Consider the following 271542-nt stretch of genomic DNA (forward strand, 5'->3'; position numbering starts at 1 on the left):
TGTGTCTCTGTAACACACACAAGCCCCAGTACCATCGGGATTCTTTACGTGTAAGGGATGAGATAGATGACTTGAAGAATATGCAAGATGATGCAATAAATGTGACAGCATCCTTCCATTTACAGGCAGGCATTCATCGTCACCCTCAATGAAAGGAGACAGAAACATTCTATTTTATTACAAAAATGTTTGTGTTTTTCCGAAAAGATCTCAGGAGAAAACAGTTTTCTTTATTTACTTATAAAATTGATTTCTGGTTAAAAAACATTTTCATTGCAAAAAAGAAAATTGTCAAAACTTGTGAAATCTCAGCTGGGATCAGAGATGCACTGAGAAGACTCTGTGCAGGACATGTTTCAAGCAAAAAGAAGTCACCAGTGGCAACACCCTCCTGATACAACTACAGGAGCACGAGCCAGTAAACCTTATTTTGCAAAGTCCTCGATTAATGAATCTTTCAAATTATTTTTGTAAAGGAGGTTGCAGGATCTCTTACAATAAAACCAAGGAGAGGTTCAGACACATGGAGAACTGTTTGATCAGGAAACTACGTAATATTCTACATTGAATTTTAGAACTTCAATACCCTCTTGAAGGTGCAACCAACAAGACTTATAAATGTGTTTTGAAATCACAGTATTTTTTAGAAACACTGTGAAAAATCTTGGGATACTGAGACCTGTTTTGAAAACTATGCTCCATAGCAAAGCACTTCCCAGCTTCCTCCATGCAATAAAAATAACCTGAGTTATCAACAAGAAATCTATATGCTAAAAGTTAATGAGGAACATCTGCTGGTCTAGTGGGAGAGACAGTGGAAAAATGGGTGGGAATTTCCAGCTTTAACTATGCCGCCACTCCCACAATATTCAAGTCAACAGAAAAACCATTCAGCAGAAGGTCAAAGTAATTAGGAGATTTATTTTTTCACCTACAGAGAGATAGATGAGATATCCATAATTTCAGAGGCATTATTCAGGATTTTTCCCAAGTTCTCACGTTAAGCTAATTTATCACATAGACCCTATCTTTTTGAGCTATGTTTTAAAGGCTTGTGGGACTACCATGTACCCAGGACAATAAGTGTGCAAGGGCTCAGATTCACAAAATAATTCAGTTTTAAAAGCCTCCCTTTTGACCAGCCAAGTCAAAATAATTGCCAGTGTCGCATAGGTTCATGATCCCAAGCCTGTTGCGAGGCACATTATCTTAGGTAACAGTTTTTCGGAGTGTAAAAGTACTAGCTAAGACCATACACATGAGCCATTATTACTGCTTAACTGATGCACAGTGGTCTGTTAGATTACCATAATTTAATTGTGACTCTGAGTCCCAAGAATTCGTCATCTAAGGCAATTAAATTTCTCGATGAATGGTAATGCAAAGTGCTTCCAGAATAGAGAGGTAGTCAACACGTGGGTTAATGTGAAGTTCTGCAAATACCTTCAGAAACTCTGACCTGAAAGACACTGTAGGGGAAGTGTTTTAATGACTGAAGATGAGAAATGCTAGTTTGTTGTGTTTCATGATCTAAATAATTCTGAGCAATTTAAAAGCTTGTTTTTTTCCCCACAGTTTATGCAAAATTTCGGTCTTCCAACATGTAGACCAGGTTTTTACCTCAATTTTAAGGAGCATTGGCTATAGAATGATTAACACTAAAAACAGAAAAAGCTATTTCAGCTGTACAGTTTTCTTTCTTGACAAACTAAAACCAGCATCAGCAGATACTATTTACAGGCCTGACCATAGATTTTCCTAGCTCTGGGATGACTGTTGAAGTTTACATCTGTAAAGATAAGTCAAAGTTTAAAAGCCCTCCTGAAAATGTTTATGGGATTTAAAAAAATATCTGTGGGGTTTTTTTTAAGCAGACATACCATCCGATTCATGAACACTGTTGCATAAATATCATCTGTCATCATTTGCTGATATCCCTACCTAGCAGGTACCACAGATATTCCACAGTTCCCATCATTCTGTATTTCTGTGGATTTAGATCATAACTGGATAAATGAGAAGCTGAATTAGGCACAAGACGTATGATTTTCATCGGCATTGCTGGTAGCACCAACAATTATTGAGTTAACTTGATTCTTCCCATTTCAGGCTCCCCGTGTTACAGAACTCAGATGACAAGGCTGAACTCTGGCATGTCAGACACCTGTCTGAACTTGAAAAATCTTCTTTGGAAACAGTTGGAAAGCCAAAACAGCTATTTCCAAGAGCAAGGCCATAGGAAAATGCCTGCTTTGTCCATCTTAAAGTCCTGTTGTGCACCCCTGTTTTTCAGAACTTTATTGTTTATATACTTCGGAAAAGATACTTGAATTTGAGCATTGAGATGTTGCTTTTCCATGAAACACAACCCTTATAACTGTTGTACAAATCTACACCAAGGAACCACTGCAACTGCAGGTCACACATGAATAGTGGACACTTCTAAGACCACAGTTTTTCACATCACGAATATTTTAGGTTGGAGCTAAACAGATCTGACACTGTGTTGTTGCTCTAAGTGCTGCTTGAGATAACTACAGGATATTTCCAAACATCTGGGGCTACTCAAGATGCAAGAAAACAGTTATCCATGCTTTCAAGTTCCTTGGAGAATATTATGAAAATAGGTCACTGGGTTGGATGTGGGGGAGTAACTGGGTGAAGATAGGGTCCACTGAAGGAACAGACAGGAAACCTAAGGGTACTCTGACATTTGTTTGGGGAAACAGAGAACATGAGGAGCTTAGAACTTAATGCCAATTATATGGGAGGAAGCACAGTGTGGAGAGCCAATGAGAAAGGGGATCTTGAATTCTGGTTGGGGAAGACTACTGAAACTAACAAGATCTGGGAGAGGCCTAAAGACGACAAAGTAAGAAGCCTGGGTCTTCCCCAGCAACTGAGAAATCTGAAGGAAATGGATGTGGCTGGGTGAAGAGGTTAGGAGTAGTTAAGTGTTCCTGTCCCAGTCTCATTTGTGTAGGCATGGTAAAAGTGGATCCATCTAGAAAAGCAGGACAACTTCACACTCCTCTCATGAATGTGGAGTAGCAAACACAGGTTTGGGGCTTTGCCCATCTTCTGCTGCCCTGAAGTACCTGCAAGATCCACTAACAACTTGTCCAGCCTGCCTCATAGGAAACAAGCCTTTTCGTGTTTTCAGCAGGACACTAGTAACTAGTGATTATTAATGTTGCTTCTCTACTAACTGATGTAACACAGCTTTGAGTGGCCAACACTCCAGCCTTGCTGGCTCTCCTGGGAGCCACTGTGATCCTGCATAATGAAATGCTGATTTTGGTAGCCTACTTTTTTTTTTAATATGGGAAATTACACACCTCAAACTGTGCTAAAAGAATCTTGCAGTCGCAATCAGATGTGAGGAAATGCCAGAATCAAATTGCCTCTCTAGCCTTGATTCAGCCCCTTTTTGCATAGGCATTATCTTTAATAGCATGATCATATACTTCTCCCTCCTGCAGGGCACAAAATGGACAGCACCAATGATAGATCGGAGGATATAACAAAGGGAGACTGCTGCCTGTGGGATATATACTTCAAAAGCTAGATATCTTAGAATAGAGCAAAAAAAAGTACAAAAAGAGAATTCAGATGCAGTAATAGGAGAGGCACTGCTGCATGGCTGTTCCCCAGGTATGACCTGGACTGTAGGTATCACATCAGGAAACGTAACAGAAGGCGGTTACAGCTCACAGCTTCTCTTGCTAAATCTGCTCCTAAGGCTTACCAGAAGAGGGAGGATGGTTTCACCATTGTCCTTGAGGGTTGATTGTATTTCTGCTGTTCAGCTCCTATGCAAAGCTAGGCAAGCAATTTAAATCAGCTCTTTCTCTCACAGTTATAAATTATACAGCTTCATTTTCTGGGTCCCTGGCTGGATACAGTGGGGTCTCTGAGCTGCAGAAGTGCTGAGCACTCACAGTCAACTATCACATAAAATATGGCTCCATGCTGTGCAAAGTCAAACTCTAACTAGCAGAAACTGGGCACTCAAATTTAGGAAACATTTCTGGACTGCCACCATGCCCCACCTGCAGAATCAGGTTAATATCATATCTCATCTGTTGGGCTGCTGTGAAAATAAATCGATTCTTTTTTGTGAAAGTCACAGACAGCAGAGAGCTGAAAGCTGTAGCAAAGCTTAGGTAAAAAGTAATAATGCAGAATTCAGAACAGAAACTGGCAGGAGGGAGCAAGAGAAGACTTGACTTCACACAATGAATAGCGAAAAGAAAATGAAATATGACTTACTCATTAAAGGAACATGGGTCAGTCTATATACTGAAAGAGGAAAGGAAGCAGCAGGGTGACAACATGTAGATGTATAATTAAGAATTACAACCCACTCATTACACCCAAAGTAACCAAATTAAGATTGCAAAGGTAACCTTAATTCTGTTATTCCTTGACTTTCATGGTTTGACTTCACAGATTAGCTAATACAGTTTTGATGAAGGCTTGTGTTCGGGTTTTCATTTGCCTGTGTGTACACACAACCAGACTTTAAAGAATTTAACATTCTAAAGTCACTGCAATTTATCATAGGAATAGTAAGAATGAATTGTGATACAATTGAGCCCTCAACTAGCAATTGTAGCTAAAACTTTTCATTTATTACTCTTCCTGATAATGGAGCTTGCATTGTCACATGTGACACTGGAGGAATGGGACTTAAGTTAAATGGAAACCAGTTTTTGATAAGCTAGCATCATCTGTACTTAGGAAGAATGTGTAAAGCTCTAAAAAGAAGGTTTTAATTTGATTAAGAATATCAATAGCTGCAGTAATTAGACAGAATTATAACTCCACATCCAAATCTAGGTTTAAAAAGTTGAGTAGATTAATAGATGTATTGCTTTTCTCTTCTCTATTTTTGCAGCAAATATCTGTATTATTACACTCCTTGCAGCTACTTTTGGCATCTAGCTTGTTAGTACATGAATTCAACTGTAGCTCCCATTGAAAGCAGCACTTTTTCAGAATATTTTGTCACATCATTAATATCTTTATCCATAGATCATACTTCTTCAGTTCAAATAAAGCATTCAACCATACAATAAATATCTTGTTGACGTCACTTACAAATAGCCATTGACTGATAGTAAAAGATTGAATGATTGCATAGCACTTGGCCTAACCTTCAAGAATATTTAGTTATATTTCATGTGTTATCAATTTCAACTCCTTTTCTATATGCGGAGCATTAGTGCCTAAGCCTAGCAGTAGCAGTTTTTGCAGACCTGTTAGATGTCACCACCCTTCAGCACTCAGATTTGGTTTGGCTTTTAAGCATTTCTCTAATTCTTTTTACAAGGAAACAAAATGTGATCCTTCATAAAACTTCAGCTTTCAGGATGAAACTGTATCTGCAATAGGAGGAAATTAATAGCAAATGTTTATCCAGGCCGCTGGTGAGTGAGTAGCAGTTTCCCTGCCTGCAGCCAGTCCATAAACGATTTCAGTTTTTATGGCCTGGGGCTGCTACATCTCGGCTCTTCAGAAAATATACACATCTTAAATACATATATTCCCTTAGCCCATTTCAGTTATTAGGTTATAAGATGTACCTTAATCCTCTTTGACTGTGGCCAGACCTTTACTGAAGAAATAGTAGTGACAGCCTAAATTGTTAAGAGCTCTTAAACTGCTTTTTCCTACTTTGCTCTCCATTACCACCTCTCAAACAACTCCTGAAATATAGATTGGATGACTAGTTTGAAATCAGTGTGGGGAGGCTCCAACTTCAGACACCAGGAGTATTTTAGGTTCCTCCAAAACTCTTCAGAGCATGAGTTAGGGTTGATGAAGCCACTCCTGAAGTCTCATTCCAGTGTTGGAGGAATCTCACTCCTGGGTCATTTGAAATAAATCTATCACAAAAAAAAGCAAGGCACACAAAACCACCTGTTACTTTTTAAACAGTAGATGTGGGTTTGTCAACCTTAATAAGGGTTTAAGCTTTCCTTATTGAAACCAGCACTCATTTGCAGTTAAAATGAAAACAGTGTACTAAAAAGATAACTGTTTGAAGGTAGGATTATTTCATCCTGTGTTAATGTTAAAAGCACAAAGCTTATTTTAGGACCTTCTTTTGGACACAGTTAACAGCAATGAAAGTTGGTGAACTCAACAGAGAAATGAAATTTTAATCATTTTTGTGTATGATATAAACACTGTTGCCTTCATGTCTTCTTCTCAATAGATTGCTACTTTTTTAAGTAGAGATACTTGAATCACTAGCTAAAACTCCCTTCTGCCACAATTTTTCACATCCATGGAAATGTCTAGCAATAAAACACCTTGAAAGGATTGGCAGTGGAGCATTGATACTTCCAGCAGGGTATCTGTACCCTTTGAATAAAGCAATCGAACTTCCACCCTCCTTTATCCTCTCTTACCTCTGCTCAGTTGGCATGGTTGAAATATTGGAGCCAATCTCATCAAAACAATCTGAATGGAAAGTCAGGATCCTTTCAAAGCCCAGAAATATTACTGGAAGTACAGAAAGCTCATCTTTATAAAAATTATTAGATCTCAAGTTTGCTTCCTGCAAAAAGGTTAAAGGGCCTATATCCAATTAATAGTATGCATCTACTTCAGTCCAAGACATAATTTAGTTGTGACTATACTTTATTGTACCCCAGTCACTTCTAGACTATAACTACTGTGGCTGTGTTTTTATCTTATCCTAAGTATGCCTTTGGTGTGATTATCTTCAGATTTATTTGGAGCTGCTTAAACAAACTCTACAAAAGCAGTGCTTGAATTGCCACATATAGGAATGTTTGTAGGTTTTATTGTTATGTGCAACGTGTATTTAGAAACAGGAACAAACTTTCAAATATAAAAATACTGATTTAAGAAGAAATTTGGAAGGACAGCTGCCTTTGCTAGCCAGCTTATCTCACATTTTTTTAATTATTTTTCTCTTTTACAGCAAACAATATCGTGGTTATAATTAAAGCTTCCATCAACCCTTAGCTGCTTCTAAATGCAGGACAGGTTTCTCTTAGTTGGAGTTTTACCATTAGCTTCATTAGGACTAAGGACAGACCTGTAAAATGAGCTGGGCATAAAACCTCACTCTGAAAGAAAAAGAGGAGCAGATGCAGAGAAATTACAAGGCAGCTTGTTCTTTAGCTCTGCCAATCAACCTTCAGGACTGCAAAACACCCTCTGAGCCAGTATTTCCCATTTCCGTGCTGCTGCATGCCTGGAGGGCTAAGCAGTACCATGGCCCACACTGCAGCAGAGGTTTATGCCCCTGAGTTTCAGCTCCCACACTAAACAAGTCCCAGGCCCTTGTCCTGAAACCTTAGCTTTCCAGAGGAACATTTGTAGGCTGCAAACCCCAAGACTGGCTCCTGGAGCATCCTTCAGTGGACCATCAAATCCAGCAACAAACATAGTGACATTCAACAAATCCTCAGAAAACACTAGTGAAAGTCCAAATTCCTATCTCTTCCCACTGGCAGCTGTAATTCCAGACATGCTATTGCTTATTCTCTGTCATCCCTGTATAGAGGGGAGGCCAGATACAACCTTGTTCTCACCTGCAGCCTTCAGAGCCAGCTTTGCAAGGTGCCAGACTGTAAAGAGAGAGGCCAAGTCATGACATTTAGATGAATGTGGAAAGCTGAGATATTTTCCCTTCCTATAGCATAGGGATTGTTTTTTATCTAAATTCCCATGCCCTTCACCCAGATCTTCATCCTGCCAGAGTAGGAGAGAGAAAAAACAACTATGCCAGGAGAAAGCCCTTGTCAACAGAGATGCATTTCACTCTTCCCATATATCTTCACAGGCCACTGTGAAATTCAGTGCAGTGACAAAGACCCATGGCTTGTGCATACCAATATTCTGGATCTTTTTATACATTCTCTGTGATGTTTCAAATAAGATAACAGGGTTTGCAAAAAATCCTACATGGATTGAAAAAAACCACACTATATACACTTCATTCCTTAGACAGCTCCTCAACTCCAGCGATAAAAGGAGAGACATAAAAAGCAGGTGTCCATGAACTGCGGCATTGAAAATACTGTGTGGAAAGGGTACGTGTTAATCTCTAAATAAGGTGCTATAGGGAGGAATATTTTTATAACCCCAAAAAATGATAAAGTAAGTTTAAATTTTACCACGAAGTCCGCCTTGCCTATTTACTGTGCAAGGCGACATATCACTTCTATGTGAGCAATAAAGATAAATCATGTTTTAAGGCAGGACTATGAAAATTACAATGTGGATACAACAGACTCTTCCCCTTGAAGCATTCCATTTCTTCTTCTCATTTCACATACAAACTATAAATGGGAATATTGGAAACAATGCATCCTTGTAAGCGATTGAGGCTAAAGAAAGTGGAGTTCTTTTCTCTCCCATGTTACAACTGTACTGCTTGTATTTGAGCAAACTGTTGAACAGCTTCCATTCTTCCCTGGAGACAATATGTAAATAAATGTCCTATTAATATCTCTGTGAAAGTGCACTTTGATTACCCCAAATGAACTATGTGAGTCCTGGGGTTTATTATTAGACTCATGTATTATGTATATCACGTAGTTATGGTCAAGAAAAAAGCAAGTCAAATTGGAATTTATCACATGGTACTTCTCAGACTCCATGGTCAGAAATGGTGGCTAATGGTGTCTTTGTGGCTTTTAGAGACTTTCTTTCATTTGACGCAAGCGAGGTGTGCTAAGTCTTTCTTAAAAACAATAACAATAATAATAATAATAGAAAATTCTGTAATGTATAATATAACACAGTATTATATTTTTCCACTTTTCGTGTGTGTGTGTGTGATTCTTGTGGAAATAGAAAAGAATGGTTGTCAGTTGTTCCTATTACACAAATTAAAAGGTAGCTGCCATCTGTGCCATAATTGAACCTGCAACGCAGTGCCATCTGGTGCACACGCAGAGAATAGGCTGCCACAAGGAAGGACATTGAAGTTCCTTTTGCAAATAGCTATATGGGGGCAAACAGGTAATCTGCATTACCAAAATGACAGAGGAAATCAGTATGGAAGTCAGTATCACATTCAGGATCTTTGATCTATAGAGAAGGATTCCTCCCAGAAAGAGAGAGTGCAGCAGAAGCACAGGTCTCATGGCTGGGTGTTAATGAGTGAGCTGGGAAAATTTGTTCTTGCTGCCAGAAATCCTGAGGAATAAGGAGTGTTCAGTGAAATCAAGACATGGAAAATTTGTCACTGCCCATGGCAGGGGGCTTGGAACTAGATGATCTTGAGGTCCTTTCCAACCCTAACTGTTCTATGATTCTGTGATTCTATGGAAATGCAAAACTGGTAAGAGGGAAAGATTTTTCACCTATTCTGCCTGTGGAACTCACTGCCAAAGGACATACCCAAGGCAGAGAACTTAATAAGATTAGTTGAATTTTCATACAGTTTATGGGTCAGAATTTTTCAGAGCAGCCATTTTTACTGACAAATTAAGAAAGGCCTAATAAACGCGTGCTTTCAAGTTTAAAATATTCTCTGATTTGTAGAAAGTAGGATGAGATGATATGGTGGATAAAGCGGATTATCCTATATCTGTGGAGAACCATCACTGTCCCTTAAACTACCTAATACTGGCTGGAACAGTAGAAGAAAGATCCTGAGATTTTTGGGATATGGCAATATTCTTGCTCTTGCAAGAGGGGGGGCAAGCTTTCTATTCTGCCACAGATTTCCATGTGATCTTGCACAAGACATGCAGGATGCAAGCAGATGTTTTTGGTGGTGTAACACGTTGCCACCAAAGGAGACCTCTTCCTCCTTTTTATTCCAATGGCATGATGTCAGAAGCTTGGCTCACCTTTTAGTGAGCCATTTCATCTCATCAAACCAGCAGAAATCTGCCAGGAGTCCAGAGGGGAGAAGGAATCAGAAGTGACCTCTCCAGAAGAAATAAACTTGTATATTCAAGCTACAATTCAATGACACAGAATGAGACATTCTTATCAGCTCATTGCCACCAAAACAGAGAAGCTCCTCCTCTTTTTCAGTCAATTCCTCATCCTTCCTCACTGCTGTTCTTCATTTGACTCCACTTCTAGTGTCACTGACCCCTTTGAGCCTGTCTAACTCACCCAGCAGAAAATAAACTTCACAAGAAAACCAAAAAGACTTCTTCTGGGTTAACGAGTTTTAACTGGTTTATAGCAGAATCAACTATAATAACCCTGGTGTCAGAGGAGTGTGACTTTGCAGCTGGGAAAGGGAAGAAGGGAGGAAAAAGAGGGAGTAAGTGAGGAAGGTGGTGGGATATTGCCTCCCCTTTTGATCAGTCATCAGCTCAGATGCTCATGAAACCAAGCCCAAGCTGTCATCTCACACTTAACGTCTTCAGATGACCATGTACAAGAAAACATGAGTATAAAAATCACTATAGGTTTCCTCATTCTTTACTTTTGCCTTGTCTTATTTGCTTTCTAACTGTACCATAGATTTAAACATATCAGAAAAGTGATCTGGAAAATACAGTATCTTCTTTTCAATGAGGTTCTTCTGAGGATTAATAAACCAAACGTAAATAAATTCACTTATACATGAAGGACTAAGCCTTGTTACTGAAATGACACATAACCAAATTTAGGTCTATTCTAATAATCTGTTGATGGAGCCTACATCTCCATCTTGATCAGGCAGACAGCTGAAATGAAGCTATGAAGTATATTGTAATAAACTGTTAAAAAGCAACACAAATGAATAAATGTTTCCTCACCATTCACATTAGTAGAATGGAATAGCTAGTCTGTAAGTGAAAGAGACACAGACAAGTGCATCAGAAGGTGTAAGGTAAAAAGTCTGTCTGTAGCAACTCTCCTATATTATGCAAGCTACCTAATATATATTCATCAGTGCCTCTTAACCCCAAACATAATTTATATCTCTATTTATACTGTGACTGTGTTTGTCCTACAGTTTCATCAGGATTATTGCCTGCTCTGACAAGGGTGTGGGGTAAACTGAGGAGATGCTAGAGGCAAAACTCCTTCTGACTTCAGTTAAACTATCATGTCATCCTAGACATTCAGACATCCTGTAGTTCTTCTGGGGGTAAGGGAGACACAGGGTTCTACTAACTACATAACTGACCACGAACAGGGGAGAAAATAATCTGGTTTTACACAGATAGCACAAATTCCCAGGTCTCAAAACTGAGCTTTCCCTAGGGTGGCCAAATTATTAATATCTCTTTTAAAGGATCTCAGTATTTTTCAGGAAGGAATTACCTATCTATAATTAAAAATCCCTACAGCTTCAAAAAAAAAGACATGTAGTATTATGAGTTACCTGAGGCTATAACCATGTCCTACACATGGGCTCCCCACAACAATGTAAAGTACAGCCATAGTTGAAGTCGGGCATCATCACACATTGTGATAGCTCATGCTAGACAAAAAAGGACTGACTGGAGCAGACTGGAAGGTTGTGGGCTGCTAACCTATGCTTCTCTGCAGGTTATGTGGACTTTGGGGTCTGTGAAATAACATTAGAAATCTCAAATAAGTCTTCCTTGGTGGTTTTTTTCTACTTCCTCTTCCAGTTCACACCAGCATCAGCAGCTGAAGACCAAACCTAAGAGTTTTGGGGAAAAATGTTAGATTGGGTTTTATTATGAGTAATAATATTTACAGTACAATAAAGCCTGGAGGCCAACAAGATTGGGATCCATTGTAGTAAATGAAAACCACTTGTCTCCAAGTAATTAAATAATTAAATTACTAAATAATTTTTAGATCTTCTTAAAATGTCTTTATTTTTGTCTACACATCAAACCAAAACTCCTCCAGTATTGGGGTAAAAGAGAGGAAACACCTTCTACAGACAACTCAATGGCTGCCTTCAGGACCTCTGCCACTGCCACATGGCTCCCTCGTGATAACTGGTTCATCCTCCCTGTCCCTTAGAAAGACAAGTCCCTGGCCAAGACAGGGATACTGATATAAATGATACAAAAATGGGGTGCAGACCAGACCAGAGATAAGGAACTTCACTAAACAGGTGTGGCTCATTATTAGACACTTCATGCTTTCTATTTTTACCTTAATCTCTTTGCTCTTCCCTCAGGGCTTGTATAGTCTAGAAAAGATTTATTTTAAAACATATTAGCTCAATCATTTGAGCTAACGTATGTAAAATCCTTGGTTTCTGATCCCCATTTGAACCATGGCTCCTTAAATCCCTGCAAGCAGGGTTCAGGAACCCTTTTTTCACCATTATATCCTTTAGAGGACATGGGTGTCCTAACATTCCCTCAACTCCACCTGTAAAGCCACTTTCCATCAAACGATAGAATGGAAAATACCTTTTGCTGCTGATTCTGGGGCTCTAACAGGTGTTAATTAAAACATTTCAGCTAGCACATTTTAAAAATACACCTTTTATCCTAGGGCTCAAATATGGGAGCAAGTTCCTGCAAGGCAGCTGAGCCCCTGTAGCTGCACAGGCACTGTCAGCCTGCTGCCTTCAACCTCTGCTTGCCACTCTGGCCCTAATCTCTGCAATCTCTACACACATACAGTCCACAAACCAACAGCCAGACTATATTTTGTAAAGAAACCAATTATTTAAATGTTCCCCAATAAATTCTCAATCCTATTTCAATTAACATACATAAAACTGGCTATAATGTTGCCCTGTATCACTTTAAAACTGCATACCCACAGTTTGAAGGATTAGTTATTTGCCATTAAGAGAATAACGGCACATCTGCCACCTTGATCATTGCGTTTGTATTATTATCAACTTCTGTCTGAGTGCCAAGTAATTTAATCAAACTTGAGAGAAGAAATAATGTTTCAGTTGAACAATGGCGTGGCCCTTTGAAAAGGCAGAGATTTGCTCTAGGGTACACTAAAAGGAGAGGAGGTCTATAAACAAAGAATAACACTGAAAAATTTATCTGTCACATCTAGCTACTTTTTTTTTCCCTATTTGCAAATAATTCTCCAGCAGATTGCAACTACTATAGATGTACCACCCTTCCACAGATATGCTATGGAACACATTACTTATTTAGAGATTGTTGGCAGTTTGTTCAGCTGACCATTTATAGCTTCCTTTTTACGCTTGTGATAGGTTCACGGCACATTACTTTGTTTCTCTGCTCCAGCTGGACAGTCCAAAAGAAAATGCAGAGCTGTCTTGAATACAAAAATAGAAAGAAATTTAGAAAAGAAAAAAACAGAGGGAAAGAAAAGCAAGTGAGCAAGCTGAGGATATGTTAAAATGTGTGAAATCTTTCCTTGTCTTTTACAGCATCGGGAAGATCATTGTATCTGGTTTTGCTCCCAGACTGTTTAAACTATTGATGGAGGAAGAGAAGGCATAAGTCATATTTACTGACTGCCTGGAAAACTGTTCCGCCAATGTAAATTCTTTGCATGTGAGTGCATGTCCATGTGCCGTGTTGTTTGCAAAGGGTGCAGTCCCTTATCCTTGGCCCTTTTGTTTGAGTAAGTGCTTAAGTGCCAAGCCTTTGGCCACAGACATCTGGAAACTGCTGCCTATCCTCCTTACAGCACATACAGCACACACTTCTGCAGCTAAAGTCAGTCATCTTTCTTTTGTCTGATGCTATCAGTGGAGAAGCACAGCTAAACCACAGTGGCTTCCTTTTATGCCTCTTAGGCCTTCTCTGGTTCTGTAATTCTCCATTGCCAGCCATATAATATGGAACTTGAACTCCCAGAAAATATTACCCCAGGTTGTAGACTTGCATGAGAAGTGTATGACAGTGTATTGGTAACAATAGAGAGAATACAGGCTGCTAATTACCAAAGGGCAGGCACTAACTGATAAATATCCAGGCTAGAGTCTATCTGTGGACCAGAGTTTCCTCTGAAAGAGAATGGAAACCCTAATAGATCTGAACAATGGATCTATAAAGGTAATGACTGCAAAAAAAATCTGCCTTTGCAGGATGGTGTAGTTGCTCTGAAAAAGTGACCCAGCAGTAATCAACTTTTGCGCCCCTAGTTTCTCCCTCTGCTCCCTTGATGGCATGGGTTATTAGGGTGGGATATGCTTTATGGGGGTAAGAAAGCCAAATCTCAATGTGAAAATGCTTTCAAATGATCTGAAGAGAGCAATATGAAGGTTAGAGTTTATATGACTGTTTACAAGAATGTTGTTATTACCATGCTATAAAACAGAAAGGAATGTGACCAGACTAGTACAGAACATCAAAAGAATTGTAGAGTCATTTTAATGAGTTACTAGAAACTAAGTCAGGTTCTGCTGTTTTGAGGCTATTTGGTTCTATTCTGTGCAATGGATTTAAGTCACTTAGCAGCCTTTGTACAAGTCATAGCATGTCTGGGCATGCTCCCAGCTGGTGTTTAATGCTCCCAGCATCCCCAGGTGGACAGCCCGTCCTATCCATGTTTTACAGTATAGGAAAAGACAATTAGAGCCGAGAAGTCTGCTTCTTTTCCACCTCTGACCTTGTCTGGACAGTGACATCTCAGTGAGAAAAGTGAAAAGCAGAGTTTATTGGTGCCTCGCTGTGTACATGGGGAAAGAGCAGCACAATCAAGTTAGGAAAATCAAGCCGATGTGGATTTCATACACATCACATAGCTACAAGGAAGGGGAAGCTTAACCAGACATAGGGGGAAGTTACCAGAACACCATTGTCACCATATATACCCCAAATTATTAGGAAATCCAAAGAAACTTTCAAAGTTCATAGAAGTTCATCATCAGAAGATTATTTTTGCCTTAGAAAAGTCCCTGTCATGTTTGTAGAGTTATTTGCAAGCATTTTCAGATTCGTTTTGTTTCCTAGGAGTAATTCTTTTTTGTGATATCAAAATATCACCTGCACATTAAGGAGACAATGCACCTCAGAAGCTCCAGAGATCTGTCATTTAATCTAAAATATCCACAATTACATTTCAATCAAAACTCCCAATTCAGAACTACTCTGAGTACTCAAGCTGATCCTATAACCGTGTTTTCGGAGCAGTCTTAGACCAGACCCTGAGACAGGTTGTAGGGTCTTTTAGGTATAAATCTTGATGTATATATTAATGAACCAAAGGATACTGAAATGTGATGTCAGCGAGATAATGGCATGTGACATAAAATAGAATATTTTATTTCACTGAAGATAACGCTGTGTTACATTAATGAATTTTGTGTGAGCCTTAAGATTGCAAAATGACTTCTTGGAAATTTAGAGCTGGTCTATTTTTAATAGCTATTATTTAGACTTTAATCTCCAGGCAGCATCCAGATTTGTATGATTCATGTGCTGTCAAATTTTCAGGAGAGATTTTAGTGCTTCTGTGGATACTGTAGTTGATGAACTTCAGAAGGAGATTACTACCCTCCCTGGAATACAGAGCTTCACCAACCTGTGAGGGATCTTTTCCTGAAGCAGGAGAAGGATTCATGTGATTTGTCAACTATTTGCATGAGCTATCACAAAGTTACCTGCTGAGTCTTTCAAAGGGGGCATGGAAAGGAAATGCAAAGGAACCTGAGAGCTTACAAACACAACCCACCAACTCCTTCCACTAACTGTCAAGCCCTGAAGAAAGTCTGTGGCGATGCAACTTGTCCAAGTTGATCCACTGTAAGTAAAAATATGTCAAAGAGAGAATCTGCTGGTGAAAGAGGAGGTGGCTGCATTACCAGTGCTGCTTTTGTCACCTACTTCTACCAACACTATAATTCCCCAGTAAAATACCAAAAGAGTCACATTCCCCCCTTTGTCCTTTTTAACAGGAAACAATGAGTGCTAGTCATTCAAAATGGGCCATATTTGTGAATGTGTTTTTCCTCCACCCCATACTTCTTGCTGAAAGAGGCACTTACCCTCCCTTGCCTTTGAAGGCAGAGGCTGTGTTACTGCTCAGATAAGCACACATCTGTGCTTATAGCCATAAAGTCCTTAAGGTGTCTCTAGAACAAAATATGGGGAAAATGCCATCCCCAGTGCTACCTTAAACCTCTTTCCATTTAAAAGCATCTGAAACAACTCAGAAGTCTTCAGTCAAGTGTCAGGGATAGATGGTCCATGAACATCTCAAAGATTCATAATAAATAGAGTGCATCAGCTGTTTGAGCAATTTATCAAATGGATTCAAGCTTCTGTGTGCTGTGCTATGGAATACATACGCCACATTATTATCCACCTAGGTTATATGATTTACAGCAAATTAAATCTGACATTGTCACAGACAAATATTTATGCTATTAAGTCATGTTTAGGACCATGGCATTATCACAAATACCACACAGACATTTCAGATTTCCAGTCTTCTACTTTTAAATAAGTATGTATTTGATCAGTGCCTGCTTTGGGTGTTCTTTCTATTCACGCAAGCAAATATAACTGAAAGGAATATTTTTCCTGCAGTCCTTTGCTTATATGCCTCTGTCTTCACCTCAAAAATCACCTCAAACTAATACCCAGGCTCCTTTTATTATGTTTTTCCAAAAGTACACATGAAATAAATGGTTCTGACTGTGAAAATCTGTCCTGGGAAGCTGCTCAAAATGCAATTCTCCCTGACATTTGCAGCTGCTACCACTGGGAAAAGTTCCCGCACTGTTTTGACCTTCTGAAGTCCAGAAGCAGAAATCTCACCTCTCTGTCAGCTTGACGTTGCACCATCCAAGTGTAACTGCAATTTACTGCTGCAGAGTTCTACCCCTGCCTTGTTATATGAGAAATATCAGCCGCCTGGTTCAAAAATATCATTTAAATAAATAAAATCTGTATACATCAAGTATACAGTTTTTAAAAAAATATAGTAAGATTAGTATGTGCATCTATAAAAGCAAGGAATTAAGTATTTTTAGCAAATGTTGCATTCCTTACTGCTTATATGAGTCTATACAGGAGGGCCTTGACACAGACTGTCACCTTACTCAGTTTCCAAGACCCAGCATCAAGGAAAGTGCTCTTAAACTTGTCAAATCTCAGGCACTGAGCATTCAACTCACCAAGAGTGCTCCTGCCATGTTCTCCAACACAGCTAGGCATGAATTTCATACTGTCCTATTCTATAGTCTTTCCTCCTGCTCTTTGACTTTGCATGCCAGATGTCCTGATTTGTGGTCCAGTACCCAAAGATATGGGGAGCAAATTGGTGGTGATGGCATGCTCTCATGGAAAGCAAGGCAGAGGAGGCTGGAGAGCTCTGTGCTAGATCAACTGGTGGGTCTGTTGCCCCATCCCACAATCTGATATAAGCATGGCATATGATTTGAGGAGAACCTCCCAGTCACACCTGGGCATGAAACTTACACACTAGGACATAAGAAATGTTGCCAGATGCTGGTTGCAATGCCAGTGGACCCACTGCTGAGGAAGAGGCTGTGCTCTTACAGAAATTAATGAGCTGCCCCTGGACCAAGCAGGATTTTCAGAGCTGCTCTCTCTTCACTACATTTGGTCAAGGAAGGCAGGCTAGCTGTGCATGGGCCTCTGGCTCAAGGCAGAGATTCACATTAAGATTGCCAAAGACATGTTTCTTAGAGCAAAACTACAGGATCCATGATTTCAGTTGTCCAGAAATTCTTACTGTCAAGTGTACAGATGGCACAGCAGCACGAATTCTGGGTGGGATGGGGGTTGTCATAGCAGAAGGTGTTAGTTCGAAGCTCCAAAGACAATTGTAAGTCCATTAAGCGTGAATTTCAAACTCTGCAAGTTCTTTGACATGAACATCCAAATGCCTCTGTTCTGGAGCTTACCATTAATAAAAAGAGATATTTATTGCAGTAAATTTGACTTAAATTCCTAGTGTCTTCAGATGACAACATGAAATCCTAATTATTGTCTAATTTGAAGTTATTATATCTTGTCTTTTCCCCAGCTAGCTATAAGCAATACTCAATGGAATATCTAGACAGGATTTCTTTTCTACAGCTGACAAATGTCCAGGATCCACCACTATGCCTGAAGAAGAGCTCAGCATGCTTATTATGCAAAAAGCCACTCAATTGACACTTCTGGAGATTATACCAGATCATGTAGACTTATGCTGCATCTCACGTTTGAACACAAGTCCCAAAGAGCTAGTCTTGACCTGTTCCATGCATGAGTCTTGGGAGGGGTGGAACAAAATGATGCCTGGAGCCCAAAAGGAGAGAGGAAGAGTGGGACCCCTGGGCGATGCAGGAGGCACCTGGAATTCCAGGACGTGCTGGCCTACAATGCACAACAAAAACACAAACCTGCTCCAGGTCGCTGGGAGCTGCAAAGATTGGCAAAAGGCCTCTCCATCCCTGAAATTAGTTGGTTTCCTGGGGTTGGCAACAGAAGCTCCAGAGGTATAAAGAAATCTCAGGGAAAGAGGTTTCCCCTTCTTTTCTTATTTACTACAGACATTTTGCACAGCTCAGTGTGAAACCACCTGCCCCACAGAACCACAAATACTGGAGCAGTAGAGCAATTTTTCTACCACCCACATAAGATAAGGAATCAGGAGACACAAAGCCCTATTATATACAAACAAAAAACTTAGAAGCAAAAACATAAGTGCTAAAAGGCAGCTGAAAAAGTAGCTGAAGAAATCAGAGATTGTGCAATCAAATTGAATTCCAGGGTGTATTTTTGTTATTTAACACATCTGCTAAGTGAAATCCATGTTCAAGTTGCACTTTGAAACTCATAAAATCACCATCACCATTGTAACCTAAAGCTAAATTCTGCAAGTTACTTTTAAAACAGCTTCTCAGCCTTCAGTGTATTAGTCAGCATAAACAGAGCATATCAGCAGATGTGAAGGAAGACTGGACCTGAGATAGGTGACAGCTTTTTTAAGCCAGCTAAGCACATGCCTCACCTCAAGAGCAAGCGTGAAGACAAGTCAGCTTCACAACAGCATCAGCTTTCTCATCAGAGGCTTCCTCTTAGTCCTGAGGTAACAGAATGAGACTTACAAGATGAAAGGTGGAAGTGAGAGTGCACATGGCTCTACCCACTTTTCAAGTATAACTCAATCTTATCTTGAAAGTAGGACCCAGGGATGGATGTCCCAGTGTGGAAGTGGAGACAGTGGAGTTTGACACAACCTGAGGACTGCAGGCCATTCTGCATTCTTGGAGGTTTCACAACATTATTCTTAAGGCAGACAATAGATTAAGTACTGCACCAACAAAGGGACAGTGTCTACTGCTCATACCTTGGTTGACAACTAAAACCTTCAGACTGGCATTCGCATCAAGGTCAGATGCTATGGGACCACTTCCCACAGCTCAGGGAAGCAGGTTTCTTGGAATTACAAACTTGACGTCAGGGGAAGGGTTGAGTGTGACAGTCTTTTGACAGTTCCCACTTTTCCTGTAACCATCAAAACCTCAAAGACTGCTTTGAAATACTTTTTGATTTGGAGAAGTCAGAAGGTTGGGCAATTATTTCCTTTACCTGCAAACTTTTCCCAAGTTATCCCAATGCCCAGAGCCTCTTTCTTTTCGAGAATAAACGTGTATCTGGATGCCTATTCATTGCTCAGACACACAGAGAGGTAGAGGTGATGTTTGAATATAGAATCAAGGAATCAGCTCAAGTATGCTGATAATCAAGTCTCTTGCTCATCAAGAATGAAACCTGATCCACCATTCAAATCCATCCCTTTTTTTCTCAAATCAACAAAAACACTTGTAATTTTAATTTACTTTTCTGAAGATTCATAGAAAATAAGCCTATCCACGACTTATAAAACCATTTAATGCACACACCTCACCTGCCGTTCCAGTCAAAAATAGAATCAAATACACCTAGTTCAATCCTGAGAGCAGCAGCAGCTATTGAAGACAGCAGCATGCTCTGAAAAACATGACACAGAGAAACACAGATTCTTACTCTTGCCCTTTCTCATTTGTAGTTCACTTTTGTTGTTAAGTGATGACCTTAAAACCCTGGTTCATGCAAAACATCATCTGAAGGCACCATTTATTTTGAGCACGATTTCCATAACAGTTTGACAAGGAAGCACTACAGTACCATCCCAGGATTAATATTGTGAGATGCTGAAATACAGAGGGGGAATTCAGCTCATCACCTCTGCCTCCAAATAATCCTCCCCAGAGACTCCCAAAAGTCAACAGAGAGCTCTGCATCACACAGTGGGCTTGGGCTCACGATGAAAGGTGCTCTAAAAGAGTCAACTGCAAGGTCAATGTGCTTTACACCCTCATGTTGAAAAATAAGTAAACATCAGTGTCCAATTTAGTTGTCATCACAGAGTGGGACTCCAAGGCAAAGGAATGCTATAAGCTTGTAAGGACCACGCTTCTCTCCTTCCCTTTGATGTGAGCCAAGGTAATGGAGATTCTGCCAAGGTGTGACTAATTCCTTGTTACTATATTGCATAATTTTCATATACTTTTGAAAAAAAGAAGGTCTTTAAGAATCAGAGAGAAAGAGAAACTCACCCCTGACACATTCCACGGAACATAACCAGCAGTACAAAGCACGTTTTATTAACAGATGGTGAAAGCTCAATTTAAAAAGTACTGTGGGCATTAAAGGAGATTGTTTTATGTCTTTGACATGAATACTCCGGCTAGATGAACTATCAGGAGTTTGGTTTAAGTGAGATTAATGCTTAGTACTTGGAATCCATCCAAACTGATTAAATCTGATTGAGTAAGAGAGCACAACTTTCTATATCACTTTCAAAGTGTGATATGATTAGACTGTATATGTAGTATCTGAAAATGTAAATATAAACAGAAGGGAAGGGAAAAATACCCTTCCAAAATTTTAAATTAAAAAAAAAAGAACCAACTGTATAAAACACTTAAAATTTAGATGACTATTAAAAGAGTGAGATAAGAGAAAGGGTATTGATGACATACACAATGTGTTACAGGAATAACAAGCCTATATTCTGCCCTGCTGAGCGACTCATTCATCTCCTTTGAAGTCAGTTGAAGGGTATAAGTTTGGGTGAAGCGAACTTGACTCCAGACAATTTCATGAAGGAAAGTCAGGAAAATATGTAACTTTTCAGGTTGTTTGTAGGAATGACACAGATTTGCACCCAGTAGTCTGAACTTGGAGGAGTTTGTCGTTATTTAAAACTACACCTGTTTTTTTTTCACTTGGCAATGCCAAAGTGAAGAGATTAATCGGGGTCTATAAACTTGTTTCAGAAGACGATAGCATAATATGAATACATGCCAATGAAAAAACAAAGTAATTCCAAGTTTAGCCTTACTGTCTTAATGGGTCTTAAGTTTATGTAATTAGTAAGAAACATTTCTCAAGTTATCACAGAGAGGAACTCTACCCTAGTGACAGTGTGTAGAAGCAACATGTGTTACCAAGTAGAAACCTAGTGGCCAAAGTCTCTGGGGCGGCTTAGAGAAGGGTGACTTCTGCCTTCCTTCTGAAATGTTGCATCTGTCCCCACACTGATGGCTGCACACTTCCTCTAAGACACAACTGACAAATGGCAAAGCCAGACTGCGCCTCTAACATTGCCACCAGCAGAGCTAACATGTTGTCCTTTCTTGCTTTTAGATCTTCACTGATTTCCATTTTATTGTTTGTTGAAAAAAATGTTCTCCCTTTTAAGTGTCCATGTGGACACCACTTACTTACAGTCCTACTGGAATGAACAGGAAGTTGCAATTGGATTACTGAAGTTTCACAAGTCAACACCAATCAGCTGAGACATGATAACTGTATATGTTATATATATATATATTATATACTTATATACACACTTATATGTATGTGTATGGTTTTAATCATAAAAATGTTGTATTAGAAGTATTAAATAACACATATTCTTCTAAACTGCCACCATGAAACCAAACACACATGGTAACTTATTCTCCCAGTTTACTTCACATTTGCTGTGGTTAAAGAACAGGAACACATTAAGATGCAATAACTTTCCTGTCCAACCATGCCTCACAAAAGCTTTCCTGGATCTTGATGTGAAGGAATTGCATGTGAAGATATGGGAGGAAGTTTGGGATGGGCATGTCACCCACATAATACCTGTGCAAGGCATCCAAAACCTTTGGGAATTGCCAGAGGAAACTTTATCTCAAACGTCATGTAAGCAAATAGGTAAATTCCCCCATGCACAATATACAAACGGGTAAGGAAGAAGATTAAAAAAAAAAAAGTTAGAAAACAGCATTTTTACCTGGTTTTTCATTTCAGTTATGACTTCGCAAATTGTGCTGAAATCATTTTCACTAAAGCCACTACTTGTTCCCTCTCCCAGAAGACTTGTCAGGGTGAGGGGAAGCAATTCACAGTGGATACAGGCAAAAACACAGGCACATCATTTTTCTAGAAACAACAGCTTTCATTTTTAGGACCAATGGGCAGCACTCCTTAATGTTCTTCACCAACAGTCAAGGTCAGGACATTGCCTTCCACTGGGCCTTTGGTCAATTTATTCCCTACTTTAAAAAGACAAGAAATACAAAAAAGGTTAAGTGGAAACTGTCTGGCTTTTCATATGGATTTTTCATGGAACAGCTCTGAGTCCCTAAATGCTCTTAGCTATAACTGAGAAGACAGAGTAGGAATCTAAGTGCAGGCTCTGTAGTCAGAAGCTGATGTATCTTGCAGCTCTACAGTGTACCAAACACTTACTATCCAGTAGGCACAGCACAAATGAAACTGATAGATAGAGAAACAGATATCCTGATCTGGTATGGAGGCATACCTGGACATCTTAGCTGAGTTAGGTAGATGCTGAGTTTTAAAGGCAATATAATGAATCACAAGTTTTATACAAGTCAAAGAGGTCTCCATTTGACAGTGTTGTTTAATCGGCAAGAAGCAGTTGAGGAATGCAGTATAGTCCCATGGTTTCTTAACGAAAAAAAGAATAACAAATGCTGTAAAACTCTGCCAAACAACAAAGCTTACATTTTATACACGCTCATCAATTTAACCCTAAAACCTTAAAAGCCTCAGGGTGATCCCAACGCCTTTAATACCAAAGGCCCTAACTATGCCACAGATCAAGCACCAAGCCCAAGCCTGCTTTGTCTAGAAAGATGAAAGCACACTCAAACAGGTGAAGGCTTCTTTGGAATCATCACCTGCAATTAAGCAAAGGAAAACTAAGAGGAGAAGAGGTAAGCTGAACTTGCTTTAAAAAGACACCACGGGAGCAGGTGGATGCTTGCTAAGGATAGCTGTGGTGTCTGCTGTCATTCTTTCACCAAATGATGTGCATTCATCGGGATTTCCTGCACATTAACAACAGATCACTTGGTGGGAAAGTTGGGTGGGTGCTGCAAATGCAAAAAGAAATCCTTTTTTTTTCTTTTCCCTCGTATATCGTTCCGGGAAGACTGTTGCTGCCAAGCTGCTTTGGACAGAAATACCAGGTTTCTGTCTGAGTACAACACTGCCACAGGAGATTTCATTTAGGGATATGGGTTATAATTTATCATTCTTCATTGCCTTAAACCAAACAATTTGTAAATAACTAAACATTTTGTTTAAAACAGGGTGTGTAAACACTTAATGTTTTCCTTCAAAGGCCAGCTCCTAGAGTCGTACTATTTCAACTATTTTTTTTTTGGAAAAGACATTGCTGCCAAGTAGAAAATCTTGAAAATGTAAATAAAGGAATAAACACCAGGATGTAAATTTAAAGAAGACTCTGGTGTTCTTTACTACTGTTGTATAAATATTCCAGTTCACAATAAGAATTACATATAAGAAGGGAGAAAGGTAAGAGAGTGACTTACACCATCTCCATGTTCTGTATTTGGAAGGCACTTTACACAGTCCCTGAGGAGAGATACTGGGTAAGCTGATAATACTATTAGTACAATTAATATTAATTAGGTTAATAATGATCATAGTAAAATCCATGATAAAATTTTCAGTGTTCTTAATCATTTTAAAGCTTTGTGGAATGACTCTATTAATGTGACTTAATGAATTCCACATATACATTTAGAGTCTACCTAAAATTCTAGGTACATTCTTGTAAAAGTGCCAAGCACTTCTATTCACATCAACGTCAACTTGTTGTCACACATCTTCCCCAAAGTCCATAAAATTAACATGTAAGACTAAATGGTGAGAAAATATTTCTTCAACTCAGCATTTGCAAAACCTTTGTTATTCACCACCAATAAAATCCTCTCTCTTAACACACTTCACCTACTAATCTGTGGCCAAGGGGAACTTGGGAAAAGAGCGTATCTGAGCAGCATCCTATGAAGTTCACCATCTCCTCCATTCTGTACCAGAAAACACTATAGCTAAGGTCTCCCCACCGAACACCAGCCAGCCCACCTGGGATAATTAACAGGATTGTTCTGATTATTCACAGCCTAGAACCTCTGCTCCCAGCCAGGCACTGATAGAGCAGCGTGATCAGAAAAATATCCCATACCCAGGGCTCAGCATGAACAGAAAATGCTCCAGTAAGTGGTAATCAGCAGAAAGGAGCAAGTCATAGTATCAACTGGCCTAAAGCTTTTGTGCACAGCTTTTTCTTCGCCACGTGGGTTTGAGGTAGGTGGAAAGAGAGAGGAGGAAGAGATGTGTTTAAATTACTGGCCATAAGGAATGGGAGTGTGACAGCACAAAACAGACAATCTGAATAAAACTTTCAGATGGAGATTACATAAAAAGAAAATCAATATGCTCAAAATACATAAATAGAGAATTAATGGAGAGGGCTTTTATGGAGTGCTCAGCTGCAAACTCACAGAACTAGGCAAAATATGAGAGTGCTTTATAATCTCTTTTTCTCCTTTGTATTTCTCAGGTCACCCTGGCTTACAAAAATCAAGTTGTATTTCTTCTGCTTTGCTTCCTGTAAAATCAATAATAACAATCAATTAAAACTTGTTTTGTGCCAGCAGGCTATTGTTTGTGGTAATAATGCAGGGAGCTGAAAGAAGATTGCTTTATTTCCTTGACCTCCTCAAGGAAAGCACCCAAATAAATATGGTGTCTGTTCCATCTACAACTTGAAACCACAACCTTGTCCCTGGGTTGTTTTTTTTAAATTATATGAAAGCAGATTAGAGGCTCTCACACCCTGCAAACAGTTTGAAGTATCTGCTTTCAGTATCACCATAACTGGCTGGGAGATAACATCTAATTTATGCCTAATTCAGCAAAAATTCCCAGTATCAGGCTCAGTCCAGGTTTTATTTTGATTTGAATCTTCTCTGATCCCCCTGACTTTGGTCAGTTTTCAACAAATGGAAAATGTGAAGAGTCAAGGAAATTACCTGGCAATGAGAAATCTTTCACAATTCATACCAACAGCAAGCTGCGTTCATCTCACAGCATCCAGGACTTCTGCTATGCTTCCATGGTACCATATAGTGGCTGTTCAGATGTGGACACGCACAAACACAAAGAGATGTATATAGAAATATACAGATATAGATATACACATATATAGATGTATGGAGAGAGACAAAGAGATAGAGAGAGATCCAGCACTGAAAATCTACATATCAGGTCACTGCAAAACATGGTCCTGAATTTTTTTCATTCACTTGTTTTCCCAGAAGCTCTGAGCATCAGTCTGGCCACCCAAAGTGCCAGGCACTGTACACATACTGGAGCAGTGCTTTCCTCAACAGCTGGTATTTTAAGCATATATGAAAAGCAGACAACAAACTGCAGGAATAGCAGAGAAAAGAGGATGAGGTTAACAGCAAGATCAACTATGGGCCAGATATGCACACAGCTTGTCCAGGGGTGGGGTTGCATTAGATCTGAAAACAAAGTTATAAGGGTTTGTCAACTAGAGATGGGCAAGTTATGCAACTATTTGAACATGAGCATGCCTGCCTGCTCAGAAAAGAGATTAGGGACTTGAATGCACTTTTATACCTGCTACATAATTAGTATCAAATAACCAAGTCCACTCTGCACTTTTCCTCTAAGTAGCAAAATATGAATGATTTTTTGTTAATTTAGACATGAAGGATGAGATTTTTAAAGGGCCCTGGCAGTGTTAGACACGCAGCACCCAACAACTGACCCTGAGATTTGGCCACGTTTCCAAAGTGAATCTTTATAGGCTTACACTACTTTTACATGCTCACCAAAGAGGTGTTACACCTATTTTGCCTGGGAAGACTCCTCTTCTCTCTCCCCAGTGCTGGTCCTTTCAGTCTGGTGAAAAGCATATGGCCCAGCCCTTGCCAGCCCCACAGCTCTAGGTGTTGATGGACCCTGGCTGCAGGCCATCAACATTAATGCTGTTCCCAGCATAATGTCTTGTTGTTTGTCCTTTCTTCTTTTTTTTTCCCCAAATAAATTCACACAATATTTACCTGGTAATATTAGGGTAAATAATAACCCCTCTGTTCTATCAAGGTCTGATGTCCGAAGGGTTAAATTTAGAACTGTTAAAAACAGAAGCAGAGTTGAAAAGACGTACACCATCAAAATGTCTTGTCCATATCCTTTTGGCGCTTCTAACTCTATCAACAGCTGTTATTTCTGGTTTTGCTGGTATGGCATCCCTATGCTATTTACTAGTGGGGCAGATGCTAGTATATATCCAAATACAGCTGTGATCCAAAATAATCCCACTGCTCTTTACCTGCACCTCTCCCTCACTCCTCCAACCACTTACATGTGGTTATATTCAGCATAAATGAACTTTCAGGTGCTAGTTTCCATCTCTCATTTTTCTTACAAATTTATCAGCTCTGCTTTGTTTAATGTCCTGAGCACAGCAAAACTCTTCTGATCACAGAGTCACCCTCTTTCCTCTCCCACTTCATGCTGCCTGTACTGGGAGGTCACCTGAAGCTGATGCAGGAGAAAGACTGGTTTTTCTGGCATGAGACTATTTCTGTACTTATTGATTGCACATTGCACATTGCCATTAGTTTATTAAACTTCTTGAATGTCCCAAGGAAAAAAGAATGAATAATCAACACCTCCATAACACCACTGTATCCAGCTGGCCTCCAGCAGTGGTTGGGACCTCACTGTGATCCACAGATGTAACGAACTGCAGAGCAGAGAACGGACTGTTTATCACCATTTCCAGACACACTCTTAAACAGCCTGATTTTATTATACTTCCAGTGTTCATATGGTGAATCAAAGTGCTTTCAAAGAAACAAGAGTTACCCAATTAAGCAGAATGAGACAGCAAGAAAAAACACAGTAGATAGGAAAACAGGCTTGCTCCCCACTCCAGATCTATTAAAAAAGCCTGGGTGAAGACTTGCATTTTGCCCTGCTGCTTTTAACCTCCAAACTGAGGAAACTAAGGCTGGTATATATTCTTGGTGCTAAACCCATCCTTCTTTGCTAATTCCTTGATTCTATATTCAAGCATCACCTCTGCCTCTCTGTGCATCTATTATTTATAGCTGCTGAAACTTCCAGAGCCTCCCTGGGTGAGCTTCCCATGAGCAGAACAGAGGCAGAGATAACCTGGAAGGAAAGCTTATAAAGTTTGGAAGCAGTAGACGTCAGCAGAATGTGGTGGGCAACAACTTGGGTGTCTCCTGGCTGGTGCTCCCTAGAGCTGCAATTTACCCAGCTAAGACCAGGAGTGCACAGGCCAGGCTGAATCCCACACCTTTAGAGAGTGCCTTTTTAGAGTGAAAAAAAACAAACCAAAACAAAGCAAAACAAAAAGAAATACCTGAATGTTTTCAGGTATCACAGATCTTGAAGAACTGGAAAAAAAATTACTCAACATGACCTCTCTTAAAATCCTCTTGACTAGTTCATTTATGCTATCTCCTTAGTATCTCCTTTTCTTTCAATTTTGCTTTCAGTTTGTGAAGCTCTGATGGAAATACTTTCTGCACAGATGAATAGCAAATATCCTCGTCCCCACTCCACTCATATGTTCACCTGGCAGAAGTCCCAGACCCAAGAATATTAAGCCATCAAGCAGGTAACAATACTTGGCTTAGGACTCAGGGTCCTTGCAAGAACTTGCGCTGGTTGTATTTGAAACATTAACAGAAAAATCAGTGGAACAGAACTTCCCGTAACTGAAACCCCATATCGCTCTCAAAAATCCATCAGAGCCAGGGACAAGTCAGTGAGATTGAATGACAAGGGATTTTTTTCCAATGTTTGTCTTTTCTTCGTCTCTGTGTCTTGTACTGAAATATGCTAAAACCTTGCAAAACTCTTTCTTTGCTCACATTTGCTAATCTGTTAAATAGCCTGGGCACCTTCTTAAGCTTTGATTGTGCGTTAGGTTCATTGTCATTGTATAGCTCTGTTTCCCTGAGTTTTATTAATGATTGATAACCATATTTCTAAACCATGACTATTATATTTTTATGTGGAAAGCTGTTCTGCTCAGGTCCTTTACTGGCACTTTTTCCCTTACCAGTTTTCAGTGTATTTCAGCTATGCTATAAATATTTTGAAAGACTTTCACTCACTACATTTACATTTCTGAGAACCAAACTGTGTTTGTTAATTCCATAAAAGCTTGGAAACAAATGTCTCAACCCTGGAGTAAATAAAACAGACCTACTATGTCCTCTTGCTTCTGCAATCATGGCTCACCATATGATCACAAAATAGGTATGGGGTGCTCTCAGTATAACAGTGTGTTTGATAAACCACCTTTTCACCATGAAAAATATTATGTATACTGCCCAGCAAAGTTACCCAAACAGTGTGTGATTTGGGGTGCTTTTTATTTGAGTGTACAAGCTCAGACTCCTGAAAACAGTGTCATGCAGGCTCCAACATGTATACCATTCATTTCTTATTTTAGGACATTCATTGTTACTATTTCTCAGCACTTTTGCAGGAACGTTTATTTCCCCTACAGAATATGAAATTTTAAGCCCAGCCTGTGAAGTATCTTTCCCTTTTCTGACACTTTTTGAAAGTTTTTTCCCTCACATCTCTTTCAACTCATCAAAATTTGAGTTGCTGTGGTTCGGGTTTTTCTTCATCTTTCCTGTACTTTGGTGTATGTGGTGGTTTAAGTCCAGCTGGTAACCCAGAAACACACAGCCACTCTCACTCCCCCCTCCCCAACCCTTTTCTCCCCCCTGCTCCCAGAGGGATCAGGAAGAGAATCGAAAGAATGTAACTCACATGGGTTGAGGTAAGAACAGTCCAGTAACTAAGGTATAACACAAACCACTGCTGCTACCACCAATAATAATAATGATAAGGGAAATAACAAGGGAAGAGAATACAACCGCTCGCCACCCACCGACCGATACTCAGCTCGACCGAGCAGTGATCTAGCCCTTCCAGGTAACTGCCCCCAGTTTGTATGCTGGGCATGACATGCTGTGATATGGAATACCACTTTGGTTATTTTGGGTCAGGTGCCCTGTCTCTGCTTCCTCCTGGCTTCCCCTCCTCCTTGGCAGAGCATGAGACTCAGAAAGTCCTTGGTCAGCACTGTTCCCAGGCTGAAAGTCAAAACCACAGCACTGCACCAGTTACTAAGAAGGAGAAAAATGACTGCTACTGTTGAACTCAGGAGAGTGTATTAAGGAAACAGTTTATCTAGTTCCTCATTACTACTTAAGCTGCTGAAAATTTTTATTTTTATTCATACCTGAAGAAGGAGTAGTAGAGTCCATAAATGCCTTCATGAAATGAGCAATCAAACTGAGGACAGGTACTTGAATGAATCTTTTATTTCTCTGCAAGAAAAGGTACAGCACAATTACGTTAGTGGAAAAGCCAAAAGAAGGTAGATACTTCAAATACTGCACTGAAGAAAAAGCTCCAGTTTTGTTTGTACAAGCTGAGAGATGGGATTGTTTTTCATTGTACAAGATAAAAAAATTAAAGTAAATTAAACCTTATAAATTCTGATGTTGGTGGAACTACTTCTTTCTTATCACTGGCTCCACATTAGCCCAGTTAGATGTGATCGGCACAGACTTTTCTGGAATATTGTCCACTTGCATTCCCCAAACATACCCAGACAACGAGAACTAAAATGCCTCTCTCTTGGCCTACCCTAGAGGTTTTACACATGTATTGCCTTGTTGCTGTAGAGCAGGATTTATAACCTTACTGATGAGAGAAGCAGTATTTCCAGCAAGTCTAAGTAATAGGCATGATGCGTGTAAAGTTCAAAAGTAATAAATATGTGTCTCTGAGTTGAGATTTCTCTCTTTTTCTGTTTTTTGTTGGCCTATCATACAGCTATATTGTATAGAACTGGCACATTCTATATACTCAAAACCCCAGTCTTGAAGAAATACCCAGTGCACAGCTGGCATGCTTACAGACCACAGTGGCATTAAACCTGCTCACAGTTCAAAGCCTAAAATCTGAATTTAAGAAAATCTTTGAGAAGTCTTGACTTTCCCACTGTGAGTTCCCTTTCAGTAAAGAGCTCATTTGTTATTTTCTTGTGTCACAAGATGCTCCAAGTGTAAGTATATGAAAAGCTGCATTAGCTCCATCAATTTAGCATATGTGACTGTCCATATCTGTACAGTACATTTCCTTATGAGTTGTATGCACAGTAAACAAGTGGCACATTTCAGTGGTGTCCAGGAACACTGGACATTGATCCTGGGTCCAAATTACCAATCCTCTGCTGTAGGAGAAAGGTTTGCATCCTCTGAAGGAAAACTGTTACAGAAAGGATGAAGCACCATAGGACTGGCGGCTGGGCTCCTCACTCACTTTCTGCTTCAGGACTACTATGTCATACTTCCAACAGAAGTATGGTGTCCCAAAACATCCTGTGTTTAGGTTTTGTAAGACAAAATGGAATCACACCTCTAAGCTTAATATTCCTTCTTAATGTATATTTCCTTATTATAACATTTCTATTTTTGTGGGTTTTTTTCTTTTCTTAACTTCCATTATTTTGACTTATTACCTTTGGAATTAATTTTATTCGTTACCTTGTTAATCCTGTTTCATCATTTCTTTCTTACATCTCACCATTCTCCTCCTTGGAAAAGGTTTGCAATTTCCAAACACACACACACATACACAAACATGCACACACTTTTGTGGAGTGCAAAGCAATGGCAGACTTCTCCTTGATTACTTCCCTGAATGGTGTCAGCAAAGAAAAAACAGATGTCGGAGGCACAGCTCTTAAAGGCCAAACAGGCCAAATTAAAGGAAAATGAAAAGATGTTCGGTAAATTCACTCATTCTTCAAACAAACTCATATTCCCTATCTAGGTTTAAAAAAAAAATGCCATTCCTCCAACAGAAATATTCAGGAGTGTTTATGGTCTGCTAGATGATTGGAGTGCAATAAATGTAATTTTGCAAGCTTGTAAAATATCTTGACATAGCCTTAAAGAAACCACAATAAACTATCTGGTTAGATTGCTTTATTTCTATTTCTATACCTTATTAAACCGGTATGCAGACAATACAGCTCCAAAACAAGGGAAGTTTACCTATTGCAACACCAGAAATAACTGAAAAAAGCTTAAAAATAAATTCTGTTGTAGGTGACAGTCCATTAAAACCCAGCGTATAGCACTTTAAGCTTTGCTACGAGCCAGATCTTTATCTCAGATGCAGGCAGAGTGCCCATTTACTTCAATGGGAGCCGCACATGCATATTCTGAAGCAGCATTTGGTCTGGTGTGTTCATTAAGGGCTTCTGAACTTAAGATGTTACTTTGACGTTCCAGAAAAGACCTGTAGTACAGATAAGCTTCTGTTGATTCTCAGTGAAGCTACCTCTGTTGCTGTTTCTGGGCAAGTCTCAACACTGAGCCTGCTAGTGTTCCCCTCAAGCATGACATGCGCCTACAGAATAATGAAGACATTGAACTTTTTGATTGACAGAGCCTTATAGAAATGATGCACAGAAAAGAACAATTATTGCAACATCGTGGCAAACCCCATCTCAGATTGAAATTCCCTTTTCATCTCCAGGCTGAGGAGCATGTCAGGATTATAAATGATTTATAAATGGCTATTGCAGGTACACAAACACGCACAATGTTCTAGGAAGTTAAGTGCTACAATTTCAGAGTCAAGAGCCCCAGCAGCACGCGCTCCTGGCAGCTCCCCAGATGTTCAGATTCAGTGGCTGGAACTGTAGCAACAGCTGCCTGCGACCCTCAACCATCTCCACCCTCCCAAGGATGGGCTCTGTCATCGGGCAGATTATAGACCTGACTGCCAGGTCCTCTCCAACCAATCTACAGCCTTGTTGCAGCTCACAGAAGAATTTGGCCTCAGGATCCCCATCAGTCACCTCTCCTTTCCTCCTCCCAAGCCTGCCTTGGATGACCCTCCATGATGAGAAGGGTTTCATCCCTAAGAGAGCATTTCCATAGAAACTGAAATACCATCAAGGTTCAGAAACAAATAAAAGGATCGAGTAATTTTCCATGTTTGTCAACTTTGGCACAATTTCTACTATTCCAATCAGTGCTGCTCTTGTTCTCTAAAAAGAGGTAGCTTTTTTCTAAGCAGAGATACGAAATTTGTTCTCATGCCCTGATTTACACAGGCTTCCCATTGTCTGTCTTCTGGCTTTATCTGGGTTATCGCATCACTTCTTCCTTTCACCCTCCACCCCCTTATCCTGGACAAGGGAGATTGTTTGTGTACTTGGTATTCCTCCACAGATTCTGAATCTCAGACACAGGCACTTACACAGTCCAAGCTGCCCACAGGGTTCCTCTGCCACTGACAGACCATAATGGCTATAGACAAGTGGATGCCACTGTTTACACCCTGGCACATCCCTTTCAGCTGGAGTCAGTGGTACACAACACCTGACCCCTAGAAGCAGCTGCTGAGAAGCTGGTACACAGGAATCTTTACCAGCCTTCATCCAAGGAGGGCGATCTTCACAAGAGGAAAAAGGCGGGCAGCAGGAACTGGTGACTTTCTAGTTTTGGAGAATTTCTAGGAGCTTCCTGATGTCAATCATGTGTCTTTAGGGGGAGAGCTAAAGGCCTGGATTTTTCCTTCCTTAGTCCTTCAGGAAGGAGCAGAGCCCGTGGATGGAGGGTGCTAACTTGTCCTTGTAGCCCTAGCCAGAAAAGAGTCAGTACCTCCATCAAACACATTGCCTCCAGATGCACACCAGATCGAAACCCACATATTTAAAAGGGAGAGCAGACACAATATCCTTAGTACTCAGTAGCAGAACAAGCAGATTACATATCCCTATCCATGCTCCTCTGCTCATGTCTTTGAAGTTGCTGCAATGTAAATGACCCAGCTCATGCAGCGGGAGAGCCCACTTCAGTTCCTGGCTGTGTGGGTGAACCAGCACAGCCCTCAAGGTCAAAACAACAAACACACACTCTAGCTACGGTGAGCGCTATCTCGGTGAGATTATGCATCTATCTAGGAATTTGTTTCATCCCTGTGCCAGAGATTCAACCTCTGCAGAGACCAAAACTGCAGCAGCAGAGTTTTTCCAATGCTAGGTGCTGAATGACACAATAAAATAAAAATTATCTCATTCATTTCCCATAGCACCTTCTCTTAGACAGCCTGATGCAAGAAGAACATGTCTCATCGTACCTCTGTGTTTTGCAATCCCGGAGATCAGCCTTTACACAACTGCGGAAAAGGAGCTATACAGAGCTCAAAAGATTTCACCAAGACTAAACAAAAAGTTTGTGATGGAGATAGGAGGGAGACACAGTACTGCAGACTCCTCTGCTTTTTTTAATCCCAATATTGCTTTTATTATACAGTTCTGCTCTTCATAGATCCTGCTGCTCCTTCGCTGGAAAGGGGAAATAGATATTTACATTTTCACACCATATCCGGGGCTGAGGCAATGAAAAAGGATGTCAGACTAATGTCTGAGCTGCAGTTTGCCAGTGGATTCATTAAAACAAAGCAGCCGTGCAGATTTGGATTATAAACAAAGCAATTAACAACGACCAAAATTTGCAACCTATTAAAACTATTTTGGGAACCAAGCCCTCAGCAGTATCTCAGAAGGTCATCTCAGAAGGGCATACCAGCTGCTATCAGCCCAGCCTGTGGCTGCTTGGCTCTGGTCAGTGTCAAATCCATCCCCCAGCGCACACTCCAGAGCAGCCCTTGAGTCAATCTATGTATTTTCAGATCCCAGTTAATTAATTCGGCAGCTGGCTGACACCACACCCTCCTTCCCACTCTGGCCACACTCATTATACCGGGCCCAGGGGGAGATCCGGGGTGCAGATGTTGTTGCACTCTCTTATTTCTGGCATACGCCTGGAGTGCCGCACCGGCTGATGATGGGATTGCTCCCATCCCGGGGCCAAGGCCGTTTCGGACAGCCCTAGGAAAGGTCAGGAGAAGAAGCCCTGACACATACAAACCTGGAAATCATCTCTATCCCAGCCTCCAGAAGCAAGATACAGGGGAATTCACAGATTTTCCACAATCCTGTTGCCTCTCTGCACCTTGCTCTTGGGCTCTCCAGGCTGCCACTGTTCCCCATGCACCCATCAGAGAGAGGCAGCAAAAGCAGAAAATGGATGAAGGTGCATCCAACCTGGAAGATTCTCAGCAGGCAGTGATATGATCCTAGCCAGGCCTGTGCTTTTGCCCAAGGTTGGTTTTAGTACCTTAAAACCAAGACTTGAAACAGCAGTACCCGGGCTTAGGCTCTGCCCAATCCTTACCCATCACCTTTTTAAAGAAACACCAGCTCTGTTGCTGAGAGTCACAGGAATGTGGCTTATTGTACATGTTGTTCTTTCAGCATCCAGCAACAATGCAGCTTATTGTACGACTCCTCTTATTTTTCCACCTTTTCTTTTTTCTATCAACTCCTTAAAATCTCACCCCTCTGTAAGAGTTTTGGATACTCTGACATAGCTACAGTTATCACTTCAAGTGTGAACTTAGAGTTTACGGTAGTTACAAAACTCTGATACATGCTTCTGAGTACTTAAAATATATTAAAAAAAATATAATTTGTTATATTTTTTGCCCCGTCTCTATAAACTATTAAGGATTCTCTTAAAAACTTTAAGAGATTCTCTTAAAGAAACTTCCACAAAGGTGGGGGGGCAAGTAACTCAGCTCATAATAAATTGTGTAGTGTAATAGTTAGATAATAGAGATACTCCACTACATGCTTTTGTTCTAAGAAGTTTTGAATTTCTAGATAGCTATGTAATGTCCAAAAGTTACTTATGTTTTAATCACAATAACAGAGCAGCCTGTCTATTTACCTGAATTATTCATGTTGAGGTTTTCAAGGTTCTTTGTCTTTGTGTTCCCATCCTATGAACTCATCAAGCATCAAAGTTTGGAGGGGTTTTTTTTAGTTTGGGTTCTGAATACATTACAGTTGGCATCACACCATGAAACACTTTGGCAGCCAAACAAATAGCTTTACGTGAAACCCAGCATAATTGTGGGTTATTGAAATATGCTTCCTGTACATACCTGGAATTCCCCTAATTAGCAGAGTATTTTCTAATCTGTCCAAAATGTATCATGCCAAAACCACAATGCATTTTTCTTCTTGTCCACCCTGGGCAGTCAACTGTTTCACTCCATCAGTTTTGGAGAGCCACCATGAAGGGAACTGAATCCCCAAAATCTCTGAATGCATGACTTTTTCTCCCATTGATTTCATATAGAGGTTACTTGCCCTGAAGTCTTTCACAGGATAACCCAAAGCAATTACAGTTGATAAAACACTATATACACTTGCATTTTTACGGAGTTGCTTTGCCAGCAAATACTACAACTCCCAAGCATTCCACTTTGCAGCCCACAGCAGCAGAAGTTTTCTATTTTTTTTTTTAGGTGAAATGTATTTTGGGAAATGTAGTTCTGACCAGCTACATATTTCCTATCTACGTTCCAAGCAAAAGGTGGTGTGAGCCAATTTAAACCCTAAATGCGGGACAGCTTTACCAATGTAGCCCTCCACTGGCAAATACAGAAGAAATTCTTTTGTGAAAACAATTTCTTTTTTTTTAAATACACCTTTCCTTCCAGGTATTGATAATGTAGAAGCTTTCAACTATACAATGATTATTCTGTACTTCATTAGCCACTGTGGATCTAAATTCCTAGGCAGAAATAGCTCTAGCTTAAAAGCTTTCTGTGGTTTTCAGCACAGAACTGAGTAGAAGAGGGGAGACATACCACATGCCCTCGATGACCAATCATGCAAAATAAAGAGCAGATACTGATAAACTCTGATTTCAAGGTAACTGCAACCCATAGGTTGGAATGTATTCAAATCAATCTTTACATATAATGAACAAATGTTGAAGGTCAAAAACTATATGCAGACAACTCACAAATCGCAAAAGAGACTGAACCATGCAATAAGGTGTTCATTAAAAATAAACCACCTCTTTTATTGATCAGATACAGATCTTTTAATAAAAACATCATAAAACTTCAAGAGAAGAGAAAGTCTGTGAAAATGAAGAGGAGAAAAATAATTTTTTCTATCATATTGAACACTACCAAAGTTTGAGAATATAATACATTGTGCAAAGCCAGATTCACCCTCCTACATTAATTTCCAGATTTTGAAACTGTCGACTAGTTTTTGAACGTTGATGATGCATAATCAAATTGATTTTAGCACTGATATATGGCCTCAATTATGGAGTTCCACATCAATCTAGAAATTAATATTTCAGTCTAAACACCATTTCACGTTCTCCACAATATAACTTGTCACAGTTAATCTCCAGCCTTGATGTTAAACATCTCCTTGCTATCAAACTCTAAGTACAACATGGACTATATTTTCTGTGCTGCTGGAAAGAATGATGGCAAACTGAATTGATCGGAAGCCTTGATCTACCTTGTCTACAATTTTCAGCAGTGTGCAGTGATTTATATACCAGAGAAGGTTCTTTGATTAGCTTGCCATAGTCTAGAAAAGCTAAACACTACGGGCATTAAAATTTCAACACAAATGTTATCTCTGCAGTAAGCACAATAGTGACATCTTATGCCTATCAATACGTGTATTAACTGAAGTTCTGACACTTCTCAGTAGAGATTTACCTCCATAGCTTTGAGGTTTGAGCAATCAATATATAACCTACTTTGATGCAATCTACACACCAAACTACATTAAAATAACATTAAGGCTTCCTTTAAGCTGACAAAGCCAGGAAATGCAGAGTTAAAGACAAAAACTCTATCTTTAACAAATCCTTACGTAATTTCAGATTCTGTAAGCAGTGTTTGATTTTGTGCCACAGTAACCAGCTACAGCATGATTTCAGTGCTCCAGTTCTCTAGGCTTTAGCTACATTACAAACCCTGTCCAACTGTTTTAAACCAACTTTAACAGACTTGTCTAAAATGCATAAAGAAAAGATATCTATAATGATTTCCTGAGTAACAGATATCTGCCACAAGAAGGACTCCATCCCTGTGTTTACTTCTTTCCCTGACACAAGGCTCTGTGGAGCAGCAGCTGAGAACCCTCACCTTCCCCCTGCTGCAGGTTCCTGAAGAGCCCAGCCCAAGAAGGATGGATACATCCTTGCAACCACCAAAGAAAGATTGACATTCAGTCATTCAAGTGTCCTAACAAATACAACTGCATCTTGTGAAAGAATCACAGTGCAATAAAGCGTTGCTCTTAAAGAACATTTGATCAGACATTCACAGAATATGCCAGTTTTAGCAAACATCTGTTAACGCCATCTATCTGAAACCTAAAGTGGTTTTCTCTGTGCAAAAGTTTCCTAGTGTAAATTCCACCAATCCCACAGAATTGGGTGAAAATCTCCATTTTCCCCTGAGAGACAGACAGTTGCCTGTACAGGCTATTCATACACACTGTGTCCACCCCACCCAGAGATCACTCAGAGTTTACCATTTAACTCCTCCGTATCAGGTGAAACTATATTTTCCACCCATTATCCACGAATAAAAAGCTTATTCTGTCATTACTTTAGGATTATTCATACCCTCCTAGTTTCAGATACACAATCTGCTTAAAAATTAATGACAAAACACGCTGTGAGGTGAGAAACACACCAACAGAATATTACTGATAGAGGCAGCACCTTCTCTCTTCCAAGCAAGACTCCCTGCCCAGCCTGAAAGGACCTTCTAAGCAAAACTGAGAAGCTGTTGAGCAGAACAGTCGTATTTATTGCACCTTAGCACAGAAAAGAAAGACAAATGTAGAAAAAAAGACCATGGGAGGTGTGATATGGTTGGGCTCTGGGATCTTAAAGGTCTCTTTCACCCTAATGATGCTATGATTCTAAATAACGAAGTTGAATTCAGCCAGAATAGCTGGGTTTGTCTGTTGTGAAGATATTTGTTGTGTCACTTGCATTTTCAACAGGTTATAACTGTCAGCTGGAATCTGATAGCAGGCATCCAGTGCCACACTGAGACTATGGAACGGCACTGGCTAGAAGCAAGATTAACTCAGAAGGAAAAAGGCAAAGGTAACCACATCTCCAGGCCACTCAGAAACAAGAGAATCTTATTTCTGCCAGCCCTGTAGAAGCAATGAAGAAAGCCCGTTTGCAAGGCCGGTAGACCCCATAAATGCCCCCTACTTGCCCCACCTTCCCCACACACACACAGAAAAAGAGAAGAAACCATAAACCCCCCAAAACATCCACATTCGAGAAATAAAGTGTTATTTTCCAAAACCTCAGCTTTTATGCTTCTTCTACTCAGATATTGAGGAGGCCAGATGAGTTTTATGTAATTTGGCGAGACTGCAGCCCATACTCTTGGAGCTGCAAACTAGTCCTTACAGTGCATGGTCACATGGCCAGAATTTTCACTACTGCCTGCAGTAAGTGTATGCATTCTCACCTAATAAAACCTTGTTTTTTGAAAAGCTTCATCTCCAAAGTTTCTACAACAGAAGGAAATAACTTAGGTAATGTATAGGATCAGTAGGTAACGTTTATATAAACTGAAAAAAAGATTCAGAAACTTTTTGAAGGCTACAAAGTCAGATTTTCTTAATGTGAACTTTCTGCTTTCGTACTTCACCTTCACTAACATTTGAGGAAGATAAATAAGATGGGTGGTTTTGGCCCAGGATTCATTTCCTTGTATAACTCAGACCTAATTGCAGGTCTGCACTACAGCCCTTAAACTCCTTTGTACAAAGCATGCATAATCAGCAGACTTGGATGATTCTGTTAATACCACAGTTAAATGCCTTGAGCAAACACACGATTATAATTTTGCACCAATTTGAAAATATCCATTTAAATGTTAAATGAAGAGGAACTAATCAATAAAAACATGCATAGACTCTCCGGGGAAGTACACTGGAAAAGACAACAATAATCTGCCATTAACATGCAAATAAAGACACAGCAGGAAACAATAAGAGTATTGACTTCACTGCAATACTTTAGGAAGAATGTTTTACTAAAATTTGGGCCAAATTCCACTTTGATTTAAATCACTGTAAACACAGACCAGCTCACTTTGAGTAATGGGGAAAGGAACAGAACCTCCAAACGCTGGAGGCATGCAGGCATCTGCTGATTGTCCAGGCTGACCATAGCCCCCACACTGTACTTGGGGTAAGGTGCTGCATATATATTTTAATTAGATTGCCTAAAGAGCTCTGCGTCTGAGACTGCATGCAAACCGAGCATGGAGTGAAAGGAAGAAGCAGCATAATGTACCATCAGAGGCTTTAACTGGCCACGATCCTTTTTTATTCCCCAGTCTACCTAATTATTTCTTATGCTAACATGAACACAGCTAAGCATCTATAGCCTTCTACTTCAGGTTTGTGAGCTAGTTCCCTGAAAGGTGAACATCAGAAATAGATAATAAATAAGGAATAGAGAGATACAGACCAGAATTCTCTGCATCAGAGAAGAGTTTTAAAAAATACGGACATGTGGGGAAATGAACTTGGTTAGCATCAAAGGAAAATAGAGAAATCATAAGCAAGAGCACACAGAATGGTACTGACAGAGGTATGAAAAAGGTTGAAGGCAAAGCCTGGATATTTGAAGAGGGAAATAATGAGTGCTTTGAAGAATAAAAAAGCTGGGAAGATAGGCAAGGAAAGTTTTTTGTAGAGGCTTCAACAAAGAAATGAGATGCAGAGGAAGAAAGTAAAAAAGCACATAATAATCAAGCTAGAGGAAGAAAGGGGATTTCTTTTGAGAACTAGATTGCTAGGTGATTTGACATCTCATCCTCTAATCCACAATTCATTGTGCCACAGGATAACATTCAGGTTCCCTCTTGCACAACTCAGCTGCAGCTAAGCTGCTGCCATGCTATTGCTATCAAAGTAAAAACAAAAAGCTCTTCCAGAAATCAGAATCAACACCTGGAAACTCACTGGTAATACCAGTTTGCCCTGTGAATATGCAGACTCAGTAGCCTGAGCCAGTCGGATATTTCTGGAAAGCAAAGAGTTTTGTATTCTCTAAGGTGGAACTGTCTTTTAGTTCAGAACGATGAGCGTTTTTATCGTGCTTTGTAGAGCCTCATCTTAGCTATTGCTGGCAACAATACAAACCCCCCAGTGCACATCATGCTGACACTGAAAAAGTGAAAAAAGTGCAGTGTACTTCTCTGTGTTATCCCAGACACCGTCAATTGCAGATTGTCGGCTGTAGGCTGTAAAGAGCCTTGCTCCTCTTGCTGCCTTGAGGGCCTTTGCTCTGCAAAGGCGGCAGCTGCAGTTCAGTCTTTAACCACTGATCTTCCTTTCCTGGCACAGAGGAATGTAAAACTTCAGTGAATGTCTGAAACAGAAAGAATGTTCTAGCACTGCTGCCATGATGGAACAGTCCGGTCACCCCTGGAAAAGGATGAATGCTCATTCAGCCAACATGACCCACCTGGAGTAAAAAGATGGACTCCAATACCATGAAAAACCTTTTGCAAAACAGGTATGAATTTAATCACTTCCCTGGGTTCTTGTCCACTTTTGCAAGGGGACACGAAGATGCAAGTTAAACCAGCAGTGTTTCTTCGCTGAAACTTCTTTGCCTTCCTTTAGTGACTTTTCTTCAAGCACCAGCAGTTATCCTTGGGATTATGCTCCCCAGTACTTTGGAAATAGTGAGTAGTATTAACAACAAAACCCAGAGCATCCTAATTAATCCATTCAGGGTAATATCTTGCCTGACTTTGGAACTATTTGTCTTTTCTCTTTGTAGCCATGTAGCTCTGGTAGCAGATCCGGTCAGTGGTTAGAGAGCTGCCTTCTTTAGTTCACAAAAAAAAAAGAAGAAAAGGAAAAAAATGGTCCACCCCTATGAGAGAATGTAAAGCAGTAAAACACTGCTTATTTCTTTTCACATTTCTTTATAAAAGCTGGCACAAATTCCTTTATTATGCCCTGAAACAAAGACTCTCTAAGCAGCATTTTACCGACTGCCACCCAGTTTATCTGCTTGACAAATCTTACTTCAGTTGCTCAGCCCATCTTATACACCTCATCTCAGTGAAACCTTTACATTTGGCCTGAGGATCACTTATTGAACATTGTTCCTATTCCTACACTTTTGTGACCACAGTAAGAACAAAAAAAATATCACCTGATGAATCAGGGGAAAGGAGCAATGGCATTGGCCCTGCTCTGATCTCACTCGAGCCTGATAAATTAGTTGTGATTTCATGGTCTGCGAGGAGGCATACATAAGTGACAAGAAGAATAGCACTAGACACTGTCAGGCTGTCTCTGTCTAAATCTGAGGAATTAACAAAAAATAAGGTTCCTATGAAGAAAGAAGGAAAACCTTCATGTGTCGAGGCTGCTGGACCTTGGGAGATTTGTTAGGATTTTTTTCCAATAAAGATCTATAAAACTATTGCTTTCCCCAAAGTACAGAAGATCTTTATGAAAGTGCTTTAAACCATTAGTAGTTACTGGAAAAACAAAGGGTATTTTTTAACCTGAAGAAGTCATTGTATCTGACAGCTTTTTAGATTGCTTCGTGTTTTGCTTACAAACTGGCAAAAGGAATATCCAGTTTCTTGCAGAAAGATGCTTCTCATAGCTATTAAAAATGAAAAACAAGGTATCAGGGGAGAAGGGTATTTCAAGGTCAGAGCTGGTCAGAGGAAACTCATTTCTGTCTTTGTTGATGAATTTCTTAATAATTTTCAAATATGGGATCCAGTACATATTGCTAAAGTTTTCACCTAGCCCTGCTGGCCCTTGGAGTTTCCAAGAGACTATGAAGTGAAGAGATAAGAGTTTTCTGGTTAAATTACTGGGCTGGGATTCACAACTGCATTTATCCCTGGGTCTTCCACTGATTTTCTGAATTATTTCAGGGAAATGTTTTCCACCACATCTCAAAGTTCCAGCTGCAAAACTGGAAAATAATAAAGAGGTGTTCATTAAAACATACACAATACTTGACCACAGATACTTGATCAGGATCATGAGATAGTCTCAAGGTCCTCATTAGTGCCCTTGTATTAAACTTTCTCAATAATGGTGCAGTGCTCATGAACTCCTGGTCAGTCCTCTCCCTGTTTGATTGTAAGTGGCAAGAAAAGAAACACAAAAAATATGCAAAGAGCATGTCTTTGGCATGCAAATATCCCTAGGTGCGACTGATTGCTGCTGTCTCTGTTTCAGCCACTTGGGAAATGAAGATATTGAACATGGGATGATAGCTGGACTGAATACACCAAATATCTGAAAAAGAGTATTTGAAGAGTATTTATAGGCTACATTTGGGGAAGCAGCACCCTGGGTCATTACTCCTTTGTGGCAGATGGACATCCATCCATCCAGCCAGCCATTCATTCATCCAGCCATCCAACCACCCACCCACCTACTTCTCTATCTATTTAAACTAGAACTAAAGAATAGACACGTTGGTAGGGTGTGGTAGGTAATGTTTATTCCTGGTATATGTTCCTGGGAAGCAGTCAGGGGGGCATGGATAACGACTGGGCTTGTACAAAAAGATTCCTTTCCAAAAATATACTCATCTGACAACCTATGACTTACAGGCTTCCTCCAAATGTCCTGCAGCCTTTTCCAACAGTGGTTTTGGTGATCTCCCACCAGACAGGGACCAGGTTCTGCTATGACAGAAGAATTTGAGGCAGAGAAGATCCCCTTGTGCAGCAGGGAAGAATGATAGAGTTCTTACCTCCTAGGATTTTCCCACAGCCTATAAAAAGGCAGTCACCTCCAGTAATTTATGGACCCAATGTGAGTAAGAAAGGACCTCTTGGACCTTTCTTGAAACCCTCAGCAGAAAAAGATATGTTTGTGAATTAATGTTGTGAGGCCATCCTTAAAATCTTGCAAACTGTACCTAGTTATACCAGTGAAGAAGACACAGCCTTCCATGGAAGTATGTGGAAACAAAAAAATTGTAGCATGAGGAGACTTCATTTTACTTCATATTAGAAAAATGATGTCGTTAAAGTCCATATGCAAATTCATATAAACATAATAAAGCTACAGATGTGCCTAGCAGATAGGTAATATCTTTCCTTAAAACTAACCAGCTTCCAGGGATTGATTTTTGCCATAGAGATTCCAGTTTATAGCACCATTTTTCTAAGTGATTCTCTGCACTAGAGTATAATTTAGATGATGGATCCCTCTCAATTACTGTCCATTAGAAGACAGGAAAACATTAAGTTCAAGTGAGTATTATGAGAATTATGGGTTACCCTTTAAGTGAAGAGATTGTAAGTGAAAATTAATTTTTAACAATTTCATTTCTGATGTTGTGTAACATGATTCTGAGCAAAAAAAAACTTTCCTACAAAGATTAATTTTTTGAGTAAAAGCATCTTTCATTAAAGAAAACAAAAGCACGGTGCAGCATAATGAAACCATCTAACTGCAAACATCCTCAAACTGCAAAAATTGCAAAGTATTTCACACGAGGTCCCTAGCTGATTTTAAAGAGACCCTGCACCATAAAGTGTAGGATGACTGATATATGCATGCAGATGTTAAAGGGTTGTGAGAGAGCACAAGTGCTGTCAGCACAGAGGTAGCACCTTTAAGAAACACAGGAACACACTGGTGTTGCATGTGCACATCTTTGTGTAAGTCGAAGTAGAATCTGAAGGCTCTTAACCCACAAACATTGTAGAGATAAAAGAGTAATATTTTAAACTAACTCACTAAATTTTAAACTAACTTTTCCCTGTGCAAATTCCACATTCACTCATTCAAGCATGCCTTGTGTTTGCAGCTCTTCATTTTAGCGACCTATTTATCACATTTGATTAGGAAGTTCAGAAAGCCAACTTGAAAAATGCAACCCCTCTCATATAATCTTGATACTGAGGTTAATTTAGAGAGATACCTTGGCCATCTTGCATTTGAAAGACATTTCTCTGATTTACTTTTTCATAATAAAGTTAAACAAATTCAAGGATTCTGTGAGACAGATTTCTTCTTTTTTTTTTTAATTGACAGCATAGCTTAATAAGAAACATCATGTGTTTACCCTTTGAAAACGACTGGAATAACTTCCCCAGTACTATTAGAGAATAAAATCTTTCTTCCTCTGTACAGACCCATGTGGAAACAAGAGAAGATGAACATTTTGCATGACACAAAGAACAATTGCTCTGCAGCTGCTGCCATGACCCTGAGGCTACACTAGAGTCATGGCCCACTTCTTTTCCCCTATAGGGATCTTTTGGTTAATGTATCCATTTAGTTTACAGCCCAAGTATAAATCCTACTTTATGCCAACTTACTGAGAATTTCATAGCAGGTTGTTATCTGTGAGGCCTGCACATTCCCATCAATAAAATATCTGCATTTAAGCCCTTTCTGACACTACATGAAATCCAAAGGATTTGTGTGGTGAAATCTTTGTCCTCCTGATTGATAAAACACCTAGGGCCAGGTAGTCACTATAAGTCCATTTCTTTGTTCAGCGTATCTGGAAGGAGTGACTTGGCCTATCTAGATAATAACTTAGTTAACATTCAACAACTTTCAGAACTAACATGTAATAAAAAGTATTCCTAGGAATACAATGCAGGCATGAGAGATTCCTTTACAGACATCCATACATACTCAGCCAATCATCAATGTTGTCCATCATTTGCATTCTCATGGCATCTTCCATGTGAAGCCCTTTATCAGAATTAGTTAGGATCTTCACAGCACATCTATGAAAATGGCAGAGCTCTCAACAGCTAGGAATGAATAAAAGCATGTTACAGAAAAGGCAAAAGTCCTGATGTAAGGTGAAATATTGGCCAATTCACCTTTATTGGCCAAGGTGAAAAGATGTTTTTGTTTCAACTTAAGTAGAAATTGGAATTGAGTTAATTTGCTTTCTATCATCTATTTATTTATTTATTTATTTTAACCTATGAAACCAAGGGTCCATTCTACTCCTCCTCTCCTTTTGGTTGTACTCCAGCTCCTACACATGCAACAGGGATCAATGACAATAAAATATGCTGGTATTGAAAATCTGCTTGTTATTAATAAGGTAGATGACTCTTTACTCCTTCAATATGATGTTAACATCAGAATAAAGCTAGCCTTTTATTGCTATGGGGTTTTTATTTACTTCAGAGCTCTGTTGCTCTTGCCAGTGGTTTAGGTCTGTAAGAAAGTGAGATCATCACAAGTGCTGTTGCAGCAACACCAGTTTGACCCCCTGTCCATTCCAGGCAGTGACAGTTTTTCCATTCTTCTGAATTGGAGCAGGATCAATCCCACTGTACATCACTGGAAACTTCCACATCCTCCTGTTTTGGTTTCACAACATTGGATTAGGACTCCTCCATAACTGTACAATCCACTAGGGTTTCAATACGCACACAGTACATTTCTTTAATTTCTTTGCACAAAAGGTAGGTAGCAAATGCAAAGTCCATAATGCTGCCAAGCAGCAATCCAGGTTGGACACTGAGGGGTTACAAAGCCTTCTCTTCCTTCCATTCCTGAATCCCAGTGCTCATTAAATGCATATTTAGAGTGACTTCAAAATGACAGTAGAGGGAGAGCAGAGACTGAGACCAAGAACACACTGGGATGGTGGTAGCACACCACACAGCATCCAAGTATTCATCAGTAGTTGACAGGAGACAATGACATTCTATCAAATTAAAACTGGAATTTCAATTTCTCAGATGTTGTGGCTTGAAGAAGTTTCTCAAACTTGTGGTCAGGATACTTTTGTTAGGGTGACCTTTATTTACCAAGTCCTTATACCTACAAGTGAATTCTGAGTATGTCACGCTTTTTGACTTTAGGACTGTCCAAAACCAAACACATCAAATTTTGACACATGGAATTTATTTCTACTCTTCACCAGGAAAAGCATGCAAACATACCAAGATTTCCACTTACAAGATTGGAAGAAAGGGATTCTAAAATAGCCCACAGCTGAGCAGAACAGGTACTCTTCTGGGACATGGGAAACCTACCCTCAAAGACACACTCAGCATTTATCTGGCAGGTCTTGTGTCTTTGCCTACCTTACCAAAGATAAACCAGGTGATCAAGCTGCAGTCTTCCTCTTCTTTGTGATAAAGATGATAATGCTTGTTATAAAGTTAAAACTTGAGAGGAAACTTCCCAGGCTGCATCTAAAATGAAGCAGCTGAGTATCTGGCAAAACCCATACATCATAAACTGCACCTCTAAAATTGACACTCACTTCTCCTCCTAATGCCAGAAGCCTAAGAATTCCTTCCTTTCACCAAATTGCAGGAAACATCTCATCTCATTAATGCCACTCTTCTTTAGAATCTTTTAAATATATATTTTTCATTAAAATTTTAATTCTTGATAAACTGAAAGCAAGGTCTGGTGACAAAGAGGTTATAATTAATCTAGCAAGAGCAGTCAGAGAAATCCATGTAATCGAAGGTGAATGTATGAATGAGGAGACTAATGCTACAGAACTTCCAAAGTCTTTTCTGCGGAATTAATACTACAGAGACCCATAAAAGATTAATCAAGATAAGCAATCGATAACTTCTCAAGTGCTAATAAGCACTGCCATGTTCCATGATATGTTGAGCAGTTTATCATGTTTAACCATATGAAGATTTATAGAAAATCCATTGTTAAAACCAAAGGATGAGGTAATGCACCACTTAGTAAATGAAGTGCAATTAAAATTTATGCCTGATATTACGCATTAAAAAGATCTGTAAAAATCATTTTGATTTCCTCTTTTCAAAGAAATGAAATTAAGGTACTAGTTACACTGTTCAGTCAGTAGTCCTGGGAGAACAGTGAAGACAGCAATGGTATTCTTCAAGTTAATATCTGCTTTCAAGCGAAAGGTGATGAAATAGCCTTAAAAAAATCATGAAGCTCTCTCTTCACTTCATTTTACTCAGTGATCAAACTTTGCTTGAAATTTTTGAAACTTAAATAGAATACCTATTAGGAACATGAAGGTCTCTGCTATCCGTCAATCTGATAGATTTGCAGGTCAGATGAGCAAATGACTTAATAGCTAATTAATAGTCCATAAACCACAGGTCTTGACCTTAGGGTCACTGTGACAGAGTTCCACACTAGAGCATATTATTAATTAAAACCATCAAATTATGTATTTAGTAAATCAATTATTTAACTATATTCAGATCTCTCAAATGTATTGACATGATTTGTTATTTATGTATGTCATTGGGCAGCAAATACGTTCTGACAACCACGTCATAAACATCCTTAGGAAACTTTTAAAAGTTACAGTAACAGAATTTATACCAATGCTTTCCCTTTGTATTGTTTGTCTGCTTTTAGTTTTATTTGAGGGAATACTTTGTGAGAATCCCCTCCAAAGCTTAGCAAGGTTTTAATTTAAAAATCTTTATGATCATAGACATTTCATACAAAAGAAGGTTAAGATCCTGCCTGCTTCCTTGATAGATTGCCAACTCCTAAAAGGCTTGTTGTAAAATCAGTAACACTATGTACATTACTTTGCATTTGCAATGTCCTATACCATGTATTTAAGCATATACCTAGCTGCATACACACGGGCATATATATATATATATATACACACCAAATCATTTCTATGCTTCAGTTACAATAATTCTTAAAGCAAAAATTATTTATGTTTTCCTATGGCATGCAGATAATGATATGGGAGAGAAAACAAGCAAATGATATGTTATCCCAAAAAGAGTAGAAAATCACAATCAAATTTCAGCAAGCAAGAATCAGATTTTCAAGATATAGATGACTGTCACCTTGTAGGACAGGACAGTCACATGGCTAATAGAAGCTGGATGCAGAAAGAGAGAGGATGAGCTTAGGTGCCTCCATGGACATATAAAAAGACTAGGATGAGGAAGAACTGAATCCAAGGCTCTGGCAAGTTATGAGAATGCCTAGTAATTAGTACCCATACTGTTTCATAAGATAAGCTCTTTAATTTCATTACTATTGCTCACAAGGAGGAGTGTATACATCTTTACAGATGTACATGCTTTAAATTGCCTTCTGAAGGTACCTGCCTCTTTCACCTAAGATGGCAAACAAAAGTTCCTAACTTCTGGTGTCCTAAATCACAACTAAATTAGATGCCTTAAATAAATAGTGCAATTTACCTCCCTGCATGGACAATAAAGCATCCAGACAAATGTATCACTATAAATTTAATCAGTATGATAGATACATACAATTGAGGGTGTGTAACACCTAATTAATTAAGTGGCATATTCATCTGCAATTAGCAAATAAGCTCTCAAATCTTGGCATGGGTACTGTGAAATATATAATGCATGACTGTGTAATTACAATGAAACATTATTCTTTCTCGTGATAGATTCCTCAGGAAAACTTATTCACTTTAACCTAAATTCACAGATTGCTCTGACTCACTTAAAAAGCATTTTTCAAAACAAATATACTATTCAGAAGGTAATAGAAGTGTTATTAAGGTTATATTAGAGACATATTTTGATGGGACAACACATCAGTAACAAAGTGTTTCATAAACATTTACAGCCAAGACAAGTTTGTTTGCAAAGTGGGGCCATCTCTCTCTCTGACATGAGTAGCATGAGTATACCATACCCTATAATGCATCACTGCCTGGCACAGAAGTCCATGTTTGATAGTGGTAACTTACCAGTAGATGCTGACAGAGCTGGCCTAGGGTCTCCTAACAGCTGTGATCACACTGACTGGGGGTGGGGAGGGAAAGGAAACAAAAATTTCCTGTGAAACACTGTACATCTCTTCCATTGATTTGCACCAAGTTGGTTAAACTGCCTCTGAAGCAGTCTGCTTAAGTCAGACATGATGTTTTTTGCAATATCAACTTCCTAGCAGAACTCCCCTACACAGCTACTATAGTCTAAAAAAGGAACCACCAGAAGCACCAAAACATGATGCCAACTCTTTCACTCTGAGCTTCAATGACTGTTTAGATCTTTATCTGCGAGTCACGCATGGGTATGGAAGCTCATGACATACCACCTTGCTGAACCAAAGCAAAAATCACGCTTGAATACCATGCAATCAGCGATACTAAAAAAAATCCAGTGTCATTAATACGTCATTCTGGATGTATGACCTGTAGTAGAAACACTGGGTCCAGAGCAACAAGCATTACCTATGAAAAACACGTTCCTTCCTGGCATCTCTAGGGCATAAGGTTCACTGCATTTATAGTGATCATCTTAATGTATTATTACATTAAACGTTTCAGGCACTTTCACTTACCTTTCAGAATTAAAGATTAACCAATTCCATGATTGTGAACATCTAAACAAAATGTATTGATCCCATTCATTTTTAAAAGCAAGACACTGTGTTGTATTTCAGTATGTCATATTTTAAGGCTGGCTTATTGATCACGTTTTGAGAAATCTTGATATTCCATTGGAATTTAAGATACAAAGTGTAAGATTTTTGTTATGATGATATGTCCAAGGAAGCCACAATCTTGTGTACTGACAAGCTTTTCGTTGCACTGAGATCTGCCCATTACTCTTATTATAAGGACAGGCTCAACCTGAGAACCGTAACTCATTTTAGTGTTTCTGCCCTTTTCCCTGGCACTGCACATACATATTGGAAGAACTCTTACACTGCAAAACTACAGAAACCAGCTAGGTTTCTGGGAGTGGTTTTACTAAAGTCAGTTGCAGACTTTCACATTTATAGTAGTTAACTTCTTTAAACCAAGACCAGAACATTTGTTTTGCTTCTTTAGTATTTAATATTGGTGTAGTTGGATAATAGAAGATAAATTTCATTGAACATCAACAGCTTATGGAACCTAGACATTACACTGTGGTGCTTATAACTCAGAAAGATTAAGACAGAAGGTGCATCATAAATATACAATCAAATCAGAAGTCTGGAGACATTAAGCAATGAGTTGACACTCATTGGTATTATTTTCAAGATTTATAGCTCCACAGTACTCAGCCCTAGCATGTTTATAAAGCATCAAATGAAACTTTTAGAAAGTGAGTCTGTTCACCAGTACCAAACATGGATATGTGTTTCTGAATGGATGGACAGCAGCTGAGCCATATAGTCATACTGTTATCAGTAGAAATCCAAATGCTAAGTATGCACAACGACAGCATGCTGAAAACATGCTGCTTATATAGTAGTTCACTGAAATGGGAAAAGTCTGAGTTAGAAGAAAGGAATTAATCATTTCTGGATGCTGCTTGGAACTACCAGCTTCACAAGATGATCTCCAAGAAGATGGCACATTCCTTAAAACCACTCTTCTGTGCATGCATTCCATGTTGTTGCTTTTCAGCATTACTACTGAAGTGTCTTTCATAAGTAATAAATATGTTATGTAAATAAAAACACACATAAATTCTAGACCTCCAGGCAAAAAGGAGCTTGTATTATAATACCATAAATTATGAAGTCTGTAATTGCTACAGCAAATAACATTTTAAAACAGAACTCTGCTGATAAATACATGTGATAAGACTGAGTAAGTTTCAGAGTGGAGTAAATCAATTGATGTAACTCAATGTAATTATGGAAGCAAGGTAATATGGTGAAGTCTTCAAAGTCATCAGCTTTTTCCCAGACAAGACTGTTTTTAACACCAAGAAAGAGCAATATAAATGAAACCTGTGCAAGAAGGCTAAAAAAATTTATTGAGAACCCAAAAGATAATGAACAGCCACAATTATTTTAAATACCTTTACTGTCTAGCTACTAAGAAATCAATACATTGTTTTCACAAGAAATCACAGTCAGTGATTTCCCATTTATAACATGCAGAGAACAGAAACTATGGACTTTATGCTAAATCATTTCCTGAAATGTTGTGATTTGAATTAAATATGACATCTGTTTGAACATACCTACCACAAACAAACATACTTTGTAAAAGAAACAAAAATGCAGACCTGTCTGCCTAGATATAAGGTTTCTCAAAACTCACACTGACTCATTCAAATAAAAGTGAGGCAAAAATCAAAATTCTTTTCTTCCATCCTAGAGCACTGATAAAATGAGATTACAATTTAACTTGTTTCTGCTTTAATAGAAGATGTAAATTGATTTAAGCAATTTTTAAAACAAAATTCAAAGTGCTGATTATCACCCATTTTTCTCAAGAGGCAACTATATGTGTTCGAAACACCAGTCTTTCTGCTCCTCTATCTGGAGTCCACTAGCATAGTAGCAATTGCTTGGTGCAATAAACGTCTCTTATAATTCTTTAGGAGAGGTAGAACTGACAAAAAACTGACACTTCTCAGTTTATATTCTGAAGCTTTTCATTGGATTTTCTCTCAGACAATTTCCTCCAGCTAATTACCTATCTCGGCCTCTTAGGCAATCTCCTCTGCCATAATCTAAAGGTTTGCTTCTTCACCTTCTACAGATCCTGTTATACCTATAATTTCTATATTTTTATTATGTCCTTAATCCTCAAGATCATTTAGTAGTGCATCTCAGTAAGTAAACTCTCTTTGTTAAAGCCCATTTAACTCAACAGAATGTGACCCAATTTGAATAATGTTGCATTTACTTTCCTTACTACTTGTTTCATGACACAAGCCTTTTCATTACTGAAATCCCCATCATTTTTCCCTTGTGGAGTCCCTATAGCCAGACCCTGAGCTTCTCCACTTTCTACATCTCCAGTTCTGTACTGTATTGTCATCCTCATTGTTAAGACTCATCTTAATTTCCTAATTTCCATAACACATTCTCACTCTCAACCCTTCCAGCTCAGATGCATTTGAAACTCAGATCCCTACAGCTCCTCTCTTTCAGTGTGTCTCCTCAAATCTCCCCCATCCATGTTTCTCCTTCTTTCTTTCAAAGCTTTCTTTCAAAGCCACATCTCTACTTTCATCTCCTCCTACACTCCTTAGCCCTGGCAAATCCATCCTCTTCACTACCTTTCATGTATATTCCTTACTTCGTGCCACCCAATTTGTTTGGAACAAACTCAATCATTTATCAAATTCTCTCCCTCTCCTTCTTCATCTATGGAATAAAAACTTTACCATTACTAGAAATACAAGCCATTCAGATTAGCAGGAGTGCCTAAAACCATAGGTATCTCTTGCCTTACTCATAACATGCTATTGATATTTGGGAAAGTATCCGTGGCTGATGTGGTCTTAGAGTAAATCACAAAGTCCTGTTTCAAGGAATCTTGATCTTTGGAATAAAACCATATCTAAGACATAATCAATCCTAAATATAAGCATATCTATAGAGTTTCTCTTATTCCCTGCAACATTTAAAGACAAATACAGTTAAATTTTACTTCCATATATAGTCCTTTACCAGAACTGAGAATTTTCCACCCATATTTGCTAAAAGTAACACCTAATTCTCCCCTGAAATTTACTCTTGGGGAACCAAAAGAATGTTTTAGGTATGCAAAATTCACTGAACACGTGATACTTGCTAGATTTCTTTAGCTTTCTGAGAGCATCATGTTAATACTGAGAAGTTGTCCTAAGGGCTTGACATTAGTTCAAATCACAGAGCTTTGATTGCCATCCAGACTAGGAGCATTTTATAAGCATGCCAAATTAATAAAAATGACTCCTTGTTACAATTCACCTGGCCTTGTATTACCTGTCTATATCCATTTACACCAGAAGAACAACATATCAATTCTGAGATTCTAGAGACTGTTCATAAGATATTTCACTCCACTTGGGAATACTTGTTTATCTCTGTTACATACAAATCATAAGATTAGGCTGAGAAACAACTTTGCTGTAGCCTAAACCTGCATATGCAGGTAACAGTCTGTCTTCTACTGAGCCTAAATGTAATCACATCATAGGTTCAATCTATCTGCAAAATATGGATCCAAATTGCCTTTTCCTATCACTGTACACAGTTTAGCCTAAAGTGAACTGTGGACTTTGCACATGAGAATCTGTATTTATTTTACACAAGAGATTTTTTATTTATTAACATGTTTAAATGAAGAATGTATTTTAGAAAGTAAGCATTTGAATTACATCCTTTGTCTCTTAAGACATATTCGAATTATTATTATGAAAAAGGAGAAACATTGCACATGGAAAAGTAAAAGCATCAAAACACTTTAGGGCCATCTAACTATAGAAGGAAACAAAGGAGGCTGTCAGTTAAGGAAAAGTAGGGTAACGCTGGTCAGTCTAAAAGTGTATCTGCAGAGGAACTCAGTCTAAAGTCAGTCATGTGGTTTGTTGGTTTATTTTAAAGCAGGAAGAAGAGGGAAATTAAATAGATTTCAAAGACAGAGAAAATCCACATCATAAAGTGAGTCAAAATTAGAATGTTGACTGAAACTAGATGTGCCATGGAAAATCTAAAATATCTTTGCTTCATTAGTGCTTCAAATCTCTAAATCACTTGTGTAGAATTGAATTAGCAGAGCCATAAACCCCATAATTCTGCAATGGCCTCATCCCTGAAACTCCAAAGACAGAATTAATAGAAGCAAGAGTAAAGCATTGTCAGAATGAAACTAAATCACTTCCAAAACCAAAAGATCTGATATTAGAGGGTAAATCACCCATATCTCATACATATTCTTGAGCTATCAGAAGACATTGCTTCTCCACTCATTCAAATGCTTTCTCTTTTTCCAGGTGTTACAACTGGGATACCCAAGTTGCAGCTCCATAATTTTCACAGAAAACCTTATCTAGTATCAAGCAACTTCCTCCTATTCAAAAAATTCCCCTATAAAATACAGCCAAAGATAATGCTATCAACTCTGTGTACTGGTAGTCTGGTATAAATCTTACCCCATATAATGGAGAAACAGTAGTACGCTGTCAGGACACTGCATGCTATTGTAGAGATACAAATCTAGTCCAACCTCCATCTTATCCCCAAAGCTCATTAACATATGAAATTGCAAATGCTATGTAGGTCTTTATGCACAGTGGATAATCTTCTAATAATATTATTAATGTGTTGATATTAATAATATTGGCATGTGGTCAGAAACACCTGGTTGCAAAAATCACACGCTTTTCTTCTGAAGGCAAAAGATAAAAGTCTGCTTTTGAAGGGGAGCATGACAACTTGAATGGAATGCTGATCTGCTTTCATAGAGTGCCAGTTTCATCTAATATCAACTCTAAAGTTTGATTAAATAGCATCCAGTCCCACTTCTAAGGGCACCTCTACCTCTTCGAGAATTTTTTCCATGTATGTTGCAGTCAATAAAAACTAATTGATCCTATTTCCATATGCATAGCTTGTTCTAAATCTCACTAAATCAATATAACATTAAACTAATTTTATTCATTTCAATAAGCATTGAAGTCATCCTATATTTTATTAATTTAAGAGAAACATTCATTGGTACCAAAACCAAAGATCTAAAATGGGCTTATACTGAAATGCTATTACAAAATGGCATCTGAGGAAGCTGACGTCTTTAAGTAAGATTGGAAACATCACTGTTTACCCACCAGTTTAACATGTGAGAGAGCATCAGTTACTGAATAAAGAGTTGCAGAAGGCAAGAAGACAGTATAGACTCCTGAGAGTGATAAAAAGATGTGTGTGGTATAGAATTTTCTGTTGGCTACTCCTGTATTTTCCTCCACAGCATAGTTTAATATTCAGCAGCAATATATATTTACATTACCCAGAAAACTATGCTCCATGCTCCAGATAGTTTTAATACCTTCATTTTTAATGAGTTCACACACAAAAAAAGAAAAACATGACTTAAACACATATCAAAGCTGATTCAACAGTGTACTATATCAGCATGATTTGATATTTCACTAACACTACAAACCAGAGATAAGCAAGCTGGAGTTTAACTTTGCTAACTTCTCTGCAATTGCCTTTCAGAGCTTGATTCAGACATAAGCATCTAATGCCATTTGAAATATCACAGAGACTCTGAAGCATCCACCTGACACCCATCAGATGTGACGCAGGATTTGAGAGACCTACACCCTTCAGGAGTGGTAGCTGAAGGCCAGCTGTGATATCCTGAAGTATCCCAAAAGACACTAGGTATCTATGGCTAGGCAACTGAATTCCACCTCTTGTGATTTTAACAGGATGTTTACTAGAAGAATGCTCTTGGGACACAGCGTGAGCTGTCATATGCTACTGCATTTCTCTTTTATAAACTCAACACACTCTATCATTAAGCTATTTAAATTTTTATCTCCTCACTGTTTGCAATGGGAGGTGTCTCCAGAACTTGAACTGCTCTTTCTGATACTTACAAATGTTGTTCATATTGCCAGCCTTACTCATGGATGATTAAACCCATTTTTTAATGCCAACATTATCTTCTAGCTTCAATAGGCACTAGTGTTTTTCCTGCCTTGATAGTTTTACAGAGAGAAGCCGTAATACACTTACAGCACAGTGTTTGCTAGACTAAACAATGCTAGGCTTTAACAATGCTTTTTGTGATGACAATACTCTTTATCACTACTGGAAACACCACGTCTGAGACTTTCTGTTTGCCTTTTCTGCAGTCAGTTTGGTGAATCACAGTCATCCTGTTGTTAACTCCAGCCTTTCTACCCTCTGCTCTTTTGAGTGGGTGAGCTGCCAGATTACAGCAGATCTGAACTTTATTAACTCTGCCTTATAGTATGGTGTTTTATTTAATTTCTTTCTTTTCCTTCTTATATATCCATCTAGGTTATCTTTTTACCACCATTCAATATATTTTTTCTTTGATAAATTATGAGTTCTCACTTTCATTCTTAATCAGTTTCTAGGTCTCCCTTCTTTGGCATAACTGAGGAAGGTCTTCAGAAGTTCAGAATTTACATCCTGGGCCAAGAAGAAAACAGTGTTGCTTTCTTTTGAGAGTATATGAGGAGGAAAGGAGCAGACAAAACAGCTGATCATCTGCAGACAAATATTCTAGCTTCTTACATTTGAGTATTTTAATCTGGTATCTAGAAAGAGGTATTGTGAACAGCATCTAGACTGGAGAGGGAACAGCGCTAAAAGCATTGACAAGACTCATAACAACGGCACTACCATGGCCTTGCATGAATTCCAGTACATAAAGATGTACATACAATAAACTGACATTCCACTGTAAAAAAACTTCCTTTTGTGTTATTGTTTCCAAGGAGTTAATGCATAAAAATGACTTTTCCCTCAGGCTGAGACTCTTTCCAAATCAGCCATCTTCATCAAGATTAGTAGGTTAAAAATATTGTTGACAAGCAAGTTCCTTTTTCCAGTAAATGGTATTAGTTGTTTAGTTCCTGGACAACCTCAAGCCCAAGGAAGACAAAGATCTTGGCAGAAGAATCTCAGAACCTGAGGTTTTGACCTCTCTTACTGACTTTGTAGCTTTTACACACCCTCCTTTGCACTTTAATCTTCACTCCCAATTATTTTATTTCATTTTATTTTATTTCTTTTTCTGAATCTAGTTATACTAACCTGTGGAGATCTATTTTTAAGTCAAAATCTGATTATTCAAAAAATTGTTTTCTTTTATTTGCATCATTTGAAGCCTCAACTCAATTCCACGGAATGTGAGGGAGCAAATAATCCTGGACATCATTTCCAAACATCTGAAGCCAAGAAAGTGACTTGGATTAGTCAGTGAGCATTTATGAAGAAGAAATGTCTGACTAACCAGTTAGCCTTCTTCCATGAGATGACTGTCTTGGTGGGTGAAAAAACAACAGAGGAGTAAAGCAGTAAATGATGTCCATCCCAGTTCCAGTATGAGTTTCAGTGGTGTGTCCCACAACATCCCCATAGAGAAACTGATGAAGTACAGGCTGGATAAGTAAACTGTGAGATGAAGTAAGCTGCGAGATGGACTGAAAACAGTGAACTGCTGGGCTCAAGTGGCTATGAAGGCTGACATGAAGTCCAACTGGAGGCAAACCACCATTGGTGTACCCCAGGGATAGATGCTGGGGCCAATATTGTATATCATCTTCATTAACTAACTGGAAGATGAGACACAGTGCACCCTCAGCAAGTTTACAGGTAAAAGAAAACTGGGAAGAGTGTTTAATAGACCAGATGGTTGTGCTGCCATTCAGAGGGACCTCCACGTGCTGAAGAAATGGGCAGAGAGTCTCATGAAGTTCAACAAAAGGAAACACAAAGTCCCGTCCCTTGCGAGGAATAATGTCATTATAACCTGGTTGACCAGCTGGAAAGCAGCAAAAAAAGACCTTTGGGGTTTTGGTGGACACCAAGTTTAACATGATCCAGCAATGCACCCTGACAGCAGAAGCCAACAGCATCCTGAGCTGCACAAGGAAGAGCACTGCTGGTCAAGGAAGGTGAGACTTGCTCTCTGCTTAGCAGTTGTGAGGACAGATCTGGTGTGCCAGCTGTAGTACTGGACTCTCCACTATAGACACTAGCATGAGTCCAACAAAGGGCCACAAAGATGATTAAGATATTGGAACGTCTGTCATACAAAGAGAACTGGGACAGTTCAACCAGGAGAAGAGAAGCCTCACTACTGCTCTAATCAACGTGTATAAATACCTGATGAGATGGTATACACAAAACATAGCCAGAGAAAAGATAAGAGGCAATGGGCACAACCGGACATACAAGGGATTCTATTAAAACATAAGAAAAAGCTTTTAGTCTGAACACTGGAAGAGGTTGCCCAAAGATGCTGTGGAGTCTCCAACCCTTGATAAATTCAAAACCTAACTGGACATGGCCCTGAGCAACTTGCTGTACCTGACCCTTCTATGAGCAGGGGTGGCTGGACTAGACAACCTCCAGAAGTGCCTGCCAACCTCAATCACTCTGTGATTCTGTAACTCTGGAAAGTAAATTGAAAGCTCAACAAGACCCAACTATTCACCAGGTTTTGCTAAACAATAAAAACCATATGGCTAGAGTTCCTTTAACTGAAGAAATCCCTATTTCTCAAAAGTCTACATCTTTCAGTTCCCCCATACTGACAAGCCTCTTTGGAGGATCAAGCCCCTCTGATTTCTTCTGAGCCCTTTCATTCATATCTCACAGGCTCTTTTAAATGCAGATCTTTAAGACTTTTATATGTAACTGAAGCATTTGACATGCTTCACTGCTGAGCTGTGACAAGCTCTCACTATCAGCTTAGAGGTGACACAATCTCAGTGAATCCCTGTTGGCTACCAGAGCTGTTCAATCCTTCCCTATTTAACCCGTCCAGTATTGCCAATGTACATAGTGTTTGATCAAGGTCACTTTTCTTTGACAGGAAGCATTTCTTTTCCTTCTCTTCCACCAATAAGGCTAGAGAACCCAGTCCAAAACCCTTCAGAGTCCAGACGAATTAGAAGGACCCTTAGGTCTCTCACCAGTTCAATCTAGGAAAAAAGGTAATTAACACACACAAGAAATAACAAATTTGCAATTCAACTCTTCTAATTTCAGATGAGGCATCTAGTCTAAGCTAGGTCTCCAGGCTCCATCTGTAGTAAATAGGATAGAGCAGCACTTTCACAAGAGGATGTAATTCATACCAAGGCAGGAGGCACAAGTTGCTATCTGAAGAAGACACCCCTTCCCCTTTTACTCTGTTACTCCTAAACAAGAATTTCAGGCAGAAAGTCAGGTGAGTTGAACATCATGCCATTTCCTACACGTTACCTTTGTCCATTTCTACATTGATATTATTGCTCTTCTCAGCCAAATGCTAGTCCATTTGAATTTGCTTCCACTATGTCTCCTGACTTAGTAAATCAAATCCATTGTAAGGCACAAAAGCAAAGGCTTTCTTCAAATCCAAATAAATTATGTTCAATGTCTCAGGATTGCCTCCCAGTTTGCTAGTGTATATAATGCATTTAAATGAAACGTATGCATATGAATGGTGATTGCTCCTTATTGAAACGCACATCTCTAAACACCCTGTAATCTTGCTCCTTACCAGTGTCTCCCAGAAATTGTTCCAGCATAAAAGGCTTTCTTCTTCATTCTCAAGCCAGTTTTAAAGCCATACAACACAAACTGTTCCTGGAGCTCTTACAGTGTCATTGTATTTATTATTTATTCCATTGCTCACACAGTTTTAAGTGTTTCCCAAATGTACAAGGGAAATTCTTGAGACTGAAATTTGGTCACAGATTAGGAGAACAAGCAATAAGTGAAACATATAAAAGGTCACCTAATATACTTGTCAAAAATGAGCAATTATTTGGAGACCTCATCTGATGGCTATTGCCAAGAGTAGGAGACTTTCCCTTTTTGCAATAATTTTTTTGCAGCCTGAATTCTTTTCCTATCAGGCAGTCCTCTACAACCATCTGATCTCCTAAATGGGCAAAGCAAATGAGTTGCCCTTTCTCTGCCTATGCCTTATGCATGCTGATTTTGTATCCACCGAATAAAACCTGGACTGACTCAAAGAAGCATTAAACCATTACATGTTCTCTCTGAAAAATACATAAAGGCTTTCAGTCATACCTAGGGATATACTTTTACTGAGTCTCAACTACTGTCAAATCACAGTTCTTCCAATTTGCCTACTAATACTGTGACCAGAAGTAAATTTCACAATCCTACCAAAATTACCTCCAAACCTAAACTTCATTTCCTAGTTGACTTGGGCACCTCAGATTCAAATCACATTGAAAACCTCCTACCTGCCTAAATCCCTTCTGAAAATTTAGTTCATAGCCTTTTCCCAAAGGAACCTACTCTCACTGTTAAGTTATAGATCTATCCATTTCCTCTCGAGTAACAAGGTGAAATATTTGTCAGAAAACAGAGATCTCATCACCAGGAACAAAAAAAAAAAAAGGAAAATCAGTAGAACGATGACATGAAAAATACACTGGTTGCAGCACGATCCTTGCATGAACAGGTGATGAAAGAAATGCATTTCTTCCTGCCAAAACTAACAGCTGTATTATTAAAAATATTGATAGGATTGTGCAAAAATCCAGTCAGATTACTATTGTGAAAAAATACCTCATCTGCTGCTTCTTTTTAATACAGTAGCAAATATACTGCCTGGTTTGGCTTCATGCCAAGATTAATTTTAGATTGGACCTCATGAAATATTTATGAGGTCCAATTTAATGGGATTGCTTTCCCTGGCATTAAGCCTGTGTGGATAGCATCTTAAACACTGATGTTTTTAACAGAACCTCAAGACACACACACAAAAAAATCCTTGGGTATTAATAGGCTTATTAATAAATTGTTTAACACTATGACAGTATATTTTAGAAGTATTTTGACAGGCCCTTTGTAGTAAATCTTTACCTGCTTTTCTCTAAGCCTGCAGTTTCCACTCTGTCAAACAAATGCTGCTTAGCATTTAGCAAAATGGTAAATCACCATTAGTTAGAAACAAGCTCAAGTAAGCTGAGTAAAGAGCTAATCGCGTCAAGAGCTAATCACCCTTAGATAGGCTTCATGGGGAACTGACAGTGTTCAGAAAGCTACAGGCACCACTGAGCTCCTCTGTGGCTTTCTTGACTCACTGAGACACCATTTACTTTTGGTTTCTAATTACAGTTACTAGTTCAATAAAAACACTATATTGAGACACGTATACTTACAAAAAGACCCTCAGCATTTTGTACAAAGAAAACATCTTGAATAATTGATAAATTATTTTCCTTCCTTTATTCAATTAAGAGCATAGACCTAATCTCTATGGCCGATTATTCCAACTGCATTTGAATCCTCTTCTAAATAGCTGCTTCACTGCTTCTCCTCCATCAGTGTTCACAGTGGACCTTCAGAAACCAAAAATCACAAATGGCGTGTAAGAGTATAGTCAGTGCACACCACAGCCAAATTTGATCTTGGTCTGTTGCTACCAGACAACAACACTGATGTGTGACTCCTGTTAAATGTAAAAACAATACTGCAGATACTGAGTGCCACTTAATTTTATGGATCAGTTCTGCAAGCTGCAACATGACTGCTTGAGTTGAGAACCAAGTACAGAACCCACCTTTCTCATACAGAGAGCCTTGGGAGGCCCAGACAGAGGTTTGTCTGGAGTGGAGGGCAATCGCAATCTACACCACCTAATAGAAAATATATTTCTAAGTACTTCCAAGCATGATCCTTTTATAATAGCCACAGATAGTTCACATGCCTTTGGAAAAAGCAACTGTCATGAGACAAACAGCAAAGAGAATGCCAATCTGACCTGCTTGGTCCAACAAAGCTTTGTAAAAAGAGGATGCTTGCCAGAAGGGTAGAAGATATTGGGCAAGCAGGAGTAAGTAGCATGCACCTAAAAAATCAAAGAGTGACTGGAAAAATCATGTCAAATTGTGTGTTTAGGTAACTGGAAGGAAACAGCCAAAAGGTATACTTTTCCATATGTGTGCCATTTGATTCTAGTACAGCAAATGACTGACACAATGTGACATGACATTGTAAAACATGCCTCAGTTGCTTTTTGCTGGAGCTAGATGTAGTCTTACTTAAATCCCATATCTTTACCATTCATCTTACATTCAAAAAGGCAAAAAGTTGACTTCACAGTTTGCCTTCTGATGAACCAAAAAGCTCAAAAGTGAAACTCTAACAAAAAAAAAAGAGACATGCTACTAAGAGTTTGAAACAAAATATAACGAGCTAATGATCTAAATAATGAAACTACAAGGGAGTTTTAGGAAGACAGATTGTAATTAGACAACTGGAATTTAGCCAGGACACCACAGCTAACACCTCTGTGACCTTCAATCAACACTCCTTTAATATGCATGAAGTTGGGTTTCTTTATCATTAATAAACTAAATGAAAATCCAATTGGAGCAAATACTCTGTTGGTTGGTTTTCACCATAACAGAGCTGCTAGAATGATGAAATTCATAGGGGAAAAATTTGTGAATACTCAGTCTTTAATGCTTAGCTAGCTATCAGTCTGTCCCCCTTCTAAGACTGTCGTGCTGACAGCTGTTGGATGTGTACAGAAAATGTTTTCACACTCATAGCTGGGATGTATAAACAATGTGTTCACTTCGAATCTCTGCCTGTCAGTAAATGAAACCACCCAAATTCCTGCTGTGGCCAGTAGAATCAAAGAGGAATCTGCAGAACAACACCTTGAATTCAGTTCCACGCTCCTGCAAGGCCACCTTAGCTCTTGGTATCTTTTCTAAATTGCATTCTGCACCCACCCACTTTATTAAGGCATAAAAGTGCCAAGTCAGAGGAGCACAAAGCCTGCTCCTTCTGTTGTTCCCACACAGATCAACACCCCCGGCATTAAAGAAAAGCTAATCACAGGAAGGCCATGATTCACAGGCAGCCATTTCAAATGGAGGAATCCCACCACACACAAAGCAGCTCCATGGAATAAAACTTTGAACTATCTACCCCTGTTTAGGAGTGTTGATAGCAAGATTAATTATCCTTCTGTTGAGAGGCAGAAGCTGCCACTATGATGTGTCACCAGCACTTACCGAGCAAGGATGTATTCATCACAAGTGACAAGACTGCAGAGAAGTGAAATTCTTGTTTAATATTTGTCTGTATGCTAATGCAGTGTGAAAACAAAGTTCTCTAAAGCTGGATGAGAAGAAAAAAGAAAAGAAAAAAGGAAAGGAAGAAGAAAAATGCTTTAGCCAAAGTAAACCATGGAAAGAAGTAAAGCAATTTAATTTTTTTTACTCATTTTACAGACCTTTTGAGATTTAATCTCCACAGCCATTAGGGATTTAAAGAGGACTGATGTTTAACTTGTTTGCCCATTTGACTTAAGACAAATCCATCTGACAACAACAAAGCACTTTCTTTGTCTTCACCACCACTTAATTTAAAGGGGACATGTTTACTAACAGCTTAATCTGTTTAATACAAATAGTCTTTTACATTCTTTAATCCTGTCCAAAAAAAAACCAAAAAACACAAACCAACAAAAAACCTCCAGAAACCATGTGCTTTCCCAAGCCCAAAGCCGGACTTTGAGGCAACCTATCAATAAAATATCTTAGCTGTACAAACACGCTGCACTGAACGATTCAAGTCTTCTTTATAAAAGCAGAAAAAACGTTATTGCTAAAGTGTCTGTTGAACACTATACACTTTTCTGTAGCAAAAGCTGTGGATCTGGAAGAATTCTATGGCATATGCACATATTTATGTCATATATTTCATATTTCATATTTCATTTCTGCTGCATGCAGAAAACTTCAGTTAGTATTAGTGAGGATTAATGTCAAAGAGCATAATAACCACATCGTCTCTCAGTGTCACACGATCACTAAAAACCTTTCTCAGGAGAGTTCAACGGTCTTTCTTCAATGCACATATAGGCTGGAATTGCAGATGGAATGCCTTTAACTGTTTGGGATTTTCTTTGGATGGTATACTCTCCTTTCGTGACCATCCGTGTCTCTTGGTTGTTTAATGCTTGTAAACCTGGCAATTGTCACGTTCTTTAAAAGTGTTAACCACCTGCTTGTCAGGTTTATTCTTTTCTAATGATTGCACTTTCTCATCTCTGCTGCTGATGTTATACATGATCTACGAAAAGAGCAGCATAGTAAGAATCACTACTCTCACACCAATAGACTTAATATTGGAACTGTCTGCTGTATGACCTTAAACAAGCCATTCAGCCCCAGAGCAGCATAACATGTGAGCATAGGTTTACTTTTAATTTAACGAGCAATCGTTCATAATAATAAAGAAGTGGTTTAGTGTCTCATTGCTTTGGAGCTTTACCTTTTCTGTGCATTTCAATTTCACCATCTGCAAAATGCACTACTAAGAGCTATTCCAGTGAAAAGGCATTTTAAGCATTTTTCTTGTCACTTTCCTGGGAACTTTGTTCAGGTAGCGCCAAAGTATCTTGTAGGATGGCTGAGGTTATATTTTATGTTTTGCGGTTTAAAGAGAGTAGTCCACAGGCTTCAGAGCTTTGCAGGGCATTGTTTGCAGACACACCGTGTTACCATCAGCGCTTCTTGTATTTTAAAAATTCTAGTAGCATACATCTTTCCCCTTCTTTAAACAGGAAGGAGAAAAAATATGTCTGTAAAATACACTCAGGGCTTGGTATTTGTAATAGAAAACATTAAATAAATTGTGTATTGTTTTACTTAATATGTCAGTGTTGCTTTAGGAATTAGTTATTAAAATAAAGCCTTTTATCTTCAGATTCAAAAAGAAATGGAACTTCAAGACACCTCTGACAACATACTCATAGTGAATACATTCACGAGTAAACTCAGCCATACAAAAGCTAAGTGATTATTAGTCCCTAGTTAAACAAGGAGCTAGTGGAAGAAACGGGAACAAGCCAATACTAAGCATTTACACGGGCCTTTTCACACAAGAATTTAAAACATTTTACAATGAAAACAACAAAAAAAATAAAAAAGCTGCACTTGATTCCTGAAACTCAACCTTCTGCTGTATCTACTACACATCAATCTCCCCCAGAAAATGCTGCTTCTAACATTTACTTTGTAACACATATTTTCACCCCACCTCTGTACCAGGTATACTGGGTAAACTACAAACTTATACCAACGCATGTGCTTTTGAATTCAGATAACTATTTGAACTTCACTATAGAGGCTTCTATCAACCTAATTAGACCCAATCCTCTAAAACCAAGCCAATCTTTAACTTTAATAATAAAAAGCATATTACAATAACCATAGTTTCAAGTTAATGGCACAGTAAAGGCCTGCTAAAAGGCAGTCTTCGTCAGCTTAATAACTATTCTATTTTTGAAACAGCCCATGGCCATAAAATAGGTTATATTTCCAGAGGTTTATCTGAAAATTTGCCCCTTCAGAGAATATTTAAGATTTTAAATTCTTTTGGAGGGAGGCTTTTCCATTTATTTCACGTTTGTACAGGACCTGGAGGAAAGGAGACCTCATCCTACATGTCAACATCACAGAACTAATAAAACTAGCAAAATTTTCATTAGCAATTGATTGATGAAATTATCTAGCTTTGTCTCAGAATTCTTACAGTTTCAATCATAGACAACACCTTTCTCCAAAAACAACCCATGCTGCTACGTGACATTTGAATGACCAAGACTGGGGGACACACAGTTTTACAGGTCTCTTTTGAAAGCCTCACTGGGCTAATTTTGAAAGCATGGAGGTAGTAACTGAGAGGTTGTCCTTTCTGTCAACTGCTAAGGTATGCAAGGGAGGTAATTAAATTGCAATTAACTTTTAACCACCTTGTCTCTCAACAAAGTGATTCTCTCCTGTGGGAAAGGAGAAAGTAAATGGGATTTGGAGGTTTGGTATACTTCCCTCCCTGCTTTCGCAGAGCTAAGGAATGCCTGCTCCAGCTGGAAAAATATAAACAACTCCAATGAATCACGGAAGTTTGGATATCTTGCTTGGTTACCTGATGCCAGACGTCTGACAGTGCCGGCAGTCAGTAATCCCCCATGTACCTGACATCTTTGGAGTAAGACAGAGTATAAATAGTTTGTTAGTGAAGACAGGGACTTTAATTAACCTTACTTTGTAGGGACTTACAATTTTAGACTAAGCAAGTGGTGTGGCATTTCAATATTCTGCTTAATCTCTCTTCACATTTTCATGTATATAGACCGTAAGAAAAGCCCTTGGTGTCCTCCTTTCCCAGGCAAAGGCAAAAACAATTCCTCAGAGTCAACCTCAGTGAAGGAAAATAGGCATGGTAAAACAAAGGAAAAAAACAGATTAAACTTCAAGAATTCTATGGTATGTAACCATTCCAAAGGCAGGGGAGCAGACAGGCATTTTCCAAACATGACCTCTCCCAGTGTCAGGGAAATGCTGGATGTCATTCTGAGAAATGGGACAGCCTCAATAGGAGTCGTATGTTTTATTGGTTTTTCACTAATAACTACTTCAGGTGTGCAGGCAAAAGGATATGCCATAGAAGTAAATGCAGGTGAAAGAAAATAGCATTTTACTACAAATTTTCTAGTGCAAGAATCGTCAGTGTCTATTATGTCACTTGAACATCTCACCATTACTTAAAGACAATTGGAACTGGGCAAGCCCCTGTCTTTCCATAAAAGAAAGGGATAAAGCCTCTTTTCCATTTTTTTACAACCAAGTTGCCCCAAATCTGAGATGCTTTTTGCTGTGTGTTACTTCAGCTCCATCTGAAATGGTAAATGACCATTCAGGTCAATCTGTGGTGTGAATGAAAAATGATACTTTTCTGGAAAGATACCCACTTCTTCAATTGTTATAGTGCTTGAGAGTTTTATTGATGTACTTTGGTTACACTTGGGCTTTATATTATTTCTCTATTTAGCATTAAGAGTGAATATGGACATTTTATGGATCAAAGACTCAAAGCTGATCTCTAATGTGCCACTGAAAAAACAAAAATTAAGACCTTCAAACCTTGTCACATGTAATAGAGAATTAGACATTCGGTGGGGTAGTACAGTCACAATTTCAAAGTTCCCACTTTCTGTATGCACCGTCTTATGTCAAAATCCATATCATATTTAAAATACCCTCATAAAATATGTCTCACTAATTATTCATAATTTTAAGAAGCTTTCCATTGCTCACAAGGACCTTGACAGAGAAGACACAAACTAGGCCAGAAACAAGAAAACACTGATACAAATTAGGGGAACTATTATTCATTTATCCATACCTGTTGTATCGAGAACCAGGTATCCCTAACGAGGTTAATGCTGTATGCTTAATTTACAACAGCTGACCTTAGCATCTTACTACAACCAAGCAATGTAAAACACATTAGAATGAAGTTTCCTCACTGGAAAACAACAGAAAGTCAACAACGTAGTTTGTTATTACAGCAAATAAAACCCAAATTACTTGAGGCTTTTCCTCATACACTTCTTTTAGCTAAAAGAGTTTGTCAAGACACAGGAGGGCTATTTGCAAGTGCAGTGAAAAAAGACCATAAAAATGGACACTAAAGATAATAAACTTTGAAGATATCAGGGTTCTCAATCAGACATTCACTGTGAAACTGAGTGTACAATCCCAGAACAATAACCACCAAGGTGCCGAGGCTTTCAGCTCCTGAGGGTTTTGCCTCTAAAGGAATACTTTGTTGAGGGTGTTGCCTATAGGAACATATTTTACCTATTTGTGCTCACTGTAACCATTTATTGATACCAGAAGAGAACTTTACTTACTGGAGAACATTCTGTAAAGGCATCCAGAATAAAGTATGGAACTCTTTTACAATTTTGTTAGCAATTAATCATTGACTCATGATAAGTCTTGTTCAAATGCAGGAAAATCTGAGAAGGTATTGCAGAAAATATAAATTATTCATATGTGTTCCTGGGCTTAACGTAAAAAAGCAGAAGAGGTCCTGTAGAGTCTAGCTATGCAGAATTTTATTTGAATATCTCATTAGCTCATATTCAGGTGAGGAATTAATCCGATTTTGATGCAACTGTGTAAATGTGGCACAGTGAAAAAAATTTAGTTATGGTTTTGGTTGCCATCTCTACCCTTTCTATTATATTTCACAGCTCAACTTCACCGCCAAGCCTTCACCTCTCGTGATGCACTGACATGGTTCAATCTTACCTCACACTTAACAACTCATGGTTTGGGGAAGATAAAGAACTGAAGAGTTTGTCTCATTGAGGAAACCAGGAGGAAGAAGAGCAAAAATGGCAGCCACTAAAAACTGCATAACCATTTATTTACTTTTAAAAATCACATTTCCCTGTAGCAGAGAAGAGAAATTTTAATAGGTTTAATAGTGAAAAAATATGAATAGTTTATAAAATGCAAAAGAAAAATATAAAATGCCTAACACAAAAGGCATTTTTTGCTCAAATGTGTATGGGATGACAGCTGTCAGCAACTAACATTAGAAGCCAGCTAAACCCAGCCATCTGATTAAGATAGGTTATGTCACTCAAAGTTTAGAGTCAAATAATACTGTATCAGAGATGATGAAGAAACAAACGCATTAGAAGACACAAATGGTAAGATGTCAGGTACAAGAAGTGGAAGGTGCATGAATTTATAACATGAGACAGAGACCAAATGAATCCTGAAAAGAGGCACAAATATTAAGAATATAAAAATGCACCACTGGCCTGATTCTCATTTGTGCTAAAGAGCCTTTATTCCTTTCTGCTAGTTTAAAGTGGCTTTGAGTGAAAAAGGAAAAAAAAAAAGGAAAAAAAGGAAAAAGAAAAAAGAAAAACAGATTTCAAGAGGTTTTAAACAAAGCAGTGAAACCACATCTCCACTGGAGTTACTGGCATGACCTCCTCTGGTTCTGTGCTAGCAAGAATTTAAATCTTGTTCTTCAATACAATTAAATTCTTTAGCAATAGAGCTGATTAAATAAAATAATACTCATATTTTCATATTCCAAAACTATTCAGACTTACAAGGTTACCAATCTCTTTATTCGTCATTCATGCACATTCACTTTATTTCCATTTCCATGAATGAAGAATGTTTCAAGTGTCATATTCAATGTAAACTCCTTGCAATCAACAGCTCTATGAAGTCTATTCAGATAGCAAACCCATTATCATGTGTTGGTTATTTGTGATAACCAACCCCAAAGCACACAGTGGAAACCAAAGATACATCAAGTAAATAGCCATGCATGATTTTGTGAATACTCATGTAAAATAAATACATCCACGGAAACTGGAATCAATCTGCCAAATGATTTATAAAGGGAAAAAAGAAATTGTTATTGCTACCAATATAATCGACTTCTTGTTGGGAAAGTTTAATTTGGGTTTCAGTTTTAGCTGCTTGAAACTGAAGTGCTTTAAAATTGCACACAGAAAAGTGCATTGTTTTTTTTGACAGGAATACATATTTCAAAGCGGCTTTTGAAAACTAACCCAAGTGAAAGTATAACCATATCATTTAATGGAAAATACTAGATGCAAACAAATGGTACAAAAAGAACTGAAGGCCTTCCTTCTCTACTCATATCTTGCATTAGCAAATCTGATACCAGATGTGTTAATACACAAGTCAGTAAGTGGAAATTTGCTACACTCATACTACCCTGACCAAACTTCTCTTATGAAGGAGGGAAATGTAAAACTGTTTTCAACCTAACTTCCTCATATGAATCTCACTGTCAACTGAGTATCAACTGCTAGTGAAAGGCTCCTTCAGATTGCCCTTTACTTTACTCTGAATCAAAGTATCCTGACTGCTTTCGCCTGCTCCTGCCAGGATAATCATTTGAAAGTTGATCAAACATATCTGAACCAGTACAAGAGCAATAACTGATGGGGACAGATGCTGTCAGCTAGAAAGACGTCTTCATGCACTATTTGTTCAGCACTTGTCACCTTTGGATCATAGTACCTCTGTGTGCACCTTTCTTTTTTATTATGACAACACTGCAGTCCAGTAGCTTTCATTCCTGAAAGCTTGATGAAAATATGTGATGATTTTTTGAAATATGAGAAGAAGCTGCTTATCTTTGGAAAGATGTTGTCTTTGATGCTGGTGTAAAAATGCATGGAATGCATCTAAACTCAATTAAGGAACATTTGTAGTTTCACTTAACCTCTTACAAATGCTTCCTGGCCAATTTTAAAAAGAGCTGACATTTTCTTTGAACAGAAGGAAAAAGGGACTGAAAGATCCATACTAAAACATACTTCTTGTGTTAATATAGTCCGGGAAATTTCTTCCCAAAAGAGTAGTTTTAGGGCTGCCAACAAAGTATAAAATTATGTAACATCATGACATTGCTTAAGGATTGGACATGGGATACCACTCATTCCCAAAGCCAAATCTATCTGAAGGTGCTGGACAGATTGCAAAGACATGAAATATATTTCTATATTTTATTTAAGAATGTTACTACCTAGAAACACTGTTCTTTATCTCACTTGTATGGCGCAAATATTCCCACTGCCCAATGAAAATGTAATAAAGTGTTTTCCTATTCTTGGAGTCTTAGAGCTCGATACTCAAGAAAATTTGCTGTGTGATTCTACAGAGGTGGTTTCCGGTGAATTTGATTCATTTAAGAGTTTCATTATGGCAGATAAACAGGAACATAGTGGCAAAGACCTGAGAAAGAATAGACTGTGCTAGTAAGGTACACCTCTGAGATCTTCAAGTCTGAAGGAATACAAACCTTGTCACTTCTAAGCTGGCTATTCCAACCTAAAGTAAGTCACAAGACACTGCAAGATGCTGTTACTATCCTAGTATTTGAGTACTTTGCATCTCTAAATTCATTAACAAAAAACAGTTCATTTCCTTTGTGATTATTCACATCAATATCTCTAGGAAAAACTCTGGTGGTCATACTTAAGCTCCTAATGTCTCACAGTCCAGATTCTTGCAGCCCAATTTCCATCTGAATCCTAACTGTTGCTTTTTGTTGCCTTTAGGCTTTCAAGGATTCTCAAACAACAGAAAGCATCAAAAAAAAAAACCCGGAGATCAGGCTGTGTGAATCATGTTCTCAATGTCCAGATCCATAACATGTCTCTCCAGGGTTGCTGGCTTTAATACACAGTCCTGGAGGAAGAGGATGGGATAGTACAGCTTAAAACACGGCCTTTTTTTCCCTTTCCTGTGCCAGTATTACTCATTCAGCTTAGACTGAACAACAGTTCTGCACCATCTTAGACTGAACAATCCGTCTCTGGAAAAGTAATTCTCAGGATTTCTCCAAGCACTACATAAAAAATGTAACAGAAGCTGAATTGCTTTGGTTTTGGTTTGGTTTTTTTTTTTAATGCAGTAGAACAAGGAACAGTGATTATCAAAACACTCCGTTTCTGAACTTCATGTTGTTGTTATGTTCTTTCATTTACGCGGATGATGCAAACGTGACATCAAAAGACTCTTTAAAGACAGGCAGTGGAGAACTACAGACAGAAAAACTGAAATATAAAAAAATACTTTGACTGTTCTAAAAATGCTTGAAAAGGAAGGGTGTGTATTTATTCAGCCAACACTAGGATAAGGTCAAAAGTGACAGATGAGGAATTAAGCGGCAACCTGATAACATCAGCATTATGAAATACTATTCACAATGACAAAGTGTCAGCTGTCCTTGATTAAAATTCAAGAACAGCAATGGAATTGCTAGTATATTGTGGACAATTTTCTCAACCATGCTTTTCCATGTTAGCAAAATGTGGTCACTGATCAAATGAGTGGAGTTTATGCTGGCAAGCATTTACTCAAATTATACATGCATTGGCACAGTATCTACATCACTGTCACTGCCATGTACAAAGCCATACACAAGCTGCCCTCAACAAAGTTAGCTCAAATACTCATGCTAAATAACCAAGTATTTGCCAGATTCCTGGGAGGAATTTACAACCTGTACTCCCAGGACAATATCATTAGTACTGGCCATTATCTACTTTTTTGTACAAAGGGTACAAGCTGTTGACCAAAGGCTATTGTATCATGAGATAAATGACTTCCTGGAATTCCCAGGATAAAGGCACTGGGAGATAATGCCATACATAATGACCTCAGGTGGCCTTAGACTAAGTCTAAGCTTCCAGAAATAGGAGAAACAGGTATTTCCTACACAGTTTATTGAATGGGGGCATATTTTGGTAGCTCCCAATCAGTCTGCCTTTAGCATCAAGGAAACACGAGATTGGCTGGATTTGGAATTCCAAGTCCCAGTCCCTTATAAGGCTTTATTGCAAAATACAGAAAAATCACACTAGCATATATCTAACATAGATGTTCAAGGAGTCCTCTTTTGCCTGGTTCCTCCTTGTGGAAGCTGGCAAGATAACATTAAACACACTAAAGTGTATGAAGGAAAACTATACACATTTTTTCCCACTTGTTTTTCCAAGTTGTTTTTCCAGGGTGTTTTGTTGTATTCATAAAGATTTACCAGAAGGCTAGCACCCACTTTTGTCAATTCACGCTGTAAAGTGCTCTGCCTCTGAACATCCAGGCATTTTGATTTCACTGTGTTACCTAAATGACTCAGACTGGAAAGATCTGCCCCTCTGCAGGTTTTGGATAATCGTGAACAAAATATTTTAGGTCACTTCAGTGTCCAAGCCAAAATCCAAATGCACTGATACCTAATAAAAACTTTACAGGTATACTTCAGCAATTGTACACTGCCCTAACAAAAGGTTGTTACATTGCATTTATAATGTAGCAAAGGAAAAATTAAATTCCTTTCACATGGACTTCTGACTTCTAATAATAAATTATATCTGAGTGGGAGATCAATAACTAGACTTCTCTTTCACTTTTATTTCATTTTTCCAGTTCCTTCATCTACCTGTTTTTCCTTCTGTAGTGCCTCCTTTTCTTATCCCCAGAAAGAATGTTCAAATGCTTTCAACACAACAATATACCATTAAAAGGATTAAAATCCTTGAAAGTAGGGGATCTTCTTTAGCAGTGGGCTGAAAAATAAAAACCCAACAAAATCAGTGGGATGCAATCAGAAATAATTGAAACACGGAATGGGAAAAAAAGATTACTATAACCAATGTTAATCTGATAAACATTAAACAATCTCAGTCTTCTGAGATTCCAGCCTTCTCAATGAGTATGAGAAAAATAGTCTTCATATACAAAAACAAATTGTAAGATAACATTGCCTTCACTGGTGCAGGAACCTGTCCTTTATTTGTAAAAAAAAAAAATTCCTCAGCCGTATTAATAAAAAGTTATCACATATCCAAAAATATGTAGATATAAAAACAATTCCTCTTAAAATTACTAATTAAAAATGGTTTGAGAAGCTGAGGTTTTATTCAGGCACTTTGGAAACAGAAAAACATACACTATATTTGAATAATAAAATTGTTTGGAATGCTTGCAACCTTCAGCTGGGTCTTCTCTAAAGATGTTATTGTGGACTGACCCTGGCTGGACACCAGATACCTACCAAAGCAGCTCTATCACTCCCCTCTTCATATGGACAGGGAACAGAAAATATAATGAAAGGCTCTTGGGTCAAGATAAGGACGGGGAAAGATCACTCAGCAATTACCATCACAGGCAAAACAGACTCAACTTTTAGAAATTCATTTGTTACTGATCAAATCAGAGTAGGGTAATAAGAAACAAACCAAACCTTAAAACACCTTCCCTCCCCCCCCCCCCCCCCCCCCCCCCCCAGGCCCTCCTTTCTTGCTGGGCTCAACTTCACTCCCAAATTCTCAACATTCTTCCCCCAGCAGTGCAAGGGGACATGGAATGGGCGTTGTGATCAGTTCATCACATGTTGTCTCTGCTGCTCCTTCCTCCTCAGGAGGTACTCCTCACACTCTTCCTCTGCTCCAGTATGGAGCATCTCCCATGAGAGACAGTTCTGCATGATCTTCTCCAGCATGAGTCCTTCCCATGGGCTACGGTTCATGAACTGCTCCAGCATCATACCTTCCATGGGGTGCAGCCCTTCCGGAGCAGACTACTCCAGTGTGAGTCCCTGGAAGTGAATCCAACCTACACTCAGATATTTAAGTATATATTAAAAGAACAGGCTAACTCACAGGCTGGAAGCTGAGCTCATGCTCAGGCATTTTATTAGATAAGCTCCCAAGTGATGATGGATTCATTATACAGGACAAGTCAGTTTTAAGCAACTAAAAGCACAGGTCAGACCCTAAGAAGAGTTTTAGCACAACTAAACCTGACAACTCTCTCTTCTCACAACTGAAGTATGGATACAGGCATGATTTTAACTGCCTTATTTTCTACTTAGATGATGATGGACTTTGTCACTGCCTGCTTGTTACTATTCAGGACAAATGATCTAACGCAGTAAAAGCAAGAGATTTGGTAGGACATCTAAGATGCAATTCTTTCATTTACTGTTTCTGTATCTGTTCTGTTCTCGTACAGATCACCTCTCAAAATCCTCTTCCAATTCACTGACTATAAGCAAATAAAAAACAAGCCAAAAATTTTCTTCTAGCAGTAGGTTTAAGAAGAGTATGATATCACTTTTCCTAAATACCTACCTAAATACAGACATTCTTTATTTCTGTATTTAAAAGCCATGTCAACATAGTAGTATCTTAAGAGTTAATACCCTTATTCCTCAATAGCTGGAAAGGAAAAATACCTTCTAGACACCAGTAAGCAAGAATGACATTAACTTGACCTACAAGAAAATTCTATTGTTGGAAGCATTGAGAATACAACTGTGGAAGTAAGCAATAGGCAAAATTTCCAGTTGCACACATTTGGAAGTGAAGCATACTGATTAGTGTCAAACAAAAAAGACGGATAGTCCTCAATTTAGAAAGCCAACATTTTTTTATATTATTACAAGCATTTTTTGGTAGCTCATCATCTCACACCTGTTCTAAGCAGTAGCCTCAATACAGAAGCCACCTTTGGATCTCAAGCTGACATTTAAAAATCCTCAAACATAAAAAGGCTTTTGATGATGCCAGAGGAAACCAAATTTGCATGTGAAGCAGAACTAACAAGGACTGGAGTCAAACAGCATATGCATATTTCTAAGGTGTTAAGGAGGCACTTCCAAAGTAATGAACAAAAGGTTCTCATTGCAAGATCATGGTTTACAGACAAGAATGCACTGCCTGAAGAGGACAGCGCTCTTAAACAAGGCTGTCTCAGACTTCCCATTAAAAGACCATCTTTCCAGGAGTTCATAGCTTCCTCAAACTGTAACAGTTTGGGCTGAAAGTGTAGAAAATAGCTCTAAGGATGAACTTCAGAAGTGTTGGCATAAACCAATTTTGCTCTTTCTCAGGGATGAGAGGATGAACACTTGTCTCTCTCCCGTCTCCCTCCTCCCCTCCTTAATAAAAACATCTTTTACAGCTGTTTGGTGGAGATGCTACAGCTTCCTCCATGACTCAGATCAGGCTTTGGAAACACGGCACAGCAGTTGCCATAGCATCAATATTCTGTTTTGGTTGTGAAAATGTCCACAGATTCAGCCAAGTTATGAGCTTCTACAGATCTGCCCACACAGACTGACTGGAAATCCTGACTCCGTAGCAGACAATAAGAAGCAAACTCCACCCATTAAACCCATTGGGCCAGCTGAAGCGTGCATGCCACACTCTTCTGAATTGCAGGTCCATTCCCTGGTATAGCTTCGCTAGCCTTTCAGGCTGTGCACAGCCACCAGGCCCACTGCCTAGGAATGAAAGCAGTAACTTTTATCCCTCCTGTGTTTTTTATTGCCTCCGTTTGTTATCCTTCCTCTCCTCAGTCATGATTAGAAAGGAATATTGCAAATTACCGCAGTGGAATAAAGATCAGGCAGAAAAGTTTGGGGAGGATTGGATAAAGCAGCTCAGCTACAAAGTGCACAGCAGAAGCTGGGCCACATAACAAAGAACAACAAACGGCTGCAGACTGTCCCGTGCATCCAAGGGTCTTGGTCTTGCCCGTGACTCAGGCAATCAGTGTGTTTCTAGGCGCAGCTTTCCAACAGTTTTGAAGCTTTATTTCCCTCCATGGGATGACATTGTAAATACTGAAGCCGAAGAAAAACCCACCAAAACTGACCCAACACTCTGGAATTTCTCCTTACTTAGCAGTTGGGTAGTTTTTAACTATTAGATGTTCATCCACTGAAGTAATTTCATCAGTTGCACCATGAAGCCAATACCCTAGGAAACCATAGTAGGAAATGAGACTGCCATCCCTAAGATCCTCTCTCATTTACAGCAGGAGTTGAAAGACTACTTGAGTGCATGAGAAAATTAAAAAAATGTGGTAAGAAGGTTAAAAATTGTCATCTTTGAGTATTGGAGTCTGCTCAGCTTTGACCACGGCCTCTGGTGGTGGCTGAAAACATCACCCTGAACTTCTCACTGCTGAAGTCCGACTGTCTGGCCCTTATTTTTTGAATATACAGATTTTTTAAGGTCACAGAATATGATTTATGGAAGAGATGAGAATTCAGAGCTGCAGGAGTCATCAACTACACGTCTGCTTTCTCTACAAGAAGTACAAAGTATTCTGAAATGTCCCAGGTTTAAGGCTTCTCAGACTGGATTTATAAATTCAGTGATCACTTTTGCCCAGCATTTCACCTTATTTTTTCATCTCTGTGTTAAATAGCAAAAGTACATTAAACAGTGATTAATCAAAGGATAATAAACTACCTCTTATGGTAGCACTATAGAGAGGTACTTGAGGAAGTCGATAATCATGCATTCAATGCTGGACAGAATGGTGTGCAGCAAATAACTCAGTGGCATACACTGAGCAATTCAGATAAAAAGAAACATTTCATAAAGCTCCTATTCAGTGGTGTCTATTGTACATATTAAAGGCACAGACGTCTCATAGAAAAAAGTAGTTGTGCAGTCATGTAATTTAATATCCCTGTCAGGATGTGGATGAACAATCGGAAAAATTACCAGAATTAAGATTGCCTATGTATTTTCTGTTTTCTCTACACTTGACTTTACAACCTTTACACTCTTGTAACAAAGTATTTGATACACTGGCTTACCAGAAACCATTTTTCCACTTTTGAGTATTTCCATGTCAGGGATTTGTAAACACCTTTTTTGTATTAAAGTCCTACTGATATTTAAAAAAATCGAGAACTTTAAAAAGTCACTGAGCTCCATATTCAAAATGTTAGGTCACTATACATCTCTAGTAACTCGGAATACTGAAACTGCCTTTCAAAAATACGTGAAAATGCTATAATTTCTCACATAAGGGTATAAGACCACATTCAGTGACCCATTTGGGAGGGTATGAGGGTAGAGGCCAGGAATCTGAAACTATCCACTTTAAAATGTCTCCCTTCTTTAACTTGAATCAATTAAGGAAATGGTTTGCCATTAAACTATGTCTCTCCCACACACCATTTAAATACACACTTGACTCCCATTGAAATGGTCAGTTCAACTTAAATTAGATTGAACTGTGCATAAACAAAAGGCTACTGGAGAGCACAAAACTCCCATAGCACCCTCTACTGATAAAGAGGGAATGGGATTAACATTCATACAGAGCGATTGCACAGAGCAGGCAAAGTAACAGAGAAAAGTGAAAATGGGTTTTCATTGCAGTTCAGAATTTAAGCCGCTGATTTATAAAGGGACCCTTTCAAGACATTTACACTCAAAGGCCCAATCCTGTAGTCCTTACTCTGGCAAAATTCCAGCTGAAGTCAATGGGAATATTGCCTGTGTAAGGACTATTCAAAATTAGTCAAACTGTCTGAATATCATTCAATCAGCTCTAATCACTGCATTGAGAATAAAGGCCGTAATTTTGGCATTTTTTGTCACTTTAAATTCTTCAACAAATACTTGCATTATTCTCTGTAAATCATCTTGCCAAGCAGTATTTGTCAAATAATTGGACAATTTTTTTCCATCAACCATTGAATAAATTATGAATAACAAGCACTGATTTAACCATGTGACTCCCATCAGTCAATTCTTAAGTTTCTTATGAAGGGCTTAACTGGGGGTTTTATTGGTGGCTTAAACATTAGAGAACTACTCAGCTACCTTTCCACCAGTATTGACAGTATAAAGGCCAATCCTAAATTGTGATTTACTTTTTTAATTGTATGGACTACCATAAATGTTAGCATTTTTTTCTTCCCCCAGAACGTCTGATTTTATACATTCTTCCAAATTTGAAGTATAACCTTTAGAAAAACAAACAAAAAAAAAATTGCAAAGCTCTTCTTAGGAGAGATGATGTATGTAATGAGACTTCATAATGTTTGTTAGATTAATAGATATATTTGAAATAAATACTCATTTTCTTTCAGATGCATAAGCTTCACATAGGCACAATAACTACCACATTATTAGCAACGGTATTTGTCTCCTGTATAACAGATCTTTTACAGGTTCTTCCACCTTTCAGATAAACTCTAATTAGAAATACCAGGGTCATTAGGAAATTTTAAAGGGATGGTAAAGATGCATCTTAAATCTCCTTTAATAAGAAATTAAATAGAAATTAAAAAAGATATTCAAAATAGAAATTTTAAAATTGTATTAAAAATAAACAGGAGGGAAAAATAATTTAAAATTGGAAATACTACGGCATCAGAGTGTATCAATAGCTCAGTGACAGGTCTCAGGATTATTAAGTGAATTACTTTAAGAAGAAGAAACAATCCCTTTAAAATCTATTATTGTGGAATACAGTACTAGGAGAAAAATCTTGGGTTTATTTGAACTTGCATAGCAGTCGTAATTACTATTACTAGAAACAAAATATTTTGGTTACTAATGTTCTCACCTGCAATAGTTCTTCAGTAACACCTATCCCCCCAAAATGGCTTGTACCTTGTCAAGCTGGATAGGCACACAAAGTGATGACAGCCATAAACAATGCCAAGCAAATGCATAGCTGGGGTCTAAGGTATCCCCCTCTTCCTCTCCTCTCTGAGATGAGCGCATTGACTCCTTGAACAACTTTGCACTGAGGCGAAACCACAAAATTAATGATGGCAATGATGTGAGGAGGCAAAGGCAAATGGGAAGACGAGCAAGAAAGAGTGTGACAAGATCTTGTAAAGCAGTGGTGACTGGTAAACAAATTGAAATCTTACAGGAAATAATGAATTATAAGAGGAGTTACTATTCTATGCAGTAGCTTGCCCTACAAAAGCAATGTGGATTCCCTCTCTCCCCTGTGTGAATATATCTATATGCACATTTTCTTTTATCTTATTAACTCTCATTAACTTTAGATTTTCTTCTCATTAATTCACTTTTCATTTCAGGTAGTATCAGGAAGAGCAATTAGCTGCATCAAGCACATCTTCACTATGCAAATTATTTAGCTGGTACTGTGTTTAAGTGGTTTAACACCACTTTATTACATCTTTTCAGTTGCTTACATCCTTGCCAAACTCCAATTGTTCTCCATGCCAGTTTTCTGACTCAGGGAGAAAATTTTATTGAAAGCTTCTGTAAAAGCCTTCTGTGTGAGTGGAAAACCTGTTTTGTCTACATTCAAAACCTTGTGCCTTTCACGCGTGTTTTGGTGGAGCAGTTGCAGAAAAGGGGTAAAATTTGGGCAAGTCCTACTTACACTCTAGAGAGTCTTGTCAGAGTTGGCAGATGTAAAGCCTCTGTCTACTGCTGATATGTTCCATCCTTCCAGAGCTCTGAAAAGAAAGCCACATTGACCATACGTTAACCCTAGCAGGTGACCATTCTCTGCTTTTGTCCTAAAAGCTTATGTAAGACTTTTTCTGCAACCAAGGGATCCAGTGCAAGAAGCAAAGGGATTGAGATTAGAAATGCTACAGCTTTTACTCTTACATGGCAGCCTAAGATCTGTGGATAGGCACTTAGGCAACACAACCCAGGCAGTTTAACAGCACAGCTAAGGTCCACCTTAAGCTCAATGTGGGCTGTGCTAACTCAGCTTTCCAGAAAGGTTTTACAGCTCCCAGTAAATTGTTTGCTACAGAGATTTAGAGGCAGAAGGAGAGTTCCCTACCTTAATTTGGGCATGATGGCAGATGAGCAGGCACATCTTGACAGCAGTACGGGCATTGGAGCTGCCTTCTATGCACACGCTGCTCCCCTTTTTCACTGTGTGGTGCACCAGGCAGAATAGTCAAAAACAACCTCCCTCATGCAACTGGAATATTGAATAAGAACTAGGAGAAGGTAGGAGAAGGGACTATTCTGGAGCACCCTGTGATAAGTCAGGAGAAATCTGCATTCTACAGGGACAAAAATAAGTCAACCAAGAAGCAACTTTGCATCGACTATAAGAACTGATCCTAACCAACACTCAGAAAAGAATGCATCTCTAAAGACTCACATAGTATGGATACAGGCACTTCCTAACCTTTGCAGCCTTGCTTTTGTAATTATGTTGGTCTTTTATTGCAGGTCTCTGCTATAATCGCCCTGGTTTTTCATATTAAAAAGACATTGGGATAGACTCTCTGCTGGTGTAAATTGGCACAACGCCATTGATCCTAGTGGAACTGTGCCAATTTTCATCAGCTGCAAATCTGGACCATTCTTGTTAATTTACTTGTAAAGAAGCTCCCCACATGCCTCTAATCATTTCCATTTTCCCCCTTGACCTGTGTTTGAGGTTGGGTTTTTATCCTAGAAATGTAGTGATAAAAAGCTTTATTTTGTTCCATCAGCAAATTGGGATGTTGCTAGTCACCACTTCCAGGCCTTCCTCCAAACGCAGATTCACAATGGGGTGCAGCACGAAAAGCTCTGCAACAGTGCTGTCCCAGGCTGCTATGCCCCCACGTCTGGCACAGTGAAGGAAGGGAAGCCTGCAGCGCAGCTTCACAGTGTCTCAGGTAGTAAGACCAGCTTGCTGCGCTGCCTCGCAACAAGAGGTGGCGTGTGTTTTGTCTCAATGGCAGTTTAAATGCATCTAGAAGGATCCTTGAACATTCCCCTGACTGATTTTTCCGACAAAATCTTTTGCTGTCTGTTATGAACCTGTATTTTCCCCACACTGGCTATATTTGTGTCATCTCAATTACCAAGTTTAAGATTGGTACTACCTACTGCCTAAAAACCTCATGTACTTGTAATTCCAACCTTCTCAAATAAATTACTGACCTTTATAATATATAGTATAAGGCTGGAGCAGCAAGACATATTGTTGCACCGGTCACAGTTATTTTCCCTTAGAATTATATTCCATCCAGGTTTCTTACAGTTTTTTATCTTTAGCGCTTTACCAATTAAGTTTTCTGACAGCAAAGAGAGGTTTGACATTCTAATTCCTGGAATCATTCTCAAAACCATTTCCCAAAAAAAAGTTTGGTATGAAGCTGTCTAGCTTCAGTTTTCCTCTATTGTATCACACTTTGCTGATTAATTACCTAAGTTTTAATAGGAATTCACTTAGCAATTCTTTAGCTCCTTCAGATTTCTTGGATGAATGCCACGTGTTCTGACTTTCACTGTCCTTTAATCCCATGGGTTGCTGCAAACTCTGTATATACATCACTGCTTTTGGCAACGCTTGCTGTTTGTAAATAGGAAAGGCTGAGGCAGGTAATTTCTTTCAATCTGCTCACAATCTATCTGCTCTGTTTAAGTTCTAAACAACCAAAATGCTTCGTTTCTGCACAAGCTTTTTGTCTTTTCAGTTTGTTCCCTTTGTACACTGAGGAGACCTCATGCATTTCCAGCACATTATCGCTATAACTACAAACATTCTTCAGGTTTCTTCTAACTATCGTGTTGTATATCACATTTTGACATGACATTGAATCATGTCCTATACCTCTACTCACACTCTCATTAAAATCCCACTAGGGAAGAAAACAGTCTTTGCTTTGTGCTCTTTGCTATCATGCTTAGCCTATTCAAAGCAGTATTTAGCCCAAATACTCTCTGATGATCCCCTACATTCTCCACTTTTCTTGCCTAAAAAAAACCCTATGGGATTTATAGAACAGACTCCCACTTCCCCATCCCGAACTCTCTTTCCTCTGTGGTACACAGAAATGAATTATTGTACTTCATTGATTATTTTCATGAGCACCATATTTCACAAGTGATAAATTATACCTATATTATCTCGATGCCAGACATTAAGCTCTACCAAGAGTTTTCTTTAGGGTCCTTACATGAGTATTTACGTGTTTTATTTTATTGAAATGTTACTCTTTTAGAGGTGTCTTTTCACCTTTGCTGCACCACAGTTGCAGTGTTTTACTGAATCTCATATTCTTAGATATATTTTGCAAAGATGAGTGGTCTGAACAGAACATTTTCATCTGAAGATACCAAGCAAAATTTCTTGTAAAGAATGTTTTTTGCTGCATACACTTTTGTTCTATTGGGCAGCATACAGTACCAAGCATGAATAATAAATAGTTTGCTTTGTATAAGTTGCTGATGAAACAAAGAACAGAATACTACACTGTTCAGGTATCTTAATTTTTTGAAGTTGAAAATCTGTGTAATGCACAGGGTGGAAAACAGACAAGAAAATATTCCAGGCCAAGCCAAATGTCTCAAGTGTGTCTGACAAACCCAATTTATTCAGATTAGCAACAAAAATTGAGGGATGACTTGATGACATTGTTAATGTATCTTTTCAAGGAGAAAATACCAGTTAATAAAGAGCTCTTCAGCCTAGCCGAGAAAGGCATAAAAAGAGCAAATGGCTAGAAGCTGATGCCAGACAAATTCAAATGAGATATAATAAAGAGTAGCAGCTATGATGATTAACCACTTGAGCAAACAACCTCCCCCAAGTTACGAAATTTTTAGATGAAAACTGAATGGCTTTCTGAAAGATACGATTTAAACAAATGGTTTCAGTTCTAAACTTTGCTAACTGCATAAAATCCCTCGCGCAGCCTTAGAAGGCCAGACTGAACTATCGCATTGTGCCCCAAACCTGGGAGTTTTAACATGTGGTGAGATACATCTTTCAGAATCACACAACCATTTAGAACAACTGCTTGTTTGTTGTAATTGTCTTTTGTGTGTTCTCTTAAAGGGGTAATTTCGTGAAACAGATTTCTGACCCTCTGTCTGGTTACACAAAAGGTTAATTTCCCTACGGACCGATCAAGTGAAAAGCAGGTGAAAATTGCATTTAAAAAAAACACTCCTGTTTCAAATAGCATTTCACATAAAGAGAGAGAGAGAGAGAAAGAGACACAAACCCAGCGCTGGAAGTATTAAAAGCATGCTCTGAAAACCTCTGTGATGACAGTTGGAAGAAAGCAGCTTTTATGTGCTACTGAGCCTACATCTACAATGTCTTTTAAATGCAACTGTTTACCTAGAAAATATAAGCAAGGGCCAGAATCTGCACTAGAAGAGGCACCTTTTGATTGCAGACACTGAACTGAATCCTTCACTAATAAATTGTTCCACACCTTTGTCTGAAACCAGAAAAGCAAAGGTCTGCATTTTCTCACAAGAATGCACAAGCCCCCTCAAAAGCAATATGGTTTTCTACATCTAAGTCTCTGTATTTGTTGACTTAAAGAGTTTGTATGAATGACAATGCACATCACTGGTTTGTTACTTCTGTCATCTGTGCTACTGAGTGTACCTTGACTCAGATCAAAGTTGAAAGCTTCTTAAAAGATACATAAACCACAATGTGACAAATAGCATGCTTTGTTTGACACAGCAAACAAGAAATTACTTTCATCAACCCACGAAAAGAATCCTGTGTTTTCAGTGCTAATTCTGAAGACTGCAGTGATGGAACCAGAGCTTTACTTCATCCTCAAGGAATGAGGACCTCTCCAAAGACAAACAGAGGGGAAGAAACAATATCAATGCATTAAATGCTGACAATGGTATGAATTTGAGGCTTGTGCTCTACACTACACATTTGTAGAACTGCATGTGAATCCTCTACATAATTAAACGTATTTCCCACACAGTGGAAAATGTCTCTATTAAGCAAATATTCATCTAACAGGAAATTACAAATCAGAACATACGTAGCTCTTCACCGATACATCCAAAACTAAACATTCATACACCTACAGCATTACACAACCTAGGATCATATGCACTTAATGCACAGGCATCATAAATATTGCAAGCCAGGTGTTTTGGGTTTGTTCTTTTTACTTCAGAAATTAATTAAGTAATTTCCAATGCATTCTTGCAAATAAAAAGCAAATCAGGTCTATAAATCCATACTAATGTGTGTAGTATTGAGGTAAAAAAAATTCACTATGACATATGCTTGATAAAAATTAATGGTTATGAATAAACTTTGGCTTGGAATCTAACTTGTTCCAAAAATGTACATATACAAATTTCCCCTTAAATTAAGCTTTTCCTCCCTGAGAAGGACATGGTATTTTCTTAACAGAAGAGATTTTGAATTCAACTATAAACCACTGACAGCCTTTTCATGGACTTGAACCTAAGAACATCTCTGCTACCCTTACAAACTAAAACTCTGCAGCTTTCCTACTGAGTTGGAAGCACATGCCTGAAAGTTAGCAGAAACTTGCAGAAAATACAAACAGTAAACAAATAGCACAACACTGAAAAACACAGAGCATATGTGTGTACACACACGTATAAACAAATATACATATTTACTATTTATGTGAACAAGTAGTAAACAAGGTAATAGGTTTTCAAACCTCTGACAAGAAAAAGCAGACACTATGTTTTTATAATTAAGCATGTCTGACTCAGTTCTCTTTAAAAAACCTTTAAGTGGGCAACTACAAAGCTCTGTGACACAGTGCTCCTTGCTGAGTCAAAGGCATGGCTCACACGTGCAGATTTGCCAAAACCTGCCTTCTTCAGCCAGCAGAAGTATTTCAAGCTGGAATTCCTTGTTAACACATTCAGACTCACCTCTCATCATCTGTGACAGCAGCACGTTAGATTCTTAGAAGAATTACTGGCTTGTATGCTTCCAGCAGTATAAATGTCCTCGTTTCCAGCAGGGGTTGAGGGTGGAAATCTGCATCTTTACGTAAGCAAAGGTCACTGTCCATACCCTGGAGCTTGGTTTGATGACAGCATCACAGCCCAGCATCCCTGTAAGAACACCACACAACAATCCTTCTGGAGATAAGTGTATAAAATGTTTAGCACTAACTGTTCTAGCAGTTTACAAGACAAGCTTTACTTACTGTATCAAGGAACATTTTTATCACATTCTTTTAAATTAAACATTCAAATGTTGATCAATTCAAAGGAACCTCCACAAATTACTATATTCCTTTCAAACACTTTACTGTCTTTATTACACTCCTTTAACATGGCAAAGTGTTAAAAACATAACACATTATCATGGATAACGATAAACGCAATACTCAACATTATCAGACCATATCACAGTATAAGGACCCTGTCAAAGCGAAGTTCATTACAGCAGCTATACATACTACAAAGTTTATTTCAAACCTTTGCCCTAGCATTGCTGTTGCTGTACCAAATTGATTCAACTTGCTCAATTTATGAGCTCTTCCTGAAAAGTTACTCTTCCGCCATTGATGGCAGCAGGCCACCTGCCTCTGCTAATTAGCAGTACCATGCTCAGTTGCAGCTCTATGAGAATAAAATGGGTTGGCTTTTTCACTAGTGCCTTTTGTCTTAGAACACCAGAAGCTCTTAAATCTGTGTCTTAACTCCTTCAAAAAGACTTGAAAACCTATTACATCATGCAATACCTCAGGTGAGTGCTATCAACCTGCGGCTAAAATTCTCATTTTTCCTAAATCTTCTTAAACAGAATTCTGTAAAACTCAACCATTCTTTCTGGCAGATCCATAATTTTAGCACTATTTAAACACACAGTTAACACTTTAAATTTACACACATGGATAAAACCAGATATCATTAGTCACTTATTAGTCACCTTCAAAACAGGCAGCGTGTTCCTTCTCTTAATGTCCTTGGAGTGTTTAAAGCAACCTTTTGCATTTCAAGTGGAGGCTCTTGGTAAAAGGTGGCACTTAATAAGAAATGGCAATTACTGAGACATGCTACTCCCCAGAAGACAGCAGGGTGAATTTTAATTCCTTCCTTGACCATGTATCAGCTAAGGCAAATACAGACATTTCAGTTTAGAAGCAGTAGGAAATACAGTAAAGGTGAAAACCAAAATAAAAGACAACACTAACCTTCCCTGAGTTTCAATTAAGACCCAGCACTGCTGGATTAAAGGCTTATTTTAATGAAAAGCCTTAATTAAACATGTATGTGTATAGGATCACATTAATGAGGTATGACAGAAATAGAAGAGACAGCAAACTTCATTGTGAAAGAAGCTTATTAGTAACTTCAAGAAACTCAGTTGAAGATTCCTTTGAAAAAGACCAAAACACAGCAATGCAATACCAAAAAGACACAAGAATGCTGGACCAAGTTCCAGCATAAAACAATGAAGCTAAAATAGGTATGAGAGGGGTATTTTTCAGTATATTTGTATTCAAATTCATACATACTAATGATTTTTCTACATCTGAATGTGTTTTTGGAGATGTTACAGAATTGACACTTTCATTTAAATTTTAGACAGCAGAAAATCAAGTTTTCTACTTTATTTAATGACGAAAAATCATGACAAAAAATCCTCAGGAGTTTATACTGTAAAATATCGCTTTGTGGCACAGTTGTCATGTTCGGTGTCGGGCTAACTTGCAAGTTTATTTTAAAACTCATTTTATCTTTTATTCCTGTCCTTCAAAAGAATTGGTCATGTAATGTCGTTTTAAAGATAGCCACTTCAGTTGCTTTTTACATCTTTTCCTACAGTACACAGAGGTATCCTCATTTGCAGATTTGACTTTAAAGTAATTACTTATAATTACAGAGAAGAAATGCATCCAGTGGATTAATCACTCCATTTATATGCTGCTTGAAGAATTACTCTCAGGACAGCCTCACTGCTTTTGCTTGGAAAATGTCAGTTCCACAAGAAAACAAACCTCTCAAGTCAGCAGCAGCTGAGAAGGACTCTGACAACTATTTACACCCAAAAGATTAAAGAAATGGTACACCTGGACCTGAGGCAGCATCTGTACCTGTCCTCCTCTCAGGAACTAAAGGGCTGCCAAGTGAGAATAACCAGGAAAATAGCCAAAGGAAGCTATACTCCTACTAGGGGCTAAATGTACCTTTGCACAGTTCCGGATCTTAAGGGAACACATCAGTGGTTATTAAAAACAAGGGCAGTGCTTCTGACTCAGGAAGTCTTGCTCTGAAGCCTGGGAATTCCATAAAGGAGCTGTCGCTGTATACTAACCCTGGTCTTACAGTGTTCCTGAACCATCTTGCTGTTGCCATGGACAGAGATGGGATGCTATGTGACAGAGACCTTTGGTTTGATCCATATAGATACCGCTCATTGGTTCTCTTCCTATAGAATTATTTTTCTTTTTATACAGAGTTGCCAAAAAACAGAGGTCACCCAAAATAACAGTAATGTAGCTTTGTTTAAAATTTAAAGCCACCAGGAGGTGTGACACAGTGGTAAGAGCAGAGCTGTAGGCAGTGGCTCTTGATTGCCACAGCCAGCATTGAAGGGTGTCTGCCACCACAGCCCCCTCTCTATTACCAATCCACACCACAGGGTTTCCAGCTGTACTAATGAGGATGTGGAGATAACAGCAGAGCAGCTTCAGCCCCAAAGCAGTTGCTTACATCCTCCTTGCTCGATGTATCACAGGCTTCCTTGTCTACAATAAACTGATCTGGCAGAACAGTTCAATGAGGTTTATTGCTACTGCCATATTTTTGCCTCGGCTCAGTTTGAAATACATGATTACTGCCATTCATTTTGAAGCCATTCTGTGTACGTTATGAGCAGTGCACCAGAGGTGAGATGAGGCTGACAAGAGCAGGGCACAGTTGGTGCTTTATGGATCCAGAGTTAATTGCTGTGCCTGGAGTACATGCTAAGCTGTCTCCCATGGTAGGCCAAGGAGAAAATGAGTGAAATTGTAGGTTTCTCTTCTGCTATTGATGAGGGTTGCTTCTGTTGAGAAATGTTATTCAAGTTCTTTCACATGTCTGTTTGTAGAACCATGCTACTCATGTAAAATCAGCTGAAGATTACCAACAGAACATCATGATATTATAAGGTACGATTTCACATCTTTTAAAATAAGGCAGAAGGGTGGGGGGAAATGGAGGAATAGGTAGATAAGCCTATTCCCTGTATAAAAGTAATATATTCTTGTTTATATTCAGTGTTCTGGAAGGCAAGGTTAGCCTTTGGGATTGTTGTTAGTTTTATTGAAGTAAAAATGTGTTCAGGCATGCCAAACTTTTATAGTCCATAATAGGTTTATTGCATATAATAATTATAAGCTCAGTAATTAAAAAATGCTGCTATTTTATTTGATATATATGAGAAATCAAAGATTTCATTTGACTTTTTATAAGTTAAAACTAGGATGTGTCAAACATCAATCTTAAAATTCATATTATGGTAATTGTATATTAGGCTTCAAGTATGGGTGATGCATGTGTATAAAAGCTTTTCACAAGGCAAAAATATTGGCGAAGAGCAGAGTTTCTTTTAATTTAGTATATTATATATGGTTTTTAATAATTTATAACAATAATTAGTCACATTTGTGGGGTTTTCCTTTTAGGCCGCTCCTCCAAACAAAAGACAACAGCAGTGTCTGCTGTTGCTCTACAGGATCGCATAATACGCAGTCATCAGTTCCAGGACCTTTCATTAACAGATCCTTTTAAGTCAAGGACAAGGAATATCAACAACATTTACAAACCTGTGAACAAAGAAATGGTCAGAGAAGTAGTAGATGCAGGACTAAGAAAAAAGACCACTGGCCACAAAACCAAGGAAGATGCAGATAAAGGAGTATATGTTCTTGATCCCAGTCCTCCACAGCTAACGCTAGGTAAACAATTATATTCTGATTTGTGAATTTTTCTCTTTATTTAAAATAAACTAAAATGAGAAAGCTATGTTTTCTGTTCAGGAAGATAATTTAATGCTAAACAGCATAGAATATTATTTCAAGGTTTGTCTAAATTCAGCAGTTTAGGCCAGGTAAACAACGAAATTGCCCTTCAGTGGCTTGAACATGTCTTTTCATATCTGAAATGTATTAAAGAATATTACTCTTGTGACAATGAAGGTAAAACTGAAGAAGCTAGTGCATCATGATGAAAAAGAATTCTTTAAGAGGTGAAAGCTTTTTACACTTGTTTTAATATGTTTAAGTGTCATAACTTTCTTTACCTCATATTCTCATGCAAACATTAGTGATTTTGAGATTGTGTTTATTTGGTGGAATGTTTTAGTATTGAAGGGGTTTTTACATCTATTTGAAATCGTTTGGTTTATTCCTTATTCAGTAAAAAGACATTTACTAGTGTTGCATTAAATATATTCTTTGTTAATATATACCCACCTTTACTCAAAGTTAAAAAGGTTTGTTTTTACAATGGTCCTGGGGCTAAACCCAGGAAGAATTAACACCTGTAGTTAAATACCTTTTTCAAATTTAGAAGCAAACATGCAACAAGATAAAAGTCACAGATGTGAGGGCTTGGAATGGTGCCTGGTGAGAAAACTCACTTTTAAATAGCATTATAATAATACAGTTGTACAGCAGCAACACACAATATTGCTTAAAAAAAACAAAACCAGGGAGCATCTTTACAGACCAGCAGTCCAAATGTACTCCCCATCAATCAGTTTTAGCCCCGTATTACCCTTTTCTAAAGGTTTCTATAGTATCTTTGCCATGAACATTTTGCTTCCATCTTATCATTTGTCTTGTTTAGGCATTTCTTCACAGTTTGCAGTTTCAAGCATAATAAAACAATTATTAATTATGATGAAAGTTTATTTATTCTTTATCATAAAACTGCCCTTATAGGCCTCTCTGAATCATGTTGCCTTTGCTATAGTAACCGTCACAGTGGTGGCAGCTCTGAAGAGAACCATGTGAATCAATGAGGCTCCATACAAGCACAAGCATCTGCCATTTGTAATGAGCTGAAGGTTAAGAGGGTAACTGAAGATAATACACAACAAGTGAGTGCAACAAGTGATAGGACAAAGGTGATTATTACTATGTTTACACGGTTATAGTTCTAAAGATGGGAGGCTTACTTCTTTGGTTTGTTTGGAAGAGGAATTTGAAAGAAAAGTGGATAGTGGGGGGGAAACAGCAGGTACTGAGGTTAACACAAATATAAATAATGAGCGATTATGGAAGCTAAAGACTGTGGTGAAACAACGTAACCCAAGTGTAAGCATGCTCTCTGCAGTTGTAAGAAGTGTTTTCTCTTTCAGTCATGGCATTGACTCATTGACTGAACTGTCCCCTATGAGTCCTTGTGCAAGTGATTTGAAAGAATGTGCTGAAAGATTTTGTAAAATTGCAATTGTTTCTGGGTTTTGCTTATTGGTATTTTCACCTATGGTCGCACACTCTTTTAAAAGGCTTGTGTCAAGCTTTCTCTTCTTAGGCAGAATTGTGTGGTTTAAACTTTACAGCTGTGAAACAGCTTTGAAAATGTATTTTAATGTGACTTTTTCTCCCTGAGTTTGCAAGTAATCAAAATCTCACAGGCCACTACCATTAAATTTTTCTCAATTTAGGACTTGAGTCCTAAAATCAAATAATAGCAGTTTAATGATTAATGTGTGTGATCACTTCGCTAATGCTCATTTTAGGATAGATAACTGGGTTGTAAATGGGTGTGTCAGTAAAAGGGTTGCGCTTGTAAACTTGATGCATAAGGATGAAAACTCTTGGATGTCTTGAGCTATGATAAATGTAGGCTTTCATTGCTTGTACTTATTCAAAGTGCTGCTTTGAGAATATCTTTGTAGAGCCTTTTGCTTCAACCACATATCCCTTCTTGTGTGTCCTGCTGCCAGTTTTCCTTCATCAACTATGTTGTGTAAAAGCTTTCCTTCTAAACACCTGTATAACCTGTCCCTCACAAATATCCCATCTGGTTTATATTATTTAGAAGTTAAGTTTTGCCGCCAATCTCTTCCTATTTGGCAGCTTTAATCATCCATTTGTGAAAGTTTTAAATAAGCATTTTTTCTTACCCTGGGGGCATACAAAAGGCTTTCCACAAAGCCACCTCATTGTCTTCCTTAAAACAGTCTTTGACCACAGTGCTTGGAAGAAAATCAAGGCTAGGCACTTTTTCTGTTGTGATACTGTCTTTCATGCTGTGACTGGTTTGTTATCTTGTTCCCTGCGTATCCAGATTTTCATGAAGACCATTGCTTGGTCTTTGTGCATGTTGGACTATCAATTCGGGATCTTATTTCCTTAGTCATTCACCGATACCCCCAGGTATTACTGTCAGACTATACTATTTTACTGAAAGTTGTATCATGTATTTTATAATTTGATTCTACTTTTGTAGCAGAAACACTGATCTGTGCAATATATGCTCTTCAAGAGTTAAATGGTTAAGAGGGAAAGGACTCCTGGTTAGGAAAACTTCCTTGTTACTCAGCTACCAGTTTCTGCAATGCATGCATAAGCTTTTAGGCAAAAAACACATTCTGAAGTAGTTTTCAAACTGTAAAGATTTTGCAGGATCCTTTATATATTTCTTAAACTCATACTATATTTTATCATGAAAAGTACCAGATAAAAGCATTTTACCACACCAAAACTGATAGACAATGCTATTTTATGTTAATACAGTATATATTTTATGTTCTGAAATTACAGTGCTGTAAATACATATATATGCACTTTGCTGCCTGACATGGAATGGTTTGAATTCTAGCCCATAGCCTGCAGGCAGAGTTATGAGTCCCCGCACGTGTGGAGGTGCTGCATTTATGACTGGTATTGAGTTTTCCAGGAACCGTAAGTGTGTGACCCTGAGAAAATTCATATATGACCATAGATGTAATCTACAGCATTCATTGACTCAAATGTTCTGTTGATATTTAGGCTTACATGCATTGCTTACCTTTGACTTGATACCTTTACAAGGATAACAACAGCAACAAGGTGGGATCCATGTGAACCGAATCATATGTATAAAAAGCACTTTCCACATTGTTCCAAAAGCAGAAACTGACCCAGCTTGAAATCTCAAAGCTGTCCTGTTGTTGTAAGGTGTGGAATGAAATAGATTTATTCTGGAAGGATGTCATGACCTCACAAGGTAGTAGGTAAAGGCAGATAGTTCACTTAAGGGAAGAAAGTATTCTTTATAACTCCTATAGTACGTCACAGAAGTTCTTTAAAAAGATCAAAAACAGTTTTGTGCAAATTTTACATGATTAATGATACACATCTGTAGATGGATGAGCTCAGGAGCAGAATTTTTGTCTTGAAAATTAACATGTCCTGTCCTAGAATAATGAGACACTTCAGCAAAGAGATCATCAAAACCCCAGTCTTTGGTTTGCTGGGATTCCTTTTCTCTTGATGACTAACTGGTGTAATAGGTTTGGATACACAAGTGGTCTGATGAGGATTTGAAACCTTACACAGAACAAATACGTGCTACTTATTAATGTCTGGTTTATGCAAAGATTTTTGTATGAATGAATGAGTTGATTCTTCCCATTTAGAACTAAAACTCTCAGCTAGGTGTCATCAGCTTGTGTTCTAATTATTACATGTCCCTCTTCCTTTCTTGTTTCAGCAGATACTACAGAGGCTTCATCATGGACTCATGTTACTGGGTTTTTACACATACCTTGGTCACTCCTCTATTGGCTTTGGTCAGTCCACACAAGCTGCTTCCTCTGATCTTCAAAGATGACAAAGATCTATTCTTTGCTGTACCTCCTAGAAATTCTTTTACTACTGAGATACTGACACTGGATTTATCTGTCATTTGTGTATTGTGTTTTCACTGGTTCCTTTGTTAAGAAGGCAGAGGTTTCCTAGAATCATAGAATAGTTTGGGTTGAAAAGGACCTTAAGACATCCTCCTTGACATCCTTGTAGGCCCCCTTCTGATACTGGAAGGCTGCTATGAGGTCTCCAGGACATGCAGCAAGGCACCTCACAGTTATCCAAGATCAACAAGTTCAGCTATCACAGTGACGCTGTCACTGGTGTCTTGTGACCATGTCTTCATTTCTTTATGATCTTTATTTCTCTTGTACCCATCACATTCTCATTAGACTTCAGGATTTTGCACCAACAACAGTTTTTATTCTATCAATTTACTAATTTTTATTTCCATTTTAAGAACACAAAAATGCAGGGTTGAAGAAGCCTTCACAAATTAAATCTAACAGATTTTGTATACACCAGTGATTTGAAATTATTTATTTGTGCATTGTTACATTATAATACATAATCCCCCATCTTAATGGCTGTAAAAAGGGATTAAAATAAATTCAAATTACTTGGCAAATGAAAGTTTACATTTAAAAAAAACATTCCTGCATAAATCCTGTATGTAAAAGGGTTCTGGCACTTACTGACTGGCTAATTAATAAGTATGTCATCTGCCAGTGGTTTGTCTGATAATAGATTTATAGGAAGTATCTGTATAAAGTATTTTTAAGTAAGTGCATCATCAATGAATTTCAAACAAAGAAAATCCATTGCCTGCATTTGGGTTTTATTCAGCAATTTATTGCTGTTATTGTCTACAGCTCAGAAATTAGGCCTGGCTGAGCCTCCTTCCTTGCCACTAATTGCTGAAAATGGGTAAAAATAAAGCTGTGATCCATACAGCACAGATATTCCATACAGCCTTGTGCAATATGAATAGAAGAATTAGCACTTCAACGTCAGGTACACGTATGGCTGTATAATTGTGTGGACTGTACAACTGTGTTTTAAAACTCTTGTTTCCAGTGTTACTGCTAAAGCTGGAGGAAGAAAGGAAAGAAAGATTGCACTGTAAGACACCAGCTGTCATTTTATAGCGTGCACCCAGCTATCAATGGCCAACTCTGAAAGTATTTTGGACACAGCATGGTAGAGAAAGGTTGGTAGTGTTCACCTCTGAAATTATGACAGTACAGGAGAAGGTAATCAGCCTTTTTATCTCTTCTTGCTTAGCAGGTATAGGCTATTTTCTGCTTCATTTAAACTCTTGTTAGATATGATCCCAGCCTTCATTCATCAGACTGGTAAATACCCACTACCTATACATTTTAAGATACATTTTGTTATCTCACAAGTTCTGTTAATTGCAGTTTAGTTCAATAGCTATTTCTTTTTGGCAAATGGAAGTAGGTGTACTCTTAATACCAGTCAGTCACTTTCTCAGGTTATCTGAAGAAACGCCTGTATTTTACCTTGTTGGCTTCTTTTGGCGCATGTGTGTATCATAAGCATAAAGACATCACACTTCATTAGATTCTCTCATCTGTCATCTTGAAAATATTAAGCCAAAGGGACAAGTGACTGACTGGAGTTCTGCTTCAGAGAGGTGATGATGGTAATTAAGAGTTATCACAACCGCTTGCAAGTTTCTTTCCACAGTGCATTTAGGCTGGTTTTCTTCTGCCTGTTGTCTCTTTTATTTTTCCTGAAGACTTTTTACAGCCAAGTTTGTGATGTGAATCAAGGTCTTTTAATAACCTTAAATACAGAGCTTTTGTTTCCTTTTACACCAACATTAACTGAAGGTGTACAATTGTCCACAGACAGGTGGGATAGATCTGGCAATAGACCATTCTGCCAGTTTCTGGCTACCCTGAAAGCCTAAAGCTTGACAAGAGAGAGCAAAAGACAGCAGCGCTCATTAAAAAGGTTACTTCAGATTTGGCACAAAAAGGGAAATGCCTCTGGAATTCTTTTTGTCCACAGTGTTTCGTTAGCTTTCCTCCCTCAAGGGAAAAAAAAGCCACTGTATCTGAAAGCTTTCCCTTCAGCTGGCTGCTAGCCATTAATCCTTTTGTGTTTGCCAGCTCAATAGTGCACACTACTTGTTCTGGTTTTCACTCCTTTCCCAGTTTTTCCTTCCTCTAAGAGCCAACTGCCTTTTTTGTCCAACTCTATATCTTTTGTCAGGATGGAGATCATCAGCATTTGGTGGGAATTTGGGTCAGATAAAGGTGAAGTTTTCTTGTAGCCTGTGAACATACTTTCTCTTTTGTTTTTTGTGTTTTGGTTTGCGTTTTTTTCTACGTGTGAAATGCTGTATTTGATGTATATCACTTCTTGAAATTTAACGTCTCTGTGGGGAAAAAATTAATCAGCTTTCATCTGAAGTACTTGTTTTATAATCTTCTCCAGTCAGTGGCAGTTGGCATTTCTTGTTTTCTGCACTCCGTGTGCTGTTAACACAAAATTCACATACTGGTTTAAGATGTAATTTACTAAGTAAATTCTATAGAAGACTACTTTTACCTTCACTGGAAAGACTGCAGTAGTAACAGATAGAAACTGATGACCTTTCAGGCAGTCAGTAATCTTCTTGTCAGCATTTCTTACTTTTTAGCTGTTAGAATGGTTTAAAGTCAGGTTTGGTTGGGTTTTTTCCTTTCAAAAACAGGTGCTGCTTCCATGTTCCCACGTATTCCACAGAGTACACTTCTATATAACCATTCGAGCACATAATACATGACTGTTTAAATGAAACTACTTAAGTCAATATCTTAAATGCAATCATCTTAAAAAGCAATTTTGATTCCATATTTTCATGGTAAGAAATATAACATAAGGGTGCTTTATGATGAAGCATGAAGCACTGTATTTCATGTTATCACCTGTTTTAAAACCATATGGGAAAACACTGTTTGTGACTGAGCGATACCTTTGTAACCTAAGCGGGAATAGTTTAATTCATGAAGTTTCATGCAAATATATGGAGATTTGAGATATTCTCATAACGCTTTAATTATAAAAATACCCCTCTTGCAGAGTGTTCATGGATTGATGGATGAACTCTTTTCACATTCTGCAATCTATCCTGCTTGTATATATTGTAAGTGGCTGCACTTATTTTAACAGGCATGCCTGAAAGCCTTTGAAAAATTTACAGGTAAAAAGTCTTGTTGTCCTCTTGTGTAGGAAAGAGCAGTATCAGACCAGAGTAATACATGATGGGGCATGCTGTTAGGTAAGCCTTACTTCTTCTACAGGTGTTGTCACTGGACAATATTTATTTCTATATAATGTTCCAAAGGTTTTAAAGCTTTAATCGGAAACTAAAGAGAACAAATGGAGTGCAAAAGTTTATAAACCAATAAAGTTTAAAGAAACAGTGCCTCCTAAAGATAGGAAATTAAGAAAGCAATTCTTTGAGAAAAAGGTATGTTGCATTTCCTTCTTTGCTCTGATTCAGGCAGCCTTAAATCAAAACTCCTGAATATCAGCTCTCTACCCTTTAATTTATTCCTTCATCTTCTTTACAATGTAGAAAGAAAATAATTAATACTTAATTTTAAGGTCTGACTCTTGCCAAGGTTTTTTGTGAGGCTCTGTATTTCTCTTCTTTTTCTGATAAATCACAGTAATCCCTTTCCCTATAGAATTATATGAAGGGGGTGTAATAAGGGGAGAAGCAAATACATAAACAATCACAGCTTCTCTTCACTGTCCTCTCACCAGACACTGAACTGGATATTCTATTCCATAACTTTGCCCCTCTCTAATTTCTCCTTAGGTACAAGACCAACTGTAATAAATTAAGGTCCTGACCCCATACAAATAAAACCAAACCAGGTGCAAGCATTTTGCAGTGACCCTGCTTGCCTTTCAGCACACAGCTGCTGCAGAATCCCTGTGCAACTCCAAAGTCCTTCTTTGCAACTTCCAGTCTTCCCCCAGTTTAGTAACAGCCAGCCCAGCTCAACTCTTCAGTAACACGAACTGCTCTGACACATCCTCAGCAATCACCAAAGGGTCCCTCAGGGAGTGTGGGAAGTTGTCTTCCAGTCCAGATTAGCAGATAGCCTGGTTAGCAGAGATTAACAAAGCCACACAAGACCGTCACTGCAGTGGAGCTAGTGCATGCAACTAGGAAAATACTCTTACCCAAGGTGCAAGCTAAGTCAGCAGTAGCTTTAGAAGGATACCTAAATCAGTTGTTTAGTTGTGGGTTTTTTTTAAATCACAGCTTTAGTTAAACAGAAGAGTGCTTGCACAAAAAGCCTAGCTACTGTCTATCATTACTTCTCATACTTACTTGGTTATATTCTGTTGGAGGAGAGCTTTGGAGACAAAGACCCTCTCCTGTTACGCAGTTACATATGATAGTGAGATTGGTACCCTAGCGGTATTTCAACAAAACCAGTACCGATGTTCCACTTGTGTGGCGATGGTGGCAGGGGTAAGAAAGGAAATACTGTTCTCAGTCGTAACACTGAGACAGAATGCTGGTTGCTCTGCTACCTTTGTAATCAATGCAAAGTCCTTCCCTGTAACAGAGAAAATGAATATGGAGGTAACTGAAGAAAGCTAATGTTACACTTGAAAGTGCTCAAACACTTCAGTTTGGAAGAAGTGAATCCTTGCGTGGATTGTGACTGTCCTCAAGTAGCATCATGAGAACCAGTGATAGAAACACTTTGATTTTTCTGCATGGAAGACTGGAGGAGCAGCTGCACATTTCTTTTCCAGGGAGGTGATTAGTTTTCTGTGGGCTCAAGACACTGTGCTTAGCTATAAACAGGTCTCAGTAAGGAGAAGTTGAAGAAGGCTTCTAAATATACAGAAAGCTGTTAAAATTTCTCTCATCAGACTTACTGAACTACAGCAGCAGTCTGCCAAGCTACCTCAATGGGGTATCTTTTAGGGCCCCCAGGTTAGATGCCTGTCTTAGGGAGAAACAGCCTGATAACTGCCCACATTTCATCATGTGATTATAGGTAGATCTTCTTTTAACATAGTTTCCATATACAGTCCATAGCAGTATGGAATCGTTCTCATAGGTAACGCTTTGTGATTTTTCCAGGGAACAAAATGGGCACTACTTTTTCACTTTTTATTAAAAATAAATGCATAAAGTCTCATATGGATTAGCCAGGTTTAAATGAATTCAGTATCAATTAGGATTGAAGGCTATATACTATTTTTCTTAGCGGCTTTGAAGTGGGAATTGCAGATGAGATTTCCTGCTTTTGCTCTTACACTTTTAAGTGTCGGTTAATGAAAACACGAAGGAAATTTTCCACAGGGAGCTATCCATTTCCAGATGCTAAAAAGCTTTTCTAAACTAAATTTTGCCTCCCAAACTTGTTCTGTGCTTTTAAAATGTCACTCCCTAAACATCAGCATAACCAAATGGCATCACCATTGAGAAAAAACCCCCAAATCTAATATTTAATAACCCTGCTTCCTCTGGAAGGATCCCAAAGGTTAAATGTCAAGTTTCGCACACTTAAATATCACAAAATAAAAAATAAAGCCTGAAGCATTAGTGCTATTAGGACAGGTTTTCGACTTGTTTCGGGGTGCTACAGTAGCCCTTATTACAGCTATCATTAAATTTTTTAATAATCTAGATCAAAGGAGATAAGAAAGGTCACTGAAACCAAAGTAGGCTACTTTTTAGCACTGCTATACACAGAAAGCAGGGTGTTGCTTCAGCATGTTAGGTAGTGAATTTCTTTGATCTTACCTATAAATGTCACTTCTGCATGTCATTTAATTGCGGTATAGTCTTTTATTGGTGCAATTAAATCTTTTCAAATGCATTACATTATCTGCAGCTTTGCTACAAATCTTGCTATTGTTTAGGCAGTGAGGGGACTCACTGTGCAATGATGCAGTTGACTTTAGTTTCTTCCTCCCCCTCCACATGATTTCTCCCAACGATTTTAATTTAAATCTCACCAAACAGTATAATGGTCCTGGAATTTGTTTAGTCGTTTGACTTCCTTTATCACAGGGAGATGGTAAACATTCTGTTGCTAACTTGAAGTGGCTCCAAGCAGCAAAACTAGGAGGATATTAAACCAGTAAAAGCTTATCAACTGATTCATTGATATGCTGTAAATTCCAGCCTTTTCATTTTACTTTTGAGGGCTGCCATAAGTCAACACATTAGTAAGCAATTTGCTGACACTGGATCACTTAAAAAGGCTTCCCTGTGGACAAAGTTCACCTCGGTGTTTTGTTTCATCGTTTTATTTTATCATAGTCTTGTGCTGCTGTACAGATGACTGATGCAGTTTTGCAAACCAGTAGAGCATTTCAAATATTCAGTTTATGCCATCCTGCTCGAGTTTTAAGAAGAGACAGACATAAAATACAGAGGGAGGCTGTATCAGGAAATAAATTCAATTAATCAGTTTCAGTTGTTCTAGGGGGAAAAAAGGTTTCTCAGTGTTATTCATTAAAACCCGGCAGGATTTTAATCCTACAACACATTAACAAGTTGTACAAAACACTTATTTCCTTTCTGTTCCTGTTGATAGCTCACATTTATTTGTCAGTTAACAAAAATTTGGGGTTAAATTTCAGTTACACTTTTTTTTCTTCCCAACCTTAAATGTTGTTTGCTGATTGATGGATACAGGTTGGGCCAGGTCACACGGCAGAAATACAGGAGTAGCTCAAAGCAGATAGTATCTTAGCAGCAGGGGAACTTAACAGATTGCAGTCTCAGGCAGGAGGAGAGTTTTCCTCTCTTTATTTTTACAGTTTCTGCTCGAGGAGGCTCCTGAGAGGACTTTGAGGCTTACTTAGTGAAATGGGGAAGTACAAGTGCAAGCTCAGTGAGGAAACTGAGGGCTTCTCCCTGCTGAGGGAAAAAGGAGCAAGCAGCAGAAGCAGAAAGGAGGCACTGGTTGCTTAACACAATCCTAGCCCCTCTGCCCCCAGCTGTCATATGTCCCCGTGGTTAACTGTCCTCAGCAGCCTGCTTAGTCATGGTATAGCTCACAAGACAGGACTGTTCCTGAACTGACCACATACTGCTTGCCTTGCTCTCATATTCACAGAAACAGAGATAAATGTGGTTGATTTTCCTCAGATTTTGAGTCCTGGGAGGCTATGGAAAGCATTGTTACGGCTGCTCTAGCTCTCTATTGTATCTCCCTAGCTTTCTGATGAAAACACAACAGGCCTGTCAAAGTATGAGACCAATATAAATGAAGACCAAGCATAAATCAGGAATGAAAGTGGTTTTTCATGTCTTATTCGTGTCATCATTTGGGATTGTTTGGAGACAACAAAGTATAAATATTGAGGGAGGCCTGCAGTGGGATGCTTGTTTGTTTTTTATTTTACACATACCACTGAAGGTCAGTGTGCATGTTTGCATGGGATAGAATCAGGTTTTTTTCCCCCTTGTCAGTGAACAGTCATGAGGGGAGCACAAGATTACCCCTCTGCTCCTTGCTGGACAAGGAATTCTCTCCCAGAACACAGAAGGGGCTATTGCTTTTCCTGTCATGTTGTGATTTAAATGCACTGTACAGGGGAGCTGAGGGGAATTCTTCCATTCTTCCTTTTTTTTTAAGTTATGTTGTACATCAGCATAAACTAACGAGGTAACTAAATCTGATTTGTACTAACAATTGGATACAGCCTTTCAATATACTCTTGTGTTAGGGATCAGTTGGAAATAACAGCAAGTCATAACAGGTCTCAGCAGTGAATCGGACCATAGAATTAAGAGAACACAGTGGACCAAATCTAGCATCAAGAAGCACACAACTTGCCTTATGTGATGATTTTCACTATTACCTGGATGCTTCAAATGTTTGTCTCTAAAATACTGAGAAAGAGTATGGGTTTCAATGGAAGGCACTTTCGTAGTTGCACATTATACTAATATAACTAAAAAAAACGAACCAAACAAAAAAAACCCTGCTGAGCATTATATAGTTTTAAAAGTAAATTTAGGAAATTCAAAGTTTAAATGCAATCTCATAACATTAATGACCTTTTCTGAGAGTTTTTGTGGGGGTTTTCCTGATTCCATTAGGTCAACAAAAGTTCCCTTTGAATATTATCATAGAATCATAGAATAGTTAGGATTGGAAAGGACGTCAAGATCATCTAGTTCCAACCCCCCTGCCATGGGCAGGGACACCTCACACTAAACCATATCACCCAAGGCTTCATCCAGCCTGGTCTTGAACACTGCCAGGGATGGGGCATTCACTACCTCCCTGGAAAACCCATTCCAGTGCCTCACCACCCTCACAGTAAAGAATTTCTTTCTTAGATCGAGTCTAAACCTCTGCTGTTTAAGTTTCAACCTGTTACCCCTTGTCCTATCACTACAGTCCCTAATGAGTAGTCCCTCCCCAGCATCCTTATAGGCCCCCTTCAGATACTGGAAGGCTGCTATGAGGTCTCCACGCAGCCTTCTCTTCCCCAGGCTGAACAGCCCCAACTCTCTCAGCCTGTCTTCATACGGAAGGTGCTCCAGTCCCCTGATCATCCTCGTGGCCCTCCTCTGGACTTGTTCCAACAGTTCCATGTCCTTTTTATGTTGAGGACACCAGAACTATGCTATGAAGCACATGTCCTGGTAGACTACAAAAAAAAAAAACCACCTGAAATGGAACAGGAAAGCCTTCAGGTACCATCAGGCTGCTTGACCTTGCCAACAACCCTTCTGCCACCTCACCTCCCACTTCCCACAGCTCCCTGTTTTCCTGACAGGTTTTCACTCACGAAATGCATGGAGAAAAAGGCTCACATTGCATGGTCATGCTACAGGTGTTGAAATGCTCCTTAAAACTTACAGCTCTTAGAAACAGAGTCAAAGGTAAGTCTAAGACTTGTGTGATATCCTACAAAAGTTTCTGATACTGTGGTAGCAATGAGATAAAACAATCCCAGTGAGTTGGGATTGCACTCAAGGAGATGAGTAAGTTTAGAAAAGCATGTATTGCTTCCAGGTATTTATTCTGCTGAGTACTGATAGGAACACCTTCAGATAGAGTGACCAGATTGCTCAGGCCTATGTGCAATGTGCAGAAACACATTTAGGGCTGTGGGTCATTAAGTCTACACCAAGGACAACATCCAAAATGCCTCTTCTCTCACTGGTTACTGTGTCTTTAACAAAGCCCACAGCAGACACCCTGGTTTTCCACTTTGGGATTTCGCTGAAGGATAATGGCCCAACAGTGGAGAGCTGATGCTTTTAACCTCTAAATTAGCCCTGGATACCAGCTGTAAATTGGAACATCTGCATAGGTACATCTGGTCCTGTGCAGCTGAGCAGACTGGGCATTCTCCAGTTCCCTTCTTCAACTTTAAGAACATCTCTCGTGGAATGGAAGTCTGAAGCTGTTAATTTTCAAATAGTTTAGGAACCACAGTGGTCAGATTTTAGTATCTAAAAATTGCCTTTCAGTCAAACTACTGAGCTACTGCAAATAACACACGACTTAATCAGCATCCTCTTGTATAAACAAACTGGGGGAAAGAATAAGAGAAAGTAAAGAACTTATTCACACCAACTATAGAGAGGACAATTGAGAATGCCGGAGGGATTATGCTTTTTTCATTGCTTAAAATGAAGAGAAGTGGAACTCCACTATGAATCACACTTTATTGAAAACAGTAAAAAAAACATAATAATCTTCCTACCAAACATTCAGTGTAACACTTCAAACAAAGGAAAAAAAAATACAACATATTACCACTGCTTTTCACAAAACATTCAACCTGGTGAACGCGGTGAGTATTTTTGTTTGGTTTGTAACACAGCAAAGTATCCACAACTGAGAACGTGATGAGACATATGTCGGGACGACCCAAAATGAAGTGGGAAGGGTTTGTGGGGAAAAGGTATGTCCACAGAAAATTGTTCTGATTAAAGTAACACCAAAAGTGTAATTTTTCAGCTGTATTTTCCCTTGGTCAAAGATACATCCACCTGAAAGAAACATGAGCTGCTCAAGACCAAAAGCCTTCAGTGCAAATCGGACCAAGAGGGAAGCGCTGACTCCGCTCAGCCTCACACGCATTGAGACTGTGCGTAACTGTGTTACTTTTTCTTGTAAACTGAAATCTTAACCAGTCACTCTGATGTGAAAAACCTGGAAGTGCAGGACAGGAGATCCCTGCTGCTGTTACTACAGCAGCAGCAACACGCACAGACACACCAGTCCAGAGCTTTATCATCATGGTCACACCACCCAAATCTGTGTGGAGCTGATCCCATGTGACGAGATGGCCAGCGGCACCCATTCAGTCTCCTCAGTGGGAATTTTGAGACACAAAGCTTCCTGAAGACAGCAGCAAGATGCATTTTCTGCTTAGGTAATGCAGCACTGGGTTCCTAACCCCACCAAGAAGTAACGGAAATCTAGCCATGGTTTTTTGTGCACAAGCATGCATTTCATAAACTTGAAGATTTCAAATAATGACCCAAATATACCTTCATTTTCTATCCATTCATTTTTAACACAATAGAAGTCGGGCCAAATAAGACAAAAAATACTTTGAAACCTATTTTTTAAAAATTAGAAGTGGATCAACTTTGTTACATAAAGCCAGGAAGGAGAAAAAGTTACACAGATTTTGTGATTCTGAGTGTTTCAGCTCAGACTGGGAAACTTCTGGTTAACGGGAAAACGGAAGTCACGCATCGTGAAACACATGCACAGAATTCACCATGAAGGTATCGCCATCGCACCTCTTTTCTGAACAATCATTTTACGTGGAAAGAGATGCCCAAATCACACTCGAGCACAGGTGAAATACAAAAGGTACAGAAAACATGTGAAGAGTGTCACATCTTACCTCGGCACTGTGCAAAGTCTGACCTTGATTAAAACATGAGAGTTATGTGCTGCTGACACACCGGAACAGTGTGTCTCCATCTCCAGCCAAGCAAGGCAGCAAGGCATGTCAAGAGTTGTAGTCCTGCTCTACAAAGTACAAGGAAGGTAACTGAGGAGCAGGTCCACAAAACTGCTCCAGAGTAACGGTCATCATACAGGCTCACATAGGCGCTACTAGCATATTACACTCTCACTGAGAACTGGGCTGGTTGCCTTGCACTACTGAAGATTACAAGCACACATATATGTGCAATGATTAAACCGTTTTCATCTCCCTCCTAATTCAAACTTAGATGAGCTCTTGGTAACTTGTTACAAAACCCACTCTAATGGCAGGATTGTTTTAGTGAAATCTAGTGGTAAAAAAAGATCAAGTACAAACAAATTAATAAATACTAACATTTTCATCATGGAAGAACATTGCTAACTAAGGAATGTCTCTGTATGGACTCCGTGGGAAAAGAAATACATTAAAATCCAAGCAAATGCCCCTATACTTCAGTAGCTGGTATCTACGGAAGACACTAGGAATGCAAAACAAAGCCATGTCCATTAAAGGAGCTTCATCCAGTGATACCGACTATAAAACTTAATGGAATGGGGGTGGAAGCAACACCAACACTTGAGGTTAATATACAACAAACATTTAGAAGCAATGCAGAAGCAGGATTCCAAAGTGCTCATTAGGTACAAAGGAACAGACAGGTATCTCACCAGTACCTCATCAAACCTTAAAGAACTGGAATTTCCTAATTTCTATGCTGATGTAAGACCTTCATATAGATACAGCTTTTAAATAGCTTAGAATTAGGCAGGTCAGGATTGTCAACATTTATAGGATATTCCTGATGCTATCCTTTTGCTTTTTGAAGTCACCTGTATTTCTTAGAACATTTAATGTTATGTATATTTAAACAAAACAAACAATAAGCAATAAATGCAACTTAAAAAGTTACTTAGAAAAAAATGGTAACTAACACAGAACAAGCAAGCATCCTCAGGTTCTCTGCTGCCAAGACAGAGCTATTCTCAAAAGTTCACAGGCTTCTGTAAAGTCAAAGATGCTGCTGCACTCTGAATCAAAGAATGGATTTTAAGAATCTATTAAGTTCTTTTCAGTGTTAGTGAATTACTGGCATTTTAAGAGAACACAGAATTAATTTTCCTATCTTAATGATACATGCCTTCTGTCTCTTGGAAAGAAGAGGTTTGGGTGCTTCAATTGTGAAACATTTCAAAGAAGTTTCCCACTTGAAGTGGTCTTCTCACACATCCTACATCACATGTATGTAAATTCTTCTTGGTCTGGTATTTCATGTTTTGTCTAGATCAAGACCTGCTCTTAACATCAAAGCCACCAAATAACACACTGAATGACTTGAACACGTAAAGGAGGAAAGCAAGCAAAGATGTTAGACGTCCTCAAGAATTAGGGCCAGGTTGAGAAAAAGTTTCATCAGCTACTGAATTTCATGAACTTCAGGATTTTAAGTGTATTTTTCATGGAATTGTAAAGCTTGACTATAAAAAGAATGGAAAAAAAAACTGTCTATACAAATGAGCTCCATCTCATTTGCCCCTTCACATCTCTCCCCAAAATGGCCTGCACAGAAATGTACACCCAGAAAGTCTGCAATGACTTTTCAGTCCCAGCAAAAATTAGCTGAAAACAAAAAGTTCAAATACATGCACGTCTACCACCTGGAAATCCTGGGAGCCTGTAATCCCCGAAGTAACACAATTCAGCAGCTAGACCTGCATGTGACAGAAGGACAAGCCATGGGATGGATGTCCTCACACCCTGAACAGAGAAGAAGCATCACAGCTTCTTACGACAATGTCAGAGACCAGTTGCCAGAAGAGTGCTGGGCAAGGCAGAAAAAGGAGCCAGAAGTTATCACCACCTGGGTGAGGGCCAGTGAATTAGACTGCTCTCCCTGAATGAGATGAATTACAAAGCAGCATTTTTGTAAAGTTCAAAAGCTCTTAATGTGACTGAAATAACTTGCCAGTTACCAATAGTAAATCCAATATTCAAGAGCTCAAGACTTCAGTTCCTGAAACATATGGGCTGGGGAGGGAAATTAGTGTATGGAATATTGTCTGAAGTCAGCACTAAAAGACAATAAAAAAAAGGCACAAAAACACACCAGAGGGCAGGGGATTTTACTTCCTTAAAGTCTTTAAGGATCACATCAATGCTTTTTTTTTTTAACAAAACTAAGCCCATTTCCTTTTAAAGAGGTTATTAACATGGCCTTAGTGTATTGTTTCTGCTCCAGTGACTTCACTGAGATTTTAAAAATTGCTATTTTAAAAATTAGACTGTATGTGAAAGCAAAAGGATTTAACTGTCTTCCTGGATTTGGTGTTTCAAAATGAGAGATGCTAGTCCACTGAGCATAAGGCTCGGTTGCTGTATATATGTACACCACCTGAGCTCATCCCACTTCTGGAAGGGGAGGATAAAAGAAAGGAAAATAACATACAACATTCTTAGAAAATTCAAGGAAAGTCACATGCATGAAGATGCCAACTGTTCTTTGTTGCTACCTTACTGCTTTCTAATTTAGATTGCAGATTCTTTTAAGAGAGGGGCCATCTTGCCTTTACTACACAGCAGTGGGCACACGTGAAGCTGCTGCAGAGCTGTACGAGCAAGCAGCAGAGATCCGGTGGGACATGAGGGCTGCAGCCCCTTTGCTCTTGTCACTCCTGGTGACAGACTGGAGAAGGGGCACTCCTCAGCATCCTCTAATGTGCTCACCCATCAAGCACAGGGCTGCACAAGCTCCATCTGCACGGCCTGGACCAGACCACAGCACATAGCCATGCCTCTGCAGTACTTGAGGTGCTACTTTGGAACCAGAGAAGGAAAGCAACTTGTCAAATCCTTTAATTTCTATCACACTAGAAGAGTCAACAGCATAAAAGGTATCAGAGGAACATAGCCAAAGAGAAATACCACATTACAGACAGTAAACAAAGCTTCCTATGCCTGCAAAAACTGTTACTTGTACAGTAACCAATACTATTATTTTCAGCTTAAAGTGATAAGCATGTGTGCTTTATGCTTAGAAATCCCACACTATTAAAAGTTCTGCTACTGCATTTACTATTGTGCTACCAACACAGAATAAAGCCAAGAAACGGCTAACTTAAAACACTTACTTTACATCTATTTTTTGGTCTTGTGTGGTATCTAGTTGAAGATGGAAGCATTCATGTGCTTTTTTGCCTCGTAAGAAGTGAGGCAGATGTTAATGTTACTAAGATCAGCTGTATATACCTTGAAGGTACAGACCACCTGACTCTACATGAGTCAAAATACTAGGAATGTATCGTCAATATCCATTAATGAATTACCAGTTGCTTGTATTTAAGTGACCATATGCTTCTGTGAAAAGTATACCGTGATCTGTATCTTACACGTAGTATATTTGTAGCATTTTATCTGTAAAGAAGCTGTGCATAAGCATGCCATTTTTCCAGGCAGAAGGCATATTTTAATGTGGACAGCGTCACAATATGAACAGCTGGTTTTAAAACAAAACACCATCAGTAGCTGCACAGGGTATTTCTGAATTACTTGAACCCAAACAGCATCTAAACCACCTTCAGGTTTCAGTGTAATCTTTACTAACATAGCCTTAACCCACACATCTCTCCTATTGCAAAAACCAGCAGAAAGAGTGGAAAGGCAAGGCTGTAATGTTTGTTTTGAAAGAGAGTTTTGAATTCTTGCCTGAAACTTGTGTGTTTCTCAGCAGGAACTGTCTCTGCTCTAGGTAACTGCCGAACTCACTTTCAGAAACCACACATATCTCAATCTCATCTTTTCCTGTGTTCTTGGGTCACTGATGCCAGGACAAACATCTCTCCAAAAGCACAAAGAGCAAGACTTATGCTGGTTCACACTCCCTAAATTTATTCCTTAAATTCATTTCTTCCATTTCACAGACTGTATTTATATAACTGTCTTAAAAGTTGTCATAGAAATGTTTTAATAATGCTAACTAGCCTCACACACCACCATTCACCAGCCCTGGTAAGACACAAGGACAATTTTGGTCACACAATCTCTTGCATGGACAAGTGGATACATTTCAGTTATTTTTAATTATAATGCTAATTTGTAAGGCTACAAGCTCTGAGGATACCTGAACGATGCCCCTAAAAAATAGATCTCCCAATATTTTAAATGTAAACATGTTTTAAAACAACTTTTCATTACAGCTCCCTGTTCTTGGTTGCAGAACTTCGACTCAGATAAAGATTCCTCACTAAAATGTCAGCACTAAACCCAAGCAACAGAAAAGATGTAAATCAATGAAATCAAGAAGTTTTACTTTGTCTTCCAAGACTCAGTACAACACATCAATAGTCAGTTTGATAAGCCTTGAATTTATACTAATCATACACACAAAAAATAACTCTCTAGCATCATATTTACTACAGAAATATTTACATTGTGCTCCAGTATGAGTCAGAAAAGGCAGCTGCAAAAATGAGAAATCCTCGTGTATACTGGAGCTTGATTTTTGAAGCACTCTAGGGAATAAAAAGAAGAAAAGCTCACATTCACACACTCAGCAGTAAGTTCTACAGCCCAGAGCAGTTACCTCAGGCAAACAGCCAAAGGGTTTCTGACACAAGGTTGATCTTATTTCAGAACCACACTGGAGAGCTAGTCATCACCGCCTCATCACATGTAAGATCTCAGGCTACAGCCATACTTGTTTTACAGAAATGGGAAATCAACAGGAATGGTATCTGACTTGCTACACTGAAGTTGTCCCCATTCCAACCTGTTTGAAGATAACCTGTGGCAGAGCAGGACAGAAGTGTAACCAGATTTTTAATACTTATTTGCGTTTTGGTTTGTGAGCTTTTTTCTTTACTATAAACTGCTTGAGGAATTCCTAAGGCTGCAGTAATGCTAAGAAAAGGGATGTAACCACCCACCAATGCCATCTTGAATCTAAGGCCTCTGAGCAGTTAAACTGTAACACTGCAGAAATTCAACTACCAAGATTAAACACACAAGTTTTACTTACCAAGCCACCTATGCCATCTCTATAGAAGCTTATAACTTAATTTACGATATCTACACATATAGGCCTATATACATGTTCATGTGTACATTAAAAAAAACAGGCTACTGAAAGATACTGGATTACACCACTGAACAGAAATCCTGGTAACTATAGTATAAATTCAGAGAAATTATTTACTTCAAATGAAAGAAGACTGTAAAAAACTGCAACTGCAGCCTCCTAGGCCTGTGCTACTTGCATTGATTACAAGTACTGCTTATACACAGTAGTTCATAAAGAATTTTACAGGGATGTACTTGGTAGGGAAGTGACCTCCCTGGCACGATAGCTTACAGAACTGTAAGAGCTGTGACAAGGGGTCTACACAGCTTTTTACAAAGCATACTTGGCTCAGATTTAACACTGAAGTTAATTTTAATCTTGTACTTTAATAAGACATTGTCTGACTACCAGTAAAGCAACCTGGTGTTTCTAGCTAAGAACAGAAAGCTGAAAATGCTGGCCTTCCAAGAAAGCTCCATGACATTCGGCTGTGAACAGCCTGCTGTATCCATCATGAAAGGACTGTGATCTCTACACATTACTGCTAATTTTAACAGGTTCTTAGCAGAACTATTTATCTACTGCCAAGGATACCTACTCCAGGTAGCTTACATTTCCAGTAAGGGTCATAATGGGCTCGAGGTGTACCCCTTTTTGCTGCTTTTTTCTTTTAACCAAGTCCCAGAGTTATTCGCTATAGCTGTGTCTGTATAACACAGGAGGTACTATGCATCCAAACAGTAGCAGGTTTGTTCTAAAGATGTGAGACTTTCAACAAATGAAAATGAACGAATTATTCTCTTCAGCTTCCAGTCTTCAAGGCACCTCCTGCATTAACTTACCAGGAAATAAACAAGCAGACCAAAAGTTCACTGGAAAGAGAAGAATCTGATATACCTAACTTTCTCAGAAGCACACAGCAACAAAAAATGAGACTTAGGTTGGACCCAAATTATCAACAAATAAAAATCAATATAAAAATGCTGATGAGATGACAGGAATGCCATGAGGTTGATGCTTTCAGCTTTGTTGATTGCAGGCGATTGTTAATCACAGTGTTTTCTGATGCCCATTTGCAGATGGCTTTGTCTCCGAGTCTCTTGGATTATTTGATAGATGAAGTTTATCTAATCCTGCAAAACAATTCACAAGGAGAAAAAAATGATTCTCCCATGTTTCATGCAGACAGGTATTCAGAAGAATGCATACAAACCAAATTCTACTTTGAGATAACCACTTTTGCTAAAGACCAGAACAGGTTATAGCTCTGGTAAGAATTACTTCTGGGATATGCCCTCAGTTGCATTTTAAGTGAAAAAAGGCCATCACAATGGACAAGCATGGAAGGGAGAGAAGCCTGACTGCACATTGCTTAAATCTGATGTTCAGAACTGAGAAAGGCTTGCAATATTTTACTCTGTCAATTTACAAAGAACAACATAATTATCTAAGAATATTTCCTTTAAAGTATGGCTGCTTTCTGAAAAGCATCCACTGATCTTCAGATCACTGGTGATGACCTCATCATTTCCCCAAACTGTTTATATGTCAAATAATATTTTTAGGCCTACATTATTACCAATTTGTTTTATCTCTATTTCCAGCCATGGGTTCTTATTGCATCGTTCTCTACTACAAGCGCTAATTAAGGTCTCCCATCCTGCCCCAGGAAAGTAGTTAGACTGCTCTTTTTCGGAGGAAGGTGGGCAAAGATGGTACATTCAGCCATATTTTATTCACAAGAGGCATAATGTCAGTCCTTCCTTGCTTGCTACAGTTTCTCTCTGAAGTCTCCTATGAAGTCTCTAAGGATCAAAAATGGGAAGAGCTTCTTATTCATTTAGCATAGACTATACAGAACGTCTTGCTGAAGTACCATAATGTACCAAGCTAAATTTCTTGCATCACTGGAATTCCAAAATTGACTACACTACTCAAAACAAACAAACAAAACTCCTCAGTATTGTATTAATTGTAAGTCCCAATATTACATGAACTCTTCTGGTCACAGGCCTGCAGTGGGATGTTAACTTCCAATAATTAGCTATGACATTCCACCAACCTCTAATCCTCCACATCATAGTTCCCAATATGGGAGAAATAAGCACACACATTTTGGTTCTCATTCTTTAAGTTCCATGTGATATTTTTTAATAGACACTGTTCATTATGCACAGCACTGAAAACAAACCCAATCTGTGTCAGGAAACCTGCACACTTCAGGATTTAAAACTTCCTGATTATGTCAAATGTAAACCTTTTACCAATTACTTGTCTATTTTAATCACAATATTTACACAAAACCAAATAATATGTGACAGCAAGTGGCCAAAAACATCCCTAAAAAAAATCCCTTATAGTGGTGCTATCCAGTGACCATTATCCTACTGTCTGCATACTGAAGTTTGTTAATTTGCCTCGATTTTTCAACTGAACACTGCATATTTAATACAGTGACGTGCCACGAATTATCAAGATAAATCTTTTCAATCATTTGCTTTAAGAAAGAAACTTTAAAGTTTTACCAGACTTGTTGCTATAAGCCCATGCTGACTGATGTTAATTTATTTCCTTCAGAGCTCTGCAACAGCCATTACATTATACAAAGTAATCCCTTTACAGTCAAAACAGTTGCCCCCAAAAAATAGGATTATGCAAGTTAACTGAAAGAGATGAATCAAGGTCTTCTCATAAAATAACCTTAACTAAAAGCTGGGGGATAATGTCAGATACATCCTACTTGCATCATATATCTGTCTCAATCAACAATGGAACTTCTCTGAAAACATTTTCAGCATAAAAATCAATGGAGAGATTTACACAGCCCTGGTCCACTAATCTGTTCCCCTGGAGCTTCAAAACTCAACATCAAAAATCACAGAATAGCTTGCTTTAATCCTACACTATCAGTCATTTTGTATTTCCCTATTTAGTAGGTCTGATTTTAACTTAACTGCCACCAGTAGAGGTGTGCTCTAGGAAAATGCTTGGATTTTGTTTACCAGGGTTGCAACTGTGGAAAGCAATAATTGATGAAAACAAACTAACCTTTTAGGCACTACAAACTGAATCCACAGTTATAAATAATACTGAAGTTTCACCCTCAGTCATTTCAATTTCAGCAAATACTATTCCAGGGCTCTATAGAGGTGGGAGCTTCATTAATCACCGAAGGTAAGATGTAGTAAAACCACAACTGCTAAATATGTACATTTTATCCTCTTAATATGAAATATGTTTCAAGTTTTCTTCTGTGGCAAAAAAAAAGCACAATTTGATCTAAATTTTCATGGTATCAAGCACAGGTTTTACTCGACCAGTTACTAAGATTCTGTATATTCTGTAGAAAGATTTTCTGAACAGGTAGTGCTCAAAAAAGGCGTCAAAAACAAGGCAGCTCGTACTGCTACTAAAGTATTTTTAGGGAATAAATTGCTTTAAACACAAAAGAAAGCAGCGAACACACACATAAGTGGAAGTTGCATTTACAAATAATTCCTGGGTAGCAACTGGAATGTTTCTGTGCTCTCTAAAGTCTGATAATCTAACTGCAGACCAGAAAGTACATGGGCACGTCATTGATATCAATACTGTACGTTAGCTCTCAACTCTCTAAAAAATACCACAAAGCTATACATTGTCACACCTTAACTTACAGAAACTTCCACCAAAAGAAACTTCTGTCAGTTGTAACAGAAACTTACCAGTAGCACATCAACGTATCAAACACTGGAGAAAGGAAAAGTTCAAGTATAAAAACCATTTTCAATGCTATATTACCTAATGCCTTCAGGAGCTCTTCTCGCACAGCAGAAGTGAACTTTCTGACCAGACATAAGGTTGTCATGATAGCAAAGAGCAAGTTGTAAGATAATACAATATAGAAGTTTCCCAGCCAGTTAAACCTTCCGAAGTCTCCAAGCAGATCAAATCTGGTGATTCCTGTTAAAATTGCATTTAAGATTTATATCAAAGTCTTGATCACATTTTTTAAGAAACAGGAAAACATTGTAGCATTTTTTACATATGGAAGCAAAATTCAGACAACACACTACTTATAGCAGACACATGGTTAAACTCAAAAGGCAATGTTCTCAAGGTCATTTCACTGAGCAATATAAAACTGTAAGACACACTTATCAAAGTGTTTAAGTATCCTAGTGAAATGCTTGAACAATATGATTTTAAGTAAATTGTCTATTTAGATAAGAATTCTGCTTCTTTAACTTCAGTAAGTATAATTAAGAAAGAAAAATATCAGTATTAGTATGAAAAATGCTTGAAATCTCAGTTCCTATGAAATCCATATCTATTCCAGAAAAGGATGAAATGTATCGCAGGCTTTCTTTATTAAAAATACAGGCAGCAAAAAGCCTTTCATTAGAGCCACAACATCTTACAGCAAACGCTAAGTCTCTGTGTTTTTTTGGAGCCACTGCTTTTGAAACCAAAGTTCAAAGACATCTTTCCAACTGCAGTTTTTCTCCTAGATATACCCACCACTACAGCCACCAAGCATTTGCACAGAAGGAAAAGAGTTTGACTGAAAGACAGTGCTGACAGGTGTTCACAGTGGACCTCATAACACTGATGCCTGCGCTTTGTGTTGATCAAAGGCTAGTCAATCACTACAGCTAAGTGAGCAAAATTCTTCCAAAATGTGGAAGTGTTTATGAGCTGCAGAGTCCATCCCAAAAGGCAGAAGAGGAAGAGCCAGCAGTTGTTCCTCTGTTAAGCCTACATCAGGACTGCACTGAATAAAGGGCAGAATATTGAGATGATACCCAAACAACAGTTGTCTAGGATTGATGAGCCACTATATTCCCCAAATAGATTTGCACAATGTTGATGCATGCTCTCACAGTTGAGACCAACACTGAAAAGGAAGGAAGCTTTCCTCACCCCAGAGTTGAAACGGCAGGAGAAAACTAGGCAAGCAGAAAATAACCTGGCTCAGAAATTCCTGGAAGTGAGTTGCCTATTATCCTATTTTGAAAAGGTTTGGGGGCTTTGAAGAACCATGACTTAAACGGTGATAATAAATGAAGAGAGGCAGAATTAAGGGTCAGTTATCTTCCTCTCAAGGATATACCTGGCACTTCTGAATCTCATTGTATCTTGATACCCAAGACTTACAGCCAGCTATCACAACAGTAAGAGATACAAATGCTCCTTGTACTCAGCATCAGTCATTTATATTAAAAACATGGGAATCAAATTTGACATCTAAGAAAACATGTTAAAAATTAAGAAAATGAAAAGCAGGATAAAGAAAAAGAAAAATGTCACTTGAAACTGATCAAACTAGCAAGAGAAGCAGGGAGAAATATAAAAAAAAGCACAGAAGGTCTTAATACAAAAAGAAGACACCAGCTGACTTAATTAACTGGTAAACAGATGAACAACAATAAACACAAAGCTGCTTTCACACTTGAAGGCAAACAGTGTCCTTAACATTCTCAGAAGCAGCCGTGTTCTAGTCAGACTGTAGAGCTACAGGAAAATTGAGAAAGTCAGGTTTGAATGTAGAGCCTTCCAGACCCTTAAAGGAAAAGAAACAAAAACAGGTAGAGCACTGGGTGAAGAGTTCTCTGGAAAAGAAATAATACTTCTTGCCGCAATGAGGTTCAAAAAAATATCTAGCAATAGAGCAGGCATTGTAAAGGACAAACAAAAATTAAGCCTGACATTTCTATTAGAACAGGTGGGGAAAATATTGCTCATTAATTACATTTTTCTCTTAAAGTCACTCCTCATTAGGAAAGATCTGACAGTATCATTTTGTAAATCTGTGGGAGAAAAGGATTAAAAAGCTTTCGGTGACTTCCTGATAGAAGAAGTATCTACGCAGCCCACTAAAAAAGAATTTCCAAGACTGCAATTCGAAAAATTATTCAGTAGCTGAACAGAAAGCAAGAGCTCTAATGGACACAAACAGATACCCAAGAAAGCTGGCACCAATTTAACAAAAAAACCTATTAAAGAATTATTTGGGTTAAAAAAACCCAAGCAGACAACAACTATGTTTTTAGATTGTACATGCAAGTAAGTTCAAAAATCACTGTTTACTTAAACCATAATACTTGAGTGGAATTCTGGGAAAACTTTGTATATTAGAAATTTCAATTTTGTTTGGACAACTCTTTGTTTCTGTTTTCTGTAAAGTGCCCTGCTTCCAGTTTGTTTCTCAGTGGTTAGCAATACGGCGCTGGTATGAAACGTTTTTGAAGGAGGACTATTAAAAGGCTAAGAAATGTGTTAACTTGTTTTTGTAAACACTTTCCTGGAGTTCTAAAAGAATGATTAGAGACCTGCACCACCTACATATCCTAGATGAGTGTTATGTAAAACTTGCAGACTTGTACAAAATTCTATTTCCATTTTTAAAACTTGAAAAACATCAGTACATGTGTTAGATAACATCTGCTTTTTTACCTTTCCCATAATGAAGAAGTCTAATCTTTTCCATATAGTCTAGAAACTTGCCTTTTTAATAAAGTGAAAAGGCTATGAATCTGCTTAACATATTTATTTCTTTTCATCTATTCAATGCCACAGGGTGGTAGCATGTAGTGCAACACACTGATATTTTTGCAAAGCGCCACATGACTCACTGTACTCTAAGACACTCTATTAATCCTGTTTGGACAGCTGTGACTATGCATTTGTTAGCTGTGTGTTAATTGTTCCATCTTTTTTCTTCTTTTATTTATCTCTATGGCAAACTATTCAGGAATTTCATTTGTTAGTCTTTTTTTCAAGTGAGTTTTACCATTAATCTGTTTCCTATGAGACAACAATGCACCCAGCATGTATACTTACTTCCACAGAATCCATTTATTATCAACTGTTAATCTCGCAGATCATTAACAATTATTTCCCTTTAAACAAGTGATGAATGCAGTAGCTTAGTGGACATGTTAAAATGGATTAATGTTAAAAATCTGTTCTAAATCACTAATTTTTCAACATAGCATCTTGCTCTTAAGCGCTAGAATTATTTTATTTGTAAGAACTTTATCGTACTGGCTATAGTTTAAAAATGCACTAGTTTAAATAGTTGTTCTTTTGCATTTGTAAAGTTTTCCTACAGATTTTTAAAACATGAGCTCTATGATGTGTATTTTCAGATTCAACCCTCCAAAGTGTGTTAGAGATGGGGTTTTTGTTTGTTATAGAAATGATCTAATAAACCTAACAAAACTCTTCTATAGATATATACAGCATGAAGAGGTACAGTATAATTTACCAGAAAATATTAACTACTCTTGATTCGACAGTATTCTAGTTGAAAATAAGATGAGCGACAGAACCATGTGGTACACACTACTGATCTGTGGGCCTGAGCTTAAACTCCTAAGCTTGTACTAAAAATTCATACAGCCTGTTGTGTAGATTTTTATTTCATTTACTGTTCCAAATGAAATTCCCGTTACCTGAAAGCATTCTACACTACTTAAACATGTGATAGGTTTGCAACCTAACTTCAAGAACTCAAGTTGAAGATTACCCAATTAAACAAATGAAGATACAAAGCACCTTGTCTTTCCAAACAGTTAAAATAGTTTTTTCACTCCAAATGCTATTGCCAGTTCTTAACTATAAAATCAGAACTTCTTCAGTTCTACTATGCTGGAAAATTGAAGTAACAAAGAATGCAAGGAGGAAAAATGAAAGTAGGCTGGTATCATTGCTGATAAATAACTTCAGTGAAATTACAGTATTAACTGTCCTTAAGACAACATATGCACTCAATATTATCTTAAATTTTAAACCTGAAATCCCCAAATGTTTGGTTGGTTTGTTTTGTTTGGGGTTATTTTCCCCTCGAAAACTGAGCACTGTAATGTCCTGGTGAACATGAAACTATTTTATACTGCCCTGATCAAGCAGTCTACATATCTATTCTTCCCACCAGAAGTTTAAAAACCTAACCTACCTTTTTAAAAGCATATATTCTGTAGAAAACGCTTAGCGTCTTTTTTTAGAATGTATATATAGCAGTTTATGTATGTAAAATGCATGTTCAACAGCTCGTGTTGGCATAGAAAAGGCCACACATACATGCCCTTTCTATGGAGTTTTCTTTGGTTTTGTTAACTCTGTTAAGCATCCTCTATTACAAGGTGTTGTACTTCCACTTCACTTACCCAATGTTCTCGACATCACTGGCAAAGCAGAGCTCAGCACCAAGATTGAGACACAGTTTCCAATGATCTGTTTAAAAACGATAAACATTTAAATTAACTATGGAATTGCTGAAGAAACACAGTGGTCAAGATGAGAAAGAAGAATTCCTGAAAGTTACATCCTTTAAATTGGACCTAAAGCAATTTACAGGAAGATATTGTTAGTCCTGCTCACTTCTGCCACACATCTCCATATGGTGTTATGCAAGATGAAGATGACCCAAGGGATGAGGCAAAAAAATCAAATATAGAATCATTTGCTTTCAATCATACTTAGATTTAAAATAATTCAAGACTACCATACTGCAAAGCATCAACTGTTTACTTAATTCCCGAAACCTTTTGATAAAAGACCCATTCCACAGGCTTAGAATAGATGACTGATACATCAGCTTAAGCTTTGTAGGTAACTGCTTGCAGGATTAGCATTATTTAAAAAATTACAACAAAGAGCTTCCTTTCAATTGAATGCCTGTTGACTACTTTAAATAGAAGGAAGAAATTCACAGCTGTTAGATTTTACTCCAGTTTTTGTGTAGCCTTTATAAAGAGTAATTGAAACTTTCTCTCACAAGAGATCATTTTCTTCAGTTCTAATTCTATCAGAATCTAAAATAAAACCCAAAACTTTCTTGAAAGTAGGCAGACATTCCTGCGTTCACTGTTTGTTTCCACACTATTCCTGGTGTACTGTAAACAACTAGTACAAAACATTAGGAACATTCCAACTCCCTATTATCTACTGTAACCATTCTGTGTTTATCTACTTTCTCACTTTCAGCAGTTTATGGTAAAAATGTCTATACACTACTTTAAAAACACACAAACAAACAACAAACAATGAAACACAAATTAAAAATCATTAAATTCATCATCTGTTCCTTGGTTACTGAACACGTCTCCTTGTCAGTTGTGGGAATATTCTACCAAAAACCTAACCATGTTCCTCTGTATGAGGTAACAGCACTTGTTATTCTGAAGCCAGTGTGAAATTGTAGAAAGTCAAATTAGCCTCAAACTGCAAAATGTTGCTGAATATACCTCCTCAGTCTTAGTTTAATTATTCAAATTTGAATTACTTTGTCTGTATTACTTCTAGCAACCAAGTTCTTCAGATTTCAAACAAACTCCCTGAAGTACAGTTAGCACAATCAAAGTTACTCATTAGCAATACCCTTCCTTTGAACAAAGTTCTTTCACTAGCTTTTCTATAGCTAGTTAACAAGCTCTGCTATTCCCAGCTTTTTACAAGTGAATGGATGCCATCCAAACTAAACAGAGCACATCCTTTTTCCCACTCATTCAGCATTTTGAAAATCTTCCAGTTTGTGTTTACCCAGCTTACAAACAAATACTGATCACGGCAAATGAGCCATTCAGGGTAATTACTAACTAAAAGAGTCAGTTTGTCTTGGGTGGCAAGAAAGAGGGGAAGGGGCCATCACCATCACAGACTTTACCTTACCTTTGTCATAGTTGTGTCATCCTTCCTGGGAGTAAAATTCTCAAAAAACCGAAGACTGTAGAAGCCGACGACAGAGGACACCATAAGATAGCTGTGAGAATCAAGGAAAAAGGGACCGCCAAGGAATGCGAGTTTCACTCAAGTTCTCAGCAGACTCCTAAAAGTCTTAAGAAGCAAAGGGAAAAAAAGAAAACCCTACACACACACACAAAAAAAAAGCCACCAACAAAAGCCAAAACCATGCTTTGAGTGCTTGAGAAGGACTGGCCTGTATCTCTTCTTCCCAGGCAAGTGTCTTAGTAGATTACCAATGTCCCAGAAAACTGGACAGAGTACTTGTTAACAGACAGAAATCTTCAAGAAAGGATACAAAATCAAAATGATTTCAAGTGCTGCTCCCACAAAACCGAAGGTGGACAGGGAGGCATTTCCTATTCCAGGCCCCTGTAAGCAGAAAAATATTTTGCACAATTTAGTAAGATACACACAACTGTGACATAAAGTTAACTTTTACCAGGACCAAAAAATCTAATGTCTTACATGAAATAGTCTTTTCTCAATTCAGTGTTTAAGGGGCATCTTAATGTTCTAACCTTCAAGTCTCCCATCCTATGCAATGGCATCAGCCAGCTTTCAAACACGAGTGAAATGTATTACTAAGACAGAAGGTACAGTGATTCATATTTTACACACATGGCATCCCACCATGCTACATTCCATAACTACTCCATTACTTTGGAAACTAAAATAAATGGTTTCAAAAGGTAGCATTTCTAGTTGTTCACAATACACAGAGTGGCCATCACCGCTAGAAACCTTGTATAGCTCTGCAAACTTACATACAGTGATACACAAGGGAAAGCATTACTAAGTTAATACAAAAATCATCATGATTAAAGACACAACACCTCAGTGTGCTGTTGTTTATTTTCCTCAAGGACTTATAATAAAAGATGAGCACATGTCGTATTTTAAGTGGAACACAAACCAAGATGAGCTTTTTGTATTGGTTTTTAATATAGTTTCTTAAATTGAACATTTCTTGTCCATAAAAATGTAGGAAACATGAAGAAAATACAACTCCAGATTACTGATTTACTTTAGTGAATCACCGTATCTTCACAAAGATACTGGACTAGTTTTATCAAAAACACACTATAACATGACATGTAATAAATGTTTATGTGAGCAGAGGGACAAAACCTAGAAGCAAAGCTAAGGCAAAGGCTCATTTGTTTCCATGTTATTAATGCAGAAGTTCTCACTTGCACTATTCTAAGGGCTCCAAAGGTTTACTAAAGTTATGAAAATCACACATAAAGTTTACTTTACCCCTGATCCCTTTGGCATTGCAGTCTCATCAACCAACAGGTAGAGAATGTTGAGAGCAACTAAGAGGACTGAGATGGACTGTAAGGAAGCAGAAACAGTCCTGTTATTTAAGAGTATTCCACCTTTTTTAATGCATACATTAATCCCCACCAAATTTTGTAATGTTAAGGATTTCTTTTAAAAGAAACGTTTCAAGAGAAGAAAGTCAAGTTTGTTGTTTAAACACACATCATTCAATTTCAAAACTACCCTCCCAGATGACAAAGAATTCTTTATACTTTTCACTGGGGAAAAAAGGGAAAAAAAGGTAAAAATTCTTACTGTCTCAATCAGTAGCAGTATCATAACAGCTGGATAGACTAAATTCCTTTCCCAAGCAGAAGCTTTTTTCCTCCATTCTGTTCAGAGGAGAAAACACAGAAGCTTAATACTGTACATCACCTTGGCAAAATACACATAAAAATCATTCAGCTGTCTATAAGCATTTCTTGTAACTACGGTTAAGAAAAGTAATCTTATCTTGAACTGACACCAACCAGTTCATAAAAATATCCACCCTGAACAGCTGTACAAAGCAATGGCAAAAACATGAAGCCTCTTTAGAGAAAGACTGGGCAGACAGAGAGAAGGAGATTTTTTTTCTTGTTTACACTCATGTTTTACCACAGCACTCCTCCCCCTTCTCCCCCCCCCACATACAGCGAGTTCTGCAAAGGTTAAACTACAGCTAATGTTAAATTATGCTGTTTACATGTCTATTCTAGTACAACCTAAAGGGACAGAAGAGAATTTTGAATATTTAAACAATATTTTCCTCTTACAACATAAGGCAAGCCAGATAAGACTCACTCACTGCACATCACTAGTACATCTAAAAAGAAAACCTCACTTTTTCTTCCCAGTCTTAAGTTATCCCACCAATTAATGCAAAAAACCTGCAAACCTTTGAATAAATAAGGAGACTTCTGTCAAGCAGCTGCCATTACCAGAAGTATCACTTTTCAGTTTTAAAAGACAGAAACCTGCTAAGAATTATTTTACTGTTCTTAAAAACAACCTTTTATAGAAGTAATTCAGAAACAGAGGAAAGTAATGTCTTTATTTCAAATAATCATAAGTGTATCATTACATGTATGAAAAAACATGCTATTGAGCTCCATGCAAGGAAGTGAAGATGTTACAATTTTTCTAAAGTTACATTAAAAGTAAGATTCAATTCAGACTCCCTACTTTAATTTGTTTGTTAGAGGGGTGTAATGATTCCATGTAATGTAACTGTAGAAACTATGATTATTTGAAAGGACTGCAAATGCACAAATTTGTTTAATAACAAAGTGGAATCAAGCAAGTGGCTGCTACAAGCTAAACACAACATCTTAAGGTCACTTATTAAACCGTAATCCACATGAAACAGTAGGGGGAAAAACTGTATTACCTAAATTTGTTTTCCTGCTTTTCACCTTTTCAAGCTCCCGTTCCAACTCTGCTGCCTGGTATTCCACTGTGGAAGATATACCTATTAACACAGAAGACAGAATTTTCTTTTGGATGAGATTAACTATAGTACTGTAAGACAGACTGTGACAATTCAGATTTAGGAAGCATCACATGAACACACATGGCTTTAATCTTCAGGTGTTTGAGACTCTTCAACTACTTTTCAAAAATCAGACACTTAGCCAAGAAACCTCTAACTCTGTCTGACCAGAAGAGTTCAACACATCAGGGGCTTTGAGTGTGAATTTCTTTGATCCCTGCCTATTCTGTTGGCTGGCTGCTGCAAGAACTAAGAACAGCTACTGCTGAACTGTCGCACAGGTCCAAAACCCAGTTATGGTGTGGCAGCCTGAAACTGGATGTCTCAAATGCCTCATTCTTCTATCTCCTGATGATTCATATATTAAGATGTAAAGAATCTCTCGATGTTCTTCAAGTGCATTATTATTATTTAGCAACTTAAAGGCAAAGCGCACCATTGCTCCAAACTAAGTAAGGTGGTGGCTAGGCCTTCAATTACAAGTTTATGCCACTCCATCCCTTTCCCCAGTCCTTTTTCCTCAGCAAATTCAGTTTCCATATTGCTGACCTGCTTGTTGACTTACATTCTGCTCATATCTGTTCACCCAATTTGGTCAGTCTGTCTGTGCCAGAGTTCCCTCTGACATCCACAATCAGATATTCCTCACAACCACATGCGAGATCACATTCTTTCACTCTCCTTTTTAAAGTACACAGCATAGGCACGTCACTATTGTACAGTTATTGAAACTCTCCTCTATACCCGCTGAAAATTGACAACTGTAATATAAATTCCTCTCTCCCTTGCTGATTTTCTGCCTAAAAGCTGCTCAGCAACTCTTTCTCCTATCTATATATGGGCTCTAGGAAATCCAGCCCATTTTCCCTCTCCATCCTTTTCCTTTTCTATCTCCCATTCTCTTCCAATCTTTTCCAGTGCAAGCACACTGTGGTTTCTCCCCTGGATTCCAGTTCCTATACAAACACTGCAGTGTTGAAGCAATGATACAGCTCTGGAATGCTGACTAGAGATCTGCTATTTCAGTTCTGATCTCATCATACTTTAACCTTTGCAGTCACACACTGGAAATATTCTTCCCAGCATAAGTTAGAAACACTATCCTTTTGCCCTACTTTCATCCCTTTTTTCTGTATAATCTCACCTGACAGTATGTTACAAGGGCTCATATTTTCCCTGTCTGTTCCAAGACAGTCTCTCTCTGTGGCAGCGACAGTTCAAGGTCTTAATAAACCTTAAGTCCTGTTATCTTCTTTCTCTATTTACACTGATGCCCTTCACCTCATAACCATTCCCTACCTTCGACCTCACCTTTGAATGTGGGCTAACCTGTAATAGCACCATGCTCCCGGTACCTTTTTTAAATACACCCTAATAAATTTCTGAGACTATTAGTCTTGTCCAGGTTTTTGTCTCCTATCTTCATCATTCACCTACAAGAACTAAACAGCACTCAGGCTGCTGGCAGAGTAACACTACTTTATATTCCAGTCTCATTATTTCCTCATTTTCTGTTGTCTGCTCATCCATCCAGCAATCTCAGTACAAGATAAGAAGGTAAATTCCTCATCCCATCCAGCTCCCACATTCTCCATATTACAGCACAGTGAAGTCCTACCTGAACACCCAAAATAAACAAGAGTATTCCTTGAACTTTAAAAAAAAATAAAATTAAAAAAAGCTTTTATTCTTTTTATTTCAGAGTATTCACACTGATTTTCTCAATGCAGACAAGCTATCAATGAGGCATCCAGCTGTTTCAAAAATTGATTAAATGTTTAATTGCATGCTTCTTTCACACAGAGTAATACACATAACACAACTGCTGTGCTATGCTTAAACATTCATTTTTTATATCAGTAACATCATGTCTATGATGCAGTAGTTAGAGCTTCACGTATATATATATCTCAAATCCAACAACCAAGCAGTAAGACCTACAAATGCCACTTTCTAACCATTTCTATTCACTTGAAGTACTTGCAATACGAATGTCAGTTTAACTTCTGTGTATTTAAAATAAGTTATCATATATGCAGGTTTTCAGAAAACAGATAGCTTTAAAGTATCTAATTATCATTATAAAAATAAGCTTTTGTACTGATGCATTCCCTCTGATAAAAGTCTAAACCATCTATTTTATAGAACTATTAATTACTGTAAGTTGAGAAAAAGGATAGCTATAAAGCTCAGCGGAAAAAGTCTCAAAACCTTTAATAGAAGCAGTTGAAAAAGACAAAAAAAATACGTTAGCATCTTACATTTTCTTCTTCTACATAATTGTTTTAAGGGTCTCTGAGGAAAAGCTTTATTCAAGATATATGTTGTTTTGAAGCCTCAGTATAAAAATCTAGAGCTTAAACCACAGATATTCAACAAAGCCAGCACGATTACATTAGGTCCCTAAGAGATACTTCAATAGAAATTCTGAATCATATTTAAGTGCTGCTGTAGTTCCTCCTTAAAAATAGTAGCAAACAACAGATTGCTATACAAAAGGATATTTTACGACAGGGGAAGGCAAAGTTTCAGAGCAGTCAAAAGAGTATTTAAAAGGATGCAGCTAAATTCTTAAAAGCTCTATAACATTAGCTTTATTTCAAACATGCACAAAGTTCAATGTCAGCGCTGTCTAGCCAATAAATCAAATTGGTAGACGAGACTTGTTTGGACTAGCAATGAAAAGTTAGAAGGGATTCTCCAAGAAAGCCACAAAGCAGCTCATTTAAGGTCAATTTAACGGTATTATTCTGTTTTTCTTCCAGCCCCGACATAAGATTTCAGTACCTCAAAGGAAATTGTAAGAGTATCTATTTGCATTCCCCCTAGGTGATTGGCAGTTCAACACCAATTAGTTCAAAATTACACTGTTACTAGCGTGCAATAAAAACAACACCTTTCATCTTTCTTACATAGGTAAGGATACCTTCAGAGCCAATAACTTTGATCAAGTAAGTATTTTTGATCCTACCCCACCCGTCTCTTTGGATTCAGGAAAACTAATAGCTGAAGGCAACTTTTTTCTTTTAATATAAAAAAGTCCCAGCTTTATTCTTCGACTGTAGGAGTGATGTGGGTGCTGAAATATAATACACTGGAAACAAACATTTTCCCAAAGCCCAGTATATCTTCAACAGATAAAAATACTAGGGTAGATAACACAATCAAACTTTCCCCTCCCTCCTCCTCCAATTTTCAGTTATACACTGTAGACACCTGAGAAGGAAGAAAACTGGTTTCCGCAAAGAAGATATGCAGTTTCACAGTTAAATGTATTTTAAAATATGAAGAGCTTTACAGAATACTCTTATCAACTGTATCACAGTCACAACAGTTACACCTATACGAATCAAGAATGGCACCAGCTCACACAGCTAAACGTTTTTCCTCCTCTGAAAACAGGCTTTACCCAGCCCGTTCAGTGGGAACAGCAATTCACGTTAGCCCTTTCCCATGTCAGACACTGTCTGCGGAAGCATTAGCTATGACTGGGTAAAGCAGTGCTAGGAGTGTGATAGCAATTATTCTGCCAAGGGGAAAAAAAATAAAAATCAGCATTGACAATCACCAAGTATCACTTACGTCCTCTTCAGTTTTAATAAAAAAATCAACTTCTGGGTTATACATACAAATGCAGTATATATTTTCAAACACTTTACTGCATAACTGCCTAGCAGGGTCACTTAAGCACGTGTATTTCCACTACCACAACTATGGAAGAATTGCAACAGCCATGGCACAGGAAGCATGTAGCCTAATGTACCTGCTGTGATACAGCAACAAAAATACTTGCACATTCGTACATTAAGTCATAGATTATGGCCTCTAATATCACAGCACTACATTTATTGGTGCAATTAGCCTCTAGTCGTACACATTTTTCAAAGACTTACGAAACATGATAAACATGAGTTTTCATCATTCTGGAAAAAACTGTGTCTATTTTTCTGGGTATAATTTGTACATATTAGAAAGACTTCTGGCAGAGAAGATGAAATTTCCCACTTAATTGAGAGCTGTACTTAAAATTACTTAAATAATCACTCACAAAGACTTTGCAGAGTATATTCTTGTGCACGTAATATACTGCCCCTCACCTACAAGCTATATCCAAGTTTATATTATTATTTACTTTTCAGCTAGAGTCTGTTAATCTTCTCCACACATCAAGCTATGGTTTTTCAAGCACTCCTTCAGACAGTGGTGTCAATACATTCCCTCAGCATGTGAAACAGAATTCAGTTCCCTTTCCCATCAAAGAACATTTAAGCTCTGTGTCTTTCACCTCTCATGAGTAGGCTGGTGAGAGCTCTGTGAAACATGGGTATGCTGCAGTTCCACTTTATGTTGAATACATATCAATTCACTGAGAAAACCTAGTCTTTTGGCTAGTGGTGGGGGGAGCCACCTGCACACATCCTAAATCCAGACCCCATTAGTAGATGCCTACAAACAGACTAGGTCTACCTCACAAGTAATATTACTAAACTGCAATATAAACAACTGTCACAGACTTCTACACAGAACAGCAGCAGGCACTTATCACATAAATAATCACATTCTCCACCTGAACAGCAGAAGCAGCTACACACTACATTTAATAGACACAGGAAAGTGACCCAATAGTTATTCAGGCATTGCTTTTCTTGTACATAAGCACAACCACCATGACAACATAAAATATTCAGTAACAAATATTTTACAGTTGCTAGATAACATCAAACACACAGAACAATAATTATTCCATCACAACTTCAAAGACATTCACTGTACACACCTTTTGTGTATCTGTATGTGAATGCATATATATACATATATATGTATCTCCATGTCAGTATGAAAACCTAAGCTTCTAAAACAGCAAAGGTGATCACTTCTACACACAGAAGTCATTAGTCCTCCACAAATTTTAAACACTGGAATAAAGACGACCACCACGATCTGCTGTTATAAAAGGTACTTTCCCTGACCAAGCAACTTCGAAAAGAAAGTGAGACTTGAAAGAAGAAAAGATTGAGATATATGGCAGAAGACTTAAGAGAGAAAGGCAGGAAATTAAGAAAACTAAGGCTAAAATAAGTCATAAGACAACAATGGATGTAGTCACATCCAACAAAAGATGTGTCATGACATGAAAATTCTTTGGTTTTCCAACCTGAAGCAACTGTAATAAACTGTGAATAGATGGCTAATCCATGCAGCTAAAAAGAAATCAGAAGAGTTTGTACAACATAATTTCGAGGTTTGTAGAATCAATATATTTTTTGTAATTGGTGTCTGCCATGCTGCAATACTCTCTTAGAAACCAAAACTTCATACTATTTTTGAAGTACATCAAAACAGATACACCTTAAGAAGTGCAGAATTGTTATACTACATACAAGAATTCTAAAACATTTGAATAATTATTCATTTTAATTATTCATTAATAGAATTATTGAAATTATTAAATTCAAATATTCCTAGAATATAAATAACTGCTCTAATGTTTAATGAATTACTACCTAAGATTCTAAATAATAATGAACTGAAACAGAAAATATCCTCCAAATGAAAACCAAAACTCATAATGCAGGAAGCTGAACCTCTTGCTAACATAAATTCATTCTTCTTCAGCCAAGGCTAAAATACAGTAATTCACCAACCCAAACCATTTTGCAATACAGGTGGTGGGTCTAGTCAACTACTCAACTGCCTTCTCAGTCTCAGAATACTCCCATATTAGAGCTGATGAACATGTTAAAGAAAACACAGCCAACGCAAACCACACAAGCCAAATTTGACTATCACAACCTAGTAATGCTTGTTACACACTAAGATGCTGAAGTTTTCTATTTTGAGAGAAGAGGCTATGCAACAGTGAGATCAATGCTCCTGACCAGAAACACTCTAGTCTAAATACTGTATCTGAAGCAGTATCAGAACAAGCATACCATTAAGCCTCCTCTGAATTGCTTCTTCCTCCAAAGTGATGATGTACATCTGCTCATCTAGGTCTTCAAGGATCTGTATTAGTAAACAGAACATGAACTATCAGAGTCACTTGTTTAGGAAAAAACTGCAGTCAACTAGTCAGGTGCATTTTGTTCTAGTAACCTGCATTTTAAATATAGAGTCTGTAACTCTGCAATACTCATACAAATAAGAACCCCACAAAAGTTTATTCCATTCTATTACAGATCTATTTCTTTATGGTAAGCAAACTTTTTGTTAAGTTTTCATTTCAGGTTAAAGCTTTTTTATGTTCACTCTGAATCTAAGGACACTTAAGGAACAGCGGAACAGACAGTACATCTGACCCTCCCCTGATATATTCAAATCATATCAACCTTCACACTCAATTTGATTTAAACAGAAACACCTACAGATTTTGAAAAAGTGTATTTTAAAAGGTGACTTCTCACATAAGCCTGTATTTCAAACAAGTATGAATTTCTACTGGAAGCTACAGCAAAATAAAGTCTGTCTACCTTACTATCAGGTACTTTGAGTTTAAAGGTTACAGATAGCTAAACAATATATATTTTCTTTGTATTTTCAGGTTTAAACTGACTAATGAAAAGGAATGTAAGACCTAAGTGCATCCAAAATTTAGCAAATAGAAAATAAGAAATGTGACAGCGAAGTCACTAGAGCACTTGGACATGATACAAACTTCTCCCCTCCCTCACAACATTCAGTACAAGAACTCAGTCTATGCATAAGATACTGAAGATGCTAACTACCTCCATTTTTCACTCCCACATACTCTTTTTGTTATCCAGCCTTAGCTTTGTATCCTTTGCTTAGTTTTGTATCATTTGCTTCTGAACTCAGAACAAGCCCACATTTTTCAGGCATTTAAAAAACAGACACAGGAGGCAATACTGGCAATAAATATTAATACTAATAGCAGTTATACAAATTGGAAAATCAGAGGAAGTCTATACTATTAAAACTTTCTGTAGAAAAGAATAGGCTTTTGTGCTCTATGAAAATCTTTAAACAAGTAGAGAAATATTGACTATAGAAACTCTGCTGAACTGAATTACAAAGAAGTATAAGCATTCAAAAAGGAAATACCCTAATGCCATTCGACTTTCTAACAGAGAGCAAATGAGGACAGGTTTATGTAACACTTACTGTTGGCTTCACCAGCAACTGACCCATTACTGTAAACATCCGTGAAAGTCCCACTGGGGTGCATACTGCAGAGGAAAAAAGATCATTGTAAACAGTGATTTGTAAGTCAAGGACCAATTTTTATTTGGATGTTGAAAGTGCTATTCCACATATAACCAAGCACCGTTTTGAAGAGAACGGCAGGAGCTTCAAGCTCCAATATGAACTTTAAACCACACTGTTATCATCCAAATTTTGAACAAGACAAGCATCTCTCCCCTTCAAGAGCATAAGTGTGATTTTTTTTTTCTTATTGTAAACAAGGAACATCATCTAATCAGGTATCTTGAACTTGCTCAAGTAATTTATTTATTCAAAGCATGTGGCACCAGAGGCTATGTCTACACTAGTAAATTCAGCAGTGCCAGGATACATTCCTGGGCATTAAGACTCGCTCGCCTATAAATTGCTAGAACTATCCATGGCATGATAAGCCCTGGGCCAGTTAGTACTTTCCCAAACAGTACTCCGGTGCAGGTCTAGAGCTCCTGCAGTCCAGGAACCATCAGGAAACAGTACCCACAGAGCCACCTACTGCATACAATATCATGGACAGAAAAGCACTAGTTAGCTAAAGCACTGGAGATCATTGAAGACCCATTTAATCTATTAGCACAGGTGTAGCTGTGAGGTCAAGAGATCATGATGCTGCTTTGCTATCTAAGTTGTACTGCAACTTCAGTTGATAGCAGGTTCAGCCACCAGATTTTAAGCTATTTTTCTTTAAAATAACTGTGGGCCTTTTTTGATCATAGCCTGTGATTGTTTCCAGGTATGGTGCATGCGTGCTTGTTGGGAGAAAGGCTCAAACCATGATAACAGAAAATTATTAGTAAAAATCAACTGTTTTGGGAGAACAGCGTTCAAACACTGAAGTGTGTGAGAGATAGAATGGATTTGTAATAGTATGGATGAGAATATATATTTACAGTTACCATTATAACAAAACAGAGTTGCCAAATACAGAGAAGTACAAAGATTTCATAGGGAGGATTAAATTTATTTTTAAATGGTGTTTTGCTATGGCTACTATGTACTACAGGAAAAATACAAAAGACTAAGTCTTCATTCACAACAAAGGAAGCCTGCAGGAAAACGAAAAAAGAGAATGGAAGTATGCTCTGAATCACCACTGCAATACTCATACACCACTTCAGCAATTAAGCCAGCTGAAGATATAATGAAGCCTTACCCCAGCCATCTACCACCTTCCCACTGTTGTATGATGCTTTTTCAGCTAAGCAGACAACGCAGCTTGAAGCATCTTTACTTCAGTGATTTGCTTGTACAAGTTACAAATAATTCTCCCAAAAATTGGTATTTAAACCCAATTGTTTTGGTGAACTGGTTTACAACAGCCCCAGAACACACCCTGTGTTTTCAGCTGTGCTGAAACAAACCACAAGACAGAGATAGAAAGTCTGTAAGCAAACTGCCCCATTAAAACCATTCAGCAACTGCTGTGACTCACTCTTGAACAGCCTACGTGAGGCACTTTTTTCTGCCCTTGACCCACTCTCCCTCCACCTAAACAGTTAAACTCGATTTAAGAATCTCCACATAGAGAGAACCTAAGGAGACTCACCAAGGTCCCTATGAGCAACACCTTTCACAAACAGATCTGCTTAGTCTTAAGGATGTTTTGAACTATCATTCCCCACAATGACAATCCTGTGTTCGCTGTAAACCTATCAACCCTAGAGAACAAATGAAATCAGGATTATCTGGACAGAGATATGTTCTGTCCTCCTCACAGCAATTTTCTAGAAATTACCTGGAGAGGGCAGATGGGGACTGAAATAACAAGTGGGATTTGGAGGCTTCCATCATTTACCTAATTCCCCTAAACAGAACCACAGAATCAACTAGATTGGAAAAGACCTTCAAGATCATCAAGTCCAATCACCACCACAGGATCACCAAGTCCACCACTAAATAATGTCACTAAGGCCCTCATCGACATGTTTTTTGAACATGGATGACTGAACCTTTGCTACGAGTTGGTATAAGGTTGGGTTTTTTACTGCATTTCCTTTATATGCAAATATATAACTGACCTCCAGATAGCTTTCATAATCACAAAATAGGTAACTGCACTGTTCCAACTTCTGTCTATATAAGAACATTTTCAATTAAATAAGGAAGAAGGGTAGCTTACTTAATATAGGACAAATTAAATGTTCCAAAATAACTTTCTCTCTGTACTACTGACCTCCTGCAGATATATTTAAAAACTGTGCTTTTCTTTGCAAAATAGAGGCCCCATTTTTCAAATACCTTTAAAAAGTTAAAAGTTGAAATTATTTTGGGTGAGGTGTGAAGTTCCTCAAAACCTGAATATGTAAGGTAGCATCTATTCAAACTTCAGAACCCAAAACTAACAAATTTACATCTCAATTTACACTTAAAAATGGAGGGGGGGATGGGGGAGAATCACACTCAGTTTTCACAATACTGATTTTCATAATGAAAAAGTTTCCTTTAATCTTTATTTTTTTTTAAAAAAAAAAACCAACCATAAAATCATTCATCTTTTGGAATAATCTGGAAAATACTTACACAGAAGTAACAAGCATCCCATCAGTGATATACAGGAATATAAATATGGGAGGTAGAATTCCCAGAGATCTGTAAAGAAAATATTCAGCACAGCCTTAGTTTATTACAAACATGCTACTTCTGTCACAAACACTACTGAATTAACCTTTTTTCTTAAGCATTCAGTATTGAACAACTGTACTTTCAAGAATAAATTGAGAATTACTGAGTTAATAATCCTGCAGACAACTAAATCCCCAAGTACTTTAGCTTGAAAAATCACTTACATGGAAAAATATACCACTTAAGTCTCTTATTTTTAATACATATCATGTCCACATGTAACTCCTCAGCATGCTAAAAATTCATTTAACAAAACAAATCGTATTGACTGAATTAATACAGCTTCATTGCAACGTGTGTGACACTCACATAGCATTTACTAGAAATACATTTAATTGAAAACATCCATTTCCATAATTAAAATGAAATTAGTGTGGTGTTTTTTTGAATTCCATACCATACAAAGACTCCATACTGGCAGCATCATTGTCTATGAGTGCTGAAGCCACCCATACGATTCCAAGGATAAGCAGTGCAAGAAGAATAAGCATTACAAGGGTTTCCAAAATGCGTGCTCTGATGCCCTATGGGCAGAAAAGGGAAGAAGGAGAAAAGAACACAGGCAATAAATTTACATCACATATTTTCAAACACAAGAAAAATAAAAATAAATTTTCTCAGGTAGACAAAAGCATAACATGTAACACACATTTAAAAGGCATTGCATTAAAAAAAAAAGGAAGTACTTATGGCTTTAAAGAGCCCAGATTGCGTTTTTCCCCTTAAAACCATAGAAAAATGTTTTAAATTGCATATGCCTTACAGTTCTCATTAATCTTGTTATTCAATAACATATTCTTTATACCGTATGATTTTGCTCAAGCATTTTTAAAAGATGGATTACTTTTCTAATACTTTCAGCAAAGAAAGTGGATTAGCAAATTTTTATCTATGATTCCAATCAAGGGAATGGAAAGCCAATTATGGCAAATAGCCAAATGGCCCAGCAAGCATTAAACCCTGCACAGGTACAAAGCACCAATTTAGTTAAAATACATTCTTCAACCGCAATTGCTTCTGCACCATTCCTCTCAGTCTTCAGAGCCCTCAAGTGTACGATCGGAGAAGTGCTCGCATGCTGCTGCTGCTGCAGCCACCATCCTTTACCTCCTATCTCTGCGTGCTCCACACTGAATGAAACATGTACTTCTTGCTTACACCACATGCACATCACAGGTCTACAAGGTTATGTAGAAGAGCATTTGCTCTGGAGGCTAAAAATGTAACAACTTTCTAGTAGTTGAGAGTTAGATTTGCAAATGTAAATATATCAAGTAATATATAAAATCTTTTTTTTTTTTTAAACTGGTGTTCTAACACTGATTTTACTAATTGCAAACAACAGAGCTACTGGGACACTTTCTTCTGACATCCTTGCCAGTAAGGGACCAGCACAACAATTTTACTTTTATTTTTCTTCATTTGCCAATATACTTCTCCACAAGCAAACATACTCTCGTTTCCCACACAGGCTCATCCCAACTTGGGCATATTCCACTGAAAAGTCTACTTTGTAGGTAGAAGCAGAAAGCATGGTTTACCTACTTTTATTATGTCTTCCCTCACTGCTTAAACCAAGCGGGTAATCTTTACATGGTATACCCCCTGAAAATTATTCTCCCCTACATAACTACTGCATGCAACTGTGACTGAAGCCCTCAGACATCCTAACCATGCGCACTGATGTCTTCTAGCATACCAGGTCCTTCCTATCACCAGTCCTCTGCAGAACAGCTAAGGTAGTACAAGCAAAACAAAGAGAGAACTTCACAAAATTCCTCTTAAGGCTTATATGTTCAGATTAAGTCCAACTCCACAGAGAATCTCAAACACCAGAATTCAAATTAAAGGTAGTATGGATAGGATATGACTTTATTCCTAAAATGTACTTTGTGTATAGTAACAGTAGCTTTGAAGCAAGTTATTAAAATTTTTGTCATGCTGAGAAACTGGCTTTCAGTCTTCCATGAGTTATTTTGAAGATGAGCATCTAAGCTAAATATAGATATTTAAAGATTAAATAGCCATATATTTAATATAGAAGTTTTGAACCTGAGCAGGAAACAAAACAGATTCCAGTCCAAGCAGTGAGCACCGATAAAGTCTCACTTTCACCACAGAAGAGATTAAAAGAAAATCCAGAACATTCACGGGTGCATGCACAGAGATCTGCTTCAAGCTTTCCAAACACCTTGAAGACCCCTTTCCTCTCCTAGGCAGTGGAAAATATAAAACTATCTTCTGAGCTTCTAAAAGCCTCAGACACAGAAAGTGGATTCCTTATTTCTCTACTGTGAGACATAAGCACAAATCTCAGTCTCTCTGACTTAAGTTCCACAGCAACAGATTCTTCTAGACAAACCTGGAAAATATTTTACATGACAACCCAACCACCAAATCCTCTTCTCTTGGATGGAGTATTACAATTGTCAAAACAGATAGAGAAATACACTGTGATGGAAATAATCACTGTAAATATATTTTTTTCATACTTACTGCAAGTGTTCTCTGTAGACAGGCAAGATTAAGACAACACAAATAACACTCAATCTCACAAAAAAGAAAAATGACCAAAGCAACTACTTGGAGGTAACCATTGCTTCTGGCCTGCCCTGGGTTCAGCAGTAGCAGTCATTTTTCTCCTTTTTAGTAGCTGGTGCAGTGCTGTGGTTTTGACTTTCAGCCTAGGAACTGCACTGATAACACTGGTGGTTTTAGTTACTGCTCAAATGTTTAGCCTTACCAAGTACTTTCTGAGTCTCATGCTCTGCCAGGGAGGAGGGGAAGCTGGGAGGAAGCAGAGACAGGGTACCTGACCCAAACTGACCAAAGAGGTATTCCATACCACAGCATGTCATGCCCAGGATGTAAACAGTTACCCAGAAGGGCTGGTTCACTGCTCGGTCAGGCTGGGTATCGATGGATGGTATTGTATTTTCTTCCCTTGTTATTTCCCTTATCATTATTATTATTGGTGGTAGCAGCAGTGATTTGTGTTATACCTTAGTTACTGGACTGTTCTTATCTCAACCCATGGGAGCTACATTCTTTCGATTCTCCTCCCTGTCCCTCCAGGAGCAGGGCGGGGAGGGGAAGAAAGAAGGGGGAGTGAGCAAGAGGGCTGAGTGGCTGAATTACAGCCTGAGCTTAAACCACAACATGGCCAAAAGTACCATTGGCACAAACTCCAGCAAAAGCCAATTACCTGCCTAATGAGCCTTCCTTGTTTTTTGGTTTCTATGCTTGTTTGAATCTTTCATTCTCAAAAAATGGGATCAATCTTCTGTTCTCACTAACTACACCTACTTCTGCACTTATGTTATACGCCAACAATACTGCTATCTCATGTATGTACTGACAATTTATTTCAAGGGCAGAACAATTTTTATATTACATAGCACACACATAGGATTCATACCATGATGATAATTAAAAAATAGCAAAATGTAAATATTTTGAAGAATTTCAGTAAAGTGACTACATATATTCTGTCATAGGCACTAATGAACACCTGATAATGGTCCAGGATAGAAAAAAAAAAAAATGCTTGAAACATACAGGTAAATACTTAACCTCAGGCACCCATAAACTGTGCTTATTAAAACATTAATGATTCAGGCACATTAGTTCATGCTTACATACATTAGTGTCTCTGTCAAATAACTGCTTTTTGTAAGGAATGAAAGATGGAGAATTTTCACACATACAGAGGTAACTTTTAGAGAATCACAGAATGGTTGTAGTTGGCATGGACATCTGGAGGTTATCTGGTCCAACCACCCTGCTCAAGCAGGGCCACCCAGGACTGGTTGCCCAGACAGCTTTTGAGGATCTCCAAGAATAGAGATTCAACAAGCACCCTGGGCAACCTGTGCAAACACTCAGGCACCCTCACAATGAAAAAGGAAGCAGGTGAGCCTTAGACACCTTCACTACTAGTTTTTTTTTTTTTTTTGCTGAAAGTAGTTTTTGTTTGTTTAGGTAAAAAATTTAAAGCTTGAACATTACCATTAAGAACATCACTAATGTAAGAGCCAGGCAAAAATCTACACTCCTGACTTTGAAAACAGAGTGGAAAAAGAACAGGTAAATACAAGCAAGATTTCATTTTATTTCGATAAAAGCAAAATTATGAAAATAAAGCTTGAAATTCAATGCTTATTTTTTTCTGAGCAAAAACCTGTTCACTGACATTTTGCTTTTGGCTTAGCATTTCTTTTTTGAGTCATTTCACTTTTCTCCCACAGCCCCATTATATTACTCAGATTTCCTAGATGAACAAAATGTCATGGCATATATTCACAGCACAGAAGATATTGCCACTTCTATTTCACATAATACTTGCTGCTTTTTTTGAATCCATTTACTCCTCATTTTTTTTCTGTGGGAAAAGGTGCATTAGAGTCTGACACCTTCAAAAACAGCAACAATTCCACCTAAAACTGGAGATTCCAGATCACCTTGTAAGAGTATATTTATTGTTCATGTTCAGTCTACACCATCTTATCTGTCTCGAGTACAGAATGAAAAAAATGAATACAATACAAGAAAACATGTAGTCCAGGTAAATAGGACTACTTCAAATCAGCATTCTAACCAAGCAAGGAAAACCAGTCGTACAGCACTAAATCTTACTGTCAAATGAGTGACTGCATTTGAATAACTTGGAAGAGTTCTTTGATTTCTAATCATCTGTGCACAACTGAAAACAAAGGAAACCTTTACCACACGAATGAAGGAGGTGGCTACTCAGCAAGTTAAGTGTGTGTGCACGTGCCTATGTATGTACAAATACAGGGGCAGGTAAGGGGAAAAGGGGGCGACGGTCACCTTTTTAGTTTTCCAGGTTGATTGTTTCATCGGGAGAAATTGCCTCATGAGCTCTTATGATCACTGTTTAACATTCCTATGGAAACTGAACAGATTATAAGAAAGAGGAGTGGGAAAACACTTTGTATTTTTAGCTTTCCATATTGTTTTTAAAAATATTTAGTTGTCCAAGTATTCATCTGGTCTTCTTTTCCTAATGGTTCTGACAGGTAAGAACAAGGAAAGTAAAAACTATAAACCAGCAGCTCGCATCACAGTTTTCCTAAAGTTAACCTAGAGCTCAACTTTCCAAACTGCATTTGGTAACAAATACTACTTCATTCTGAAGGTGTCTTTAATTATGAACAGACTGTATATACCCCGATTAATTCACTATCTTATGAATTATTTTAATGCAATTCCACTTACAGTGTAATGTGGTTTAAGGGAGGAGGGATTTATTTATCTCCAAACTAAGCATAGATTGCACAGTAAAGCACCAGGAGACCTCCAGGATATTGAAACAGTGAGGAAAAGACTGGTTTGCATCTATCATATGTTGTAGTATTTAAAGAAGAATTCAAACATAAGATACAGACTGAAACAAATAATGTCTATACAGCTTTTTAAGGGGGAGCATAAGGAGAACCACCTTGAGACCACTACCAATTCAAATATCAAACTCGGATTTCAGTACAGCATCAACCATACAGTCTTAAATAAGGCTCCCATGCTATAGACTTCAGAGATGAACACAACCATAGCCCCTGGAAAGAATTAAAAATGTTTCCCTTCACACTGGACTAAACTGTGTTGCTTTTAAATAGAGTGAGAAGACAACTCTAAATGAGAGGAGTGAGCTCAGGCAATACACTTGCTTTATTTTCAGTAAGACAAGCTGAACCCTGCAGTTCTTCTAGTAGTATGTCAGTTTTAAACTCAAATCCCTTACTTTCTCTTAGGCCAGTTACTGCAGGGATGCTGGTTAAGTTGAAGAGGTAACCTAGAAAAAAAAAACCACCCACACCAACATTTTAAAATCTTTTTCACAATGCTAGATACCAGATATCAAAAAGCAAATCACAAACTACACAAAGTGTAACTGAAGTTATGAAATTCAATAGAGAATAAAAATACACGTTAAAGTGGTGGGTTTTCATACTTTCACTGCTACACAGTAAGAATAATTGCTGTGACTTCTGCTTATATTTGCGTGCATGAGGAGAGAAGAGTGTGAAAGAAATAAGAGCAGTATAAGAACCTGGAAAAAATGTTCTTTTTCAAAAAACTTGTCTATAAATAAAGCCTGGGATTTGGAAGATTATTTGCCAGGAATATGATTTGCTAAATCAGGAAGATTTGAAAATCTCAATCTGTAACCAGGACATACAGTCCTCAAAGGAAATAGTTGAAGCAATGTAGAGCACGGCTACTTCTTCAGACACTCCCTGAAGATCTGTTCACGTCAAGCTTGGGTTTTGAGGTATTTTTTATTTATTTATTTATTATACAGCAGGGGCTCAGAAAGTATCCTCATTTTTGCAGTTGTTGCTCCTGCTCCCTGGGGATATGCAGAGAAGAGGAAAAGCTGTAAGACACTAAGGAGAAAGAGATTAACTGGAAGTGAAACTTGAGCAAAAGGGAGCAGGGCACTGACAATTCAAGCTAAAAAAAAAAAAAAAGGTAGAAGTATTGAGAAGAAGCTTATTTTTGGTCTTCAATTCAAACAAATTTCTCTGTATGTCCAAAAACGAGAGGAATGCTGTTCTGACTCAGGGCCATCCCCTGGTAAGCTTGAACCACAGTTTTAAGGAACATGGCACTTCTCCCTCTGGAAAGCGAGTTTAGTTTTAGTAGCCTAAGTCATTTTCCATGAAGGCACCTAAAACAAAACATTAACAACCATTGCTTCCAGCACTACAAGCATATATGACTATCTTCAGTAACTGCTACATAAGAAAACAGAACTCATCCAACAGCTTGCCATTTCCTCAAGTTTCAGAGAGCAAATTACTTGTGTGGTTCCCTATTGTCAGGGAAGCAGAATCTTGGCCAACCTGACATATGAAAAGAGTCACTCAGAAGATGCAAAAAAGGTATAGCAAACAAAAACTTTTATAAGCTAATTACTACGATCTGATAGAAATTACAATTAAACTATTTGTCAAGAAAATGAGGAAAAAAGGACTGTCTGATTATACCCTCTAACCTCTCCTTTCCTACCCCCTTTTTTGATTTTTTAACTTCAAAGTTTCACTGTTCAAACTCAACAGTTTGCCTATATTTTTTACACACACCATGTTTTCAAAATCCACCTAGTTCTGTAACGTAAGTGCTTAACAAATTAAGTTTGGGTTTGTTTTTTACAGAAATCATGTCTAACACATCAGCTCCAGCAGCCTGGAACTTGCCAGAAACCTAGTAATATCAATCATCTTCTCTGTATACTACTTAGGGTGTGTGGTGGAATGAACATAGAATGCATTTGACTCTCTCAAGGCAACCTACAAATAAAGCCTGTCCTACAAATGCATTCTAAGGATATTGTGGTTTGTACAACCTTCGAGATACCTGACTCTCAGACTTTGACTTCTTTAAAATTCAGCTGCTGAGACATTTAGATTTTTACACTGTTTAATCCTGAGCTACTTACACTGCCTGGAGCAGCAGGCCTAAGGGTTCATGTTTCCAGAAAAGCCTAATTATAGCTAGAGAGATTTTAATTATTCTAGAAGTGTTCTGACAAATTTTTAATTGCTACTCTGGAAGGCATCAAACTCTTTACCATGTTTCTTTCCCGTTTGGATTAACACATATAAATCATCCAGGAGGATAAATATCCAAAACATATTTAACAAACAGTACATGGCCAACAAACAAAAAAGGTAATTCTTCAGCTGAAAAGCACAGTGAAATACAAATGGCAACAACAGTGCAGAAGGGATGACGGATTCATAAGAAAATCAAAAAGTATAATTACTAAGAAAACCATTTCTCCTCCCTAGTACATTTGTGTTAAGCAGCATGACTATTATGCCCCTTACCATACACTAGGACTTTTCCCACCATGTGCTCACACATCACACCCACAAGTTGGTTTTTACTTTACAAAAGAACACACATTTGGTGACACTTGAGCTTTTCAATAAGGGAGATTTCTTGATAACGGAGACAGAAGTGTTGGTGTACTTCCCCTTGTGAAATTCTGTAAGTATTTTGAATGATATAAAGGTAACAATATAGAATGCTTTACCGTTCAGCTAGCACAGGTAGCAAGTGAAGATCTTGCTCCACACACTGGTTGTCCACAAGGTTTTGGGTGTAACAAGCAGTTAACACAGGGATTTTTGCTGACTACATGACTCACAAGGGTAATGCACAGGCAAAAAACCTGCTGACTGCTCCTCTCTCCATTGAGAGTCATGTGCAAAACCTGCAAAAGCTTAAAGGAAAATCTTTTCTTTCAAAGCTAAGGTAAAACATGTACCACACATCCAGGAAACACACTATGGAAGACTCTCTGACTTTCCAAGCAGTCACACAACCCTGTGCAAGAAACACAATTTGCCAAATTTATTTATTTTTTTTTCCTCAAAAGTAACAATTGAACCATTTTTTGCCAATTTTTGCTCTGCCAGTTGTGATTAGCAACACAATTATTGTCCAGTGATTTAAGCATAATTTTTAATGCTTTCTAATGGTATATGGATTTTATCATCTATGTACAAGTAGTATTTACCAGGGGTTCTTGTGTTTTAATGCTGATGCAGTAAAATTTGCAAGATGTTATTTTCTCTAAGAGGCAAAATTCCTGATAAAACTGAAGAGCTACAGCTCCACCCCTACCTCTAGAAAAAGTTTTCTTTGATGGAACATTACCCGGCTGTAACGATTTTGATGAACCCATTATTAGCTTCTGTAAGATGGAATGACATCATCAATATAGGACATGCTATGGCTTTTTTCAATTCTAGTTAATTCTACATTTTAATTTGGTTGTAAATTGTGATAAAAGAATAATGAAAAAACACTATTATCAATTAAGTAAAAATTACAACACTACACGTACAACCAGAACCCTAACAAAGTTTCTATGGTGCTGAATACTTGAACGTGGTTCTGCTTAGACATGTTGACCTCCTGCAAGGTAGGCAAACAGCAGTTTTTACACCATGCCCTGACCCACTGGGAAAGCCTGGGAAACATTTCTGCAATCATGGCACATTTAAAGTACACACGAAGCCCATTGTTTTCATGTGGCAAAAAGGAGTCTTAGTAACCTTAAGATTTGTTCAGTGAGAGGCTGACTGCAACAAACATGCATGCTAATATCTGCAAAAAACAAATGGAGGGACTGAAAAAACACAAGAATTACAGCATTAAAATGCTCTGTATTAACATTATTGCATTTATAGACATGATCCCCCCTTTCTCAATTTGTGAGCATTAGTGAAGAGATCATTTCCAGCATTCTAACTATTTCTATGGTTAGAAACCATACTTGGAGCCATTTGTTCTGACCTACTCAGTGCAGAAACTTTTTTTTTAAATCAGTAGAGGAGACCCATTTTCCATCAGGTAACACAGAAATGCATACTTCATTTAGCACACTGATATTTTAGTTAAGAGGTCATTACCTTATGAGACTGCCACAAGTTACCAAGTCAGAAACAGACATTGTAGTTCTAGGAAAACCCAATTCAGTTTGAAAACATAGAAGCCAATGGCTCAGAACCCTCACAGAACAGGCTAAAAGATTTTAATCAAGAAAAAATAAATTCAGGCATCAAATTCAAGCAATATTCTCTGGTTCTGTAATAGGGAAAAATTTTTTCCTTGCCCATGCAAGAACCAAAGACCTCAGACTCTAACCAGTGCTGACTGTGTCTTCTCTCACACCACCTCTTCCCTCACAGAATCTTTTCAGCCTGTGGAAACACTTTTCATTGTAAGACAAATTTATTTTAAAGTTTTTATTTTCCACATAACACAAATATTTAAAATTCACAGTCACAAAACTATCCCAGTAATTTTGAGCTGATTTTTTGTGTTAGTATCTTTTCCCAAATCATTTCATGGTGGCTACTGTTCTGTCAATAGAGCAAAATGCGGCTACTGAAACAGCTTAACTGTATGGAATTTAGCAGTTACATAGTATAAATAACAAAAACCAGAAATTTCAAAGAGAAACTAAAAACTGGAGAAAAATAAAATGAAAGTTAAAGGATGCAAAAAAAAAAAAAAAAAACAGGATAAATTCTTTGAGAACTGACTAAAGAAATGTACCAAACAAAGAACTCTTTATTTAGTAGACTGATGAAATGGACATCTATCCAGGATACAGTACACCCACTAGACTGATGACTCCACCAAAGAAAACTTAGGCCTTCTTCTCCAGTGTCCCAGAAGAGTATACAAATCCAAGCCACAGTGTATAGTATATTTTATGGTCCATATCTGTCAAACTTTCCTGCTGATATTGTGTGCAAATAACTCACTGAAATAACCAAAGAACCAACATGGCCTCCTTGCAGACCCCCATCCTTCTGATTAGATTAATTAAATAAATTTCTTCCTTTTTTTCCTAGAATCAATTTAATTATCCAATATAAGGAAGACTCCAGTGATCATGACAATGTGATATTCATTTATTGCCTAACAGTTAAGGCATCATTTCAAATACATGGATTTGTGTTACATACGGAAAGAACAGACAACTGGCTCTTCCCCATCTAGGTCATCATTCTTGCATATCTACCATAGGAACTGTATATTGGAAAAACATTCCCTCCAAATTTTGTAACAGAAGATACACCCATTTCTTAAAATGAGGAAAAGCTAGACAGAGTATCAGAGAAGATGCAAAACACTTACTAGCTGGAATAAAATGACTGCACCCAACAGCTGTCAGATGTACACCACTACCCCGCTGCAGACTCCCTTCCCTCCTCTGCAGTAAGAAAATATTGAGGGAAAAAAAAACAAAACCAAAATAAACCCACACACATTTAAAAAAAAAAAAAAAACAATCAACCAACCAACCACACAACACAAAACCCACAAGGATTATGTCTATGATGTTGTCCTTTACATAAGGACATGCAGCTTCTGTTTGTCTCTCTAAAATCAATTTAATTAATTCTGATAACCAGTAATGTGATATGTAGATCTTTAGTCTATGTTACTTATTCAGTATTAGTAGAAATATTCCACATTAAGGATTACTCTATATTAAGAATTACTTATTTTAAATTGACAATGCAAGGAAGGAGCTAATGCATCTGTAATGAGGTGTTGTAAGGCAGCCAATAACTTTATTTACAAAAAAAGCGAGGAAGAAGGATCAATGAGTTTGTCTCCCATTTGTGGCCTTTTACGGATTTCTCAACTTATTAAAAGAAATTTTGGCCAATTCCTAGAAATGTGGTTTCTCCTTGATCTTACTCACCCTTGCAGGGATTTAGTAATAGGCATTGACACAAAACGAAAAATCAGGTTTCTCTTTCTTTTAGAACCTTATTAGTGACCTGCGTGCTTCTATGTGTCATTTGCCTTTGGGAACTGTCTTTGTGGTTTCTTTCTGCCAGAAACACAATCACAAATTCCGAGTCTGTCTTTATACTTTTGCATTACTTATCTTAATTCTCTGCCAAGCTACGAAGACATTGGAAAATTTCTATTTATCTTCCTATCACTCCAGTCTAGCAGGAAAGATTCTTTCTCATCCAAAAGTCAATGATTAGAGGGAGGCTCACAGTGTCAGAAATCCCACAGCTCCCATGTTATTGCAGGTGTCTTTGGAAAGTCTGGGAAACTTGGTAGGTGGAGGGAATGGAGCATCTAAGAGCTAATTAGTGAGTACTGGGCTAGCCACTGGAACAACAGAGGAAACTTGTGAGGGAAAGGGGTAGCACTGGGACAGTCACCATTTTACTGTGTGTATCTTTTTATTTCTTTCTTTCCTTCTCCTCAAAACATTTAGGTTGCACACTTTTACTGAGTCAATAAGTCTGCCTCTGTCCTTACTAGTAAGAACTTAGACATAGTATCACAGAATAGTTAGGGTTGGAAAGGACCTTAAGATCATCAAGTTCCAACCCCCTTGCCATGGACAGGGACACCTCACACCAAACCATGTCACTCAAGGCTCTGTCCAACCTGGCATTGAACACCACCAGGGATGGAGCATTCACAATGTCCTTGAGCAACCCATTCCAGTGCCTCACCACCCTCACAGTAAAAAACTTCTTCCTTATATCTAATATAAACTTCCCCTGTTTTAAGTTTTAATCCGTTGCCCCTTGCCCTACCACTACAGTCACTAATGAAGACTTTCTTCCCAGCATCCTTAGAGGCCCCCTTCAGATACTGGAAGGCTGCTATGAGGTCTCCACGCAGCCTTCTCTTCTCCAGCCTGAACAGCCCCAACTTTCTCAGCCTGTCTTCATATGGGAGGAGCTCCAGTCCCCTGATCATCCTCATGGCCCTCCTCTGGACTTGTTCCAACAGTTCCATGTCCTTTTTATGTTGAGGACACCAGAACTGCACACAATACTCCAGGTGAGGTCTCACGAGAGCAGAGTAGAGGGGCAGTATCATCTTCGACCTGCTGGTCTCACTTCTTTTGATACAGCCCAGAATACAGTTGGCTTTCTGGGCTGTGAGTGCACACTGAAGCCGGCTCATGTTCATTTTCTCATGGACCAACACCCCCAAGTCCTTCTCCTTAGGGCTGCTCTGAATCTCTTCTCTGCCTATCTGTAGCTGTGCCTAGGATTGCTCTGACCCAATGTAGGACCTTGCACCTAGTTTACCTAGTAATGCCTCATTTAATAAAATTAAAGCTATCAGAAAATGGTTTCATGCCTTTCTATGATTGATACTTATATTAAAAATTGCCACTATGAATATAAAATCATATAGCAATTTTACTCTCTATGAATTAAAATTACATTTCTATTAAATCTGTAAGTCTTTAAATTTCTATATAGAGTAACAAATGTGAATAGAGATTTAAAACAAGTACAATGTTTTTGCTTGTCCTGGAAGGTCACTATTTGATGTCAATGGAGACACAAATAAAGACACAGACTAATGTGAAAATATTCAGATATTTAAATCTCAATAAAATATTCCTCACACACTTCTAACAGCCAATTTTGTAAAACAAATCACTGTGCTCAAATCAAGACAGCAGTAGCTGGTTTATACCATTTAATAAAATACACAAAAAATTAGATGGAAAGGTGTTCCCACTGCCTTCTTACAGCCTCTAACTCAGATGTGCCAAATTCTTAGAGGCATCTGCCTTTTTCCACTGACTGAGAAGGTTTCTAAGATGCTCTGAATCAGAGACATTTCAGGGAAGCTGCATGGGTGAACACCTCCTTTTTTCCCAGAGGATGGCAAGATTTTCTAGTCTACATGAAATAAATAGTTATATGAATTTTATTATAAAGAGACAATAAAAAAAAAAAAAGAAATAGATCTCAGATTTAAGATATACAGCTAGCATTTGCCACAACAGAAAGGTTCCATACAGGCCACTAAGAACGCTACATCTAAACAAATTTTGATAACTACTCACTTCTGACTGAAAAAGTGTCTTAAAAAAAAGAAAAAAAAAGAAAAAGAAAAAAAGTATTTTAAAATCCAGTGCTCCAGTTTACATCAATGATAAATGAAGAGATTCAAGCTTCGTATTTGTAGCTGTACCATCTGTACACTTTACAATCAGCAGAGGTATTTAGCATGTCTATTTTTACTCATGCAGAACTCCATAAGTTATCCTAAAAACAAATAAAAACTATAACACAAAAAAATCCACTCAATTTCTTCACTAAGAGAGCATATCATGCTTTAAGCCCAGTCAGTAACCAAGTACTACATCTTATTCCATATGCAGGTTTCCAGCTACATGGTAATGCTTTTAGCAAATAACTATGGAAATTCCACAAGACATAAGCATGCTCAATACAGCAAAAAAGTACAAGTTCAGAACAACGTAGGAGTGGGGAAAGCACAAAAGTTCAGCAATGCATTTCATTCCTGGCTCTGATGAGGTGGAATAACTAATGCTCGAGTGCGAGCTTCTAAAAGTAATTAGTTTTACAGATGACTACCTACTCATAACGTGTCATTTACTTAGTTTCTCACAGTGAGCTACACAAGTAATGGTCAGAGAACCACATTTTGAAATAACACTAAGCATGCCTGGGATTTTCTTTGTACAGTATTTTTACCCCAGTATTACTAACAATCCTTATTTCATCTTATTACTCCACTAATTTCTTTAGCTCAAGTATATGATAGTGTTGCAAGATCACAGACTAACCTGACACATTTTGCTTTTCTATCGATATTAAAGAGGTGGTCAAAAAAAGTAATTATAAACTCAAACCCTTAAACTATTGTAGACTGGTTGAATCATTGCTCAGCTAATGAAGTCGCAGTGACGCAGGTAGCGCAGAAAAGATATGCCAAACAAGATACCCTATTAGCTTATCTCCTGTTAGCCTATTTTTTGGTAACTTACACTGAGATCTCTTTAAAAGAAGCACATTCTAATTTATGGAAGCAACCAACTGACATTTAACTACTTCAATGAAACGGAGCACAGATCACATCTCATGACATCTTGATCCAATGTGTGCAACAACATTCACTTATTTCCCCCTCAGCTGTCCCCAGATACAGAACTGTTACATATATTCAACAAACCACAGATCTCCTTGTGGTAAAATAAAAAGGGACAGATTTTGCTTAAAATATCCACAATTGACTGAAGCAAGACATCGTATAAAAGATTTTATATATCTACAAAAACAAATTAACATTAAGCCATTATTCCTCAACAGTCACAGGTTTCTCTCTCTAGAATTTCATTTTACCTTGCTTTCACTGAAAAGCAAGCTGAAGTACACAAGCAAGCTGGGCTAAGCTGAAGTATTTACCTGTCCTGTATAGCTGTTATTTCTAATGTCTAAACATAGGCATCAAAAAAAAAAAAAACTAAAAAGCATGCTGAAGTCTAAGCTTTGTAATACAAAAATCAACAGAACCAACATTACCAACTTCTTCTTGACCTAACTGCAGCAATTTTCACGTTCTTACTGTCTTGGTCTCACAGTCATTGTGAAAGGATAGAAAAACAGATATTCCTGCAAAATGTTTACAGACAAAGGTATTTTCATATCATACTAATCTACAGTGTAATTACATATTCCAATCACAGGTACTCAAAAGCAACCCATAACACTCTCATAACTCTTTTCAGACTAATTTGCTGAAATATACCTGTACAGTAAGATTAATTTTTTCCTCTGCAGAACTGCAAATAAATGACCTGGCACTGTAAAGCTATAATTTTAACATGTTTTCAGAGTTTAATGTAGACACTTGTCAATGTGACCTGCTAACAAGTAAGCTAAATGTTCTCAGCTTCCATTTCCTACCATTCTCAAATACAGTATTAGATGTGCCTGTCCTCTATACTACAAATTATAAACACACTACATTTAGCAGCATATATGCCATTTCTGAGACTTCAATGGAAGAAGAAAGCATATGAAAAGTTAAGATGTGCACCACTCAGTGCAAGACTTAGCATTTAAAATATAGCCCTTAACTGTGTACCTTACATCTTACAGATCATGTTATGGGTTTGTATAACTGTCAGTTAAGTATGCTTTTATTTTAATAGGGAGACAGAAAAATCCTGATCAAGCTACTTGAGATATCTGAATGCCAGAATAATCAAGATATGCTTCTAAACAACACAAGAAAAGTCTAATAAATGTTAAGTAGTGTCATTTTCAATTACTCCTGTTTAAAGAACTTCATATCTGAACTTAAGATGTCAGCTTATGTCAAAAATACAAAACCAAACAGCTGCCTTTGATGTGACTGATTAAACAACTTTTGTCTCTGGTATTACTAACGGAATGAGTAAATGGGTTGTAATATAGTGTATAATAATTCAGTTACATACTAGTAAACATTTCATGGAGATCAGAGCACTAAAGTCTCAGTTCATGCTGCATGATTTTATAGACAAATAAATATGAGCTTAAATGACAAATAAACATACACTGTTAACAGGGTACCTCAAAACTATTTGGTGAGCTATTACAGACAGTGGCCCGTGGGTATTGCAGTTGGAGGTACATGCAAGCATTAAACACAGTTGTTTCCTAACACAATTCACAAGTCTTGCACTATCCAAACCACTTTTCCAGAAAAATTAAGCCAAATTTAGAAAATTAATTGCTTTTAATCAGAGATAATCTCATACTGGAAAGGATTTCCAAGCCACTTTCCCTAGTATTTTGTATTAAAGGAACAATTGCTTTTCATGGAATACTGCTTGAAATCAGCAAAAAAGTTTCTAAATGCAACTAAATTTCAGTACAAGGACTTTAGTTCAGAACAAACTTTGAACATTCTACCTGCATTGGCTTCATCACATACTGAAAATCTATTTTGACTTGCTCTACATCTATAGTTGTTCCAGAGTTCTACTGGTACACAGAGTAGAACAGGGGAGTGCCACTTTTCTATGTACAAAAATAGAGAAAAAAAGATTTTCCATACCACCAAAAAAGGAAAAAGCAACCGGTTCACTTTTCACTTATGTTTATTACTTAGGTACCTAGAGTTTGCAAATACAATCCACTGCAACACAACACATTAGAAACTTAATCTTAGTTCAGACTTGGTCTACAGTAACATGACTAGGAAAAGCCACTGCTATTGATAAATAGAGTGGATCAACTTAACTGAAATATTGAGTAGTAGTTTCAAAAACATGCTAGTGACTATTTTTGCACTGCTTCAGCATTTTAACTCCATCGCCTAATAAGTAGTTTTAATTACAAAACACATTCTTAAAAGCCATGCTTAAATAAGAGAGGGGAAAGGAAAAAATCTGCCTTTTAACAGCAGAAATCACTATTTCATTATTTGGAAGGGAACCTACCTACCATGTTTGACTTGTATGGACTAAGCTGCAACTGCTAACACAGGCAGGACTTCGTTGTCATGACAGCCAAATTTTTATACAGTAGCAAGCACTACACAATAAAGTGTTCTGAACACTGGCCCACCTCACCTGCTTTAAGTGCATGAATAAACTGCTATATTTTTAAGTGGTGCTTTTATTAAAATTAACTCAATGAGATTTTGAGAAACTATATCAAGGAAAGGCAAGCAGATGGAGAGACTAGCTGACACATAACAATAGCTGGTGAAATATTACTCTTATTTTCTGTAATAAACACCAAGATCAAAACATTATGCAAGTTAAATTTCCTTGAAAGGTTCCCAGCAGGAGTTTTCCTTTTTGTTTGTGCAGTACACGATTTCCTCTCACCCACAAAAAACATACCAAGAACGTGCATGTGCTACTAACACTAAGCAGCACTTCCTTAATCACTCATTTCCAACAATTTATGGATGATCAGTGGCAAAACCAAGCAAAAATAATGAAAGCATGCAATGAAAGCTCATTGAGACAAACTGGCTTGGACTTCCTAATCATTTCTGAGTCTCTAAGATGGGGGTCTGATACAAATTAGCCACTGGGAAAAAAAAGTCATCTGGTCATAAAATACAGTACAGGGTCACTTTTATGTAAGTTTGCCAAAAGGGACATAAACCAGGACAATTTCAAACTGTGACACAGGATAGAAGTATATTAAAAAAATCTTTGTTCCTCCTCCATTGTGCTGTCATGTTGCTCAGCTTTATAGACATTCTGAGCACCAGCTCTGGCCTCTTCGCTTCCACCTGGTTTACCTAATTAATTAAGCAAGGAAGTTACCTCAAATTTTTGTACTATTTGTTTTTATTATCATGCACTTCTTTTGATGTTCCAGGAGTTAACCTCTTAATCCAGACTCTGTGTGTTGTGTTCTGAACATTTTGGGATGTCTGGATAATTTGGATAATTGGTCAGGATGTTGCTGTCGCTCATGTTAAAGTTTATGCCATGACTTCAAGTTCAAAGATCTGTATTAAGGTAAAATACTTCATAAAGCCTTTTTAAAACTCTACACTCGTGATTATGCAATACCCAGTTATTCCAGTTTCTCACAACAGTAAATTGCACTGTTTGTATTTTCTTATAAGGAAATTACTCCTAAACATCTTCATCTTTGTCAACTTCAAATAAATACAAATTTCAGTTAAAGTTACATCAAGAGAAAGCGTATTTTAAAGGTCAGGAAAAGGTAGAGCAATTATCTCCTCAAAAATGTTTGCCTGCTTCACACAGCAGCACACATGTAATTTTCTGTGCCATTATCAGACATGAAAACATCAGCATTCTGAACTACAGATGCTCAGCTGCAAATACCACAGTTTCCCATTTTGGGGAGGATAGTAAAGAATGAGACTAATTCTGACATTAAGAAACATGGTTGACACCTTTGTTTTGTAACTGTACTACAGAATTTGAGCAGGCCAGTGGCAAAGACCTGAAAGAGTATCTAAACAAGAAATATAACTTTATGCTCAGGCTTTACAAAAGAAGACAAGAATATAAAAACATTAAAAAGTTTTTAATGCTGATGCAGGAGACTAAAATTACTTCAGGTACTTCAATAGCTCAGTTAACAACATCAGGTAAGTTGAAATACATCAGTGACTTCAAACTACTTCAATAGTCTTGAAAAGCCCAATTCACATGTGTGCATGAAAATAAATGTGTGCATAAATGCACACATAGCACATACATATATTTACATAAAGATATATATATACACAAATGTATTATACACCTCCAATGTTGCTTTTATAATTATTTTCCTGATAACAGTACTTCAATTTAATGGCAATTGCATACCTAACTGTAACGAAGAAGAGCACTTAAGCTCTTTAAAAGAGCATAGTCAACCCTCTTAGACCCAATATGCCCTTCTGGAATTAACACAGCAGTTTTCATTAAAAACTAGGGAGAGAATCAGTTTGATTTTTGGTACAACACTACATCACTCTACGGTGAGTGCCTAATTTCCGTATTTCTCTCCTCTGCACAATATGCAAGTCATTGGTTGCTTTAAGCTGTTGCCCTGGGGAATAAAAAGAATCTATAAGAGGGGCCATGTGCCATTAAGAAAGTAAACCAGCAACCAAGAAAATAAGCCATAGTAAATTGGAAAATGGTTAATCAAACCCATTCTGATTCACGAAACTTAAAATAGTGAAGGGGCAATACTTCCTTACAAGAACATGGAAAGAGAAAACACAAAGTTTGTAACAGTAACCTATGAGCTAGATGAAATATCATAACTGCCAAAATGGTCACATTACAGTGAATACATAAAATCCACTTCTATAGCATAACCTATGATAAGCACTCAGCTAAATAGTTTGGAAGCTAGGCCCATATGTGATAATGACTAACACCACTGCTGCAACTTAAGCTGAACAAAAATCTGTGGGAAAAAATGAAGTAAGAAACCCCAAACATTTAATTTCAGAATTGAACTTCCTTTAATCATTCATTTTCAGAACTTCTATTAAAATTGAACAAGTAATTCTTACATGAACACCTTCAAATAGACGTCCTGACTGCACACCTACATCTCAAGTGACCTATTTATTCATTCTAATGAAGGTAATTCTATGACAAGACGACATACCTAAAAGCTTCCACAAGAACAGTCTTTTTACCCAAATTGAGCTGAGCATCTAAAATCAATTGCTTTCCCTACTCCTTGCATCCAACTCCTAACTGAAAGATTAAGGAAATAAGCCTCCTCAATGAATGTCTTCACATTTACAGTAGATTGCTCTTCTCTTTACAGACAAAAGTTTTGCCAAATGTATAAAATATTCTTTTAAATTGAGATCACTAAAATCTGATTTTGGCAGTTAACAGTAATATTTTAATGATGTTGAATCTCTTTGGCCCATTACTCTGAGGTGATGAATGACAATATGACATTTAAAAAAAAAAAAAGAAAAAAAAGAAAAAAAAAGAAAAGAAAAAAAAAAACAAGCTTTTACAAACTATTTTAGGTCTGATTATATTGTGCAAGTACCAGAATTCTACACAGTAATCATGGTCTCAAAGTCTTCTCTGAAAAGAAATAAGTCATGTGGCAAATCTTAAGGAAAACAAAGATGGGAAGTACCCGTAACAGATTCTAGAACCAAAAAGCTTACATATAATCCCAAGTTCAAGTAACCATAAATTTGGGGATTCTAATCACCCTATTACGTGATGTATTTCTTTAAATTATATACACAAAGTACTTCTTGCAAGTAGAATCATTTATCCGCATCAGAATTGGAACAGAACAGCAAACTCAATTTTAACTATCAACTTAGCCCAGAAGTGACATTTGCTACTTCCTAAGAAAAGTGACCAAAGACATAGTATGTTCATATTAAATACACTACAATTCCTACATCTTCACCAGTAGCCTTACAGCTCAAAGCTGGTAAAACAATCCAGTATGTTCGCATCCATTTTGGATACTTTTAAACAGAGCAGCCAGGTAGAACAGACGTTGGACAAAGGCCGTGGGTATCTGTACTAAGCATAAGACCTGGCTTTTGAGACATACCAAAAACATCCAGAAGAAAGCAAAGTAACAAAACAAAAACAAGTACCTGCAGACAGATTATGGTTCTATCTCATCTAGAGTGACAAATGCTTCTAAGTGCAAATATGTAACGGTGATCCTATTTATCTTAAATGGGGTTTATTGATCGCCAGTATCCTAAGTTTAGAAGTTACACTGTAACTGAAGTTTTATGTGAAGTGCAAGTTTAATGCAGCTGAGATAGATGATGCATCTGCTGGTTGGAGCCTGCAGAAATCTACAAGTCAAGGGGACATACCAGCAATACCGTGATACGCCAATGAAGAAAATCCTCAGTTTTGGTTGGACTGCCAGAGACCAACACCACTAAAAACCAGTTAGTTTACTTCTTTTTAGAAGAAAGAGATATTAGATACTCGGAGTCAAAAGGAAAATGGAGCCACCTCCATCTAAAAGCTAACAGGACGAAACAAGTTGCTAAAAGCTCTCTTAAACCTCTGGATACCTGAAGTGATGGAAGATGCAGAGTGTTTTCCAGCCAAAACGGATAAATGGAGTTAAACATCACCAAACTCCTTTGAAGGTGAACTTACTAGCTTGGCCATCCAAAGTTGTAACTGAAGTAACATACACATCTACAGTTGGGTCCATGCAAAGTAAAACTGCAGTAGCATCAGCAGCTCAGAAAGGGCTGCACCAACCCAGTAGTGACATACTATCTTGGTCAGGTCCCACGGGTCCATTGACACAGATGTATTGCTCAGTCTATGTAACCTCTCAGTAACTTCAGCTATAGAGTAAAATCTGGGGATTTCTCCTCACATTCTCTGAATTAACATTTTCCTTCATGCTGTACTCTCCAAGTATCTACCTTTGTTGCTGTTACCTGTTTTCTCTCTAAGTATCCACGTGAACCTTAAAATCCCAAATCGATCGCAGTACTTCAGCTGAATTTTTCCCAATTCTCACAGGAACAAAAATGGCAACTTCATTGCCTCAGCGCCAGTTCCTTTCAGTGCAAACAGGAATTATGTTTTCCTTCACACTACAATCATCCCCTTGTTGATTTGTTACGTGTGATCCAATGACTCATCATCTTTTGTACCCATCTTTAATGCGTTTCATTTTCCTGATTTCAGACCACTTTTCAAGACCCTTTGCTTTCTAATAACTGTCATCTAAAGAGCACAGAATTCCCACAAGCACACCATCATTAAAAAACAAAAGTGTAATCATTTGGATCATAAAGATTAATGAAAATGTGCTACAATTGGCCTCCAGACAGTTTATTTGATATTTACGATTTGAAATTCATTTTGCTGTTCTTCCCATTATAGCAATTTTAATTATATTTCTTTAGTTAACATATTAATATAATGGTTATCATCTTACTGTTCAGTAAGTGCTTTGCCAAATTCCATGCCTTGCTGAAATACTCAGCCCTCACATATATACATCTATAATACACAGAAATAGATTTAAGGTTTTCAGTTATTCTCTACCCATTTATGACAGTTTTCTTAACATATCATTGTTAATCCTGACAAAACTTGAACCTTTGGGGGGATGTTTGTTACTGTTTAGAATTCACAAGTCAAGCTTGTTTTCTCTAGGTCATCTGTTACTTAATCACCCTTGCCATCAGCAAGAAGCCTGTATTGCTTTCTCTTGTTACTTTATTTCTAGGGTATTTATTGAACCTTCTCTCCACCCAGCATCCCAGCAAAATCAGTTCTCAAAAAATAATTTTTTGATTAAAATATTTTGTTATTGAAGAATCAAACTCAGTCATTTTCTTGATCTCAGTATAAATGGCTTTTCGAGGACCTTCATTTTTCCCCTAAGCTTACTCACAGCCACACATCAAATACTTGCTTCACCTGCTTATGCAAAAGCATTCACTCATATATACGCATTCACATAAGCATGCACATTCCAGCATCAACTTCTCCCAAATTTGTAGTTTCATCAGAAACAAGAGCTAAAAACTGAATGCGTACCATTAATTAGTTTGTATTTAATAGCATTTTCCTACCTTTTTTAAGCCAGCAAATCCTTCTGATTCCAAGAAGAAAAAGGCAAAGGGCATCAGTACAAACAAACATAAATTCGAAAAAAGAGAGGCAAGATTCCATAAGCCTGCAACGAACAAGAAAAAATTGGTAAGACTTTTAGCTTTGAAAGTTAAAAATATCCCATTTCTCCCCTCACATAAAACAATGCAGTATACATACAATTCTAACAAAAGACAGGTTTTTATGATACAGAGTTATTTATAGGTCTGAAAAATACTCATCTTTGTATAATTTTCTTGAAACAAAAATTGGATACCAGCTAGAACAGCAGCAAATGTATGAAACCTTGTGAGACAGGCTGCAAGCTCAGGTGGACTACTTCCACAACATACCATTGAAAGCTCTTTAGTTAACCATTTACAGAGTTTTTAGGACAAATATGTTCTACTTCTATCAGTGAACCTCCCATAATTCAGTGTATTCACTTCCATAGTTTTACCAAGAGAAACTCAAGCAAATCACGGCTTTTAATATGAGCAACACACAAATGCCACCATCACGGTAACACCAACAGCAGCCTTTCATGATGAGATAACTGCTTAGTGGGCAAGAGGAGAGCAGTGGATTTTGTGGATCAAAAGTGGATTTTGTGGATCAAAAGCTTTAAACATCATCTCCCATTAATCCCCTCATAGTCTAATTAACGAAGTATGGGCTAAGTAAGTGGACTCTGATTTGGACTGAGAGTTGGCTGAGTTTCTGGGCTCAATTAGTTATGACCAGCAATACAAAGTTAGGCTGGAAGCCAGTCACCAGTGGTATATCCCAGCAGGTCAATACTGAGTTCAACATCCTCACTAATAACCTGGATGACAGAAGAGGGTGACTACTCAGCATTCTGCTGAAAATACAAGATGGGGAGGAGCAGTTGCCTGCCACTCAGATTATCCCGAGCAAGCTGAACAAATGGACTGACAGCACACTGGAGACCAATCATCCCAAAAGCAGCCTTGTAGAAAAGCAGTTGAATACAAGCCAGCAGCATGCCCTTGCAGCAAATGTGAACAGCATCCTGGGCTGCATTAGGAGAAGTGTTACCAGCAGCTTGAGGGAGGTTATCATTCCTCTCTGCTCAGCACTAGTAGCACAAATCTGGAGAACTGCATCCAGCTGTGGGCTCCTCCATACAAGACAGGCTATACTGGAGCAAGTCCAACAAATGACCATGAAAATTATTACGGATTGAAGCATGTGTCACTCAAGGAGAGGCTATGAAAGCTGGAACTGGTTAGCCTTGAAAAGTGTTGACTCAGAGAGATTTACACAATGTACATAACTATCTGATGAGAGAGGGGGAAAGGAAACCATTGTTGGACCCCTCACAGTGGTATCCAGTGAATGGAGAAGAGACAATATGCATGAACTGAAAAACTTACTGAAACAGAGTGGGGGTAGAGGGGGAGGGAAGGGGGAAAACAAACAAACAAAAAATTCCACACCAAAACACACCCCAAACTTTTTCCACTGTGTGTGTAGTCAAAAACTGCAACAACTTGCCCATAGAGGTTTTGTAATATCCACACTTCAACATACTTAGAACCCAAATGGGCACTGCCTTGAGCATCCTTCTCTGACCCTGCTGTGAGCAGGGCAGTCAGACTAGATCATTTCCAGAGGTCACTTCCAACCTCAGCCATTCTGTGATCTACATGAAAAATCTAGAAGTGGCTAAAATTAAGACATCTGTAAGACACATGTGACATCTGCAGGAAGGGAAAAGGTTCAGAAAACAACCTGAAGTGATAACTGATCTCCATTAAGGGTATCTGTTCTATTAAGATCTAAGATGAACACTTTCTGAACAGACAATTTCTGGTGCCTAATCATGAACCCATCATCAATCATCCTATTAAAAGTTGTTTAGGATGCAGTGTTTCTTCCTTCTAAAAGCAGCAGCTTACCTGCAATTTAGCAGATACCAGATTCAACTAGTGTCACACATTCTGCATCCTGAAAACACAGCTTTTATTTTATAGTTGAGAAAACAAGGCCACCTTTCCCAAAACACACACATTTCCACAGTTACACAAGACTATGTTGTATCACCTGAAATCCAAAAGAGAACATCCCCCATAATAAGAAAATTTGAGCTAACAGCTTTGTTTATTTCTTTCTTCTCATGAATAGGCTTGTTCATTTTCTTCTTTGAAATTATCCATTTTAGAAAGAATAGGCAAGGAAAGAGACATTTACTGAATGTCTGGGGAATTCATTATTGAGAAAAAATCCTGTGTTTAGTTCCAAATGTAAAATACTTTGCAGCTATCTTCACCTACACCTCCTTAAAAATGCTTTCACCATATTATTTCCTTTTTCTTTAAAGGAAATTATTTAAACTTCAACAAGAAATAAAAACAGACGGAGGAGGGAGGAAAGAGAGAGTAAGAAATCTACTTCAGCAATTAATAGGACCAGGACCCAAATTTAGTCCAATAAGCTTAAGAAAACAAAACAAGAAAACTCTAAAAGATACGTGAAATATAATACTCAGTTGCTAAAGAAAACAGACTGCCTAAAGGTAGCTAAACTGCAGCTAACAAAGAGGGGGATTTTTCCTTTTGAATTTGCTTAGCCAGGAGCTCCAGTTACCATTCAAGAAACATTCACACATAGCAACATCAGCAAGAATGTCATTAACAGCCCTTACTAGGGGTACACTAACTCAAACAGTCTGCATTTGGTTTTGGTTGCTGGCTTGATTTGGTTTTGGGGTGTCTTTTTCCCAGAAAAAGAGTCAGAATAGAAATGAGATGGGGTAAGCGTCTCATTTCAGCTGTTTTCTCTGAGGACAAGTAGTGTATTCAGCTACCTAACACAAAGCCGAATACCTGGTTGTCCTAATTTCAGCAGCTGCATCACATGTAGATCTACAATGCAAAACAGCACTTAGGAGCTGCGTAGTATGTGCAGAGTATTTTAACAGAGGGGAGAGCAGTGCCATCTGGTTTTTTTTTAAAGAAATCAAAAAATTTATACATTAGCAGCCGATAGGAACCACATTTACAGACTATTAAATTACAGGGCTAGCTAGCATACACATGCAGAATTGTGAGAGGTAAGGACAGTGCTGTACTCCTCCTGATACACATACACTTTCTTCAAAGTAAGGAACACACAGGGCTGTCTTCTTCCCCTGATCTACTTCTTATCCTAATTCGGTATTTCAAAAGTCAAATGAAAACAGACCCAGAAAAATAATTATTTCACACTACACTGACTGCATCATAAAATTACATGAGAGAGACTTGAAGACATCAACATATATAAAAGGTTTAAGCAGCTTATTGGAATATTTTACTTTTTTTCCTGCATTTGCAGCGACCTAAGAATATCCTCCATAAAACAAGTTAATAAAACAAAAAAAAAAAATAACCATCTCTCAGGCTTTGACAAACAGATCCGACCCTCAGCAATTTGCCGGTTTTCTACTCCTGGCAGTTTCGCTGCATTTTACCCCCACCTGGTGGTTGTATCCAACAACAGCATAAGTGAACATGCAGCTGTCAGAAGAATTTCTGGGTTTAGTTCAACATGTACTATATCAGGGTGGTTGTTCTGGACACAGATATGGGCTTTCTGCCTGGTTTCAAAAATTAGAGGCATATACTTTCTATTATTCTACATGTCACAACTAATACAGCAGTCTACAATATGAAAACCCTTACTACAACATTCAAGTACCTCAGACTACATCTGCAATTGATTAATCTGGCAAAACTCAAGTGTTGTAAAGCAATACAAGTCTTCCCATTTGATAACATTTGCAAAGCAGTATGCAAACCGTACATGAAGGCTATGCTAGACAGTATTATGGAGATAGGAATATTTTCTGGACTTGACTGCTTGCGACAGAACTATCAGCTATCAAAATCTGAGCAGGTATTTCATAACTAACTTCAGAAAGGTACTGCCACTACACGGAATAGTTTTTTACAGAGCAGGGCAGTGCAAATCCAGTGAACACCACATGAGGGAGCCCTTCCCTAAGGTAAGGCTTTGAAACAAGGCACGCTAATTTTTGTCAAGCTGCAGTAGCAGAAACCTGTCGCCACATCCAAAATCCACTGATGTTTCTGAAGTCTTCACAGCAATTGTGGTGAATCTTGGGTTAGTTCATTTATGTCTACCCCTAGCATAAGCTTTGCATTACCGAGTCAAACTTGGAAACAACAAGATCCTGAATTTACTTCCTTGCTAGCTATTACTATTGGACTCACAAAACGTAAGTGATACTGTGCATGCGTAAAGTGGCACTTTCAAAAGACTGTCCCATTAAAATCAAGATGATGGGCACTGGGAAATCCGAAGGCCTTCCTATGCAACAGCTACTTATACCAGCAAATTCCTAATTAACCCAAGTTTTCTCAAGTGCTGTAGCAACTGACAGAATAAAAAATTCTTCAGTTATTATGTAAATTTTCTCCAAGATATTTGATTGGCATTTTTTTCAAAGTCAATTCAGACACAGAAGGAAGGTTTATTTTTCATAAATATTTCTTTACATATCTGGGAGTAAAGAACATAAATCTGAGCAGCAAAACCCTTGTGAAAAAATGAGACCTTGCTGGGTTGGTTTTTTTCCATGTAAGAGATGGTGTGTCTCATACCAAATTAGCAATCCCCCATGATGTGTGACAAAACAGATCATGGAGTAACTCAACTAGAAAGAATATCTGTAGTCATGTAGTCTGATCTGCTGCTTAAAACAGTTAAACTGTGGGTGCAATCAGGTTGCTTAGAGGTTTAGCTAGCTGAGTTTTTAAAAACTTCCAAGGACTTACATCTCTCTGGACAACCTTTTCCAGTGTTCAACCATCCCTGTTGCGAAGAACTGTTGCTTTGTGTCTTGCAAACATTGCTTCTTGCCTCTCACTGCACATACCAGAGAAGAAGCTGGCTCTGTATAAACCAGTAGGAAATCCAGCTGTGCCCTGACTTCCCTAATTTCACACCAGGATATTAACCCAGGTGATATTTCAACACTCCTGGGCAGCTCATCCCTACTTTACCTTCTGTACACCTTCTTTTTGGTTTTGAGCTCGTGTTCCCTATTAAGCCAAGTCAATCTCCTACTACACCTGCTCATTTTCTTGCACTCCAAGATACACATTACCATGCTTGAAAGTTCTCCTTGAAAGTAAGCATCTCTCTCCTGGCATCCTTTGCCTACAGGATATTCTCCAGTGAGGTCTCATATACACATTTGCTGAAGAGGACAGTCTGCTCTCTCAAAACCTAATGATTGTATTCTACTGTTTTCCTTCTTCACTTTTCAGAGGTCTTAAACTACTCTATCACTGGTCAGGGTCACACCTCCAGTCAACCCCCCTTTATTCATGGGTTTAAAAGAAAAAAATTCTTTTACCATCCAGATAAAAAAAAAACACTCAACCAGTTTCAGAACGATGACAGACAATACGCATTACTTCCTGTCTTCACCTATTCACATTTGTTTAAAACAAATTAAAAAGCAACCAAAAACCACACTCTTGCAAGTTAGGGATCAAAAAATTGATTAGTTCTCTGTATTATTAAATATTTAGCAAAAAGTGTACACTTCTCAGAGAAAAATCCTCCCAAGTCTAATTATTGTCTCTTCACAAAAACAGAAAAAAGACAGCACTATTAACTTGTAAATTATTTGTTCCAGATTGTTTCTTATAGCAGAAGTACCATCTCCCTTCTCAAGCCAAACCTACTAAAGAGTGTCCTGTCTCCATCAGTTATTTCCCATAGACACATGGAAGTGTCTAAATTATTTTCAAATATTAGTATACATTGTACATGTCATAGCTGTAGGCATGTTAACCAATATTGGAAGGCATGCAAATCTCACTGCCAGACATCAAGGCATCATTGCAGAAAGTATAAGTGATATTATTTTCTTGCATCTTTTCCTTGAAATAGTTTATTGCACCACTACCACACTCAATACATTTATATTCTATTATTTTCCTTATTTACAAATACATCTTTAACAGCTTAACTATCCAATCCCAACTGCTCATAGCTAGCAAGTTTCATGAAACAAATTTTTATTTTGAGAATAAATTTACATGTATCATCACTAAGCCTTATGAATCTCACTTTAACACACGAGGAAGAAGTTTGGACAGTGTGTTTTTAAGTTAGCTTCTAGTAGCTTTTACTCCACACTAATATTTATAGTAGTGAATTTGGTTTAATCCCATGAAGTCTGTATAATTCTTAAAAAACAAAAAAAACACACAACAAAACAGTTAAGACAGACTTTTGTGATAAATCACACAGCAGCAAAACCAGCCAATAACATGTTAAAAACTCAATTAGCATCTTAGGTTAAAATAGAGTTATTAGTTTGAAAATAAGAACATATCTTTGCATGTATAATGAAGACATCCATTTTAATCACATTATGCTGAGTACTAACCATGAATTAGTGAGCCATTTAACCACTGAATATAGTAGTTTTGTGGAAAAGAAAGCAGGATCTCATTGCTGATTATTGAGAAAGGTAGAAGCAGGACTGCACCAGCTGAAACTGCTAGAGTGAAGGTGCTCAAGAACAGCCTGAAATTTAAAGAAAGGCACCACTGTTACCACCAACATGCTCTGAACAAGGGAAAAAAAAGTTGTTAGCCTACCTGCTAATTAGTGTCTGAAGGCAACACATTCTTATATTGTAAAGGGGCAGAAGAAACTGATTTCCACAATATTTCACTTCTAAAAAAGCGTATTTCAAACACCAAATAGTTTACAGAATCCAGTAAAAATAATTAGTTTTTACCAACTACCACAATTACTCTGAGACGTGCATACATTCAATTCCAATGTCTTACACACATTAAATTTTTGCAGTTCAAGGAGTATGTTAACTCCCCTATTTCAGTTTTCATTATATACACACTCAGAATGGGAAAAAAAATAGAAAAAGGAAAATCACCCTATACTCTTTTTACAAATTTTAAAAAGAGGGCAGCTTGTAATTCCTGAAAAGTGAGTGCTATTCGAGTATCTCATCAGTGGGGGCTGTGAAGTCAATACAGAAAAATTGTCAGAAGTATTTCAGCTTTTTCTTTTTTAGATCCCAAATACAACTTATATCAAATGCCATCTTGTGGCATTAAATAGAACTGTGCTCTTCAAAAAGGAAAAGAACTGAAAATTATATTCTTACAGACCTAACCCAATGCTAGAATAAAATTAATTCTCAAAATTCCGTAACAAAGAAAGATAAATAGATTCTTCCTACAACAGGACTGTCAGTAAGCTGCTTACAGAAATCTTACTTTTCACTAACAGTATACAAATCCATTGTTCATTCACACAATACTTACAATCTGAGTGACTAATTTTATTAAAAAAAATACTCAAATGATTTTAAGGTTTTTTTTTCTTTTACTTAAGGATATTTAAGTATCCTAAAACAGAAATTGTGAGGCCTAACACATTGCAGCCTTCTAAGGTGATACAGCAGTTTGTCTTTGTTTTCTCCCCAGTAAGTCCTGACAATTAAGCTACACAAAGAAATATCCATCTGCATATGTTTGAAAGTTATTTTATTGCTTTTGGGAAATAGCATGCATACTTAAGGAACAAGAAAGCTTAGGCCAAAAGAACAAGAAGCATTTTGTATTTGTAACAACAGCTTTAGTGAAAGGCTATTACTCTGTGGAAGTGCTAATCCTGCCTTACTCTGCTTTCACATTAAAAACACGGTGCTTACAACTGATACTTGTTGCATTTTAAAGCTAAACTAGAACATAGGTGTGCGAGGGGGGATAACAGTTAACAAGACTCTTAGACTCCTTGAATATTAAAATATTCAGAACCAGGCTAAGACCACAGCTGCTACAAAAATCTTCAATTTAGAAGGGCCTTCCCTGTAGTTTTGAAAGCACAAGGGAGATGCTCCTCTACTTGAGAGGGAAATATTTCCTCATAGCATTCAAAAGCATGTATTTGTCTCTAGATCCGAAATATATCTTGTGGCAATAACTATTTCAATTTAATACAAAAGATTGTTATCAGACACTACTGAAAGAAGCATGCCTAAGATTTACATCTTTGTACATCTCTGAAGCTTGACACAAATGCACAACTAGAAGTGAACAGCTTGCAATGTTCTCGGCACTATCCCAGGGTACAAGACAAATCAATAAAACACTCAATGACCTCTCCTTCCAAGGGGATGACAGTGCCACCACAGAAGAGCTAAGAACATTGAAATAAGTAACTCCATATGGTTTAGCAAATCATGTAACTGAGAGGGCAGCAACAGCTCAGAGATGTTGTGTAAATCTTAAGACATATTTATAACAGACAGTTTAACATCTAGCTTTACAAAGGAACAGGAAGAGGAGATGAGTTGCTGGCAAACCAACAGGTCTGGCAAGTGTTTGTCTTCCATTTGTTACTCTTTTTTAAGCTTTTTATTTTAAATGATCAAATACAGATGTCTACTTCAGGATGAGATAACTTTCTTTCCAGGATACGGCGGCTCCCTTGACAGGACTTCCATCAGTTACAGTGAGAACTTAAAACAACTGCCTCCCATATAAACACCACATTTTAGAGACCTAAACTTAGGTGCAGAAGTCATGCATGACTTCCACCTCGTGTCAGGTGCTCATACAATATTCTGGCCAACATCATGCTTATCAGGAAAGCCACGGGTAAAAAAAGCCCTAAACCAAACTGTCTTGCCTCTTGTCATTCCTTTCACAATTCAAAACACCACTCTATTAAATCTTTTTCTTCTGCCCTCTAGCAATCTATAAAAGATTCCTATTACAACAATATATACAGAAGAAAAAAAAATCTGCTAAAAAGAGCTATACATACGATATTCTGTTAACAATGGCATCTTCATCCTCTTGCTCATCTGAAAATTAAATGACAGCAGGTTATATTCAATACTTAGACATCTTTCCTTAAGCTCAAATATGTATACATAGGCACAATATTAATTTACAATTCAAGTTTAGAATTACTAAAAGAATTTATTAGCATCAATATTTTGCAAATGTTCGTAACAAAAGAGAATATTCTTTTCTTTTTTTTGCTTGTCTGCAGCTCCTTTCAAATCAATGTAACTATGAAGTTATTTCACTTTATTTAAATATGCAGATCAAAACTTCCTGGAAACATCTTCCAGAGGGCTCTACAGCAAACAAGCTTTCAGACTACTACTACCATGGCTGATGCTACAAACTGTCCCTTTGGGCATCTCTGAAACCACAGAGATCAAGCAAGCTACTGCAGGAAAGTTCTAAGGTCCAACTAACTACTACAAATGCCTAAACAGAAGTCTCATTTCCAATATTAAGACCATTTTAAAAACTAAAAAGCATACCTAGAACAGTACTGATGACACCTTGGTTGCTTCCCTTTATTCATCCCAACTCCTGGGGATTTGGTGGTGGGAGAAGGAGAGTTGGTTTGGATTTAAAACACCATGGCTTCCCTTCTGGTATTTCACATTTTAGTTCATTTTCGTTTACTTAGTCTTCAATTATTATTCCAACTTTTTGAAATCAACATTTAACTCTGAGGTACGCATTTGTACATTTTAAATCATTTTAGAGTAATCTTTTGTCTCCCACATTTTCCAGGATTGGTAACTCAATGTATTTTATTTTTTAAAATCTAAGAATAAATAAAGTCAGGCATTTCAAGTTCTTAAGAGTCATGCACACACTTGAAATAAATATGTAGCCATTAACATCACACTATTTTGAAATTCTCCTGTGAAAGTACATTGGGTTATTGTTCTGGGGTTTTACAGGAATCTCGTGCTGTTTTGAGAGACTAAGTCAAGGTCTCTTATGAATCATTCTGGCTAAAGAGCTGGTTGTAGAAACAATTTGTCCTGAAAGAGTTCCAGACATGTTAACTCAGGAAGATCCTAGTAGGCTACAAGAGTTTGCCTTAGTAAATGCTCAGAAAACTTTCACAAAGTCAGGACAGCTGCAGCGCAGTTCCTCTCACTAGGTGATAACATCAACTACCAGAAAGTAACAGAAGTGTCTGTATATCCAATAGTGTTTGTCAAACCCATTCCCCCTCCCTGCTTTTCCCTATCTCCACGTGGTAGCAGCCTTGTAGTATCCAAGATACATACTAGGATCAGAAGACATTATCTAACTTCCTTACTTTCCATGTTCAAAGAGATGTACATTTTTTTCCAAGGTACTAAATTTCTTAAAGAGTTTACTTTTTTAAACATTAATCCAGCTCTATCATAACAAAGATCACTACAGCTCAATCAACAGTTTCCAGTAAAGTTCAAGGTGCCAAGTTCATCATGCATAAGAATGCTTCTCCACCTTGACTATTACCAAGCACCTAGGGTGATATAAACTGTCAAGATCTTGTCAAAGATTCTGCCATTTTATACAGATTTTTATGCTATTTGTCTTTAGAAGAAACATAGAAGAAAATAACAGGTGTTGCTACAGAGTAGTTTCAGACAGTATTTCCAAAGAAAAAAAAACATATACAGGATTATCTCAAATAGTGGTGCAGTCATGAGCAACAAGTTAAAAGCACTGAAGTAACTGTACTTGAGCAACCAAGGCATGTTTAGAAGAAATCCAATACTTCCCTTCTGTATTACTGACAACTTTTTCACTTTACCAGCTAAAGCTCTGAACTTGATTCTTGTGCTAAAACACAGCCTGAAGATATTCATGTCAGCTTTTCCAGATTAAAAGGAGAACAAGATGATCTAAAGGCAAGGGAAGCAGAAACATCAACTTGAAATTTTAACCTTTCTTCCCTCTCTAAACAGTTTAGATATAGAGCCAAAACAGAACAACTGATTGTGGCCATCCACACCACGTCCATAACAGGCACCCAATGTCATCAATCACAGAGTCCTAGCTACAGAACTCACTGATCCTTTTCCGAGATGCTTCAGTGCACCTCGTCCCTTGGTTAGCCATAGTAGAAGGAACATTGAAGTAGGAAGTGTCAGAGCAGGCACAAAGGAGGTGTTGGGAACTTGTGGCTCAGGGAAAAAGGAAGCAGTCAGAAGGCAAGAGAGCAGCATATACAATTAGATCAGTCTGGCAGCCTGAAAAACACTTTAGGCCAGAGAACTAGTTCTTCTGCTTTCCTTCTGGAGGCCAAAAGAAAAAGAATCAACTATTCACTTGAAAGACAAAATTATTTTTCAATATATTAAAAAGTCTGTGCTTACCTGCTTTCCTTTTGTATCTTGTGATTATGAAGTAGGAAACTATGTAGAGAACAGCAAATAGGAGAAAACAGATCTAGGGAAAAAACAAATAAAACAAATATTGCATTTATTAGGTTGCAAAAAAATGCCTGTATTATAATAAGAATAAACTGAAAATTAAGTATCAACAATTTAAAATTTGATTCAGAACAACAAAAGTGTATTCTATGTAAATGTCAACAGCATTATGTTTTATATCTTACTAACAGCATGTTAAACCCACAAGAACAGTTCAATTAGAGTAACACGTATGGCATCAACTATATGGCCAGCAAATTTTACTCTAAAATTAAGAAAAAAATAGCCTCATTTACAGTATGATTGGGAAAGGGTTGGGTTGAGTTCTTTTTTGAAGTTTAAATCCACTTGTGGTGTTAAAGTTACCATGCTTTGTACCCCCTTCACACATAAGGGTAATCATATTTTATACAATGGGCTCTTGAAGATCTATTTTGGAGTAATCTATTAACATACATGGAAAACAAAAAGCAGTTATGTTTACTATTTCCATCATGTCTTGAAATAAACAAATTCCCAGCAACACCACACACAAGAGACTTATCTGCCTACAGTGGATGCTCAAGTGCAGGCTAGTCAAACACAATGTTTTTATAGTCAGAAGCCAAGGGCTTCCCTCCTCACAAGGCAGGTAGCTTATTTAAGTCAGAGGTACCTTGAACCCAGCATGAATTGCATCCAGTTGTTTCTAAGAGTTAGCACTACAATTCCAAACACCTACAAATACGCTGGAAATCTTGGGGGAAAGAAGTAAAACAAGACAGGCTTAACCCTCCAAGCTCTTGTGGGAAACAAAAAAGGGCGGGGAGGGGGGAAGGGACAGGGAAAAAAGGAAGAAAAATATTTGCATCTGAATGAGGCACCCAACACAGCTTCCTCAATCTTGTTTGCTGATACCTATTAAAAACATGAGTCACAAATGAAACAAGAACAAAACATCCCATTCCACGATGCTGTGGCCCTTGAGCTCCACAAGTACCTAAGCAGCCATAGAGAAGAGTTCTCCATGTATAGTGGCGTATTCTGCTGCTAGCTTGCAGAAAACAGATCACCTGTACGTCATAGGCTGAGAAGCCACCCGAAGTAGCCCAAATTGTCACAATTCTTTTGCTTATACACAATACCAGTAGCCACCTAATAAAGTCTTAACACACAGCAGTTAACCAACTGAATTAGGTAAAACTGTTGTAGCAGGTTTTACTATTAAATGAGTTTGCCATATTATCTGTATAAGGTTTGGGCATTTTTTTTCCAATTGGCCCTGACTGGATCTGCAATTCATAATATCAGCACCTTAAGCATGTTCTATTGCTGTCTGAGCTTTATCTCACTGGTGATCTGAAGCTGCAAATACTTCACTGGGGTGCATTTGATCTATTTCTTTAGTCAGTCATTTAAAGATTTGTTGCCTTTAAGAACTCACTGTCTTAAAGTTGGAAAATCTACCCTAAGTGAAAGGGAAAAACGAAAGCAAAGGTAGCAATGACAGCCTTTAAACATTTACATCTAAATAAGCATATTGCATCCAGACCAGCAGAAGCAGAAGGGGGAAAAACAAACTTTTCAATCAATACATACTTTTAAAGGAATACTAATAAAAAATAAGTTAGGAGAGTTATTTCTTTTGTGTAGACAGACATTTTAACTTAAAAAAAAAAAGTGCAGACAGGTGTTTGAGTGTGGCATTTGAGTGCCTACAACTGCCCTACAGAAGTCTCCCAGAAGTATCACAAAGCCACAGGTCTGCAAGGGGCAACAGAGCTCAGTCTCTGTTCAGGCAACACACAGCAGTGATACCCAAAATACAGATGCTGAAAATTAGATTTCATAACTAGATCTCTGAATTTAACTACTGAGTCTCAATAGGGTCCATCGTTCCAACTTTACAGAGGATGCTTCAAAAAGGTTTTGATAAAGAGTTAAAAAAAAACTATTAAAAATAGTTTTAATTAAAAATATACACAGATATATTTTTTAACCAGGAAGAACAAAATAAACTGAGAATAGCCTTGGATTTTCAGAGTACTCTGACAGATTGTCCTGTCAGCATCAAAAAACACAATGCCAGTGCTGAAAGACGGTCCTCTAAGTTTCCAGTTCCTCTGAAAACTAGACCAAGGCTACAGAGAGAGATATCTAATTTTAGGGCATCCACTTTTGAAAATCAGGTATCATATAGACAGGTCAGTAAAACCCTTTACAAATCTGCCAGACCCAAATAAAGATAAAATTAAGCCAAAAATTAGTTTAACTATATTTAAAACAAGAATAAAAATTACCACAATCTTGTTTGTATCTTCAAATAAAACAGATGACCTTTATTCTATCTGTGATAACAAAGTTACAATGAAAAGGTGGATCTGTACTTCTAAGATAACTGAGATATTTTGAGGTCACAGCAGATGAAAGCTGCCCAGTAACATGAATTGTCAAATGTTCTATTTCTAGTTTTAGATGATAGCTACTTCACAACTCAGCAATAAGGGGTAACTATATATCTTGGGGTAACTATCCCTCTACTTCTGTCAGAATTGAGAACAGTTTTGTAAATATTTCATGAAGTTTATTGCTGAAAATTCACATAATTTTAAAGTTATCAGCAAAAAGTAAATTCTTGTCAGTAAAAGTTATAAAAGGTAATTCATAAATTAAAATTCTTTCATAACAACCAAAACAAGCCAATAATCAAACTCAGAAATATCCCTTCAATCTTAACTCACTTATGATCCTGAAGTGTTTTTAACCATGCATTCTGAAGAGCTTTCAAAAGGGAACAGCAAAATCCAGCATCGTAACTATTTTTAGAGTGGAACTCAGTTAAATTGGGGAAAAGGAGTGTGCTGCCCATGACAGCCAAAGAATAAGCTCCACTGTCATGTCACACTGCTATCCTGGGTTCTTACTCCTCATAATGCTCTTTGGTTCAGGATATTTTTGTACTGCAGAAAACATACACCCTTATTTGTACTTGTTCTGCCTTAAGTTCATGTTCCTCAAACGTGAACGCAATACTCCAGCTACGGTCTTATGGCTATATGTGACAGCACTAAGCATTTCTTTCTGTACTGAGAACTGTACTGGGTTTGCATAGCAGGTTTTGTTAGGAGGGGGTGGCTTCTGTAAGAAGCTGCCAGAAACTTTCCATGTCCGAAGGAGCCAATGCCAGTCAGCTCCAAGACTGACCCACCACTGGCTAAGGCTGAGCCCATCAGTGAGAGTGGTAGCACCTCCAGGATAACATACTTAAGAAGTTGGGGGAAACAGCATAACTGCAGCAAGAGAGAGGAACGAGAAATGTGAGAGGAATAGCCCTGCAGACACCCAGGTCAGTGCAGGAGGAGGGGAGAAGGTGCTCCAGACACAGAAGCAGAGATTCCCCTGCAGCCCATGGTGAGGCAGGCTATGCCCAGCAGCACATGGAGGCTCTCAGTGGAGTAGATACCCACCTGCAGCCCATGGAGGACCCCCCACACTGGATGAGGGGGGATGCACAAAGGACGCTGTAACACCAAGGGAAGCCCGCTCTGGAGCAAGCTCCTGGCAGGACCCGTGGTCCCATGGAGAAGAGCCTATGCTGAAGCAGGTTTGCTGCAGGACTTGTGACCCCACATGGGACCTATGGTGGAGTTCATGAACCTTAGCCTATGGGAAGGACTGAACTGTCTCCCATGTGAGATGTTCCACACTGGAGCACAGGATGAGTGTGAGGAGTCTTTCATGAGGAGTAAGGAGCAGCAATGTATGATGAACTGACCACAACCCCCATTCCCCATCCCCCTGCACTGCTGGGGTTAAGGAAGCAAAAAATCTGGGAGTGAAGTTAAGCCTAAGAAGAATGGAGGGCTGGGGGAAGGGTGTTTTAAGGTTTGGTTTCTTTCTCATTATCCTACTCCGATTTAATTGGTGATAAATTAATTTCCCCAAATTGAGACTGTTTTGCCCATTATAAAAATTGCTGAATGATCTCTCCCTGTCCTAATGTCAACCCAAGAACCTTTTGTTATATTTTCTCTTCCCTGTCCTGTTGAGGAGGGGAGTGACAGAGCAGCTTTGGTGGGCACCTGGTGTCCAGCCAGGATCAATCACCAAAATACATTTCAACACATTCACCTGAGAATCATGCTAGTAACTTAGCATTATCCTCCAAACACTGAATCCTTCCATGCTGTCCTCCCTAGTTGCTTCCAGCAGAGCAGCTCTCAAGTTACAGTAGAAACTTGTTTTTAGGGTTCAGGTTTATCACCATGCCTTTTAAACACCACACCTTAATTTCACACTGCATTTATTACTTCAGGGTGATCAAGTCCTTTCTGCACCTGTTCTTACCCTCCTCTGCATTGACTACATCTTCTAAAGGACTGGTTTTGGAAGGGGTACAACAGAATTGTGTACTTTATTTCCATCTAAATTAAGCAAGATTTTTCTTAATACTGATACCCAAGGAAACTGAAAAGCAGCTTTTCCCCCTCGGCCCAAACACAACACTTAACGGTTATGTACACTACCAACCACTTTCTTATTCACTTTACAGCTCTTCTTCTAAGGCACACTAACCCTAGTTTAAAAAATACCTTTCAATGCTTTTCCTGGATATAGACCCTGGCAGATGCAAAAGAAAAACTCTATCAATAGACATGTTGCTTCAGGAAATACAGTTCTTACCTCCTAGCAAAAATTCACATATACATATGTTCTCAGCACCCGAAATCATCTGTCAGCTTCCATTTCTGATCACTTACTAAAAATGATAGGTAGTCATACTGAAATAGGGCACTAATCAAAAACAGTAAGACACCACACATAAAGCTAAATTGATATCTCCAGTGAAAAACACACCTAATATTCTTTAAATTCCAGACTTTCCTCAGAAAACTATTACGTGTGACAGTATTGAAGCCAATATCAGAATACCATGTAAAATCCAAATCATACTGCAAGCTAGTTTTTCAACCAAAAAGCTGTGTTTTATGCCATCTCCCATCTCTACAGTAAGAGCAGACAAAAGCTAAGGATGTTCCAAATGCAGCAAATCTAGAATAAGTTATATTCCTCATAATCCCAAGTTCACTACAAGGAAATTTTCACAGTAGTTCAACCAGGATTGATTTGAGGAGTCAGTGAGGACATTGCAGAGAATGTCCAGGAATGTACAGAGAATGTCAGGATTTCTGGCATTCTCTGAGAATGCGAACTTAAAAACTACCATACATAAAATAGCTTCCTTTCTTAAAATGTATTTTCTTAAATTCATTCCAACTTTACAGAGGGGCAAGCAGCTGTGGATCTGCTACGGCAGTTGGACTGCTCCTGGGAAGCTACTTTAAACCCAACTGTAGTACGTTCCCACATTATACAGGAAATGCACTCGGTCCACGTTTGATCGACCGCATCAAAATATAAAGGAAATTAAGAAGAGACAGGATTTTATGTGGCAATAGCCAAACAGTTGAGCAAAGCAATTCTAAATAATGTTAATGTCTTTTTGTGTGTTCTCCCATCCACACCACTCAATAACGGAAAACAAATTGCATGGATCCTATACTACATCTAGGGGCTCCCTAGCACATTAAGTCTTCAAACCTGGAGTATGTCATTCATTACCATCTCTTTGCACAAGCTAAATACAATACAATATCTGGTAGGAGAAGGAAAGAAACTTGTCTTTCCCTGGAGCTCTAAATCTTCATTTCAGAAAGGAAGTGCTTTCTGCTCCTGCTTAGATTACACACTAGACATGCCAAGAAAGGCTACTTCTGGAGATGTACAGCACTGCATTCTTAGGTATCTTGTATCCAACTCTTCCATCGAGTCATACTTTTGAATCTGTTATCCAAAGTCATCCAAGTATGATCCATGTCATACCCTTGGATCTGTACCAGACAGCTCTCAGTTCCTGCGAGAATGGAGCTAGAGATAAACTGCACGCATTTCTGTTCGTAACTATGTGCATCTAAGGGGTTGGCACTGAAGGGCCTAGCATTAAACATGAGCAGGTCTGAACTAACTCAAATTACATAGTACTTATCTCACTGACAGTTGTTAAAGAACAGCTGACACTAATTTGCCCATGTGTATGATCTTTAAAACTTTGGCACTGAAATCCATGCCTCAGACTGGAAAAGCATTATCTTCTGTTGCAAATGCTGGATCTCCACTTTCATGCTAAGAAAGCATATTCTCAAAATGCAGAAGATTCTCTCCCCTCTTCCTTCTGCACAAGATACAAACATCTTTCAAACTGTAATTTGTGTGCGCATTAAAAGCTGCATTTTTGTGTGCAGAAAGATCAACAGCTTTTATTTACATAGCACAATATTCTTCCCAACTCTTATGCAGGAAATACAGTTGTATGTTATACTAGATAAAAAGCATATAGCTACATTGCCCAATAATTGTTACAGGCTTTACAATCCACGTGCCCTGGCAGCAAACGCTCAAAAGAACATCCGGGGCTATATTACCAGAAGAAAAGCCAATAATCACGGGAAGTAATTATCTCTTTCCAGTCAGCATTCATCATGACACACATAGCTCCTGCATCCAGTTTTGAGCCTCCAATGTAGTAAAGACACTGGTAATTGCAGCAAGGAAGACAGCCAAGATGTCAGAAGGCTCGAACACTTGCCTGGTGCAGACAGGCTGAAGGACCTCAGCTTGTTCAACTTAAGTACAACAAGGCTTCAGGAGGATCTAACAGTAGCTTGCCAGTACTTGTGAGGGGGTCATTAAGAAGACAGAGCTGGGCTCTTGAAAGCAGCGCTCAGCAGGAGGATGAAACTGCAGAAAAGGAGAAATCTCCATGAGAAGGGCCATGCAATGGAACCAGTTGCCCGGAGGCTTGAGTCCAGTCAGCCTTCTTTTCTATTATCCTGAATAAACTAGCACCATTAGAAACTTCGTCACCTCATAGTTTACATCCTTGTCCGCGTCATCTATGAATGTGTTTTAAAGTTTTAGTGTAAGCATAGGCCCCTGTAGGACTGTGTCAAGGATGTCTTCTCATTATGAAAAAGCTAAACATCTTCCAGAACAAGTTTTAGCAGTAAGGACCCACCATCGAAATCCTTTACAAAAAGAAGCCACAGACCTTAGTAATGTTCTTTGATTTAATACATTTCCAAGCACAAAGCATAGGTTCAAGATTTCCACTTGAAAAGCATCAAAGCAGAGAAGTGATCATTTCCTCCCACTTGAGTGGATACTAACGTTTTAAATAGGAAGAAGTAAATCTGGAGGAGCAAAACAGTGACAATGAAAAAAGTGAACAGCATTTTACTATGCTGTGTATGAAACATCAAGAAGCTTCAAAAAAAATAAGGGATGGAAGGAAATAACAAAATGGCTACATCAGTATTAAAACAAAAAGTTACTGCTACTACATCCACCAGCATTTTGATTCAAAGGATATGCCAAAAAAAAAAGCAGCTACAGACATAATGAAGACCACCTCCACTTCTTACAGCTATTCTAGGGAACGTGCCCTTTTCCCTAACTAGAAGAGTCAGCACAGAGAAAACAAAGGTCACTGGGTAACACCACCCCATAGAATACTTCTAACACGTTTAAGAGTTGAAAACTGAACTGTTGGTGTTTTGCTTGATCATGATTACTACCTACAGAAAAGTACTAGTGTTGCACTTCTGGGTTTTAATTTCTACAATAGAAAACAACTAAACATAGCATCATACACCCATCTCTTAATGCCGTCATGCTGCTAAAGTATTTTAATGGCCATTGAAATGCCACAGGACAACTAAAAAACATCCTCCTACTGTCCCACTTGGCAACTCCTTTTGTTTACTCATGGAAAGGATGGCAGGAATAAAAAGCAAGAAATACAGGTACAGACAAGCAGTTCTGCTCTAACAACTCCATTATTCCATTGACATGTAAAAAGCAAATAAATTCACCTGATTTGGATGTGTCAACAGTAGGTTACCTATAACAGACTATGCACACTAAAAACTATTTTTAAAAAACTCTGAGCTCTGTGGGTAGATTAAGTTCACTCTAATCCAACCGGCCTTCTACACACTAAACTTAAGCTTAGGATAAAATGATAAATTGTGTCTGATGACTACAGATTGATTTTATTCATCGACACAGCCCTCCACACCTATGATTTCCCTACATCTGTGGTCTCTTCTCAGGACTCCTCCCTGGCTTAAGACCTGTGCAAGAGGTTGACCCACTTCTTTTTTGTTGGTTCCCAAGTTATGAAGAAATCATAAGAGGTTCAGAAGCTTGGTGCCTAGACTTGTTTATCTAGGAAAAAAAATCCAGGATATAACAGAAAGTCCAAAACATCCCAAAACATAGTCCATGTGCTAAATACTGCTCAGCTGAAGATAAAAAACAGCTTCTATAGCCCTTCCAAAGATTGCTTCCATATTTCATCCACTTAAAACTACCTTCAAGTTCACTTCACCAGCAGCAGAGCCCTAGTTCAAACTAATGCAGGAATTCAAAGAAATATATTAATTCATTAGCTTTTACATTCCTTTTTATATACATAATAGGAAAGGATTTATGTTGCTGGGTAAAGGGGGAAAAAAAGTTAAAATGTGATGACACTTTCACAACCCTTAGTAAAAGACACCTCTGTTCAGGGTACTGTATTTTATGCCTACTAATATACACAAAATCCCACAAAAATTGACTGCAAGTCATTTTTATTTAACCTCTACAACCTACAGCAATGTCATTAAAATTGGATGCAATAATATTTTTCAGCATTAGCACAAGACTTAAAAACACTCTTTAGCATTAGCACCAACAACACCAACCCAGATCATGCTAACATTCTGCCACTGAATGAAAGTATTATTCAACATTTTATAGCCAAGCTATAATAATGGGTTATATTAAAACTTCACAGCCATTCCATTAAAAATACCTTTCGAAAAAAATAACTTCAAAAGTCCCTTTAATACAAACCACATAAACAATTTATGTTAAGGCCACTTCTTTGGCTAATATTAACTTCCAGGACAAGGTGCGTAACTATTTTAGAAGACAGAGCTAATGAACTCTCTCATCCTAACTCATAAACATCCTCTTCCTTGTGTTCTCATACATACATACTGTAGAAATTTTAAGTAGCATATCTGTTTTTCTCACCACCTCCCAAAACATAAACATACTTAAACTGCAATACTTGGATGCTTTCATAAGCCTAGCCAATTATGTAGATTCTCTACTGGACCTAAGTCATCACAGCATTAAAAATTGTCATATACTTTAGACACATTGCTATTGTCAAACTCAGCACAAACTTATTAGCATCAGTTCTTCCCATCAGCTAAATATGTTAAAAACAGAAAGTATAGTTAGGAAATGGAAAAACTGGGATATTCGAGGTATAAGCAGGCACTTAAAACCAACAGTGAAACTGGGAAGCACCACATTTCAATTACAATCATGGAGCCTAACACTGGAAACCACACCACTATAAGCTAAGAAGGCAAAAGGGAAAAATAATCACACACGTATAGTGTTTCTATCCTCTGTATATAAAACTCAGCCATGTTAACTTCAATGACATCTATAGACACACTACTCACTGTGGAAAGCACACCTGATATGGAAATAGAAGAAACAGAAATAAAGTTCCATAGAATAATATTTTCCAGTTCTTCAAAATTTTGAAAGCCAAATTAATTTCAAAGTAGTAAACTATTACAGCACCAAGTACTAGATTCTACAAACCATGCTGGTGATAGTTAGAAAACCTTTAACATATTCAGTTAATCGAGAACTAGAAACCCTGTGCGGAAAGCAACCCAGCAGCACAATATATATTCAACACCAAGCTGATGAATTATCAACAAGAGTTCCGTAACCATCTTCATGAGAGTAAACGGGGCCCCAAAGTGCAACAGCTCAAAGCTGCAGGAAGCATGAAGCAATTTCACTTGTTATGTGAATGACTAATAAGGGGTTTACAGTAGTAACTTAGTCCAGGTCATCTCTACCCAGCTGTATGCATACCTTTTGGAGAGATGCAACATTTAAGGCTGTTGATGATGATATGCATAAAACCAAACTACAAACATGACTTTCAAAGTCTCTCCTGTTCCTGTATAAGCTATGTAAAATCTTGCACACTAACATTGCCAACAAGTCAGTGTTCCTAGTCACTTGACAGTACATGTTCACAGGAAAGCTACAGTGGTTTTCCAAGTAAGGGAGAGGGTGTGGAGAGAATAGAGAGCATTGCAGAATTTAAGACTTTCTCAACAAGAGTCATCACTACCCTCCTAAATGAGGATAAATACCAAATTAAACAGGGGAGGATAAAAGACGGGAAAGGAGAAAGCACTGCAGTAAAAGAAAAAGTCACTTACATAACCTTCAACTACAAGCAGTAAGATTATATTGAATTAAATGTTTCCTTGAGATAGTCTTCCTTAACCTGAATTTCCGTCACCAGAACCAAACTCACTTTCATTATAACTTTACTTACACTTCTAACTCTCCCTCTCCTCTGACATTACCACTGTCTACTCCATTACTCTGCTCTCTGCTTTGCCCACCCCTCAATCCTCCTCAACATCTCTGAAAACACTTTTTTCTAGAGGGTCTTGTGCTTATGAATTCAATCACACTCAGCATCCCTACATCACAGCAGAGATTGAGATGTTCACTGCAACCCTATGATCACCTAGGTACATCCTGCCAGCAGTCTCTCTACTACAGGACTAGCTATCCAAACAAAATCCAAGACGGGTTTGTTTGTCTGTGGTCCTGTAATGAATAGCGGAGTTTGTTTACAGTCGGTATTTTCCCCTTCTCATTAGGTTTTCTCAAATCTAATTTACCTCCTAATTAAATGTTCTTAAACAGATGCCTGTACCTTCCATGAAGTGTGTTGCCCTTTTGGTCAACTGCTACCACAAAGAAACACACTAGTGTTCAGAAGGAATTCTTCTGAACTGTAACTAATAGCAACTTTTTACACTTCAGCCTTTCATGCTTATTATATGTAAACAGAAAAAGCAGAACTCTCCAAAACTGGTTCCTGCTGTGGGAATAAGCATCTGCCTATCTACTTGTTCTGGCCAAGTATTTGGAGATGCCTACTCATTCCAGATGGATCCACCAGTGCTGGTCCTCAGGACCAGCAGCCAGAAGGTGACTCATCACTTCTTTGAGTTCAGTACAGCACCTGTGTTTACTTGTAAAGGTAGGTTTTTTTAAATGATGGAAGGTTACCAGCATTTTAGATATTTACATTAAATGTGCATAACCACTCCTTCAGCCTTGTATCTCACACCACTACCACAAATACTCCTTTATTCATTTACAATTCTTTTCCAGAAGACTTAAGAAAGAAGCAGCAACACTGCTCGGCAAAGTTGGTTTTGAGATGCATTCATTCCAGATACAAATTACTCTTCAAGTTTTCAGCATAAGGGTAAAAAAAAAAAAAAAAAAAAAAAAAGAGAAAGGCATCAAATTTATGGACTAAAAGAAACACGCATAAACATTCAGTCAAGAACGTTTTGGTATCTGAAATAATTTTTTTCTTTAAAATCATCTACGCTTCTAATCAGCATTTTCTTCCTTGCCCATTATCAGAATATCATCACTTGTAGCATAAAAAAAGAGTCTGTGAAGATTACAATTTTTATCTAGAGTATAAATTTAAGGAGGCAGAACTGGTCAGGAACAAGAGCACTACCAACAGGAGTACAATGCTCAAATCAGCTTTCTCTATTTACAGCCCTATAGGAAAAAAATGCCAGCAGTAACCACACTGCATTCGTTCATACAGAAGAATCCTGAACACCACTCTATCCCAAAATAGGAAAAAAGGTACAAAAATAAACCGGAGAAGTAAACAAAGCCATGACATAGTTCCAACTACCCAAGAAGAACTTCCTAAACTGCTAGAAACTATTTTTAGGTTCAGATTTACACCGACACACTCAATAACCACCATATGATCTGTAAAAATAAATAAATATTAAAAGTAGGATGCTTAAAAAAAGAAAAAAAAGAAGCCTTCTTGTACAGGGAACTGCATTAAGAAGTGGAGAATCTAAGTTTTTACGAAAATCTGGCACCTGAAGACTACACACCTGAAAACATTTAGTCCTTCAAATGGATACATCTGTCATTAATCATAAAACTACATATCACACCCATTTTAACATCTGCCTGGACTTGCAAGAAGCAATTACAGTTATAACAGCACTTTTGTATTTGGACTTATTGTACTAAGACTGATATTTATCATGACATATTTAATATAATTAAGTCACTTCGCAATATACTATGTTTGTTCTTAAGCTTTCTAACTAATTCTAGTGTCACTGAATTATTTTCTTGTGTAGTTTCCCACACTACAAATACAAGCACAGTATATTTATTTTGCCAAGAAAACCTCATAACCAAGTGTGTGTGTATATTTTTAAAAACTCAAAATCCTATATTTTATAAATGGAAAAAGATCAAAAAGTAGACCTAACTTTTAAAAATACAAACTAATATTGCACAGCAGGAGACTCAAACTTGAAAAAAAAAGTCTAAGAATATTCTAAAAAGTAAACCCAGGGGAATATAAAGAGACTGACCCATTGCACTTACTTGATCTGCATTTGAAATAAACAGCTCACAACAACACTAGTGGAAAATGAAACAATTATGTTGTATAAACAGACATAATAGCAGGACACAAGGGAAAAGCAGTTCCCTAAAAGCTTAAATATATTGCACGGATGTGTGACATTGAAACAAGCTATAAATTAATCTAAAGGGTCAAGAAAGGCAAACTAATTAAGTGTACAAAAATAACAGATAGTATCAGACTAGCGCAGAACATTGTCTGCCCTTTACAACTCCTCCATACCAATGCTGACAAGTACAGAACACAGACACTTTTCCATATTTTGTAACCAACTAAAGCTGCTTTTTGGAAAGATGCCTCTTTTAGTTAGAACTAAGTATGACTCCAGCTTTATTAAAGGCCAGGCTTCCACTGACTGTGCAAGCTCACAGCTGTACCATGTCTCTTATACTAGCTCATCAGTTCTCAGCCTCCATGTTTACTGAATCTGAATTTTAAAGTTCATACAAGTCTGAAAAAGTCTGAAACTGGGTGTTTCCAGTAACTGTTCCAAACAACAGATCCTCAACATCACAGTTTCACATTTGAAAAGTCATGCCAAAACTAGACTAGGGAGTTAACCTTCTGTTATAAAAGATCATCCCCATGAAGCAACGAAATACAAGGCAGATTCTTTTCTTGCAAACAACTACCCTCTTGGTAAAAACAGGTACCACACAGACACCCCAGATGAGGTCAAAAGTAAATGGGCCAGAATTAAATTAAGCCTTGGAATCACAGACAGTGACCTCAAAAGCAGATGAAGGATTTATTTAAAAAAAAATAGTGATCTTTTACTACTCTTGCTCATAACATGTGCCCTGCTATAAACATGAGTCAGAACCATTTGTCTTTCCAAGGTGGGATTAGCAGAAGATGGTGCCTACAGAAAGAGACAGATACCACCAGCAGAAGGGTAACGAGCCTTTAATTTCTGTTATGTAACACAACTTCATGGAAAACTCTGTAGCTTGCCAGTTCAGAGAACAGATGAAACAGAAATGAAGCACTATACTGAAGTTAAGCCTAGTGTGCCCTGAGGACTCCATCAGAAAGCACAATCTGGAAATTCTTTATCTATTCAAAGAAAACAGAGAACATTCATAAAAGAAAAGTGAAAAAGTTTTTCTTTAAAATTACATCAACTTCATTTGATTTCTCTCGTGAATGCATCATTTTAGCTTCCAGTAAAGATTCTGCCACACAACTAGGTCTCCAAAGACAATACTACCAGATATTGTAAGTTTGACTTCTTACACGTACATAGAGGTTTCCTCCACTGTAATACTACACAACAAACATCAAGTCTTTCTATTGATGACTCCACTGCCCCCAGCACACCTGCAGCTTGAATAAAAGTTGTGTGCATGTGCCAGAAAGTGGAATATGCTCCCTCCTTAGCCAAGGGGATGATGATTATATCCACTACCCACGCAACAACTGTATATCTGCATATTTTAAGAAATTACATTCACCATATAACATCATGACCAGCAAGAGCAGGAATGATTAGGAGGAGGTGCTATCATAATGGTACATGTAAGCAACATGCTCCATGTACTTGTGATGCTTAAACTAACCACAAGTGTAATCATAACTGCAATATGCTTCTGTAGCTATGCAAAAGACACAACAAGGTTGTGTACTCAGCTGTGAACAGCAGCAGTTTATACACTCATAAAACCCTGCGGTCTTCCAACATAAATTAAAGACAAGATCACAACTGTACCAATGCATGGTTTAAAAGGCAAAATTGTTATTATTATCCCCACTGGTTAAACAAAACCAGACATGGCTTGTCATCAATATTAAAGATCAAAGTACAGTTTCAAAAGCAAGAAAATTCTACCTCCATTGTCCAAATAAAGCAACACTGCACCTCTAAAACAAGTTATTGATGTCTTATGTGATTTCTTACATGACTACACCAACAGGAAGAGTTCGCAATTGTTCTAGAGGGACTGAAAAAGCTTTAGAGAAGTAGCTGCAGTACAGATGAGCTAGCTCTTTAAGGATTTAATAGACCTTCAGTCTTTGTAACAGTACCTGCACAGAACTATTCCTTCAGAATCAAAAGTGTGCATCTTGCTAGGTACAAAAGCAGGATATGTAGTATCCAATTTATTGGAACAAGACTCTGGTGGACATAAGGAGGAGACAACACACAAAGAAAATTATACGGGAAAACAGACACTAGGGGAAAACAGATGCTAGCATTCAGAAGAGATGAACAATTTGTGAATACACCTGTGTTTTCACAGCACAAAGATTAAAAAAGCCTAAACAATTCTTTACCAAAAGGAGCATTTTTCTTTTTTACACCCCTCCACCACTCACAGCTCTCACTACATATGCTACATCCACTCACAGAGAAGTGAGGGCCCAGAAAATCTCCTAAAGTAACAGTTCTCTTCATACAGCCTTGCTTTGCACTCCTCAGAAAAATATCCCAGAAATATAATAATTCACCGGAAGAAAGAAGGTCTTAATATGCAGATTTGTAAAATATAGAAAGGAAATTAATACACTAGGGATCCAATCAAGTCTCTGTTAAGAAATAACCTGGCCATAAGCCTGTATAAATCAGTCAACAGTGGTATTTAATACTGTCTCTCAATACAACTAAAAATAGTTAAAGATGAATTATGAAAAAATAATCTGAGAAATCCATTATTCTTTATACAGCATTAACTGCAAAGAGAGTACAACTACCCAGCTGAGTTCGGACAGCACGTGCATAACAGGCAACACTGCGTGTCTCCTACGTGCAGCATGTATTTCCTTTGTTGAACTGAAGCAGAAGAGAAACAAGCCCCATCAAAACACATCTATCGGCTTTGAACAGTCCTGAAAATAATTATGAGGCAGTCACAGAGGAAACCACAACAGCCCCATCCAAGTGCAAGTAAGGTGTAGCACTGCACTTGACCACAGAAGGTTGAGGAAGATGGGACAGCACATGCACTGCTCATGAACTCTGTATTGCTCCACTTGGAAATCATAACGCACACAGCAGCACTCAGAATGCCATGACAGGTCAGGGTAAACCTAAGGTTACTCACACATCCGCTGCAACAGTGCAGCAAAACAGAAGAGGATCTTAGAATCACAAGCAATGCTATGAAATCCTATGCATACCTTACAACCACCAAGGCTGTACTTGAAGGCTGAGGTGTTGAACACAAAACAGAGTGCACAGGAGAACATTCAGAAGCACACCTATGCCCTGCATGTATACACAGCATTTCCTCTTTTCCCTGAAGGCAGAGGGAGAGGAAAACCCACGCCGGGGTAAGTGCTGAGGTCCCCACCAGCCAGCCCTCACTGCCCCGCACACCCATCCCGGCGGGAGATGCAAACACAGCTATGCCCACAGGGGACACGCCACCAGGTCAGCCTGGACGCGAGAGCTAGGGCGAGGGGCGAAGCAGCGAAGGGCAGGCAACGAGAAAGGGTCAGAGCGGGACAACCCCACGGCTGCTCGGCAATGGGGCCGAGAGGAAAACAGGGGTAGGGGAAAAACGAGAGCTGCGTTGAGTACAGCACGACTGGAGAGGGGGGTCCCGCGTCAGCCCGGCCTCCGGGGCACCGCAATGACAGGTCAGGGAGGAAGGCAGGAGGGAGACCGCTAAGCCGGGGAGGGCGGGGGTCAAACGGAAGAGCCACAGAGGCACGGCGGTGCCGCCTACCGTGTACTCCCGCACTTGGCTGTGGAAGTTCTGCTCACGGATCGTCACTTCGTCCGCTTCCATCCTTCATAGTCCCGCGGCCCCCGCGCGCAATGGCGCCCGCCGCCGCCGCCGCGCCTGCTCCTGCCCTCCCGGCGGCAGGCTGGCCACCATGGCCAACGGCAGCGCCGGCTGCTCTCCCGGGCCCCGGCGGCGGCTGAGCGGCCCTGGCAACGGCGCTGGCGGACAGCTCCGCCGCTCTGTCACCGTCCGGCAAGGAGCGGAGCAGGACGAAAGACAGACAACACCACCTCAACCCCTCCTGCTGCTGCGTCACCACGCAGCGCCACCGCGCACCGCCCGGGGGAGAGGCGGGGCTAATGGGGAGGCGTGGTCAAACCGCCCTGAGGCGGGGGAGGGGAGATGGGTGGGGTTTAACGGTAGGGGCGTGGGTACCGTGAAGGGGCGGGGCCCGTTGGGGGCGGGGCCAAGAGAGCGGCATGGGGAGTGGCGGAGCCCCCCGGGCAGTTGCGAGAAGGTATTCACTCACCTCAGGGTAGGCGGTGGGGTGCTGTGGGTGTGCTGGGTCAGCAGGGCCTCCCTGAACGCAGTCTTCCCTGTAAATGCACCAGAATTTATAGTCTGAAAGATCGTACTTAACTTAAAACTAGTGCTCCACTTGTCTGGAGCAGCTTTTCGTCACCGAGTGGTCTTTGCTCCTGACTTGCTGTGCTTAGTTTTGGCTGAGTGCGGTACTACAGAAGCAGTCTTACAGTTGTTCCCAATTCCCCCCATACACACAGGCAACTTCTTTTATTCCTGAGGTTGCAAGTAGATCAACTGTCTAAATATACACATACTACCTGATAATCTAGGACACATTATAAATTATAGATGGTGTTTATTTCTATCCAAATATGCAACATAATTCCAAGAAAGTTTCAAAAATTAATTTAATCCCTCTCTGACTATTTACATCTATTGATATATATGATATCCATGACAATTATAATATATATTCTATTTACTTCCCAGCCTCTGGCCCGTTTGCTTGGTTAAAAGCAGACAATGAAGTATTTATTAAATTTTAGAGTCAGCAAAACTGATGTTTGATTATTTAATGTACTTCTCATAGTTCTGAAGGGATTCAGAACTTTCTTCAGCTTCAATACGGCCCTGGTCTCACCCTTGTTCTTTTGATACTTGTGAAGGTACAGACAAGTACATATAATTTGCAGGCAGAGCAGCACCATGGGTGTGAGAGGTCAGAGGTGTGTTGTCTGCTCTCCCTTCCTGAAGTCCACTGCTTGAGAAGGGAGACTTCCTCAATATTCACCAAGGCTGGAAGAACAGAAAAGGACCATTAAAAATAAACATGAGTATCAGGGAGCACCATTTTTGAGATGCTTCTTGGGAAGAGTTGTCCTACTTTACAGCTATTCCCTGCACAGCACTAGGCTATGTCTGATAGACAATATTATTACCCATCTGTTTCTTTTCTTCAAGTATTCCCACTTATTTTCAATTACCTTTTCTTTTTCAGATGCTGAAAGTGGTGAAAGCAGCTGCAGCTGCTAAAGAAAACAGACAACTGTTTGGTATACAAGGACCTGACCCCAGAGAAATCAAATTCTCTCAGAGCTGCCTACAGAAAAGTTTGTGCAGAACAGACAGGTTCACAGCTTTCCTAATCTCGTATAAAGATCTAAACAATATATTGAAACAGTATTATAACCAGGGTGTGAGGAACCCATCATTCAGGCTCTTGCTAGATTTGCAATGAAGACAGAAGTACTGTAGCCACACCAAGCCAGATCTAAGAACTGGGGAGACCAGAAGGGTCTAGTCAAAGAGGAGAAACAGCAACAATCAGAGATTAGGCCAGCAATCAGTATGTTGGAATAGACATACCAATACCAAGACAAAAGAGTAGCATGGTTGGAGTTCAGGCCACAGACAAGCAGCAAGTTGATCCAGACAACAAGGATGACCCACAAGAAGCAGATGGAGGAGCAAAAGCAGTTTAGGAAAGAAGAGACAGTGAAAGCCATAGTTAGGAGCCAAGAGAAGGAACTAAGCTTACGGCAGGGCAATTTATAGGCTTTTAGGGAATCTCTGCCAGTAAATACCAATCTCTACTGCCAGTTGGTTAGGAATCTTGGCCAGAGGTGAGATTTAGTTCAGGGTTACCTGGGAAATTATTCACCCAGTACTAAAGAAAAGCTCATTGAATCTGCAACTAAGTTTATTTCATTAAGGAGGTCTGGGAATTGTATCTAGGCACCAAGAATTTCATACATTTCTAACTTGATGTGCAGACACATTAAACACTGTTCTGAAATAGAAGATTGCAAGGAAAATGAGCTGTACTTTCGGAGTTGTTATAGAAATAAAATTCAGTTGAAGATTTAACAGAACTGAACCTTCTGCTTCCACTTGGCCTGTATGTTTTCTCCTTAATCTATTGAATTTGAAATATACCTGAGGAGAAGAGAGAGAACAGAGTTCTCTTATGGACTGGCAAGTTCTTTCTTCCATTTCTAGTTGGTGAATCATCAGAAACATGATGCATAGTTGTATTTGCTTAAAAGACAGAAAGATGGGGGGAGTGGGAAAAGGAGAAACAGCTTCAATACTTTCTTGGGCAGAAGTTATTGATTGGTTCTGGCATGTCTACATCCCAAAGGAAGGTCATGATAGCCACCACAGCAAAACCTATTTCAGTCAAAGGAAATGCAGTCTGGAATAGGCAGCTCTTGCAAAGTGATGAGAATGCTGACTGATGAATCCATTGATTTCTGATAGGAGTACAAAAGCAGTATTTTGAAGCATACCAAAAGAAAACCTCAAATATTAAGCCAAAGGTACCTTGCACCAAAGAGTGGTTAAATGACCTCTACATGGTTTTCATCCATATTCAGATAAAACAAGGACAGCACTGGAGGACCATCCTCAGTTACAATTCTCAGTAACCCTGAGGAGCTTGGTCTAAATATAAGCTCTGCATGCTATACATGTAAATAGAACATCTTCTCAAGCTGGTAATGTAGTTATTCACACACAAAAGGCATAATGAAAACTAGACTTCTAATAAGCTTACTTTTAGTGGTACCTAATCCCTTAGTGTAAAAATTGACTTCATAGATTTTGCTCAGTTCATTCCTTTTCAGCCTAGTTTTAAAAGAATGATTTTTCAGCTTCAGGATAACCCAGTGTCTGGTATCCTGAATCCCCAAGGAGGATTTTACGTGTACCAGCTTAACTCGCATTCAAAAAAAATATATTTGGGATATTCAAATTAATAAAATTTAGTTGAATTGGCTAAAATTGAAGTCGCTAAAGTTGGAGCTGTTTAACTGGGAAGGTTCCTACATTCTGTCAATGGATTTTAGATCACTCTCTTTACCTGCAAACGTGAGATGGGCATTGTGTCTTTATATCTAAATTTATCTAGGAGCTTTTGAACAGGTGATGCCTTCTTTTCAAGTCACCATTCAGCCAAATACAGCTTGGACTACACAGAAAATAGGAAGTTAGTCTCTCAGTTAATATAACTATGTGCATGATTACATTCAAGATACTGCTCAAAAATTGGCTAGATCAAATCCTGAAGACCAATTTAGTATATTGCTGAGGGTCACCATTGATTTTAAAGAGAACTTAGGGTAAACACAGGCCACAGATGATACGCAGTACTTTACATACTCACCAGCCAGTTACAGAAGACAAAAGAAAGATTCAAAGGTTAAAATAATTTGATCACGGTATAAATAAATGTTATGCTATCATAATTATATACATTAAGATTATTTATTGGGTGATCAATTCAATGTCTTACATTTGATAAGCTAAAGCATAACAAGACCTGCATTATAACTTGAGAAAGCCAGATCAATGAATCAGCCTTGTATTCACTAGAGGAAAACAGCACACAGCTTCAAAGGTGAAAAACATGATTGCTTCCCAGAAACAAATGGAATGTGCAATTGAAGAAACTTGTATCTATTCCTGTCTTCCTGCTATCAGCAGTTCAGCTGTAGGTTAAAGACTTCCTTCTGGCAGACCTAAAGTAAGATTAACAGCTTTTTATCTTTGTTTTCGGTTGTGACCACTTGTATGGTTATACAGAGTAAAGCCAGTTTTAGGGACATTTAAATCCAAATGCTTCAGGGAGAAAACATTGGCTACCTCTGAACTTTGCTCATATCAATCAGCAGCAATTCATGATTTCTATTCTGAATCACCGTTCTCCAATTCTTCGATAGGACCTCAATTCCTTGCACATGGGCATTTGACTGAATTCAAGCCTTTTTTATTTTCTGCTTCCCAAACATTACATAATTAACTCATCTTTGTAACTCACCACTCTGTTATTTCCAGTATTTGCCAACTCTTTTTGCGTGTCATCTGCCAGTAGTATTCGCAAAGATTTATTGATCATAATAAATACACCCTAAAAAAAATCATCTTTATTTCTGTTTTTTTATCCAAATTTTTCTTATAATTGTTATCATCTTTGGGAACCTCTTGACATACTATGTACGTATATACTTTACTATTTGTGAGTGTTATTTTTGCCCATATGGAATATAAGCTTGCCAGTGTCATGGGTTGGTTCCATGGCAACATAATAATAGGATCCAGAACTGTTATTTCAGAGTGAAGTCAATATTTTTTCTGTTAGCAAATAATCATTAGAAGCTTTTATGTTGTTTTACCACTGGTTGAATAATAGTACCAGCATATGTCTCTGAACCCAAAGTGCCAGAAATAATTTTTTTGCTCTTACAGAACAGATGCTTTCTTCACTCCTGTGCTTTCTCTTCAGTCTGTGTTTAGTTCCCACTCTTGATGTGCTTACATAGTATCATTAAAAATAACTCCAGCCCCTGATCCACTCTGGTTTGTTGCATATAGCACTATACACAATGTCCCGCACAGGCTATAGAGTCTCACCCATCACTATGCCTTTGCTTGCTCTGCTCTGTTTACATATCATTGGTTCTCTGTCCTTTATGAATATCCTACTTTGATTTGTGGGCATTCAACACCCTTCTTTAGACATCTTAGTCTGCCAATTTACTATTGATTCTAAAACATGTGACCATGCATTAACTGTATTATAAATGATGAAAATGCAAATATCCACCCATATTAGCAGCTCCTGACTGCTTACTATGGATGTACTCATTGACCCTTAATCTGCTGGACCATCTGTGCTCATTTTAAACTATCCTAAAGTTATTTTTTGTTAGTTACATAGTTTCAAGAAATTAAATGTTGCACTTTTGGGAGAAGATAGGTTGCACTGCCAAATCTTTAAACAATAAAAATAATGTTTTTTTGTATTAGTTAGATAGTTTTATTTTTCTCTCTTAATTTCAGTATCTGACTCATCAGGACTAAGATGACTGTACTGTTAAATAGCACACGGAAGGCATTTTGAAAATCTATCCAGTATTAAACTACAATCATTTTTCAGTCTGCTTGACAAAATCACATTGTATAAATTTAATCTTTGAAAGTAAGCCATGCACCTTTTATGAAGACTTTTATCCAAAATGCTAGAAATTTTAAAGGAAATAAATCATCTTAATTTCTAAAATTAATAGGTGCAAGATTTATTCTTAAATCATGGATACTCCTTTCTAATTAAATTCAAATGTGTTAAATGCATCTCAGGAGTGTTAAGATAATAAGTAGTCCTTTTCTGGAACTTAACATCCTTGATCCCTGTCAATAATTATATTGGGTGACTAATAAAATACGATGCTAGGCGTTTTTTAAATCTTTATCTTCCTCCTCTGTCTCATTAGCAAAATGAATAGGTTTGCTCCGTGGGCACCACCGAATCTGGAGAATTCAATGTTGTTCAAGGACACTGCAAATAAATTTCGGCAAGTATTCTGTCATGCAACAGTCATATATAAAATGCATTTTTTACAATATCTGCCAGTTGCTATGCTAAAGTTTCTCTTTACTGTATAAGCTTACTGCTAGCATCAAAGGCTGGAAGGCCAAAAAGGATCACTTCCACTACCAGGTCTGATCTCCTGACCAGGAGAATTTTATGTAGCTATCCCATCAAAGATTACACTCAAAGTAGAGTTCTGATAGTCAGTATTTGATCCACAGAACATGTAACACTCATCCATTCCACCAGTGGTCTATCAGAAAATGCTGACATCATGAGAACAGATGATTTTATAACATAAGACACTACATATTTTCAGAAAGTTGATTCAGATCTAGTAGGCCTTTTAACAAAAATTATGTCAGTAATGTGAAATGAGCCAATTTGTTCTTGACCACTTAACTTTTTCTCAAGTAGATATTTAATTAGAGCAATTACTCCTCCAAGTAACAAAAATACAGTGGGATCCTGAGATCCTGGGGTGATACATAGTCCTCTGTCCCTCATATAAAATCAAAAGGCATCACTAGTGACTTAAAACATTTGGGTATATCTAGGTATTTGAATTAAGGACTCCAGAGATTTCATACTGTATTGAAGGTGGGAGGATAGAACAAGGAATAGGTTGTCATTCATCCAACTCTGAAATATTTTCATCTTCTTAACTTTAAGTCCTGTAAGCTATACATTACATTCAAATTATACCCACACTGCCAAATGATTTCAACTGCAGAGATACCCCGTGCTGAATGTTCCATATATATCTATGCTACATGGCACACGTTGGACTATATTTTACATGTGGTGTGTCACATAGAATCATAAAATCAGCTAGGTTGGAAAAGACCTTTAAGATCACCAAGTCAAACCATTACCCCGGGACTGCCAAGACCACCGCTAAACCATATCACTGAGGGCCTCATCTACACAGTTTGTGAACAGTTCCAGGGACAGTGATTCCACCACTTCCCTGGGCAGCCTGTTCCAATGCCTGATCACCCTCTCTGTGAAGGATTTTTTCCTAATAGCCAAGCTAAACCTCCTGTGGCGCAGCTTGAGACCATTACTTCTTGTCCTATGACTTGTTACTTGGGAAAAGAGGCTGACCCCCACCTCACTGCAGTCTCCTTCCAGGTAGTTGTAGAGAGCAATAAGGTCTCACCTGAGACTTCTCTTCTCCAGTCTAAAAAACCCCAGATCCCTCAGCTGTTCCTCACGAGACTTGCTCTCCAGATGCTTCACCAGCTTTGTTGCCCTTCTCTGGACCACTCTAACACACTTTCTTGTAGTGAGGGGCCCAGGACTGAATGCAATATTCAAGGGGAAGCCTCACCAGTGCAGAGCACAGGATGACAATCACTTTCCCGGCCCTGCCAGCTGCACTGTTTCTGAGAGGGGCCAGGACACCATTAGCCTTCTGGGCTTTCTTATCTACTAACCCTGTAAATTCCCCCCAGTGATGTGGGTTTAGCATATGCTTCCATGGATATGAAATGCACCCACTTACTCTGTTTCAGGTTTTCCTGTGCTCCAAGTAGAAGTGTGCAGGCAGGGTCAAAAGTTCTTCATGACAATGCCACTACTCCCTGGCCCACCTATTTGCCATTCCCTCAGTAAATGATGAAGTCATCCCAAACATTCTCATTGCCAGCTGAATCCTACACATAGAAAAGTCACGTCTCCTGGTCTTCCAACAAAGGAGCAGCAGAGGGGAAGGTCTGCCTACATTAACGGATTTCAAGTTGTATCTTGGACTGAATGTCTTCTTTGGTGACCAGGTGTGCCCTGCTCTCCTAGGAGCTACTAACGGCTGAACTGAGGGGAGTGGGACAACTCCCAGACTTATTCACATGAAGTTGAAAGTATCAATATTCATCTTTCTGTCTCCATCAGTGTATGATAATGGTCACTGACCCAATTTCTCATCAAAGATGTGGTCATGCATGGCTCAACCTGTAATATCTACTACCTGACATAAAAGTGCACTTTCTCTGGCCCAAGGAGATGATCATACCTTTGGCCTTGCTACAGGTGTCCTTCAGCTTCATGACCTCTAGCCAATTCCCCCTATTTTCCACATGTTCCACATTGATACAGCTGTTGCAGTAGGCTTTCCCAGAATTCTGGTCCCACCTTACAGAGAAAAAAAGCATAGAGCTCCATTTGGCCCATCATGTGACAAGTTCTGCTGATGATGGGCTTAGCTCACCACGGTATGCTGGCTATGTATCATACATGGGAGGACAGAAGGCTGCAGAGTTTTTAAAAAAGCACAAAGACTTTATTAAGTGTGAAAGCAGGTACACCATTCATTCATTCCTCTTTGAAGTATATTCCCTACAAACTGGTCATTGATAAACTTGCAGAAGCTAGTCTTTCTATTTTCAGTAATGATAAGGTCACAAAAATGTCATTGGTTTCCAAATCATATTATTCTGTGAGTAATCACTTACATTGTAAGAATAGTACAAAGTTAACAAGGTTTCATAGGATGCATTCATATTGTTTTGCATCTCCTGTTGATACTTCGGAATGTATTTGTTTTTACAGAAACAGTGCACCTTCTCTGACCCAAGGAGATCACAGAATCATAGAACAGTTAGGGTCAGAAAGGAACTTAAGATCATCAAGTTCCAAACCCCCTGCCATGGAAAGGGACACCTCACACTAAACCACGTCACCCAAGGCTCTGTCCAACCTGGCCTTGAACACTGCCAGGGATGGAGCATTCACAGCTTCCTTGGGCAACCCATTCCAGTGCCTCAACACCCTTACACTAAAGAATTTCTTCCTTATATCCAATCTAAACTTCCCCTGTTTAAGTTTGAACTCATTACCCCTTGTCCTATCACTACAGTCCCTGATGAAGGGTCCCACTCTGATATCCTTGTAGGCCCCCTTCAGATACCGGAAGGCTGCTATGAGGTCTCCACGCAGCCTTCTCTTCTCCAAGCTGAACAGCCCCAACTTTCTCAGCCTATCTTCATACAGGAGGTGCTTCAGTTCCCTGATCATCCTCGTGGCCCTCCTCTGGACTTGTTCTAACAGTACCATGTCCTTTTTATGTTGAGGACACCAGAACTGCACACAGTACCCCAAGTGAGATCTCACAAGAGCAGAGTAGAGGGGCAGGATCACTGCCGTTGACCTGCTGGTCAACTGCTCTACCCCTGTCCATCAGTTTTGTAGCCCCATCACAGAAGGCCACCAAACTGGTCAGGCAGGATTTCCCCTTAGTGAAGCCATGCTGGCTGTCACCAAGCACCTTGTTCTTTTTCATGTGCCTTATCATGGCTTCCAGGAGAATCTGCTCCAATATTTTGCCAGGCACAGAAGTGAGACTGACTGGTCTGTAGTTCCCTGGGTCATCCACTTTCCCCTTCTTGAAAACGGGGGTTATATTTCCCTTTTTCCAGTCGTCAGGAACTTCACCTGACTGCCATGATTTTTCAAATATGATGGACAGTGGCTTAGCAACTTTATTCACCAGCTCCTTCAGGATCTGCGGATTGATTTCATCAGAGCCCGTGGACTTGTGTACAGTCAGGTTCTTAAGACGGTCTCAAACCAGATCCTCTCGTGCAGTAGGCCCAAGGTCTTCATTCTCACAGTTCCTGCGTCTTCCTTTCAAGACTTGAGTGGTGTGGTCAGAGCATTTGCCAGTGAAGACTGAGGCAAAGAAGTCGTTAAGAACCTCAGCCTTCTCCAAATCCATACCTATGATCATAACTTTAGCCTTGCTACAGGTGTCCAGCTTTATGACCTCCTGCCAATTCCTGCTATTCTCCACATGTTCCACATTGATATGGCTGTTGCAGTCAGGCTTTCCCAAAATTCTGGTCCCATCTTATACAAAATTTGAATCAAAGCCATTCATATTTTCTGGACATACCTTAAGTCATGACAGGTTTGAGAGAACACCAGCTTTCCTGTCAAACAGCCCTGAAGAAAGCCTCAAATTTCTTGTCTGTGGCCTAAAGAACCTTACAGAATAACTGAATCAAAAGTTATTTTGTCCATTCATGTTATAAAATTTATCACATAATTTGGCACTAGTGAAGTAACCCTGCAGCAGATGCTGTACAACTCCATGTTCCCTACATCTAATTGATTTTTATATTACTGTATGCTAATAATCTCCACAGAACTTCTGAAAAAACCCAAGCGAAGATTTCATTTCAGCACTTTGTAAAAATACCGGAGCACATACCTCTCCATCCTGTCCAGCTTTGTTCTTTCTTGTTCAGTTTGTTCCCACTACCCATGCAGCAGTATCAGCACAGCAGTACATGGCCAGACTGACCTAGGGGAAAATAACCCAGCAAAAATGAAATCTGAATTAATTCTCTGAGCCAGTTCATTCTTTATTCACACAGCAGAAGGAATGATATAACTGAGCAGAGGGAGCTACTCCATCTACCACTGTTATAAAGAGAAATGCTTGTGAGCTACACCATGCACTCAAAGCAATTACAAATACGTTCTTCTGTGCGGCTGGTGCCATTTTTAGTACTGACAGTAACAGAAAATGTGAGAAACTATATTGTCCTCTTGCTCTGCACATGCACGGTCCTCATAAAGGATTCATGAATCAAGAAATAACTACAGACCACAATTTTCAGACAGCTTTTCCTGCCTTATGTTATGGAACAAGAAATACTGATGTATAATGTCAGTGGGACAAGTTTATGGAACTTTTGGGAAAAATTTATCCAAAGATTCATGCATACCGTAGATTTTAAGGTGTAAATTTTCAAATCATTACATTAATTTATATATTGAATGCATATTTGTACATAATGTGTGCCTGTGTGTTTATATATCTATTTATATCTTTGTGCTTATTTTATTTTATCTAAAGTTCTCTGAAATAGTTACCCTGCCATAGTATTAAAATAAGCTGGTGTAGAAGACAGCATTACATTCTCTGTACAATTTCTTTAAAAGAGCCAAAATATACTAATTTATTGCACAAAATTACTATTGACTTTCCCAAAAACTGTGGTTTTGCCTTTATAAAGAAGCAGCAACTTAGAGTATTTTGATATGAGTTTGTGTGAGTATGCATATAAAAGAAAAAAAATAGAGTTTAATTACTCTACTAAGAGTTTAATTTCTGTTGGAGTGTCCCTCCACTTTATCATTTTATTATGCAGTTTATATTTCATTTACTTAAGAAGAGCATTGAAGCCTATGACCCAAATAAACATTTTCTTTTAACAGCAAGGAAATATTTAAACGGCTGATTGAATTAAATACAAAAACTTATAAGTTTAAGTATTATAAACTGAAAAAAAACAAGATTATACAAAAATCTGAAACATATATAAACTAAAGCATAGTCTTAGTTATCTTCCTCTGCTAGATGCATCACTGCATGCACAAGGTCATGAACCCCAAATCAATGTCTTCACTGAAGCTACACTCTGGGAAAAAAATAATGGGAGTTTTGACTACATAGCAATATAAGAAGAGCTTCACAATCTGACCTATAATTTTTACTGAAATAAATTAATGGATTAATAAATTAATGAATTAACTGAAATAAATTAATGGATGGCATGCAGATGCCAAGATTAAACAGAGTAATAACAAAATATTAGTAAGCACTTTTAATGTAATTAAATTTTTGATGTATTGCAATTTTTAGTGTGTAATTACTTTTGAAGGAACTGGAGAGTAATACTGGATCACATCCTTACTCAACCTTGTTACTAAAGAAAAAAATGCAACAATGTTTCTAAATTCTATTAGAGGATAATCGTGTATTGTCCATTATAGATAATGATGGCAAGATTTTTCTCATCTGACAATCACTCATAGTGATTACCTAATAAAAGGACAGTCCTTGGTACTGTAAGAACCTATGGTCAGTCCAGAATGCATTGAAATGTGCAATATAAAGCATCTCAGCTTGCAAGTGACCTTGAATCTGTTTCCTTATTGCTGGAGGTTGGGATTGTTCCATGGCTGCATTCCCAGTCTGCATCAGGGAGCTGCTGGTAACATCAATCTTAAACACTGGTCTTTAAAACAATTTTTTATGTTGGCCTTGAGCAGGTCTAATAATTTCACTTAATTACCTCTGTTTCTACACAAAAACTGGAATCTAGGCTGACTTCTCATTTTTCATTCTTGTGAAACCCAGCCACAGGCTTTCTGACTGCCATCAAATATCTGAAATCACAATTAGATAAAATATGTTGGTTGCCATGTGACACCCAGTCATCCTTATTGCACAGAAGTTCACTTTCAGCTTAGAGTAGAATGAATTCCATTTGACTCAGAGGTCAATACTTGGGAAGAAAAATGAGAAGTGTTCTCATTTGCATATTCAAGTATTCAAATTGGATGCATCCAATTTGCATTATTTGTCTCTTAATGAGAACGACCTTTCCTGCTGATGGGAAAAAACAACTGAACTTGGGCATCTGAAAGTTATGGAAAAAAAAGAAATTAGAATCTCTAACAAAGCAGGGCAGAGATTGTGCTCACTTCTGTGAATAAAGAAATAATCAGGGTCATACTGAACCCTAAACCCAGTGCTCTTTCACACAGGTTAAGCTCAGTATCTGAATTTTACTGCTCAGATGTATCTGTAATAACGTTTCTTGCCTACCACCCATCCTTCACCCATCCTTCACAAAGAACATCTGAACAGATCTCCCACCACTAATGTGACTCAGGTTAACATCATAACATCTTTGGAACTATTTTACATGACAAAATTTAAAGCTTCAAAATTCAAAGATTAAGTGACTTGCCCAAGGCTACAAAGAGGATGTTACTATGTCAGGACTGGAGCTCAGTTGCATTCAGTCTTTGATCTTATGTTCAAACACATTAGATCAAGTTTCTGTCAATACTGAAACTGAAATTAAAGAAGCGATGATCAATTTACAAAGCAGGATTAGGATCACATAGCCTGTGTTGTTCTACTTCTGTGAATGCCAAAGAACTAAATGAGTCCTACATACAGGCACCTCATCTGCAGCCAGGAGACAGGTAACATCATCATTATTCGACATATTCCTATAAATTTAATTATCCTGTTTATTGAATATATATATATACATCAATATAGTAGAATTTCCAGTATGCTTCTCTTCCTTTCAAGCTTAATCTTCCACCTGCAGACCTCAAAATCAGGCAGTAAGATCACCACAGAGGTAACAGGTCTTAGAAATGGAACCACTGATGTGCAGGACTCAGGATTAATTAAAGAGCTGGGAATTCAGACAAACATCTTGGTGTGGCTCATAAACAAGGGAACAGTTATTTATTCTTCTTCTTATTTCTTTTCATTACAGTGCTGCAAGAGTCCCCCATCAGGGATCAGGGCCCATATTGTGAGGATTTATTTAAACACTTAATAAAAATATGGCACCTGCAGTTAAGAATTTACAACTTCAATTATAAGATGAAGAATAAAAGTGTCTCTTCAGTTGATTTCTGTAATCATAATATTCTAAACTATACTGACACATACCTCATTTTAACTGTGTGTTCTTCCATGATTACGTACAGGAATGGGCTGCAGTAAGATTAACATTGCCAGTCTGAAGTGTATCCAGATAAATGTGGGTTGTCCTAAAAAAAGACAGCTTACCTTTGCCAGCAGTAAGCAAGGAGGAAATTTCCACTGAGAAAAAGAATATTCAAGCTGTACATAACCAGTCACTCCCTAGGCATACACATACATACATAACCAGGTGTGTAAAGCTTTGTTCTTAATGTTTGCTTAATTCTTAACATACTATTTTTTTTCCAAAATTATTCAGGAGAGCAAAAATGACAAACCCTTTCCTGATAAACAATGAAATTACACAAAATTTGTCTGCCTGGACTTGTGTAAAGCATTTGACACTGTCCCACACAACATCCTTGTCTCTAAACTGGAGATATGAATTTGATGGATGGACGATCCGGTGGATAAAGAATTGTGGATGGCGCACACAAAGCGTTGTGGTCAATGGCTCAGTGTCCAACTGATACAGGTTGGGCAACAAGTGGGGTCCCTCGGATCACTGTCGGGACCAATCCTGTTCAACATATTTATCGGCAACATGGACAGGGGGATTGAGTGTGCCCTTGGCAAGTTTGCTGATGACACCAAGCTGTGTGGCTCAGTTGATACGCTGGAGGGAAGGAATGCCATCCAGAGGGACTCTGACATGCTTGAGATGTGGGACAATTACAACCTCTCAACAAAGTTCAACAAAGTTCAACAAAGTGAAGTGCAAGGTCCTACACTGGGTCAGGGCAATCCCAGGCACAGCTACAGGTTGGGCAGAGAAGAGATTCAGAGCAGCCCTGTGGAGAAGGAACTGGGGATGTTGGTCGATGAGAAAATGAACATGAGCCAGCTTTAGTGTGTTTAGTCCTCAACATAAAAAGGACATGGAACTGTTAGAACAAGTCCAGAGGAGGGCCACGAGGATGATCAGAGGACTGGAGCACCTCCTGTAGGAAGACAGACTGAGAAAGTTGGGGCTGTTCAGCTTGGAGAAGAGAAGGCTGCGTGGAGACCTCATAGCAGCCTTCCAGTATCTGAAGGGGGCGTACAAGGATATCAGAGTGGGACTCTTCATCAGGGACTGTAGTGATAGGACAAGGGGTGATGAGTTCAAACTTAAACAGGGGAAGTTTAGATTGGATATAAGGAAGAAATTCTTTAGTGTAAGGGTGGTGAGGCACTGGAATGCCCAAGGAAGCTGTGAATGCTCCATCCCTGGCAGTGTTCAAGGCCAGGTTGGACAGAGCCTTGGGTGATGTGGTTTAGTGTGAGGTGTCCCTTTCCATGGCAGGGGGTTTGGAACTTGATGATCTTAAGGTCCTTTCCAACACTGACTATTCTATGGATTTTGTAATTTCTGTTTTCACCTGTGTTTCAAAACCTAGTTTATATTGGGTACAGGTGCAAATATTCACAGATGGGGCAACAGAAGGATCAGCTCTAGTTATTAAAGTAATGAAATCACCTTTAAAGCAGCCTGGGAAATAGCTATTCTACCAGGAGGCTATTTTAATGTGGTAATTTTTGTTATTTGCTAATGGGATAGTTAGAAGTGATTTATTAATCTTGACTTCTCCTTAGTACAAGAAAGACAAGGAACTACTGGAGAGGGTCCAATGGAGGGCCATGAAGATGTTCAGGTGTCTGGAGCATCTCTCTGATGAGAAGAGACTGGGAGATGGGCCTGTTTAGTCTAGAGAAGGCTGAAAGGGGATCTTATTAATGCATGTAAGTATTTTAAAGGTGGGTGCCAAGAGGATAATGCCAGATTCTTTTCAGTGGTACCCATCAACAGGACTAGGAGCAATGGCTATGAGCTAAAAATTAAGAAGTTTTACCTTGATATGAGGAAGAACTTCATGTTGAGGGTGGCAGAGCACTGGAACAGGCTTCCATGGAGGTTGTGGAGTTTCTCTCTCTAGAGACATTCAAAACCCACCTGGACACATTTATGTGTAACCTGCTCTAGGTGGCCTTGCCTTGGATTAGATGATCACCAGACATCCACTCCAACTCAAGCAATTCTGTGGTTCTGTGATTTAGGGCAATCTTAGTTTGTGCTGCTATTGGAAAGAGCAGCAATCTTCCCTTTCCCATTGCTAGCTCCTTTCTGAAGCTGAATCAGAAAATTAATCCAGCCCAACAGAAAAGCTTATTAGTTTCATTTGGATCAAACCTTGGATGTGGTGGACTGGGCCACAATCCATCATGTGGATTAATACATGGTGTTAACATTAATGGAACATGAGAAAATGCATTACCTGGACAAGTGCATGGCAGAATGAGGGTGTCCTAAAGTAGCTGCAAAACTGCAGTCTTGAAAGATGGTGATTGCTTGAAAGGGATGTCAGCAAGTGTAAAAGTAGATTAGGGTGGTTTCTGTGCAAACACGAGGTTATTCAATTCATGCACATATGGTTTTGTTTTGCTGCCTTTTTCTTTGTATACAAGTCACTTAACTAGCTATCTACAGGGCCAATGACTGCATCTAAGCCAGTCATGTGAGACTCCTTTTTAAATGAGTAGCAGTCTAATCATCAGGTTAATGGAGTTTTCCTCATTTTGGCTGGCATAGAGTTTATTTTCCTCCTAGTAGGTGCTACAGTGCTGTGTTCTGTATTTAGAGTGAAGGGACTGTCCACCTCTCCCTTTAGCAGAAGCCTAAAATGTGTCAGATGAGATTTTTCTCCAAAAGTGACTATTTCTCTCTACTAGAATACAGAGGACAGGATGACTGGGTCTGCTAAAGATGTTTGTCTAAACTGAGGGAAAAGAGCTCTTCTCTGTCAGGGTTAAACCAGTGTTGCTATTTCAAAGTACTTTGAGAGAATAATCTTTAACTAGAGATGTAGTACACAGTCCAATGCTGCACTCTGATTATGGTCAGGTAAGTGGTGTTCCAGAACAGGAACTGTATGTTAAATTATACAACATTACAAGCAATAAATTCATGCATTATAGGAACTGAGATTAAATTTTAGAATGGCAACCAACATGTACAAACTGGTACCATTGTTACAGTACAAGATCCAAAGTTTGTTATCATCCTGGAAAGACCTCCAAATACTTCATTGTATCTGGCTCAGATACATATCCTATTTTGCACATTTAACAAAGCCTCAGGAAAAATGCCGTGCTGGGAACATCCCACTGTGCTAGAAAAAGCTCCTGGAAATTAATTGTCCCTGAAAACAATTACCTTACACCATGTATAAAAAAGAATGTGTTTAGCAGTGGGATGGACACTGATGCTGCACACTACTACCACTGCAGTTGTTCCTGTGTTAGTGGCACCATACTTATTCTTGCCAGTGTTATCACTTTCATAGATAAATAAATAGGTAAAAAGTGATTTTAACAAAGTAACAATAACTGTCCATTTTAGGGGATTTGTTTGTCGAAGTCAAGCATTCGTAGGCATTTATTCTGGAATGTCGCTCCTACTTCCAAGTATTGTTTGCCTTGTCAGAATTAAAGAAATAGCTAATAAAAATAAGGACTGATCTTCAGACAACAGAATTACAATTGCTATGTTAAAGCTAAGCTATTAACAACAAAGGTGAAAGAACAGAAGGAAAAGGAAATGTCCCTTGTTAAATATTTATGGGTGTTTGATGAAAACTGCTTTATAAATGACAATATAATACGAGTGTTCCTTAGATAAGGTCAGCATTCAGCATAGAGTTAAGTCTCTCATACAGACTTAAATTTCTTGGCACAGAAACTTTGATTATATAAATTTCATATAGGAAATGCGAAGTGCCATAATGCGGGACTTTGATCAATGATGCTATCCTGATTTATAATTGTTTTTTTTTTTTAACTGTGATGCCCACAAAGCACTAATTTAAAAGCTCATTTTAGTTGCAACCTACTTCTTCCTTTTAATAACAAGAAAGTCATCTGATTACATTTTTTCAGTCATCCTTGTGTCACGTATTAGATAATCTCCTTATACTTTAAAACTAAAAATGCTAATGGATTGGGGAAATGGGTTTCTGCTTTCACTCAGCATATCTGTCTTTTTTTATGCTTGTCTTGTGGATCATTTATCTAAATAATAACCTTTAGTACCCACTTCTTTCTTCCAATGAACTAAAAGATATTCATGATTAAAGTCAGTTAATACACACCTTTTCCCTAGTTTTGCCAACTGAGGTTACCACTTTCAGATGCTTTTTGGGGGGGGAGTGAGGGAGCTACAGACATCCCCTTGCAGAGCTACTTATATGGTTACTTCCTAATTGTCTCAACCAAAATAGCCTAAGTTATCTTAAACTAACTGTAAATTTCTTTTAATGTATCACCAGTTGTACTGACTGAAAAGTCACTGATCTTGGTGACTAAAAGAAAGGAATTGCAAGAAAAACTCAGCAAACAGCTTTCAGTCAGTAAATCTACTGGGGCAGCTCCAGAAAAGAGGCAGTAATAAGAGCCCTCATGGGAAGGTGCTGAGAGGGGTAATTTCTTCAGCAGGCAAAGCTGGAGATACAGCAGGATATATTTGCATGGCCTTAGTCTCAGAATGATGGAAGATAACTCATTTTGTACCAAAGCAGCATGGAGAAGATAAATGATCAAGCCAAGGTCAGGTACAAAGATTGTGGAAATTGTGGGAGGAAGTGCCAGGTAGATTTTTCTGGAGTATTTGTGCAATTCAGGTTTCATCATGCCTCGTTTAAGCTATACAAGGACTGAACTTTGAGAAATTGCTTACCACATAACCTCAGCAAGGGCGGGAGAAGATCCTGAGCAACAAGGATGTATCTTTGGAACACTATGGAGATGACTGTCCTCACCTTCTGAAACAGATGGAACTGAAGGACAATTGAAGGTGCAAGAACTTCATACTGCCTTGAAACTCTGAAAACATTTTCTAGAGGAAAATTATCCTTCCACAGACAGTCCCTCCCAGCAGACCAAATCTCAATTCTGCTGATCCCCATGACAGTATGGCAAGGTGGACACAATAACTCAGGTAGATGGATGCCATGCTAGAGACTCACATCAGAGTCATCAAGTAATATCTGCACCATTCTGAGGCTCTCGCTGCTTAGAACAAATTAACTATGGCACAAAGTTTTCAGCCTGCAGTCAAAAAAGGCTTTGTATGCAAAGCAACATTCTTATATGAATCAGGCTGTTTTCTCCATTGATAAGAATAAAGCATGATGCTGTGAGCTCAGTCTAAAAGTCTTTCTGATGCTGCTTTGATATATCCTGTGGTGATAAATAGCACAATATTCTCAATAGCTGCAACTTACAAGAAAGCCAGAATCTACCTATGTGCATTATGTAGTCACTAAATCCCATTTTCATGGCATGTGGGAGGTGACCAGGAGACAATAATAGACAGACAGCTAAAGGAATTGTATTCTGCTGAGGGGGGTAGAAACCCATGAATAGGAAAGGAAATTTGTTAACAAAGATTATCTCAGCAGGAAACAAAAATTTACTGAAGCAACAATTCTATATGAACTTTCATTTCCAGTGACTCATGCCAGTATGTTCAGCTTCATTCTAAACGTGAAACCTGTCCTTGTGGCTTGTTTTCTGCTGAGAGATCACTGTCAAAACAAAGAACAATTACAAAATGTTCCCTCAGTTCAGAATTCCTATCTGGCAAGTGATGCCAAGATGACACAGAGATCTAATCATGAGATTTAATTTCTCCCCGTTTTGGGTATTTAGACAACACAGGAAAGCTGGAAAAGTAGTTGACAAGAGTTTCTATTATTCACATGTTAGGTTTTAAGAAGACTGTATTTACGAGGTAGTTGAGGCCAAATTGGCAAATGTAAAATAATAAACCACAATATTCTTGGATAGTTTACGAAATATTTGTTGTAATGTATTTACTGAGATATGGTGCCACTAGATTTGAATGCTGAATTAGTCTATTAAGCAGACTGATATCTCAATATTATATTTTCTTGATTATTATGGTTACATTTTACTTGGAATATTGCTTTAATTCTTAGAAAGTATTTTTAGTTCACAAACAGGTGATAATAATTCTGTCAGTATACCTTTTGCAAAAGTAACATGCCCATTTTCACATAAATTTGGGATTATGGGGTTCAACAAAATACATGCTTTCCCCATTTTGCTTTGTGACATGACGCACTCAAGAAGGCAAACATTGACATTTTCTCTCTTTGAAAATATGTGAAATTTCCCATTACTGGAAAGCTCTGTTGCCCTGAATGACAAATTGCCCAGTGAGGCATAAGGAAGATGCAAATCTTGGAGCTTTAAAAGCATCTTATATTTTCTCAAATTATATTCAGCTGTACTTATCTAGCATTATGGCATGCTGCTGGATTACTGTTATCAATAAATCCATAAATAGGATGTGAAATGCATGTGAGCTGTCTGTGCATGAATAAAGAGCAGCCTAGCAATAAATCATAGCATAATATATAGTTTAAAATGTAGCAAAAGGAATGTCTTGACAAATCAATGCAACATATTTTGTCACTGAGGATGAAAGATTCATTACGCATCAGTCTTGAGAAAGCTGAATTTCTGAAGCATGGGTCATCTAGGACATATGATGTAATGAGAGAATATAGAAACATGCACAGAAAGACAAAAATAATCGTCTGAATAATAAAGCCATTTTAAATTTTCAGGTAAAATACAAGTCCTACGCAGTACTTTGTTGATCAAGAGTGGTCAAGAGCGCAGTGCCAAAGAACAAAATAATGAACCCTGACTTCCTATGGATTTGGTCCCCACAGGAGATTCAAGACTCGTTTTCTGAAGCTGGGTTATGTGTGCAGGCTTTCATTCCTGTTTTCTGGAGTCTGCTAAGGTCTAAGCTTATACTGTGGAACTTCGTTCAGCTGAGAAATTCTTTCCTCTACCCAGTCACCTATTTTGATGAAACTTGGGGAAATTCAGTGTTTTGGGAAACTCCGAGCATCTGCCAGACATGACTGGAACCAGCATTAGATTTTGAAGTTGGAGGTAGAAGAGGAGACAGACACAGGGACAGACCCACAGTCAGCAGGTTGCATAAGCCTAGAGTAAAGCAGAGAGACTAAAAATAATATCAACCAATTGGCTTTCCTGCTGACAGCAGCAAACTGGCATGGGACATTTAATTCCCTCACATAATGATGACATAAATGACAGATGAGCTGTCACATGCAGTGCCTGTCCCATTCCTGCAGCAGGGGCCACTGCTCCCAGCAGCTGTATCAACTTGTGCTGCAAGGCAGATGGAAATGCCCTAGGAGCAGTTAGCACTGGACAGAGGCCATGAACAAGGACGTTTTCTCTGGCATGCTTAGGAAGAGACACCTAAAACTGGCAAAGTTTAGCAGAGGCTTAAAATGGGTGGAGGAGAAGCCACTGGTGTTGGTGTCCCTCTGCTCCTGCGGCCTCCAGAGGCGGTAGCGGGTGCCTAGTGCCCAGCGCACCGTCAGGCCTTGCAACCAAAGCCAAGGCTATAAGGCACGGACTGTCCCTTCTGTATAGAAGAGGGACAAACCTAACATTTTCTTAAATATACATATATAAAAAGAGAGGAGATCTCTGCGGACATAGCACCTTTGGTACGGGTTTCAAGCGAGCTGTGCCCACCGACAACCACACCGTCAAAGCTGGGACCGCCTGAGGGTCAAAGCCCAGCAGGGGGCGCTGCTTCCCGAAATGGCGGTCGAGAGGCGGAAGAGGGAACGCTGCTCTTCCTCAAGATGGCGGCGCCCAGACCCGGCGTGGCTGGGGGTAAGATGAAGCGGTCAGCGGCCATCCGCCCTCGCCGCGGTGGGAAGCTGGATAGACTGCGGCAGGCGGTGCAGGACTTTGTGCAGAAAGCCAGCGACCAGCCGCCTCTGCCCCTGCTGAAGGACCCTGAGAGGCAGAACCGTAGAAGCCGCCGGGAAGCGAGAAAGGAGAAGCGCAAACTCAAGCGGAGCCGCCGCCGCCGCCTCCAACGCGGGGAACCTGTGGAGGTTCCCGTCGCCCCGGTCAAGGCGGCTCCTTTAAAGCCAGCTCCTTCCAAGCCAGTTCCTGTTGCCCGTCCCAGAGCACCGGCCTCACCCGCCGCCGCTGTCGGAAAGCAGCGGCCGGCACCGCCGCGGCAGCAAGGCACAACGCGCCCGCCGGTGCCGGCACCGACACCCCGCGAAGTCCCGGCCGCCGCAACCACCTCGGCGCGGAAGCGGGCCCTGTTGGAGGCCAACGAGGAAGAGGACAGAGAGATTCGGCGCCTGGAGCGGCTGCTAGGGCTCGGCAAGCGCCGCAAGAAGCAGGAAGGGGCCGCGGCGGAGAAAGTGCCTCAGAGCTTCCTGCGGGACGGGCTGGGCTACGTGCTGGGCGCCCTGGGCTCCCGGGCCGGCCTCAGCAAGCTGTGCGAGAGCAGCGACGACGAGGAGGCGCCGCCGGGGCCGCAGGAGGGACAGCCGGGGCCGCGGGAGAGACAGCCGGGGCCGGGCGAGGAGGACGAAGAGCAACCGGAGGAGGACGAGGGGGACCCGGAGGATGCCTCAGGCCTCTCCGAGGGGGAGGATGTGGAAGGACAGGAGGAGTGCGAAAGCTTATCGTCGTCCACCGAGGACGACGGGGTGGCAGAGGCCAGCGAGCCCCCAGGCGAGGAGGAGGTAGGGTGTTCACTTTAGATAAGGCAAACTGCGCCTCAAAGTATGTGCCACATCAACACAGTGCAGTTTGCATCACCTCAGTAAAGCGTGGATGTTTGTTATCTAGTCAGGTCATGGGCAGTGTTATAGTGGTGAAAGCAGTGCCAGGCCCAGCAACAGCGTTGTCTTCAGAGGCTTGCCAAGGCCTGGGTATAGTGGTGAGGTGTTGAGGGGAGAGTTCCCCCCGGTCAAGGTGCTGGCAGGTAACACCCTAACACACAAGGTGTGTGGACTTGCCTATATATACGAGGCAAATAAATAAAAGGACTTACACCAGCTTTAAAGAACATGATTATCACAGAATCAAATAGGTTGTAAAAGACCTTTAAGACTGAGTCCACGTGCTTCTGCTAAGAGCAGAGAGCTTATGTTCAAATTAGTATCTGTTGTAAACTGGAGCATTACTTCTGAGGTCTCGTAGCACAGGTAGAGAAGGTAAAATGGGTCATTTAGCCAGTGTGCCACTAACTTAAACTGTTGCTACATCTGCAGCTGGTTAGATCTAATTAAAACCAAGATGTAAGATGACAGGTTTTAATAGCAATAACTTAAAATCATGTAAAGGGAAGAGGGGTTTTGCTGCTTTGGTCATAAAGGTTAGCCTGTTGCATGCTTCTTTCTGTATGAATTAGTTACTTAAGCATTAGTTATTAGATGGTAAAATATGTACTTACCTAAAAGTTAATCTTTTATTCTATTGATCTTAAACAGAAATTTATATTTGTGTTAAAATATTTAAGATTTCATTTGTTATCTTACTATATTCCTATTAAGAGTCATAATCACAGTGCTATGAAGTATGTTCCCCCTCAAGTAAGGAGAACTCAGGAGACGCTAGATGACAAGAAAAGAGAAGAATTGGGAAGACTGAAGAAAATGGTGAATGGCCTTATTAATAGGTAATTTAATAAGCAAAATCATTAATCTTTCTGGTTCAGTGTGACAGTGCTCATCATTCGAAGAAAAGTGGCAAGACTGTGACTTTTCTCTTCGCAAACTGATTTTAAGTTGGCAATCATGTCTGCTATCCTTAATAATAATTATCTTTGTTGGTATAAATTTTTCAGAGTTCGTCATTGCAGAAGTTGAAAAATCTAGAAAATAAATTTAAGATTGGGCTGAATTCCACACAGCAGTTGCTGCAAGTGCTAGGTATAATTCACTACGTGTCAATTAGAGTATGCCTATAAAAAAAATCATCCTCATAGTGTATTATAACTCCCTCCCAAAAAGTATTATTTTCAATTTTGTAATTAAATAAAACTAAATTTCTCCAAGCACTGCAACTGAGGAGGAGCAACACTTCATAGCTTCAAGCACTGAAGAACAGAGGAAGTAATTCACACTTTTATACATTTCAAATTTAGAGTATTGTAAAATAAGAAATCTAGCATTTTCTTTTATCTGTTACCTACAGAATGCAGACTACAGTACGTAGTTTGTTCAGCGGTTAAGAATTTGATATACCTTATGAGGTATTTTTGTACTTAGTTTCTCCAAAGACTGATGTGCTATACTTACAACAGCTCAGAACAAACTCTCTTCTTAGTAAGTCTGTTCAGTGTGACAGGAAGCACATTGACCATGCTTTGCAAATACTGCTGCTAATCTGTTTTTACTTGTGAATATTACAAACCAAACAAAACAATCATACAGAATTAAACATATGTTAGTTTGGTAAACACTGCAAAATACGGAAGATCCTTTACAGTCACCTTTTAATCTTTCTTCTTAAGCCAAATTAGTTTCTCTAAAAAGAAGAGGTAGTTTCTTGAGTAAATTGAAAATTGTGGAACCATGTAAAGAGAGGAAAAAGTGAACACTGGATTTTGTTTCTCAACAGGTTGAGTGAACCGAATTTGTCCTCCATTAGTGGACAAATGGAAGAGCTCTACATGGCCCACAGCAGAAAGGACATGAATGAGACTCTGACAGATATTCTCATGAATGCTTGTGTTACCGCAGTTGCTATGCCTGCAAGATTGATAATGGAGCATGTCCTTTTGGTCAGCATTCTTCATCATAATGTAGGAATTGAGGTAATTCTTGCAGTTGGAAGTAATTTTGTTTAATAATACATTTTTGTAGAGTATCTCCCTTGATACTTTGTTTGAATTGCCTTTTCATTTTTGATTGTTACTAAAAAAACAATAGTTGACTTTTATCAATATTTATAGCTTATTTGCTAGGTGTCTACAAGTGAAAGGCATCAAGTTTATTGCTTTATCTGGTTAATTTATTTCCTCTATGAGTTGCCACTGGTCAGTTACAAAAACATCTTTTTTTTTTCCATCTGTAAAACTGGGAGGTTTTAAGCTTCAAATTTTCTCTTCTTTATTTAGACTATTTCTGTTCACTTGGGTATATGAGGTTATTGTTATTGAACGATATATATCCAGATAAGAAAAGTGCAACAGTTACAGAAATCCTTTTACATTGGTGGAAAAAGTCCTGGTTTTTAAAGCCAATTCATGCAGATATCAGTGAAATTAACTGGATATATCAGTTACTCCATAATATCAAAAACTTCAAAAAGCATGGCAATTTTTTTTTTGGTGGTTTTAAGCTTGATGAATGATTGAGGTGATGCATCTGTTGCTTACTGTTAAGAAGCTGCTGAAACTACTGATGGAAGATTTTACCTCATTTCAGTGAGATGTCTTTCACAAAACAGAGGTGTTTCAGCATCATGGTCCCATCAGGTTTTTCTATACCTACATTTTATTTCTACATCTCAGTGCAAAAGATCTATTTATGCAAGTTCTTCAGCTTATCATATGGTGACCTGAATGCTGTTTCTGAAGCCACTGTAAATATTAGGTGGATGCAATTACAGCAGCTTTCTCCATGCAGCCTTGCCATAAAACTTTTTTTTTTATCCTCTTTGCTGCTTGAAAGGTAAATACAACATATTCATGTAGTGCTGTTTGAAGGAGAGAAACGGAATCTTTTTGGAACTTTGCAGAATACCCAGTAATAGGTTTTAGATAAAGATACACTAGTAGGTATTAGAAATACATAGATGATACCCAAATTGTCTTTATACTACTGACTCTGTTACATAGCATCTTTGAATCTAAAATGTGTTTACTGTAACACACCTATTTTTTCCTGTAAAATACAGAATATGTATTACACAAAGGTGTGATAGCACAGCTGCATTTAAGATTAGTTTGAGCAATGCAGAAACTGAGGTTCCAGTAACTGTGTTTATACATTTGTGCAATATGATAATTGAATTAGTGAAAACCTAAGCTGGTCAAGGCTTGTAGTGCAGGTCAGTACTGCTACTGGGACTTGTGCTTTTCATAAGAACAATCAGCAAAAAATTATCATCATAATGTGGGAAGTCTTGTCTAGCAGCAGCGTCTTTATCACCTACCCATGTTTGGTATGGTTTCTAATTCCAGTCTTCAGCATCTGTTCACTTTTCACAAATAGAGATTGCAAATTTTCTTTTCCCAGTTGTACTACTGACAAATGGCTAAGACTTATCTCCACTTCAAAATCAGCCTAAGCTTATGCTCAGCAACTGTGAAAACTTGGAATGTTGGGGGTTAGTTTACAGTAGTATTTTATACCCTTCTATTAAGGATTTTGTTCTGGAATGCTGGACTCTGTGATGTGTTTGGGTTTTGACATGCAGCTTTTACTGGATGAATGTCTAGCAATAATAGCATGCTAGCCTGACAGCTGGGAAGATGCTAATATGTGTTCATTAAAATTATGTAAACAAATTCTGATATACGTGTGCTGTAAGTTCATAGCATTAACTTTTCTTGTACAGATGTTGAAAAGCAACTGGTTTCATACATAAGGTCTAAATAACATATACTTTAAGAATTTGTCACACCACTTAGATATTTGCATATGCAAATGTCAAACATCCATATTGGCTGAGAGGAGCAACAATATATCTTTAAAATTAGTAGTGGTAGTGTGTCAGAAGTTAATGTTTTACAGATGTCTGTAAAATCTACTTATGGTTAATGGCTGGGTTTTTTTAAACTTCTTTTTTTTTTCCTCCTTATTGTAACTGCTGCCAGGTCGGTGCTCACTTTTTGGAAGCTGTGGTGAAGAAATTTGATGAACTCTCTAAAAGTGATGCTGAGGGGAAAGAATGTGAAAACCTGCTTGCCTTGATTGCTCATCTGTATAATTTCCATGTGGTTCATTGCCTGCTGATCTTTGATATTCTGAAAAAGCTTGTTAGTGCTTTCACTGAAAAAGAGATTGAGTTGATTTTGTTTCTTCTGAAAAACGTGGGCTTTTCCTTACGAAAAGATGATGCGTTGGCTTTGAAGGAACTGATCACTGAAGCACAGAGGAAAGCAAACACAGCAGAGAAGAAACTCCAGGATCAGACTAGGGTATGTATGTATATTTTAAAGATTTTCTGCTCTGAGTAGACTTTAAAAAGCACTTAGATACATGTATTAATTTACCAAAATGTTTTCTGCTACACTTTATTTAGGTTCTAAGGTACCATTAATACTCAGTTGTTGGCATTCAGTTATTTGCATTCCTCTTGTCTGTCTTTCTCTGTTAGTTCTTTGGACACAGCCACCAAAATGCTCGTAATGGGTGAGACTCAGACTGGTCTGTGCCTCTGCATAGACTGTGCTCCTGATAATACTTGATAATAGTTTTTACTCTTAAAAAAATGGCCATGGCATTTAGCAGATTAAGCTTTGAATTGAAGCTTGAATGCAAATGTATGTAATTGGAGTTAAAGTAACATCCTTCTCTGTATTTGTGTTTGTATTTTTTATGTGTATTGCTAGCCAAGCTGCTTATTGTTACAGAATAGTGTTTTCAAAGTACAGTTTCCACTTTTATTTAATAAACTTTTCAGCACATAATCCACAGAAATATTTCTTTTCCCAATAGGTTCGGTTTATGCTAGAGACTATGTTGGCACTACGGAATAATGACATGCGCAAAATTCCTGGTTATGATCCTGAACCAGTTGAAAAACTCCGCAAATTGCAAAGAGCACTGGTGAGAACATTCTCGGCATACGTTGTATAGCTATTCTTAAACCAGAAATAATTACTTGTATTGTACATTGGCTTGACAGGCTATAGTATTTTTTAATTCATTCAACATTCGAACTCTAGTGAACAAAAGTCAGTTCTTAGGTCATTAAGTATTACATCCTGTGTCCAAGTTAATTCAGCAGTCAACTAGCCTTCTGCAAAACCGTTTGGGAAAGGACATAATACTTAGCCAAAGACTTTTCCTCAAAGTCCTATACTTGAAAAAGAGATTGTGGGAAACTTAATGATTGTGGAGAAGAAATGAGTCATTATGACAAGTTCTTTTTTTCCATAGATTTTGGATGCAGGCACCCTCTTCTAACCTCACCAGGTTTCTTTTTGAAGTCTTAACACTTCTGAAAAGCTGGAGAGAGGGCAGTTTGGCTAGAACAACCTAGTATAAAATGCAGGAAAGTAACTGTCTCTGGATTAAGAACGATTTTCAGAAGTGTGTAAGTGCAGGATGTGTGCATCAGTAATAATAGGCCAAAACAGGCAAAACCAAGCCCAGGTAACCTAGTTCTGTAAAATTTCCTCTCAAATTTTCACAGTCCTCCTGGTACGCTTCTAGGATTTTGTTGAAAATTCTTACTTTGTTTAAAGAGTTTGAACTCTTTGCTGTTTGAATTGTACAAAACTTAAGGCATTTTGTCATACTATTTTACTTGATCAGAAGTGTTGAAAAAGAAAATCATAACCAGAACAATCTGCAGCTGATTTTCAATGTCAGCTTCAGTCTCTTGACTCTTCAGTGTCATCAAGTCTTGAATTCTAATCAAGTTTTATGGTTGGAGGATGGCTTCTTTTTAACCGATTATCTCTCTCTTTCTCTCTCTCTCTTTTTCTTTTCCTTAATAAAAAATAGAGCTTCTAAATGTAGATTTAAGCAACTTCTTGCCTTAAAGAAATTGGAGCATATGGGAAACATCTAAATTCTTTTCAGGCTACTGACTGAAACTAAAGACTGGAGAAGGAACATGTGAAGACCTTTATGATTAAGATATTAAGTTAATCGTTTAAAGTATTTGTTTCAAAGTAATTTAAAGCAATTAAAGTATTTGGGGTTTTGTGTTTTGGGGGTTTGTTTTTAAAGAAAGCTTCAAATAACAGCTTTTGGGTTTTCTGTATTTTGTTAAGGTTCACAAAAGTGGTTCTGGAAAAGAAACTGAGCTCCGTGTCTCCCTCGAATCTCTCCTCAGTGCTGATCGGGTTGGTCGCTGGTGGATAGTTGGGTCATCGTGGAGTGGAGTACCCATGATTGATGATACAAATAACAAGACTAAGCAGAAATTGCATATAGGAAAGGTAAATCCAAGCAGTGATTGTTGTAAGTGAAAGCATTTGTGGTCTTTTGCATGTTCTTCATACAGGTGCAGAAGTTTGTTTTAAAGCCTACAAAAAAATACTATGGCATAGCTTTTTTTTTTTTTCTTATCCCATGGAATTGCAAAAATCACTTGTGGAAGTGGAAAAGAGATGTGATTTAAAAGTGGATTTCCTACTATAAATTCTGACAGGTAGTGTTGCCTGTCTGTGGGTGGCATACATCTAAGCTGATTGTAAAAGCAGTGTAGTGAGAATGTCATGGTAACTTACATTAGAGAAGCACATCTTAAATAACTGGCACAATTAAAATACATTAAAATATATTTCCCTAGTTGAAAAAGCTGTTGCTGATTTTTATGCCTCCGGACAAGAGCTCGGGACCTTTGAGCTGCTGCTTCATAGCTTACAGGAGATCTTCATTAATGTTATGCAAGGCTATGCAGAAACAGGTTTCTTAAAGAAAGCATAAATAAAATAGCATTTAATTTTATTTTTTTGCAGGTGAGTTCAAAGATAATGGAGCTTGCTCGTAAGCAGAGAATGAACACTGATATCAGGAGAAGTATTTTTTGTGTCTTGATGACAAGTGAAGACTACCTGGATGCATTTGAAAAGCTTCTCAAGTAAGTACAAACTAGCACAGAAGACAGCCCACAGCTAAAAATAGTGTTAGCTGGATTGGAAAAATACCATCATTGGTCTGGGCTCAAGCGCATTTAATTGGTAATAAAATTAGAGGAGTGCATAGCTAGCTATCCATGTAAAGTAAAAGGGTAGGAGAAGGACCAAAACTGTGATGTAAGGACTAGGGAAGGGACTAGAAGGGAAGTTAGAACTGACTGGCAGTTGAAAGAAAGAAGTGGCCCTGATTATTGTCACTCATGTCTATAACTCTGATTTCCAGCATCTTTTGATTTCAGGAGTCTGCATCTTTTTGCATTGAAGATGTGTTTCCTGGTCTAGTAGATGGAAGTCTGTTGCAGCCTTGCTTCCTTACAGATGCAGACCAGAAGCCACTTCAAAGTATCTCTTTATTTTCGCTGGGTTTCCATACTGCTGCCACTTCCTTGTTACCACCTTTTTAAGCCATCTTGCAGGTCTCTGTCCATAATTGTGTGACCTGATAGTGTCCTAGCACCTCCACTTCCCTCTTAGCTTTGGATTTGCTTCAGGGTCACATTTCATGTTAAGGCCAGTTTCCTTAACACTTAGCAAACAACTCTTTAGAAGAAGATTTGGTCAAGGAAAAGCGTAAACTAGGCTGTTCTTTATGTTTGTCAGAATAGTGCTTTAAGTCTGTAGTAACTGGGAGGGGAGAGAGATAGGTCTGAACTTCTCTTTTGCAGCCTTGTCATTCAAGGAAATTATCTTTTATCTTACCAGGATGGCATGCAATTATTTAATTTGATAACCAAACCAAAACAGACTTTGTAATAAAGTCAACTAATATTTGATTAAATGCCACTTCTGCAAAACACAGCTTGGATTTAAGACTGCAATGGAGTCATTCCAATATCTTAATATGGCCTGTTCAATTAAAAGAAATTAGCTGCTGCTGCTGCAGTTCTTGCCAAGGCCTGGTAGCTCAATTTGCAAATTGATCCTTGACTCTCATCTGTGCTATTTAAACTAGTATACAAATCTGTATAAATACAGGCTTGGCAGAAAAATTGCAGATGGCCTGGTGTGTGTGTTGATAGTGATTTTTATACAGCAGGCTCAGAGAGAGGAATTCAGAAATCTGCCCACATCTGGCAGAGTTGTAATGGAAAGTACACAGAATTGTCAGTGAAGGAATTAACTTCAATGGGAGCATGTGTTCCAGAGTGTATGGGAATTTATATTCGTAAGTTGGATGTCAGTCTCTTGAGGAAGAGGACAAGAAAATATATCAAGTATTTTGACTGCCCTTGTTGATTCATCTGCCGCTATATCTGTGGCAGAGTTTAGGTGTGATTAAATGGTAATTTTTAAATTGTAAGTCCAGGCTACTATAGTTTTGCTTGTCTTTTTCCTCCTTACAGTTAAAGTCATTAATCTGAAGCCAGAACAGCTCCCTGAAGTGGCTCAGCTTGTGATTGCAGAAGTGTCAATGTAAAGGGAGGGTTGGGAACATAACTGGAGACTAAGAGGAGGGAGTAAGACTTGATCCATTTAATTAGATGAAAGGCTACACCTCCTTCATAAATCACAGATTCACACAGCAGGTGGAATAAATGCTTCTAAAGTTTGATGCAGAGGCAATTTTAAATGCTGTTTCATGGACATGAAGAATTTGAGACAAATCTCACAAAAAACTGAAACTTTGAAAAGCTTTATATACCTTGTTGTAGTGTGGTGTGTAATTCAGGATAACAATTATGTGATCACATCTACTAAAATAATTTCAAATCACTTTTAAAAGGTTTGAGTGTTACTATTTTTGATCTAAAGGCAGTGATAGTCTTGGGCTTCAACTGATGGTAACTAACCTACCTAGAGCCAGGCTTCTGCTGGTGATAAATAACCTACTTCAGAGGCAGTTATCCTATATGCAGCAGGAAATTCTTAAAATGATCAAGATATACAAGTCCATGGAAATACTGTAAGTCATGAATGATATAATAGGTGCGGTGGTTGCATAGTCTTTACCAAAGGTTATCAGGCTCATTAAATCTCTACAGGTTTACAGTGAAGCTCAGCAGTGAAATACAATCCTGACTCCTAAATTTTAGATGTTCAGGAATGTTAGGTTTGAAAAGATAAAATAATGCTAGGTCTGCAAAGAAGTGAAAGTAAGAATGAAGTTGAACATCAAAGTGCTGGTTTACTTGGTTATAGCTGTCTGGCAACATGAGTATTTCCTAAATAAGCAAGTCATGATAGAAATTATAATGGAGAGTGTGCCAAATTAGTGATTGCAGTGTAACTTCATCAGTTACAGTGCATGTCTGGTAGCTGGAAACTTGTTTTAAAAAAGGAGCTTTTGTTGCTCTGTAATAAAAATCAGGTAGAACTTGGCTGGTGGGAGAGCAAACAAATTCTACCACAGACGTGACACTTAAAGTGCTGTTCTCTTCTGGAGGAGCAGAATTCTAAGTTTTCACTGCTCATTAGCAATCAGCCTAGAAATCATCCGAGATTTTCCTGTTGTAAAAGTTTGAATGCTGAGGGAGGGGAGTGTGGCTGAAAGACAGTATTTTCTCTACTAATCTGGTGCGTGTCTGTGACCCAATGCAGTGGCAGGTGTCTGGAGGTGTGTACAGATGAGGGGTATTGAAATCAGGCAATGGCAAACTACAGGTGGTAGAGCAAGTTCCAGTGGAGTCAAACTTAGCTAGAAAATACACTTGAGTTACACCAATGCCATTCGAAACTTGAGCTTTAAACAATGAAAAGAATTTTGTTTGACATTTTTCAGACTATAATATGAAGCATTTTTCATTTTAATTAGTTTAAATGCTGCCAAGCATTTGGCAGCCTGGGAAGCTAAATCATATTACTCACAGAACAGGTGCCTTGCGAGTTAGTTGCCAATCCCTACCCCAAAGTGCCTCAGCTCTCTTTTTAGACTGGTCAGCTGTTCAAGTGAGAAGGCTGTTCAGTCCTTGGCCTTTATGCTGAGGCTGCCAACATTGATACTGACTGTTGACTGTGCTCTTCAGGCTTTGTGTGTGTGTGTGTGTGTGTGTGTGTAAGGTGATTTGAAATGGCTGACTGCATCCTCTTAATATCAAACAATAATGAATTACAAGTATTATGTAGCATGGAGTTGACCTAGAGAGTAAAAGATTCATATCGCTAAATAAGTGGGAAAAACATCCTAATATATTATCCCTAGTAAAAGCAGATACTTCACAGAAGTCAAGGGTGCCCTGGACATGTTTCTCTAAAAAGGCTTATACTGATCCAAAATCTGGTTTTCGTCACATGACCATAGGTACAAGTGTGACATAACTGTAACAGGGTGCTACAGTTCTTGTTCCACTGTTAAACATTTGTATTGGTACACCATGCAACAACACTTGCTGCACTACTGCTGCAGAAGACTTCATGATGGCAGTGCCCTCTCTGTTTTTCTTCATGAAAATATGGAGTGATCTACCTTTCCCTCCTCAGGCACTAATTACACTTGTATCATTCCAGTTCTGTCTGTTGAAGTCTTGATTTTGCAGCCAATCCTTTTAACATCAATAAGACTATAGCATTTTCATATTGCCATACCAGGATACTGATGTAGCCCACAGTTTCAAGGGGTTGTCCATGTAGTGGGTTTTTAAGACTGTTTTTGTAAGAACTTCCTCACAAGTGAAATTGAATGTAGTGTTCAGGGTTTTTTCTTTTTCAAGTATTACTCTTGGATGTTGGCTGTAGCTGTTGCTTTGTGTGAGTAATATTTTCCGTACTAAATGATTCATTCTGTTGCTGAATTTTAGGCTTGGACTGAAAGATCAGCAGGAGAGAGAAATTGTTCATGTTGCACTTCACTGCTGCTTACAGGAGAAGACATATAACCCCTTCTATGCGTTTTTGGCTAACAAGTTTTGTGAATATCAAAGACGGTTTCAGGTGAAGAAAAATCTGTTCCTACTTTGGCTTAGTGTCGCTATTGTGGTTAGGAAGGCAGTTATTAAATACCTGAGAATGGATGCTTGCCTTTTAAGATCTTCATTCTAAGAAATAATTCTGCTGGTCTAGCTATGTATTTGGTAAGGTATGCTCACAGTGAGGTATGAATAGGAAATAAAGTAACTAGAGTGGAAGGTTTGCTTTCCTTCATTTTACACATTTCAGAGGAATTGAACAGTCTGATCAAGCATCTGTGTTAATTCACAGAGGGATCATAAAGAATAAAAGATCACAAAGTATTGTGATGTTGTTACTCATTTAAGCAGTCACTTGATTGTAGGATTAATTTTTTTTACCTTTGACACCTAGGTGACATTTCAATTTAGTATCTGGGACAAAATCAAAGACTTAGAAAACCTGTCAGCTGCTGCCATCTCCAACTTGGTCTCGCTGTTGGTTCATTTATTAAGGACAAAATCATTGTCACTTTCAGTTCTCAAGGTTGGTGTGTTTTTCTTGACAGAATACTTCTATGTTTTCCTTGCATTTGCTAAGTCTATGGAAAATGTATTTACTCTTGTTACCTGTCTGGTACTTTCGCTTTTCAAGGTCATAAGCCAAGACAAAACTTGTTCTAAAATTACTAAATTAACCCAACTAGTTACAGTAATGCTATAATTTGGGGAAAATGGAATCTGTGGTGACCCAGGCATACAGAAAGTCTACAGTTCTGTGTCTAGAGCAGTTGTAAGATTATATTCTTTAGAGTATCCTGAATTGGTACTAACACCCCTTCATTAATAGGCTTTGTCAGTGGATTTTCTGCAATGCTTTTTAGCTGATGTTGATTTTTATTAGACCAGAAAGAAATCTACTAAGCACTTGGATTTATCCAGTTGAAAAATTATGCCTGGTATTGTGGTACTAGTAGACAGGTTAATTTCTTAAAAAGTTCTCTGCTTTCTTTATTGATTGGTTTTTGGAGGCAGTCTTCTCAGGTAATTCTTCTGTGCTGAACTTAAGACTCTGTATATATGGGAGGCCAGTTGGTGTGCTAAAAGCTGTTCATTTAGAAGAGAATTCATCTGTTTGAAATACTTGAATGAATCCAATTCTCCCTCTCTTCTAGGTAATTGAATTCAGCGAACTAGATAAACCCAAAGTCCGTTTCTTGCGACAAGTATTAAGCATGCTGTTAATCAAAACAGATGCTGAAGATCTTTGTGACATTTTTGTGAGGTAGGTGAGCAGAGAGATCTGTAGGGAACCCTTGGTGAGTAGTAATTAAGAAGGTAGTAGTTTGTAGTTTGCTTGCTTTGTTGTGCCTTCTCCAAAGATCAGACACTCATCTCTTAACAATTAAACTCTTCTGGGCGAGCGGGGTGAAGCTTATCATTTGTGTGTTAGTACAGCCTAACCCATCAAATTGGGTGATAATGTTTCAACCCTTATACTGCAACATGAGGAAGATCGACATGGTATTCGCCTTGGGTTTTTCTGTAATGTAATTGTTTACATAAAGCAAGTCTGAGGCTCCAATAATCCATTTTATTGTTGAGGTTCAATTGTACACTGAGTGTGTTTGGGCTGTTTGCCAAACCAATGTGGACTTGCTGGTTATTTGAAAGCCTCATCAGAAAAGCTCCTTTTATAGGTTGGATTTTTTTTTCTCTTGTGTTCTCTGAAAAAAAAGATAAAATTGAGAAAATTCTAAAACAATAGAAGACTAAATTCACTTTTTAATCTGTATTCTTTACAGGATATCTGACAACCCCAAACTGGGAATGCTACGGGAAGGCTTGAAACTCTTCCTTACCCACTTCTTACTGAAAAATGTAGAGGCCCAAAAAAGTGCTGAAGAAGCTAGCTTATTAAAAGAAAAAGTTGAACTAGCAACCAAGGCTTTGCAAGCGAAAGAATCCAAATTGAGGTTGTAGTCCTGTTTTTCTAATAAAACTGAGAAACTGAGTCTGCACAAAAATGCAAAGCTTTGATAGTCTTTCAGACCCAAATTATTGAGAATGAGGAGAGCCATGTTACTCTAAAGGATCTGGTTTTTGATGCAGTTACTTTGCTCTATACAGTTGTTACAGGTGGAATTGAAGGTGATATAAGGCTTTTAGAAGAAAGGGAAAAATGCATTTTTTTTATCATGTCCCTTTTTAGTATGAGTGCTTCATCTTGATGGTTACTATCAGGGGAAGAGGGTGAATTTACTGCCAGCTGAGAGTATCATACAAGAGTGTTCTGCATTGCATGTTTTAGCCTTTTATTTAAAATAATAGCATAACACTGACTACCATCTGTTAAAGAATGAGCCTTAACTGAAGGCTTTTAATAACCAATCATTGTACTTGCCTGAAGAAACAGGCCACTAGATGGCAAAAGTACTGGTGAGTCACTTTTGGCAGAAACCAACTGTTTCTTCTTAAGGTGTTAATCACTAATTCTGTGAATTGTTTACCTGACTGTGGGTCAGGAACAGATCTTCAGTTGGAGTCAGAGTTGTAGTAAAACGACTTGAAGATCTGACGTTGCCCAATTCTGTTGGGTTTAGAGATCACAGCACGGTTTTATTGCTCTTTTAAACTGTTTTTTGCAGATTTAAAATTGGAGTTGCCTAATAATTTGTGATAATTATTTGTGAATTTTTATAGGCATAAAGAATTATATTAGTATGAATCTTTTATTAAGAGAATACATTCCTAAAGAATTTGCTTGCATTTTCCATTCAGATGTTAAATCATGCATTTCTTTGTAACAGTGTAAATAATTCGTTTCTTTTGTTACCTTACCATTACACATTAAACTGCAATTTTTCTAAGGGCCTTGCTGTTTACATTAGCTTTACTCTAGCTAGCTTGCCAGGGAAGGAATGACCTTAAACTGGGGGGAGGGAGGGAAGCACATTGTCATGTGTTGCAGCTGCATCATCTACCTGTACTAGAGCTGCCAGTCGTGTTTCTGTATACAGGTTTGCCCTCTGGTGTCCAATAGTCTGTTCATTCTGATACCTCCTCATTGCATTTGATACCAACTGATCTATTCAGCTGCTTCAGGTCTCTCCCTTTTGGGAGAACTTGCTCCCCATAGGCATCCTCCAAAAAATTTTCACTTCTGCAGCAAGGGAGGTAGACAAGAATTTATTACTATGCTTTAATCAAAGAGTTGAATATAGAATACTCTGCTTGCTCAGTTGTATGAGTAAAGTTTTCAGGCAAAGGCACACTTCCCCCAACTGCCAGCAGCCAGTGGTTTTCTCACCTTTCATCTGTTGCAGAAGGCAAATTGTAGGGAGGAAGATGTCTTGGGAGCAGAGTTTTAAAGTCCCAGGTTAAACCAGCACAGTAACAGCTGACACAGAAGAGATTACTATTAAAAGAACAAAGCACGATGCTTTCTTCAGCCAATCTCATGCCATTAGCAGCTTTTAAGCATACAAAACATCTTATGTGCAACAGGCAAAAGAGGAAAAAAAAACTTATGTATTTCTAAAATTCATACCAATTAAGAAAAATACAGGCAGCAGAATTATTGTCACTATTTTCATGGTTACAAAAGTCACAACTTTGGATAGTGTGTGCAAAGAGCTCCCTTGCAAACAGCCCTGCCAAACCTTGTGGTTTAGTTTTGGAAGCTGGACTCTCGGGCAAAAAATCTGTGCAAATCCCTAGAAACTGACTGCTGTGGAATGCTTGGGACCTCAATGAGTAAAAATTGCACTCCGCTCCCCCAGGCTGCAGCAGCCACCTAATTCATTACCTCTTTTGCAGGGGCTTGGGTAGACTCAGTGTTTCAACGTGTCTGTGGTTTAATAATACATAAATGGAAGCACATTGTCCTAACCATGAGGTTGAGGCAACTTTGCTGCACCAGCTAGATGTTAAAACATCTTCCTTAGATGAAATGTGCCAGGCTCATGGTTCTTCTTTGCACACTTTGCTTGGTGGTCAGAGCTGCTCACCTTCCCTGCCTGTGGCAGGATTGCCTTGTGTTTTATGGGTTGGAGTCTATTCACTTGCTGCAGCTGCCTGAGGCAGTGTGATGCAGGTGTTGCTATGCAATTACAGGACATGGTTTTAACCTTATGGTCTGAAATTGCTTTTGCTATTTGTTTTACACTGAGATTTGCATTAGTTATTATTTATCCTAACCAGCTAGTATGTTTTGTTCAAACTTAACTGTTATTACAGCCATTGCTTTGTTCCTGAAACAAACAGATTTTACCTGCCTGCAGCTTTTACACTTGTCACATTTATGTATAAATATAAATTATTTTTTAAAAAAAGATGATTTTTTCAAGCCAAAATCCATTGCCAGCCTACAGTGATGGTATGAGGACAGTTGCTGTTGGTGGTTCTGTTTACCGATTTTTATCATGGTTCTGCTGACCGTATTGCTACAGCTTGACAGAGGTGGAAGGCCTGTCAGAGTGTGCTGGTGGTCAGACATGCTCATCTGCAAGCTGTCACTTCTGTGGTCCAGTCACATCCCAAAGATAAAGGCACATTGTGAAAAGGAAAGCTATACATGTGTGCATATATAATGTATGATTTTAAGTATCATATATTTTTAACCTCAGAGAAAAAATTTGTCACCAACAGAGTTTAGTGCTGCCAAAGTGTCTCCTTACAGCAGGACTGTTGCTGCTATGAGGTCTTTCTGTAACAGCAGCAAGTCCCAGTGCTGGCAGGAGGCTTCCAGCAACACTTCACACAAAGCACAGACTGACAGCAGAGGTTGCTGGAGAAGTTACACTGTACTTGGACACATTTTGCTTTGTTTGCTGTGGAATAAATGATAACACGCATACACAAAGATGTTGAGATTTCTCCATATCAAGCCTCCATCAGAAATGTTGCCTGATCATTCCAATAAGGAAGATGCCACTTAAAATGTCCAAAATGAATTCATAAAGGAGGGTTGTGGGAGTTACTGTCTCATGAGCAAAAATGGGCTTTCAATTGGTAAAAATACATGTGCTGGAAATACACCAGTCAGCTACAGCTGCAGCACTAACGCTTACTCCTGACAAGCCAGTGGAAAATACAGCATGACCTGCTTTAGGTGCATTGAACTAAAAGCTGGGTGTTTATCTTTTTTTTTTTTTTTAGCTATATAGTAGAAGATCTCAATTCTCCCTTTAAACAGCACAATCCACTTGTAGCTATTATCATGGTTTCAATTTTTGTTTTCTTTTAAGCTGGACATTGCTGTTCTAAGCCTTTTCTGTTTTCTATATCAGAATTAACAGGGCAGTGAAGTCTGGTTTTTAGCTTTGGCTGGAGTGTTACCCTGATAAATCATACACAAGTCCTTTTGGCAGGGTTTTAGCACTGCACCTGAATAGGCCAAGTATCTGCAGGGCTTTTTTAACTTGACTTTTTTCCATTGTCCCACACACTGGGGATGACGAGTTGGTATCAGTCATGCTCCAAAAGCGCAGACGCAAGCAGGTCTGCCCTGCCTCGCGGTAGCGAAGGTGTGCAACCCAATACTGTGCTTAAACCACATCTGGGATCGTTTGGTTTGCATTGTTCTGCGGGTGAACTTTGCACGTGAAATGTTACAGCCCGTGAGCAGTGTGGTACCAAATGTGCACGACAGTGCTTTCAGCTTAATAAATACATGAGTGGCAACTCTAATACTCAACTTTTTGTTGCATTGGGTGTAAGGGAAGCTTAGTGCCCGGCTACATTCTATGTGTGCAAGAATCAATGCTTGATTTTCTCCTGCAGTAGATTAAGCTATTTTGTTTTCAGGAGGCAATTTGATCTGTAGAGTCACTTTGCCAAAGGCAGGGTGTAAGTTTTACCCCAGACTTTCCAGGTTGGACTGATTTCAGGAATGGTAGGTAGAGATATGACTCTTTTACCATATGCCACTTCTTGTGATTTCATCTCTTGGAGGAACTTTCCTTCACCCTCCAGTAAAGCTGAGTTTACCGTGAGGCCCGCAGGCACGGACATTACAGCTGCTCATATAAAAAAGCTGTGCTGTCCTCAGATTCTGATGTGACCTGCATCCTTGCTTTAAAGCCAGTTACAGTAGCCTTCCGCTAATTTAGATGCATGCACAGTTCAGAATCGGATATCATGTGGTTTCCCTAATAACACTTTAAGGAAATGAAATTAGTATCAACTGAGAAAAAGCTTAAGAAGAGCCAGCTGGCAGCAGAAATTCCTTAAAACTTGTGTCCTAGGACAGAAGAGTTCACACACCAAAACCAGCTCACATTGTGTGAAGGAGGGCTTCAAGTGAACACATTCAAAAATGTCTGGGTAATGCAACTAGAATGAGAGGTACAGAGTGAAATTAAACATAGAGGCCTTTTCTGAATAGTTCCTTCAAAGTCCTTACTGTCGGTAACAGTGAAATGGTGGCTTCATTTCAGAAGTGAAGGATTTCCAAGCATGACGCTTTTTTCATTAAAAGCTCCATTATGGGCTTTTTACTGCTCAGACGGTGAGAGTACCCTCAAGTCTCTTGGGTGCTCAGGTACACACGGCTCCAGCGTGAAATAACAGGACTATTGTCAGCAGGCAGTGAACCCCACTGCAGGAACAGCTTTTTGTTACAGTCAGGAGATGGAACAATGCATTTTTTTCTAGTACAGAGACAATAAGCTGACTTGGTGTCACCTTGGGGAAAAATAAGTCATCTTGATTGCATTTCCTAGGCTTGCATCTTATTCACAAAATCATCCTTTCTCCTCCTCAGCCAAAGCCTTAAATTCTGAATGGATTTTTTTTTACCTTACTCTGTAGTTCAGTTCATCCTTAAAATGTTGTCTGGATGGTGTTTACTTCCCAAATTTCCCTAACTAAATGGTTTGAAACTGACTCCATTGGTCTTCTGAAGATAGGTGTTATGCCAAGGATTATGCAGCTACTGTGCAGCAGAGATCAGGAAGCAGTGCAGAAAGGCAGGGGCAGCAATGGCATTTCCTATAGTGATAAAGGCTGTCCAGGGAGGCTCTAGGGAGCTCTTCACCACCCCTTCAGAGCCTAAGCAGCAGGCAGTGGGTCAGCTTGAAAGCTGATGTGGGTTTTGTTTTCCTTACCTGTGATCTGAAAGCGATGTGAGAATCAGACACAGAGAGACACTAGAACCCATCTGTGTGTCTTGGGCTGCCTTGTGAAACCTTACACCAGGCTTGTGAGTTTAAAGGAGCCTTCAGACTGCTAAGGGCTGGAGCAGCAAATCTTTATTCCTAGCCAGATTTCTAACACCCTCATGGATGTTGAGTAGCATTTTCCCTGCAATGGTCTCCTCCAGGGAGGAGCCAGAGCTACTCAGGACTGAGATGCAGCTGCCAGAGGCACAGTACTAACAGGTTTTGCAGAAGAGAACATGGAAGCTTTTTCAGCATTATCCTATATTCTTCTGCTGCTCAATCTCAAATCTAGCCTCTAGATGTATTTTTCAGTCCTAAAGGTGAAGTTGTGGAAGAATAAAGGAGTGGGGGTTTTGGGTATCTCACCATTATTCACTGATAAAAGGGCTTCCTTCCTCCCATCCCCAAAGCAAAGAGCACCCATGAGGATCTGTAGTGATAAGAGAGGTGTCTCTCTGGGCAGCTTCAGACTCAACAGAACAGGTCTTCTCCATGGTGCATGGCCCAAGCTTCCAGGAATTGCTGCTCCCTGGGAGTGATCCAGCTTTAGACACCTACGTTGGCCTTCTCACCTTGGCATGACTCCACTAAAGCCTCCATCCTGAGTTTCCCATCACCTGAAGTCTGTGTTACACTCAACAGCACCTGACCACAAGCTGAATAGTGAGAATGTGGATAAAATTTATAAGTTTTATTGTGCAAACAGGTGTTACTCCAGCTCCTCCATAATCATCAATACTGCCTGTGATCCTTTCATCAGAGGATTCCAAGACACACAAAAGGGCAAAAGTGGGAAAAACAGCTGTTTCGGGAGGTGGAGGACAAAGAAAGGTAGATTAACTTGCACATATTCTGTAAGCAAATTACCTGCAGAACGGAGCTGAGTGCTGTGATGCTCTGAGCAGTAGAGAGGCAGCAGACCACTGCTTCACATCAGCTGAATCTGCTTCTCCCAGCACTCTCAGCTCACCATCACAAGACCATGCAAAATACTCATACACAGCGTAAAAATCCTCAGGCCACAGTCAGTTGGGCCCTTTGGAAAAGCTGGGGGGCCGAGAGCATTGGAGGAAGGAAGGTAGTCAAGAAGATCCCTCAAGGAGGGTGAGAGCTGTGGCAGGAGCTGGGAAGGGAGAAGGAGGCAGCAGAGGCAGCAGGAACCACTGGCTGATGCTGCTGAAGTGTCATCTTAATTATCTCTGGCAAAAGAACAGTGATTAACATCAATGACTGTGGACAACCTTTATGTAATTACTCATTAACATTTCTAAAATCGCACCTAGCTGCTACAGCAATACATGCTTAATAGATTCATCATGTTGAAGTCCAAAAAGAATCATTAGATGGTCTAAGCAGACCTCTGAGCATTGCCAGACACTATTACACTGCAGAAATTAGCACCGGAGGCGGCTCAGCAGCTTCTGCTTGGCTCTCACGTACTTTCCAGAAAGGGCATCTGGGGATACCGAGCAATGGACAGTCTGCCCCATTCCATGAGATGCTGTTCTAAATTGGGATCACTCTCTTGCCCCATCCCCAGGTTAAAAACCCATGTTGGCTGCCTTTTGTTTGTATTTATGGATATGGTACCCACAGCAGGGCTGTGGGGGGACAGGACTTCTCCATCCGTATCTCCTTTGTGCGGGGAGGAAGCTGAGTTAGAGGCTTCTGCATTGTCCATCTGTGTTCCCTCTTCAGACGCAAGTTCCATCTGCCAAAAGCTACCATCGGCCAAGAACATTAACAGAAGTCCTGTGAATAATAATTTCAAATAATGGATTAATTAGAGGAAATTGTGATCTGCTTACGAATGTCCTGCAAGCAGTAAAATGGAGCTAACCCTTCCAGCTACACAATTCACTGCAAGCCACTGGCTCTGCTGGTTGTACATGAGGAAAAGGGTGTCATCCTTCTCATCTACTGGTTTTAGAGACCAGTGCCAGTTAGATTTAATATAGCAAAACCTGTTTCTTTTCCCAATGGAAGCTGAAAACCTTATGCTGATAGCAGCTTGTGATCAGAGAAAGACCACTAGATGACCACTGAGACCTCCTACATGTTGCAAGTGATCCCACATTTCCATGCATGCACTTCCATTTCCACACAGGGAGAGCCCTAGGACTTCAGTTAAACTGAAGCTCTTCAGTCCTCAGATTGGGGAAAAACGAGACGATAAACACCTCCTGAGTCCACTGCCCTTGCAGAGGACCGTTTAGAGGAGACGTTACACAACCCCTCACTCCTCAGGGCAAGAAAAACAACACAAAAGTCCCAGAAAAGACAAAACCACCTCATGTAACCCAGGACAACCCCAACCCACCACAGATGTGATTCCAATTGCATGGGTATTAGTGGAAAATAGAAAACTGAGTAACATGCAATTGGTGCTGAAGTCTGGCCAGACCTGAACTAGCATTTTGGGGGCAGAAGGACTGTAATTTGGTCACATTAAAAGCCAAAGAGAGGCTAAAATCCCCTGGGAGCTTCATTCCTTCCAGCATTTGTCCTGCGTTGCTGTTCATGGGATTCAAACAGCCAACCAAGAAGCACCCTGCACATCTCAGGGATGATGAATGGCTCAGGTATTAAATATAACGTTTCTGCTTTCACAGCTGAAGCACAGGGTGATTATCCCAGCACCCACAACGCACAAAGGGAAAGCTAGGAAAGAAAGGGGATCTGTGCAGAGATTCACCACCCTGGGGCATGTCTGGTGCCTGAGGTGGAGGTGCAAGGGGAAAATGTGTCACAGGAGGAGGGAGCATAGGCGAGGGTCTTGCCAAGAACTAGAGAAAAAACTGATGTTAATCCCTTAGTTTTGGATGAGCGTAACATTTTGGGCTTCAGAAATAATCAATAGTCTTTCTGCTAGTGAAGTATTTCATTCCCAGCAGTTTCATGGAGAGTTTGAGGGGGATTATATATTTATGGTTTCCCATTTGAAAGACTTTTAGCAGGTTTACCTCAAACATATGGATCCTATTTTGGTTCTTTTGTTTTAGCACTTAATGCTTATGAAATTGCCAGTTAATGACATCCATGCCTAAACCATGTTGCCTTTTAAAGTAAAATGTCTACCAAAGGTCCATGTTCATACTTACCACTTCTCAAGTACAGCAATGAAAGTTTTAAGAGGCTTGTTACCTACTGTGTCTGGGGGAGGGAACCGAGCAAAACATGAAATTACAAACAGGGTGTTAGATTAAAGCCTTGCTAGCCCTTCTTGAGCTGAGGCTTAAGGCAGAGCAACCCCACCGACACCAATGTGGACCACAAGGCTGGGTGTTGGGGCACGCCGCAGATGGGTGCAGGGAAGCTGGGGTGGGGAGTGAACGACAGGATGGGAGCATGAAGACCCTGGAGCAGGGTGAGGAGTACCTGGGTGCAGGAGCACCCTAAGGTGATGCTCGGGCGGAATGCGCGTCTACTCTGTCCCCAGCCCGGCCTCGGGCTGACCCGGGGCCGCGGGAGGCAACGGGGCCCCTTTGATGCTGCATGACTGAGCAAACCCTGGGCCCCCACCGTGGACGGGCCGCTCCGTGCGCGGAGCCTGCGCGGGGCGCGGAGCAGGTCGCCCGCGTGCCCTGGCTCCGCTAATCACCTTTGATTTGAGCCTTTGATTGCGCTGCACGTGGGGACGAGCCTCCCCACTTCAAAAGAGCGTGGGAAATCCCGATTAAAAGGCTTTTCTCCCCCGTGGGGACCGACACCTTCTTTGAAGCCCTTCCAAGCGACAGCGCAAACGCACCCACCGCCGAACGACCCGATCGATACTTTAAGTGACTTTAATTTCTTCTCCCCCCGCCTCCTGGCTCTCTGCCCCCTCCTCTCCTCTCAGTTTTGGAAACACCTGGTAAGTTGTAAAATGATTTACGAAGTGAAAGTGTTAAATGAGGCCACCAGCTGTAAGACTGACAGAGCTTTATGAGTTTTATTAGGTGCCCTATTATGGAAAATAAACTTTAATCCGTCCATAAAACCCAGAATCTGAAAAACATATTTGCCCTTGTAGTCTGGAACACTGAAGGTATTCTTGTGAGACGCTGGGCTTTAAAGAGATTAATTTTATTGAGACAGACACAATACACCGGTAGGACTTTGATACAGAGTCCGTGAGCAGGTCCCCGGACCCCGCAAGGCTGGTTTTCATAGGGCTGAGACACGTTTGGACACACACCTCTTGGCTTTACACCATATTTCTGGCCCTGTGGCTCACGTCTGGCAGTTTAATTAGCGGGTATTTAATTGGAAATTAATGGCTGAGGGAGGACATTTTGGGAGTGAGCTCAGGTAGCTCTTGATTTTTTTTATATTCATATTAATACTAATAATAATAGATTTAAAGGTAATGATGTGTCCCCCAAACCACTGTGTTTTAAATAATTTAAGATGTAGGCAAGTCCTGCTGGAAGGGATTGATTCGGACCCATGGTCAGGGCAGAGGAGCTTGCGCGGCCATTGCGCGGGGACTGCGCGGCCCTATGCCGCCGTTCACCCGCGGAGATGCAGCCTCAGCAGCGGCGTGGAAAACCGCAGGGCGGCGAATACCTTTAGTTTTCAACCGCCTTGAATCCTCTACAACCTGCGGCCGAAAGGAAATCGTTTACAAATTGAAATCAGAGCCTGAGGCGCGACTGTGTGTGCACAAGAGTGAGGCTGGGTCAAGTTTATCCCGACCAACTTTTTTTGACATACGGGATCCATTCAGGTTTATGATTTACCCCGGTGTGCCGGGCCGGTAAGGCAATAGCCACGTTGTCTCTAGATGCCACCTCCGGCGGCACCACCTGAAGCTCTCCGCGGTGGAGAACGCTTTTCCTCTGCGTAATCCCATGCCAGAATCTCCTGCACCCACAGCCCGTGTTTCACGGCCCGGGTTTTTATAGAAGCCGTTTAGAGGGGTCGTGCTGTTCTCTTGTGGAAGGTTAACGCGGGTTACGATAAACAAAAAAGTTACATATATACGTATTTAAGGCTTGCGGGAGTAGGAACGTTCCGATTTTCAGAGCTCCCCATCCTCAGGGGTATACAGGGAGCGGTGGCATCCGGGATATTGGGGCCAGGACCCTCAGGCTCCGCCGGGTCCCTCCACGCCCCTGAGCGGGAGCTGAGCCGCACTGTAACTCATGAGCGGGGATGAATTGCCACACGTGGCCCCGAGCTGGTGGGGATGAGCCAGTGATTATATTTAAATTCGCTATAATTGATTTGGGGAAGAGCTGTGGTGACAAGGATGAATTGATCCGCAAATTTATTGGCGAGGTAAATCCCGTTGTTAGCGAAAAGTCCGCGCTTTGTTCGTGGAGCCGCCGCCGGGAAGCGTGGGGGAACATCCCTGGTATGGGGGAGACCCTCGCTCCTTTGCCAGGCAAGCCCCGTTAGAAAGCAGCCCCGGAAGAAAGGGGAAGAGGAACCCCACTGATGCCTGGGCTACCCCCTCCCACCCCTGGAGCCGCTTCGCGGCTGGACCACGCTCCTCCGGGGTGGGAATAAGGGGAAAGCAGGGAGCCAAACCCGAGGTAGAAGGGGGAGTGTGCGTGTGCAAATCCGTCTCGGTTCCTCCCCTGTCTCAGAAAGATCCATGGCAATATCTAGATACGGTACCGAATTAGGTTGGTGTTAGAAACCGGTTCCCCACCCGGAGACACAGACCCCTCCAGCCCGGGAGAACCCAGAATACCCGCTCCCCCCGCACAGAGTGCTCATACCTCTCAAGTACAAAACGCAGTTTATTTTCCACCCCTCCGCGCAGGGGGGAGAGCTTGGGGAATAATTTAGCATGCATAAGTAGAGGTCATTTTTTGTCTTTTTTATAAATATGACATACAAAAATAAAGACAGTATTGAGATTTCCAGCAGTTTTTACGTTCATGACATAAACATTTTCTCGATATATAGTAAGAACAAAACATTTCCAATATTCAGCAAAAGGAACGCGCTTCAAGGGGGTAGGGATGGGGGGGGAGTCAAGGTTTGACTGATTTTCAGTCAATAACACTGTATTCACCATAAATCCTCTTCCCCGCCCGGCATGCGGAGGATCCTCTTCTCCATCCCCCTCCATGACTGGAGGGATCGGACCAAGGAGGGCAGCGAGGCCGGTGCCGACCAAGAGCGGCAGGGCTCACCCTGGAGGGAGGGAGCGGGACGTGCAGGGGGCTCACTGGGGCTGCGCCGGGGCTCCGGGCCGACTCCGGGGCTGCGTGTCCTCCTCGTCCGCCTCGGAGCAGTCGGAGGAGTGGTACGGGCAGCATCGCCCGGCCGCCGGCGGCTCCTCTTCCTCCTCCTCCTCTTCTTCGTCCTCGGGCTCGCTATCGGGCAGCTCCCGCATTCTCCTCCCGCCGCTCTTCTCTGGGGCTGACAGCAGCAAATCCTCATCCCCCTTGTCCTCCCCGCTGCCCCCCTTCTGCTTCTCGGCCTCCTGTGCTGCCTGCTCCTTCGCCTTCTTGCTGCGCTTCCACTTCATGCGACGGTTCTGAAACCAAATCTTCACCTGGGGGAGACGGGGACACACACACACCAGTTCACTCACCGCCCCGCCGGCGGCAGCACCCACCCCACAACCAGCACCCCCCGCTGGCGGGGACTCACCTGCGTCTCGGTGAGCATCAGCGACGTGGCCACCTCGAAGCGCTTGGGCCGGGAAAGATACTTGTTGAGCTTGAACTGGTGCTCCAGCTCCAGCAGCTGCTGGCTGGTGAAGGCCGTGCGGGGCCGGCGGCACTTCCCCAGCAGGTTGGACTGCGCCTGGGCTGGGAAAGGAGAGCGAGGGGTGAGGAGGGGGCGCGGAGGTGAGCGCGGAGCTGCCCCACCGCGGCCGCGCAGCCCCCGGGATGAGGCAGAAAAATCAGGGAGGGGAGGAATTGGAGCAAGTATGGGCAGTTATCCACCGGCGCACGGACAGAGGGAGAGATCTCCCCCAGCCTCCGGCACAGTGTTAGCGCAGCCCACACAAGGACCAAATAAATAAAACCAATTAAATCTTTTAAATCAATAAAAATATGTCTCTTGATTTCCCAAGAGCCTAACAAATACAAGACAATAAAACGGAGGCAGGGATTGCGGCGAAGAGGTCCCGAGCTCTCCAGGGAGCAGCAATTTGCTCCATTTAATGTTTTAGTCAAACACGCTGCACTCCCAGTCCACCCATACCCGTTTAATTAACGGGATTGCAGAAGGCACTCCTCCCTCTCTCCAGCCGGGAGCACCGGCTGCCAGTCAGAGCGTCAATCAGTGCCGAGGGCTGGAAAACTGCCTTTGAACGGGGAAAAGAAGAATATACAGTAGAAGCGGCGTATTGTCCACGTTCGGAAATAGTAATTCAAATCAAGGACTGTGTATATGCAATAGATAATATTTATATAAAAGACACGGGGATATATATATATGGATATACTACACAAATACATATAAAAAACCGGGGGATGGGCAAGAAGGAAGCCACGGGGCAGGGGGAAGGCTGAGCACCCTCACGGAGCCTGGGCACTGCCGGGATACATCGCGGCTGCGCTGCTGCCCATTTTCTTGAAGCATTTCGGCTTATTTGATTTAGGAAAAAACCGTCCAGACCCGAAGCAGGGCCGCGCTCGGAGCCACTCTCTAAGGAGGCCAGACAGAGGACAACAGTGTCCGCTCCCGGGCAGCCGCGCCGGGGAGGTTTTGTCACTGCGGTGCGATTTTCCGAGGCTCCATTCTCGTTTCTCTCCTGTTATTTATTCCCGCTCTGCTCCTTGTTTGAGAGGCAGGGCTCTGACAGCTCTCCTAATTATTTTTCTTTCTTCCTGAGTGTTCCAGCCTAAACAACCCCAATTCGAGGGAAAACAATGGACTTTTTTGTCTGTGAATGTGTGCTCGGAGTACGAGGAGGGGAGGGGGGAAAAACCCAAACCCAACACACTGAAACAAGAAATCGCAATTCTTTTCCTGGCACGGTTTTGGTAAAACTACACCTCCGGTATTGTTAAATCGGCCATTCCCACAGAGAGCTCACACCTCCGAAAATGATCTTTGCCTAAAACAGATGCACGCAAGGTTCCCTCCACCGCCGCGAGGCCTAGTGCTCGTCAGAGCGCCTTGGCCGCGGATTGCCTGCTTCAACATTGCATTCCCAGCCCAAAACGGAAATCGTTCCGACTCCATTTATTTGGTGTCCCATCATCATCCCCAGGGAACGCGGAATCCCGAATTTCTGGCTAACCCCTGATGGTCCCTATGCTCCCATAATTATTATAAGCCCGCTTCCAATAAAAGAAATAAAATTGAGAACGGCGACTAGGCTATGGGACCTGCCACCCCGCTTTTGAGGGCAGACATTGAGACCAGGTTCTTGGAGGAGTCCAGGGTGCTACTGCCCCTGCCTTGCCCACCCCCTCCCCGACAGCTTTCGCACCCTGTGAACAGCGGGAACAGGCGTTCATAACGACAGGAACCGATTTCCCACCTTCCTGTTGATCCTGCCGGGAAAAGTCAGACTGCACTGGGCTACCCCCAAGCCCCGGTCCCATTTGTGGATCGTTATTTCCTCCCTCTAATAACAATTAAATAAATAATTAAATAGAATACAATACTAAATGTCGCCTCCGGTTTGAAACTGCAGGTTGTCTACGCGAGGGCAGGGATTTTTCCCTCCCCTCCTCGTTTCTAGAGGCAGTTCCCCGAAGGCCCCAGCACCTGAACGAGACAGGGATGCGGGTCAGGGAGATAAGGTTGCAGGGCGGCGGGAGGCAGATACTCACAGCTGAAATCAGGCATTTTGGGAAGGATCATGCCGGCTGTGGAGGCCCGCAGCCACTGGTCCAGCTGGAAGGTACCGGCGCTGAGCTTGATGGGGTCGGCGGCGGGATGGGCCGGGTGCGCTCCCTGCACTTGCGAGTAGGAGTAGGAGAGGGCCGGGTGCTGCCCGCCCAGCGCCGAGTACCCGTACACGGGGTGCCCGTAGAGGGCCGCCTGCGCCGGCATGCCCGGCCCGCCGGGAGCCGCGGGATGCAGTCCCAGGGCCATGCCGGCCGCCGAGGCGTGGTGGTGCGGGTGCGCGCCGGTGCCGGGCAGGAAGCCGGGTTTGGGGACCAGGGCGCAGTGCGCGGCCAAGAGGCGCGGCGGAGAGGGGCTGTCGGTGCGCAGGCAGTCTGCGGGGCCGCCGGCGGGATGCTCGGAGGAAGATGAAGAGGAGGAGGAGGAGGAAGAGGAAGAAGAGGAAGAAGAAGAGGACGGGGGGCTGCCGCTCCCGCTGCTGCTACTGCCGCTGCCGCCCAGCGAGGTGACCAGGGCCAGCGGCGCGCTCTGCCCCGCCGCCACCGCCGCCTTGGGGGGGTCGACAGCCAGCAGCGCGTCGATGCGGAAATTTTTGGATTTTTCCATGGGAGCTCGGGCAGGCTGGGCCGGGAACGGGGGAGGGGAAGGGAGGGCAGCGGCGACGGCGAGCGGGCTGCCCCGGGCCGGCCGCGTCTCCCGGCGGCGGCGGCGGGCGGCAGTGCGGCCGCGCTCCGCGGAGCGCCCCTTCAAGGGCCGCAGGCGGCTCCCATTGGGCCGGCGCCGCTGCGGCCTCGTCCGCTATTGGCCCCGCTGCCCACCTGTCACGGAGGAGCGGGGGGAGGCCCGCCCCCTTCCACACCCCCTTTTCCCCCTCACCCGGTTGCGGGTAATGGGGGGGATATCCCGGTTTAGGTATCGAGCACCGGCTGCACTCCACGGGGACAGCCCTTCCTCGCTCTGTTGGCGCAGGGGTCTCCTGCCCCCTGCTCAGTGATCGCTTTCCACCGGTCCCGCACACGCAAATATTTGCCGTAAACGCGCTGCCGACCGGTTTTTAACGAGTCGGAAAGAATAAACACCTGTGGGTCAGGGAGTCACGCCTGCCACCAGCCCCCGGGTTTGTCAACAGCGTTATTAGACCTGCTTATCTAGCACAAACAGGCCCGAACAGAAAAGGGAAAGAGGGGGGCGAGGGGTCGCTCCTCCGTTTCCCGGGGGGCCTGCAGGGTGAGGCGGTGTGAGCGGGAGGTCAGGCCGCGTTACGGACCGCTGCCAGGGTAAACAAGCTCCCCCTTCGAAGAGCCTTTGCCAGCCCCGAGCAGAAGGCGCTCGGCTGCGGGAAATGTCCGTGTGGCGACCGCGTCGCCGTGAGCCCTCCCGGTACGGACGGCTTCGTGCCCCAGGGGCAGTGATGCCACCGCGACAAGGGAGCGCTGTTTCCCCCGTCTGTGCCCTGGGGATGAGAGACCTGGAATCAGCGAAAAGAGCGCGGAAATGGGCGAAAGAAGGGGAGAGAAGGAGGAAACTCAGTCCGGTACAACCAACAAAATATCCGACAGCTCCTGCTCCCCTTTCCGCCGCTGTTTGGGGGATAAAAGGCCTGGAGCACCTCTGCGGGATGTGCGCACGCACACATAGACACACATCCATGCAGACACGTAGATGTTCACATGTGAATGCACACACACACACGCGAGCCTTTTGCTCTGTGCCCTGATATTCCCCTTCTCTCCTGCACCGACTCTTCCTTCCCCTGACCCCTCTGACTGGAGCCTCCGGACGCACTGGCACAGCAGACACACAGGTACAAGCAGGTCTGACATGTAGACACAACAACAGCAAGTGTACAGACACGAGCAGGGCGGACACGTGGCCACAACTACAGCAGACACACAGACACAACCACAGCAGACACACAGACGCACATTGTACAGGCCAGGCACAATTGCGTTCGGCAGACGGCCGTGGCAGGCAACATCCGCAGGCCAGTGACCCCACAACCGCACAGGGGTATAGGCAGAGCAGATGCACCGGGACCCGCACAACAGCCGCTGCCTCACCGGGAGCCCCGACATGCATCCCCCACACAGACCGCACACGCAGGTGCTCACAGCGGATTGCCCCCCGCTCCCCGGACTCTGCGGAAGGAGAGGGGGAAACTGAGCTGCGGGATCATTGTTACGAGTGTGTCCGGCTCTGCCATGCCACCGGCGGGCTCCGAGGGCCCGGGTAGGCCCCTGGGAAAGGGCCCTGGGGTTGCTGCCTCCCGCCGGGGCTCCCAGCTGAACCTACGTTTCCCCCTGAGCGACACTTTGGGCCCTACACATGAGGCAGCCCCACGGCAGCAAGTGTCCCGAACGGGGCTTATCTCCATCTCCGGAGGCGATGCTGGTCCCGCACCCTCCTTGCCTGCACCCCAACGGGGCTGAGGGTCGCCTCCCTTCACTGCACCCTGGGCAGGGATGTCCAGCTCGCTGGAATCGGGGACGCGGCTGTCACCGGCCGGGCGACCCGGACACCGCCGATGCCAACTCCTGACACCCGGGCCGGCAGTGCCGGGGCTGCACGGCTCGTTCCGCACGTGCTGAGATCACTCTGTGGCCCCTTCTCGGGGCAGTTCTGGGAGAGAAGGGGGGAAATCACCCTGCGCAAGCGGAGAGCCGGGAGCGCAACTCTGCGCTCAGGACACGGGTGGGGACTCGCGTCCGCGGCCGGCGGGAGAGGTGCCCGGTGCTGTGAACGCTTCTCAGCCGCTAGGGAGCTGGAGGGGGCGAGGGCCGCATTCGCATCGTCGCCCGCCCTGCTCCGCTCCACCGCCGCCTCCCGGGGTGGGCTCCGGCTGGTCGCCCCGTCCCGGCCCGGGGCCCCACTCAGGCACCCTCTGGATGACTTGCGGGGAGAAGTGACCCGCAAGCTTCAGCTGAGCAGCGAGCAGGGCCCGAGCGCCGCTGCCGAGGCCGGGCTCCTCCATCCACCATAGCCCCAGCCCTTCGAGAGCACCCCAAAGGGCCAGGCCGGGCCGTGACCGCAGCGGCCGCTCGCCTTTACCCTCCTCATTGCTCCTAGGATGCTCTCCCACTCGGGAAGGAACTTTTAGAGAAGGATTTCGATTTTCAGACCTTTCTGACCTTTTTGGTTATTAATCGAGTATATTTTTTCTAATTTTCTTTCTTTTTAAAGAATATTTTTATTCTTTTCCCCCCATTTATAAATTTTCTTTCATTTTTTGTTTATTTCCTTTTTTCTTCTTTTCTTTAATTTTTTCTTTTTTTCTTTTATTTCTTCTTTTATTTATTTTTTCTTTTTTGTTCGTTGTAATCTATATTTTCCTTCCTCTGCTCCGCTCCGTTCTGTTCCCTGTGTTCGCCCTCCCCCTCCCCACTACCCCCAGGTGCCGCAGGGCATCCGGGCCTGCTGAACTCCCCGCGGCTCCCGCACCTGTGTTGATCCAGTATATTGCCCGGGAGCCAACAATGCGCGGTTATCTCGGCGGAGATAGCGCAAGGAGCGCGCTGCTCCGACACCTCCGGGTGGTCCCCTTTCAGCAGACCCGCGCTGCCCCGGCCGTGGGCAAACAGATGCCGATCTCCCCTTTGAACAGCCAGGGCGGTGCGTGAGGCCGTGGGGTGGCACCCGGGAGGGAAGGGGGGTACCCGGTGGGAAGGACGAAGCACCCAGAGCCCTGCGCTGGGGAGTTGGGGGGCTCGGCCCTCTGAATGAACCCCTCCACATCGGTCTCCCTACGCCGTCCGGTCTCTCCAAAGCCGTTACAAACCGCGGGCGCGGGTCCAGCGTTATTGCCAAAAACACATATTACACTGCGACATTCTGTAAATGAGATAATGATACATAAACCTCCCTGATAAATGTGACATCCTCGGGATGTCTCCTCTAAATTAGCCGCTTGCATTGACTGCTAATAATGGTGAGTTTATGAAAGCAATTTCAGTGCAAAAAGCACAGGGTCTTCTCGGTCTAATCAGCCTGCTTCTCTTAATGGATGAGGGGGTCAGCCGGAGAATTATTGACACTCTGCTGCCCTTAACCTGTTTCCCAATAAAGCTGATTAGTTTTTGTCAATTCATCAGCTAACCACTCTCGCCGGGACTGCATCAAAGCCGTATTTGCTCAGGGGAAATCAACAAGTCACAGATCAGATCCATTACGGAGCGGCTCCTGCTCCCTAGCTCGGGGGGTGGATGGTCCCAAGCACCGAGGTGTGTGTGAAGGAGAAGCTCTTTTGGGGAGAAAACGAGCCCCTCGGGGCATTCGGGCTGGCAAAACCGGCCCTGGGTACCTGGAAAGCGCCTGGGCGTTGGCAAACCTGGGCGGTTTTCGCCCGGGAAAGGAGAAAAGGATCCCGGGAGGGGTCCGGGCGTCACACAGGTGCTGGGTGCCCATCCTGTCCTAGCCGTGTGCCCGGAGGCGACCGCCTCTGCACGTCCGTCCCAGGCAAAGGGCATTAATGTCACTCCCGGTGAGAAGCGGGCGTCAAAAACCTTTCCCTAGCGCATATATGGGGTGAAAATGTTGGCCCTGCATTAGAAGGCCGGGATGTTTTATTGTTATTATTTTGTGTACGGGTTTTTGTGTTTGTTTGTTCGTTGTTTGGTTTTTTTTTTTTTCCCTCAAGCCATCTTCCAAAGTTTTGCCTGGCTCCCGTTGGACTTTCTCTTCCCATAACATTGAGCAAAATAAATGCATTTCAACCACTGCTGCGATCCCCGCATCGGGCGCGGGTTGTTAACCGGAATAACGAAAGCTCGAAGGTTTTTGCTTATCCACAAGGAAACAACAAAAAGCCCACCCAATGTGCGCTGCCCCTTTAAGCCCCGGCAGACAGCCTCTCAGTCCACCCCCCTTCAATTTAATTTCATTAAAACAGAGCATGAATATTTCTATTAAACCTAAAATGAAATATGAAGCCATTTAGACTCTGCCTGCACCAATCACCCAGATTTATGACTTTTATTCATCACATCAAGAGCTGGGAAAAATGAATTTTCTTCACCCAGGAAGGAAATAAAAACCCTGCCTTGGTCATTTCCAGAAAGCTGTTAATTTGCCCATGTGGTAATTACTTTCACAATTAACTAAAATACAAATCAACCTGACAAATTGGGTTAGTTTATATATTAATTAGCCAGTTTAAATTTATTCATTATGAAAAGACAATTTAAGAGGACCCCGAGTGTCTGTTTTATCGCAATAAATTATTGTTAGGAAATGGGGGCTAATAAAATATCAACCCTATTTAAGGGCACCGCGCCGATGGGGAGCTGCCGCTTCGGGGCTTCCGCGGGCGCGGGTCGGAGCGCGGCTTTCCGCGGGGGTCGAGGAGGAAATAGTGTCCTGAAGGAGGAGGAGAAAGAGGAGAAGGAGAAGGCAAGGGCTAGGGCTGGGGACGGGGCCGTGCCCCCCCTCCAGCTGCGCTGATTTAACACTCCGTCGATAGGATCATTCGATGCCTTTTAGCTTGTGATCTTTATAAATGTCCCGCTATTAAATTAGAAAATGATTCTCTCCTCGTTTAATTGTATTCTTTCGTTTCTTATTTCCAATTAATTAGTCCTATCGACGTTGCAATATTTTAAATGACTGGAGTCCGTTTACAGTTTAAAATATATGGGTCAGCGCATGCAATTTTAGACTAAGCAGAACTATATAATGTGGGTTTTAACTACTCTTCTCTCATACGTCTTAAACATCTGGCTAAATGCATCATTTGGAAACACCGCGGGTATTTTTACGTGCCCGGGACCGGCCGCACCGCTGCCCCACCGCGCTCTGCGGGAACGCGGTCGCGGTGCCTGCGCACAGCGCGCATTTCTGAAAATCGCTTGCGCCGCTGCTTCAGCCGCTCTCGAAACAAACGGAGCTTCAGGGGCAGAGCCGGCGGGTTCGGGGACAAGCTGCGGAATGTTTCTGCCAGCACAGCCCCGGGTGCTGAGAAGCCATTTCGGGGTCCCCCCACAAGCCCTCCCCTGCTCACCACCTCCCCCAATCCCTTCCCCAGACAGAAGGCAAATGGGGTGAGGGGCTGCGCAGGGGACCCCCTGCTGCCTGTCCGGGGCAGGAGCCTCTGCTGGGCACTAAAGTGGGGACAATGGGGTATTAAATGTATATTAAATACATATAATGGGGTATTAAATTAACCAGCCCTTCCTGACTGGGGTAGTCTGTGAGGCTCCCGCAAAGCACTGCTGGGGATGGAGGGGGACAGGCTTATCCCTCCTGTACCAGAAGCGAATGGGATCCCAGTGCTCCTTCACCTTCTCTGCTCCCCTCTCCCCCATAGGAAAGACCCCTGAGAACTGTGCAGGGTGGGCAACATGGGTCAGCTCACTTAACTCCTCTCCAGGGTCACCTTCATCCAGTGTAGCCCCCTTTCCTGGAGGACCCACAGACTATGCAGTCCCCCCTTCTCCATGAGCTAGGCAGCTCTGTCTTGGTGCTGTGAAGCGTGGGGGACCTCCCCAGCCACGGAGGCAGGCACCTGAACTAGCAAAATCTGGGGGAGCAGCCTGGCAGAAGCACCAGAGGGACAGGAAAGGCTGGCTGGGCTGTGACAGTGTGGGGCTGTGGGACACATACTCTGCTCCCTGCTCCCCCTTCTCCTGGTGGAGCCCCCTTAGTTCAGATGGACACTGAAGTCTCCTGGTTCTTTACCTCTCAGCTGCTGCCTTCTCCCTGGTCCAGCCCACCTCATCCTACTCTCCAGTGTGCGAAGGCTTGGGGGCCACTCCAAAGGCTATGTGTCTCAGATACTATGTCTATAAACAGGAACCTGGGACATCTCTCCGTGATGGGCTTTCTGGGTAGCCCATTGCTGGCTTGTGCTGAACACCTGGAATGGAGAAGTCACCTCCCACCCATGCCTGGGGTAATGGTGAACCTCTCCCTGGTAGCTGTGGGCTTGGCCAGAGAAAAGCTGGGTGCAGATATCCCTGTAGCAGGCAGAGTTGTGCTTTGCAACTCATCTTGTGTCACTGGTCCCTCCAAAAAGGAATGCCTCAGGGATCTGGAGACCTTGAGCTTCAGAGGTTCAGGTAGACCCAGCCTCAGCCTCCAGCCCTGCCTCCATGGGACTCCTTCTCCAACCAGGAAAGGCTTCTTGCAATTGATTTTAGAGGAGTTATTTGGAGAAAGAGCCAATCCACGTGGATGGAGTGTGGGACACCTGCCACCTTTCCAGGAGACATGTGAAGACTCTCCTGACCTTCATGCTGCTCAGCTCTGGGATTGTTTGGGCCTCCCATGTGCACGTCAGAGGAACAACATAAATGTCAGGAAGGATAAAAGATGAATCATAAGGGCAGATTAATAATGTGACAAATACTATTGTTTCCTGGCCTGGGCTCCAAAGGTCCCCCCCATTCATGGTGGGCTCAGAAAAAACACCTAATGTGGTAAAACCTAAACGTGAACTGCTCCCGCTATTAATTGTATCAAGTGTCATTGTAGTAACATTAATCATGGCAGGTTCCTCTTGCGATTTAGGAGATTGTAATATGTGATTCCATAAGACTCTCATTGTGATTTAGCATTGATTAATGTCCATTCATAAAATGATATAAAACTTACTTCTCTTCCATTGTAGAGCCCCAAACCGCATTCCAGCCAATATTTCAAAACCTTGTTAATGTAACTGCTAATTTCAGCAGGTGATGGTGATGGTTATGGTGTACATGGGCTCGTGCGGAGGGGTCTGCAGCGGGGGCAGGAAGAGGTGAGAGAAATTATTTCTATAGCAGAAGATTGCTGTCCAGTTTAAATTATTTCAGGTGTCACAGGGTTATTCTGCTGCGACTTCAGCTTCACACCAGAGCACTGAATCGGGACTTTGAAATGCCCGACCCTAAATGCTTAAAGAAGCAACTCGTTTTGGTGATAAACCACACAGGATTCGTACCTGTGGCTTTTTCATTCCTGCGTGGCATTTGGCCACCTTCCACTCCCAGTGAACTGGAGATATTCATAGGTATGGTTTGCTTTCACTGTATTTTCCGGAGGCAGGAGGCTCTGCTTGGCACGGGGCCTAGTACAAAATAGCTCATGCTCTATGTTTTTTTTTTTCTTCCTTCTTCTTTTAAAAACACATACCAGGGATTGCGATGTGCATGCATCATGTTGTGTGACCCAGGAACCACGCTCTGGCAAAAACCAGGGCAAATTGGTGAGGTGGGGAGGAGACTGTGTGACAAGCAAAATGTTTAGAGAATTACAAAACATAAAGCCTGGAAGTTGACATCTGGGTAAAAACCAGTGTGTAATAGCAAGTTCAACATCTGGTGCTTTAGTATGTATAATTCAGCCAGAGATAATAGATAATAGTGAGTTCGCAGGATCACTTGATGGGAAATATATTGATAATACAATTTTTCTTTGCAAAATGTATGCAATAATTGCAGTTTTGGTTTAATAATAAATTTAACTTTGAAGAATCGTTTGATTCAAACCTCTGCTTTTTCTAATGGCATCAGAATTATTAATATCTGTCTAGCCAGCTAAAGAGGTTTTTAAGAGAGTAGGCTGGGTGTTCTGCAATTAGAGTAGCCATCTGCCCTTTATTAAAACTCCATTAACCTTTACATTAAAATGCATTTAAAATGCAGACACACTGAAAATATCAAACACAAATAAAATAGATAAATCTTAAGTGCTTTCTTTGCTTTACTGGCTTATTTGTGCAGAACATGGCAACTTGTTGTGGCACCTATAATTTTCTGCGGACAGATAACACTTTGTAACATCAATTTTCCCATGTTAAGGATAGGAAATAATTACAGGAAGGTAATAGAATTAATAACATCTCTGATGAAAATTTCTAGAACATGATCTTGATTATGGAAGGTTAGAAAATCGTTCGAAGTTCATATACCTTCAGAATAAAATGCTCAATTTTCAGAGTGGAACTGATTTGCTGTGCTCATGCAGCTCTGGTGATGAGAGTGGAGATATTTACATGGTAGAATGGTTTATGCAAATAAGATGATTGAAAATTTCCTGAAAATAGTCAGATATATCATCAGTATAAAACTCAACACAGTTCCTGTAGATGCTGCTGCATTGTTCCCTTGAGCCCTGTACTGCAGTATCTCTCTAAGAAGTGAGACGGATACTGTTTTTTTCCTGCCTGAATTATTGCTACTACTGGCAGAGCTGCTGATTTTGTCTGTAAATAAATAGGCCTCAAATACCCCTTCTAAGACCTGTTTTTACTTGCTTCTAATTTCACCACATTTGATCAATGGGGGCTGAAATGCCTGAGCTGAAGTATCTGCCTGCTTTTCATTTTTTTAAGTCAGCAAAAATGGCTCAGCCATTTCCATGACCCAGGTTAAGAAATAATGTCATTGTTTCACCGGGCTTCAAGTCTTTCCAGTGGGGGTGTTTGCATACCCACTGAGCTGTGATTTACGGCCACAGCTGGTATGGATCAGGTCCCCCCTGGCACGGGGCACACCTCCTGTCATCGATCCCACACACCCAGCCTTTGGCCAAATCATAAAACTTTCAAAAGCAGCTCCTGCGTGAGCTATGCTGCCTGCTCATCTGCATTTCCCAGTGACTGCCTCTGCTCCGGAGATAACCCTGGTCAGGATCTGAGCAGGATTTCCCTCCTTGTCACTGCTTTTCTGTCTCCCATAGGCTGCAGCAGGAGGGACTGGAGGAGCGAGGTGTCAGACCCCAGCGCAGCGCAGGAAATGGGCTGAGGAAGGAGCCGGTGGCAGAATGGAGCTGAGTGAGTGATGCTCACCAAGCCCTGTGGGTATCACACCTGCAGGAAGGGCTTGCAGGGGGAATTCAGAGCTGGACGTGATAGAGGCATCTGAGGGGACCCCAGAGCCAGAGATGGAAGGCTGGGAGAAGAGAAAGGGTGGTGGGAGGTGAGGAGGGATGGGGAGGATGAGGCAAGGGGTCCAGATCTGCGATGCAGGGGAGGGGTAGCGGGAAGTGAGAGGTAGCGTCTGGAGAGTGCCATGTAAAGAGGACATCAGCATCGAGAGGGAGAGGTCAGGGTGGTCAATACCTGCGTGATCGGCTGCTGCTGCACTCAGCAGTTGTGCACAGAGAGATTTCTGACAGTCCTGGGATTAAGTACACTCATTTTCATTGCAGAATTGCCTCTGTAAAAATTTCACATGGCAAAGAATTTCAATCCAAACAGCAAGAAAATGCTTTCACTTGAGCTGACAGTGTGTTTGCAAAGCCATCGTTTCTCAGACAGGTTTACAACATTTTGCAATTTATTTTTATTCGGACCAAACAAAAATTGCAGAATCTCCCAAGAACCACAAATCCTGCTTGCTTTGAGGCCCTGGTCTCAGTGATCCCTGTGTATCACACAGTACAATGTAAGTTCAGATCCTAGTAAAGCCCTGATGATAAGGAAACAGTTTGGGCAATTAAATAATATATTTCCACGGACCATCATGCTGTTTTCTTAATGGCATTTTCAGTAGCAGAATCCACATCTCCCTAGATTCAAGGATCATCTTGGAAAAAAAGAGCTTAGGGTTTTTTTTTAACAGGTTTGTAGTTTTCTTAGCTGGGTTTATATATGATCCTTTTATTGACAGTACTTTTTGATTAATATTGTGTATAACAATCAAACATTCCTTAATGCATCTGTTGAATTAATTATGCAGAAACATTTGGCCACCTGGACGTACTATTGATGAAATTACATTTTATTGACAAAACAGCAATTTAATACTGAGCTTTCTCAAAGCTCTCTGCTGAATAGGTTGCTTCAGCGATTAGAACAGAGGGTGTGGGCAACTCAGAATGTCTTTTTGTTTTCCCCCAGATTTCTCAGTTGGCTATGAGTATGTCAGGTTTGCTGCTGGCAGTTTATGCTGGTCTGCTTTGGGTGTTCTGCAAATGGCCAATATACAGAGGAGTGGTTTCCTCCATAGCTTCTGCCAGCTGAGAGCAATGAGGTCTGCTAAAATACAGCTATGGGTAATGGCCCAAACATCTCCTTTTGGCAGGGGTCCTGTTGTGCCTCTGGCCAGTTCAAATCATTTTGGTAAGTGAGTGGAACTGTGCTGGAGTGGAACTGTGGCTGGATGATGTATATGGCTGTTTAGGGGAAAAAAGAGCTACCTCCATTAGTACATCTTGCAAAGAGCCTGGATTTGCTGCCCTACCCATACCTTGGCTAGAAGAGTGTTCAAAACTTTATTTTCTCATCACAGTGTGGACAGTATGATCTTGCTGTGTGGTCTTAAATATGCTTTTGTTTAGCTTTTGCTGTGTTTTTTAACCTCAGACTTTAAAAATTGAGCAGACTTCAAGATGATAGATTTGGGGTGGGATTTTCAAAAGCTTACAAGTGACTTTGGAACGGGCGTCCTATGAAATCGCTGGGGTCTTCAATCATTCAGGCACTTTTGAGAAGAATCTTACCCTTTATCAGGACCTTAGTTTCTCTTTCTTAAAAATTGGAGTGTAGAGGCAGTCCTGATGATGGAGAATAATATTGACTTTCTGTAGCTGATAGCAGAGATGTGAGTGGGCTGGGAGTTTTCCAACCAGATGTTTCTTCCTTGGAAAATGCTGATTTATTGAAACTGAAACTTTTCATGGGAACATATCAGTACTGATTAAATTTTGTTGAGAGAGATTGCTAAGGCCTGAGCCAGAATTTCTGTCTGTAACAAGAAAAAAATGAGACCCTTGAATGGGGAACGGCCCACAGGTCAGGGCAGCCATCTGGAGCCTGTCTGGGTCAGGTAGAGGAGCGGATGGGCTGCGGGTCTCCCACATAACTGACATAGCCCTTGGGCTATTGCTTACTGTAATGATAATCTACTGTTTTTTCACAAAACAAACTTAAAATCTCTCAAGTTTATTCTTATACAGAATGGGAAGTTTATTTCTCGCCTTAGTTTTTGTGAGACTTAAATAATTGCTTGTAAAGATCTTTGAAAATCCAATTTACCAGATGATTGGTATCGCAGTTATTACTCACTTAGAGAGGAAGTTGCATTGCAGGAGAAACCCTTTGAGGAGGATGTCTGAATGTCAAGTCCAAAGACTGAATCCTCTGGAAGCAAATTACTGGTAACTGCATTATGGTGAGTTATCATCAGTAAATGTTATTAGCGGGAGGATTTGTTCCCATGTCAGAATGACGTTAATACAATATTAGCGATGCAGGTCTTTGGTGTCAACATGAGAATATCAAATGCAAGTGGAGGAAAATTGTATTGGATTGTGGAGATGATGGCAAATCAATGACACAGAAAATCTATGGAGAGCAGTTCACATTGACACAAGAAAGCAGTGTCTGCATAAATCAGTGCAGGCCAATGGACACTGAAAAGAAATTTCCATGCAAGATTAAGTGGACATTGTTATCATGTCAGGACTATGTGAAATAAGTGCTGCAAAATGAGGATGATACTGTGATACCGACATTTAGAGCAACTAATGTCAACAGAAATTACTCTCATTAAAAAAACCCAATAGGCTTCTCCATTACATTCAGCAGCAGAAGCAGCTACTCAGCTCTACCAGGCCTGGGAGCTCCCACAGTGGATTAAGCCTTGCAGTGCTTGTGGCTGAGCAAACACACACGTGCACAATCTCTCCTGACCCAGAAAGATACTGAAGATGTGGAACAGCAGATGTCTGTAAAAAAGACACAGCAGCATAAGAGGAGATAAAAGGAGGACATAGCCAGCATGGGACAGCAGCCTCTGCTTTGCTGTATTTACCCGTATGCAAAAGAGAGAGGTAAAGAATGAGGTGAGTGATGTTCTGGAAACTGTATGACGACATGGAGCAGAAGGGGAGGGTGGCTGAAGAACTGCAGTGGGAGTTGGCAAGATGATGCTGATGGGAAGGAAAAGATCATGGTGAAGTTGGCAACACCTTTTCTAACTAGTCGCTTGTTTAAGAAGATAACTAACATGTGTGAGGCAGTTGAGCTGGTATGTCCCATTGTCCTATCTCCTTGCATTGTGAAGATTATGGAATGTTCTTGCCTGTGCCCTGATCTGCTAATCTGTCCAACACTGCACATGCAGCACAGCTGAGTAGCACTACAAGCTGTCCATTTTTAGTTCAGCCTTAAGCCTAGAATTGCATCACAATACGTATAACTGAATGGCAAAACACACCTGACATGGTTTAGTGGTGGCCTTGGCAGTTCTGGGGTAGCAGTTGGACTTGATGATCTTGAAGGTCTTTTCCAACCTAGTTGATTTTATGATTCTACGATTCTACCTCATGTAGAGTATCTATGTACGTAGCTATCTATGAGGAAGCTTGCACACAGCACGGGTACCGTGGGCACCTCACCTGAGAACAGGGGAGGCATAAATCCTGTTTTGAATGCTGCTGTTCTCAAACCACCTCCCAGACATTGCAGGCTCACAGCCCAGCCGAGGCACGGTCCCTTCTCCCAGCATGCAGCCTGTGTATCTTGTACTTGGGGAGCTCTCCACTGTGGGTGGGAGGCAGCTATGCATTTTCTACATTTATTGTGCATTCATTCAGTTAAGGCACAGTGAGCTGGGTCTGAGAGAAGTCAGTGGGAATTTTGCCACCAGTCTGATGGCGAATAGGGCCAGGCCTTGTGTCTACAGAGCAGTGTAAGTGTCTTAATGTGTTTAAAGTGTTTATAAAATTACTCAAGTCAGACCCATTTTTCAGTTCAGCCCATTAGCCTTTCACATGTGTTTGTGTGGAGCACAGCGCCCAGGCAGACTGGCGGCTTGTAAATGTTAAATCAGCATAAATATCACAGCCTCCATGAACACTGGTAGTGTGGCAACTTACAGCATGATTAACATAATGCAGGGAAAGAAAATATTGACATCTTATAAATTGGTATCTCCATAATGCTGCATGAAAAGTGACATCTGCAATACTAATGGACACCTAATTGATGTTATTACAATACTTACAGCTCACTGGGAAGCTGGTGAGAGAGCTTGTAAAAGAGATAAGATTAAAAGAGATAGCAGTTGTAGTAATTTCAGCCACATTTCTGGCAGCAAGCTCCAGCACAGCACTTGCTTTAACACTCACAGACACTGCTGGCATTTATTGCTTTGTAGCTTCAGGGATTGCTCCTGTGAGGATGCTGGGTGCTGGGCGGGAAAGAGGAGCAGTGGGAACTGAGCAGGAAAAGTCAGATTTTGGAATGAATCAGAGGAGTTTTGTCACCCGGTTTTACACAGTGCAACATCAGTGGCTGCTGCTCAAAGCTGTCTTGACAAAAACGGGGGAGATGGAGAGGAACTCAATGGCAACATGCACCTACAGCAGTGACACAGGGAGATGCTCAAGGGGAAAAAGGCAGAGCCCCTTCCTGGCATGGGCTGTGACTGCTGTGAGTTCCATACATTTCTGTGGGGTGTTATCTAGTTCTGTTTCATACCTGGCTTCCCAGGCCTTGCCACTAAACTGGCAAATTTGCTTTAATTACAGTTATGACAAATAGTTACCAGCTTAGCCTCATGCTGATCAGGGTGAGGAATCACTGACTAACATTTTACGAGGCATCTCTGGGATGTTTTGTTTAACAGGGCTCTGGGATTTGTAGTGACACTGATTTCTCTCTGGGATATATAAACTTGCTTTTTTTCCCCAGCTATTTAAAAGACAAAATTATCTCCTGGAAGCACAGCAGTTACCTTGGCTCTATTCCAAAGAAAGTCCTGCTCCTCCAGCCTCTGGCGATCTGGGGCACTCTCTGAAATACTAACCTTGCTGGAAAGCTCTGGCCCCCTTTGACAAGGCTTCCTGCTTCGTGCTTTTCTCTCTGTACATACCAGCCCATATAGCACCGTCAAAAATGACTCTGCCAGGGTGTTGCATGTGAATACAAGTAATGCACAGCATTGCTGGAGTTGTATCATGTTATTAAAAGGAAATCCTCAAGCAAAGTTGCCATGAGTGCGCCAGGAATGGTTAAGATTTCAGGACTGGTGCATAATTTTCAAGATACTAATATGCCTATGGACACCCTGTCCCTCATTGCTTGCTTGTCTCCAGCTCCAGTGGTGTTGATTTTGCTTCCAGCACATTTGAGCAATTGGTTTTAGAGGCTAGAACATAATTAGTGTGTTGAATAACCTAAACTCGTTAATTTAAGATTGCTTGCCCCCAGAGGGATTTAGATAACTTTCCTAAATGATGGCAAAGAGTGAGTGTGTTATCTTGAATCTCAGTCTAGTTCCAGAACAATCAACTCTAAGTTGTTTAAGAAGACCGTGTACATTAAAGTGGCTGTAAATCAGCATAATGAAAACAACAGCACATGCAGAAATTCATCACGCTGGGGTGTTATTTTTTTATTTGGTGCATTTATGCTTTATGAGTGTTTTGCAGCATAAAATTCAGCTGATGGATTCAAAATTACAAACTGCTGCCACTTCTTTCGCAGCAAACAGAATGCATTTCAATAAATAAATAAATGAAATAAACACCTAAATGTTTTATTATAATAAAGTTACTTGAGGCCAAGAGTTCAATAAGGAGAATTTATAAACATATCATTTGAGATCTTGGAAGGACTTCAACATAATTTGCTTGTGGTATGGTAAGTGAGGTGAAATCCATCTACAAGTCTCTCTGGAGTAATAAATATATGGAAGTGTCTATTTATATTTGCTATGAATTTACTGTAGAACAAAAATGCTCTAGACTATCCAAATCAAATATGCATGACTTTTGAGCAAGAAGGGAATTTTTTATGCACTTTATTCTTAAAGAAGAGCAAATTTATTTCTCTGCAAAACACAAGCCCTCTTCTCTCTTAACTCACTTGACTTAAATGCTACCACTTGGGTAAGGACTACAAGTACTGCTGAGGCTTTGAAGAATCAGGCTCCAGGGTCCCAGCTTACAGCAACATTTTTGAATATGCTTTCATCTAAGCTGACAGTGTAAATAAATTATAATGATTGAGACTTCATTTTATGTCCATTTGTAAATGAACATAGATTTTTCAATTTATCTAAGTAATTAACCTTTATCAGAACTTCTGGCTGTAATGCAATGACTATTTTATACACAAATAGACACTGCTGATTATCTGGAGGTATTTGGGGCTTGCTAACCAAGTCTACTTATGAGCAAATTCTCTGTTGTGCAGGTGGGTATGGGTGAAGAGTCACCTACTACAAAATTCCCCATCCTGTTGTCAGCAGCTGCCTTGGTAGGACAGTGAGATATAGGGTTGCTGAAGGGAACAACTCTGCTAGAGCAAGACAGTTTTTCACTTAGTGGCAATGCTGATATTTTCACCTTTGCTGCAGTTCACCACTGGAATTAAATCGACCTATTTAACTAACACAGGACTTTGAAACCCTGTGCAAGGAGCAAACAAAAAAGATGGCCAATGAAAGGTTCTGGTGAAGTTTCATACAGGGGAGGTATTAGATGTTACAGATGACCTGTCTGACCCCAGTAGAAATCCTGCCTCTCTTCTAAATAGCTGGTGTTAGGCTCTCTTTCTAGGGCTACATGGTTCACCACGAACAAATTTCCTCACTTAGTTGGGACTGAGAGCCCTTGTAGCCAATGTATCTCCAGTCTCTTGTATGTTATCACTTTCTATTGCACTCACAAGAAAAAAGGGATCAAGAAAGGCAGGAATTACTGAACCCACCCCTTTTCTTAATCCCACAGTCAGAGCTATTGTAGCTTTTTGTAGCTGATCTCTAGGAAGTGGATTTGTTTGCAGACATCCAGTATGGGAGCAAGGCAGGCCCCATTTTCCATTTGTAGCTTTGAAGTGACCTGCAGGCTTAGCCAGGAGCTAAGGAATCTTGCCTTTAAAACTTCATTAATTTGTTGCCTCTACAGCCTTTCAGATTGTACAAAACCATCTGTTCTGATTTAAAAAAAAAAGAAAAAAAAAGCAGTTTAAAAATGTTTGATATCTCCAGTCTTTATACTGCCAGAACCCTCCAGTACCAGAGCAGAACCATAGGGGGAACACAACTACAGAGCATCAAATATATTCATTTTGGGAATTTTCACTTTCACCAAAGGAAACCAAAGCTCTTAAGGATCAACTTCCTACTCCAGGTATGCGGTAAAGTCAGAATTTAAGAAGGTGGGGGACAGAATAAAAATGTGGTCAATGGTTGGGTTATATCACAGAGGTCAGTCTTCCTGCATGAGCAGCCTACAGAGCATGAAGGGATAGACTCAGAAGCAGCAGGGGCTTGAAGTCCAATGCAGCAAAATCATTTATAGTAGGTTATGCTAGCGAAAGATCAATCAGAGATTACGTAGGTATTTCTGATCACACTCTGGGCCTGGATCAAGGGCTTCCCAAGGTCTCTGACAACCCTATTTTCTAAGATCTGACAGCAGGCTGAACTGCTGAAAACCTGCTATGTAATATAACTGATGTTAAAAAGTGCTATGAGTTATTCTGGCCAATCTAAGAGAGAGAAAATGTCCCTTCTGTCCTCCTGGCGTACAAATCATAAGATGGATAATAAAATACAGATCGTGACAGAATTGCTTTCCCCTCTGTTTTGGAAATGAATGACTTTAAAACATTGGCAATCTCTTCTTGCCTGGGTTTTGAACTCCCAAACCTATGTTTTAGCATGCTAGGTTCTTTTCATTGTGAGAGGGAAGGCAAGCATTTGAATAGTTTGGGTTTTGGCAAGCAGGGCAAAAAATCATCAAACCCTGAAACTATTAAATTCTTGAGAAAGAAAGCAACAGAGTCAGCAAAAAGTTGCAGTGAAAAGGAGCCTCTCCTAATGAGGAGAAGCCATGGCAGAAAGCGCATCACTGAACTTACTCTGGGACCACATGGATCAAGATGGTGACTGCCAACCCCTTAAAAAGGCAGAAGCTGAAGAAGGTCTGATGTCCCAGCAGACCTTGACTTGGAAAAGAAAAAGAAGGAAATAGTTGGCAATGACTGAAAGTATGTGTGAAAGAAAATATTACAAGACCTCTGAAATCAAATCTCTGGAGAAGGATGTTTCCACACACTTACGAAGTCTAAAGATTAAGTGGAAAAGATCCAATTCAGTCTGATTAACAGTTGCTGCTGTGGATGAGGAAGGGGAACTAGGGTCCATCTCTTTGGACCCCTGACTTGAACAACCAAAGGAATACTTTTTTCCTTTTTTCTTTTTCTTTTTTTAAATTCTTTTCTGGAAGAAGGGTTTTTATTCTTTACATGTTTAGAAAATACTTCCCAAATACAGACCTTTCTACAGCCACCTCCGTATCTTGTACCCCTCAACAAGGAAATGACATGCAAAAAAACAAAAGTCTGCTGTTTTTCTTAATGGAAAGTAGTTTTGGAGCATAGATGTAGGTTAAATCAATGCTGTGGAAGTCAGAAAAAGCAGTCAGGGTTAGAAACAGCATCCATGGATGGCTTAGGTTTGCTTGATCCTGTCCCAGGCCTAAATCAGAGCCTCTCAACCACCCTATGCCTGGCCATTGTTACAAATCCCTCTTGAATCTGCTCACTGAAAAAGCTGTGGTTTCCTGGTGAACTTCAGGCAGTATGAATTTATGCTGCTGCTGAAGGAGTGGTTTCTCCTCATCCTCAGCCAGGGGTTCCTGCTATGTGTCAGCTGTACCAATCACCTGATTGCAATCCATGTTATTGAGTTGTCTGCAGACTAGTTTGGGGTTTAGAGTAAGTTTTTAATCTCATAGATGGAATAACCCGGCACACTGAGGCTTGCATGTTTATTTATAATCTACCACTGTCCTTCTTTGCATCTTCCACTCATGTGGCTCCCATGCAGACTATCTGGAAGATGCCTGTAGATCACAGAATCACAGATAACTTACTTGGGCCTGGCTGAGAGCTCCTGTTGTTAGATGCTAAATGACCAAGTCTTGGATATGAAGGATTCCTCATTCCCCACCTAAGCTCCAGTGAACCAGTGCTTGAAGGATGGCTGCCAGTGGTGGTGTAGAAGAGCCTGGTGTTTGGGTCTGTATAGGACAACTCACAGGAGCTCAGGCAAACTTCTGAGTCTTACATGAAAGCAGAGAGACTCCTTTCACAATTGTCCCCAGATAAGAAACAAAACTAAAAGCCATCACAGAAGCCCTGAAGCCGCTTGGACACACCAGTATATTGGAACCATTATGCAGATTTCCAGAAGCTGTTTTATTTGGATTTGTCCTTGTCTCTTATTGTGCAGGGACAGGACAGTGTATGGTTTTGTGTCTGTGGAGCAAGTGTGTTTTCTGCCCTTGTTCTGAGTCACCACACAACAATCAACTTTTGACAATGGTGGCCTCCTCTTCTTTGCCAAGAACAGCCTTTACTGTGAATCATCATGTTTCCTGTGCTCAAAGTTTTTGCCTTGCCAATCAATCAGCCATGTGGCATGTGTCAGAGAGAGTAAATACCCCGTGAAAAGTAACTTCACAGTTTATCACTTCTGAATGATCTTGCAAAAGAACAAACAAAGAAATGTTAAATTTGTTCAGCAAGTTCATATTTCCCTTCTACAGAAATACCCTCTGTAAGCACGGTGGATGTTACCTGTGACTGGGTCTGTAACTGGCAAATCTCACGACTGCTCCATGTCTCACTTTCCTTATCTGTGGATTGACAGTAGCTACTCCGATTAACGAAACATTCTTGTGTTTCAATGGGTTTGGATAGGATGGCATGGACTTAACATGTGTGATGGTCCTGATGCTACCTCAGGTAACACTGTAATTGCTTTAACAGTTATTTATGAGCAGCAGTTACCTCTGATATAAGGCATCAGAGAGCCTAAGTGTGTTCTGGGGCAGGATGAGTAGGAAAGAGTGGTGTCAGAGGCTCTGTGCAGTGATTGTTTCCCACATACACAGGTCTGGGTCCCTAGGATGTGTGTTCTTGTCTCAAGAGCCTTCCCAAAACAAGATGGGGGATGAATGTTCCAGGAATGGGCAATGTTTAATGCAGTGTCAGAAAGTCCTCACATGGATGTGAATGGAAGGGCACCCGCTGTACTCACAGGCTGTACTCTGTGAATGGAAAGCCCTGAGTCTTCCCCACAGACTTTGTCAATATACCAAGTCTGGTAGCTGTCAGCACTTGCTTGTGTAAGAGACCTGTGCTCCCTTTCCCCTTGGTGTATGTGAGTCCCAAAATAATTTTTTTTTGTTCTTCTCTCTGGCCAGGAATTCCAACCAGGAGTGAAGAAACATCTTCTGAACCAATGTGTTTCTGCCAAACATTTTGTTAATTGAGAAGGACTGCATTGAAATGTTTCTGTTCAGCTTTGGTGCATCCTGACACCAAACTCTCAGTATGCACAGTGGGATGTAAATAGCCCCAAACTAGAAGGTTACAAACTGGCACAGTCCCAATCATAATCAAGACTTCCATATGTTTCCCTTATATGTTATATCAGTTGAACTAGTTGCAGTTAAATCCAGTTAGCTAAGTATAGCTTAATTAGAGTCAGTAAGGGAAAGCAGTAACATAACCTGTGCAAGAGGCAATGGTTGTGCTTTCGTTCTGTGCAAGCTGCCTGGAGTAAAGCAGCCCTTTAGGTGTTAGAAATTAATATAAAGTGAAGACATATGGATTCATTCTCCTCCCAGCTATTGTCAAGCAACCTGCAAGCAATTTCACGATAATCAGTTGTTATGGTCTAAAGGTCAAAAGCACAGGATTTTCGTAAGACTTGCTCTGACAAAGAAATCTGCCTTTGTTTCTGGCTGCTTTGGGTTAGCTGGGTTGTCTCTGTGGTGCCTACTCTGGTATCAGCAAATGGATTTCTCACTGGATATCTTCTCCATAAATTTCAGAATATCCTTCCTGTTTTATGTTTTTAATGTGAGCTGAATGTTTGGTATCTGGAACAGAGACAAGTGCATGTCTTTGCTATGGAAGAATGGCAAACGATTGCAATGGGAACATAAAATGAATACGTTGTGATTAAGGAAGTACCCGTGATGAATGCTGGGAAATATCATATATGACTCTCACTGCGTTTTAATAAAAATCAGTCAAAACTGGTGACATGTACATGTGATCAGTGACTTCCACAGCCCTGATGCAGTTGAGTGCATTACCCTTCTCTGGTAAAGAAAATGGAGGCAACCATTGGACCTGGGAGTGTCTGTGTGGATCCTAAAAGTTACGGAAGAGGAGACAGGGATATTCCAAGCAGGTGGTAGGACAGTGCATAATTGTGGCCACCTTGGCTTCTGAAGAGAAGTTATCCAAATCCTCCTGCATGAAGGACTTGATTTAAAGCCCACAGAGATGGAGTAGGAATGTTTCTGTGGACTTCACTGGACTTGGCCCAGAGCTCAAAGCAGGCAGTATGTCCCCTTCCTTGGAGTCTGTTTCTGAACTGCCCATACATGGGAACTTCATGGCACAGAACTGAAATAGGCCTTTCTAAACATTACCTGACCCTCTTGCTTAATCCCTGGAGACAGGCTCAGTGCTTATTATGGACATTCCTACACAGTAGACTTCTGTCTATCTTAGGTGAGCAAGTGGGAGATGTAGAGGAGTATCTTTAATGAACATACCCTATTGTGGGTACCAGCCCTTGCTTCCCATTGTGTCACCTGGAGATCCATTTACCTTTTGTTATAGCTGTCTATGTACAAGGGCATTGCTTCTGTGCTGCTTCTCCTGTCATGGTAAGGTGTTCATAGGGTCTCTGGAAAAGCTGCTTGACCTTCAGTAGCGAATATTGAGCTCAAATATTTGCACTGGTCAAACCTTATTCTTGTTTGCTCTAAATTGAGCCCAGGGCTCTCTGTAGGGGAGAATCCAAGCTTGCTCGGTACCTAAACCTTGGCTTGGCCTCTTGGCTAGGAGGAGTAGCAAGGTGAGTAGAAATACCTTTTAATGTTCTCAGACCTGTTTTTTGCTCCAGAATATAGATGTAGCTGTACTCCTGGGGACATGGTTCTGTGAAGTCTGGTTCAGTCCTGACACAAAATGAAATCAATGTGTTATTTTGCCCTCACCCAATGTGATTTAGAGAAGTCAGGTGAACCTTGTTTCAACCTTGTTCTTGGGTTCTAAGTGGTCGTTTCATTTAGGACATTTGACTAAAAGCCCTTTTCATGGAACCAACTCCTGCAGGAAAGATGCCAGCAATTAATGAAAGATGATAAAATAATAAAAGAAGTAATACATTAACTATACTATCCTTGCACATTTGGGCAGTCCTTTTCATTATATCCTCTTTATGGACATCCTCCAGCAACAATTGAAGAGCTTCTTTATTGCTGTTCTGTGACTGTTTTGGTTTCCAGACATTAACAAGTTACTTAAATGCAAAAGCCCACTTCCACTCTTCAATTTCCTACCGGTAGATTTGATGCAAATAACAAAAAGATTTTTATATGTTGCCTTTTATACAATATTTCTGTGTGTATAAATACTCATATCAAAAGGACTTTGGACCTTTGACTTTCTTCTTTTTCTTTTTCCTGAAATGTGCACAGATGCAAATATACCTTATGGTTAGTAGTGTATACTCTTCTGGTTGAGTAGCACAATAATGTGTAGGCATAGTAGCCACGTCATTTTGATCTAGGTGATCTATACACTGAGACAGTATCTTCTGAGAAGAGTGAGTCCACCAGCCCACAGAACGATTTGTAAGCACCTTGGAAACGATACCTCTGTTCCTCCTGGGCTAGGTGTGGACATTCACACTGGAAGTTCAGGACAGATTACTCTCTCATGCAAATTTTAGGGCCATGTAACTCCTTTGGTGCTAGCTGTTCTAGCACCAGCACAAACACCAGTCTGGAGGCACCATGCAAAGCTCAACTCTACTTTTGTGCAAATCAGAAGTAGCTCTCCAAGCAATTCTGACTGCTGGCAACAAAACAGTGCATCAGGTGGGAATGGCTGTATTTGGAGCCTAGATTTGACATATTTTGAGACAGGAAACGTAGGAATGGGCAAGCCCAATGAGAAAGCTAAAGGGGGATTACCTGTTTTGTTGCTGGGCCACAAGATGATCATAGAATCATAGAATAGTTAGGTTGGAAAGGACTCAGAGGAGGTGATTCCTAGGCTATCTGTGTACTGCAGGCCAGGATGCTTGCTTTAGAGTATTTTTATGTGTTGCACAGGCAGCAAATGCTGTATCTTACTTTTCATTCTGAAATAGCCCTGTGGGTACAGAGGCTGATGAAAACAACCAAAGTTATCAATGTTATTTTTATTTTGCTTTTACTTTTCCAGCTGCTTTTCTTCAGAAATAGCTGTTGTTCTAGCTCCACGTATGTATGTATATGTATATATATATATATATATACCTATATTTAAGCCCTCAACTAGTAGTTTGCCAGGCTGGAATAAGAATGTCAATTAATTGTCAATTCTTTATACTAAGTAATTGATTAATTGGTGCAATGTTAATCTCTAAATCAGCAGCAGTAAGTTCTATCATTTTAAATCTTGACCTAAAAGTACTAAAACACTTCTAATTGCCACTGTTGCTGCTGTAAAATGACTGATTAAACTGCATTCATATCATAATCTTTGTTGCTCCTGAAATGTCTAATTGACAGTCACATCAGTGACTCTGTGCCAAGAAAGGAAAGGAGTCTTCCCTTTTCTTTGTCTCAGGAATGTCTTGAATGGGAAAACCTGATGTTTTTTTGCTAGCAGTACTGGATACTGGCCTATAATTTTAATTATTGTTGCAATGCTATTTAGTGTCTCTGCTGAGACCCAGTGTGGGACTCCACAACAGATACCAGTTCCAAAGCATCAGCAGTACTGACAAGTTTTCATCAGGCATCAAAGTAAATGAGATTTGTAAGAAGAAGAGACATTTAATTTTATTTTATACTTTATGCAATTATTTTCTAGCAATTCATCATCACAAAGATCCTGGAAGTCAGCCTGACCCTTGTATGCATTCCTAAGGAAAGGATATAGCCAAAATCCCACCATTATGTTAAACCATAAATACTGGGGGCCATGGGCAACTACGGTTAATGAAGAACAGCTTAGTGATCCCAGGATTGGGTCTGTGTCCAGTTTTCCTTTGTCCTCATGTCTTCTTTAGGCTGAACACAGCTCAGCCTGACCCAGCGAACCCAACCCTCTTATACTATCATCATGTACAAACAGATTTGTAAAGCAGTACTTTAACTATGTGAAAAGCAGAGCTTGTGACAAAGAAGCAAAACAGACCATCAGGATCCAACCCTGGCTTCTTTGAAGTTGGGGGAACTGGGGATGTTTTCTGGCAGACAAAATACCACTCACCCTTCCTGTGTGAGTTATCCAAACTGCTGAGAAACTTGAGTGGCAGCTTCATGTTGTAAAAACCTAAAAAAAAAAAAAAGAAGTAAAAATAATAAAAGACCCAAATCCTGCTGGATTAAGCTGGGGCCAAACTTCTAAACTTTTGGGAACTAAGTCAGTATAAAAAATCAGCTAAAAAAGTCACAATGCTTTCCATCCCCAATCCTTGGATTCTGTTCTGGTTTATTCATTATTAGCTCAAGTTCTGTAGCTGCAACTTTATTATCATTCTCATTCCACAAGTAGTTTGCAGATGAAAAAATGCTGAACCTGTACCAGATGTGATCTGAAACTAAGAATAAAATAAATCTGGACCACCATGACATTGTAACAATGATTTTAGATATTGTAAGCCTTTTCCTGCATTATTGCATCTGACAGTATTATAACGTAAGTGGCTCTCTTGTCTTAAATTAAGGGTCTGCAAAGCTGAAAACCTATAGCACAAGATTGGTTAAGGGAATCCCAAACATTTAGAGAACCATCAGAAGGATAAGAAACCAGCACGAGCAACATCATTCCTTTTGTCTCCTTATATTTCATGATGCCAAAGATAACACTGGGAGAAATCAAGTTCTGTAGGATGCTGGAAAGAGGTACTGGCAAGGCAGAAGGAAATAAGGAATGGAAGGCCACAGCTCTTAGCACAGGTTTCTCTCAGTAAATACAGGGCAAATGCCTGTGGGTGCAGATCAGCCATATGTGTTTTGAAATGTGTGTGCTGTCACCTTGAGGAGTGAGAGTACAGGTGATGTGGACAGACATGTCCCTGGAAGGACAGAAGGCTTCTCATCCCACGGACATCTGAGGGGCTGTAAGGACAGAACACCGCCTCCCTGTACTTGGATGTGGGTATGGGTATGGACTGGAAAACAGCTGCATGGGTGCAGTATCAGTCTGCTCCTGTGGGTCAGCACCAAGGTAGGAGAGGGCTGTGGATGAATACTGGTACCATACCACTGGTTTACTATGTTTTTGAATCAGTGAGAAATACATTTAACACTTCAAAAAAGTAGTTCAGGCTTTGGGGTTGGTTTGGGTTTTTTTTTTAGGAAATGGTTTTGTGGAATTTTTCATGTGTCATTCTTCACTTTTGAGGGGAATTTCCTAGCTATAATATTAGCAAATGGTGGGCAGCAACTTGAATGAATGGAACAATGAGCTTAAGAGGAAATAGGGCTGTGGAGCCAGCCAATTTAATCTTCTCCATGTAAAATCTTGTAGGTAAGGAGGAGGAAACTCTAGCTGATGTCCATCTTTCATCAGCCATTTCTGTCATTTGAAGTTTCCTCAATGAGGATTAGAAGTTATAGAAGTATGGAACATTAATCATAACAGATTTGGTTATTAAACTGACCTCTATAATGTCTTTGGGTTTTTTTCTGCTTTCAGAACACCCAATTGCTTCATCTTGTGCTTTAAAAGCAACATGAAAATTACTCTTAAGAACAGGTTGTGTCTTTCACTATAGTTAGGCCTTTATAAAGAACACTGAAGTTTGTTTTGCTTCTTAAATAATTCTTCTTCTACTTCATTATTGCCTTAAAATTAGTAGAGATTTTGTATCTTGGTAATTTCTGGTTTTCCTAGATGATGGTGGGTAACTTTGAAGGTGTGTGCTATGATTTCTCTGATCACAGGTGTCAGGGTGGGAGTATTCAACCTCCAAAACCGCTAATGTCTTATACCAAACATCAGCAACTGAAATGAAACAACTGTTAAAACCAAAACCACCCAGAACTCCTGTGGAAGCCATCTTACTCCTCATCTCCACAGCTGTCAGTGGCTTGTCTCTTGTGATGTCCTGACTCATCAGCTCCAAGGCACCACAGATTTCTGGTCTAGCCAGGAGCTGGCTGAAGAAAGAAGCCTAAAGCAAGAAACAAACACATATCCTCAACAAGTTTCTCGTGAAGCCCAGACTGCATACATGCAACAGATTTCAGGCCTTCCTTGAATGTCACAAAGAAGCTAAAAAGGATACAAGCCCAGTTAAGAGAAAAATAATTCAAGTAATCTTTGTTTTATAAAGGGGGTAATTTCTAGATCATACCCAGGCTGTTTCATCCCATTTCCTACTTTTTTTTTTCTCTGTGTGTACATGGTAATACATGTTACTGTAATGACTACATCCACAGAATGGTTTGTACAATAGTCTGAGATCATATACATGTAAAATAGCTTAACTGAGAGAAGCCACAACAGGACTGTGTAAAACTTATGGCACCAGCCTCCCAGTACCATGCAGTAAGTGATGGTTCATGGGAATGTGTGGGATTGCTGTGGGGCTGCTGGTGGATTTTCTTGGATTTAGGTAGATGTGGTACATTTCTTATGGTGTGCTGGCCTTCAAACCTGTGGCTGAGCATCTTCACTATGGCCACAGTGCTGTTGTATCAGCCTGATTTATTGACTCAGTAATGATGAGTTCTCATCATTGTGGGAGAAACACATCAAACTGGGTCTTGCTGAAAGATCTCTCGCAAGACCTTGCATGGCTTAAAAATGATAACAAAATCCATAAACACTTGAGTGCTTCTGATTGCTAGTTTACTATCATCCTTGGCTGATTTGTACTTAAAGCTTTTCTCTAGAGCCACAGGAGCTCTAACTTTGAAAGTCAGGATGGCCACAGAACCACTTGCCCCAGGAGCTAGCAAAATGGCAGGGAGGCAGAAAATGGGCAAATCTGGGGCTCAGACTGTAGTGACGAGGCTTCAGTGAGGGGCTTCATCAGCCAAGAGACTCTCACATTGAAGGAGTTGAATTTATAGCTCAGTGAAATGCTGAATCACTCAACTGGCAAAGCTGAAGTTACTCTTCTGATAAAATATGTTATCTCTGCTGTTCTCTGTGACTTGTCCTAGAGAAATACAGTGCACAGCTTATTCTTCATCAAAAGTAATTAATGCAAAATCAATTGTATGACGCAATATTTGCCACAAAAAAACTTTATGACAAACTGATTTTGAAAGTAATTTACAACAGATACATTTTGGGAAGAGTATTTTATGGCAAGCCCTGGAATATAAAACTGTGGTGACTCTATTAAAGCCAACATTTACACATTAGTAAACCTTAAAATAGTCCATGTCCTAGATTTTAGAATAATCTACAAATGGGCTATTTTTCAACTTACAGACTTCAGAAACTATTCAGAGAGATCCAAAGGAGAATTTAATGTGCCAATAGAATTTTCTAAAGGAACTGCTTTAAAAATGGTTAGAACATAATGTAATGGTTTTATCTAACATTTTCACCTAATGGTTTGGTTTTCTATGACTAAGAGTTTGGGACAGAGACATCTTATTATTCATATATTAGAAAATAATTTCACTCCTATTTTAAATGCATATGTCTGTGCAAACCTAAATGCTTGGCTGCCTTTTGAGTATTTGTCATGAAATCCATAAATCTTTCAAATTTTAAGTCCATTTGTGATTAGATTCATTTGTCACATTAGACAATGTTTCTTCTAAAACAATCATTAGCGGAACATTAAATGACAACATCCACATGATGATCTGCAGATTGCAGAGGCAAGACACAAAAAGGTATTACTAAATCAACTTTCAATCTGCCCAAATTTATAAGATTTTTAAACTGCCAAAATTTAAAAATAGTATACTGCTATTGCCATGAACATAATCAAAAAGAAAAAGGATCAGTAAATCCAAGGAATAAGAGATGCTGCATTAGCAGATTCATATGGCTGCAATGTACCTTCTACCTTTGTTTTGCTGCAGTCTAGTAGGCAGATTTCACAGCAGTAAATCTCTGTAATGTCCCATTTTTTTACCTTAACCCCACTTTTCATATGAAGGCCTCAGTAGAGGGTAAATATGACCAAACCGTCATATTGTTAGTACCAATAAATAGAAAACCAATAGTTGTGGTTTAAGCTCAGCCATAAATCATGCAGTCGCTCTCTCACTCTCCCCCTTTTATTTCCCCCACTCCCAGAGGGATGGGAAGGAGAACTGAAAGAATGTAATTCCCACGGGTTGAGATAAGAACAGTTTAATAACCAAGGTATAACAAAAATCACTACTGCTACTACCAATAATAATAACAATGGTAAAAGAAATAACAAGTGAAGAGAATATGACACCTCACCACCCCCTGACTGAGCACTGACTGATACCTAGTCCAGCTCCGCAGAGAACTAGCCCTTCCGGGTAACTCCCAGTTACATCCTGGGCATGATGTGCTGTGGTATGGAATACCTCTTTGGTCAGTTCATGTCAGGTGCCCTGTCTCTGCTTCCTCCCAGCTTCCCCTCCTCCCTGGCAGAGCATGAGACTCAGAAAGTCCTTGGTCAGACTAAACATTTGAGCAGTAACTAAAAACATCGGTGTTATCAGCGCTGTTCCCAGGCCGAAAGTCAAAAACACAGCACTGCACCAGCTACTAAGAAGAAAAAATGACCTCTCCTGCTGAACCCAGGACAGTAATGAAACCCCGAAAGAACGATGTTGATTTTCTTGCACTGTATAAGCTCTTCAATGAATGCATTTGTAAATTTTCAGAAAACTTACCTAGAAAACTTACAAAAATACCTAGATTCCTGATATAAGGCAGGAATTCCTGTTAATAAGGTTAGATTCCTGCTATAAGCACATATCTCAATGCAACCTTCAATGGAGGAACATGTTGGTGTTTTCATATTAAACACCTCCAAATTGCCTTCAAAACTGTATTTGTTATCGTCTCTTAGAAATTAATTGAACCAGATGAATAATATGAAAAATCTTGTTTTTTTTTTCAGCACATTATGACTACTAACTATAAAGGAATGGTGCAAAATTTGAATAGCTAAATGAGCTCATCTAGTTTTAATGCTCAAATATTACACATGAACATTCTAGTCATTCTATTTCTTCTGGATGATGGAAAATTGCACCATTTGGCAACTACAGTCTGATACTTAGGGTGAGTCGATGTCCATAATTTCTATGAATTAGTTTAGTCTTACTAGTGTCATCACTACAGAGGTAGTGCAATTTTTATTCCCTTAGGTTTCTTTTTCTTGAGCTAGCTTCAGTCAAATTGAATTACATTGTGAACTGACTTTCAAATTGTGTCTGAATTGTTCATTCATTTGTCTGACAAAGCTGAGTTTATAATTCACGCCACTGGTAAAAACTGACCTGCTCAGCAACTTTATTGTGTGTGGACTTGACTATGACTAGAAATTACATTTCGGTGATGACATCAGCTAACTTTGCTATAAATAACATCCATTTGTTTATTTTCTTTTAATACCAAAAGGAAAATTGTTGTCATTGGTTGCCTGAACACCAATAATCGGAGCTTTTTTAAAGGATTGTAGATTAACAATAAGAAGTAAAATGTTGACAAATAGAATCAGTGTGGGATTCAATAACTTCGGCATATTTGAACATGAACAACCACATAACCTCACCGCAAAACTACTGACAGCATTTTCTGCATTAAACTTCTATGCTAAAGTAAACCTTTACAGCCCATTTACAGGAAAGGGACACAGAGATCCACACCAAATTCTGCTGTTCTCTCCTACTGCTCTCCTACCTGATCTTGGGCAACCCATGCAGTCTCTGCCTTATCTCTTAAGAGTAATAAATACTTTCAGCTTTCCCTCACTCTCTGTCTATTATACTCAAACTCAAAAGTAATGGCTACTTTTTACTACTCCTAAAAATTTCAGTTTCAGGAAGTCTCTAGGTGATTTACCATGATCAAATTAGCTCAAATACCTTACATTTCCCCTCTTGTTTTTCCTTATGTGTCACATTGTATGGTTTTACAACCATATTTACTGTTTTCATATTGCAGCATTTGATCATGTGCACGGTAGCAGGGCTGGTTGGTGACCATTTCCTGATCATCTTCTTAATTTGGCTACAGTGATCCATTCATTATATTTAATTATCAAACACAAGGTTAAGCACATTATATAGACATTTTAGGCATGAGACTTGCAAGGTTAATGCAAGTACAGCAATAACTGCTCTTTGAATATAATTATACTTTCTCAGCTACATATTTTTTTTTCTAAATATCAGGGTTATGCTATGGAAAATGTTACTTCCCATCAGGTCTTGTTATTGGATTTCTTGAGCTTAATGCTCTTAAAACCAAAATACAATCGACAAAAGATGTCATGTCTTGGGAAACTGTTACCAGAGATACTTTGTTTAGTAAATTAATGATCAGCAGTGACATATTGCTAGCACATTAAGTGCAGCGTAAGACTGCTCTGCAAAACTGTCCTAGAAACAGTTTGAAACTAAGTGAACAGTTTTTCATGAGTTCAAAAGTTAAATGTGTCTGTAAAATTTGATTCCCTTTGCAGTCTTGCATACTAGAGAGACAGTGAACAGCGCAGGGCCAACAAATACATATCAAAGACATATACATATATTTTTTGCATCACACAGTGTTTTGTTTGCTCATGTGGCTCCTGAAGACAGACGCTTTACCTAGGGAATATATCAGCTTGGTGCAGAGTCAGGAAGAAAGATCAAACTTCACTACTGCAGTTTCTAAAAATAACCTCATTACAACTAGCAACAAACTAATATTAAAGACCTTGTTGTTCTGTCTACAGTCAGGTAAATGCATATCTGAAGTTCATCTGTGGCATGCCACCTGGTAACTCCCAATGATGTTAAACATGCCACATCATTGTCATTTAAAAATAATTAAAGTGAAGGCAGGGGATTTAGTTAGCTGCAAAATAAATAACAATAAACTTCCTAAAATCCTTTAGTGTAGTCACCTGAAAATTATTAACATCAGTTGCAAGCAATAAGGAGGTGGGAGGCATAAGCCAGTCTCCTTTTGAAACAAATTCATGACCTTATATTCACTTAAAGTTAGCTTTAAAATATACTACATCCAGGAAGCCTTCCAAAGATAGAAACAACTCCTATTTAAAAAGCTTCATATAAAAAAGTGAAAATAATAAAAGAATTGCAGTAATTGATAGCATTTAACCTGTATATCTTTTACTCTTTTCTCTTTTTTACTTTCCCTCTTATTTGCAGTACTTTGGAAGGTGAGGAAAAAAATCAGTGTGAAGTTGTCTGGCATTATCTAGGTGCTTTGCAACATTACATTTTCCCTAGAATGACTACAATCCCTGTTTAGTGAAGAAAAATTTCAATCAAGCAGAAACTGACTAAGCTGAAGGGTCACCAGATATTCTCTAGACACCTGTCCAGCCTTGGGCCTGTCCTGTACAATATTTCTATCAGTGGCTGTGACACATACATGAGGAATCTGCCAATAGTAAAAAGTTGAGAGGCGCTATCAATACTGAAGCGAATCTGAATATCCATCAGAAAGAAAGTACCAAATAACTGAAAGTACTGGAATCCAAACCAAACCCAATTTCATCATGCAAAAGTGTCCTGCCTTAGGGAAACCATCAGAGGAACTTCTGCTATGTATTGAACTCAACTGAAAATGTCTGACAAAAAGGAAGATCAGGAGGTACCAGTAAATACCAGGACTATTAGAAGACAACTAAGTTATGCAGAGATGGGAAAAGTAAATGTAAACGATGCATTCACAGAAGTACTTCAAAGAGTGAAAGTTTTACTATGATAGAGGAGACCTGCTCTGCAACACAGCACCCAGCTCTAGTCAGCTGTGTCAAGAGAAAGTGTGAGGAAGGGCTAATAGGAAGGTGAAGGGAGCAGGGAGTTGATCTTACCAGAAAACACAGTTGGTGCAGTTCCTGGAGGTGGCCTGAAGAAGCACAGCTTTGACCATCTGCTGAACTGATCTTGCTCACTAAACCAGCAGAAAATTGGTGGGTTATTTTTCTGCCAGTTTAATCGGCTAAATTGAAAGGCCACACAAGAGCCAGAAGAACTGGTTGCACAGGAAACATACTTAAGGTCAGGAGAGAGAGGAAGGGGAGGAGAAGAAAATCAGGGATCATCCCTTTCAATGGCAAGAGGCCAATAGATTGACTCATCTTGTTTTTGGCAACCTCACCAAACCCAGCAGAGCAAGTCGTGCTCCACCTAGCAAAACTCGATGGGGCAGAAAGAAGATTTTGGCTGTCAACACTCAACCAGATAAGCCAGAGGCCAATGCTGTTGCAAGAACAAATGGATATAAACTGGTCATGAACAGAGTTGAGCTACATATTAGAAGCCCTTCCGAGTAACTCCCAGTTTACATCCTGGGCATGATATGGTGTGGTATGGAATACATCTTTAGTCAGTTTGGGTCAGGTGTCCTATCTCTGCTTCCTCCTGGCTTCCCCTCCTCCCTGGCAGAGCATGAGACTCAGAAAGTCCTTAGTCAGACTAAACATTTGAGCAGTAACTAAAAACATTGGCATTATCAGCGCTGTTCCCAGGCCGAAAGTCAAAAACACAGCACTGCACCAGCTACTAAGAGGGAGAAAAATGACTGCTATTGCTGAACCCAGGATAGGCAATCAATAAACACCCAAGTAAAAAACTTAAAACAAAGAGAAAGTGTTACTTTTTTGCCCAAAAAGCATTTAGAGGCATGCAGCAACAGGATTTTGCTTTTGGAGCATGTTACAGAAGCCACTAAGGATAAGTGGACTCAAACAGGGATTGGCTGAATACCTGAAGGAATACCTGAAGAAAACCACCAGTTTCTACTCCAGCCAAGTGTTCCTAGGATGGAGTTCCAGAAATTTATGCAAAGTATTATATGTGTGGAGCCTGTGGTAGCAGGGGACTGAAGCGCATGACACGGGATGCCTTTCAAGTCCTACCTACAAAGTATATGGATCATTGCAGAGGCAAATTGATCAAATTCCATGTGCTCTACTCCACAGGAGACCAAACCAGTTTTTTTATCTGCCAAAAATATTTATTTGCTTAAGACTAGGGTACCAAGTAGTGAAAAGCAAGCAATGTTTATAGGCAAGTTTCCATTTCTCAGTTAAAAGTATTTTGTTTTGATTCTCCACCATCAATCACTGTTATTGATTTCAATTGCTATACGGATTAAGTGGTAAGCGCAGAAAATGGAACTGATGAAAGTTAGTACATAACTCATACAAAACACAGTTTAGAAGTTATTTCCATTGACTCACATAATTTATTTTTTAAATTACAGGTTTGTGCTCTGTAGATGCATAATACAGAAAATTTAGCAACTGGTCATAGCTGTGTTGGAGAGTTTCATAAAATATTTTATTGCCAATCTTAAATATTAAAAAGTTGTGACTAAGACCTTGCTAATCATCATACATCCTTAAAAAAATACATTTTTTTAAAGGATTCAAGAAAATTCTGACTGCATTATAGTCAATGACAAGCCTTTTGTGAAGGTAATGATGAAACCCATACGGGATTAATTTTAATCGCCTTTTGTTTTTTATGAGCCTTCAGGACTCACCTACTTGCCATTTCCAGTCTCTGTAACCAGAAAATTAATTTTCCTCTTTAACTGACTGCTGGATTTTTTCTATAGTCTCATAACTCCAGAAGCTAAGGCAATAGGAGAAGGACAAGTTATCATAAGGTTTGTGCTGTAACTACATCAGCTGCAGAACAAATGTTTCTTTTAAACACATCCTGCAGGAAGAGGGTAGAGTGTCTCACAGGGAGATGTGATGAACTTGGCCTCAGGATGGAGGGCTGGGAGTGTGGCCCAGGCAGCTCTGAGAAGGTGAAAGTACCAAGCTGGGAGGGAGAGTGGAATGCAGATCCCATGAAGCTGATGTTGCCACTGTACCTCAGGGTACAGATGGCTTGGGACAATGCTGTCTACTTTTGGGACTGCGCACGCCCTTCCTCGTTGCTGCTGCTTTTTATGCCCTGTGTCCTCCTGCAGAGGCAGGAGCTGCTGTTTTCCATGTGGCATAGGCAAGTGTGTCCTGATAGCAGAGCTGCTGTCCTGCCCTTGACAGCTATTGACTTCCTCCGTGCTTGGTGTCAGCCCGGCTTGCTGGGCTTCATGTGGGACGGAGGGAAGCAGAAGTCTACCCTTGGAAAATACTGAATTATCAGGACACTTATGTTCAGATCAAGCTTGACACTTCAAACAATGCCAGTGGACTTAATGTTATTTTATAGAAGATGGATTTATTTTCTGCTGATGTTAGCTGACTTTATCTTTTAAACTTCAATAACTGTTCATTGCTGCTTAAAACTCCTGGGAGCTGCTTCACACAATGATAGTGGAATAGTGAAGATCTTTCTTAAGGCTGGAAAAAAGAATGGAAATAGCTGGAAATATCTGCTTGCAGATAAGAACTCAGACTAAGGAGGGGAAAAAAAAAGAATGGCAGGAGGGGGCCAAGAGGAACAGAAGTGTTTTAAGCTAAAAATAAACCTCAGCTCTCCAACTTAAATATATAAAGCTGTCTATTAAAAAATAGTACCAGCTTACATCTCTACAGTGCCAAATAATTAATGACTTTTAATAACCCTAATAAATTTGGATTTCATCAAAACCTTGTTGCATATCATTGACTGTTTCAAGCAAGGACTATAAGCTCTTAAGGGAGACTAGCACCTGTATTATGCTGACATCTTTCCCAGGTACATCAATTATAATTAAAGAGTAATAAGAATGCCAGGATGGACTTCTCAGGCACTTTGATGCAGGAGCCCCACCATTTAAAATTAAATAAATTAATTGTAACTACTGTACATTTGTGATCTCTCAGATAGCGTACAAACTAATTCATTGCTTTTTGCAGTCATGCCAGTCTTTGTTAATTAAGGTTTGTGATTTATTCAATTTGAAGAGGGATGTATCAGAGTGCCCCAAACTGGACAGATAAAAGGTCACTAGTTCATACTGTTCAAGACAATTTGGAATCTGATAATGAAAAATGTGTCTAGGCGCCTGACAAAAACTGATAAGAAAAATGGGCTCTAATTGTTTAAAGGAAAGCTCCTTATTTTGTTCAATCCAGCCATCTGAAAGTTCATATGTTAAGAAGCTCTTCTCACTCTGAAGTGGCTTTGAAATACGTTTGAAGATAAAAGGCTTTTTAAAAATTATTGTTGGCATTGCTTAGGAGAGGAGGGAGCCACATTGCTGCCATCATTTGGGAGACTTCATTCCTTTTTTCTCTTTCCATATATAGCAGCCAGCATCACAGTCTCTCAGTGAGAATCAAATATTAATGAATATATTCCTCCAAAAATAGAGGTAGGGGTATCTCTGCTTTACAAATGTGAAAGAGAGGCAAGGAGTATGGGATTGATATGACTAAGTCATCATGGCTTAGAAAGGACTTCGCTTTGTCATCAGAAAGATCTCAGCAATTGAGCAGTAACACTGCTCATGGACAGTCATTTTAAAGTCAATGTTGATGAGTCACAACACTGACGTTAAAGGGAATCCAGAGCAACCAGGTCATATGTAAATCACTGCATTATAGCCATTAGTTAGGTGAACTGAATCACAGAATCAGAGAAGAGTTGAGGTTGGAAGGAACCTGTGGACTTAGACAAAACCCTCTGCACAAAATCAGGCAAAAGCTTGCTCAGCACCGTGTGCAGTGTACGTTTGAACATCCCCAAGTACGGATGTTTTACAAGGTTCCATCCAGTGTTCGACCACCATCACCATGAAATTTCCTTCCTAATATCTAGTTAAAAATAACCTAAAAATCCCTTGTTGCAACTTGTGTCCACTGCCTCTTGATTGCAACTTGTGACCATTGCCTCAAGAGGAGTGTGGTTCTACCTTCCCTCTACACTTTCATTAGAAAAACTGCAGTAAGGTCTCCCCTACAGCTCATCTCAAAGCTGAACAAACCCAATTCTTTCAATTCCTCTTTGTATCATACAGCCCTGTTCCTCATTCATCATCTTGTTGGTCCTCTGATGGATGTGCTCCAGTATTTCAGTGTCTTTCCTGCCCTGAGGAGCCAAAAGTTGTATGAAGCTCTGCAGATGCAGTCTCATAAGTGCTAAACAAAGCTAAGTCACTTAATCAAGCTGCTGGCTACTCTCTAGTTAATACAGCCTGTTATTTGGTTGGCTTACTTTGCTGCAAGGCTTACTTTACTGCTGACCCATGGTCAACTTTTGCCTAGGCGAAGCACAAGTTCTTCTCTGAAAAATACAAAAATGTCTTTTAGCTAGCTTACTTGATCATGATTACAAGATTAGCGAAGTGTCAGGCATTTAAAATACATCTCCTAAATCCAAATTTACTGGCAGAGATGAAAAGATAAATGTAATTTCTGTATTTACTAAAGTAAAATAGGAATTATTCAACAGTCCCTGGCACTTGTCTGAACATCCTTCTGTGACATTAGTAATAATCCTGAACAATTCTATTGCTGATTTGTCATTTAGGTTTTAATGTCTGTTTAGAAGTCTCTGAGCATCATTGTTTCTTTATTGATGAAGGATAGATTTCTTCTTTACTGTGGGGTTTGTCTTCAGCCACATGGAGGATGAACTCACCCTGGCTGACTTCAGCCATTCATATGGCAGGTGCCTAATCCCATAATGAACTTTCAGACAATAAACACATCCAGTAAACACATCCAGTGAGCTGAACCCATTCATAAGAGAGAAGCTTAGAAGAGGAAGGACATGTGTATGTGTGTTGACAGGTCTAGATGAAGACGTTAGACTTCATGTCTAATATTCAGACAGCCAAAATTAGATTATTACACCAATTTCGGTTATAAAGAAATGTAATAGTAGGTAGTAATAAAATTCAGGAACTTTATTCTACAGCAGTATAAATTGCTTTCCCCTACTGAATTCTGTGTAACTGTGTTTATTTTTATCAAGGGTAAAGCTAAATTAATGGATCTGAGCCATGCAAAATCTAAGATTGTGCAAGAATCTGTACAGCTCATTGAAGACTAAACTAATATACCTATGCAGAAAATTAGTCTGAGTAACTTGAATGATGCACAGATGTAAATCAGAACAATCTTCTAGGATTCCATGGTGTCCCTGCAGCAAATTCTCCAGAGTAATTTTAAATATCAGTATACTATTATTTCCTCTAAGCTATCTGAATTGATTTCTGTTGTGTGTAGGTCTTCTTTTTAACTCCTTGCTTTGTCTTAATTATTTTCCACACAATCATTATTTGTGCCACTTAAATAATTTCTATATTACCATTTCCATATACTCATATGCCAACTCATATACATGTAAGTGTGAATGTTTATCTGTGTGTTTTTTCTTGATCACAAGGAAGTTCAGGAGACCTAAACCAAAGAAATAATCTGATCTGGGCTTCCTCAAATCACATAGAAGATTTTACTTCAATAAGGCTCTTGTTTACATGGGCACCAAAGGAAGGTGAAAATGTTCCAGTTTAAATAGGAAATGAAGTGGAACACATTTTAACATCAGCTGGATGTGTACTGGCTCGTAGCACACACGTTTCTGTCTGCATAAAATCAGCATGTCGGAATTTGCTTGGAATGGCAATTTTTACAATGCTTATATATAGTGATATTGAAGGTGAGCCAGAGATAACAAGGTAAATATGAAGTTATATTTGTGCTCACTTGAGAGCAATTTTTCATTGCAATTGGGCTTTCAAAGGGATATAAGGATCCTGAATGTTCCATTCCTATTAAATTGATATTTAAGTTTTTAGGCAGACTTGGAAAAGAACATCTTAATCCTTATTATTTTTCAGCTGAACACCTTTGCAGCACTAGTACTGGAATTAAATGTTTATAATTTTTAACCCCATAAAACAAACTAGGATTTATGGTTCACTAACACTTGCCAGGTAACATAGTAACGTTTCACAATTATAGCTATAAAACTAAAATAAGCCCTTACCCCACACTCCTCCAAAGACTGGATGCCTAAAATAAATGACCTTGATCAATCAGAAGCTGTAAATGAAATGTAGGAATCTCTGGAGGTAAAGTTTGCTATGTAGATCTTACAAAGGACCTGAGACCATAGGGTAATAACTTTTTTATCTTAGAAATTATAAATATAAGGTTCCTTAGTCTCTTCAGCTTAACATCTCTGTAGAGGAATAAGATGTTAATATTAAGAAAGGTACCACTTGTTTGCCTGTTTTACAGATCTGAGAGCATGGACTGCACATAACCCTAGATATTCACAGATTTCTAACTGAATCACCTAAAATCTGATTAAATCAAGCCAACGAAACATGGAACAATCACCCCAGACTGGAATCCAAATGCACCACTGTAGTTTGCTGATCTGATTAGCACTGTAGTACAGGATGGAGCCTGTCCATTTTTCAAAGCTGGGCCAAAGCCTTGAACAGTTGTTTGTAGATGAGGCTTTAGGTCTCAATAGTTCCTACAATTATTGCTGAATCTGGCCTTGGCTCAGGAATAACTTGTTGTATTGAAAAGATTTACTACCCTAACTATATCTGTATCTCAATTTAATGAAAATGTTAAGGATAATTTGATGGTCTCTTGCCAGTGTAATTTTAAATAAAATGTCTTCATTCCTTGGCAGTGTCTGTTGGCACTCTGGTTTAACTAAAGGAAGTGCTTAAGTGAAGTGCTTTTTATGTTACAGCCTTGCCAGTATCTTCTCTGATAGAACAGATTAAATTTTCAGTGTTTCACCCAGAGTAAATAAATTTAACAAAAAATAAATCACCTTCCACTGTAAGTCTATATGATAGCAAACCTTACTAAAGCATTACTAGAAATCACATATTGGCCTATCACAGCATTTGGACTAATCTCAAGCCTCATCTCCTGTAAATTAAAGTATTTCTAACTTATTTACTGTTCATTTATTATGCACTTCTGTAAAAATGTTTCTGCATCTTGGGAAGTAATGTAGCACATAATAAGATATTGCCAGTGCATCTTAGAATTTCATCTGAGTTCAGCAAGTCAGCATAAAAGTTTAGGACACTTTATTATAATTGCATAGGGAACGGAAAGTAATGGTAAGATGGTGACAATTTGGCCATCATTCCTTACAGAACTGAGCAATTGCCAAATATACTCTTGATTGCCTACCCTGTCTAAATCAGGAATATAAGCACAGAATGGGGCCAGAAGGACAATACGTCAGAAGTTAAATTGTTTGGGGATTAGTCTGAGAATAAAAAAGACTGTAGATACAAAATAGTTCTTAAAGGGTAAACCAGCATATATAGTACTTATTTTCTTTTTAAATTTTAAATGCCATTGATTTAGTACATAGGGAGAGTGTGTACAAAAACTGTAAGATCTCCTTGACACAGGCAGATTGTGCTGCTACTTACATTAAGGCACCAGTAGCTCCATAATTTTAAAAGTTCTTAGGTTACCTCAGTTATGTTATCCTTACCACCCAACACAATATAAATGTGAGATCTTCATCACTGTTGGGAAGGAATTATTTTCTCTTATTATTACTACCCAACAAATCTTCTTTCTTCTCTTCAATACCAAGGTGCCAACAAGCTACATTTAGAAGATGGCTTTGAATCGAGTCACTCGTAGTGAAAAAGGAAAATTAAGACTTTACTTAGTTATGTACCACAGTTCTTTTCCTGTCCTTTGGTACTAAGATGCAGGCCCAGGAGAGAATCTTTCGACAAGTTTCTCTGTAATGTGGATTGACTCACACTTCACCCATGTTTCTGAGAAATGTGACTGTGTTGCTGTTTTAATTTCGATGGTGTGCATTTACAAGAAAATAAAGGTATGTGCACGCTCTTGAAAAACTTGATTGTGGATAGTGAAAGAAATGTTGAGTAATGACGTCTTTTTAAAAGGCTGCATCTGATGAACAACTAGACTTCTGCACTCCAGCTAGAAGCAAAGTATACATATGCCTGTGGTGGGAAAAAGGAACAATCAAAAGGCAGAGAACTGTGATGAGAATGCAAAAAATTTTGTGGAATGTACAATAAGAAGATAAGAAAGATGAAAAACTGCGCACAGAGCCAACCCATTGTAGCAGGTAAGGCCGGTGGGTGTAAACACGTATAGAAGATCCATATTCATAGATCCTTGAGTATGTGTTTGCCACGGCCATGAATGCACTGACAGGACTTAATCACCTTGAATAGCTTCACCTGGACCCATATTTGAGCACTGCTCATTGGTTCATCTGAACTCAGGTATACCTGTCTCCTCCCTGGATGGACCTGGGAGCTACATTATGGCATTGTCTTCTGCTCATGGCTGGACCCTCTGGACTCATTCCTTCTCCCTGCCTGTGGCTGTTGGTGGACCCTCTAACTGCTGCTGAGCTCTGCTCACTGTGTCTGGATTCTGTGGGATTACATCTTGACCCGGGAGTGTATGGCCTACACTGGGGTCAAACCCAGCATGCATTCATCTTCCTTCACAGATCAGGCCCGATCTTGCTCCTTCCTGAGACTACTAAACCAGTTCTCACTCCGACCTTTTGACTGACACTGAGTTTCCTGAATTTTGTATTTTTTTTGCCACTGTGATGATAAAAACATATGTTTTGTGCTAAAAAAAAACCAACACATTTACAGCTTCTTTTATGTTTACATAAATTCCCTGTATCCAAGATACAAACGCACAGTTTATTCTGTTACATAAGTTTTCATTTAATAATATTACACCTAGAGAGGCCTCTAGGGGCACATGCAAATCACGAAGACTTCTGAGGCGAAAGAGTCACCAGTTGGGCCCCTATCACTTACCAACTACTTCTTCAGAAGGTAACAGCCAGATAAGACAGAGTATCTATGTCCTTCTGACACTGGAGCTGGAACCAGTCAAACGTGTATTAGTCCAAAACCTGCTTCACAGAAACTCTGCTCTCTGCAGTTTCATGTTTCTTTCACTTCTTATGTGAGGAGGGATTGTACCCAATTGGCTTTGCTACTGATAAAAATTTGGCACAAACTCATGACCTGACAGGTCTCTTCTGTCTCAGTGAAAATCAATTAATTAATTGCTAGGGAGACCTAGACTAGTGCTTTTCTGTATGAGACAAAGTATCAAGGCTTAGGTGGGTTTGAAAAGAACACTGTTGTGCTTGGGAAAAACTTTGTTGTCACTCCCATATAAAACAGTGTGATATTACATCAGCAATGCAACCAGTTGAAACTACAGACATTTGATGTGCCATTTCACAATGCTCTAAACCTCAACTGCATTTGTAAACAGTATTTATAGGAGGCCAGGTTTGCTTATACAGAAACTATGCTATCTTGGGAAATGCAAGGCTTGCCAAGCAGTTGCTCTCTTATGAAAAGTCTGCAACTTTAAAATTTAGACTCTTCTGAAAGTCTAAAAATCTCAGGAAATATTTCATTTGTCAGTCAGGTTGGCGATAGTTGAATGGCATTGTGCTCTCCGTATGAACAGCTGTGAAGCATATACATCCTCTCCTGACATGGATCCTTGCCACTTGTTTGTTGTGATATGTTGATGTGAGAATTCACAAGTTCGGGCTCAATTAAATTTCCACTGAAGGAAATGAAAGCTGGATTCAAGCAACTATATTTATTTAGCACTTCTTAGCTGAAGACTGAATAACTGCTTTTTGTTATTGCAGCTGTCCGTATCACCTCTGTATCTGGAAGGATGCAATCACAGCACTGAAAAATGGCCAACAAGCTATGAATATAAAATAGTGGAGACTCGGGTGTAGTTTCACCACTCAGGCCTGTTGCTTTGATGTTATAGCCTTTTCCCCTCTCCGTTTTTCACTGACTGCTGAGGCTCTGATCCCGGGCAAGAGCCCACTTGCATCAGGAACTTTTTCAAGAGGATTTTTACACCTGTGTAAGCCCAAGGGCCTGTACTTGGGTGTTCACTGTTTGGTCTTCGCACTGGTCATGAAGTCTGAAATGGTGTAATGTCAT

General features: G+C 39.5%; 4 protein-coding genes and 1 long non-coding RNA gene across 7 annotated transcripts; 2 read left to right on the forward strand and 3 right to left on the reverse strand.

The window, feature by feature from the left end:
* Positions 1-2734: 2734 nt before the first annotated feature.
* On the forward strand, positions 2735-99616 carry RNF32 (ring finger protein 32). Its single transcript, XM_034060478.1, is given in 10 exon segments — positions 2735-2872; positions 38227-38332; positions 88216-88488; positions 93204-93251; positions 93254-93345; positions 95057-95089; positions 95515-95559; positions 95561-95645; positions 95718-95815; positions 99551-99616. Coding segments are annotated over 10 exon segments (984 nt in total).
* Positions 99617-102008: 2392 nt separating this feature from the next.
* Positions 102009-180957, reverse strand: LMBR1 (limb development membrane protein 1). Of its 3 annotated transcripts, none has more exons than XM_034074637.1 (17): positions 180677-180957; positions 164321-164393; positions 161962-162001; positions 159548-159687; positions 153099-153202; positions 131101-131227; positions 130602-130670; positions 128004-128068; positions 126815-126887; positions 120780-120845; positions 119666-119742; positions 119345-119422; positions 118383-118456; positions 118013-118103; positions 116509-116575; positions 112139-112300; positions 102009-109491 (listed from the first exon to the last, which is right to left on the reverse strand). In XM_034074637.1, exons 1-17 carry the CDS (start codon positions 180737-180739, stop codon positions 109409-109411), a joined length of 1452 nt encoding a protein of 483 aa, XP_033930528.1. In that variant the 5' UTR covers positions 180740-180957; the 3' UTR covers positions 102009-109408. The 3 variants fall into 3 exon arrangements, with proteins under 3 accessions (XP_033930528.1, XP_005142178.2, XP_033930532.1); XM_005142121.3 differs by having other exon boundaries at positions 120780-120860; positions 180677-180800; XM_034074641.1 differs by lacking the exon at positions 159548-159687 and having other exon boundaries at positions 120780-120860; positions 180677-180723.
* Positions 180958-201757: 20800 nt separating this feature from the next.
* On the forward strand, positions 201758-216470 carry NOM1 (nucleolar protein with MIF4G domain 1). Its single transcript, XM_034068144.1, has 11 exons — positions 201758-202694; positions 203508-203632; positions 204577-204772; positions 206780-207103; positions 207624-207734; positions 208910-209077; positions 209600-209721; positions 213514-213646; positions 214016-214147; positions 214776-214885; positions 215406-216470. Exons 1-11 carry the CDS (start codon positions 201789-201791, stop codon positions 215581-215583), a joined length of 2505 nt encoding a protein of 834 aa, XP_033924035.1. The 5' UTR covers positions 201758-201788; the 3' UTR covers positions 215584-216470.
* A 10453-nt stretch (positions 216471-226923) lies between these two features.
* MNX1 (motor neuron and pancreas homeobox 1) lies at positions 226924-230120 on the reverse strand. Its single transcript, XM_031042862.2, has 3 exons — positions 229499-230120; positions 227355-227515; positions 226924-227256 (listed from the first exon to the last, which is right to left on the reverse strand). The coding sequence occupies exons 1-3, from the start codon at positions 230118-230120 to the stop codon at positions 226924-226926; spliced, it is 1116 nt and encodes a 371-aa protein (XP_030898722.2).
* Positions 230121-253327: 23207 nt separating this feature from the next.
* On the reverse strand, positions 253328-261659 carry LOC115945319 (uncharacterized). The gene is made up of 3 exons (XR_004079678.2): positions 261479-261659; positions 255538-255646; positions 253328-253800 (listed from the first exon to the last, which is right to left on the reverse strand). It is a non-coding gene; the product is annotated as an uncharacterized lncRNA (long non-coding RNA).
* Positions 261660-271542: the final 9883 nt, after the last annotated feature.

The sequence above is a fragment of the Melopsittacus undulatus genome, chromosome 1 (assembly GCF_012275295.1).
Source record: "Melopsittacus undulatus isolate bMelUnd1 chromosome 1, bMelUnd1.mat.Z, whole genome shotgun sequence".
NCBI lineage: Eukaryota > Metazoa > Chordata > Aves > Psittaciformes > Psittaculidae > Melopsittacus > Melopsittacus undulatus.

Bases quoted from the DNA above. Each gene is read 5' to 3' on its own strand.
- LMBR1 (XM_005142121.3), bottom strand. From the start codon at position 180,739: ATGGAAGCGGACGAAGTGACGATCCGTGAGCAGAACTTCCACAGCCAA. The intron at 120,861-126,814 runs GTATGCTTGTTC...CTGTGTTAATAG, and splicing joins AATTCAGAGGAGGCTTAATG to GTATATCTTCCACAGTGGAA. The intron at 116,576-118,012 runs GTAAGGTAAAGT...GTTTTTAAACAG, and splicing joins ATGACACAACTATGACAAAG to ATCATTGGAAACTGTGTCTC.
- NOM1 (XM_034068144.1), top strand. From the start codon at position 201,789: ATGGCGGCGCCCAGACCCGGCGTGGCTGGGGGTAAGATGAAGCGGTCA. The intron at 209,078-209,599 runs GTAAATCCAAGC...ATTTTTTTGCAG, and splicing joins AGAAATTGCATATAGGAAAG to GTGAGTTCAAAGATAATGGA. The intron at 214,148-214,775 runs GTTGGTGTGTTT...CCTCTCTTCTAG, and splicing joins TGTCACTTTCAGTTCTCAAG to GTAATTGAATTCAGCGAACT.
- MNX1 (XM_031042862.2), bottom strand. From the start codon at position 230,120: ATGGAAAAATCCAAAAATTTCCGCATCGACGCGCTGCTGGCTGTCGAC. The intron at 227,516-229,498 runs GTGAGTATCTGC...CTCCTTTCCCAG, and splicing joins CAAAATGCCTGATTTCAGCT to CCCAGGCGCAGTCCAACCTG. The intron at 227,257-227,354 runs GTGAGTCCCCGC...CGTCTCCCCCAG, and splicing joins TGATGCTCACCGAGACGCAG to GTGAAGATTTGGTTTCAGAA.